This window comes from Cynocephalus volans, chromosome 7, assembly GCF_027409185.1.
Source record: "Cynocephalus volans isolate mCynVol1 chromosome 7, mCynVol1.pri, whole genome shotgun sequence".
Taxonomy (NCBI): Eukaryota; Metazoa; Chordata; class Mammalia; order Dermoptera; family Cynocephalidae; genus Cynocephalus; species Cynocephalus volans.
The window spans coordinates 145,913,346-146,192,282 of NC_084466.1; the positions used below are offsets into that span (position 1 = coordinate 145,913,346).

At 42.9% G+C, this 278,937-nt stretch overlaps 1 protein-coding gene across 1 annotated transcript; it reads right to left on the reverse strand.

Moving 5' to 3' along the window:
• Positions 1-45,374: 45,374 nt before the first annotated feature.
• GFRA1 (GDNF family receptor alpha 1) lies at positions 45,375-238,080 on the reverse strand. Its single transcript, XM_063102837.1, has 9 exons — positions 237,813-238,080; positions 236,739-237,032; positions 235,424-235,507; positions 103,020-103,356; positions 76,319-76,428; positions 73,480-73,614; positions 69,517-69,698; positions 46,719-46,772; positions 45,375-45,600 (listed from the first exon to the last, which is right to left on the reverse strand). The coding sequence occupies exons 1-9, from the start codon at positions 237,850-237,852 to the stop codon at positions 45,445-45,447; spliced, it is 1,392 nt and encodes a 463-aa protein (XP_062958907.1). The 5' UTR covers positions 237,853-238,080; the 3' UTR covers positions 45,375-45,444.
• Between the last annotated feature and the right edge of the window lie 40,857 nt (positions 238,081-278,937).

Below are 278,937 nucleotides of genomic sequence, written 5' to 3' on the forward strand. Positions count from 1 at the left end.
GTCCTGTTGGTTTTGTTTCTGTGGAGAACCCTAACGAATATAAAACCTAACAAATTCTCCAAAGTGAAGCACATGAGAAGCATCTATGGGGTTTAGATATTCTAATTTAATTGGTCAGGGTGTAGATAGGAAATCAGTATGTTTTAAAAGCTCCCTGGGTAGCCATCAGAGAAATGCAGATTAAAACCACAATGAGACACTTTACACCCACTAGGATGACTATAATAAAAAAGACAGATAATAACAAGTGCTGTAGGAAATGTGCAGAAATTAGAGCCCTCATGCATTGCTGATAGGAAGGTAAAAATGGGCAGCCAGCTCACAAAACAGCCTGGCCGTTCCTGAAAGTTTAAATAGAGAGTTAGCATTTGACCCAGCATTTCCTTCCTAGGTATATATCCAAGAGAAATGAAAACATACATTCACGTTCACTTGCACAACATTCACTTGTACAACAATGTTCACAGCAGCATTATATACAATAGCCAAAAAATGGAAACAACACAAGTGCCCATCAAGTGGAGAGTGGATAAATAAAATGTGGTGGACCCATGCAATGGACTATTATTTGGCAATAAAAATGAATGAAGTACTGACACATGCTACAACTTGAATGGACCTTTGAAAACATCATGCTAAGTGAAAGAAGCAAGATACAAAGGACATGTGTTATGAGACTCATTTATGTGAAATGTCCAGAAGAAATCTATAGAGACAGAAAGTAGATTAGTGGCCACCTAGGACTGAAGGGAAATTGGGAAAGGTTTGGCCAAATACAATGGTTTCTTTCTGGAGTGATGAACATATTCTAAAATTAACTGTGGTGATGGTTGCACAACTCTGTGAATATACTAAAAACACTGAATTGTACACTTTAAATGGGTAAATTGTATAGTACATGAACTATGCCTCAGTAACTGGCCGAGACTTGAGAAACACCTGCAGCACGAAGTGTGGTCCACAGAGCAGCTGTACTGGCCTCATCCAAGAGCTTGTTAGAAATGCAGATCCTTAGGTCCCATCCCAGACCTACTGGATCAGAGTCTGCATTTTAACCAGAGCTCCAGGGGCTTCCTGTGCACATACACATTTGAGAAGCAGCTACTATAATGGATCTTCCCAGGCCGCTGGAGTCACCCGGGGCTTCCATCTACCCTGAGAGCGTAATCCTCTGCAGCTGAGTTTCTGGAATGTTTTGGGAAGCTTCTCCAAGTGGGAGGAAATCACTGGACCAGCTTCCCTGGAGTATTATTTGCAGGTAACTTCTATCGTGTAATTGGGCAATGTTCATTTATAACGAGGGATGACCCTTCTGCCAGTTTTCAGCTCTTGAGGGGACGAGTGGTGAGTGGGGCACAGAGGAGAGACAAAGAAAGCCTCACACCACAGCAGGCCTTCATCTGCTCTCTCTGCTTCAGGAATTAGGGAGCTCGTGCTTGGTTTTAGAGGGACGACCCTTCCCCAGGTACCCTTCTGGGGCTCTTTGAGGTGAGTCCCTCTAGTCTCATCTGCTTTGTAAATCATTCATTCATTCTGCTGAGTCCTTCAGGAACCACGTCTGCTGCACCCGCAGTCCCCTGCCCCTGGCCCTCACCAGATGCCCGGTGAGTGTTTGAATGGTGAAAATGACAGTGGCACTTACGGAGGGTGGGTCTTCTCTGTGCTGGGCCCTGTGCTGAGCGTGTCACCTCACTTGTCCCACTTCCTCCTCACCACAGCCCCAGGAAGAGGAGGGACTGTGGTCTTCAAATACACTTAGCAGAAACTGAGAAGTGACGTGTCCAGAGCCACTCAGAGAGTATCTAGTGGGACCAAGATCCCAATCCAGTCTGTCCGACTCCAGTGGGTGGGTGAATATCAGGCTAATTTGGTTGATTTGGGTTTCTTGGTGTCTGGGAGTGGGAAGGGTTATGAAGGAGTGAAGTCCTGCAGGGGTGGCTGTCCACAGGGGGCTTCAGGGGAGCTGGGAAGGGGGGCTGGTGCCCAGGGAGGATTGGCTAGCCCCACCCTCCATCCCTGTCCCTGAAACCACTGGCTGTGGACAAATGATGAGCCTGCTGGCCCTTCCACTTGCTCATCAAGATTCCCGTAACTCCTGACAGACCCCACCACTGCCTGCATTAGATCATATGCATGTTGCATGTTCAATTCCATTCTGCTTCTTTCCAGTAATCCTTTTTGCTGGAATGCTGAGCCCCTGATGAGAGGACAGCAGCAACAGACAGAGCTTCCTCAGAGCACCTGCAACGTTCAGACCTCTCTCTGTGATCCTGCTGATGGTTAGTAGCACGTTTCTGTTCCACTAATTGCAGGCAAAGTGCCCCCCACTATGTGACTGGTGGTGTCCCCTGGCTCTCTGTAGCCTCCACTTAGCACATGTGGGAGGTCCTCTGCCTGCTCATGGTTTTGATCTGACACAAGTCTGAGGTCAGGGGGTCAAGTCTGAGTCAGCTGCCTCTGGCTCATCTGGAACACAGAGGTTGCTGAAGTCTTGGCCTGTCCACCCCCGCCCTCTGGTACCCATCCATAACCCACCTCTTTTCTCTGCCCTAAGTACTCTATTTCCTGAAGATTCCAGACCAGTGCAAGAGCTGGTTTCGTGCATCTTGGAGAGGCTCTCAGGTCCTATGGGCCACAATTCTAGGGGCTGATCCATGGGTACCAATTTAATATATTATTCCTCGGGAGCAGAATCTAAAAACACAGTTTCAAATAGTAAAATTTTCAGGCATAGTGAAGAACTTAAAAGCATGGCCCTAGAGTCAGTGTGTCTGGGCTCAGACTCCTGTGTTCACCACTTCTTAGCTGTAGGCAAGTTGTTTCACCTCTCTGTGCCTCAGTTTCCTCAGGTATAGATGGGGTAATAATAGTATGTAGCTGCTAGGATTGTTTTGAGGATTGCATGAATTAATAGTTGTCAATTGCGTAGGAGTGTGTAGAGCACACAGCATGTCTCAAATGGGAGCTATGGTTGAGGCATCAGAAAGGGGAGTTTTTAAGGAAGATCTGTGTAGGCGGAGGCAGTTTCCCCAGGAATCTTCAACTCAAACCCTGCCTTGCATTTATTTTCTCATTATTTTAACTGCCCACAATGAGGGGTACACTGAGGAAGATACAGACTTGCCCAATGGGACCTCTTCTTACAGGAGTGTCAGATGCCTCCTAAAATGTACCCCATGTGGCCAGTCCCTCAGTGCCATCTCTCAAAATGCTATGCTTACAGGCTCTCCAGCTGGTCGTCTGCTGGAGGCTCATCCTTGAGGACTGTGTGGTTCTGCTCTGTCCCAGCCACCACCCACCTCGTGTGCCCCTAGATGGTCATAAGCAGGTCCTTTCCTTCAGTCCCTGAAAGTGGTTCAGATTCCGCAGACCGGGGGGTGGCGGTTGGGGCTTTGTTTAGCCCAACGCTGAGCTTTGTCCCCGTCTGCTCCAGCTGCACTGGCCAGGTTTCTGTTTTGTGAGCACACCAAGTGCCATTTTTGGACCTTGGCACAAGTTGTTCTCTCTTCCTGGGATGTCCTCTGGATGTTCTCGTCACTCAGGTCTTGTCTTAAATATCGCCTCCTCAGGGAGACCTAAAGCAGCTTCCTAGTTTCTTTATCATTGTCCCTATTTTAATATTCTACATGGCACATGTCACAATCTTATTTCTCTTCTTTTGTTTATTCATGGATCTTTATGACCATCTTCCTATCCACTCCCTTCCATTGGAATGTCAGTTCCAAAATGGCAAGGACCTTGTCGTGTTCATCACTGTATTTCCAGTGCCTTGAAATTGATTAGGACAGCAGGTTCTTAATAAACATATTTTGGAGGAGTGGATGGACAGATGGATGGAAAAGCCAGAGTGTTTTTAGCAGGGTAGTGATAAGCTCTTGTTTTTAAAACCAGGCACACGATGAGGGGATGCACTTTTTCTTATTTAAAAGTTCACACTGACTGTATTACTATATCCATTTTACTCTCAAATATCATACCTGTCCCTAGGAATTTATTTGGCTTTAAAGTCTACATGGCCTAGTCCACAAGAATAATGTATATACTCTTATTTCTAATGTATGCAACAGCAACAACAAAACTGTAGCCTCATTCGCTAGAATCACCGTTACCACCATCCTGGCCAAGTTTTCATTATAATGGGACTCCACCTGGACAGAAAAAGCCTTTTCCAAAGCCATCACCTAAATTCCTTCCAGACAACAGGAAAAGATGGGAGGTTTAGCTCATTTTGTCCCAGAATATCTGAAATGCAAGTGGGAGGTGAATCACGGCAGTATTAATATTGCTGGGCTCCTGTAAAAGAAATTTCCATGGAAGACAGTAGGACAGTTGTTGAGGGAGAGCACTCTGCATTGCTGGTAACCAGTCCCCCTCTCACTGTCTACCCTTTTAGAATGAAAAGGAAGGACTGGAAATGCTGGTTGTCCTCTCATTTTAATCCTTGTTGTAGCTGGGCCAGAACCCATCAGGAGGTTAAGGGACCGAGAAGGGATTGACCAAGCACCTTCACACTCGATTCTTGCTCTGTTCCTGGACAAGAACTGTGTATAATTATCTCCAGCATTTGAAACATTTTTTCTGTCATTGATTACCAATGGCTTGTGGATGACCTAAAGCCAGTTCTCTCTGCAACATTTCCCAGAAAAACCACATCCTCTTATCTTGTACCTGATTTCACAGGGACTTCAAGTAGCCTAAATAATAACAACAATAACAAAATACACAAAACAACCACAAATGTGCCAAGTTTCTATTATAACAAGTGAAGTGAAAACCAGACGTGGACATTAGGATCTCGTTAACATGTAAAGCTTATCAAATATTTCTCATTTCCTCAAAGAATTCAGGTAAAATCAACCCCCATGAGAAGGTGGAGTTTGGCAGTCAGATCTGGTTATGAGAGAATTTTCTGGAGCATAGTTAACTGATGTGAACCTGTTGCAAGGGTTGTATTGACCCAGATCCTGAATAATATTTGGGAGGCTTTTCACAGTTTTATAAACCAAAGCCCAGTTATTGCTTTAGAATTGGTGACAGCCAGGTAATGTTGTCTTTTAGCGTGTAATTGGTGAAAAAGCAAAAGTTCTAGAAATGTCCAGGTAAGATCTCCAGTCCCTAGAGCTTGTCATGGACAGTAGCCTCTAGTCCTTTCTAATGAATTCTTACCAACCCCATAGGTATGATGTCACCTGCTTGTCTTATTCTTTTTTTTAACAAAAGGCAATTTTTCTTTTCTTCATTGTTGTGAAGTATCTCATATTTTCAGCAAAGGATGTAAAAATGTATGTACAGTTTAAAGAATAATAATGAAAACCACTTGAGTGCTACCACACAGGTTGAGAAACTTAGCATGTTTTTTCCCTATTCAAATATCTCTCCCTCCCCACCCCCAGAGTTATCCACTATGGTTATTTTTTTTTTCTTTTGTCTTTTTTGTGACCGTTAAGGGGATCACAACCCTTGGCTTGGTGTTGCCCGCACCGCGCTCAGCTAGTGAGCGCACTGGCCATCCCTACATAGGACCCAAACCCGCGGCGGGAGCGCCACTGCACTCCCAGTGCCACACTCTCCTGAGTGCGCCACAGGGTCGGCCCGTTATCCACTATCTTGATGCTTATATTGACCATTCTCTTCACTTCTACCACCTATGTTTATTTTGAACCTTTCTATCAAGCGTACCAGTGGAGTTATGGTGTATGTATTATTCTGGGACTTGGAACTTCCAGTTGGAATGATTTTTAAGATTCATCTGTGCTGATATGTGTGGTTGTAGCTCTTTCATTCTCATCACTGGATGGTCTTCCACCTTTTGAGTATACTACAGTTTACTTATTCATTCTGCTCTTGGATGGGCATTTGGGTTATTCTCAGCTTTTATGCTTTTGTTTGGTTTCGTTTTGCTACTGTGAACAATGCTTCTATGAATACTCTGTTATGTGTCTTTTTTTTAATTTTAAATTTTATTTTGTCGATATACATTGTGGCTGATTATTGCTCCCCATCACCAAAACCTCCCTCCCTTCTCCCTCTCCCCTCCCCCCCAACAGTGTCCTTTCTGTTTGCTTGTTGTATCAACTTCAAGTAATTGTGGTTGTTATATCTTCTTCCCCCCCCCCCGGTTTCTTTGTGTGTGTGTGTGTGTGTGTGAATTTATATATTAATTTTTAGCTCCCACCAATAAGTGAGAACATGTGGTATTTCTCTTTCTGTGCCTGACTTGTTTCACTTAATATAATTCTCTCAAGGTCCATCCATGTTGTTGCAAATGGCAGTATTTCATTCGTTTTTATAGCTGAGTAGTATTCCATTGTGTAGATGTACCACATTTTCCGTATCCACTCATCTGATGATGGGCATTTGGGCTGGTTCCAACTCTTGGCTATTGTAAAGAGTGCTGCGATAAACATTGGGAAACAGGTATACCTTCGACTTGATGATTTCCATTCCTCTGGGTATATTCCCAACAGTGGGATAGCTGGGTCGTATGGTAGATCTATCTGCAATTGTTTGAGGAACCTCCATACCATTTTCCATAGAGGCTGCACCATTTTGCAGTCCCACCAACAATGTATGAGAGTTCCTTTTTCTCCGCAACCTCACCAGCATTTATTGTTCATAGTCTTTTGGATTTTAGCCATCCTAACTGGGGTTAGATGGTATCTCAATGTGGTTTTGATTTGCATTTCCCGGATGCTGAGTGATGTTGAGCATTTTTTCATATGTCTGTTGGCCATTTGGATATCTTCCTTAGAGAAATGCCTATTTAGCTCTTTTGCCCATTTTTTAATTGGGTTGCTTGTTTTCTTCTTGTAAAGTTGTTTGAGTTCCTTATATATTCTGGATATTAATCCTTTGTCAGATATATATTTTGCAAATATTTTCTCCCACTCTGTTGGTTGTCTTTTAACTCTTTTAATTGTTTCTTTTGCTGTGCAGAAGCTTTTTAGTTTGACATTATCCAATTTGTTTATTTTTCCTTTGGTTGCCCGTGCTTTTGGGGTCGTATTCATGAAGTCTGTGCCCAGTCCTATTTCCTGAAGTGTTTCTCCTATGTTTTCTTTAAGAAGTTTTATTGTTTCAGGGTGTATATTTAAATCCTTAATCCATTTTGAGTTGATTTTAGTATACGGCGAGAGGTATGGATCTAGTTTCATTCTCCTGCATATCGATATCCAGTTATCCCAGCACCATTTGCTGAAGAGGCAGTCCCTTCGCCAGTGAATAGGCTTGGTGCCTTTGTCAAAGAGCAGCTGGCAGTAAGTGTGTGGGTTGATTTCTGGATTCTCTATTCTATTCCATTGGTCAGTGTGTCTGTTTTTATGCCAGTACCATACTGTTTTGGTTATTATAGCTTTGCAGTATAGCTTAAAGTCAGGTAGTGTTATGCCTCCAGCTTTATTTTTTTTGCTCAGCATTGCTTTGGCTATGCGTGGTCTTTTATTGTTCCATATAAATGTCTGGATAGTTTTTTCCATTTCTGAGAAAAATGTCTTTGGAATTTTGATGGGGATTGCATTGAATTTGTATATCACTTTGGGTAGTATGGACATTTTCACTATGTTGATTCTTCCAATCCAAGAGCATGGGATATCTTTCCATCTTCTTGTATCCTCTCTAATTTCTCTCAGCAGTGTTTTGTAGTTCTCATTATAGAGATTTTTCACCTCCTTGGTTAACTCAATTCCTAAGTATTTTATTTTTTTGGTGGCTATTGTAAATGGGCAGGCTTTCTTGATTTCTCTTTCTGCATGTTCACTATTGGAGAAAAGAAATGCTACTGATTTTTGTGTGTTGATTTTGTATCCTGCTACAGTGCTGAAATCATTTATCAATTCCAACAGTTTTTTTGTAGAGGTTTTAGGCTGTTCGATATATAGGATCATGTCATCTGCAAACAGGGACAGTTTGACTTCATCTTTTCCAATCTGGATGCCCTTTATTTCCTTCTCTTCTCTGATTGCTCTGGCTAGTACTTCCAACACTATGTTGAATAGGAGTGGTGAGAGTGGGCATCCTTGTCTAGTTCCTGTTCTTAAAGGAAAAGCTTTCAGCTTTTCCCCATTCAGGATGATATTGGCTGTAGGTTTGGCATATATGGCTTTAATTATGTTGAGATACTTTCCCTCTATACGTAACTTATAGAGGGTCTTTGTCAAGAATGAGTGCTGAACATTATCAAATGCTTTTTCAGCATCTATAGAGATGATCATATGGTCCTTGTGTTTGAGTTTATTAATATGGTGTATCACATTTATTGATTTGCATATGTTGAACCAACCTTGCATCCCTGGGATGAATCCCACTTGATCGTGATGAATAATTTTTCGTATGTGTTGCTGTATTCTGTTTGCTAGTATTTTAGTGAGGATTTTTGCATCTATATTCATCAAGGATATCGGCCTGTAGTTTTCTTTTTTGGTTATATCTTTACCTGGTTTTGGTATCAGGATGATGTTTGCTTCATAGAATGAGTTTGGGAGATTTGCGTCCGTTTCAATCTTTTGGAATAGTTTGTAAAGAATCGGTGTCAATTCCTCTTTGAATGTTTGGTAAAATTCTGCTGTGAATCCATCTGGTCCTGGGCTTTTCTTTGTTGGGAGCCTTCTGATAACAACTTCAATCTCCTTTATTGTTATTGGTCTGTTCAAACTTTCTACTTCTTCACGGTTCAGTTTTGGGAGCTTGTGTGTGTCTAGAAATTTATCCATTTCCTCCAGATTTTCAAATTTGTTGGCGTATAGTTGTTTATAGTAGTCTCGAATGATTCCTTGTATTTCAGATGAATCAGTTGTAATATCGCCTTTTTCATTTCTAATTTTTGTTATTTGAGTCTTCTCTCTTCTTTTTTTTGTTAGCCATGCTAATGGTTTGTCAATTTTATTTATCTTTTCAAAAAACCAACTTTTTGATTCGTTGATCTTTTGAATTGTTTTTTGGTTTTCAATTTCATTCAGTTCTGCTCTGATCTTAATGATTTCTTTCCGTCTGCTAACTTTAGGTTTGGGTTGTTCTTGTTTTTCTAGTTCTTTAAGGTGAAGTGTTAGGTTGTTCACTTGCCATCTTTCTATTCTTCTGAAGTGAGCGTTTAATGCAATAAATTTTCCCCTCAATACTGCTATTGCAGTATCCCACAGGTTTTGGTATGATGTATCATTGTTTTCATTAGTTTCAATAAATTTTTTGATTTCCTGCTTGATTTCTTCTTGGACCCATATGTCATTAAGTAGAATGCTGTTTAATTTCCATGTGTTTGTATAGTTTCCAGAGTTTTGTTTGTTATTAATTTCTAGTTTTAATCCATTGTGGTCTGAGAAGATACATGGGATAATTGCAATTTTTTTGAATTTATTGAGACTTGATTTGTGACCTAATATGTGATCTATCCTGGAGAATGATCCATATGCTGATGAGAAAAATGAATATTCTGAGGTTGTTGGGTGGAATGTTCTGTAGATATCTGCCAATTCCAATTGGTCTAGAGTCTTGTTTAGATCTTGTGTTTCTCTACTGATTCTTTGCCTAGATGATCTGTCTAATATTGACAGTGGGGTGTTCAGGTCCCCTGCTATTATGGTATTAGTGTCTATTTCCTTCTTTAGGTCTAATAGAGTTTGTTTTATAAATCTGGCTGCTCCAACATTGGGTGCATACATATTTATGATTGTTATGTCTTCTTGATGGATCAGACCTTTTATCATTAAGTAGTGTCCCTCATTGTCTCTTTTATGGTTTTTAGTTTAAAGTCTATTTTGTCAGATATAAGAATAGCTACTCCAGCTCGTTTTTCTTTTCTGTTTGCATGGTAAATCTTTTTCCATCCTTTCACTCTTAGTCTGTGTGAATCTTTATGGGTGAGGTGGGTCTCTTGTAGGCAGCATATAGTTGGGTCCTGCTTTTTGATCCAGTCAGCCAGTCTGTGTCTTTTAATTGGGGAATTTAAGCCTTTTACATTAAGAGTTGTTATTGAAAGGTGTTGATTTATTCCTAGCATTTTATTGGTTCTTTGGTTGTCTTAGGTGTCTTTTGTTCCTTGCTTTCTGATTTACTGTTTGTTTTCTGTGTTTGTTGGTTCCTTAGGTTGTAGATAGTGTTTTTGTTAGCTTGTTTTCTCTTCATGAATGCCATTTTTATTATACTAGCGGGTTTAGATTTTTCTTGGGTTTTTATTGCAGTGGTAGTTATTTTTCAGGAACCAAACCCAGTACTCCCTTGAGGATTTCTTGTAAGGGTGGTCTTGTGGTAGTGAACTCCCGCAGTTTTTGTTTGTCTGAGAAATATACTATTTGCCCCTCATTTCGGAAGGATAGCCTTGCAGGGTAGAGTATTCTTGGCTGGCAATCTTTGTCTTTTAGTATTTTGAAAATATCATCCTATTCCTTTCTAGCTTTTAGGGTTTGTGATGAAAAGTCTGATGTTAGCCTGATTGGGGCTCCCTTATAGGTGATTTGACGCTTCTCTCTTGCAGCTTTTAAGATTCTCTCTTTGTCTCTGAGCTTTCCCAATTTGACTATGACATGTCTTGGAGAAGGTCTTTTTGGGTTGAATACATTTGGAGATCGTTGTGCTTCCTGGATCTGAAGATCTGTGATTTTTCCTATACCTGGGAAGTTTTCTGCCACTATTTTGTTGAATATGTTTTCAATGGAATCTCCATTTTCCTCCCCTTCTGGAATACCCATGACTCGGATATTAGATTGCTTAAGGTTGTCTAATATCTCTCTCAGATTTTCTTCAATGTCCTTGATTCTTTTTTCTTTCTTTTTGTCTGCTTGTGTTATTTCAAACAGCCCATCTTCAAGTTCAGAGGTTCTCTCTTCAACTTCGACAAGCCTGCTGGTTAAACTCTCCGTTGTGTTTTTTATTTCGTTGAATAACTTCTTCAGTTCAGCAAGTTCTGCTAGGACATTGATTTCCTTGTACATTTCCTCTTTCAGATCCTGTATACTTTTCCTCATTTCATCATGATGTCTAGCTGAGTTTTCTTGTATCTCATTCAGTTTCCTTAGAATTATCACTCGAAATTCCTTGTCAGTTATTTCAAGGGCTTCTTGTTCTATAGGATCTAGAGTTTGAGATTTATTAACTTTTGGTGGTGTACTTTCTTGATTTTTTGTATTTCTGGTATCTTTTTTTTGGTGTTTATTCATTGTGGCAGGGGGTTTCACTGTCCACCGGTTTGAGACTAATGACTAACTAGGATGTTGCTGTGGTTGCCAATTTCGTATGGCTCCCTCCGTGACTGCTCAGTTGGCCTCTAGTGCCTGGTGTGTGTGGTTGCCTCGGGTCTTGGGCTTCTCCGGGGAGCCACCTTTCTGGTCAGCTTGGACTCTGCTGGGCTGGTGGATCACATATCACAGGGTGTGTGATCTCTGTTGAGCTTTCACTTCCAGTGCAGGACTTCTTCCTGTTCTGTGTGCTCTGGCCCAGGCTGTTAGATCGTGCAGTGGCGACCTCACCGGGTGTGTGGTTTCTGTCAAGTCTCCGCCTCCCTGGCCGCACGTCTCCCCACTCTGTGCGCACTGTGCTGGGCTGGGGCGTATCTTCTGCACCCCTCGTCTATCAGCTGGGTCTTCAAGACCCTGCTCGGCACCGCCTCGCCCAGGAAGTCTACCAGGTTTCTGCTAGGCACAGATGACCGGTCTCTCTGGGTGCCTTTGTATCCCTGTGTAGATCTTTCTCGGGTCTTGTTCACCTTTGTATCCCCCCAGTATAATCCGAGTCTAGCGCCCACCTGCAGCCTGGTCTCCGGCAGGTTCAAGCGGACCTGGGAACTCTCCTACCACAGTATTCCCAACCAGAAATTCATTAGGCTTTTTTCCGAACTGGTGGCCACAGAGATGGTATCTGCCTCCCAGTAACAGGGAGTTTACCTGGGGCCGGAGTCCAGGGTGTGGTGGAGTGACAGTCGGCCCGCCTGTACTTCCTTGCCCTCCCGACACCAGCCCCGCCAGAGAACCATGGAGGGAGTGGGAGGGGAGGCCGGTCCGCAGGCTCCGGAAAGCCCCGCGCCAGTCCAAGCAAGTGGGAGGGCTCAGTGATGGCCGAGCTGGGCGGGGATGCCCGCACCTGGGAAAATGGAGGCAGCACCGGGGCGGTGAGTGGCCTGGTGGTGCAGGCGGGAGCCGCGTGGGCATCCACCCCCCGAACAGAGCTGTGCCAGGGGTCACTCACAGTGCTGTGCCAGGTCGGGCACTCACTCTGTCTCTGGTTTGTTGCCTTCCCAGTTCTCGGCCGCTGCCGCCTCGGGCTGTTCAGTCGCGGCGCGGCTCGGGCACTCCCAGGAATCTTCTTTAATGCCGGCCTGAGACCTCGAATCCTGAATAGGGCAGCTGGCCGCCTTCAGCGCGGCCCCGGCCTCCAGGATCCTGTCTGCATCCACAGCAGCCCTGGTGCCGCGTTCCCTGTTTCGAGACTCGCTTTTGCAGCTAAGAAACAGTTCTTTTCCTGCTCCACACTTCAAAGCTGTTGCCTGTAAATGAGGCAGCCTCTCCTGCCGGGGGCAAAGTGGCGGTCACCCCCCACGACCAGCCAGCAGCCGCAGTCCTCCCTTAAGAGATGGCAAGAGGAAGGTCCACAAGTTTCCCCGCTGCCTGAGGCCCAGTGGCCACCTTTTCCACCTCAGCGACTCCATGCCAGCCACCGCAGCCACCGCCATCTTGAAACCATGTGTCTTTTGATATACCTGTGCAAGACTTTTTCTAGGGCAGCATTGTCCAAAAGAAATATAAATTGACTGTCTTTATGCCAGTACCATGCTGTTTTGGTTACTATAGCTTTGTAGTATAATTTGAAGACAAGGTAGTGTTATGCCTCCAGTTTTATTTATTTATTTTTTTGCTCAGGATTGCTTTGGCTATTTAGAATCTTTCACTGTCCTGTATGAATGTTAAGACTGTTTTTTCTGATGAAGAATGTCATCAGTGGTTTGATGGGGATTGCATTGAATCTGAAGATTATTTTGGGTAGTATGGACATTTTTAAAACATTTTTAAAACATTAATTCTTCCAATCCATGAGCAAGTACTATCTTCTCATCTTTTTGTGTCCTCTTTAATTTTTTCAGCAGTGATTTGCAGTTCTTATTGTAGGGATTTTTCACCTTCTTGTTTAGATCGATTCCTAGCTATGTTATTTTTTTGGTAGCTGTTGTAAATGGGCTTGCTTTCTTGATTTCTTTTTTGCTAGCTCATTTTTGGAGTATAAAAACACTACTGGCATAAGAAGACACATGGACCAATGGAACAGAATAGAGAACACAGAAATCATTCCATGTACTTACAGCCAACTGATCTTCAACAAAAACACCAAGAACATATATTGGGGAAAAGACAGCCTTGTCAATAAATGGTGCTGGGAAAACTGAATATCCATGTGTAGAAGAATGAAACTAGACCCATATCACTTGCCATATACCAAAATAAACTCAAAATGGATTAAGACTTAAATATAAGACCTGAAACTATAACATTCCTAAAGGAAAACATAGGGGAAATACTTCAGGATGTAGGACTGGGCAAAGTCTTTATGAATATGATCTCAAAAGCACAGGCAACAACAACAACAAATGAACAAATGGAATTACATGAAACTAAAAAGCTTCTGAACAGCAAAGAAAGAAATCAACAGAGTAAAAAGAAAACCTACAGAATGGGAGAAAATATTTGCAAACTATACCTATGACAAGGGATTAATATCCAGAATATACAAGGAACTCAAATGACCTAGCAAAAAAACAAGTAACCTGATTTAAAAAGGGACAAGTAGCTGTACAGACATTTCTCAAAGGAAGACATATGAATGGCCAACTGATACAAGAAAAAATGTTCAACACCATAAGCATCAGAGAATACAAATCAAAACCACATTGAGATATCATCTCACCCCAGTTAGATTGGCTATTATCAAAAAGAAAGAGAATAACAAATGCTGACGAGGATGTGCAGCAATCTCACTGCTGGGAATATACCCAAAGGAATGGAAGTCATCATGTCGAAGGGATACCTGCACTTCCATGTTTATCACAGCTCTATTTATAATAGTGAAGCTATGGAACCAACCTAAATGTCTATCCATAGACAACTTAATAAGGATAATGTGGTATATATACATAATGGAATACTACTCAGCCATAAAAAAGTGTTAAATTCTGCCATTCATAGCAACATGGATGAGCTTGGAGAAAATTATGTTAAGTGAAATAAGCCAGACACAGAAAGAGAAATACTGCATGACCTCACCCATAAGTGGGAGATTTTTAAAAAATAAATAAGAAAGAAAGAGAAAGAAAGGGAAGAAGGAAGGGAGAGAGAGAGAGAGAGAGAGAGAGAGAGAGAGAGAGAGAGAGAGAGAGAGAGAGAGAGAGAGAGAGAGAGAGAAAGAAAGAAAGAAAGAAAGAAAGAAAGAAAGAAAGAAAGAAAGAAAGAAAGAGAAAGAAAAAGAAACAATCCACAACAGTACATTGAACTTTCAAAAGGAGAGAACAGAACTGTGGTTACTAGAGGTGGGATGGGGTAGAGAGTGGGAGTTAGTGGGAAATTGGTTAAGGATCACAAAGAATGAATACACTAATTATCTTGATTTGATCATCACGATACACAGGTATTGATATTCAACTCTGTACCCCACCAATATGTATAATCAATTATGTTTCAATAAAGAAAAGAGATGTAAAGTGAGGCACAAATGGAAGGCACACATGCAATTTAAAATTTTCTGGTAGCCACATTTAAAAAGAATAAAGATGAAATTAATTTTAACAATAAATTTCATTTAACTCAATATATCTAAAATATTATCATTTCTACACATAACCAATAAAAAATTATCAATGAGATGTCTTACATTATCTTTTCCCTGTACTATGTCTTTTAATTCTGGTGAGTAATTTACAAGTACAGCATATCTCAGTTCAGACTAGCTACAGCTACATTTCAGTGACTTGATTGTCACACTAGAGGCTAGTGGTGACTGAGTTGAACAGCACTGCCTCAGAGTATACACATAAAAGTAGAATTGCTGGACCACAGGGTATACATATACATGTCTCATTTTGCTAGACAATGTCAAACTATTTTCCAAAATAGTTATATTCCTTGCACTGATGTGTGTGTTCCCAATGGACTAAGTCCTTGTCTAGGCTTGGCATTGTCATACTTTCACATATTTGCCAGCTAGTGGGTTTTCATGTGGGGTTTTCATGTGCATTTCCCTGATTATTAATGAAGTTAATCATCTTCTCATATGTTTATGGGCTACAACTGTGCAAGTTTTTCCCAATGTTTTTCTATTGGATTCATTATCTTTTTATTACCTGTCTGTAAATGCTCTTTTTATATTCTGTGTATTATTTCTCTGTCAGTTGTATTTGATGTAAATATCTTATTCCATTCTATGACTTGTCTTTTTAATCTCTTAATAGTCTTTTCTATTATTGCTTTTAAATTTACTTTTATTTTTTACAGTTTTTTGGAGATGTAACTCATATGCTGTACAATTCTCTTATTTAAGGTGTACAATTGTACACTTTCTAGCATGTTCAAAAAGTTGTGCAACCATTGCCATAATCACTTGTAGATCATTTTTATCACACCCAGAAGAAATGATGTACCCATGAGCAGTCACTCCTCATTTTCCCAGAGCTCATTCTGAACAACTACACTTAAAACATACCTTATCTGGAAACTTTCTCATCATTTACCCAGAATGGCTGGGCCCCATGATACAGACAGAGAATGATGAGAGATGATTTTGGTGACACCAGCAAAGGTCAGATTACAAAGAGACTTGAATGATCTGGAAGTTTGTATTTTATCCTAAAAACACTGAAGAACCATAGAACGATTTTAAGCACATTAGTAACTCCATAATATTTCATTAACTTTCAGTCTAATCTTCATTATTTCCTTCCTTCCCTTTGCTATAGGTTTCTTTGGTTTTTCTTTTTCCAGTGTCTTAGAGTGGAAGTTTAGGTTTTTGATTAAAGGTCTTTCTCCTATTAAAAATATAGGCATTTACAACTATAAATTTTTCTCTAAACACTGATTTTGGGTGCATTCTATGACTTTTGGTATGTTGTATTTTCATTTTCATTCATCTCAAAGTATTTTCTTTTTTTTTTTTTTTTTTTGTCTTTTTCGTGACCGGCACTCAGCCAGTGAGTGCACCGGCCAGTCCTATATAGGATCCAAACCCGCGGCGGGAGTGTCGCTGCGCTCCCAGCGCCGCACTTTCCCGAGTGCGCCACGGGCTCGGCCCTCGAAGTATTTTCTAATCTCTCTTATGATTTCTTCTTTGACCCATTGGTTGTCTAGGATTGTGGTGTTTGATTTCCACTTATTTATGAATTTCCCAAATTTTTTCATGTTATTGATCTAATTTCATTCCATATCTGTCAGCAAACATACATTGTATATTTTTAATTATTTTAAAATAATGGAGGTTTGTCTTATATCCAAGCATTTGGTTTATCCTGGAGAATGTTCCATGTACATTTGAGAAGAATGTACATTCTGTTGTTGTTGCGTAGAGTATTCTATAGATGTCTGTTATATCTAGTTGGTCTATAGTGTTGGTCAAGTCTTCTATTTCCTCACTGGTCCTCTAACTAGTTGTTCTATCCATTATTGAGAGTGAGGTATTGAAATCTCCAACTCTTACTGTTGAATTGTCTGTTTATCCCTAGCAGTTTTTGTTTCATGTATTTCTGGGCTCTGTTTTTTCGTATATATATAATTTTTGATGATTTTTCTTCTTGACGGATCAACTTTTCCACCTTATAAAATATCCCTCTTTATTGCAAGTAACTTTTTTTTTTGTTTTAAAATCTATCTTTTCTGCTACTAGCATAGAAACCCCAGCATTCTTATGGTTGCTATTTTCATGATATCTCTTTTCCCAACCTCTTACTTCAATCTCTTCATATCTTTGAATCTAAAATGTATCTTCTGTACATAGACAGAAAATAAATGGATCTAGTTTTTTCCCCCAATCTGACAACATCTGCCTTTTGATTCGATTTAGTCTATTTTTTGTTTAATATTACTATTGATGTAGTTTGGCATATGTCTGCTGTATAAATCTTTTGTTTTCTATATAAATCTTTTGTTTTATCTCACGTCTTTTATTCCTCTGTTCCTCCTTTTACTGCTTTCTTTTACATTAAGTGAATATTTTCTACTGTAACATTTTAATTCCTTTAGTAATTTCTTTTGCTATATTTTAAAAGTTATTTTATTAATGGTTGCCCTAGTTTTACATTATACATGTTATTATAATCTGTCATATTTACACCAACTTAATTCCAGTGAGACATAGAAATATTGTTCCTGCATAGCTCTATTACTTCTGCTTCTGTATACTATTATTTTCATAAATATTACATCTGTGTATGTTACAAGCCTAACAACACATTGTTACAGTTATTAATTTATGTAATTTTACATGTTGAAAAAGATGAGAGAAGAATGGAATACAAGTATACATTTATAGAGTTGGTTATAATAACTTTCTTATTTATCATTTCTGGTTTTCTTCATTTTTCCTGTGGTTTTGACTAAGTGGTGTCATTTTCTTACTCCAGTGCAGCTTTGTTCCCACCCACCTTTTTTGAGCTGTTATTGTCAAACATTTAACATTTCTATACGTTATAGAACCAACAATACAGTTATATTCCTATATATGTTGTTTTACACAACTGCATTTTAAATCAGTCAAAAGAAGGAGAAAATATATGCAATTAATACCGTCTTTTATATTTACATATATAATTACTTTTCTTGGAGCTCTTTATTTATTTATTTATTTTCATTGGGATTTGAGTTACCATCTACGGTCACATGTTTTCAGCCTGAATAACAAACTTTAGCATTTCTTGTATGGCAGTTCTACTCACAAAAAATTATCTGTTTTTGTTTATCTGGGAATCCTTTTTTAGTCTTCATTTTTGCAAGACAATCTTGCCAGATATAAGATCCTTGGTGACAGTTTTTAAAAATTTGAGCCCTCTGAATATGTCAAATCACAGATTTCTGACCTCCATTGTTTCTGATGAGAAGTCAGCTATTAATCTTACCAGGGTTCCTTTGCACATAATGAGTTGTTTTCCTTTTACTGTTTTCAAGATTTTTCTTTGTATTTCTATTTTAAAATTGTGTCTATGATGTATCTGTGGATATCTTTGTATTTACCATACTTGGAACAGTTAAGCATGGAGTAGTTAACGTTTTCCATCCAATTGGGAAAATTTTCAGCCACTAACTCTTCAAAAATTTTCCTTTTCTTTATCTTACTCCTTACTCTCAGTACATGTATGTTGGTGAGCTTAACAGTGTCCCACATTTCTCCAAGGCTGTGTTTATTTTTCTTCAATTTTTCTTCTCTTTGTTCTTTAGATTGCATAATTTTATTGATCTATCTTCATTTTGCTAAATCTTTTTTCTGCCAGTTCCCATCTACTATTGAGACCTTCTAATAAATTTTTAGTTTTGGTTATTGTACATTTCAACTCTAATATTTCCATTTGGTTCTTTTTCATAATGCTTTTTTAAAATCGATATTCTCTATTTGATGTGACATTGTCACCATACCTTCCTCACTTTCTTTAAGCATGGTTTTCTTTAGTTCTGTGAACATGTTTATAGTGGAGCCTTGAAGTCTTTTTCTATTATATATGACATTTGCTCATCCTCGTAAGCAGTTTCTGTTGTCTGTTCCCCAGTATATGGGTCATTTTTCCCATTTCTTTCCATATCTCATAATTTTTTGTTGGAAACAACATTTTAGATAATATGTTGTAGCTGTCCTGAGTACTAGTTCCTCCATGGGGCTGTTATTTGCTTCTTTACAGTGTTGTGACTGGCTGTATTATTTTAGTAACTATTTATCCCTTATCTCCCCTACCCCTACAATGTGAATCCTCTGATGTTGTTTGTCTGGGCACACAGTCTTGGATATGCCCACAATTGCCCTGGGTCAACAGTGGTTTTCTCAAGGTTCCTTTTGACTCTTTCCCTGATCATACCCAGCTGTTAAACTTCACTAATTGCCATCTGATTGCTGCACTGTTTTTAACAATGCTCTGAGAGCGTAAATTGATACATAGAGTAATCAAAATCCAGGTTCCTTTGAAAGGATAGATCCTGAGGTCCCTGTTTTAGATTTGTTCCGATCTTGGAAGGGCTTCTCCTAGCTGTCTCTTTCCCCGGTTTTCTCAGCAGTTTAGTCTATATTGTCCAATGAATCTACCAGTCTGCCTTTCACCACAACATTCACTGTTTTTGAGAGCTCCTCTAGACTTGAACTTCCTATCCCTTATAAGTTAAGTAAATCCCTTTGGAAAAAGACAAGCAGCTCTCAGTTTTATGGCCTGCTTCACCCTCCATGCAAAATTACTGAACTATCGCTGTGAAGCTGGGGGTGGGGACAATGGTATGATTTTCTCCGAGTGACAACCCCACTTTTAGGAGCTGAGCACTTGGTGGGGGGAGGGAGCAGTACACTTATATCTTCTTAGCTTGCCCTCCAGGCACAGAACCACCACCCTATGAGCCTAGGCAAGGATGATCGGGGTCCCAGTATTCTCAGTGGCATATCGACCAAGGTAGAGCCATTATCTCCTGAGTAGAGACTGGATGGAAGGAGGGAACCCCCACTGCTTAGCTGCACTAGGTATTGATTTCTAAGCTAATTATGTTATGAAGAGAATGTACTTTGTAGGGTAACAATTATTTGAAATTTGTTGAGACTTGTCATACACCTAGCATAATCATATAATTCAGTGTGCAAACAGGGACAATTTTGTCTGGAATAAATGCTAAACTGGATGGATGTTAAAGCAAGAGGTGTAAACTGGTACTGTCCTAGAAACCAGAGTGTGTCTTAGCCTATTTATGGCTGTGTGTATCAAAATTTTAAATGTTTCATGTGTATTTGAAAAGAATAAGTATTATACATTGTCTGGGCACTATTATTATTATCATTTTGGACAATCAGGGTTTAGATTTAAACACATTTTTTCCTCTGTTCTTGCATCTCTAGCTTTCCATGTAGAATCGTTCCTTCTGCCTTAAATACGTCCTTTAGAATTTCCTTTACTGAGGGTTATAGTTTTAAAAAACTCAATTTTCGTTTGTCTGAAAGTGCCTTCTCCTTGTTCTTGAAATCTATTTTCACTAGGTATACAATTCCAAGTTGACAGTAATGACTCTCTCAGCACATTGAAATGAGTATTTTATTGTTTTTTAGTTTCCATTTTGTTGCTGAAAAGTCAGCTATCCGTTGTTTGAAGGTGGTTAGGTGGTCTGTCTTTTTTCTCTGACTGATCTTTTCTTTTTTTTTTTAACTTCTTAATATGGAAAATTTCAAAGAATACAGACTAATATAATGAACCCTAATGTACTGTGGTTTTTAAAATATTTACTCTTTCTCTTTGGTGTATTAAAGTTTCATGTGTGTGCATTTCTTTTTATGTATCTTTTCTGGGGTGTCATTGGGATTGGTTTCTTTTACCTTTTCAAATACTACTTTTGCCCCATCCCCACTATATTCTAATTAAAAAAAACTCCTTGTAGGCCGTGATTTCTCAACTTCAACACTATTGACATAATTCTTGGTTATGCAGGGCGGTCCAAACACTGTAGAATGTTCAGTAGCATTTCTGACCTCTATCTACTAGATGCCAGTAGCACATATCCCTCATTTCCCACCACTTGTGACAACCAAAAATGTTTCTAGACATTGCCAAATGCTCTCTGGAGGGCAAAATTGTCCCTGGTTGAAACCACTTATTGAGGCATATGTTAAACCTTTTTATCCACCTTCCCTGTTTGTTAACATTCCATTCATATAATTCAAAGCTTTGTTATCTCTGGATAACAAAGATATCTGCAGTTTGGATAATTTCTTCACTACTTCTCTCTGCAGCTATATCTTCTTAGTCATTTTTAGTAGTTTCCTTGTTTCTGCTTATATTCAAGATTACCTTTTATTTTTTATAAACATAATCATTTTATGTTCTGTCTCTGATGATTTCAGGATCTGAAGTCATAGCTACTGATTTTTATTTTTGCCAGTTCTCACTTATAGACCCTTATTTTCTTGTATACTCAGCAATAGTCGCTCATTTTCCTTGGAACTTTGTATGTGAGAATTATTTATCTGTGGGGTGAAAGTAGTTTTCTTCAGAGAGGATTTAATTTAGCTTCTGCTGGATGCCTGAGATCACTACTAATCTAAGACCACTTAAATTGTTGGTTTGAGGATTTTCAGACTCCCAGGTCATAAAACTTCTGGCTGCAAACCTGAGTGAGGGCCAGCCTATGGGTATCAATTCTCAGGGACTCTTTTTATCTTCCCCTCTGTTCCAAGGTTCAAGAGCAGTAACATTTCAGGTAGTCCCATTAGTGGTAAGGTGGTAATGGACTTATTTCTAATTAACCCTATACTGAAAATCTAACTCATGGGATCCTGGTTTTATTACCTAAGGTCTCTTATTTGACTCCCTCCTCTCAGGTAGACCTTGTCCTATGCTTTGTCTCTGGTGCCTTGGGAGGCTGTGAAAATCTAAGCTCAACATACCTGGTTCTGCAAATGCACCAGGCTGAAAGCTGCTCAATTTTCTGCCTACTTCTTGGGTTCACATCTTCACTTCATTTTTTTTTTTTTTACCTTAGTGTTTCTTATTTTCTTGCCAACTCATCAATGCATTTCAGAAGGTGTTCACAATTTTTTTTTGCCAGCATTTTTAGCTATTTTCAGTGGTGAAATTCATCAAGGTACCTAGTTGGTTATTTTGTGGGCATTGGATATCGAGTTACATTTTTTTCTTTTCCCAGTTATGACCCAATTAGTTTATTGGGCATGCCATTTAAAACTTTACCTGTTTTATCCTCAATACACAGCTAGCCTGAGTTTCTTGGGTTGGTGTTTTACAGGAATTGCAGATGGAGAAATAAACCAGAGCACTATTAGACCTTTCTTTCACCTTCGACTCTCTGGCTGGAATCAATTACAGGCCAACATGTGTAAACCTAATGGAGTCCCCTGGTTATTAAGGTTTGCACTGGGATACCCCTGGGTAAATCACTGTCTCAGCACAAACAGTTGCTAGGTTGATCAGTTAATAATTTCCACCACTGAGAAAACAATTTTTGGCACCCACATCTTTTTAACTTGTTCCTCACTAATTGCATGCCACTTTTGAATAAGAGTAGAAAAATATGCAGGGAGGTAGTTTTCTGTACTGGTTGGGAATGGCCCGTAACAACAATACTAATGATCATAATGAGTACAATGATGATGATGCTGGTGGTGTTTACTCTGTACCATCCACCATTCTCAGGACTTACCTGGATTTATCAATTTGGATGATCTCATTTAATTAATCTCATGAATAACTGGTCCTGCTATTTAATTATTGCCAGTATCAAAACCCATTAATAACTTCTCTATACCTAATAAACCACTTCAGCAACTCATTCAGTCCTCCTGGCATTAATTTTGGCAATTAGTAGGCGGGATTATCAGCTCTGCACCCTATGGGACTCTCAATGGTGTGTTTTTATGGATGAGGTAGGTATTTAGTTTTCTTACTGCAAAAATATCCTAAGATAAATTATTCCAGTTTTTCTGGATGACACGAAACTTTTAGGCATCGATCCTTATTTGTCTGTAACAGCAGATGTTTGGGGGAGTGCTCTTAGGAAATCTTGACTCTGCAATGAGTTGGGGTCACCTCTGGGTGGAGATGGAGTGGCCTCTTCTTCTACACTCACGACCTCGATATGCAGCTCGCCCATCCTGCTACATCAGTGATTTTCAAACATTTCGTGAAACAATCTCAAACCTGCTGACAAGTTTGACAAACACACTTTTTTGGGTCCTGAAGACTTGAGAGTATGTTGCTGACATGAATACCCTACAACTCCCAGGTACTCTGCTTATGCATTTCCTACGGGTAAGGACATTCTTCCATGTCACTACAATACAACCAACAAAATCAGGAAGTTGGGGTTGCTATATTCCCACTATCTAACCCTCAGACTTTACTTCAAGTCTCATAAATTGCCCCAATGATGTCTTTTATGCAAAAAGATCAAGTTTGTGGTCACATGTTGCAATTTGTCTTTTTCCTTAGTCTTTCCTAAACTTTTATGACCATGATCCTTCTGAAAATTTCATATCAGATATTTTGTAGAATGTGTCTCAGTTTGGGTTTGTTTCATGTTCCCTCATGATTACCATCTATTCATGAGGGACCCGCCCCCTCCCCCCGAACACCTCCCACTAGGCCCTATCTCCTGACACTGCCTCACTGCGGCTCAGATTTCAGCAAGAGCTTTGATGGGGCAAAACCATATCCAAACCATAGGAGCACCTTCAGCAGGAATGTCACAGTGACTGAGTTCTTCTTAAGCCTCTGTCAGGTGGCTCACAGTGTTAACTTGCCCCATTTCTTACAATGTTAACTCTAATCATAGATTCAGGTATCTGTCAAGCATCTCTACTGTAACGTTATTCCTCCACTCACTGCCTTGGAATTAATAAGTATTAATTTACGGGAACATTCTTTGAGGCTATGTGAACACCCCATTCCTCATCAAACGTCTAATTTACTCATTTAGATATATCAATATTGGCCCATGGTTTCCTATTTTATTTCTATTTTGATATTTCCATATCCCGATTTTCCGAGATGCAGCCAGAGGTTGCTCTTTCATTTGACATGCCCCGTCATTCTTTGAGTATTTTCTTACTTTTGATGCAACAAAATATTCCAGGCTCATCTTGTCTCCCATCCTCAAATCAGCTCTTTCTCCAAGGATCCCTGATTTCTTCTAGTGGAAACTGGTATTTCAAAACCAAGATCTGGCTAGTGGGTATGTCCACGGCTATTGGGATGTCATTGGTTCCAGGCCTTCTCATGGACAGTGCAAGGGATTATATGTAAGTATCACACAGATGAACATTTAAATTTATGTTTATTTTAATATCTATATGTTGAAAACCATGAGTTTACACTGATAGTTCCAATTTCAAAGCAATATCACAAGTTCATCCTAATTTTATCCTTTTCCTTATCTGTAACTCTCTGACAGTAAGAAATTGAATCCTATTATCCTTAATATATCAACTTCTTTATCCAGAAATCTGTATGTATGCAGTGTCCTGTCACTGGGGCCTGCTGTAGCCCCCACGCCAAGCACAGCCTCCCTCCTCCCCCATTTGTGGGCACCCTCACCATGGCACCTGCCCCACAGGCGTCCTCCAGTGGGGTTGCTACTCACCCTGCGGAGGCTCTGACTCCCAAGGCAGGCTGCCCTCCACACGCAACCTCTCACAGCTCTGCTTGGGCTCTGCTTCCCCGTGCCGGGCTGCAACCCATCCCCTCTCCCTGCACGCACGTCTTGCTCACCTCTCTTGGGCACTGACTCCCCAGCTGGGCCATCTCTGCCCGTGAATGCTTTCCTTGGTCTTCTTGGGTGCTGACGACCTGTGCTGGTGGCCTTCTTCTCCCACTGGGATTCCAACCCCGTGCCCAAGGCTGCTCCCCACGTGGACATCCTCCTTACTCCGGTGGGCGTGTCACCCTGCGCATGTCCTGCACCACTGTGGCTCCCCCCCACTACTGTCATGGTCACCTACCTTACTCAGTCCTCTGTAATGTGTTTTGGACTAACTTATTGGAGAAGGGGAAGGGCAATTTTAAAACTTTTGTAGCCACAGAATCCTTTCCTCAACTGAAATCTTACATGAGCCATTAATATATAAAACAGCTCCACGTGGCATTTTTACATATTATATAATCATTTTGTTAACTTAAATGTATAACATGCTATCATAAAGCTAATAAATTAAAACAATGAGATTGTTAACAAAATGTTAAACCTTTTTTATTTATTTTATTTATTTTTTTGACTGATAAAGGGATTGCAACCCTCAGCACAGTGTTGTCTGCACCACGCTCAGCCAGTGAGTGCACTGGCCATCCCTATATAGGATCCGAACCCGCGGCCTTGGCGCTACCAGCGCTGCACTCTCCCGAGTGAGCCATGGGGCTGGCCCAAAACCCTTTTTATTTTAAAATAATTTTAGATTTGCAGAAGAGTTGCAAAAATAGTATAGAGAGAAGTGTACCCTTTACCCAGTTCCCCAAACGCTGACGGCTGATTTAACTGTGGTATATTTTTCAAAACTATGAAATTAATATGATTATAATACAATGAACTAAACATATTAATTACAATACAATTAACTAAAGTGCAGACTTTCTTTAGATTTTACCAATTTTTCTACTAATGTGCTTTTTCTGTTCCTAACAGGTTGCATTTAGTCGTCATGTCTTACTTGTCAAATAGGTGGTTTTTAATGATTCCAAAATTGAAATTGGGAGTTCTGGGGGACAGCTGCACTCTGACATTCACCTTCCCATCTAATCTGTGACTATATTAGGTTTTGTTCATGAAGGTTTAAGAGCGCCCCAATTCACAGATAAGAGGGTACAATTAGAAATATTTATTTCTTCAGCAGCTTATCTGGTCATCTCAGAAGACTTTTCAATGAAACCAGTGTGACAAGGGCTTCATTGTCAGGACTACAAAAGAGCACATCAACCCAGAAGCATAATTCGCCAACATAGTAGTTTCCGAAATTTTAGAATTTGTTATATAACACATTTGAGTGCAGGTGATTTGTTTATACAAGGGTACTTCAAAAAATTCTAGTACCTATAGTACTATCTTCTAATTCTATTTTTCCACGAACTTTTTGAAGTTCCCTCATACATTTATGATATTTAAAATATATTAAAAGTAAAATTAAAAATAAAACTGTACAGAACCCCTAAGGTACCCCTTCAGGAACATAAGGCCTGGCCACCACTGCTCAAGATATTCTAAAATCTGCATTAATTCAGACCATGAGTGAGGAAGCGTTCTGGACCTACCTGTACGGCCCATTAGAATTGTGTTTCCTGAACAGCATGCTGGGGTGATGGCTTCAGTCTGTGTTTGCAAGAAAAGCTCCATGAAAGTCATGGCTGACTTACTGTAGGGGGTTGTTGAGGACACTGGTCATTGTTACATCACTGAGGGTCACCTGGAGCACACACTTTCCCATTGTAGCGTCAGGAAAAGTCGTTCTCCTTCTAAGAAGCTGCTTTCTCTCGATCTCAGGAGTGCTACCAGTCGGTGTAGCTGTAATTAGTCTTCCTTTCTTCACCACTGTCAGCTGTAGCCAATTTGACAGCCCCACCGAGAGTGGTCAGAACTTGTAGGGCACATGTGCTGGGTCTCCACACGGTCTGGCCTCTTCTTTCTCACCTGTTTCAAGTTTTTATCTGACTAAATTGCATGGAAGCTGCCAATGTCCATTTTGGAGCCAAGCAAGCATGAAATGAATGAATGAATGAATAAATAAATAAATAAATAAATAATAAAACAAACAAACAAACAAATAAATAAGACAATAGATGGATAGATGGGATAGGAAAGTAGCTGGAAGAAAACTGAGCCACTCCTGAATGCATGTGTCAGGCTGTGCTGGTACACGTAGGTCCTTTTCCTTAATGGTTGTCCAGCGATTCACGTTGGTAGCAAAGCCTTACTCTCCTGGGTTATCCTTATTATAGCTGACAAGTTAATAGATTGGTACATTTCTTTTTAAGTAGAGCTTGATGTTCTTTTCATTATATAAACTAATTGTTCCACATTGAACATTTAAAATGCACACCATTTAGAGTGAAGCCAGTGGCCACTCTAGCAAAGTCCACGGGTGGTAAATTCTTACTCACTTGAACCGAGCTTTCCTGTGACCTCAGCCAGAGGTGGGTAATCCCCACATCACAGGCAGTTGCACCCCAGAATCTGGGCAATGGGCCATCTCAGCTTCTCTCTCTTTGGAAGCATGTTTCCCTGGAGCTCTCTGCAGAGGATCACCTCCTTCTTTTGTTTCCATGTTGGCACTACCTTGTCCTCAAATCACTTATCAGTTTTGCCTCTTGCATAGGTAAAGATGGTGATAAACTTCATGAAGTATAAGGGTACTTGCAAAAGTTTTGGGGAAAATAGAATTAAAAAATAATAGGAATCTTTCCGTGAACTTTTTGAAGACCCTTAATAAAGGCCGGATAAGGCTGGTCTTGCCAAGAATAAGGGAGATGATATAATTTGTATTTGTGAAGAAAACAGTAGCATTTGCCAGCTTGGCTCTCACACTGATCTTAGCAGATGGCCTCTGAGGGGCAGGGATACCATGGTCCTGGTTGTAAAGTCTGAGACACGTTAGTGAGGAGCTTGACAGAGAACTCTTGGAAGACCTCTGGCTTCACAATGACATATGCAATGGTTAAGGGAAAAGAAGTCTTTCCTAAGTAAGTTATCCAGTGTAATATGGTATAGGGTGGGTAATAGGAATGCCTTGCCCATTTTCTGCTAGATTTTGTATCCTTTCCCTCTGACTTTGGCCATCTTGGGTAAGACTTCTGCTTCTTGGTCCTTTTTCATCTATTCTTGTGTTTAGATATCCTGCCTGTCCTTGCAGGAGGGGTGACCTTAAGCTGGGGCAGGCTTTGGAAAGTGTTTGGATGACCCAGTGGTGTTGTTGTAAATTAGCATAATTGGCAGGTGCCATCTGTCCAGGTTACACTGTTTAACTGAAGCTGCTCTGCATTGTGTTGTTTAATTCTCAGGATGGATTCTGGTCTGATCTATGTCATTATGGATAGAGAGGAAAGAACACAAGCCTTGGTTCTCACCTCCCAACATGTACACTTAGGAGTAACATGCATTCATTAGCCTCATCTACATAATGGGGAAAGTAATTATGTCTTCCTTATGGGCTGTCCTGAGGAGTAAATGAGATGATACTTAAAGTGATTTGCCAGTGCCTGGCACATGGTAGGTGCTCAGTGAGGGTAGCTGAGATGTTAATGGTGGTACCTGAGCTCAGTGGGTCTTGGCCAAGTGGACACAGCATCCATCGGAACTCCTAGGGCTAGAGACAGGTGTTTACCATCCCTGGCACAGTACCCAGCACAGAGCAGGCACTCGGGTTCTTCTCAGCCTCACTCAGAAACTGGTTGGCTTCATTGCCTTCCAGAAGAATACTACCTGGCCACAGGTGATTCCAAAATGAATATGGAATTTCCTACCTCCTCACCCCCAGCTCCTAACTTGTCTCCTGACCTCCAGATATACTTTCCCACCAAATCCTTTACCAGCAGGTAAAACACCCTGTGCCCAACATCCGACTCAATCTCTCTGTCCTCACCTGCTTCCATTCTGGAAGCATCTCTGAGCCTGCACTTCCACTTTCTGCTGTTTTCCTTGCTTGGGGGATTTTCAGACATTTTGTCACATGACAGCATTCTCCAGTAGCTGAAATATAAATGAGAATGGGAGGAGAACTAAAGGGGCCCTACCTAACCCCCCACCTCAGCACTGACCCTGGACACACCTCAAAGCCTCCAGGGCTCTGGGGAATAGTTTGAAAGCCACCACCCTGGACAACTGAAACTGTCTCCCAAAGGGCTCACCTGGTTCCACCCCTACCCCTGCTGCACACCACTGTCATGGGAGAAATTCGCTAGCTCTCTGGTTGTGTTCTTCTCTACCTAAACATGTTCAGTCACTGCCTACTGCCTGCCTCGGGATGTATGTAAAACACTCAGCTCTGTGCCTGGCACATTATAAGTAAGTGTTCAGGAAATCTTAGATGATGAAGTATTTGCTATTTATATAGACATCATACCTTTCTTACTTAATTGTAAACTTAATCTAGGAAATTTACAATCTTCTGCTCAATATGGGCCCTGGTATTTAAGTGGTTGCTCAGTGAGAATTTTGAATCCTGTATAGTTTTGCAGAATTGTGGTGCAGGGCTTCTAGATGATTATTTGTCAAAGCCTGGGCCAGAGACTACCTGTATCATAATAATCATGAGTGTATGCAGATGCCTAGGCCCTATTCCAGATCTATTGAACTAACATTTCTGGGGGCTGGGCCTAGGAATCTGCATTTAACAGAATCCCCTAGCAATTCTTATGTGTCCTGCAGAGAAGCCCCAATGTGGGTGGTACATTCTTGGTTTTATCCCAGGCTCACACGACCTCTCTCAGCCTTGAGATGATAATTCTTTGGTGCCATTCCCATCAATCCATCTGCATCAACATTTAATTTTATTTCAAAAGCATCCTCCCTTCACGTGCTGTCATATAATCAGCCCGATGCCAGAAAAATTGACTTCAACCCCCAAAATTCTTGCAAAGTTATTTCTCCTCTGGGTTAAGTCAAGGTGTTATTTTTGAGGGATCAGGTCTCTGCAAATGCCCAGGTCTCACTGGTTAACTGTTCATTAATAACAGTAAAAGCCTCTTCAGTTTTCATTCATTTACTTTCATGGGGAAGGCTTATTTTGGTTCCATAGCAACAACTAATTAATTATTTGCCAGTCTTTTGTATTTTTACTAACACTAGGCCAAATTTACATCGTGAACAAGCCATCCATACAGTATGTGTCATAATTACTGTTTTGCAATTTCACACCCGCAAAAATTTATTAAAACTTCACGACTCATTAATAGTAAGTGATCATAATCGCTTAATAGAAAAGGAAACTGCGTTAATGATGGTGGCTTTGATTAACGTATTTGACCTTAAGTCATGAAGTCAAGTGAAATTAATATTGCTGAGTGTTGAACATAAGGTTATTTACAGTGCACATCATTTCAATCATCATAAAAAGCAACTAAACTAGTTTTGAGTTTGACTAGATTTGAAAGCCTTTTAACTCTTCACAACAAATTAAGGGAATGGGAATGTTAATGAACTCCTATACAATGACAATTAAGTGACAGGATGTGAGTAGACACAGAAATGGCTCTTTTCTATCAAGTGCTAGAGCAATGTCATTGAGTTAAGTGGCATTATTAGGACAGAAGCCTGTCTCAAAAGAGTTTAGTATACTGTAGCAGGCACTTGACAATCTTTTGAAGATTTCAGCCTCTCATAACAAAATAAATGGATACGGCGTTATGAGGCATTGCAACCCAGAAGAATCTTATTCCTATTTAAGAGAACCAGCTGTCCCTTTGGATGTCATAGGCTCTGTTGTGTGTCCCAGATGCAGAGCTGATGGCATGGCCTCCCTAGTTTGAATGAGGCCTTCTCCTTCCCCTGAGAAGTCTGAATTCTTCAAGACCTGGACAGACGGAAGACAGAAAAGCACATAAATTTCCATGAGGGCAGGGATCATATTTCTTTGTTTCCCAAAGGTGGTGTCAGTCACATGGTAGGCCTCCAGTGAACTTGTTAGTGGAGGAAGCGGGGATCCTGGGGAAACTCAGTTCCTCCATTCTTCCAAGAACAAGTCAGTGCACGTTCAGACTCCTACTACGTACCCAGCCTGAGGAGTCACTTTCAGTTTTTGCTGTCCTTGTTGCCATCAGTTTTTGTTGTCACCTTCTTTACAGCAGCTGTTACCAACATAGGAACTGTCACCTCTCCCAGGGTGACAGAGATGCAAAGGATTACTCAAAGCCCATTTCTTCTGAGCAGTGAGAGTCCCTGAAGGGGTTAATTCCCAGGAACCCTCAAGAAAGAAGCATTCCTTGGGAAGTAACACAGAACTAGGGTTCTCTCTCAGTATTTATTCTCCAGGCCAGAAAGTTACAGAAAAGGAACATAGGTGGTTACAAAAAGTACAGAAAGATAATTGTCATGGAAACAATCATTAGGTTTAGCTGCACCAAGGACATCTGCCCTTGGAGCCAGCAACTTTGCTGTGTTACAGTTCTTTATCTACAACAAAGACTTTAGCCTGGGGAAAGTTTCCTGTCTTTCGCAAGCTTAACATTTTTATTAATTCTAAAAAGTTAGGCCCTGTGAAATACGTTTGCTTTATAAATATTAGTATACTTCACAAGGAACCCCACAGCAACCCTCTGAGATAAGTTCTATTGTTTACACCAATTGACAGCTGGGGAAACTGAGGCTCAGAGAGGTCAAGCAACTTTATCTCCAGAATCTGTATGTTCAGGGTCTGTGTACTGGGAATACACTCAGGAGTCTGTCCTTTCTTTTGAGGGGTGCTTACAGCCTTGCTGGGGAGGAGATGCTCATGCTCACAGAAGAACTAAGTGACAACACCAGGTCACATAGGAGCACAAGAGCGAGTGAGATGGGCCTTTAGAGCTGCAGGCACCCCAAAGATGGAGAACTCATTGTAGGTTGGAATGACTTGGAAGGCTTCCCAGAACGGAGCTGAAGGATGGGTAAGGGGTGGCAGGAGGTGAGTAAGGTGGTGGGTGGGTAAGGCATGTGTAGAAGGTTTAGAACCTCGCTGGCCGGTAAAATACACGCAGGAAGGAGAGGAGCACGTCACTATGAATGGTAGAGTCCAAGGCTGATGACTGGGGGCCACAGGCATCCCAAACTTAACAGGGGAACTGGGGGGTCTCTCCTCTTCCTCCTCCTGGAATTTGCTGCTCCCTCAGTGTAGCACCCTGGCAAAGGGGCCACCAAGCCCCTGACTGCTTAAGGCCAACCTCTTTGCTTGCCCTTCGCCTGTGGACATCAGTGAGCCCTGCCGGCTCGAACTCCCACCTCCTGCCAGTCTCGCCTCCTCTGCGGGCATCCTGGGACACGGCCTGTCCCTCTGCATGGGACTTTGCCGCAGCTGTCCTCCCTGCCTCTTTACTTGCCATGTGGACTTGAGGGTGCTCTCCTGCCTATGGTGCTGTGAGATGTCCCGATGCCCAGCCCTGCACACCTCTCCTGTCTCTCCAGTCGCTCTGCACCAGCCACACTGGCTGCAGTTATTTTCTTCACATGCCACGTCCATTCCCACCTCAATGCCTTGATACAGCTGTTCCCTGGCCCAGCGTGCTCTTTTCCCACTTCTGGCACCTTCTGAACATTTAGGCTGTACATCAGAGGACACCGCCTCAGAGAGACTTCTGGTCACCCAGACTAAAGCCGCCTGCCAGTCCCTCTACTCATGGTATTCTATTTATTTCACCATAAACACCACCTTACATTTATTCAGCATTGACTGTGTGCCCGCACCGTGAGCACCTGCTTGTGTCATCTCATGACATCCTTGGAATCACCCAGTGACATGGGTGCCATGATCATCCTCATTGTACAGGTGAGGAAACTGGTGGCACTTGTCATTGTCACATTTTCTTATCTGTTTATGGTCATAAGTGCTCCTCCCATTACTGCATAAGCTCAGTGAGAAGACAGTCCTGTTCTCCTTTATCCTCTGCTGTGTCTCCTGTACCCAGAAGAATGCTTCATGCAGAGTAGGCATTAATATATGTAAAGAAAGCGGGGGAGTGGGGGGGAGGTTGAGGGACAATGACGCCTGCTGTGGGCAGGCTGGTTTGAGGCGACAAACGGTTCTTCCTGGGAAGGCTGGAAGTGCTGGAGGCTGGGTGAGCTCACATGGACGGCAGCACTGACTCTTCTGCTCTGGGCGGCAACAGAAGCTGGGGAGCCAGGTGATGAATGAGCTCTGCAAGGGGACAGGACAAGGAGAAAAGGGCAGAGAAACAGGGCCTGAACCTTCCTGGGCAGTGCAGCTGTGCAGGAAGACAGGCAGCCAAACTCTGGAGTCAGAACTCACTAAAATGTCACCAGTGAAATGCCCACCTAAAAGATAGTCCTGTTTCACACAGTAAATTGGAAATTTAGAAAAAAATCCATTGGTTATTCATAATACCAGAGAATTACTGTATTAGTCCACTTCTGTTGGTTATAATAGAATACCTGAAATGGATCATTTAAAAAGAAATTTATTTATGTCTTACGGTTTTGGAGGCTGGAGAGTCCACAGTCCAGGGGAGACATCTGGTGAGGACCTTCTGTGTGTGAACACTAAACAGAGTCCCATGCTGACCAGGGTGTCACATGGCAAGAGTAAAGCAACTTTTTCTCATGCTCTCCTTATAAAGCCGTCAGCTCCATGAATGGATCAATCCGTTCACTAGGGCACAGTCCTCACAATCTAATCACCTCTTCAAGGCCCCACCTTTCATATGTTACAATAGGATTGCCCACTCTCTTAACACCGTTACAACGGGGATCAAGTTTCTGATACATAAACTTTTGGAGGTCACATTTGACCCATAGAAATTACCTCGGGTTTCCTTAAAGATCTAATCCCTTTGTGGCTTTGAAAAATGATGTGACATGCAGGAAGCCTCTTCTAGATCCAGGCCGTGTCAGGATAGCACCAAGGTCACAATGCAGACCCTCGAATCAGGCTGCCTGGGCTGAAATCCTGGGGTCCCTTATGACTCATGGGATTTTGCCAAGTGACTCAACCTCCCGGTCTATCTCCTCATTGGCAAAATTGGGACAGCAGCACCTGCCTCCTACGGCTGCTGTGAAGATCCACGTGGTCATCAGTGTTACTTAGAAGAGGAAGCAATTGGGGGAAAAAGGAGCCCTCGGGAAACAAGCCTTTGACTCCAGCTGTGACGAGGTAGGGACCAAGCAGGGACCGAAACAGGAATACGCTCAGTGTGGGCGGGGAGGGCTGTGGGCAGATCTGGAGGTGAAGAGAGCAGGCTGTGGGGCTCCCTGCTCACCAGCACCTGGAGGCAGCATGGCACCTCTTTGTTGTCCGCCTCCACACCTTGGTTTGCAACTTGGGGCCATTTCGGGATCTGGCAAAGCCACCATCCCCTTCCTCTGCTCTATTTGTTAATCCACCAGGGCTGAATAGTAGAATAGAAAAATGGAGTGTATAGGAGCACTCGGCAAAAGTGGATAGTAAATTAAAATAGTTGGCAGTTTCCGTGTGAGGGGCAAGATACCAGGAGAGGACGGGGTCACCGTGGGGCACAGGTGAGAGGTGCCGGGCTGCAGGGTCTCCTCGGCCACTCACCAGACAAAGGCGTTCTGGGGGCTCTGTTTGTGCATCCATAGAATGGGGATGTTCACCTAGCTCCCCACCTGCCCGTGGCAGCATCCCGTGAGAACACAGGTGGGTGTGAAGCTGCTCTGCAAACTGTAAAGCGCTCCAAGTTGAGACATAATCTGAGCACCCAACAGATCCTCCAGTCACAGAAATGTTTCAGAAGACTGAGAACAAACCAGCTTTGTACCAGAGTGTTGCTTTCCTACTGGGACCTCGCGTGCTCGTGAAGGTCGGGTGGGGTGAGGGATTCACTCTCAATGGACGGGTAGGGGAAGCAATTTAGATGAGAACTATGTATCATAGGGGTGACCTTGTCTCATTGCCTGGTTTACACTTTCTGCTCACTTTGGGTAATATTTTTTGAAGATCCTTTCCTCAAGGATTTCATTCCAATCCTTGCCAATTAAGAAATGAAACTCACTTTTGGTCTCCGGTCTCGGTCTGCTCAGCTCAGAGGTAGATGCCCTGGCCCTGCCGTAATAAGCAGAAGAGAAACACCTTCACTGTCAGGTGGGAGTCCTCGCAGGCAGGGCTGCCTCGACTACCGCGCTCTCTTCCCCCCGATTCGTCTAGGTGTGGGCAGATGTGGAAGAGAGCCAGACGGGGACTAGGGACTAAAAGATTTTCCTGAGCCAGCCACCAGCTGGGGTCAGAAACACCAGCCCTGCCCTCCACCAACTCCCTCCTCTGCCCTCATCCTACTAAAGACAGAAGAGACACTGGGGGTGACGGCTGTAGGGCGACTGGGCACCCCCAAAAGTCAGAGCTGGGTCAAGCAATTCCAAAGTTGCATGCTAACAGGCCCACTACGTTTCTTTGGGTACAGTCTGTGGGTAAATTAGAGCTTTAAAACACTTAGGCAGGCTTTTGTCACTTGGCGTTAACTGTGTACGTTGCAACTCTTTAATTGGTTTCATGTCTGGAATGAGGGACTGAAATGGAAGTGTGACTCTCAGGGGAGCAGTCCTGGCACTCAGATGGCTTGTCATATTTCTTTTTTAATCTACTGTTCTTTTCCTTAAGGCGAGGGAGGTAATCTAATTATCTTTTGAAGACAAGCTCATGCCGCATTATGCCTCCTTGGGCTGCTCTCAGAACGTGGCCCCAAGTGTGGGTGGAGGGAGATGCGGTGAGGATAGGGGGGATGGGGTGTACCTGTGAACTTTCATGCCCAGGAATCGGGACAGAGCAGAGTGGAATAGTTTAAATGGGCACTGGCATCAGAAGATGGAATTCAAGTCCTGCCCTGGCTGTGTGACTGCATCAACAGTTGCCTCCCTGAGCCTCGGTCTCCTCAGCTGCAGAATGAAATTGGAGCTGCTGTGAGGACTGAATGAGAGCATGTGCATGAAGCCCGTCCACCCCTGGGCTTGGTGCCTGGTGAGCACCCAGTAACTGACAGCCGTTTCCATCCTGAGTCTACTGAGGCACCGTCTGCAGGGTGGTGTTAGTCCTTGGAAGAGCTGACCCAGCCTACCCTTGGGCTGGGAAGGCCCTGTGTGGAGATGACTCACCCTGTGTCACCAACCGCAGGGTGAGGAATTATTTAAAAACCTTCCTGTGCACACAGCGCACAGCAGATGCCCGTAAGGTGGCTCTTCCCAAAATTGCAGCAATTCATCTTGCAAGAGGTGCTGGTGGGGCAGCCACTGGCTGCTGCTCAGGCTGTGCAGGGCTCTGCTGGCTACAGTGGGGAGCCCTAGCGCTGGGACTGCTCTGAGCCAGAGCTGCATCAGCCACTTTCCTCCGAAGAGCAGGGCTCAGAATCAGAAGCTGGGTTTGTAGCTCGCCCTTCCTTTACTTTTTATTTTCTAAAAAACAATTGGTAAAAGTAATATACAGACATAGTAAAAATTATATCCAAGCAATGTTCACCTATTTATCATCTATCCATAAATCTACCTACCTACTACCTATGCATCAACTATTAACCTATTTATCACTTATCCATCTCTCTCTACTATCGGAGCAATCTCTATCATCCAGCTGCCATTTATTTATCTACCACCTGTCACTTATCTGTATCTACCTACCTACCGATGTATGCATCATCCATTCATTTATCACTGATCACTTATCTATATCAGTTGCCTACCCTGTCTCTACCATCTAGCTATCACCTATTTATCTATCATCTATCACTATCTATATCTACCTACCTACACCTATCATCTAGTTCTCATCTGCTTATCTATCATCTAGTTATCAATCTGTCTATTGATCTATCTACATATATATCCATCTAGCATCTATTTATCTATCTGTATCTATTGATTATCTAGATCTATCATCTATCTATCCATCTTTCTAAACTGTATACAAGTAGGACCATATTTTTCTTGCCTTTTCACTAAATACACTATAAACAACTTTGTTTCAGCAGATGGACATCTTCTTAAAAAAAAAATTGAATAATATCCCTTCATCTAAGCGCACCATAAGTTCTTTAACCAGTGTACTGTTGAGAAACATTCAAGTTGTTTCAAGTAGTTTGCAATCACAAATTATTCCATGATGAAAATACTTTTGCATGAAGCTTGGCACACTGTGAGTGAAGGCAGGGCAAATCCTTTGTGGTGGAATTGTTGGCTTAAAGGAGATGTGAATTTTAAATTATGATACAAACTGTCAAACACTTTTCTAAAAAGATTGTCCCTGTTTATATCCCCACCTAAAGTACTCTCAGGCCAAACGCTCACCTTATCTTTTAAACACAGTGAGTTCTTTGTCTACCAGCCTGGATGGGAGAAAACTTCACGAGGATAAAACCCATCGGTGCAGCCAGCACTGCCAGTTTGTGTGACTTTTATGGATACTTCTGCTCATATCTTTCACATCGCTGTGTTCTCGTTTATGCTTTATTTATATCACCAAACACAAGCAGTCTTGTATCTTGTTTCTGTCACAGTTTTTATACACTTTCTTGGCATTTCTCTCAGAGTTTTATTAGTCATTTCTTGTTCCAGCTCCTAAAATTTCTATCACCTGCATCTTGGGGATTTGGTTGTATTCAGAAGATGATTAGAATACGAACCGATGACAGCAGGCAGGAGGAACTCCAAGGTCCCCAGGATGTCACTGAGGCTGCTTCCTCCCCATGTCTGCTTGATGATTCTGGGAACCTACAAGTCCTGCCCATCCCCAAGGCCCAGACCCACCTGTGGAGACACAGCAGTGTTCATTTCTCTGTGAACAAACCTGGGGATTTCCGAAGGCTGCCCTGAGAAGCCCAGAGCCTGGTGAGCTGCCAGGACCTGGGCTTTTTGCTACATCTGGAAAGTACCATGCCCAGGTCCAAATGCTCACAAACATTTATTCCACACCAACTTGGGGATTCTATGGAGTCTGACTGAAGTCATTCTAAACTTGGTCATGTGAAAGCAGGCCAGGAAGCAAGGCAGTAGGATAGCCCAGTTGAATGAAAAATCACAAAGAGAACCAAAACGTGTCCTGCAGAATCCCAAGTGAAATATGGGCTCTGTCCTACACAGAGCACGCTGTTCCGTGGACTGTGAGTTGTGTACTGAAGCAAACAGTGGTGAAACTAATTACTATGTTTTGTGTCAATATTTTGCCTTTAAAAGTCCTGGAGGTGATAATGTTGCCAGAGATAATAACTTCTTTGGGGAAATGGGGAAGTCAGATTTTGAGCAGCCACCATCATGATCCTAATTCAGAAGGATAAAATCTGGCCTCATGAAACATTAAGTGATTTATCTTGGCCATGCACTGAACTAGATGCTGGAAATAAGGAAAACAACCTTATTCTAAGTCTTAATCTTTTATCAAAATACTTACTATTTGTAAGTCTACAAAAATCACTAAATATAAATTTAATGAAAACTAGAGAATACGTCAGCCCTATCCTCTGAGTACAAAATCATATTTGAGGACATAAAATAGATGTCAGATGTGGCCCCTGCACTATAACCTGGTTCCTTTTGGTATGCACAAGTGAGCTGTTAGCTTGGGTCTACAGCAGTAGCTCTTGACCAGGAGTGATTTTTCCTCACCAGGGAATTCGTGGTAATGTCTACAGATATTTTTGGTCTAAAAGCATTCGTATCGGCCACACTCAGACCTTATGATTGGCTGTTAAAAAAACTCAACATCTTGACATTGGTGAGCTCTACATTTGTAGATTTCAAGATCGTTTTCCAATGAATTGGGATTAAAAAAAAAACTCACAATCATTATTTTTTTAAAAAAAGAAAACAATGTTTATTAGGATATTCTGGGGAAAGGGGATGGTCAAAGGGACTACGTACATTCTGTAGTGCTTGAGCAATAGGCTAACAGAAAATTCAAACATCACAAAACCACTTCCAAAGTCCAAGCAGCAAAACGTGTACTTCCACATGTAGATGCCCTTCCATGGGTGCTGGTCATAATGCACGTGGCAAAACAGCTGTGTGGGAATGACCCCAGGAGAATATACAGGTGTCCTCAGGAAAGCAGATACGCAAGACGATGGGATAAATGTATGATCTTCTACAAGTGGGAAACTCAGTAAGCACACAACATAAATAACATGGAGTTACTCATCTGAAGCCTCTTCTAACTGGAGGCTACTCAGCGAAGCTCTGCCCCTCACCCCAGCCCCGAGGAGACTGGCTCTCTGAACCCCTTGCTTGGGACAGAATTCTAAAAATATCCTAAATATCAGAAGCCTTCTTCTATTCCACCTGTGCTGTTAACCTGCATGAAACAGAACAAACATAAGCTGAGACATGCCCTTGGGTTAAGAATAAAAATTGTAACACCGTCCAAAAGAGTATGAGAAAAAAAACCCCACACCCTAAATCTCATACAGCTTCTCAGCAGGAGTTGGATTAAACAGAGAAAATAATTTCAATATCAAGGGATAATGCACACGAGATGGGAAAACTGTTTAAAGCAAACTTTGTGGTGAGAAGTGTTTCCCTCACTCCCTTGAGTGAGTGCAGGGAGAAGAAGAGGAAAGATAGATAATTAGGAAAACTGTCAGGCCCAGGATTTCAGGTTTCTGAAACCACTTTCTCAACTCTCTGAGGACAACCAGCTATTTCTGAATCCAGAAAAGCGCATCAGAAATGTCTGATTACAGTAAGACCACAGCCAAATAAGGCAGGGCAATCTATGATTGTCTATGGTTTCCATTCTTTTTTTCAACATTTCAGAAATGACTTCAGCTAAATCTAAAAAAAATAAAAACCCAAATTCCAGATCAAGCACATTTTGCATGCCAAGAAGATAAGGCTGGATTGTATAGTCCTGCAGCAGTTGTGACAGAGGGGACAGGGGAGGGGTTATCGATGGGGCCTTATGTGCCAGTGTGATGGGCAGTCCTGACTATCTTTACCTGTACCTGTGACAATCACCCCAGCCTGGCCCCAGGCCACCAACCTTTCCTGACTTCTAACTGCCCTGGGTTTCCCATACCCAGGGCATCCACTGGATTTCCTCATTTTTCATCCTACTTCACCATAGTCCTATGATCTACGTCATGCCTGGTGGGCATCAGGAGTCACTGTGCACATTCAAAGTTTTGCTATTTTGAATGAGCACCACCAACTGTTTGCTTTGCTTAGCTAAAGTGGCTCTGATCTTATTCCCACCTGCAGGGTGGTTGGTACCTGACAGCTGTGACAGCTCCACTGGTGTGCCTACCTGGCCAAGCTCGCAGCCTGCTGAGGCCCAGAGGGGGGTACCGCATGGGTTCTCTGTGGTGGCCTTTCAGGCTGAGGCTGAGGGTGGGTGTGTTTGCCTTCTCTATAGTGAGTGAGCTGAGTTTGCTGTGTATGCATGTGGACTGGGACTTATTTCTTAGACACTGAGTCTGAAAACAGTTTTGTGGACTGTAAAGAGATCAATTTAGGGTCTCTGAAGGATGTCAAACGAAGATTCTGCCAATGTGGAAAAGATAGGTGTTTCCCTAAGCTGCTGTCAGAGGGCCCTAAATTCTCAAGTTACTCCACATGATGTCTCATTCGGCTGGAGTATCTGTTCGGTAAATGTGCTGATGGATACACTCTTGACTTTGCTTTTCAGGATACAGATGGAGACGTTGCCATCCCTGGGATTGGTCTGGGATAGGTGAAATTGCCATTATTTGTTGACAGCATCCTGGGCTTAAGGCAGATCAAAACCTCAGTGAACTCACTGACTGATTTCCCACAAAGTCAACTCCATTTTGGGTCCTGTCCTGTCTGGCAGATGTGGCGCGCCTACTGGGATGGGCTGGTCACGCTTAACGCCTCCTGGGACAAGAGCTAGTTGTTATCTCACCACAGGGGATGCAGTGGGCAGTGCTTTGATCCAAATGCTTTCTTAGACCCTTCCTCCCAAATTACCCTCATTAATCTCAGGAAGACAAATTCAGTGTTAAGACAGCTCAGTGACAGTCAGACTATGGAAATAGGCCAGTTCTTACTACCATATGACAGAACGAAGCCCTTTAATGTCCCCAAGTTTTTCATTCTACCAGCATTTTTAAAGAACCTACTATGGGTCATGCTTTCTGCTAGAGAAGGCTGGGCAAGCAGGAAGAGATGTCAAAACTAAGACAGAGGCTGATGATTTCTGGCCATTCTCCTGGCACTCTCTACGAAACAGAGCTGTGGATTGGTAAGAAAGCCCAGCCTGGGATGAAGAGAAGAAAATCAGAGAAACCCTTCTATTGATGCTGGTGCTGGGCTTAGCAGCTGCCCTTGAGCAAAAATAAACTCCCCATGGCAGTGGGACAAGATGCTGATACTGGCACCTGCCAGAGGCAGACAGCCGAAGTCGCAGCTGTGCTGGTCAAATGAGCTTGGAGACCTTAGGGGGCTGAGGCCTCGGTGACGATCAGCAGGCTGTGGTTCTCTGCAGGCAGTTTATTGAAACAGGGTTTGTGTGCCTTCCCCACCCCTCTGGGCTGGGTCTCAGAATAATCAGAAGTGCAGGTGGTGCATCCCGCTGAACAACTACCCCGCATTGTCTCCAGAAAGGAGGAGAAGCTCATCAGAGAACACTGGGGCCACAGAGGGGTGCACAGTGACGGTGTCATGGACAAGACAAGAAGAGGGAGCCCTGGGGAGGGCTAGGGAGATGAACGTCCTACTTGTGAATGAGCATCATGTTCAGGTCAGCTGGCTGCCAAGAGATGCCTCTTTATCTTCAAAAAAAAAATGGGCATCTGATGGAACAAGAATTAATTTGGGTAGGACTAAATTTAGAGTGATTAGGATGAAGAACTGATAGGAAGGGACCCTGTGAAACACTTAGGCAATAAAGAACAAGTATGGGGGTGGGGGCATCAATAATCAATAAAAAAGAGATTGAATCGGCCAATACCTTAAGACAACTCTTCTTGTGAAATGAAATGTCCCCCTGAACACGTGCCAGGCTGGAGGCAGCGGCAACACCCACAGCTTTAGGGCCTCTACAGTGAGATATTTTTCTGAGGCACAGTTGTCACAAAGAATTCTAGACAATAGACTTAAAACAAAGGGTCACTTGAGAAGCTGTGTCAAAGTCAAGAGGTGTCAGACATATACATGAGATGCCTATCGTAGGGATGAGAGAAGAAATGTAGCTTCCCAGGGTATCCAACCAAATCCCCAGCTGTTTTATTTTAGAATTTCTAAAAAGAAATTCCTTCCACCGTCATCCAGATATGAGCTCTGGCTTCCTTTCTGTACAGGAACTGCTGCTGAATTCAAGGAACTCTGGCTGTTTGGTTAGAAGAAGTTTCCTGCCCTGATCAGTAAGAACATCAGCTGACGGCACCATGCATTCGCCCACGGCACGTGGCCTCTTGTGACACCTTGCTTTTTCTTCCTTGCTCTAAACTGTCCAAGCTCGATGCAAATGGGCCTTTCTGCCGTCACTGTGCCCGGGTCAGTGGTAATTCACTCCCGTCTGCTGCCGCTGCTTTTTGGTCTATCTTGAAAGGATGGGTCTCACCTGGTCTCAGTTGCTTTAACAAAGAACAGAAGCGAGAGCAACAAAGATCTTAGGACTATGAAACCAGAAGATCAGGACCAGCGTCATAAGAGAATCAGAAGATGCAAACCCATTTACACGGCCCTTTTCTGGCCCATGGTTTATTGATTCGAATAAGTCACGCATGTCTAACTACACGAATGCAAACTTATTTTTCCAAAAGACAGCTCCTCCAAGGCCACTATTTTCTAAATAATAACAACAGGAATACATTTATGCTGGATTCTAAGAAAATAATTTGCTAATTATATAAACTCCCACTGCTCTTACATCTCTTTTCCCAAGCACTTTACACTGACTCCAAGATGATTCTGTGCCCCCACTTTCCTAGTACAGCAAATGGAGTGTTTGGGAGTGTCTGATTTAGAGACGGGAGGCAGCTGGAAGCCACCCATCCTTGGAGCGTATGCAAGATAGGAACAGTCTCAGCACAGACCACATCAGAGGCCACAGCAGCTCTGGAGGAGTCTTGTCCTGTATTCCATGAACTCAAAGACGCAATGTCTTAAGACATTTTTTTTTTTTTTTTTTACCACGGGATAATTGTTTAAAAAATAAATTAAATGGAAACCACACTCCTATCACACACTGGATTCAGTTTGTTATACTTAATGAAAAATAACCTATGTCATTCTCAACTTATACTTTTTCTATTAGAGGCTTGAAAAAAAAATCAGATGTGAAAAAATAAATATTCAGTTGGCATTCTGAATTCCCTCTCTATATTGTGCACTTCTTCCTCTGTGTGCTCTATTAAAAAGATACTCAGACATATATCAGTCAAAGATATTCAACATCAAAGTGAAATGAATGTGCTTCTAATCATTTTGGCCATACTGCCTTTTTTCTTTCTCTCTGAAATACGTAAGGGCATGACCAGACTTGACATAGGAGTTATGGTCTACATGTACATAAATTATTATTTTTGTTTTGTCGGAATCAACTACAACGAGATGCTTCCTGCAAGAGGCTCAAAAGGGACTGAAGGAAAGAAATTAGTGAATCCTTTCTGCTTTTAAGCACTCCACGAGGATTTAAATCATTTGCCTGCTCCAGTCCTGGGGTAAAGGATAGGGCTTTAGGATCACTTGTTAAACTGAGATCACTGAAAGGCAGAAACACTTACTTGGCTGGATTTTATAAGAATCTCTCTAACGTGCTATCCCCGAACAAAATCCTTCTTCCCCCTTGTTTATTTAATCAGCAAGTTATTTTCAAATTGAGGGTTTGGTAACTCTGATATGCTTTTATCTCTGAAGAAAAATGAGATCTTTGTTGGTGATAGATGAGGCTTTTCAAAATTTAATTTATGTGTTGCATATCCATGCATTCCTCAGTGAAGGCTGCCCTTGTTAGCACTGAGGACTCCCATTTCCTCTTTGGACATCTCAAGCTAATTAGAGCTGCTGTTTACTGCAGAAGTAATCAATAGCTTTCTACAGTGGATCACACAGAATCAGACCCCCATGCAATTAGTCCAGTGTAGATACACAGAGATACCTTAATTAAAACAAAATATGCTCTGTAAGAGATATGCTCTCATAGATGACTGGCATTCCAAATATTTTGACACATTTAATGTGTTTATTCAAAGGAAGAGTCTTTATGGAACTTTTCACTCATCAAATAAAGTTGGGTGTTTGGTGAGTTTCTCCTGAAAACATTTTGAAGTGAAAAAGCCAGTACTGAGTATTACACATTTGTGTTTATTAACATTTGGATTTAAATGTACTTCAAACACCAATAGAGCTAAAAGACTATGCCTTTATCTTGGATTTCATAGATTTCCTCCTCCCCTTCCCCCAGTAATTTGATTAATCTTACAAGGCAAACATTAGCGGGCGAAGGGGATTAGCATGAAATGTGCACCATGAGTTTCTTCCTCCAACCCCTCCTCCAATGTGGGAAGAAAGCGAACAGTCCCTGGCTCTCTGTTAAGGTACAATTTCCTCTTCTTTATCCATTTTGGAGAAACACGGCCACTTGACCATGGTAGATTCTGAATCTCATCATCTAAACCAGACCTCAAAAGTGCACTTTAGGGTCCCCTGGTCCAAGGAAGGGAACCATGGAAGGTGACGTGCAGTTAACAAAGCCAGATGCCTTATCATGGAGTCCTGTTCTGTTGTGTTCAGCTGTGCCAACCAACTCATCTCCCCACACCTAATGTTGACCCTCTCAATCCACCCACCTTTCTTTTTTTACATAGCTAGTCAGTCTGTCGTGGAGGACAAAGAACAAGACGCAAGCAGATTTTCGAGAACCTTCAGACCCACTGGGAGTAAAGACAATCCTTTGAAAAAGAACTGTGTACCCTAGCATGGATTTGCTTCAAAAGAGAGGGCAGCATGTCCCCGCCCCCTGTCCTGATCACCTTTGTCAGGCAACATGAAAACCAAGGTACTAGATTGTGTCAGCTGGCAAGGGTGCCATTAGATGTTGCGGAATGTTTACAAGGGGCCACCAGTTTCCTCACAGGTACGCACGCTTGCATTTCAAGAAATAATAAAAGACAACGCTTGGTTTTGCAAGCTCTCTTTGCTGCTCTTTTCTCCTGCCTGTCCACAGTAACGTGATGCAGAGCTTTCTGCTAAAGCATGAGGCTCCTCAGCGTCTGCTTTTGAAGAGCTGTATTCATGAAGTTAATATCAGAGCTAACACTACTTAGGAGAGGAAAACAAGCTCCATGTATTTTGTATTAAATCATCAGTAAAAAATGAAGACAATATCATTACTTTCAAAATATAGAAAGCCAATAGTTGAAATCATTTAGTAGGAAAATTTCTGTTCTACATATAACCTCCTAAGTGTAAAGAGTACTAGAGTGACACTTCAGCTACATCTGACTCCTGTTCGTTTAAGGGCTTCCACTCAGGTAAGGCTTAGGAGAATGTTGTTCAACGATCACGGTACTGTGAAGTCTCCCACCTGCTTTCCCTCTCTATTCTGACTAAAAAAACAGTGGATGTGACAGGTGGTTTTTGTTTTGTAGGCGAGTGCAGGACTGTTTCCAGTCCATAGACATTAGCCTGGAAAATGCTAGTTCATATATAAAGGTGAACATCTGCACAAGCTTGTTTCTGCAAAGTCCACCCTTGATGAGAACCTTTGCCTGGTGGCAAAAAAGCTTGGCATCCATGTTCGGCTGTCGTTTTATGACATTAGAAATCAAAGCCATTGCAGGAGATATGGAAGATTCTTTAGAAATACTAACTCCTCTCACTAGTAAAGGCCAGAGTTAAAACATAAACTCATCACCATCATCATCATCATGAAAAGCATGGCCCCAGTATGCTTTACGGCCAAATTGACAAACTGTCCCTTTAAAATACAGCATGTCCCAAAGCCTTTCATGTTTGGCATGTAGCACTGCATCAGGTTTTCCACAGAAGCCCCTAAGAATGGCAAGAAACTTTCTTAAAAAAAAAAAAAAAGTTCCATCTGGATGGAACTGTTTCTCAACCGAGCTCTTAAAACTGGAATTTCAGGTATACAAGAGGACAGGAAACAGATAACTTGGTTTTTGTCTTTTTACATGTCCATATTGTTTTTTAAATGCAGCTATGATGTTTCCGCCAAAGATAAAGAGACTAGGGTGGACAGAGCAGTTACCACGAGAACCAGCAGCGGGCTCAGACCGCAGCTTGCAGGAGCAGCCATCGATTTCGTGGTGATGTGGCTGGAAGGACCAGCGAGGCCGTTCTTTTCATAACCATGCTGTAAGAGAGAGCGTTTCCATTACCACCCACTGTAGGAATTCACTCTATCAGAGCACATTTTCACCACACTGTTTCTCTGCCCCACTCACACCGAGCTGACCTGCTCCCCAAAGCTGACCCAAGAGGTTCCCTCTGAGGCTTCAATTCACTGACTTGTAGTTTTATGGGAAGGAACCATGAACCTGGGTAAGCCCAGGATACTTCTGATAAACTGGCCAGTGCTAACGGCTTGATCCTCCGTGACGGATTATTAAAATTCATCTTTGGGGAAAATATTTGAGCTCAGGGATCCCCGCCATGCTGCACCTCCTCTCCCCAGGTCCCCCAGTAGCTGTGTTTCTCCTTCTGGAGACCACCGGCTGACGAGGAATGCTCGCTGTCTCCCCGCACCACAGAAAACTTGTCTAATCAAGTAGTGGTCCACGTAGAGATGGGTCACAAGTGGCATGAGAGATGGGCAGAGCAAGCCCTTCCTTCCATCGGCCAGTTCATCCCTAGATTCTATAGATGAGGAGTCAGAGGGAGCCAGGAGCTTGCCCTGCGTGTCAGTCACAGCCCAAACCACAACCCAGGCTTCGGGACTCCCAGCCAGCACCACTGTCCTTCCCAGGATGCTCTTCTCTGTCCCCATCCCTGGTACTCGCTCAATCCCAGATGTCACATCCTCACACAATGACCTGGGACTGGCACAACAGAATTAATGATCTCTGCACCCGTGACTGTGGAGAGTCACGTGGCCTGCCCTATCTACCTCTGGGTTGCTGGGGAGGTCAGAGGAACTACAGGTAGCTGAGCACTGAGAGCTGTGTAGCTTCTGTGGGGCCAAATGATCAGGAGACTGTGACCACAGAGTCTCACATGGCACTGCACGTGGTATTAGCGCTGAGGCTCAGTTCTGAAGTGAAGATCCCGGGCCCCACATTTAGTTCTCACATTGTGCTCTGGGATCCATCTCTGCACCTTGCTCAAAGGGCAGATGAACATGGAAGGTGGCTTAGACTTTCTTTGGGCTTGAAATCCTATCGTCTTTGTGCCCTTTACATCATATCCTGCCCCAGGGGCCCAAAGGCTATGTCTTTCTAAATGCAGGGAGACCCAAGAAGAAACATAACTTACATCAGAAAGACAGAGATGTGTACTGCCCGACACATTGGATTTCAGCTTCTGTGCCTGAGGAGAGACAAGAAACAAACCAAAAAAATCCTCAAAACATAATATGGAAGAGTAATTACTGACAATCCATTAATCAACTGTCTAGGGCAGTGCCTTCCAATACGTGAGCCACAACTGTGAGCCTCATACATAACTTAAAATTTTCTAGTAGCCACATAATAAAGAGATAACAGGTGAAGTTAATTTTAACGATACATTTTATTTAACCCAATATATTACCATTTCAATATGTAATCAATATAAAAATTATTAACGAGATAGTTTACTTTTTTTTTTTCATACTAAGTCTTCAAAATCTGATGTGTTTGACATGGCACATCTCAATTCAGACTTGTCCCATTTCAAAGGTTTAATAGCTACCTATGACTAGTGCCTATTGTAGGGGCAGCACAGGACTAGGTTACTAAAGAGAAAGTTTTGAAGTGATCACTCATTTATATTCCTGAATGTGAAATTTTGGAAAATGCCTCCTCCTATTTAAAAATGTTGCAATAAAAATCTCCACTTATTAGTAAGAGAGACAGGTCTTCCCAAAACTTGCTTGTTGATTTGTTTATTCGTTGCTCCAGTCAACAAACACTGAGCACCTACTATTTTCCAGTGCTGAGCATGTGGTGGTGAACAGAAAGGATGTGATCCCTGAGCTCACTGGGGCTCCCCTCTAGTGACTAAACACTCATTGTCTGAGGGCTAAGGCACAAGGCAGGAACCCTTTCAGATGGGTACCCTCGAGGAATCATGCAAGGCATTACAGGTCCTCAGCCCAGCAACTCTAAAAATGCTTCCAGGGCACTTATGAGAGGGCTGAGCTGCGATGGCTTTTAACTCCCTGTGTCCTCTCACCTGGAACAATTCTCTACTGGGCTTCCACCTGAGAACTTAGTTGAAGGAAAGGTTGCACTACTCAAACAATTATAATGAAAACACTTGTGAAGACTACTGACGCCAGTACAACCCTTTCATTTTACAAAGGAAAAGAGAGCCCAGAGAAGTTAAGTGACTTATCCAGGGTCACACAGCAATCTACTTGTAGAGTCAGGATATAGGCCAACCGTCTTCAACTCGTAAATTAAAATTTGGTCCCTCCTGCATCCCAGTGTTTCTCCCAGGCTCTACCCTCTCCCAGATCCCTACTAAGAACTTCTTCCACAGTGCCCTTCCTTGCCCCCAGCAAGAGGAGCCCTTTGGCACCAACAGACAGAGGAAGGCAACAGGATGAGCCCTGGTTAAGCATCACACCTGATCCAGGAGTATCTGGCAACCATCACTGTGTGGGGCAAAAGTTCCCTGTTGCAAGACTTTTGCAACTCGTTGAAGATATGCTAGGCTTAAATGATAGCATATTCACCTGAGGAGTAGTTTGTTGACCGTAATGCTACTTGGGAGGCATCATAATCTTTACCTATGTTTGCATATGCCAGCTGTGAATATGAAATAGAAACCTTTAAACACGAATCAAGAATAAGACACTGAGAAGCATCCCTGGGCTGCTGAAAGGTCACTAAATGTTATGTATAAGAAGATCAGAGGTGAAATTGGAAGAGGAATTGAACCTGACTCAAAAGGCTACTTTTAATCTATATCAATAGCAAATCTGCTCCACTGCATTGTTTCCTACAGAGAATAATGAGTCGCACTTTACGTGGTTTATTTCTGTTCAAGATTGGAATTGTGCCCAGATACCAAAATGGTCCTAAAACATCACATTCTGCCTTTTCTTTTCTAGGCCATAATCTACAAAGGACATAAACCCTTGCTAAGGGCCTTTGCATAACTAATAAGTTCACTAAATTGCACACAGAAGGCAGCGTGACTTCCAGACTAGGACACATTATACCCTCAAGTTGCTTCTGCGCTGTGATCACAGCTAAGTTGAACCTCGTGTCTGAGACCACAGCAGCCTCTAAGAGCTCTAAGGGCTGGGTAGGGCTTCTCCCTACTTTGTTCTGTATGATTAGCACCAGCAGGCAGAGTTTTGCTCATTGTATACACAATCTGCAGCACTCACTAGCTATACTTCAGGAACCTGTCGAAGTGCTAGTATAATCCCACCATTATTAAATGATTGTAGAAGGGCTTCTATCAGAGAGCCAGAAAAGGCCTCTATCTTAACAGATTTTCTTAAGTGGACCCTATCTGCACAGATACATAGATTTCTGACCCTCATTAGTCACTGAGGGTTTCACACTGCATACAGGATTTATAAGCCTTCCTCCAGGTCGATATTCATGAATCTAAATTCCCAGGCTCTTGCCATCTATCTGGGAATGGCTGGGACAACTGTTCAATCACACAGGAAAATGCACTTAGACCAGCTCCAAGTATGTGAAGTCCCTGGGCTCTTCTTTCCCCAAGGTGGACATCCTGTTGGCGTCTATATAAAGAAATCAGTCAGTTTCAGGACTTGTTTCTCTGTAGTCCCACTGGCTTGACCACAGCTGGAGGCAGCAGCCCCCAAGCTCGGCTTGCCTGGAGGACCATTCTGGTTGGCACAACTGAATGAACTGCTGCATCAATAAGAACAGGTAGCCAGGGCCCTACAGGTGTTCTGAGAAAACACCTTCTCTCCTGTTAAACACCTTCCCAACCCACAGACACACTCAGCACTCCAGAGGCTTAGCAGTCTGCACACGCAGGCCTCCAAATACTCTGCTTACATAGTGTATTAACACGCTTCCTACACAGAGGTCTGAGTGCTCAGGAAACCACCATGACTGGAGAGGCACAGCAGAGTAGCCCAGAGTTTTACCTACACCTAGCATGGGCCACCGGACAGTCTGTGTGTCTGATTAGAAAGGCAAATGTTACTGGTTATTATAATGGCAGGTGGCACATGGGTGACGGAATCAAAGGATTGCACACAGATGTGAAATCTTTTTAAATCTCTCACCGAACAAGATGTAGGCCAGGGTGGGTCTGCTGCCAAGACTGGATGGGTCAACTACAAACAGAGAATCGTCAGGTTGGATGTCCAGTGCCTCTAACAGTGTGCAAACTGCAGAGGGTGGGCAGGGCCTGGGGCGTAGACCTGGACATGTCTGGCTGGCTGCATGCTTATAAGTCCTATACTCAGCATGAACCCCCAGTGACCACTGAGGGTCTGAAACCCACCTACGCAGATGCAGAATTTACTTTAAAAAATCTGGGTCTTAAAATCCACTTTAGAAGCCTGAGAAACCTGTTATTTCCACATTTTAAAGGCTTTTATCCTGAGCATTTTTGAAAACATCATCAAGCTTTCACTGTCTGCCTCATCAGGTATGATAAATGCAAACAGATAAAATTACAGGGCGTCCTCTATTCCCAGCCATCACAAAGAGAACTTACATACTTTAAATGTCGTCTCAGCTGCTGAAAATTGGGATGGGCCCAGGAAAATTAAAATTAAAAATCTTCTGAGACTTTGTAAGTTATAAAGTAAGTTAGAAACTGGAAGATCACCTTTTATCCCTAAATTATAAACCGGTAAAGCTAAAGGTGTGATAATGGGAGTGTTGGCACAGTGCTCAAGGTTCTGTCTGTGAGCCCGGCAGCCCTGATCATTATGGGATATGCAGGGACCCAACACAGAACTTACCCAGCCTGCACCTGCCAGACACAAAACCTTACAGTTTAAAGTTTTAAAATATGGTATGTCTTTTAAAAAGAGATAAAGAAGAGAGTATATTTCATTTTTCTAAAAGTCAATTTGAACCATTGTTACAGTATGTTGAAAATGAACTATTTAATATCTTTTATGAAGAGTATTTCCCTAACATCTAATTCATAGTTATAATGGTTTGGGGGAAGCCACCTGACCCTGAGTTGGGAAAAACAACACCATCAAAACATATTACCTTGAGGTTTTCATCTTGAAAAAGGGAAGATAAAAAGCACAATGGAGAAGCCTGTCTACAAACCGGTAGCCTTCCTCATGTTCTGGAAAACCAGGGAAGCCTGTTCTTTAGTCCTCTAGGCACTTCATAAGCCTCGTCCCTACAGTAGCTGTCACTCTCCTGTTGTAAAATTGTCACTGGCGGTAATCCGCAAGTCCAGGCACGTTGCATAGTAGAATTTCCAGGGCACCATAATTGCAAGGCCAGACCTCACCAGTCCCTGGCACCAGAGGGTTAATAAATGCATTAAACGCCGTTAACCTCTGTTACCTGGAGTCAGAGTGTGACTCTCTTGCTTTTCACCCCAGTGATTAGCATTCAAAAAGCCTGCCTTGGTGCCAATGGTTTTCCTGTGCAGAACACACAGGCGCACACATAATTGTTGCTCTCAGTTGAGTTCCCACATGGGTGCTGCCCATAGTAGGCTCTCCCCGGGCTTTGGAGACAGGTCAGGCTTGTAAGCAGCGTGCTTGCTGTTTATGGAATTGGAGACTTAAAAGCGCACCCGCTCGGAGCCTGGCCTTTACAGAAATGGAGTCCTGGGGCTGCAGAGAAGCCAGTGTTTAATCTCGGGTTTTTGGGCAGCTGTCAGCCAGCAGGGCATGGAACATTTCTCTGCTCTCCTCCATGCATAAGAAAAGCCAGTTTCTGCCCTACCTCCAGAAAATAAGACCGGAGGAAGTTGCCCAATCCAATAGCAACAGACTGTCCAGGCTGCAGCCAAATAGTCATAATTAATGATGCTCTGGTTCTTTTCTCTCTTGCTTTACTGATTAGAGAGATTCGCAATGTTAGGAACCTGTTTGCTTAATGACAGAATACAAGCAATAAACAGAGAAATACACAGACTGTAAAATGCAATCAACTTTGCTCTCGAGCACTCACTAAGTACCTAGCTGCATCTATCACAGTTGTCAATAGCAGTTTATTAGCATACGAGTCTTTTCTGCAACATAAATCGGACCTTTGCTGGGGAAAATGATTGCATGAGTTCTTCCTGAAATAGTCCACAAGCAAAAGTTCATTTCTCAATTTAAATCTACATATCTTGTGTTTCTTTGTAAGACAAAATATATGAAGAAGGGTGTGCATCTAATTCCAAAGGGAAACTGAGCAGAGGAACCTGCTTCAGAGTTTGCATTTTTCAGTGTATTTTAATCAAATAAATTCACTTGATTATAGACTTCTATGAAAAGTACTTGCTATATAACAATTCTATTATGTTCTTGATACATATTTGCCCAGAGTAATTTTTGCATATTAGGAAAGAAAAAAAAAAAAAAAACTGGAAAAAAAGAAGCTGCTTGCTAGTGAATCAAGCTAAGTAATGGTGGTTTGCCCAGTGTTCTGGCTCCTTACAATCATTTTAGCTTTTTGGATTTTGCCTACTGACTTTTCGGAGAGCCAGGAGAGGTTTTCTTGCTGGTCTGGTTGCAAGCAGTTAGCCAACCTTTCTAAAATCCCTGCCATCGTCTACTTTGAAACTCACCTTCCTGGTGATTTGCTTTTCCTACTAACTTGGTCACAACCACTTGCAACCACTGGTCTGAATAATGCGCAGTGAAGTCAGCTGCTTAAAACAAGTGGATGCATGAATAAGGCCTGCTCTGAGGCCCTGGGCTTAGGTGTTTGTCTTGCAGAGCCTGTGCTCAGCAGAGAAGGGATCCATTTCCTCCAAGCTGAATTCTGCCAAATCCCAGGGACCCTGGCCCAGGCCAGGGAAGGAATATAAGGCTGTGAGGAGAGCTGGCGTGAGCTGGGGCAAGTGTCCTTCTGAGAAGGAGCTGGCTGGAGTCCTGGGGTGGCTTTTCGACTACTGAGCCTGGGACTATCTGGTCTCCTCTATGGACACTTAGTTTCCATATTACCTGAACATCAGCCAAAAGACTTTCATTACATTAAGCTCCAAGAAGGCCTTAAGCCATTTCAATCAGCACAGGTTTCAGGAAGACCCAGGGGAGTCAAGTTTAGTTAGTCTGGGCAAGTTGAGCCTGGTCATAAGATGGGGACCTGTGGTCACACTCCTTTACCTAGAGGAAGGTGGTTGGGCTATGTTTAGCTGAGGCCTCCAACACCACACGTGTGCAATGAACTGAGATGAAGCCAGATTGGGCATGTGTGTGCTTAGGTCGTAGCCCTGAAGGTGACCTGGAGACATACTCTGGAGTCCAGAAGGTGTTAGAATCCCGGCACCCATGGGGCAATCAGAGTTGTGCAATTTCGTTTGAGATTAGTGCTAAGTCTAGAGTAGAAACCTTATTCCCTGAACAGATTGTGGACTGGGCCCATGAATGGTCAACTGAGAAATTAAGTGAAATGGCAAAATCATTTAAAAATAACACATTTTTATGAAACCTTAAAGTTAAATGTCATTTTTCACTGATTTTTGAATACATGACCAAGGCCACCCTATCCCCCACCCCCTTTTTAAAGAGTCTACTGATTGGAATTCCCTGGCTTGTTTTGCATAAGCTACACTTACAATTCATGGTCTACAATTCCCAGTTACCATTTCTTTAAAACAGGAGTGACATTTGTTTGACACCCTCAATGGAATCTCAGTGCAGAATCTTTCCATATTTTTATAATTTATCTCAGTCTTTTACAGTTTTCTTGCCCACACCTAATCCAAAAGCTTTTTTTTAAAGGAATTTTACTTTTCCTGTATATTCAGCTCAGTACTCATTAAATCAATTGGGGTTTTTGTTTGTTTGTTTGTTTGGTGTAGTCCTATTTCAATTATTCATGTAATATCTAATTAAATGATGTTAACAAAATACCAAATACAACCAGCACAAAATGGCTTGCGAATATGAAGGCACTTCAAAAAGTTCATGGAAAAAGATTCATATTATCTTTTAATTCTATTTTTCCATGAACATTTTGAAGTCGAATGCTTGATGCTTATAAGCCTGCGTCTCAACTGGAGAGAGCAAAGGGCACAGGTGAGCAGAGAGAGAGAAGCCTGCTGGCTTGGGGCATTCAGTGGCCTTGTGCATTAGCCAGCATGTTTGCAGGGGATGGACAGGTTGGCTTCTGTGGTGAGCTGGTTAAATGAGGGTCAATTAAGAGAGCTTCTACTCTAATTTAGAACTTGCTCCTGGTCCCGGCTTAATTGATACGGTATGATAAAAACAACATAGGTTAGGAAGGTGCTAGTCCTGGCTTTTCAACCACCAGCTATGATTCTAATACCCTTCCCTAGTGTCTAAATCATAGGGTTGTTGTGAGAATTAAATGTGATAATCTAAATGGAAATCCTTTTAAAATTCAAGTTGCTGTTGACAATCTCTTAGCTCCTCTGTGGTCCCTGGTAATTCCTGGATTGGGGCAAGGGGTGGGAAAAAATGCAAAACCTGAGGCTAATCTGGCTTGTGAACATTATATTGAAGAGAACCCGCTTATGATCTTCTGTGATTCCTCGGATTTAAAAATGAATGCAATGAAAGAGACACAGTCCAGTAAGATATATCAACAGTCCTCCATTAGCTAAGCAGTCCCTGGGGCTTCCCTGTCAGTCTCCGGCACACCATAAAAGGATGCCTGAAGCCCTGCACTTGTAATTTAACACTAATGGCAGGATGGCAAGGCGCGCTGTGTGCAGGCTCTGTCTACAGCAGGGAGCTTAACGGGGCGCCCTAGCCGGGCTTTCTTCTTTTCATAACTTCACAGGATCATCTTACGTCTTTTCTGCTTTTCCCCACATTGGGACAAATGCAGGTTGCAAAATATATCAGAGAATGGTATGTTTTCATTCATGGTTAACTTGCTTGATTAATAAAGTACTGAGACAAGAAGCAATTATGAGCTGTATTTTAGAAAATTATGCCCAATTAACAATAAGATGATGCCAAACAACGTTTTGGTTTGGAGTAGGGGGTAGGAGATACTGTGAACATTCAGCATTAACGCTGTAAAGGAAACTAGTAGGGACAGTTCCAAAATGAAACATTTGTTTTCTCAAAATATGCAGTTGGAAATGCAAATGCGCAAGAGCAACAGAAGAGATTCATTGTTGTCCCTGATGAGAAGTGCACGAAGCCTATCTCATCAGACATGCACCCTCATCACCATCAGATAGTATTTATTAAGGCTCCCATTCTCCTGTGCGTTTATGTGCAGCTCAGAGCAGCACTGTAATGGCTCTGTGACTTATGGTGGTAACTAATATAAAACACCACAGGCTGGAGACATAACGGACCAGGGGTTTTTGTTCACCCTCTGGTTCAGAAGATAGAGTACTGTTGGTGCTACAAAAAAAAAAGGTAAAAGCAAAACAATTTTTTTAAATAAAAAAAAAATGTGCTTTTAGTAGACAGAGAAAAATATTCTAGAAAATGCAGGAAAATCAGGGAGGCTACCAGTGCTGGTGACTGTGACCATTACTAACAGCCTCCATTGACAATGACCCCATCTGCATTTTACCAATTACTCCCAAGGATGCAAACAATCTTCTGAGGGGAACACTCCCCTTTTGCACAGATCAGGAACAGGCGTTCAGAGAGGTTGTGATTTGCTCAAGTTTCCACAGCTTGGAGTGACTGTGCTGAGAGCTGAACCCAGTCCAAACCGCACCCATATTGATTCCATGCTAGACACTCTACCCACCATCTCACATGATCCTTACATCAACCCTTAAATCAACAAGTAATAGCTCTTGTTATCTTGCTGGCTGCTAAGGAAGATTCGGAGAGGTGCAGTAACAAGTCCAGGGTCACACAGCCAGCATGGACAGCCTAGACTCAACGGAGTGGCGGACACAGGGTACAAAGCACAAGGGGGTCCTCCGCGCCTCCCTGCAAAAACCAGGAGCAACTTCTGCAAACGTGGCTGCTGTCAGAAGTCAGAGGTCAAGCCAGGCTGGGTGACCTCTGCTCCCCAGAGAGCCCTGGAGGTGAGTGCCTCTAGTCATACCTGAGGTCCCTGCAGCTAAGGGGCAGAGAGGAGACAGCCACCCTGGGGGAAACTCCCAAAATATCTACCCAGTGCCTACCATCCCATTTTCCTCTCCAGACATTCTTATCCAGAGTGTGGCTCCTCTTGGGACCTGGAATACAAGGGGTGAAGGGGAGGAAAGCTTTTGGTTGAATTTCACCCCACAAGAGAACCAGAGCCATTTTCTTCCACATGAGTGAGTTCCATGGTTCAAGCACAAGGCAAAACCTATTATTCGGGGGAAGCACAGTTGGTTACAAGTCCTAAGGATAAAAGGTCAGTAGGGGATACAAGAAACTGGATGTATTTATAGTATGTGATCTAAGTGTGCTCAGAGGTATTCTCATAGGTTACCCAGAACAAGAGAGCATATTTATAGCCAACATGATGCAGACGTCCTATTCCTTTTTATTAAGCATGTTTATTACCCAGCAATTGGGTTAAGCAATTGTCCTAAGGCTGAATTATTGTCCTTCTCATGGGCTGGCCTCACTGCCCCCTGGACCACAGGTGCAGGTGGCCTAATGGCTCTTCCCAGAGTGCACTGAGGGGCCCAGTCTTCCCATCCCCACCCTTAAGTCGTTTCTTATTTTTTGAGAAACATGGTAAAAAAGATGCTTAGGAGAAGACATCATGAATGGGTGATCATAAACAACTGGTTCAACCTAAGGCTTAATTCTCAAGATAGCACAGGCTGTATGATGCCCAAGTTCATTTCTCAGTTGAATTTTGGGGTAAAGGTCACTGAATGCCCTCTCAGCATAAGCTCCTCCTATCTCATGGTCAGCAAAAGACCATGCAGGAGGAAAAAATAATGATAAAAATAGTTACTGTGCTGGAGGGTTTTAATTTGTTTGATTATTACAGCCCTCCTCGGCAGTAATGCTCAGCATTCTCATATTACGGATGATAAATCCCAGGATCACAGAGATTAAACTACTCTCCATCTTGGTCTGCAGGAGGGTTTGATTTTTATTGTAGCAAGAAGCCTGGCCCTTCAGAATCTTCTCCTCCTAAGACAAATCCTAAAGCATCCCACACACGACCCTCTCTTTTCTCAGGAAAGCAACTTCAAGAACTAACCATCCTATTGTCTGCAGGATCGCTGTCAAACACTGGCACAGTCAATGCAGTATTTTGCTTAAGCTACGTTATCTTCAAGTGGGTGTCATAAAGGAGTAAAGCAAATGATGGTGATACCTCCATACCACAGGATCGCTAAGCCCTGCCCCTCACCCCCATTCTAGCATACGGGGCGCCAGGTGCTGGGCTGGGGAATAAGAAGAGACAGCAGCTGGAGCCCGAGAAAATGCCTGTCCTGGGCAACAAGAATGCCTTCCAGCTGTGCCATCCTTGCTGCGACGACTATACCTTGCCAAACGTTACCAGCAGGGCAGGCACGGAGAGCCTGGGGAACAGGTGTCCCCAAACAACACCAAATTTTTTTTTTTTTTTTTTGTCTTTTTCGTGACCGGCACTCAGCCAGTGAGCGCACCGGACATTCCTATATAGGATCCGAACCCGTGGTGGGAGCGTTGCCGCGCTCCCAGAGCTGCACTCTCCCGAGTGCGCCACGGGCTCGGCCCCAAACAACACCAAATTTTAACCAGAAATACCCTGGAGCCCAGCTGACAAAGATGGGTGACATAACTAGCGAACTGAGTGAGAGACAGAAAAGAGGAGGCCCGTGTCATTTCAGGGTGATGGAAGAGAGGGCTTCTAGCCACTGCAGGTGACCTCTCCCTGGTGTCCTTACCAGGTGGGCAATTCAGAGTCAGCCTGCCCACCAGTCATGTCAAAGGCGCCACTGCCATGAGGCAGCAATAATGACAAGGGGCTGTGACCCCCATGTTCCTGGACTGCACCCCAGAGGAGGAAGAGCCCAGTCTCGTGGGACTTTCTCTGACTACTGCCACTCCCGTGTAATAGAAACAGGCGCTGAGCCAAGCTGGTCTGCCCAAGAATCACACTGCACTCAAGGATCCTGGGACCGAATTCCCCATGGTGTGCTCCATGAGCTACGTGGTGACCCTGCTTGAGTGCCGGGCCCGGGGCCACTGTTTTTGTTGGCTTTAGTTGTCTGACAATATACCTCGGACAAATTCCAGAAATATAATAACACGCACTACAATTCCAATGACAACATGAGGTCGTGCCTTCTCCCTGGTGCTACGTGCTAACATTTTCATGACTCATGATGATAGTATATAATTAAATTATAATGTAGGGCTCCCCTTTGTGTCAATCACTTCACAGAATGGTGAAGTATGAGTTATTTGAGGCGTTGATAAGAGATGTTATTAGAGTCAGGATCTGGGGTTGAGGCAGTGTGATCAAGAGGCTGTCTATAAAATGAAAAACCTTCTCAAGAGAAAACCAATTTATTGCTGCTTGAGCAGAAGTTCTTCTGGCTTAGCTGGTGCTCACCTAGTGCTTGGCAAATGGGCCTATTCTAGCTATTGGAGATTAGGGATAAAAGAGTAAAAAGAGAAAGAGATTATAATTCAGAGACACGGCACTGTGTGCTCAATTTGGAGGGCATCTGGCTACACTGTGGTTAAGAAAAATAGATCCCATGACCTGCCTTTGTTGAAAAGGTGACATCTGTGTTCATTAAAGGTGTGCAATAGATTCTGATAAAAGCTATTTTTCTAAGTCATTAAATTGGTTTTTAGGAACTTTACACTCTCCTTCATTGGAACAATTATTAAACTATAAAATAGAATTGCATAATCGCCAAAACCGTAATCTGAAATTTTACAGCCAGCTATAAAATGCTATATTATTAAACTAGACTGAAGATGCCCAAGCCCATTACAACTTTTTAAATGAATTATAAAAACCCTTTACTGCTGATAAAATAATCTTAAATTACAGTATTATGTATCCTAACAATATGTTGAACCAAAGTTTGCCACAACGCAAACATGCCAATCACGAAGAAATCATTAGTTGAATTAAGTTTGCAGAAGTCCACAATCTGATAACTGCTGCTTCAGCAAGGTGGCACAGCACCCGATGTCTGCAGGCTGGCAGCACAGCTTGTCCCCCATGGGAGGTGCCTTTCTCCATGTCCCTCTGAACACGAGACTAACCAAGAGTCAGAGCTTCCCGTGTTTAAAGGCTAGACAAGTGATACTTAGCAGGATCCTGGGGATTAAGGAAGGCTTATGGTAACAGCAATTTTTCCCCCTTAACATCTCCCCATAAGTGATATTTTTAAAATGCTAACTGTTTAGTTACTGAGTAGCTGCCACTTACATGTTCAATATCTATGATGTGGTGTGATACGCATATGTACCTACCAGGAAGCCAGGCCCCCAAGGTTAAAGTCCTGTTGTTTGGTACCAGTTATACCCTGATGATTCCATTTCTAATTAGGTTTGAATACACAATTGAAAATGTATTTCAGCACACTGGATTACATGGCAGCCTTAACAGAGCAATACACAATTTTGAACTCTGAATTCAAGCACTTTCCTGGCTGAAGGGCTATGAAAACGCTCTACAAGCACTTATTTCAAAAAGTGTTTTTACAACAGTCTCTTTTCTCCCAGGGCTAACATGGGTGGATTCTGGGATGCAGCTTCCCTCTGAGCTCATCTGTTGGCACTTGCAAGCAGGAAGATTAAATCCAAGGAGGCCACTGGCAGTGTCTCCATGGTAGGAAAAATTGAGCCCACCACACAGGGCCCCAGGGCCACTTGATAGCTTGGTCCAAAACTCTGCCATGAGGCTTCCAGGAGGGCCTAGAAGTAGCCTGGGTGGGGGGCCCTACAGCCTAGCACTGCTGCTAAGGGAGGACCCCCCCATCACAATTCCTTTCTCTCAGAGTGGGGAAATAATTTTACTCTGGGCAGAAGACCATTGTGCAAAGGAAATGCTAGGTGTAGCCAAGATCTGGATTTCTGTTTTTTATGAGACAAAAGTAACAGTGGGTGCTAGAAATGATGGAAACCTCACCAAAACCATAACCCAAATACCACAAATAACATGCAGTCCAAGACCATCCTCCTACACAAAAGGCCCAGGCAATGGGCCCCGTGTTGCCACAACCATTTGGACTGAGCGCATGTTTTGAGGGTGCAGCACTGACGTATCTATCCGGAGCTAGTCTTTCAATTCTGCTCGATCCCATTTCTCCTAAAGCTCCCCCATCCTCAAATTCATGTGTGAGAAAGTTGACTGTGGTTTGCTATAAACATTTCCATTCACTGTGGTTGTTTGGCAAGAGTGTCCTTTCAGATGTCACCTGCCGGGTACTTACCCAGAGTGCTGGATGGGTAAAAACATCAGTCAGAAGAAGGCGATGGTGTGAGACCTCAAAAGGCTGCAGACTCTTGCAGGTCCCTGAATAATGAGAGCCAGCTCAAGAGCCTAAGTTAACATCACCTACGATGCTATCCATGGATGCCACACCGAGGGGAGTGCTGCCTTGGGAAAACTGAAATTTCCCAAACTGGGTGTCTAGTAGTGTTATGGACTGAATGTCTGGGTCCCTTCCCAATTCATATGTCAAAGCCCTAACCCCTGACGTGACAGTATGAGGAGGTAGAGGACTTTAGGACATGGGGATTAGTGCCTTTCTAAGAGGAAGAGACACCAGAGCTCTTTCTCTCCTCCAAGTGAGGATACAGAGAGAAAGCGACCACCTGACCTGAAAGAGGGCCCTCGACAGGAACCCAGCCTGCCCGCACACTGATCTTTGACTTCCCAGCCTCCAGAACTAGGAGAAAGAAATTTCTGTTTCTTAAGCCACACAGCCTAAATAGACTAAGACAAGTGGTAACCACACACCCTTCTCTTGTTCTTGCTTGCACCACCTAGGAAAGATGTGGTCCAATGAACCAGTTTGCTCTCATGTCTCCTTGTGCTCCTTACATACAAGGAGGAAGAAAAGTGGGAGGATTCTCAAACACCTCCATTCCCTTGTTAGTATAAAGGAAGAGGGGGTCTTTGAGGCAGCCTTTGCTTTGGGCAGTAATTCTCAACCAGGAGCAATTTTGCCCCTCAGAGGACATTTGGCAATGTCTGGGGACATTTTTGGTTGTCACAATTGGAGAAAGGTGCTACTGGCATCAAGAGAGTAGAGGCCAGAGATACTGCTAAATATCCTACAATGCACAGCCCCCATAACAAACAATTATGCAGGCCAGAATGTCAATAGTGCCTGCACTATTGACATTCTGAATAATCACTGAATAAGTCTGACTTGGGGAACTGTTCTACTCAAAGCCAAAAGGTTCCTAAGAAATCCTTATTGAAATTGCCAGGGTTGGCATAAGGGTGTGCAGTCTACCTTCAGCAAAGAATACCGGGAGAAGTAAGTGACTTCTGATGGAAAATTATGTGATTCTAAACTACATATCAAAACTACCACTCTGACAAGGCCTCATCATTTTTTCTTATCCATAACAAGTCTACACAGGCAAAACTCCACAGCCACCTAGATCAGAAAGCCCACTGAAAAACAGCCCATAAAGGAATCCATAACTCAGCCTGGCCCCTCAGACCTCTTCTCTGTTACTGAAGGTGGGACAAAGGTGGCTCCCAGGGATATCCATGTGCTGAAAGCCCCTTGAAACTTACAACCAACAAAAACTTGTACAGTACTATCCGTGAAGTGGTCACTGCTCTGAGCATGCATTCATTACACGCAAAAACACAGTTAATCCTCATAACACCCCAGGAAGCTCTTCTGCTGTCATCTTCATTTTACAGAAGAGGAAGTCAAGGCAGAGAGGATAAGTAACTTGCCCAAAGTTTCGTGGCTAGAAGATGGTGAAGTGAGCCTATGCTCAAACTTTCAACTCCAGTTTCCTTATGAGAAGCTTCCCAATGTGTCTCTAGAATTAAAATTACATTTTGAAACAACCAACTCTGATGAGGCATTGTTGTATAATAAAGAATTTGACGGGCTTTTGTTCCTGGTCTGGAGAGAGAACCTCTAAATCCTTGGAATTTCTTGAGTGATAGGAGTGTCTTTGTTATTCATGAGACCTTTGGAGCATACCTGAGTATATGGTAATGGGATGACTCAGGAGCAGGGATAGTCATCAGAAAAACCAACCACGGGTCACAGCGTTGGGGCCTCGAGCCATGGTAGGTCAGCCTGACCTCCTGAACTCCAGGGACTGGAAAGGAGGGCTGAGGATTGCATTCACCACATGGTCAATGATTCAATTAATTTTGCCTATGTAATGAAACCCCAATAAAAACTTTGGATACTGAGCTTGGTGGAGCTTCCTGCATGGTAAATAGGTCAGTGTGGCAAGAGGGTGACATGCCCTAATTCCATAGGAAGAGGGTGCAGAAACTCTCTGATGGAGACCTCCCAGATCTTGCCCTATGCATCTCTGCATTTGGCTGGTCCTGATTTGTACCTTTTATAATAAAGCTGTAATCATAAGTATAGCACTTTTCTGAGTTCTATGAGTCATTCTTGAGGGGATCATGGGAACCCCTGAATTTCTAACCAATTGGTCAGAAGTGTGGGTGCCCTAGGAACTCCCACAGTGCAACTGGCATCTGAAGTGAGGGCAATCTTGTTGGGGACTGTGCCTTTAATCTGTGGAGTCTGACACTGACTCTGGGTGGTTAGCGTCAGAATTGAGCTGTACTGCAGTACAGCAGTTGGTGTCAGAATAGGCGTCATTAGTTTTCTTTATGCTAGTCTGACACTTCAATCTGCCAGATGTTCAGCAAGAATTTAGGGACTGATTTAATCTATAGTGATGAATAATGTTACCCAGAAACAAAATGTTTAAAGATTTAGGTAATGCAGTGTAGCCATGTAAAATGCAGAGAGAGGAAGGAAAATGCTACTTTGCTATGTCTCCTGTCCTAGTGAAGCCTCTCTGTGCCTTTGGTCTCTTGTCTGAAAAATGGGAATAATAACAGTGCTGACCTCATGAGGTCACTGTGAGGATTACTCATGGGAAGCACTGAATATGAATTTGCTTAATTAATGCCAAACCATAAAAAGCTAAGGCAAGGCAAGTTATCAAAGTAAATTGTCCTGGGATCTGTCATAGGATTAGATTGTTTGTAATGTTTCCCAGAGTGGGGTTTGGGGACCACTGGTGGTAAATGACATTATTTTAGGCAGCATACAAACATTTTTATTGCTTTGATTTTAATATTTATGTATTAATTTTAATATTTATGTATTGAGTTTAATAGAGAGAGAGCTAGTACATTGAACCCATGATTCTACATGCTATTAACACCTTCAGGTGAGTCTAAAAGGTGATAGCGTGTATATAAACAGGTATATCTTGTAATTGAGTTTAAAGATAATAAGAAATAACAGGACCGTGGAGTGCACATGCAGGGAAACCTGCAAAGTCCTAGTCTTTGAGGCTAAGAGGCAGAGCTAGTTCTCAAGCATCATCTTTTATGCAACTAAGCACATTTGCTGTTAACAAGTGTGTCACCTCTTCCCAATGTCAGCATTGGTTGAACAGAGGTGGCAACGGTCCCTGGCAGACAGTCTCACTCTGGTGATCAGGCTAGGCCATGATCTGACTAGTGTGGAAGCTCCATATCATGGCTCCAAGAAGCTGATTATTAGAATAATGCTCCCTGGAGACGCCTTCGGGGCACAGAAAGATGGAATCTGGAATAGTTCTAATCCTTCAAGATCTGGTTCTTTCTTTATGGCCTTTGATTTCCCTTTCTTTTTGGTCTGGTGTCCAAAGAACATTCCACCCCTTCCCCTCTTTCCATGGGACTGTACAGTCACCACATCTCAGAATTGGCAGGATATCATTTGGTTCAAACCCTTCTGACAAATTAAGAAAGCAAAATCTAAAGAGCTCTGTCTTCTTCCTCCATTACCCCAGAGCCCCTGGGAATAGCCTTCCTTTATGGCCCCAGTGTCCAGAGTTCAAGCTCTAAAACATCTCTCCAGTCACAATGATAGTGGTGGCCTCTTCCTGAGTGCTGAGGGTTGGCTGGTCATTGTGCTGGGCCCTTTGCATACTTGCACTGTTCTTTAATCCTCATGGCCATCCCAAGTGGTCAGTGGTGTCTTACAGCAGAGATTCAGAGAGGGTAAGAAAGATGCTCCAGGTCACAGAGCCATGTGTAGAGTCAGGATTCTCACTTGGGTCCAGCCAGCTCCAAAGTTCATGGTCTTCCCAGCAAACCAACTCAGCCCCAGGTTAAAAGGAAAGTGCCCTCAGGGTAGCCCCACCCTGCTGGGAGGGGCGGAGTAAGTAAAGGGGGGAAGGTCTTTCCCTTTGCCAGGGGCCTGGCGTGGAAATCAGCACCTCTCCCCTTCTGCTTCCTTCTTCCAGGGCTGCCTTCCTATACCATCAACCTGTGCAAATCCCACCACCCTGGACCAGCAATCAAGTGCTTCTTCTTGGGTGGAAGATTAACGGGACACCAAAGTACCCCATTGCTCTGCTAGCATAAATTGTAAGAAAAACATTTAGAATATTGATTAAGTGCTTCATGCTAGAAGATTTAAATTTACCTCCTGTATTTCCAGGATTAGCTGACATAATGGGGTCAGTCTGCTGGCACAAATGATTTACAGAACACCCATTGGCAGCTTTCCTTTTAAAACTCAACACTTAAAATTTTCACTTGGTCACAGCCAGTGGAGCCCTGGGTATGTAGCAGCTTTGGATAATTGCCTTCCTGCCACATCTAGGCTTTGGGGGGTTGGCACCTGGGAAGAGATGCAAAATCATTTTGGGTCTGGTCTGACCCTCTCTAGAACAAATGGAAATAGTTTGGGTCTGATGAGGTACTAGGGCAGTGGGGGGGAGGGGGAGGGGGGCAGTCTAAATACAGATTATTGTTTTCAATATAGTCTAATGCAGAATACATAGGAGTTAAATGGGATTGTGTTCCACCTCCTACCAAATCTGGCAACACTGGGCTGCACCCTACAGTGCTCAGCCTGTTTCTATGAGCTTGACCCTACTCTGGGAGGAGAAGAAAAGGTATGGAGGCTTTGCTGGGAGGCCGGGAAGGTGTGGACCTAGACTGAAATCCAGTGAATGTTGCAGGTTCTCTGCTCCAAGCAGATGCCCACCTCAAGGCCTCTGCCCCCTCCCCAGCCCACAGAGATGCCCCAAGCATCCCTGCTGTGAATTCCTTAGGGCTTCATGGTCTGACCCCAGAGAAAATGATACATCTGCTGGGGGTGCAGGGGGAAGGACAGCAGACCTCTGCACTGCTGATTTTAGCAGGAAGCGTTCTTCCAAAGGCTATGCATGCAGACTCGGCTCAGATCTCCTGTATCACTGAGCAAGCTGCTTTGCTGGTTCCTTTCTGGAATGCTGCCTTAAAGTCCCACTAGGATGAGGGGAAGAGACTTAAACCTGAGATCTGCCACCACTGGCCTTCCGTGTCTCACCCACAGGTGTGTTTTATTTGGCTCACAAAAAAACTAACTTTGAATGTGGCTTACACTATTCACTAGAGCTCCTGCCAAGTGTCGCTATCCTACACCCATCCTGCTCATCTGGTTCTGAGCGCATGTCCCCTGACCTATCACATCACGTTCAGGGGCAGAGAGGGGCAGAGAGAGGGAATCTTTCTCAGGGGTCCCAAGCCCAGGCCCAGGGCTACAGTTCCCAGTCTCTCCATTACTCTATGTGACCATGTAAATCATAAGTCTACAAATACCATATTAAGAGGTGTTGGCTGTAGACCAGCAGACATTTTTCCAACACTGACTTACATCTCCAAAGATATTCACTTTAAATAAGCAAAAGTATAGTCCATTTAGTTTAAATATCTTGAGTTTTTTCCAGCTATCAGACCACTCAAGTGCGCAGAAGATGGAGTAATTGGTAGGATTATTAATGTTTCTTTGTTTTCCATGTGACCACTTTGTACAAGTTAGAGGAATTTGCCAACAATGGCACAGCCTGCATCATGCTTGTTACTAATATGATGGCCAATTAATCCTGACATGGGAGCTTGGCGGGTTACCCAAAACCCAGTATTTTATCACCTCAGGGGGTTAGCACTTGGACACTTCCATTACATTTTATCCTAATCAATCAACGCTCCTTTTTCAAAGCACAGCCTTTCATAGGAACCACAGATGAATCCTACCTTCACTACACCGTGGCCAGACATTTCCCCAAGCAGAATTGTGTCTGGTTTGTTGATAATCACACTTCGAAGCAGACTTTTGAAAATGTTTATTCATATTTCTTTCCTTCCAAGGGGGAAATCTATCTCAAATGTTAAGACAGAAACTCTAGTCCCCAAGAGTTTTCTCATATTATCGTATATTTAAAAATATTACAAGGGGGCGCTTCTCAAGGGAGGTGATCTTTAGAGCTGCCAGAGATAGTTGACTTTCTCCAAGTCTGTTACCAATGGATCCCAAGCTGGTTTAAGTCAGTTCTATTCTGAGAAATGACATGTGTGACTGGGACAAACGCCATGCTAAGATATTTCTAGGTCCCCCTGGAAAATGGTAATTTATCTGGAGACAGCCAGGCAGGCAAAGGAAGGACAGATGGGAAGAATGAATCTCCTGGGAGCCCCACAGCAAGGCAAAGTCTTAAGTCAGCTCGAAGGACCACGTTCTTGGGGTGAAGACCCATCACTCAATGCTCTCATGCCCCCAATCCTAACCTCAAATGATCCCTTCCACCATTCTTCATATAGGTCACCATCAGAAGGCCATCAGGTTGCAAAAACTTTTACTGGCCAAAAAAAAATAGTTTGACTGACTTCAGTCCTTCCTCTGTTTCTGGTTTTTGCTCCCCCCCCTCACTATCCACTCCTAACCCCCCAAAAAAGCCCTGGGTGCCCCGGGTCGTAGAATAGACCGTGCTGATTTTGGTTTCACTAGCCTCTTCCTGCCTCAGTTGTCTCCTTTGTAAAAGGGAAGGATGTCTTCCACACTTGACTCGTGTGGCTGCTGAGAGGAGAAAAGGGGACAAAGACCGCAACATGTTCTGGAAAATATAACACACCACACCACAGCAGTATTCCCTACCATGCCCCAACTGCTGACCCCCAGGCAAGGCACAACACCACCGTCCGTCTCTGCAAAGGAATCATGTGGCCAGCTGACTTGGGATCAGGTGTCACACATGACATTTGTGAAGCACCATTCTGGAGCATTCGCTGTGGCCCACTGAATCCTCCCAACTGTAGCAGCTAGGCCACATTCGTGCTTTGTAGAAGAGGATACTGGGGCTCAGAGGGGTTAGCACTTGCCGAGGCCTCAAAGCTGGTGAGGACGGAGCAGGGTCTGACGCGGGCTTGTCTGCAAAGAAGCCCACAGCCTCATCCCCTGCCTCACGTGTGCAAACACGGCTCAAGTCGGCAGGTGTCTGGGGTTCCTGGGGAACCCTTCAGGGCCCTCTGGAAGCAAAATGCTGTTTAGCTCCAAAATATGTGGATACTGCTTGTATCTGGAGAAGAGAGGTGTGGCCATCCCTCATTTCTGGCCAGTCCCACACCTCCATGTCCCCCTCTGCTGAGAAGTTAAAGGACACCCTGAGATAAACGCACTCTTCAATTTCGCTTTTGCCCCATTTATGAAGCAGAGTTCCTACCACTAACACAGGGAAAGGAAAGGCAGGGATTCTCCGGAGGGCTCCTGTGTACCCTGACGTTGCCAGGGAAACCCTGCCATTTACATAGCCCTGCTGGCAGGGAGGGGCGGTGGGCAGGAAAGTGACCTGTGTCGGAGGCAAAGCTGTGGTTGTCTGTGTGGCCGAGCCCAGCACTGCACCATGGAAAGCCAGGAGCAGAGATGGAGGCAGGGTGGCTGGGGAGGCAGGGATCCCCTGTGCTGACGACTCCTCTCCTGCTCATGCAGGAAACCCTCATTTCATGGAGTTCTCAATGATGACTATTCTGAGATGTCATTCATTAACTTAGAATAACCTTCTAAAAATGTTGACAAGCTGCATCTTGCCTGTTATTCTAAGTTCACTGAGGAGTACTTTTTTGTTCTTGAATGCTCATCTCCACGAAGTTTCCAAAACACAGAACGGACTGAATAAACAGACTGAATGCTGGCTCTGCAGTTACCCTCTGTGCATCTGGACGTGTGCAGAGAAGAAGCTGGTTTTGCTGCATCCAGAGCACACCTTTTCTCCTGATTAGAAACCACCACTGGCCCACCTTATCCTATCATATCACCTTATGATGATAGGGTCCTATCCCTCATCTGGCCACTTCTCTTTATTGACACCTGAAACTGAGGGGGCCCAAAGAACACAGAAGGCTGACCCAGGAAGAAGCCAGGCATCGGGCACTGAGCACCGGGCACAGCCAGATGTGAAGAAGAGACCCTGTACCCTGCCTGACTCCAGATCTGCCTCCAGTTGGCCAGGGGACTTCGTACAAGTCACTTCCCTTCTCTGAAACTCAGGGCCTGCTGCAGAATAGAGCAGTTGGGTGTCACAGCATCCCCCGAGCCTCCTCCTCGTTCAGGCATTCTCTGCACAGTGCTTTGGAGATGGAAGTGCTCAGGAAATGCTTTGAAGTAGGAAGAACATCTGGCTGGCCTTGGGCTGTGTAGTTTCCCCATGTGCCCTCTCCTTAGTGTTGTGTATGAGTGAGCGCATCTGAGAGTGTATGTTGGGGGTGGAGACCCAGCAGGACAGAGGACAGACACCAAAGCTCAGATGAATGACATGGAGGATATCCAAGAAGAGGGGAGACATTGGAGTGAGGATATATCAAGTAAATCAGAAGTAGAAAAACTGCCTGACACGTTCTAGGGAACAAAGTGGGTTGTGGGACAAGGTGGTATTTGGCCAAAGAAGCCTTATGGTGAGAATTCCAATGAGGCCAACCTTTGGCAGGGGAATGGGGTGTACTCCAGTGACAAGTGTGCAGTGACAGCACGGTGCCTGGCACATAGGCTACACAAATGTCCTCTTGCCCAGCACGGCAGGAGGCAGAAGCCACCATGTAGTCACCACTACCCAAAAAATGCAGAAAAAAAACGTGAACAGAATGAGGCTATTGGATTCTGAGTGATGCTTCGGTGACCCACTAGCTCTGCAGATCTGAGCAAAAGTGTTAGCTCTCTGAGCTCCCACGTCCTCAAATGAAAGAACAAGGCTACAATAGTATAGTAGTAGCATCTCCTGCATCATCAGGAGGATAACATTCAAAGAGGCAAAGAATGTGGGAATATTTTGTGAATGTATGATTAGGTAATGTCTTACTGAGTAGCTGAATACTCATTACTATGAAAGATCAATAAAAAGGCATAATAACACTCTGCTTTTGATGAGAGGCAGGAGATCACCATTTGTATGTTGCTGCAGATCTGCCCTTGCAACCTGGATTAACTCCAAAGAAGTTTCTTGACCATTCTCACTAGTATCCAGGTACACGCCTGGTTTTGCAGGGCAGCTCACTGCTCCTCGTACTGCCAAAGAGCATCTGCTTTTGTCTGCGGAAGAACAAACCCATCCAGGACTCCACATACAAGTTAATGCTTCACTAGAAACACTGTCTCTGGTTTACCTTTGGAGAAAGTTAAATGAATACACCACATTATGTGCAAATGGCAGTGATGGTGACAAAACCAAGAACTCCTTTCTTTTCAAAATGCTGCTGCTTTGTAAAGGACACAGAATAAGCACAGTAAATAAATAGCCAACCCAACTCTACCTCCCCATGAACAAAAACTTTAAGGATGCATCCACCCAGACCCCTCATTTCATAGGTGAAGAACTTAGGGCCAGATGCAAGTGCCTTGACCAAAGCCACACTCCTAGGAAGTGGCAAAGTCAGTTCCACAGTCTGTCTTTCTCTCTGCTATATGACACATCACAATCTCCATTTATTATGTTTAAAATGTGGTTTTAAGATTCAAACCTAAGCAGCATTCACCATCTATTCCTAAATGTATCTCAGTAAATGAGTCTGTGCTGCTCCCAGAAGTGAGCTCCAAGAGAGAATCTGGACCCAGTTCTCACCTGTAAATTTGCACAAGGTGGTAAAACATGAGTGGGGATTTCATTCTCAGAACCTGCTGGCCCCTGGGGCTTGTTCCTGACCCGGAAGGCTGTGGTGGTGGTAGCAGTGGTGGTCTGTACTGGGAGGGCTGGCTGCCACACGGTCACATCAGAGCCATTGCCAAAGGCTTGAATTGCATTTTCTGCAGTAAAACAGGAGGAAATCCAATTTCAAAGTCAAGCAGCAAATGTAACAGACAGGATACACACAGCCAGAGAGGCACAGAAATTCTGAAGTCCAGAAGTCCAGAGGCACTGGACTTCTCTGAACAAAACCCATCCATCCATCGGCCCTGCGTGGGTTGGGAGCCAGTCTTTGGGGTCAGGTGCTCAAAAATCAATTCAGTCATTAAACACTGAGCTGGACACTCAGTTATGCTTCAAATGCAAAAAAATATTTATTGTATTCCTATTTATGTGCCAGGCGCTGAGCAAGATCCTTGTCCTGAAATTCTCATCAGTCAAGCCTTTTGAAATCCTGCTTCAGATCTGTTCCTTGGGATCATGACGGTCCCATTTTTCAATAAAACCCTTGTGCTCTGTCAAAACTATATACTAAAAGCAAACTAATTAGTGCTTTTAAAAAAAAATACATCCCTAAGCATGAGACTGAGGTCACTCGGTGGCATTCACAACTGATTTGGCAGGCAAAATGCAAGCGGTTCCTTTAAAAGAAAAGTCTACCCCAAATCTCATCAATATCTAGTGAAAATTTAAGAAAGATTATTTTTTTCGTTTTTGCTCCCAGTCTACCAAACAAAATCTGCATAATTAGGTAGGAGCAGCTCTGTTTAAATGAAAAGTTTAAAATGCAAAACTTTAAAAGCTTATTACAATTTCATGGGATTAGATTGTTTTTGTGGCAAGAGTAAATTGGCTGTGTGTTGTTCCCCTCCCCAAAATGAATAAAAAACAGTTTTTAATCAGGTCTTCAGGGATTTGGCCTGGATTTAGGAACTTTTTTATTTCATTTTCATTGTATAAGAAATCAAATTCCTCCATTTGGGACCTGAATGTGCAAACTGTTAATATATGACTTTTAGTTCGCATTTTTCGATATGCAAGACAGAATAATTTAAGCCTCATCTTCCTCCTCGAAGTAACATTTTGTTCGAAAATTGTTTTCCTTTAAGTTCAGCAAATTGGAAACTTGTTTTGTACAATTTGCGGGGGGCTGTAAGAAACAGCTTCAAATTAATATGAATGCTTTTTATGCTCCTAGCTGTGGCTTATCCGGTGGGTGGACGGTGCAGAAAGAAGTATGTACAAACCAGTTTCCTTAGATGGCCCCAGAGCAGCAACAATAAAAGCCCTTCCTTTTTCTTATTAGGACATGTGGATGCAAAAGACTCTTGCCATTTGTTATAACTACCTGTGCTTTCCCCAGTGGTTGCCTTGCCACTTGGGAATTTGTTTGTTCACGTGCTGGTTCATTCATTCATTCAAATGTTAATGGGACATCTACTAAGTGCCAGGCACTGCTCTGTATGCTAAGTGTACAAGAGAAAACAAGGGCAGCAATGAAAGATGAAAGCCCCTGTCCTCCTGGAGGTCACATTCTGCTTGGGGAGGTAAATAAGTAAAATATGTAATGCATTAGGTGGTGAGAAATGCTGGGAGAAAAATAAAGCAAGGGGTGACACCGGGAGCACTGAGGTGGGAAGAGGGAGTTGATATTTAGATAAAGCAGTCCAGGCAGGCTTCCTGGTGAAGGTGCCATCTGAATAAAGACTTAAGTGACAGTAACTGATATCTCACCTCCACCTCCATACCATTTTTCTCTCTTTCCCCTACATCTGCCATGCACTTGGCTTGAAAATAGCTGTTTCCTCCCCCACAAAAGAAGGAAACAATAGGTTGGAGCTGTCCATGATAGGGGAATTTGGGAGAGGTGTGGCTTAACCTGAAGGGAGTAGAACTGGATTTCTACATTTAGGTTGGAATCTACAAATTCCAATTTCTTCTACTTTAGAGGCTTTGCAAGAAACTGAATTTACAGCCCTGCGTCTTTGGTGCTGTACGTCCCATTTAGTCACAGTATAGATGAAATGACTGTGAAAAATTCTAGCTGGCTTTGGCCCCTGTTGCAGACCAAATGCATTTATCTTTATTGAAAAGTTATTAGCAATAAGATACCAGACTTTTCTCCCCTTCACCAAAATGTTATTAAACAGGGACAACTTTACTTTCTTTGTAAGGGAGAAGTTTTCTAGCCAGCCTCAGTAAAATCTTTTCTCATACTGACCTCTATTGTCATTGTTTTATCTTCATTAAAACTTGCATTCTGCCAGAAGAGTGCAGGATGTGAAAAAGAGGGGAGACACATATAAATATATGTGTGTGTGTGTGTGTGTGTATATATATATATATATATATATACAATGTGTGTGTGTGTATATATATATATATATATATATATATATATACATATATATTTTAAAGACCAAACAAGAGGTCCAAGATGCAATTCTTTGGTTTGTCCGGTGTCTTAACGAATGTCTTCCTACTTGCAACCAGTTTTGTGGGTTTGAATTTCATTTAAGAATCCAAAAGCTTGCTTTATTTTTAAGAGGACCAAAGCAACTGACTACAGTGGCATTATTTGAAGTCCCTAGTCAGTCAATGACATAGATTTCTCTTTCCAACAAAGGAAATGGAGAAGAGGTTTTAGAAGTAATACTCAAAAGCTTTTTGTGTGTGTACATGGTAAATTATAGCTAATGACTTGGAAATCAGTCATCATACATCTGAGGAGCATCATGGAGCAATTGTCACTTGAGGACAGGGCTTTCAGAGGGTTGGCTGAACCTTGATTTCTAGAAACAGTCCATCTCTCATACCATGAAGTCAGACTTGGTCCCTGATGTGCAGGCCCATGTCCCTGTCCAACAGGCTCTTCAATATCAGACATGAACAAAGTCCTTAGGAGACAGAGGGCTGCAAAAGGAACCCAGGCTTTGGATCCTAACTCTGACATGGATGGTCTATGTGAATACTCAGCTGTAAGATGGAGATAATAATAGCTATGTCCCCTAGGACTCTTGTGCAGATTGCAGTAAAGGAAGTAATGTATATTACACTCTACATAGAGTGAGTTTGAACACCTCGAAGGCACCCAATCACTGGTGGCTGCCATAAACATGGGTGAAATTTTCAAGCGCCTCAGCTGGATTGTCACCTAGCAGATGCACGTCAGGGAGATCTGGCACAGCGCTTTTGGAGTTTGTCTAATGAATGCCCGTTGTTTACACCCGTATATTTCTCTCAATCCTTGTCCCTTTGGGAAACGTGTTTCCAAATTGCCTAAAGAACTCTGAAATAATAACCGATTCTGTTTCCAAGCAGGAGCACCATCCCCCCTCCAAGTGTTTATCTTGTCTCCCGAGATAACCGACATCCCGAGTCCCCTGGCCGCGTCGCAGGTTTATCCCACTCAGAACTGCTGCTTCTCCTCTGAGCCAACCCCCAGCATCCACGGGGCTATTGATGTTAACATTCTAATTTTTCTCAGAGAGTCCTTGGAGGCCTGGCCCCATCTAATTTGTCTGAGCTTCTCACATTGTATATTCCACGCAGGTTTCAAGAACCTTTGGAACAGACTCTCTGCTGGTTGCCAAGATCAAAATTTGATCTGTGGGTAGAGGCGTTCTCTGAACACAGAATGTGCCCCCAATTATATGAACCTCTTGCTCTCTCAGGCCGTTAGGCTCCCGCTCTTGGCAGCACCCAGTTCATCCCTTGCTTGGTTCCCCACTGTGTGACACGGTGTAGCCAAAAGGAGCCAGATTCACTATCCCTGATCAGGAAAAAGGGGGACAGAGAAAGACAAACAGAGAAAGCAGACCAAAGAAACAAGGAGGCACATACAGCTGGAGTTCGGAGAGGAAAACATGCTTGTCTGTTTCTTATTTTTAAAAAACTCACTAAGACATGTATTATCCTTGAAGAAATTCAAAAATTTCAAGCACTCTTCCAAGTCATTCCCGCTGTTGGTACAGTCGCACCACGGGGCCACGCTGAGGCTACTGGAGTCTATGTAGTTGGGAGTCATGACAGTGCCTAAAAGAGTAAAAACAAGGTATTTTATTCTTGTGTGATGATACAGACTTTTCTATAGCCTAAAAAGAAGCAAACGGTCCTCTGACGGTGGACACTGCGCATAATTACAAACACTGTGTTTGCTGAGTGGGAAATTACGTTAAGCAGCGCATTGTCTTGGCAACTTATCTTGAGCACGTGAAATAATTTACACATTTACTTTAAAAATTATAACAGAACTGCTTGAGCTACACTTAGGGTATTTTATTTTATTCTATTTTATTCTTGCCCAAATGGTATGGATGTCATGGTGCAGAAGAGAATTAACTCGGAATGCATGAGTTGCCAAATCCCTTGCCTTTTCTTGAAAATGTCATTAATCTTCAGAAATAGATAGAACTGGGCTTACATATCTTAAAAATCCTTTTAGAACTTTGAATCCACTTCCCTCAGAAGCCAATGGCTTTTCCAGAGTAACACAGGGAAGCTAGAAGCTTCCTAGGACTCACCCCATGTCCTGAATGTATAGAAATGTACATATCGAGGCTCCTGCTTACCAGATTCTCAATTGATTTAAATAAAGTCTTCCAAGTTGTAAAAGAATTGGAAACGAACAGTAAAAATCCTCCAATCCAATGGCTTCTAGAATATTGTCTCTAGATCCTCAATAGTCCTCAGACAAATGCTGGGTGGTCCTTCCTGCCTACATCTGGTGGTATTCATGGTTTTTCTGATGATTTCTATACCGGCACAAACACATAATGCATTTATACTTAATACAACCCAAATGTATTCAGGGCGGCTCACACCAGGCAATGCCCACTGATGCCAAGAAGTCTTCTGTTTTTATATATTTTGTGGAAGTAAGAAGTAAAAGTTGGTCAGTCATCGACAGGATGTATTTGGTTCACAAACAGAAAAACAATTTTTTGGTAAGCTCCTCTGGATCAAGGGCATATTGCCATTGCCCTATATTCTTTACTGACTTAAACTAAATAATATCCCATCATACCTTGAGATGAGAATTTTAACCTAAGCACAGAAAGGAAACAGGCACCCCAAACACGGAGTGTGGAGGCTAAGACCATTGTATGCCCAACCTTATTGTGGATCCCTGATATATGGAAGAAGTAGAAACAAGCTTTGTGCAAAGTTAGAATCCAATGACCCAGGAGCCAGCAGAGAGGGAGAGAGCCAGACCAAAGAGAGAAACCACTTTCGGTCTGTAGAGTGCCTGCCTCTTCTAGGTGTTCCCCCTTTTCACCATCCTCAGGTGTGTAAGGGTTTGCCAAGCCTCAGAGTGAACTCATAGAAACACTGGCAGTAGCTCACCTTGGCCACTCACAGAGGACTCAATGAGCTTGTACGCCTGGAAGGACACAGACCGAAGTGTGAACAGTGATTACACTGGGGAGTGGGATTGTAGATACCTAACATTTTGTTCATGGGCTCTTCTGTATTTTTAAAAAATTTTTTACAATGAGTATATCTTAATTACTTTTGTTATTTCTGTAATTCCATAGTTGATAAGTTAATCCCCAGTAGAGACTAACTTATTAAAGAAGAGGAGTGAATGCAAATTTGGAGCACAGGCTTAAGGATCCTACACTCATTGGCCAGGTCAGTAAAAATGGTAAATAACTGGTGAAAGGCATCACTCAAGGAAGTACAGTCCTTTCAAAGAAGTTGGGAGTAACGAATGGACCAGGAACCTGTGAAATCCCTGCATTAAGTACTGTCGTCATTACCTTCATTGATTTTCCCAAAGCCTCCTGCTGAAGACACTCTGATGACAAAGACTTTAGTCTGTGCTGTCATTCTTGGTGGGAGGTTCTTCCTGCTGGTGACATGTGTGACCCTGACACAGACACCCGGCAGGAATACACACCCTTGCTGAGCCATCACACTTCTGACAATTGTGATTTCCCTCACCCTTCCACACCCTTCAATGTGTGTTCCTTCTCAGATGTCAACTGTGACGGAGCCCTGTCACCAAGGCTTCTACTGTCCCTCGTACCTGTGACACCTGCCTTTCCTCCTGCGGCCCTGTTTAGCCATGGGCACAAGCTCATCTCCCTTTCTGGCTCTCTTCCCGCTCACCAGTGTCTTGTTTCATCGCACTGTTTTCCCAAATGTTGAGAACACGGTTCTTCTAAAGCCTCCGGTCTTGAAAAACAGAACACACTGTTTCTGCTATGTCTGTTTTCAGCAAAAAATTTAGCCTAAATCACCCCCTGCACGCTGGGAGTTGAATTACCAAGAACATTAATGGCAAGAAGGACCCAAATATTTAGGGTTATTTCCAAAGAGCCATTTCTAAGAAACAGCCTTTTTGATTTCCCTAGATTGAATGACTCCCAAGCTCCCTTTCTCCAAAGTTCCCTAATTCAATTAACTTTGACTTGCTTTCTTCTTCCATAACCAGGCTTTTCCCCTACTTTGGTTCTGCGCGGTCAGTTCCCCAACTGAGAAGCCTTGCACACCTTCCACTTGCAGTATTCCTGCTCCTTAATAAACCTGCTCTGTGCCTCTGCCTTTCACACACCCATTATCTTTTTTTTTCCCTTCTTTTACAAGTGAGTCCTAAAGGGCCTAACATCAAAACCCCAGCACAGAGGGTTACCGGCAGATTTTCACTTTTGCAGGCATCAGCAGGCTACAGTGCAAAGAGTGCAGGTGTTTGTAAACCTGGCCCTTCTCCCTTCCTGATCCTCCCCGCTCGTACCAATAAGCCCCGAGTAGGCGAGGAGGCAGTCAGCGTAGTTCTCCTTCAGACAGCTGCTCACAGACCTTGACTCTGGCTGGCAGTTGGTAAAAAAATCCGCAAGGCGAGATCTACAATAGAAAGAAAGGCGGGGAGATGTGCTTTAAAACATCCTAAGCCTGTGGACAGACATAACTTTTCTTTATTCCTCTGTTGATATGCCTTGTTACACCTACACACAAAATATTGAAATGGGAGCTATTAAAATGTTGACCTGTTTCCTTATACAAGCCCCCAACTGTCCCCGCCCCGAGCCCTCGCCCACCTGTGTGTGTCTGCTTATTTGGAGAGAAGTCTTCAGGGCCTATAACTAGAGAAATGTAAAGGCTTTGAAGTTGCCATTCAATATTTATTTCTGACTAGACTTATTTGCATCTTTAGGAAATATGCTTCTCCACACACTCACCGGAGACCCACACTGGGAAAATATTTACTTTATACGGAAACATGTCCCTGGCATCAAAATAGGATCCTACAGCCCATCTGCTCCCGTAATTCCTACTGGCTTTAAGAATATTTGTATCTGTCTCGTAAGTCTTCTCTCATCCACCAGCCCCGGGGGCAGTGATTTATCCCAGCCGGTGACACTGAGGGGGAGCTTGCCTTTCAGGAAAGGAAGGGAAAGGCGAGAGGGTCAGGGAGGATCGCTCTGGGCGCGATCGTGGGCCTTTGGTTGGAGGCACTGCCCGGAGGGTGCACAGATCAAAGTGCAGCACCTGTGTGCACTTGGGGAACTTTCCAAGGATTGGCACTTTCCACCCAGAAGCCCTGGGTGGTAATGAAGTTGCAGAGACCGAGAAGCGGAGAGAAGCTACAGACACGCTGGTCTGGGAGGAAGAGGACTCTTTGTGGCCAACTGGCTGTTTTTCATTCTGAAGAGGATATTGTTGGAGAAATTCTGAATGACAGCTGAGCCACCTCTGAGGTCATCTCAGCAGACAACAGCTCTGTTCCTATGGAAGAACACAATGGAATTCACGAGAATTTAAATTACCCGACGATTATGAGAGACAATGGGAGGTTGTCTCAGTTTTCTTCTGTCTTTTGCTCACCAGAGTTGGCTGCTGACATTCCCAGGGCTATTTTTACTTTTTTCCACCCAAGAAACTGTATTCACTTAGCATACTTTATGATATAAACAAGCTTGAGATGGTGGGGCCAAGCAGTGTAGCATGTGTGGGGATCATGACAGTTTGTAGGAAGCACATTATGCATCCATTTCCTACAATTTTAACTAGAAGGGGCGTTAAAAGGCCTTATGACATTATCTGAGCCCACAGTACACTGCAAAGGCCACAGGGTCTTCATGTGGGGTTGGTTCTCCCATTCGACCTTTGTAAACGAGGTGTGCCTTGCCTCCCGATCTATGCTGATCTGGTGTGCTCTGTGTGTTGTGTGCCTGGCTCTAACACGATGAATCCCTGGGGCGGGTGCTGGATGTCTGCTTTATTTTCTTTCCACAGCACCTGACACTCCTCAGAGAGGCCCTTCACAATGCTTCCCGAGCAAGGCCATGTGCTAAAGCTAAGCAGCTTGGCCAAATCCTCCAAATGAGGCTGTGCGTGCATGTGTACGCGCCTGGATCTCAAACCACGGTCTATGCCTCGCTGGTGTTTTCTGACTTTAATTGAACACACTGAAAGATATAAAACCTGGCTATTTTCTGTAGCCTAGTTAAAGGATTTATTTTGTGGAAGAAATCCCTAAAGGTGGCTCAGGCTTACTCAACTGGCTCCAATGGTATCCAGCTTGGATTGAGTGTTAATTTCAGAAGAATTTTCCTGGTCATGAAAGTTAATGATCTAGTGGTACTGGGCTTCTAACTTTGCAAAGGCCAACTGCGGTTCCAGCAGCTGGGGCTCCAGTTCTGCACACAACCTGGCCCGCTGAACAGGTCTCTGACCTGGCAGCCCCAGGCTCCCAGCCTATCCCCAGAGAGAGACGAAAGGTCGCTCTATCTCCGCATGTCCTGTTTCTTGCAGTCTCTCCAGCAGACTATTAACTGAACAACACTGTGATGCAGATTACTATCCTTCAGCGCGAGGTTAATGCCACTAGACTCATTTTGCTTAACAACCTCAGAATTGACTCACAATTGGACGCTGGAATGAAAGACTAATTGAGCCAGTCTGCCGCAGAAAGCATAGACCCAATTGGGAGGATAAAACTAAATACACTGCTCAGAGCAGAACCCCAGGCAGGCTGCTTTTTGAGAGAAGATGGTCAGCACATATCCTGGCCCTACAACAAACACAGCCAGTGGATGCAAAGACCTTCAACATAAGAGCACATGCAGCATTGTTAAAACACTAACATGTCCACAACTCTATCTGATTTGACCCACCTCCTTCTGACATTTATATCTGCAGACATGATGGTCACATTATAGGATTCATATTTTACAGATAGAAAAACTGAAGTAAGTAGTTTATTCTGAGTTATGCTTGGGCCAGCCCAGTACTGGCTGACTGGTACATTTTCAGGAATTCTGTGAGTTGGTTAACATCACAGTGATAGCTTGAACATGGACATAGTGAGAGAATTTACACCACAGTAATCAGCAAACACTATAAATCAGGGCTTTGCGCTATTCTTGGAGAACTGGTTGTTAAATACAAGGGTACTTCAGAAAGTTCACGGAAGGATTTGTATTAACTTTCAGTTCTATTTTTCCCTGAACTTTTTGCAGTATCTTTGTAGTAGTGGAGTCAACATGTATGGTTTTAAATCCTGGTTCCACCACTATTTCCTCTAGTCTAACTTTACTGAACCTTCATTTCCTCATCTGTAAAATTAGGATAATAAAATAATAGCACCTATCTCATTATAGTTGGCAGCAAAAAACATACAGTATGTAAAACCATATACCTAACATATACTAAATATTTCATTTGTGTTAGGTATTATCTAGTATTGGCGTATAATTTTACCATATAATTTTAAACACTACAGAGCTACAGAAGCTGTGATATTGGGACCAAGCTTTGAAGGATGTGTAGGATCTGTCAGGTAAAGGTGGAGGACGGTATTCCAGGCAGAAGGAAACAGCATGTGATAAAGTAACAACCACACTCATAATAATCCCAGGGTAACAATTATGGAGTGTTGGTATGTGCCAGGCACTGATTTAAATGCTTCACATGTATTGACACATTCAATCCTCACGGCAATCTTATTAGGTGATACTATCAGCCCCACTTTACAGATGAGGAAACTGAGGCATGGAGAAGTTAAGTAACTCGCTATAGGTTGTAGAGCTTGTAGTGGAGCTGGAATGTGACCACATTCGATCTGCCTCCAGAGCTGGAGATCATTCTCAGCCACTACACTAACACATGCACTGTCCAAAACATTGCTAGTTGTCCTCTCAGGATGGCCAGGCACAGGATGCAAACAGAGAGTGTTGGGAGATGACGCTGGTAAGATCTTGAAAAGTCCTAAATGGCCTAAGAGTTGGGACTTTATCCTAAAAGCAGTGGGAGCCACTGAAGGATTTTAAACAGAGAAGTAACATAATCACATTCGCATATTAGGAAGACTCTCTGTTCTCTCGGCTGTTCAGCAAAGATTTGCTTAAGACCTACCATGTACCCTCTCTGTTCTAGCACCAATGGAGAGAGCAGGAAGCTGGCCAAAGTTGGGAGGGATGGTTCCCTAGGAGACTGCAGCCACAAACCAGAGCAAAGAACTAGGGGACTGAGGGGAAGAAGAAAGGAGCATGTGCTGAATGGTAGGTATGGCTAGAATGCAAGTTAAGCCTGCAGGAAGAGGGGCAGAATCAGGACACGGACAGCTCAGCAGACAGTGGAGCCGTGGTGGGAAAGACAGGAGGACAGGTTTGCAAGGCATAGAGTAAGGATGGTCATGGCTGCGTTGAGTTCATGGTACCGTGGGGAAGAGCTCCGAATCCTTCATCTGTCCAGGCACCAACAGCTGCCCGAGCACCTACTGTATGCACAGCTCTAGCACCCCAGGACGCCCCTTCTGCACACACACCCACTGCCCACTCTGGTTATGAATCACACTATAATTGGTTTCAATGGCTTCCCTGCCTCGGCTGCTGTGATCCAAACAAGGAAGCCTAAATGTCCGGTATGGGATTAACAAAGAAACTGCACAATTGGATTTCTTCTGGAGACATGAAATCTCCATGACTACAGCAGTGATGAGCCCTTATTGTTTTTCTCTGAGAAAATGAAAAGGAAATGAATAGGCACAAATGTGGAAATGTATCGCCCTCAGTGAGAGAAAATCTCCCACCCTTTGGAGAAAAAGGCAGGCAAATGCCAAAATGGCCTGAGGAAATCTGCAAAAAAAGGGGGTTTATACAGAAAACAACATCTTAAAGGAAGCATGCTGCTAACTGGAAATAGAAAAATGATTATAATGATAAAATCTAGGAGAGTCTTCTCAAACAGCAGATGGTCTTTTGACAGTGGGGAGGGGAAATCGTTTACTTATTCTGCAACAGTTTTAGGAAAATAGTGTTATGGAGAGCAGGTAAAAACATACCACTAATGCCCAATTTAACTCATCCTGGATTATCATAATCTTTTAAATGTTTTTCCAGGACAAATCCCATACTTGGACCCAAGCCGTTTGGCTGGTGGAATTGAGCCCTGGACAAAAGATTTGTGAGATCTTGAATGGGATCCAGGCTCTGATACTGATTAACCAGAGTTCCAGAGTATGTTCAACTTCCTAGTTCTTGGGAAATAGTCTATGGGACACTCCAGGCTCCCTAGAAAACAAACGAAAAAACAGCCCTTATTTTCAAAACATTATTATTCTTACCCATATTCCATTCTGCCATTACCCATGATTTTAGTGTCAAGGCATTTGGTTTCCTTTGAGTCTAAGGAACAAGATTTTTCTAGCAGATCCCCACATCTCACAGACAAGACAGCCAAGGGCCAGAGAAGTTGAGTGCCTGCTCAGAGTCACATGGCAGGTGGCTGCAACGGCACTCCCTGGAAGAGGAATTGCCAACTGCCTGTAACAGACTGGAGGGGAGAAATGTAGAGGCTGTTTGACTTTAATTTCCCTGGGATTTTATTAAAGTCATCAAGTGTATACTTGCTCTCCCCTGTCACCATGGACTAGATCATTCTTCAGAGAGCTCTTCCTGATGCTCCCCTGACTCCAGACATGCAGTGGGCACTCTGAATGTAATGCAGGAGCACGGGAGGGGCCGGGGGACGCAGATGGGACTCTGCACAGGCGGTGGTGAGTCTTTCAATGAATCAGGCAGTTCTCCTTAATGAAGGGGTCTTCTGGGCCCCACCAGTGACTATACAGGACTATAGGATTTGACCACCCAGTAGAAACCCAGACCTTTGGACAGGATCCCTTTCTTGAACTACTTGTGTTAAGAAGTCACTGAAGTTTCCCTCTGAACCCAATGTGAACATTAGGGCTTCAAAGTCTCGATTTTTAGTTCACCTCACTTGGTTTCTGAAAGGTTTCTCAACGGGTCAGTTAGAGGACACCAAACATGACAGAGCAGAAGGTCCGTAGACAGGCGTGGAAGGGGCCCACACCTGTTCCTAATCCCAGTTCTACCTTTTCCACTCTTGCACGTTAGCAAGTTATTTAATTTCTCCAAGACTCAGTTTCTTCACCTGGAAAATGGGGCCAGTGCTATGTATGGTCACTTTAAATGGCTTAATGACAATCATATAATGCTCCTCATCCAGAACCCAGAATACACCAGTTGCCCAGTGAAATTTTACTTGCATCCCTTCATCTTTTCTCCCCAATTCCTGGCCCATTCTAATGTTAAGCCTTTGCCGCAAAACACAGCAAGCTCAACATAGGGGAACATACATCTTAATCTATCTTCTGCTGGCCCTTAGGTTACATTCTAAGAACAGATTACATCTGTGTAACTGAAGGCATCAACTTTGACCAAAACAAATTTGAGAAGCCAGGAATCCTGTGGTGTTACTTAAAACCTCTTAGTCACATGATCTCATAGGATAAATTCATTTTAAGAAAAGCTACTTTTTCCCAGGGGCTTAGACAAAAAAGATATATTTTTTAAGTGACTGTCAGTAAGTTTTTTAATACTGCTAATATCTTATGCAGAATAAAAAAATTTTGAAAAACATGCTGCTAATATTAGACCAAGGATGACAAAGCGAGAGCACTGGGATGGTAATTGTCTGGTCTAGTGACACAAAACAGATTTTTCCTCTTTCTGTTTTTAGAAAATTACCTTAGCCCTTATTCTCCAGCAGCCGACTGGAGTGCACATCTGGGAAGCATCCTTCAGGAATTAGAGCCTGTATTAAATACATTTTGCTGGGGTGTTATTCTGCATCGCTATTCCTCACTTGTGTCATGTGCTCCAGCTTCCTGGAACAAAGGCCTAGCATTTGCTGGGGAGTGGGCTGTGGAGCTGGGGGCTGAGCCTGGGTCCTCCCCTGCCTGGGAGTGAGTGTGGAAGCAAGTCGGAAAGTCAGTATGGACGCTCTGGAGCAAAGGCCCTGGGGCAGACCCACAAGCTCTAGGTGCAGCTTTGCAAAACTCTGCACATCTTGTGTTCATCAGCCCCTCAACGTGGGTTCCCACTCATGGTGGGATTATTAAAGCCCAGCCAATGGATGTGCTTAGGGTGACTTAACCAGACCGTGACCACGTGTTGTTGGGAAAGAGCACTACAAGGTCCAAGAAGCCTCTGAGACTTCCCTAATGCGTTTTCTGAAACCGGAAGACCCCTGTGGCTAAGAAGAGATCAATGCCTGTTCCCTCCAAATCCCTGCTCAGCCTCACCTGATATCTGGGAGGCCCCATACCACTTAACAAAACCCTGGGATGGCTCTGATTCCTGTTGCTCCTCCAGCTCCTTTGCCAGGCTCCTCGGCGGGTCCTGGCTACAAGGGCTTTCCTTGCAGTTTGCCTAGTATATGGGTCACAGGGGGCTGCTGTCACTGCACTCTGAGCCTACCCCGCAGGGGCTCTGACAAAGCCTTGCCTGCTGAGGAAGGAGTTCCAGCAATGCAGGTGGAGTCCCGCATTGTTTCAGTCCACACATCCTGCTTTGGGTATCTCGCCAGCTAGAACATTCAGCAAAAGCAGGCTGCAGGGCAGTCAGGCCGTGCTTCCTTAGCCTTTCTGAACTTATCAAACTGCAGCAGCCCCTATGGAAAATCTGGGTCAGCATCTGATCAGTTTTGGCATCCCTCCTAAAGCCACCATGCAAGAACACTGACAGCCGTCAATCAACATCCACAGAGCAGCTGACAGGGCTGGACAGCTACTGTCTACCCAGCAAACATGAAAAGCAAGTCATGGTAGTTGGCAAGGGAATCTATTTCAACCTAGAAGGGGCTTTTGGCTGCCTCTGATTAGATGCCTCAGAGCTGCCCTTTGGCCAGGACACCCCCCTCCTCTGCCCTCAACCAATGTCTCCCAAGGCACAAACTGATGTTTGTGGTACAAGCAAACTATAAGTGGCAATGGGAACCTGGAAAAATCACAAACAACCCTATGCTGCATCGCCAAGTCAAGTTGTTTTGTGTTACGCATGCTACACTTTGTCCATTAGTGCAGAAAATCTAGCTCTGGTTGTACTTGTTTTTAAGGGAAGAAATTGAAGGATAAATGAAATTGGAAGTTTTCTGATGATGAAACAATCATAAAGCTCTCAGATATCCAATAGTTGTCTGCTGGGATAACTACCAGAGACAAGTATGTTAAAATTCTTTAAGAGTAAATCTTATCCGATAAGTATTTATATTTCTGCAGGGAAACTTTGAAAATCTGTTTTCTGACTTTAGGCCACAAGGAGAAATAGAAATCTAGATGTTCAACCAATCTTTCACCAGTAGAACCACATCTTAAAACCTAAGAGCAACATGGTGTGAATTTACTTTATGTAGAATTTGGCAGGCACTTTTATATTCAGGAGTGAATTACAGAAGCTGCCTGGTATTCAGCTTGGAACTCTAAGAAGCTCTATATCAACTGCTCAGGAACCCTGGAATGCAAAGGTCACCCACCATGGCTTCATTTAATTATTTATGCTCACCCCTGCTTCAGAAGGAATTTTGAGACACATTCAGATGTAGTTGTGATGCAAAAGAATAAAAGTAAAAATTAATGAGGAAATCAGGGATCATAGAAAAGATATAACTAGTGGTATAGTTAGTGCAAAATGCACACATACCCCTGGCTAGATGAAAGCTACACATTTGGCTCTGAGCTTTCTAGAAACCCCTGGGAAGAGGGGCAAAATAACCAGTTCCACAATTCATGATATCCTGAAAATTAAAAACAAGATAGATGCTCAGGAGAAAAACTACGTGTGGTAGGCAGAATACCTACTTATGGGGCATCTTTTAGCCCCAAATAAGTCTATACTCAAATCCCTGGAACCTGAAAATATACTGGCTTACATGGCAAAAGGGACTTTGCAGATATGGTTAAGTTTATGGATCTTGAGGTAGGGAGATTATCTCGGATTCTTCAGGTGGGCCCAGTATAATCACAAGGGTCCTTAAAAGTGGAAAAGGGAGGCAGGTGACAAAGTCAGGGTGATGGATGTGAGACAGCCTCAACTGGCCTTTGCTGGTTTTGAAGATGGAGGAAGGGGCCACGGGCCAAGAAATGAAAGCAGGGAAAAGGTGAGGAAATGGACTCTCCCCTGGGCCGTCCAGACTGAACGCAGCCCTGCCGACACCTTGATATCAGCCCAGAGAGACGCGTGTCGGTTTCTGACCTATAGATCTGTAAGAGAATGAATTCATGTTGTTTACAGCCACCAACTTATCATCATTTGTTACAGCAGCAATAGAAAATTAAAACACTACTAAAAAGCAGTAGAAAGTAGGGGTTTTAAATATAGAATTTAAAGATGAATTAGGACTCAAATTTCGATTCAACCACTTCCTAACCATGGCATTTGTGGCAAGTATCTTAACTTCTTTGAAGCTTAATCTACTCAGGTTGAATGACAGGAAGTCCCTCAAACTGTAACTGGGGGAGGTAGGTATACCTGACACCTAGCACCTGTTTACCACTGTTCCTGATTCCTTCCCCAGGAAAGGACCAGCCCCGGAGTCCACACTATGAGACTATGAAGTCCTAGGCCAGAGATGATCACGCTGGTGATGACCCCTAGAATTCATCTGCTAATAACTTGGCATATGAAATGTTTTATCCTGAGGTCACTGACCCAAGTGTTCTAGGCCTGCATGCGGTCAGTTAACTTATGATTAGTATAAGGCTTATTTATTCCTACTATTAAGACCAAGGAGAGATTTCTTCCATGAGTCCTCAAAATCTTCAAGTAGAGCAAAACCTTTCATAAACCAATAGACTTATATCCCAGAAATGGGTTGAGCTGATTTTGCTGGTTACTACATGTGATCTGTACACGCGCCCTCCACTGGTCAGGCAATTGAAGCCTCAGGTCTGTGTTCACTTAAGGAGATGCAGTCTGTACTCTCAGAAGGAAGTGTTGATATTTACAGTCAGAGAAACTGAACTCTAATTAACATAGGGAAACACAGGTAAATTCTAGAAATTATCACAAATGCTTCTTAGCCTCCTTCAGTCAAACCTTGCTTCTTTGGGGGTTCCCAAAAGATGAAAAATTAAAATTGCAAAGGCTCTCTTCACTTTTAATAATTTGCAAAACCCCTCCCCTTACCCCCACACCCAAAAGACAAGCACTAAATACCTCTGTGGCACCTGAGCCCCAAGCTCTGCTCTGCGGAATATTAATTTACCTTCTGCACATTAAAGGAGCCTAGTTTCTCAGTGCCCTGGGAGCAGTGGAGAAAGGGTAAGGCAAACGGATATCTAAACGGCTAACAACCCACACTTGCACAGACAAACTTTAAAGAGAAGCATATGAAAATAAGATCTCCTATTAATCTTTAGCAGGCTTGCAGACTTTCTAAGAAAAATTATATTCAATAGTAAATATACACTAGGTCATTTTTCTTCCAGGCAAGTTGTTTTAAGGTCAACAGAGACTTTGAGCTTCGCAAACAACTAGTCCCCTAATATCTTCCTTCCTAGATAGGACATTGAGAATATCACTACTGCTCAGGAGACAGGGAATTGTAGCGTCATACGTCAAAAGAATAAATCACTCCATTGCTATCAGATGTTACTTCCCCAGTTTTTGGAAAATCCATATCTCTTCTTAGCAACCCATTTTCATGTTTAATATCTTATCAATAGTACCCCACTTCCCAGCCCTATTTTCTACATTTTACCTAAAGCTCTCACAGCTGCATTTAAAACTGCATTTTTCTCTTTTTTTTCTTCAGGGCTAAGGAGTTGATTACCATGGTCCACATAAGCCATTTTTTAATGAACTGGTCCCTCAACCTCTCTTCCCCGCCAGGTGATCCCAAGGCTTATTTTGAGCCACTCACAGTCATCTCAGGGGTCTTCCCTGGCCCTCCCACCAACTCCCCTCACTGGTTCTGAGCCTCAAGCAGGCACCAACTTCAGCCTTGCTGTCCACACCTCCTCTCTAGCACTTTCTATTTTATGTCTTCTCTTTGTTAATAGTCGGGCCTACACCATGAGAAGGTGAGCATCTGGAATTATGCCTGGCACAAAGGAGATGTTCAGTAAATAACCATTGAATGAATGAGCTGATGAATGAGTGAATCCAAGTGCCATGCACTATGGCTGCAGTCAACACACATCTACACATCTTGGTGTCACACGTTCAGTGACATAACAGGCACAGAGGAGGAGAAATAGCAGCCCAAGTCTAATTGCTCCAGAGCCTGTACTTACAACTACAATGAATTAGACCTTTCATTGTGCCCAATGCTTTACAGGCCCATTTCATCTAACACAATAACTATACTAGCCAGGTCAGCTTTATTTTACAGTTGAAGACACTGGGGCCCAGAAAGGTCCTCGACCAGCCCAAAGTCATGGAGGAGGTAAGAGTTAGAGCCAGGTTTGGGAAAGAAGCCTGAAGATTTTCAAGCTCGTACTCAGCCTCATGGCACTGAAAGAATTAATGTTCCATCTCTTCATTTTAGTTCTTGGACTTTTGCAGCCATTTTGATGTGAATTGTGTGCTCCAGAAGCCCAAATCTGATTGAGGTAGATATAAGTGATCTTTACTAGGCCCAATAAAGTGTAATGACAGAATTAGTGGGCCTTCTTTTTGTTTAATAGTGCTTGCAGTTTAAAAACATTTAAAAAAAAATATCTGTTGTTACTCTTCAGCAGGACTCAGATGCAATGCTGTGACACAGCTGTGTCCAGAGTCATCTGGGTGGAAGCCTTGCCTCTCCGGGCACCCTCTCCCCAGGCTGTGTACACAGTCACCCCTAGAGGGTACCACAGAAGTAGAGGAGTGAGGGGCCCCACACACTGGGAAGCAAACCCCCCAGGTCCAAAGAGAAAAACCAGCAGCCCTCACTGTAGGGGCCACTCCTGAGTCTGGAGACTGGAGGGACCCGGCAGAGGCTGAACAGGCTGGGACCACCTCCTTGAGGACCTCCCCTGGAACAGCAGACACACATCGATTTCCATGATTCCTTCCCCAGACTGGTGGGCATGAGTCCTGACATCAGAGCATTTCCCACTGCCTGCTGATGGTGCATCTCTCTGCATCTCAGTCTCCCCACTTACAAAATGCAGATACTAACAGCACCTCTTCCATGGGGCAGAGGTGGGGATTAATGCCCATACCTGGCAGAGTTCAGTGCTCAACAAAGTGCTGGATATGAGTGTTGCCATTAGTGTCGTTGTTCCTTCCCATGAGGACAGGTGCAGAGGAGTCGGGTGGACTTTCCAAGATCCTCAGCCAGGGAGGGCAGACCTGGCCTGGGAAGGAGACTTCAGCTGGGTCCCTAAAGCACCTGAGGCCAGCACCCTCTGCCGCCCATGCAGACAAAGAGTACTTAGCCTGGCTCCCTCCAGAGGGCGCTCTCTTTTGCAGGTTGATGACAGAATCCGATGGACAGTTAACGTTTGGTGGCACTTCTTGTATACCCAGAACACACCCCTTCCTGCTTTTTCTGAGCCTGCGAATGCTGGGGAGTGGCCCAGAGAGAGCCCTCAGCCCAAGGCTTCTCAGATGGACTTGTAAAGGTGGGTGCCTTGGCATCCAAGCACCCAGGACAGAGATGGCTCATCTTCAGCTTTGTAGCCCAGCACTCAGCACAGTGCCTGACGCAAACTGCCCAGGGTGCAGGAAAGGCAACCAACCTTGCAATTACCATGGTTACTGAGCACTGACCATGCAACATGCTGTGTGTAAGGTGGTGGCCGTGTTGACATTTGAACAAAGATGAAACAGATACAGTCCCTTTGGGACACAGTATCCAACCTCCCACCAACTGCATCCACCACCTTCCCTCTACCATCAGTGAACTGAGGGGTGAAACATAGCATCATGTGCTTATACAGGCCAGGGTTCATGGTGACCTTGGCTCTTGGGATTATAGTGCTTTTGAATCTCGGTCATACATGCGTGTTTTTCTGCGTAATCTGCTTTATAGCTCCTCTGTAGGTACTAATTCTAGACCCTGCCCATCCCACGTTCCCTCCTCACAACCAAAGATGCTTCCACATGAAAAAAGTGACAAGAAGAAAAGAGTAAAATATGTCAGCTTTCCTTATTTGAATAATCCAGGTCAAAGATTGCTCTAAAGGTCATTTTGGAAGGAGGATTTCTTTTCATATAATTGCCTTAAAACACTGTTTTGCTTTGCATTTTCAGGCCTAACTCAGTTAATGGATTCCAATTGCAGGGCAAGGTCAGCCCATGGAAGATGGACAGCCCACTTCCTCACGCACAATGAGGTGCAATGTGCAACCCTGGCAGTCACCAAATAGAGGCACAGTTGTCACGTCTTAGTGTCTTTTGTGTCTGAGGAGCTGTCACCAGGCAATAGGGCCCTTCACAGTGGCCCCCACAGCCTTTCCAATAAAGCCCAACCCTAGTGCAGCACAAAAATTTTGCAAGTGTTGTCCCTGCTCATGGCTCTGACTTCCTGGGCTGCTGTGCCCTTCCTGTACCCCCATCCCCACCCTAGGCTGACAGCCGCAACATGTGCTAGCCTTTCCTGTGTCACTGCCCAGCAACATCAATCTGGTGCCTACTCCTTCTCATCCTCAGCTTCCCAGACCCTTTGAGAGCAGGGTAAGGCCATCAGCCTAGGTCCCCTGGTCAGCATTCCCTAAGGCAGTGGTTCTCCCAGGGTGGACTGCCGGCCAGCAGCAGCACTAGGAATGCTCTAGAAATGCAAATTCTCAGGCCCCACCCCAGACCTCAGGGTCAGAAATAGATCCCTACACAGGCTAAAACTGCAGAACCACCACCCTTGAGCCTTAGAGAGATCACACCTCTGGGAAGTCCCTGAGCCCACCCCTCCTCCCTAAGCTGTGCTTACCTGCACCAATAACTATCCCTGTATGATCACGCTCTGCTGACAGGCAGCTACTGACCCTCAGGGCCCTGCAAAGCACCCAGTGCTCCCCTCCTGCAGAACCCATAAATGAACCAACCACCGCCAGCAACAACAAAACACAACTCAGCACAACAGGAAAGAGCAAAAGTTCTCAAACCATACACCTTATTTATAGCTGAGCAAATTTCAGCTTGAATTTTTGAAAATGGAAGAGGCATTTCCCTGTTGGGTTTTTTTTGTCTTATTTCCACAGAAAGGTTTGCTAGAACAGTGTCAAGATCCTCTACTGGAGTAAATATTCTTGGAGAGATGGTATTCCCTCTCCCCAGACCCCCATTCTAAGAAGTCCCAAGCCATTTGATGGAGCCTGCCAACTCTCCAGCAGGAATTCCAACCGCTGGGTGCTCACAGGAATCTGCAACTTCCAGCTTCCTGGCATTTCCAATTCTAAGGGTTAGCCCAGGCCCAATGTCTGCAATCCTTTCGTGCTCACTATGACAAATGGTTGCCGAGCAGGAAGAGCCAAGAGGGGCTGCACCTGACAAGGCTTGCATCAGGGCGCCCCACCAGCCAGCACTGCAAGGGCCAGCACTTTCCCTGTGGCACTATCCCCAAAACCTTCCTAAGAAAAAAGCTCCACCGAGTCTTTCTGGTCTCAAAGGGCTTTTCCACAGCAGCCCAAAGTGCTGCCTGACCCAGCAGAATACGACATGCCAGAAAAGAGAAGAGCCATTCATGAAGGTGCTCTCTGTCAGGAGGACGTCACTCAGAGCAAAAACCAGGCTGGGCTGGGTGCTCCGGCCTGCCCCGCAGGCTGACGGTGGGAGCTCAGCGGGTCTCTAATTACCCAGCCCATTTCCACCTGGAAAGGCTCCAGCACGTGTCCCTGACGGACATCCCATAGCCTGGGCATCCTGACCGGCTGCAGCTGAAAGGCTGGGCACAGGCAGGCACACACCCAGACTGCCTTGCTCCACGTTGAGCTCGGGAATGCTGGTGCACACACAAGTCTTCCAGTTCCAGATTATTCTAGTCCAGCTTGTGCAGCGGTTCTCAAACTGAGATCCAGGGATCCTGGCAGTCCAAGAGAACTTTGTAGGGGGTCAGTGAGGCCAAAAAAATGTTCCTAGTCCTACTAAGACTTTCTTTACCTCACTCTCATTTTCTCATGAGAGCACCCTGGAGTTTCTCCAGAGGCCACATGACATGGAATACGGCAACAGATTGGACACAGGAGCAGACAAAAGAACCCAGCCATCTTCCAGCCAGATGCCAGATCTGTAAAAGTGTAGAACAATGCCACGCTTCTCCCCCAACTTTTTTGTTTTGGAAAACACCTGTGTAGTGATTTTTAATAAAAACCAAGTTCTGTTACTTACAGTAACGCATAGTGGGCTACTTAATGCTATTTTTCGATGCCGTAATAAATACATAAACATTTCTTCAGCTTTGACCCAATATGGTTAAGTACAGACAGATTTAACGCACATAAACCAAACCCCTTTGGGATCCTCAGTAATTTTTAAGAGTGTAAACGAGTTCAGAAAGCAAATTATTTGAAAACTGCTGTTTTAATGAGAAATGAAATGTGTTTGGTGAGGGGCAACTAAGCCCTATCTGGACAAGATCTAAAGGTCCCCTACTTTAAAATTTTTGTTTTAAAATAAATAAATAAAAAGTAAGAATTAAATCACCTCCAGCATCCAATTCCACTCACCCTGAGTGTCTCTGGAAATTATGTGGGTGGGTGACAAGATACGCACCATTGGTACAGAAGTGGGCAGCACCATGTTCGAGAGCACTCTCGGGGTTCACATTGCAGTTACACCCTTGGGTGACGTGGAAGTTGCTCAAGATCTCACCTCCTCCTCCATGCAACAGGGAGGATAATGACAGCCCCCACTTCCGGGTTGTTGTAAAGAGCTCCACACAGGGCCTGGCACACAGTAAATGTCAAATAAATGCTCTCCTTGTCATCATCCTCCCCACCATCACTGTAATCCACACATTCCTGCATCGCTGTCCCTGGCTCTGCAGATTCCGAGCTCCTGAGTCCTGTATGACAAGCCACTCTGCCCCCAGTTGTGGCTTGATTCCTGATGGGATGACTGCATGATTCACAACCTAGATCCAAAGGGAGGGAGGTTCGGATTCAGTCTTACTGAGTCAGAGACTGCCCTTTGCTGGATCCCTCACGTCACTGACTCACACACAAGCACCTCTAAGAGCCCCCTATGCCCAGTTACTCCAGGTCACTGAAGCAGCATGTGCCCAAGAGGCTGCCGAGGTGCCCCCACTGCCTATTCACGCTAAACAATAGTGAATCACACCACTCCACGCCCGCAGTCTCGTGGCCAGCTCCGTTCACATCTTACTGTGCATCTTTGTATGCCAATAATCGTACATTCTGGACAGAAATATTCTTGAGATGACACATGCTTCTAGCACCTCTGGATTTTGCCTACCCCCACCTTCACCCCCCCAGTTTTCCCTCTTGGTACAAAAAGACTGAAAACCGGGTGATGTACACAACTGAGCAACATGGCCTCACAGAACAGTGCTGGCATTTGCACGTGCTGCTCAATGCTGTGGGGGCATTTATGTGTAAAGAAATAAAAATCTGCCTCCCTGCTTCCCCCCAAATCCTACTTTAAAGATCTCTATCTGCTACTGGGGGGAAAACGTTACATTTAGAATCTGGAGATTTCTTTGTCCTCTTTGATAAAAATTTGGGGCAAAGTGAAGGGGAAGGGGGGACATATTTGTTGAGAGTTTTCTGTGTTAGGGGCAGGCATGCCAATGCATTGGCATGGAGATCTCCTTGGACCCTCACAGCAGCCCTGTGAAGAGGGAGTCATTTAGAGATGGGAAACTGAGGCCTTGAGCTGTCCACATCATAGAACTAGCAGATCCATGATGCATTTCCAGGTCCTCTTGACTCACAAACACTTACATTGACAGCAACTGGGGAAGAAAAAAACAATCCCAAGACTCCAGCATGGTGTGGTACTTTTCACGTTGATGGTTCTTTTAAATTCTTGTTTTTCTTGGATGCAAAATTTTCTGCGTAATTAATTGCCTTTGGAAATTAGAGAACAATTTCCCATTCACTGAGTTGGAAATACCCCATAGTAATGTAAATGCCAATGTGACTGCAGGATACCTAACTTTGGGGTAACGCTGAGTGTGGCAGTAGGGGAGTCTTGGGGTCTCCTTGGGAGGGAGCAGGACTGTTGGGGGGGATCGGCCTGGGAGATGGGGAGAGAGGGCAAGAGGTGATTCTCCACTCCCAGCTGCACTGAGCAGGGTCTAGGCAGGTTTCCAGGGCCAGGGCCCCAGAGTTAGAAGAGCCCAAGCACAGGAGGAGATGCCCTGGCACTCACCCTTCCCAGCCCAGCCCTGACCTCCCTGGGTTCCTCCTCAAGTCAACCGATGCTAATTAAACATAGGACACACTCCCCTCCTTGAATACAGGACAGCCACCTGGTTACTGAGAGGGCAGATGTCCCTGTACAAAAATGAGACTGCTATGGGTCACAGGCTATGGGCACTTATATCAACTGCAAACAATGCATGACCAAAACAGGAAGTCTCATCTGCTGTGGGGGCCAGGACAGGAAGGATCATTCTCAGAAGTGCTAAAGAGGGGGGTAAGTGGGGGACCAGAAGGGGGTCTCAGCATCCCTGGACTTCTGTCTACCTTGTCCCAGACTACAGGCAGCTCAGAGAGATCTTGATTGTTCCCTTCTGTTGCTCCATGCAGCTGTGTTCCCCTTCAAAGGGGACCTGCTCTGCCACCCAGCCTTTCACATAAGTATTAAGAACCATGAAGTTCACAGCATAGTAAACCAACTTCAGGGCAGACCTAAACCCAACCAGACAGATCGCATGCTTCCCCCCACCCCCCAATTCCAAGGGGAAAGGAGCTTCCATTTCACATGCTCTTTTTTTTTTTAAAGGTGTTTCATCCACTGGTCAAGGAATGGGGTGCAAAAGAATGGGAGAAAGGAGACCTCAGCAAACAAGCTCTCTCCCAGCTGCCTGCCATCTTAGACAAGATGGTGTGGAGTCCAGGAACCCAGTGACCTGCTTCCAGTCCTGCACTCACCCCCTTCTTCGGCACTTCCAGGAATGATCCTGAGGTCTTGCACCCAGCACACCTTTCACCAGCACCATGCTTAAGATGCAATCCACAAATTGGAAGGTTTCCTAATGATTAATGAAATGGCCTCAGGGCAGGGAGAAGGTAGGAAGGCAGAACACCTGGATGACCCCAATCTGGTGATATAACCATGGTTTATTTAGAGCTGGTTGTCACTCTGAGACAGCAAAGAATTCATCTATCCTGTGAGATACATGGCCCTGATATCTACTGCCCTTGGGTAGGTGAGGGGTGAAGACTCTGACTCAAATGACAGTTCAGGAAGGAGTTAAGGATTCCAAACCAAGTGGGTGTGAGCACCTGGGAGATGGGCACATGACTTGCACATCCAGGACCCTTGTTGCCAAGCAGACTGTGCTCAATACATGTGCCTGCAGTAAATAATTGAGTTAATCATAACAATAATAAAACTGGTGTGGTCTGGGAGGATTTTTTTCCTATTTGTAGAAATGACTCTTTCAAAATCAGTAAGCTGTCACAGAGAAAGCACTCTATAATAAGCAACGAGTGCTCAAAAGGAAATTAGATAAAGCAAGAACTTAATAAGCATGTATTACCTGAGGAACTTTAAAAAAAATTTTTTTTAATGATGCTAAGAGGCTCTGATGGACATTATGTTCTAACTCTCTGTGAAAACTGTCTTTAAAACTGATGCTGTCTTTGTTACCGAGCCATAAAGAGCGACTGGATTCAGAGGCTGGCCAGGATTATCATCCTGGCTGTCTGGGACTTAAGGTAGTAAGATTGAATAATGTAAGAACATTGCATTCTTGTCATGAAAGACAGTCATTTGGAAATAGTGACAGAAACCAAGTTTCACAGTTACCCGGTTCATGGGTTGATTCCCACTCTTCCACGTGGGCGCTGAGTGAGCCCTGGGCTAGTCACTCCCCTGGTTGTCCCCTGCAGGGTGGCTGGGCTGGTTAGAGGTCCTGTCTGTAAGGTGAGTAGCCCGGTGCTGCTCATCGTCAACACCCAGCAAATGGGCTGCTGTTCACCTCCCAACCAAGTCTTCCTCAAACCCACAGCTCTGGGCCTGTTCCATGACTATCATGGCTGTGCCCTTCCGTGCCACCCATCCCTCCAGCCTGGCTCACATGGCAGCTCCTCCAGAAAGCCTGGCTGACAGCCTGGCTGACAGCCAGGCTGAGTTGGATGTTCTCACCTCTGTTCTCCCATAGCACTTTGTGCCTTTCTGACCAGAGACTACCACATCTTGCTGCAGTGACCGTGTGTGTGCCTGCCTTCCTCTCTGCACTGTAGGTGAGATGCCAAGTCCTTTTTCCTGGCAGAGTGAGTGCAGGACAGATGGATGGATGGATGGATGGATGGATGGATGGATGGATGAATAGATGAATGGATGTAACAGACAAATGGACAGATGTGTGTACAGTTAGCTGGATGGACAGGTGAATTGATAAATGGAGGGAGAGACAAATGGATGGATAGATGGATGGAGGGGAGGATGAATGGATGGGCAGAAAAATGGATGGATGGATGGACTGATATATGGATGGGCAGAGGAATGGATGGATGAATGGGGAAGGGATAGATGAATGGATGGATGGATAGAAGGGTGGATTGATGGGTGGATGGATGGATGGATGAATGGATGGGCAGAGGAATAGAAGGATGAATGGGGGAGGGATAGATGAATGGATGGATGGATAGAAGGGTGGATGGATGGGTGGATGAATGGATGAATGGATGGATGGGCAGAGGAATGGATGGATGAATGGGGGAGGGATAGATGAATGGATGGATGATAGAAGGGTGGATGGATGGATGGGCAGAGGAATGGATGGATGAATGGGGGAGGGATAGATGAATGGATGGATGGATGGCAAAGGGATAGACAGATGGAGAGAGCAATAGAGGGATGAATGGAGGGATGGAGGCATGAATGAATGGATAGATGGATGAACGAGGGAGGAATAGATAGATGGAGGAGTGTATACATAAATGGACTGATAGACAGATGGACAAATGGATGGATGTGTGTACAGATGGACAGATAGACAGGTGAATTGGTACATGGAGAGAGGGACAAATGGACTAGGAATGGATGGAGGGATACACTTCCTATGCATTAAATCCAGTGTTCCTCTGAGTTCTCCTCCCCCACCCTCTGAATGACTCTCACTGACGGCCACCACCCTTTTCTTAAAACTCTCTGCTCCACCTCGGCTTTGCCAAGGTCTTTTCTGGTTCTCCAGTTCAAGTTCCTACCTGTCTAAGGCCCCTTCAGAGACCTTCACCATAAACCTGGTGTCCCCAAGGTTCCATCTTTAGCCTATTTCTCTTCTCACCCACTTTCCCTGGGGAGCAAATCCCACCACATATCTTCAACAACAACCTCTCTGTGGATGATTTAAACTCTACCCTATATCCCAGCCCCTTCTCTAAGAGCCATTCATATTTTAAATATTTTCATCATTTACTCATTCAGCAGATACTTAGTAAGCACCCTCCACAGCATCTATCAAATTTCCCAAATTCCCGTCCTGTTCTTGCTGGTCACTGCCCTCGTCACCTCTCATCTGGTCCCCTGCAAGAACCTACTGACTGGCCTCCTGACCACCAGCCTCTCCACACCAAAATTCTTCCCCCATGCTGCTCCCACCTGGGAGCTCTCTGCTGCCCTCCTAGACCTTCGAAGGATAAAATCCAACACTTCAGCATGGCACTGGGGGTCCCCAATGTCCCGTCTTTATGTCACACTGAGTTTTCTCCCTCTGCCTCCAGCACAGTCCCCTATTTGCCGCCCTCACCACTGCATTCCCCCAAAATCGAGCTTCCCTCCATCAACCTCACTTCCTCCTGCTTCTTGGCCACCAAGGCCTGATCTGAATATGGCTCCTGGGACCCTCCATTAGGACACTCCCACCCCCAGGATAACCCCTCCCCCAAAGAAATGCAGGCTCTCTGTTTGGGATTCCTGGGCAAATTCAATCCCATTCCTTCTCTATCCGCTCTCTTACTCAAAGACTGTAAAAGAGAGTTCTGGTGCCAAGACTCCATCTGTCCACATAGATCCCATAATCAACACAATATGCAAATATAAAGCAAAGGAGTCCCGGATTCTGTCTCTGGGATAAGAGTAGCAAAAATGACTTTGGGAGGACATGGCAGGTGAAGGACGGGGCTGGGAAAATGAGGCAGAGACCCTAAGCTTGAGCAGGAGCAGGGAGGGAGCCGGCTGGAGAGAGGGCGAATGGGAGTGAATGTAGACAGGCAGATTTCAGCGACAGGCTCCAGCAGGAACAAACAAATGGCTTCACACCCCCGCCTCTGCCAAAGGAGAGATAAGGAAAGAGATACAAGGCGACAAGATGGAACAGCTCTGATTCACGACTCAGGTTACCCTGCAAGCCAGAGCTGATAGAGCTCTGACACTACTGAGCTGGGCTGGGCAGCCACAGGTCACAGGCACAGGCTGGAGCCAAGGCCCCGAAGATCCAGCAGGAAGCATGCTCCTCCCTGCCAGATGGAGTCACAGAAGATGTCAGAGGACACCCTTGCTCTTCTCTCAGGGTCTTGAGGAATCCACTGCATGCACGTAGGAGTCCAGGGGCCTTCGGTGCAGAGACAGGGTGGCAGGCTGCTCGCACAGGTGTGCAGCGCATTAAAAACGAGCCATTCGGCACTCTGAATGCGGCGCTAAAGACACCCATGTAATCATTTGAAATGAAAACTGCTCAAATGAACTGGAAAATGTTTTACTTGTATTTTCTCATATTCCTGAACCTTTCTTTCCATGGTTCAAAAGTTTGCATTGTCTAATTGCTGATTTCCGTTTGTGAATGAATCAGCGTAAAATAAAATTAAGTACCAAATTAATCTACCCATCTAGTTTTAAGCATTAATTATCCTCTGAGCCATTTTCTCCTGTGCTTGCTGCATGTCGAGACAAGCCCGGATTCAGTGATATAGAATCCAGTTTCCACCTCAGGAATTTAAGTCCAAGCCACGGAGGTTGTCCTTGATGTCTAAGAGCCACAGTTTACTGTGTGAAAGGGTTCTGATCCAGGCAAATGAAACACATTTCTCACTTTTTAAAGGTGCACTAACACTGTCAGACCAAATAAGTTACTGGAACAGAAATTTGCTGCATGGTTGGTGACATATTTCCCCAATTTCCCCAGTTGACAAATTAACAACAATACATTTCTTCTAAGTATAACAGAGTCACCCCAGTGTGGAAAATGTGGTGCTGGCTAGGGCAGAATTTCAGAAATTGCATGTACTGTTCTTCTGGAACTTCTTTGTTCTGCTAAAAATCCCCTAGGCCTCTGGGATACAATTATAGGATCCTCAGTCCCTGGGAAAAGGTAGAACCATATATTTGGTGACTTGACCAAAGCCACCACTGTTGGAGACTATGGGGACACAGAGCTGGACACTGGGAGGAACAAGTATATCTCCAGCAGGGCCAAGACGGCCTTGGAGACAGAGGACACAGAGACCATGATCTATTCTCTTTTGAGGTTCATCAGCAGTAACAGAATCTTTCTAAAAGGAGGGAGGTATCCTTGACCCAGCACTGTCGGCAAGCAAGAATGCAAATGCAACACTCAATTCCATCCAGGAGCACATGCACTGCCTGGAAGGGAGAGCCTGGGCTCCTGGTGTTCAAGGCTCAGGGGCTGGCTCTGGCTCTGGCAGGGATCCTTTAGGATGCAGCCCCCCAGGTCAAATTATCAAGCTTTGGGAAACAGCTGCATATATGAGTGTAAACTAAGAGTTGTTACTCTGGAGCCCCAAAATGCAACATCTCTGTTGCATGTACAGAATGGCCAAGAAGGGGAAGGCCACCAAACCACCAGGCATGCCCTGGGCTGTTCTCAACAGCGACACCCTGAGGCAGCAGCTAAAGACACAAGGCAGGTGCACTGCCCAGTTGCCTCACGCTCCCTCTGCTTGGCATCGGAAGCAGAATGGGTTTTGGAGGATATCTCTGTGATTCTCAGATGAAAACAAGAGGCACTCTCGAGGGGAAGATGCTAGAGCTCCCAGTAATAAAGAATAGCTGAAGGCACCTGAGTGATTAATTAGAAAAATAAGAGACCTATAAAATAAAAATAAAAGGAATGTATCTCTGGCACCCTGCACAAGGGCTCAAGGGCTGAGCTTATTCTGGTTGTCAGAGTTTGGGAGAAAGGAGGTAAGGTATATGAGCACTTTGAAAAGTTCATGGAAAGATTTGCATTATCTTTCAATTCTACTTTTACTCATAAGTTTAAATTATGTCTACACAATAATGTGCATCAGGAATAAAGGGATATGCTTCCATTTGGCCAAACCCAGTCTGACATCCTTGCAGGCACTAAGGGAAGCAACCAGAACAAAAGTGACAAGGAAGGAGCTGTGCTTCAGGGAAGAATGTGAGGCTTTTAAATTTCATCACATCCTTCTAATAATACCTCCGAGTTTGCTTTTCTGTAGACAAGCTTGGAGGCCCAAACAGTCAAGTTCTCGCTTCTCCCCAACCACCCCGAGAGGAAAGGAACCTGTCAGCTTCCCTGAAAGGGAAAGGGGAAAAGGAAAACAAAGTCAGAAGGAAAAAGCTCAAGTTGCTTCTCATCTGTTTGAAGGCACAAGGCAGAACAGAGACAGGTTTTGTGCAGACGCACCTTCAGACCCCGGGGAAGGAAACCTGCAGGCACCGAGTTGGAAAACATGAAGTGCAGGGAAGTTTTAATGAGCTTGAGCAGCTCTTTGATAGTTGCTGATGTTCAGATGGAGCATTTGAAAGTAGGCACTTTCAAAGAATATGGTTTTTAGGAAGCAATTTTTCCTCTCACCATCTCTTCCCTTTGGGGCTATTCAAATGAGGCCTAAGTCATCACATGAGTGACAGGGTAGGGGTCAGAGCAGCTGTAACCTGTAACACGAAACCCGCAGGACCCGCAGCTCTAGCCAGAACCAGCTGCTGCTCTAGGTAGTGACAGTAGGGCCTTGTCAAGATGGATTGAGAAGGGATGAAATAAAAGGCATAAAATTAAAGACAAGATTAATAAAATCTGATGAAAGAAAACACCACTAGCCAATGCGGCAGCTCAAATTACATTTGCCACATCTACCAAGGAGGGGCCAATCATGAGTAATAAGCCCAGGCTCTGAAAAGAAATTATGGGCTAAATAACTTAACAACGGGTAACACCAGAGAAGTCACTGATTCACCGTCTCGGGGAAGACTCAAGGCAAGGTATAAAACCTGTCAATCACACAGAGACAAATTTCACTTGGGAGGGCCCCCGGAGAGTGTCTGGTGTCATCCTGAACTTAGTATGATCAGGCACATTCAGTTATTAGGCAAGAGCTGTCTTGCCGCCGGGTGCACATTTCTGCCCCATCAGCTGAGTCCACTCCCTGCTATCGGGGTGTCTCAGTACAAGCGGTTCCCGGAACCTGTCCTTCCTACCAGGTCAGTCTGAGCCTCCAGACAGCACCCAAACCATCCTGCCATCTGCAGGTTCCTCCTGCCACCTCCCCCCAGATCCCTCTAAATTCCCAAACCCCCAGCTATTCTCACTACAGCTTAGCAAGAAAACAATCTGATTTAATGAATTCTCACCAACCCTTCAAGGATTCTCTTTTCCTTTGAAGGGCAGGCCGGGAATGCAAATGAACCACTTAGGGTAAGCTCTCAGTCTGTAGGAGAGGTCACAGACCTTCTCTGAACCTCATGTGTACTACATACCTGTGAGAAGAGAAGGAAAAAACTCCATCACCACTATCTCTCCCACTTCCCAGCCACTGCTCAACGAACGGAGGGCTCGTCCCCTGCTCTATTTCATCCCTGAAGAGCTTTCCCGTCTCGAGGCAAGACCAAAGGCCCACGTCTCCTGGCATGGACCCACCAGTCGACATGATAAGATAACATCTTATTGTAGAGATGGTGAGGAGCTATCTGGCTTTAAGTCAAGAAAGACACTAGAAACCCTGGAAGAGGACTCCCTTCTCCTCAAAGGCTAAAGGGGCCCAGAAATTTGGGGCTCAGATACAGAGATCTTCAGAATCTCTGCTCCGTCCTATCTCTGCACCCTAAGTGAAAGTCCTACAGCTTCTCCCTGTCCTGCTCCTCAGCCACATTTGTCCACAGCCAGCGAGAGGGGATCTTTGACTCGCTGGCTAACTGGTTTCCGCGGGTTACTGGCTTGCTGAGGCCCTGCCTCTTCCTCAGGAACCTTCCAGTGCAGCCATCCCTGCTCCTGGTTCACAGATAAGAGAGTCTCAATAGACCACGGTCCTGGAAGTGAGAAAGAGTCCTTAGAAGAGTTACGTTTCCAGAACACCTGACTCCTCCCAAGATGCAAACTCTGTTCCTATGATGCTTGGTCATCTTAGTCCTTCCTCATATAGCAGATCACCTGCTTCCAACTTAAAAAAAGAAAAAAAAAAGGTTGGAGAACATTACTCCCTGATATAAATTGCTTGATCCCCACTGTGATGGTTACGAGGATGGGAAATCCTATCAGCAATAATTGAAAGGTGGGGCCTTGAAGAGGTGATGAGGTTCTGAGGACCATGCCCCAATGAATGGATTAATAATGGTGGTTGTGGGCATGGTTCTGAGGGCTTTAAAAGGAGAGCGTGTGAGAGTCTCTCTCTCTGCTCCTACCTTTCTCACGATGTGATACCCTGTGTCCCTAGCGAAGAAGACCCTCACCAGATGTGTTCCCTGGACTTTGGACTTCCCAGCCTCTGAAACTGTAAGCAATAAATATGGTTTTCTTACAAATCATCCAGTTCCAGGTATTTTGTTATAAGCAACAGAAACGGACTAATATGCTCCCAGAAAATCTTCAACAGGAGGGGGTTATACAGATAATGAGGACTTTTTATTTTCTTTGGCCACTATTAGAGCTGGTTTAAGGAAAGAATGGGATCCCATCCTACCTGAATAAAACGAAAATTGACCAGAAACTCAGCTAACCAGACAGAACTCTCAACACTTCATTTTTTCTTGCTCACTACTCTTTAGAAATGGGCGATCTTTAAGAAAACAGTCCCACAGCCTCCCTATCATCTACTTGTCCTCTGGTCTAACACATCCTGAGTGCATAGGATTTCGTCCGAGATGGCACTGAAGGCTCCTGGCTTCTACACTGGGGACAAAGTCCAGGTGTTGTCCAATCTGATGCCATGTCTGAATGTCCAGCCTGGGATCCAGCCTGCTCTTTTGAATGAGGGATCGGCATAGCCTCAGTCTGCAAAGACTCGGTCTCTGCTTATCAAAATCTACTCGCTTCAATCAGCAACTGAATTCAACCCTAACTTCTGGAAGGACACATACCACGTTGTTAACAGGGTTGCCTGAGGCTTGCGGGCAAGGGGAGCAGAGTGAACGGGTACTTTCTCTTTTCACTCTACCTAATTCTACACTGCTTTTTCTTTTTTTACACAGAAAATGTATTCATGGACTCCTTCAAACATTGAAATAAACTCATAAACAGTCAAAAAGATAAAAGAAAGTGAATGTTTACAACGATACAGTCCAGGCTCATCAGGGTTTCTGATGGAGGCTGAGATCTGGAAGAATAGCTGGGCAGGAAGTTGTCCCCTCTTCGCAGCCACACAGATGACTGCATGGTCTCGAACAGACCAGGCATTCTCCAAGTTCTACTCCCCAGGGCTGGACACTGCTGGGACCCTCTGGCTGGGCTCTTCCAGTTTTCTGCCTCATAAGGTCAAGAGCCTTCCTATCTCCAGTAACTCCTCTCCTGAATGACTTAACCTGGGAGCCCCCCAGGACTTGAAGAGCGGGCTTGTGCCTTCAACTCACCTTGCCCCAGGTGACCCTCTTACCTGAGAGGTGCTCAGGAAATGCGGTCATGTTTTACCCCATTCCAGCACCTTTCAAATCATTCTCCAGTTAAAGATGGGGGCCTTCTCCAGCATGAAAGCATGAACAGCTTCTGAAGAGCAGCGTGTCTGACACAGAGCTCAGATTTTTGCCAATCGATTCAAATGAACTGCCCTCCCATCCCTCCTCTACCCAGGTGGGAACACAGAACACAGGAGCTTGGCAGCTGCAGCAGCCAACAAGGCTCTCTCTGCCACCTCATTAATCACCTGGCAGCCAGGGAGTGCTTACCTGCAGATGTAATTCGTCTTGCAGGAGTCCTGCAAATTCAAACAGTTGGGCTTCTCCCTCTCTTCGTAGGAGCACACAGGCACGATGGTTTGTCGCCTCCGCTCTGTGCAGGCGATGTCTCGGCAGGAGCAGAAGAGCATTCCGTAGCTGTGCTTGGCCGGGACCTTGTCGAAGAACTGCCGGAGGGCCTTGTGGCACTTGCGGCGGTTGCAGACTTCATTGGACATGCTGGTGGTGCACGGGGTGATGTATGCAGACCTGTACTTCTTGCAGGTGTCGTCGAGGTTGCAGGCCTTGGCCGCATCCAGGCAGTTGTTCCCTTTGGGAATGTGCTCCACTGCAAAAGCAAAAAAGACAGGCATGGTTACAGAGCTCCACTCCGGGGTTGCTCACACCTACACTGTTTTAATTGAGATCTTGCCATTTACCTGGCAATGCTGGCAGCTCTAGCACTTAATGAGTTTTGAAGCTAATAACTTAATGAGTTCATGACAAGGAGAAAGTGTTAGGAATGCAAACGCTGGGAGTCCACAGCAGCACACAAGCCTCTAGCAATCCCTTAGATGTATAATCAGGAGGAACCAAGTGAGGCCAAAGGAACTCAGGCACCTGCCCCAGTATGTGCAAACAGAGGCAACAGGAAAATTCCTAGCTCCTGGCTAGTAAACTGAAATTAGGAAAAAGGAAAAAAGCAACAAATTATATACTTGTTCATGAAACAGTATATAAAATGATATGCTGAATGCAAGTATAATTGCCATGCAATCCTCCAGGAATATAATTATGTAATAAATGCATATAGTACATGCTAATTACTATATGATTACAGAGTAATTACATGGTTATTTGAGCCCAGAAGACAAAATATTATGCCAGGCTCTCTAAACAGGAAGAAGTAACTACAACGAAGCTGTATTTAAGTTTTAGCTCACAGGCCATTGGAAGAAAACCAGAATAAATTACACAAAAATGTGCAAACCTCAATTACTAGTTAGCTCACCACATACAAAAGGTGGGCTCCGTAAGTAGTGAGGTTTCAGATTAGGAAAATTGAGCTAGCATTTTGGATAGAATTTCAAAGGGCTTAGAAACCACGGGCTTTAGGACTCACACAAAGCAAGTGCTGCCCTCTGCCTAAGACCTCTGAGCCCATCCTGCCAGAGAAACCAGTGCTGCCCACTGCTGGGCTTCCCCTATGCTACCTGGAGTGACAGCACAGTGGAGGCAGGGTCCACTGGTGGCTAGGTGGGCAGACAGGGACCAAGCCCAGTAGACAGTTAAAAGATAAGTGGACAGGGGGAATTAAGCCCAGTTCCCCTTATAGATGTGTTTCTGCAGGGAGAAGGAAGTGATAGAAAAACCTTCCAGAACCAATTTATAAGGAGGTCCGAGAAATATTAGAAATTAGGTATAACAGTGACCCTCCAGAGAGGGCAGGAAGGTGGCAGACAAGCCCCACACAACTGCAGGATTAGACACCCCAGCAAGTTCCTGCTCAGACCTCAGCCCCTCTGGGGATTCTGTGACTCTTTCTCATTCTGTTTATGCACCCCCAGCCAATGGGGGCCAGGAAAGCATTTGGGAAATTATAAGAGGCTAGAGAATTGACCAGAGAGGAGAAGGTCCAGGTGGGTTGGGTGGGTCTGAAAGAGGGGGCAGTGCATTTACTGCATGTCTAAAGGGCACATGGAATATTATCTAGCCTTTAAAAAGAAGGAAATTCTGAAATCTACAACAACATGGATAGGCCTTGAAGGCATTATGCTAAGTGAAATAAGCAAGTCACAGAAGGACAAATACTGCATGATTCCATTTCTATTAGGAATCTAGAATAGTCCAACTCATAGAAACAGAGTGGAATGATGGTTGCCAGGGGCTGGGGGTGGGGAAAAATGGAGAGTTGCCATTCAAAGGGAATCAAGTTTCAGCTATGCAGGATGAATACGTTCCAGAGATCTGCTGTGCAACACCGTGCCTACAGTTATCAACACTGTATTGTACACTTAAAAATTTGTTGAGAGTAAATCTCACGTTACATGTTCTTACTACAAATAATTTTTTTAAAAAATAAATAAAGAGAACACAAAGCAAGTTCAACATTTCAGGGAAAAAAAACCTCTCCCTTTTCTAGTGATGATATGCCTTGCTTTAAGAAAACCCAATATGCAAAAATCTGAAATCACAGTATTATACCCTGGCACTAAGAGTCGTGTTTTATTGTACCCCAGGTTCATGTTCCTGCCTGTGACATCTGAGTCCAACAAAGTAAATGTGGAAGGCGATAAACAAGATATTCAGCCCTTCTGGGGTGAGCGGTGCAGGAAGCTAGCAGCTGTGTGTTCATCCCTGCTGGTTTAGCAAGCACACCTGGTGCTGTTTCTCCATCATGCTATTCCCAAGGCTGCTTCTCTCAGGCTCCTCAGGGCTTAAGAACTGAAATATTTACCACGTGCCCTCACATGGCCACCAGGGCCATCAGGCCTTGGTGACACTTCTAGCCTTCTCCTCTTGTGAGACTTCTAATGTGCTTTTGGGCCCAAGGGCAATGATTTATATTCTTTAAGGTCTACAGTTCTCTAGATTTCTAAATTATGCATTTTTGATGATAATCTACTATAAATTAATATGACCATATTCTGGATCATCTGGATTAGGCTGCTTAAGGCTGGCTATTTGTACACAATTTCACTACCTGATTTATATTTGCTTTGGTGTCTAATGGTACTTTATGATCTCTACCTCAAAGGAAAAGAAGAGAGGCACAGAGGTGGATTAATACTTAAATGATGTAGCCAATAATATACAAACAATGGATGAAGAAAAAGGCAGAAGAATTAAGTCATCACATGGTATCCAGGAATGCAGGCCTGCCAGACTCAAAAGAACCCAGGCTGAAATGGAGTACTGCATTCAGATTATAAGCACCAATTTCATTTCAGTAAAGCAATATCATTAAATCGATGTTATTAGTAACTGCATTTCTTTGTTTTCAAAGTTTTGCTCACACTTAATTTGTCCGTGTGTGTGTGTTGCTTTTATAGTTGCATAAAAGCAAAGAATAAGAGTTTATAGTTTTATGTTTATAAATTTCAAATAACATCATAATAAAAATAAGGAAAGTCAACACATAATGCCCAGGAAATTTCTTTTTCTCTGAAAGTAGTCAATATAATGATACACATGCTTAAAAAACTTGGCCTAGTGTATGCCTTCTTTGTTAGCAGCTTTTTAAAAGTTGTTAAAACTATATAAGCTATTAATTTTCTGCTTAATGTTATTAAAAAAGAAAAGCAATTATTTTAAAGGAAAAGCTTTGTACAAAGCAGGAATGGGGTGAATCATTTTCTATCCAAATGTCAAAGTTTATTTCATTTAGCAATGGGTGTGACTTAGCCTCACTTTCTGCTGATTCTGTTTTCACTAATATTTAACCCTTGCCAAAGCACCATCCTGTTATCATTACTTCAGAGCCTGTGACAAATTCCAGAATGTACAACCTGGCACATTCAGAAAACCAAAAACCATGCATTTATAGCTCATAGGTCAATGTAGAACTACCTTTTTGTTTCTAACTCACACTCACACAGAACATTCTCATGACCCATCCCAACTTGATATATGAGGCCAGAACTACCCAAATACCAGAACCTGACAAAGACAAAAGAAGAAATAATAGACTAATATCCTTATAAATAAAGATGCAAAAATCTTCCCAAAATTTTAGTAAATTATATTTAGCAATATGTTAAAAGGATAATGCATCATTATCAACTAGAATTTATCCCAAGAATGCAAGGCTGGTTTAATATTTAAAAATGAATGTAATTCACTACATTAACACAATATAGGAAGTAAACCATATGATTATTTCAAAAGACAAAGAAAAAGCATTCAACAAATTTCAACACTCACTTATGATAAAAAATGCTCAGCAAACTAAGAATAGAAAAGAATCTCCTAAATCTGATAAAGGGCATCTATTAAAAATCTACAGCTAAAATCATATTTCATGGTAAAATATTTACTTTCCTCCTAAGATCAGGAACAAAGGATGCTGTTTTTTACCACTTATAGTCAACATGAGGGTACTTCAAAAAGTTCATGGAAAGATTCATACTATCTTTTAATACTATTTGTCCATAAACTTTTCAAAGTATCCTCTTATGTACTAGAGGTCCTAGTCATTACGCTAAAGTAATGGAAAGAAATAAAAGGTATAGAGATTGGAAAGGAAGACATCTCTATTTGCAGATGACTTGCAAAATCCTAAAGAACCTAAAAACAACTTCTAGAACTATTAAGTGAATTTAACAAAGTCAAAGAATACAATATTAATCTACAAAAATCAATCATATTTTTATATGTTAGAAGCAAAAAAATTAGAAAACAAAATTTTAAAACATACTCCCATTTACAATGGCACCAAAAAAACCCCTCAAAACCCAAAAAGCACTTAGGAATGAATTTAACAAAAGACATGCAAGACCTCTATACTGGAAATTAAAAAGCATTAATGATAAAAATGAAAGAAGACCTAATAAATGGAAATCTATACTATGTTCATGGATCACAAGAGTCAGTATTGTTAAGATGTTGATTATCTCCAAATCATAATACATTTTGAAATTGGCAGGCAGATTCTAAAATTTATATGGTAACGCAAAGGACATAGAATAGCCAAAGCAATTTGAAAGAGAACAACAAAGTTAAGGGACTTACACCAAGTTCAGGATTTACTACACAGCTACAGTTATCATAACAATGTTGTGTAGCATGGCACAGACAAATCAAACAATGAGGTAAAGACAGAACTCAGAAATAAACCCATACATCTACATTTGATTTTTTGTTGTCATTTGATTTTTGACAATAGCACTAAAGAAATCCAATGGGGAAAGTCTTTTCAACAAATGGTACTAGAATAACTGTATATCAATGTTAAAAAAACAAAAAAGAAAAATCTTAAGCCCTGTTTTCACACTGTGCATAAAAATACAAGATGGATCACAAATTTAAAACATAAAAGCTAAAATCGTAAAGCTTTTAGAAGAAATGTAAGATAATCCTGTAGGTAGGATAAAGCTTTTTAGACAGGACCACAGACAGCAATACCATAAAAGAGAAAAAAATTGGTCAGGTAGAGTTCATAAACATTAAAAAACTTCTGCTCCTGAAAAGACACTGTTAAGAAAACAAATAGGTGAACCATGGACTAGGAGAAAATATTCACAAAACATGTATCTGGCAAAGAACTCAACATGCCTATAACTCAACGATTAAAAAAAAATTAAAAATGGGTCAAATATTTGAACAGACACTTCACAAAAGAAGATATATGAATGGTCACTAAGCATATGAAAAGTATTCAACATCATTAGCTATTGGGAAAATGCAAATTAAAACCACAATGAGATACACCCACCACCACGGTTAAAATTAAAGACTGACAACACCAAATGTGGTCAAAAATGTGGAGCTCATAGAATTCTCATACATTGTCTGTAGGAGTATAAATGGTCCAACCACTTTGGAAAAATGTCAGGCAGCTTTTTATAAAACTAAACACACACCTACCCTATGATCCAGCAATTCCACTTCCAGGTATTTATTCAAGACAAATGAGAACATATATCCACAAAAAGACTTGTGCAAGAATATTATAACAGTTTATTGGTAATATCCCAAAACCAAAAATAGCCATGTACCTATTCATAGGAAAATGAATTAAACTGTGGTCTATCCACATGATGGAATGTTCCACAGAAATAAGAACAAATGAACTACTGATACACACAATAAGCATGGATGAATCTCAAAAGCATTATGCTGAGTGAAAAAATAAAAAGCCTTACCATAAAAGGAAGACACTGTATGATTCTATATATACGAAGTTTTTGAATAGGCAAAACTGAAAATTTATGATGAAAAAAATCAAAAGAGTGGTTGCTTCTAGGGGATGGGTGTGGGGACTAGCTGGAGGAGGCAAGAGGGAACTTTCTGGGGTGACAGTGACGTTCTCTACCTTGATAGAGGGTTGGGTTACACAGTTTGGGTCAAAACTCAGAGAATGTTATGCTTAAGGTTTATGCAGATGTACACTTTACCTCAAAAGAAAAAACACCAAACAACAATTGAACACAGGCTAATGGTGTGGATGCTGAAACATTTAGGGAAGGTACTTGAATATTGATATATCTACATTCAGGTGTTAATGATAGACGCTAGGTAGGCGCTAGGTATGAGTTGACTGTAACATCTTTGCCACTTTTCTGCATGTTTGAAAATGTTTATAATAAAATATTGGTAAAAAATAGATTCATGTATACCTTATTATTACTCTTTTTAAAAAGTTGCACATAGGCAATTACACAGGGCATATGGAAAACAACTCTCAGCCCCTGCCCCTCCCTTCGCCTCTCTTCTTAGCCCCTCACAAATCCACTTCCAATTCTCTCTTAGGCCCTAATGCTGCCATATCAAAATAAACACTCCTGAAATCACAGGACATACAAATTAGAGTTGAGTTTTCACCTGGTAAGAAGATTGATCCCCCACATCTATTAAATGGATCCCCCAGTGCACAAAAATGCTACCTCAATGACTTGAGGGCAGACGGAGGAGAGGGGAGAATGATTCAGTTTACACCACTGGAGTCCAATCCAGCTCTCCATCAACTCATACCCACACGGAGGAACCAGAGCACGCCTGTGTTTTACAGTCTGGGCACAAGCACCTTCTCGCCTGCATGGGAAGCTGTGAACAGCTTTACCATAACTCTGAGTGCCATCCTCTCCACAGCTCATTTTAGAGCTCAGCATTAAAATGTTGCTTCCCCGCTCCCCTCCACCTCTAATCTCTCCCTCCATCTGCTGTTATTCATTCTTTAACTTGGTAGAACGTCTGGGATGCTGTCTGAATGGGAAGTGTTCTCAGAATGAAGGCTGTTTACTAGAAATCCTACTGGGTTTCTCTCTCTCTCTCTCTCTCTCTCTCTCTCTCTCACTCTCCTTTTCTTAAGGGAGAGTGTATGGGAGCGTGTTGTGCTCAGCTAATGTGTTTTTCTCCATCACTGGTCCAGCACTGTATTACAGAGAATACATTTAACCAGCCTTTGGTTTCAAAGTCGAATACATTCACGTTGTTACTTTGCAGGTTACATGTTGCTTTCTCTGTTATCATTGTAAGATTCTGAGTGTGATCACATCTGACCGTGGCTCGTTTCTTGTTTTCTTGAACATGCGAGGTACAACATTAGTCTCAACCAGAGGGCCAAATCCCAAAACGTGGAATAAAAAGGGTCAGGTGCTGCTGCAGGAGCAATGGACTGGGAATCAGGGAGATTTGGGTTTTAAATGTGTCCCAATTATCTTTGTACAAGTCAGTGTTCCCTCCATGAGCCTCAGTTTCTCCATTTGTGACATGATATATCTAGGGTCCCTTCAAGCCTTAAGGTTTTCGATTTGATGGTTATAATATAATTGTTTTTTCTGACTGTAATTTCAATGATCAGGGACAGAACATAAAATGCTAGCCAGAGGTTCTATGTACTGGAAGGCACTAGCCTCTCAGCTGTTTCCTGCTCCAAAGAGTATATGGACCAACAATTTCAGCCTTGACCTGCAGGCACAGCAAATATAAAAAAAGGTCCTTCCAACACAGAGAAATGTGGTGGTATCAAGAATGAATTATGCACTGGAAGAAGCTTTCATATTCTAAATTCCTCTGGAGCAAGGAACTGCCTTTATCCCAAATACAATCCTCACACTGTCCAAAATCAAAGAGGCTATCACTGTGGCCGGCAGCCCCTCATTATTTACACTTAGAAAATGCCACTGTTATTGGCAAATGACAGGGCCAGCTAACCAGTCGAAATGATTCAGGATGAAACACAGATGCAAGCAACTAGAAATCCATTGCTATAGATTATGAGGTGTAATAAAACATCAAATATATTAAAATCTGCATGGACTACATGGGATGTGATTTATTAAGCAGAAAGTTCACAAGGCACAGAGAGGGAAACGTTGTTTACAAATGCTTGCCCATTTCCGGGAATCTTTCTGCCTTTCTCTTTAGGGCTACAGAATTGAATTCACAACTTGTTTCCATTTTCTTTCTGACTTGATGAATTACCATGTTAACATAACTACTTTTCTTCTATTAGTCTCTCTCTACTATGTTATCCCAGCAAATAAAACATGGACAGAAGGTGCCAAAATCTTCACGGGGGTAAGCAAGCTTTTCGGGAAGCTCATATCGACAATCTGGTCTTCTGATGTCCACGTGGATCGGATGGCAAATCTGATCATACAGGTTGTGACCCTTGTAATGGATCCTTCATGAGCTTGGCCTTTTCCAGCTGGGGTGCTGGAAATTACATTTAAAGCACACATGTTGGCTGTTTGGAGCCCATTTTGTCATTCATATACTGTTTCAGACATATTGTATTATACAATGATGAATTTCCTCCTAGTCTTGGTTTTTCATACCTTACACAACTACATTAAGCCTCAAGCCATACCCAAGTTTCCTCCAGGGCTCACAGTGACTGAATTATTTTGAACATCTTTGAATCTGGAAATAATTCTTTTGTCTGGTTAAGACAGTTCCCAATGTTAGCCACAAGTCATGGGCTAGCCTCATCCATTAGAGCTTTTATTTCCTTAATGCACACACTGTTGTCTGCCTGCACCCCCAACCCCCACCTTCCATACCTTAAAAAATTAGATGTCTCTTATAAGTGGTGTGCAAGTCACATGCTTGCGGCTGCACAAAGATTAATAGTGCTGTCTCAGCAAATGGGATCATTACATTTTTAATTAACCTCTCCAACCTCCTCCACCTTTTCCTTTTGTTATACATTGGATCGCTAAAGTTTTCTACTTGTTTATGTTCAACTAGGTTTGAAACAAAGGCATGAAAAATGATGGCAGGTGATGCAAAAGTCAGTGCTCTAGGTGAGAACCCTGGTAAGGTGCAGTGTGCCTCATTGTACATCAGATGTAGGGACAGGCGCTTAGAACTTGGTGGCTGGGTTCCCACCTAATTTTTGTTTTGGCAGCTTAGCATTATATAATGGCCTTGGCTACCAGGAAACTGGCTTTTTAAAATCTCTTTCAATCTAATTATAATTACGGTTTATAAATCATACAATGATCAATTATAAAAATCTCAGGTTCATAAATATTTAACTTAGCATTTAAATCCACACTGCAGGAGTGCATGAAATTTCTGAGCCCATCTCTTTGCAAACAACTGCTTTATTACAGTTCCAATGCCAATTACTGAAAACTGAACCGAGTTTGTCTTGCAGCACACTCAGGCACATATTTGAGCATAATGCCTTCCCGTGTATTAAGATGGCACAATTTAGTTATTCCTAAAATATGCATGCCTCCCATTGAAAAGATATTTTGGAAAAACTTCTATCACCACCTTTTAATTCCTCAAGTATAGAAAAGCACATTACAATATTAGACATAAAAACACTCGTTAAAATATATTTTGTCTAATGTAAGATTGATTCCAAGATAATTGAGGTCAGATTTGTTTGGAAAATGTATTGTGACATGTGCAAATGCTGATGCAAAGAGGAAATGATCTTCTAGGAGGATTCAAGCAAAACAGCTAAATATTTTTCAGCAAAATCATAAAACCATAATTGGATTTCAATTTAGTAATAGTCTGCCTAAGACAGGCCATTTTTAATAATCTAATTATGTGTTGGGGGCCTACCCCAGAACTCGAAGACGGCTACAGAACTATTAATTGTACTCAATCCTGTTGCATCTTCAACCATGAAATTTGCTATTACATGTAAGACTGGCTCTCAGTTATGGGTATTTTTTTTCCCAATCTCAGATAATCTTTACAACATCCAAAAATGCCTACTCCTCTAATTTTCTAAAAGCAAAATCATTTAATGACTTTCTCTGGACCAGAAAAGTAGTTCAGATTTACAATCCTTCTACAGACAAAATTCACAATGATATCTACAAACATTTTCCCTATTTTTAGGAAGACACAAAGAGCAGCCCTTGCTTTTGTCTACTTTTCATTAATTAAAGGTATTTAATTGCTAACATCTCATTAGCAGTAAAATGATGTAAAAATGAGTATTTCATCTACAGGAAAAGATCTGCATGGTGATATAAACCTATTTCATTTTACGGGGTACAAACTGTAGTTCCACTAATATTTAGCCTGTGCCAGCTCCACTGATATTTAGCTAGTTCAACAGTAAAAACAAGTTTTCAAAAACCACTGCTGCCTCTCCCCAGAGAAAAATCACAAATGTGGGCCAGCCCAACAACAAAGAATCTAAGTCCCCCATCACTTTCCACCAACATATTGCCACAGAGAGAACTAATTGGAAGAGAAATATGGAGCGGCTTGTTTTTAATGATTTTATAAGTTACTATTAAACAAAAAAGTACCCTTAACATTGCTGCATTTTTAAATTAGCATACCCCAATTTAGGCATATCTAAGTGTGTACCGTGCCATGCTAGGAAGCTGGACACTTACCCCAAAGACGATGCCAGTACTCGGGACATTTCATGGAACTCTTTCCTGGGAGCCTGAGGTACATCTTTGAAATACCCTGAGCAACACTATATCTCTGCATTGGGATGAATTTTAAAAGCCAATGTCATTTAGCACCAAGTGCTGTGTGAATAAAGCATGATGTTGGGCAATGTTTAGGGGTAGAAAATAAGAGATAAATGTACATAAGGATTTTTTCACATCAGTGACTTTTAAATCAGGTCTGAAAATAATAACTGAAGTAGCTTTCCTGAAAAGGCATAAAGCCAAAGATAATCCTGCCATAAGTGCTTTGCTTCTCAGAGCGACTGCTTGGAAGGAGAATCCTCACTGCTGCACACGCTCTCGGTAGTCTCATTCTCCATGGCCACTCTGTACACTCGCTGTGTTCCTCCTACTGGCTAGAGCAAAAAGATGCCACCAGAAGGCAGGCTAGAGACCCGAATAGCACTTCTACTACACAATCTACAAAAATGATTCTGGCCTGGGTAGAGAGAAGAAAAAGTATGCATTCTAAAGCCAGAGAATCAGCTGCAACGATGAAAAATGAAGAGGTTGAAGATCCTATTAAGTAGCCTGGAGAGTGCTGAGATAATAATGAATCACTGATGATGTCGGCAGTTGTCAGGGCCCTCACAGTGCGGATTTCAGCAAAGATAAGCTAAATATCAGGTCTTTATTTTTAGTTAAAGAGCATAAAATTCAATGCCTTTCCTCCCACGAGCCTATTTACATACCTGCTGTGCTACCTACTTGCATTCACCTGCTTCCCAATTAATACCCCATTAAGCCGCCCCACCTGCAGTGGCTTTTACCTTCACCACTACCCTGCAACCATCACTCATCTGCTACAGCTCGATAGTTTCTTTTGGAAAGATAAACAAAAGCTGCATGAATAATAATGGCAGTACGTCTATTTACAGGGTTCTTAAAAGACAGTAGCTAGAAGTGTGGCCAGTACTAGCTGGGCAGTATGTCTAGAGCAAGTGTAGCTGCATTCCAGAAGATTGGGGCAGAAGCAATGTCCATCTTAATTAAGCAAATATGTTCATTCTGGATTACATGTATATATTTTTCAATGATGGTTTGCTTCATTCAAGAAGGTGTTTCCTGTCCAGTTGGGTTAATAAAATGTTGACTGGCTAAGGGTTTTTAGCTCACCTGTTTTAATGAAGATTAGTACTTTACATTATTTCTCTTCTATGTAAACTGGTTTTGTGTTCAAGTAGTGACCAAACCTGGCCACCATCTGAGAATCTGTATTTTTTTCACAGCTCCCAGGAACTGCTGACGATCAGACTTGGAATTGACTGATCTTCAGTAAAATAAATCTTTCCTTTTTACTACCTACCTGTGTTCCTACTTATTTTCCTAGTAAATCCTGGCTTTCAAGTTGATTCTAGTCACATTATGAGGAACTTGGCCCTTAAGAGGTGTTCATTCCGTCTTCATTTCCATGAAGATCTTGTTAACAAGAGAGTTTTCTTTGCCCATGTTTCAAGTGTAACTTCATAATGAAGGCTGAATATACCAGGTGGTCCTAGCACACACACTTCCAAGGTGGGCTAAGACAAAGAGAGATAGTTGGACATCCCCATCCAGCCCCACCAAGCCCCCACAGCCTCCCATGAACCGTAGAGGAAGCAGACAGCGGAATGGGCGGCCTGTCTGCATGCCTCAGTGAGCCTTTGTGCTTTATTTTAATGGAGGGTTGGCAAGTCTTCCTGCTCATTTAGTTTCAAGCTTTAAATTGGTTCCAAATGCATTCACACATTTACCCTTCTGAGCTTTGGTATAACTCTTGTTAAATCCCCATTTGAAGGACTATACCAGTTAGCTCAAGGATTAAGTTTAAACCATGGAATTTTTGCATTAAAATTCCCCAGTCAGGACCTCCATTATGTCTCTGCAACTTAATCTGCAGCGGCTCTGTCTCCCGCAGGAATTGCAGAGTAAATACAGCTATATCCTCATGGCGTTGGGCACCAAGCCACCTACCTCTCCACGGGAGGTGCTCTCCTACCTGGCTGCTGTCCACAGGATACTATGAGATTGTTGAGGCAGGTGAGAAGCCCAGCACTCAGACTGTTTCTGGAACGTGGCTTTCCTCGGTTTCTCACACAAGTGTATCAGTTATGGGATTGTTGTGTCCCTGATTACATGGGCATCACATAAATTAAGGACCCAGAGCTAAATGAGAACAATCCCAGCACCCAGAATCTCATATTTCCACCTAGCTATTGGCTCAGTACGAAGCAAGTATAGTTTAGGCAAAATGTGTGTGTTCTACTGAAAACTCCTTTAAGCTTCAAAGTGTGCCTTTTCTAACAGAGATCTGGACTTGCACACTAGCTACTGTTTGTGAGAAATGCCCACTTGAATAGTTACATTTAACCCTGGGCGAGGATGAAGCTGAATGTAAGTGTTGGGGTCAAGATGATTCCATCAGCTTTATGCCTGGAGAGATCCGAATGACATTCAGCACCAGTGCCCAGGCTCAGGCCAGCTGCTAATGCTGCACGCAGCACCCCGGGACATGCCAGAAGTACAGGGTTGCCCTTTGGCTAGGGCATCCAGGGACGAGAGAAGTGAGAAAGGCCAGCCTCAGAATGGCCAGCACTGCTGCCCTTCAGTGTGGAAAGGATGGAGGGATGAAAAACAGCCATAGATTTCTGCCCTGTGGGAGGATGGCCTGGGTCCCTGCCCCTGTGGTAATAGGTGAGGCTCTGTATTGCAGAAAATCCTGTTTTAAGACACAGGAAGAAACCCACAAAGCCAGAACTCTGTAATTTAGCATTCTTACTATCATATTGCCAAACATAGGTATTAACTAACCTTTTACCTCTGGCCTTAAAAAATGAATAATGAACAGCTCCTGAGAATTTCCCCTGATGTTTCTAGAGCTGCCTCCATTACCAGGGAAGATTGGACAGGCTCCACCCTGTGCCATTAGCTAATGAACTGACCCAAGAGAACTGAGAAAAGTTCCTAAGGTGGAAAATAAGTTCCTAAGGCTCCTACGGTAGGAATGTGAAGATGGAAAAGAGGACTGGTTTGACTAGGGAAGGAAGCTGGCATTTCCAGGGACCACAGTGTGCCTTCCAAGAAGTTCTTGAATAAAAACAACATGGAAGTCCAGTTGGCTTTTTGGTGAAAACAAGGCTTTCTCAAAGTTTCTATTTGATTTATTGCATGAGACAGATGATCTTCAATGCCAGACTTAAGAGCTATTAGTTTTAACTGAAAGGAAATCCATCCCTTAGACTTCTATGAGCCCTTCAAGGTTTCATATGAGAAGTTCAGTTCAATATTATAAGTGGGACTACATTAAGTGATGTTTGGGGGTTGAAGTGGTGGCGGTTGAGGTTTATGCAGTTCAGAGATTTGGCTTAGGAATACATTTGTAAAAAACTGAAAAATTAAATGTGGCTTTAGGAAAGATAGGTCACATAGCACAATAGCAGAGAACTAAAGTTTTGGAAATCTAACATATAACCTGAAACTGGTAATCCATTTCTAGTATGATGTCTGTGTGTTAGGGGGAAAAAAAGCACAAATATCTAAATCTATTTCTTGACACCAATGAGAGGTCCTCTTTGTGTGGTGAAGACTTTTTTAAAGTGCCACTAACTCAGGAGTGCTTCTGCATTTGAGAGAGAATAGAAAAGAAACTATAAATGTGATTACAAGCCCCACACAGTCTTCTAAGGAAAGAAATCACAATCACATGCTAAAGCACAGTACCGCAAAGGGGGAAAAGGTATCTACCAGAGATTAGTGTGTCAGTAAATACATAAAGCACAGAAGTCCCACATATTTGACATTTGAAGAACAAAGCTATCCGTCAGTGTCCTGGCACAGATCGATCAAACAGAATGCTACTGCTGAAAACCTAATAGTATGATGGTAATAATGTAGCCATAAAACCTCTAGTCTGTAATTGACTGCTTCCACTTGAAGCTAACATGTCTAAAACAGTGACTAATGTTCACCTAAAGATTTCACTTGCATTGAATGACAATCAGTTATACCTCACACGATTCTCAGTGGATGGCTTGTACTGGATAATGGCTCAGGAACAGACCCAAGGGGGTGGGGGAACGAATATCCCAAAATAAGCAAGGCAGGAATGTGATGCTTAAATGTGGAGCTCAGGTAGGTTTCTTCTTGACCGCCTCCTTTAGATGTGATGAGGCCTCCACTCTCTGACAAAGTAACCCAATTAGAAACATGGGATGCTATGGAGTCCAGGAGCTTTACAGTGAGTTCCGTGGGGCAGCCAGGTCTTAGTTATCAAGTCTTGTTTAATGAGCACAGTGCTACAAATCACATTCCCGTACCTTGAGAGCTTATGCTCTGTCTCCTGGCCATGAGTAACTAGATGCACAGAACACAAGGGGGTGGGAAGGGAGAACGGCATTCACATGCATTGGCCTCTGTCTTCTTTTTTTTTTTTTAAAGCTCCCAGGGCATCTGTGAGTGCCGAGTGCCAGCCCTTTGAATAATTTGGTTAGGTGGATCTTCTTGGACAGGAGATGTGTGGCTAGGCTGCTAGCGGTGAGAACTGAAGTTTGAAAGAAGAGCTTACTGCTGCTGCTTGACAATAAAACAGAAGATTACTTACCTCTTGGCACAAATTCAGAGCCTTTCATCATTATAAATGGTTGCTGAATGGGACAGGGACCAAGTAATGCAGGATTATTCATTGTGGGCATTAGCCACAACCATATGGATCAAGTTCAGTGACACCTGCCCACACAGTGATGGGCGGAGAATAGGCTGTGTTGCAAGCATCCTGGTGTGCTGGTATGCCATGTTTTAATCTCAAGCAAGGTTTTACCTGTACTACCGGAAAACCACTACCACTTTGGTAATGCTTAACTTCAAAATATGAAAATTCCTCCCTTCCCTTCAGTACACAGGAGAGAAGCCCTTCGCATCCCTCAGTTCATAATCCTGAGTTAAAGCCTTTTTATATGTTGCATTCAAGTAAGATGAAGTCGTCCTGGGTTTCCTTATCACAAAAATCCCCAAGACCTTTCTGTGCCCCAAAATGTATTAGCAAGTTTCCGCTTTTCAGTTGGCCAGTAGCTGTTTGTTACCAAAAGCAGAAATTTTTATCCACAGTGTAAGGTTCATTGTAACTAAAAATTTTAATTAATATGTCTGGTGGCTCCTAATGGACTTTCAGTGTACATCAGATTGTTTTGTGCCCTTTGATATATACTTAAAGGTAATTGGGTAGTCTCACTGATGTATTTTTAAAGAGCGAACTATTGATTAATAATGTTTCGGTATTAATATAACCACTTTGTGTGGATCAAGAAACATCAACAGAAGAAAACCCATATTTAACTACAAATTAACAACTCTATATAGATCTGTTACTTTAAGCTAAATGGGGTGCATCCACTCATTACATTCCAACAGAGACTAGACTCCTCATAATAAAGATTAAAGCCAAAGTCAACCTTATTTTTCCACCGCATGAAATGAATGCTATTCACCACTGCATGCCCTAGTGGAGCTGAAGAATAGTTGCAGTAAAGCCCAAGTCCACATCCCGCTCTGACAGGCTGGTATTTTTCATGCCTTACTTGATGAAAACATTTCATACTTTGGGAGCTTTAATTGCTGCCAGGGCTAAGCAGAATAAAATAAAAAATGATTGTGCCATACAGGATGGAGGTGGGGATGGTCCCAGCTTTATCCTTGCTTAAAACCAGTTGTACGGTTCAGATACTCCAAATGTATGTTCATTCAAATTGAATTGTTACACAGAGGAAAAGCTGGAGTATTTCGGAGACTTGTGATGAACCAGTTCCTGAGGCTGGGTTTTAGGACACTGGGCAAAGCACTTCTCAAACAAACTGCAACTGTCAGTTCTATTTTTTTTTTTTTTTCTTTTTTTTAAAACCTTGAAGGCCTAGTGACTCTATACTCAAGAGGTTGGCTTGAATAAAATTTCTTGGTTGTTTTTAGCCTAAGATGAAGGACCACTAACCCTCAGGCAGTCTGTGTAAACAACTGGTTGCGTGACTAAGACAACTTGCAAACAGCAGCATTGCAAACAGCAGCGAAGGCAGTTTCCATGCTAGAACCCCAAGCCAAATTTCTGAAAGGGTCACTTTGCTCTGAGCTGATGACAAAATATTCATACATTGCAACTGCTACCTGAACGCTACTTAGATTTATGGAGAAAGAAAAAGATACCAGCTGGAAGGGCTCCTTGTCCTGGTGTAATTCTCTCTCTCTCTACCCTGCAACGAACATGGAAAATTTAACTCTAACTCTCTAACAAGCTGGAGGAGCCAGAAATGAGGAAATCAACATACAGAAAACTAAAGAACGTGAACGAGGTCACAGCATCCTCAAAAGAGGACTGGAATAAAAGACTCAAATATCCTGATCCTAGGCCAGTGTTCTTTTCACTCATGTGTTATGACCCGCAAGTGTTGATGGCTTTGCTAAAAGAGGCGTGTTGGCCTAAATTTCCCTGTTTGGTAAAACAGAATAGGGATTCTGAACGACATCCCACTAAACCAGTGATACTTAAATTTTTTTGAGCATAAGAACCTCCCGAGGAGCTTAAATCTCACTCCTATAGTCTGATATGCAGTGAGTGATCTCGGGTGAGACACAGGAATCTGCGTTTTAACACTCTTCCCATGTGACTCTGTTAGAGCACATTTTGAGAAATACAGTACTACTAAAAGAAAATAGCGTCCCAGAAATCTAAGTTCATTACTGTCATAAATTTTCTGCATACAAAAACATGTAACAAGCCAATATCATTTAAGCTATAAAAAGTATGCTTTAATAATTCCATCACATCATTCATTCATTCTTAGTGTCTACACTAATATTTGTAGTGCTTATGATCAGGCTAAGCCATTTAAATTTTGTCCCTGTAATTTCAAGACCAACACCTTCAAATGAATTTGTTGTATTGTTCAAGTTAGTGAACATTAACTAATCAAATGATATGGTGTAAATAAATGCTCTGCTGGTTACCTATGAGGAATACAAGATAATGTCAGCTAAGCAAAAAAATAGCCTCTTCTTGTTAAAAACTCAAGGAGCAAATATACCCAAGAAATTTTACATACAGCAAATCCTTGAACAGCATGTGTTTGAATTATGCAGGTCCACTTATACATGGATTTTTTCTATAAATATATTGGAAAATTTTGGATTTACTAACCAAACAGTTAAGTAGCCTACCTAACAGTAGACTATTAGTAACATATTAGTAGTTAAGTAGTCAGGTACTTAAGTAACAAGAAGCAACACTCTTCTCCCCAGTGCTCAACCACAGGACATATTTAAGTAGTAGTTAGTTAAGTAGTTAGATTTTGCAGGAGTCAAAAGTTAGCTAGAGATTTTCGGCTGTGGAGGGGTTTGCACTCCTAACCTTTGTGTTGTCTAAGAGTCATACGTATGAGTATATATATTCATAATATATGCAAATTTGGCAGAAACTATCAACTGGAAAAGAGTGAACTACTTTAAAATGGTCTTGAAACAATTGGATATCCCCTCAGAAAAAGATAAAATTCAATTTCTAAGCATGAAATAATTAAAATGTGAAAAACAAAATTTTTAAATTTTTAGACAAAAACATCAATTACCTTTATGACTTTGAGATAGGAAAGAAAATTTTAAACATGACATACATACCTCCACACCATAAAGAAAAGACTGATAAATTAACCACATCAAGATTAAAAACTTAAAACAAAAAAAAATCTCAAGAACAAAGTAAAAATGTAAGCCACAGACTAGGAAACGACAGACGAACTCACAAAATGGAAAGAATGATTTCCAGAAATCACATAGAATGCCTATGAGTCAATATAAAAGAGAAAGACATAATGAAGTGGTCAACAAAAAAGACTGTCAAGCATAAAAATATATTGCATTAAGATAAAATTCTGAGGGTGAAAGAGAATGGAATTTCAAGTTCAAGAGCAAAGGCAGTGATACAAACTTTTTAACTATTACGGAAAAGCTTATTGGTATATTATTTAAACGGATGCTAGAGAAGAGTCAAATCATTACACTGTTTTCATTTCACTGGTTTTACTGAAAAGAGTGATCTTTAGTTTTATCTTTAAATATCTGTATTACAACATTATGCAAATTACATCCTTTCTCACTACATAAACTTATGCTGAAATATTTTAGACGTCAAATTAAAAATGTATGAGGAGACACAGTTTTCCAAAATCCTTTTAGGGAACACCCGAGCAAAACGGTTTGAAGATGACAGCTGTAGAGAACCCCTCACGATATGAATAAGTACAAGATTCTTATGGCACATTGTTTACTTCCAATTAGTCACTATTATAACTCAAATGCCCATCAACAGAAGACAAGACAAATAAATTATGGTATATTTACACAGTGAAATACCACAAATGGCAGTGACAAATGAATGAACAAGAGCTATAGTGTATCAAGATGGATAAATCTCAAAATAGTACTTGAAAAAGTCAAGTTGTAGAAGTATATGTACTGAATGTTAACATTTATATGAAGAATAAAAACCTAGAAAATAAGTGAGCACACCCACCACACTCACATATATGCAAATATATATATATATATAGTGTAGGTAAAAAACATGCAAGAGAATAATAATCGGGAGGGGAACAGAATCCAATATCTGAGTGGATCCCAGAAGCATTTAGAATTTAGGAGGCTCTCTATAAGAAAAAGATCACAGAGTGTCAAACAGAAAAATATGATGTGTTTATAATTGTATATACCACATCATCAAGTACATTCCTGACAAGGGAACACTCTCGATTTGAGTAGGATGAGAAAAGAATCATTTGTTTATAATCTGGCATGTTTAATGATTTGCATTGTTTTTCATAGACTAGTTTCTGGCTTTACACATTTCAAACTCTGTTTCTCCTCTAATATCCACAAACATCATAAGACACATTCATATCACTATATGACCTCTGATCCTGTACCTTCGTGTCATGTTGCTGGTGAGTGTGAACAGGGGGCACTGGGAGTATTCCCAGAAACCGTTTCACCACTCCACCACAGGGACATCTAGCAATAACTTAACAATACATAAAGTAACTGGGAACTCTATAAATATATCTTGCTAAACCCAAATTAAATGTATCCCCAACCTCAATTTCCCCTTAGCCAGATGCTCAAGTATCTGAGACCTGTCCAATCTTGCTGGACAGGAGGGAATGAATGAGGAGGAGGAAAGGTCCAAGTGAAAAGAGGCAGTGTTCTTCACTGATTGCAGCTAAAATCTTTCACTTTTGCAAATTTTACAAATTTTTACAAAAATTTGTAAACACATTGCTAGGGTCTCTCCTAGGCCTTGTGGAAGGGAGGAGCCAGAAACTCAAGCTTCATTAGTTTCACAGTAAATCCACCCCTGAGGATCAGGAGATGACAAAGGGATCTGTAATGATTTGGGGGGGGGGAGAAAGTGGGGGGAGAGCGAGAGAGCGAGAGAGCGAGAGAGAGAGAGAGAGAGAGAGATCAGATGCAAATATGGCAAAATGTTGAGATTTGATAAAGCTGAGTTTGTGGACATTTGTATGTACATTTATATTATTGTTTATACTTGTTTGCATATCTGAAATGCTCCATTGAGAGACAGAGACAGAGAACAGGCTGAGTGGGCTTGCATCCTGAAGCTTCCAGGGGAACAACCTGTGGAGGGTTCTGCAGAAATGGCTTTGAGAGAGCTGTTTGGCCCTGGGGAGGTGGGCAGTCTGACAGATCCTGTGGCAGCTGTCAGTCAGCAGAGGTCAAGCTCATCTGCATCACTGGTTGGAGCTGACAGTTCATGCCGCACCGTCGCATCTCAAAACGCGGGTGGTGATGCAGCATCTTTGCTGATGGCCAGAAGAGACCAGCTGATGGCCCCGCTCCTGACTCCCCACAGAAGGGGATACCTGTTTTATCAGGACAAAAGAAATCGCTAGGGCCGAGCGTGACTCTCTCACCACATGTCACTTCACATTGGCTGGCACATGTCAAAGAATGACACAAAAAGCTGCCACCTGCCACCCTCTCACAGAGCACATCAAACTTCTTTTTGTAAAACACTTCAACAGCAACCAAGAGAAAATTTCCTTTCTGAGGCAGGATGGCATCTCTGTGAACAGAGCAAGGGGAAAGGAGCAGCCCTGCAGGTCCTGAGTTAAAAATAGACCCTCAACTATTCCCACCTGCAGACCTTCCTCCCCCGATAGCTGCTTCTTGGGAACACCGGCCGGGGGTGTCAGGAAACCACACGTAGCCTTTTTTGGCTTATGAGTTGTAACAATTTCTGCCTAAAATAAAGGATGGGACAGCTGAGATTTTTTTTGCTGTGCCTTCCTCCAGTGTGATAACAGAGAAGGTGGTCTGCGTGTGGCGGGGTGGGGGAGGCCTGTTTCAATAATTTTGCCTTTTGTCTGGTTTCACCTTAGAACACTTTAAAATAACTACTAAGAATTACAAAACTTTATAAAGGGCCAAATGCAACCTCAGAGATAATCTAGTCCAATAGTCTGATTTAAAGGGGAGGGAAAGCAGCAACGTGCCTGAAGCCACAGAGCCAGCTAATGGCAGAGCCAGAAGAACCCAAATCTTCCCACAGCTGGTCAACATGAGTGGCGCACTGTGGTTAGGGGTACAGACTCTCAACCAGACCCCTGGGGCTGCACCCCAACTCTGACCCCTAAAATCTTGGGCAAGTTACTTAACCTCTGTGCCTCCATTTCCTCATCTATTAAATGGGTATATGGTAATAACGGTACAAACCCCAGAGGTTTGTTGTCAGGATTAAATGAGATAATATACACCCAGCACATAGCAAGTGCTGATAGTGTTGGTGGTTATTAGTCTCATATCGTATCTCTTGCTTCTCCCACCCTGTCAGGATTCCCATATCACAAGACTGTTCCAGAAAGAGCTTTACTGGGGGATACATATTGAAAGCCTTGTAAATATAAAATGACCGTTTCCATATGGCTTTCATAAAATAATTGACTTTGATCTTAAGAAAAAGAATCATTAGGAGGAAAAAACTTATTCCCGGGCATAGAGGAGAGAGAAGGTTGAGAGAATGAGGAGGTGGGAGAACTAGAAATGGAACAAGTGAGAAGAATGCATCTGTATTCTGATGGGATCAATTTTTAACATGATTCAAATTAAATTTTGAACACCTTATTTATTAAGGGAAAGAAATTATTCTAATAACAAGACCATACTGGGTCTAAGGATTGCTGCATACATCCAGGCAAGGGACTGGCTGGGCAATGTCACCCTGCATGTGCCTGGGGGTTCACCAGCAAATTCTATGGATCAGCTACCTCCAATGTTAGGCACATCTTTAAAATATGCTTCCAGGATGCTCCTGCAAGACAGAGCTACTGCCACGTTGGAGAAGTTATAGCAAATTAATAAGGATCTCAACATGCTTGAGAATGCTTGGGGTATAACAATGAAGTCATTACTCTTTATCTTCTTGAATTCCAAGAAAGCAAGAAATAGAAGCACAATAAAAAAAATCCTTCATAACAGTTGATGAAAAAATATGGCCTGCAGAAAATCAAGCTCTCGTTGCACTTTGCACATTAAAAACCCAAATATGTTAGAGAAACAGGGAGTTTTTAGCCCCCCACAGCTTTAACACAAAGGATCACATTAATAAGATACAATTTAGATTTGCATTTTTTAATAAGCTAGGGATCAAAGAGAACGCACAGCCGAAGGGGTGTTAAGCTGTGTGCATGCAAACAGCTCACCACACGCTGGAGGAAGAAGACATGTGCCCCCCTGCTGGAAGGCACCTATAATTTTAGAAATGTGAAATGTATTCTTCCCTTGATACATCGTTTCTGCTTAACAATTTCCAAGTGTTTCAAATAGGTCCAGATAGATTTCACCCACCAATCTACTTAATGGACTCAGTATATCCTAACAATACAGATTCCAATGTGTTAGTTGAGAATGTCAATGAAGGAATTCGTTTAAGACTTTTCCTCTTATGTACATTTCTAGGTATGTAAAGGCAAGTATCGGTCCCTTAATTCCTCAGGCTGGGTACAAAATAAATGTGGTTTACTATTTACCAAACCACTCATTAAAAACAACACTATCATCACTTTAAAGCTTGAAATCAGGGTCCCAGGGGCCTGGCAGGACAGACTCATGCAGAAACCCTCCTTAACATGTTCCAAGCACTCCAAGACTGACTGCACAGATGCACTAATATCCTTGTAGAGATCCATTATTATATTAATTAGTAGTTACTGGTTTACTATGTGTCCAACGCAGTACCAGCTAAGCTCTCTGTGCATTATCTTACTCTGTTCTCCCCATTTTAAAAACAGGGAAATAGGGGCCCAGAAAGGCTAGGTGGTAGGGCTGGGATTTTAATGCAGGCAGATGAACACCAGAGCCCAGCCTCTGGGTCTGTAGCATTCCTGAAGGCCTAGTTACTCCTCCTCTCTCACCTACGAGCTTCTCCAGCCCCCACCTGCACCCCAGCCTACCATGTTCCCAGCCATCTCAGTATCGGTATTCTAGATGGCTCCTCCTCCTTCCACCCTGATAAGCAAGCTTCCTCTAACCTCCTTAGCTGTCCCACTGCTCTTCATTAAACAACACTGGCCATACTGCATATCCTCCAGGAACCTTCCCAGATCAGGGCTGGCCATCCTTTCCTGCTGCTGTTCCTGCCCAATATGTGATCTCTTAGCTAAGGGACATGGAAATGCCCCTGAGGGGCTCCACGGTCCATGCCCCTCTGGTGTCTGCACAGCCCACATCTCCCTAGGAACTGTTTCACATTCAAAGAGCACCTCCTGGTAGTCCTCCCCCCAGCCACATCTGATTAAACTGGGGACCATCACCTGGATCCACTGAATGCCGTCTCCCACAAATCTGGTGTTGGTGCTCTCTGCTGACTGCTTAAACCCCGAATAGATACCAAAGCAAGGCCCCTTACAAGTCCCAGATGTGCTTTCTGCTGTCTTAGGGTTCCAAAGACACACATAAGTTCTTACTCCCCTCTGTGAATTAAGTGAGTTGAGTTGGTGTCTGTCATCCACAATCACAGACCACTGGCCAGGAAACATTCCAAAGAGAAGCCCTGGTAGTTGATGTTACTAAACTGACGACATGAGAAAGCCCCTGGTAGTGATGCTAGGAACACCCACACCTGCTATAAGGCCAAATGGGGAGGGGCACCCACTATATAACAACCACTGACTCTTCTCTTGGAAGGGGTAGACAATGATCAGCGTGGGGGCTGGAAAAGTAACTTTTGTACTTGATAAAATGGGATTTAAGGAGAAACTGGAATAGAAACAATGGATCTGCCATGGAGGTGAGAGGCCACAAGCTCCTTCGGCAACAGAGGCAAGAGGGCCCATCTGGAATCTGGGAATGACATTGAAGGGGACAGAGATCAGGAACCGGTAGCTAGTGACGGAATGAGGCAGGAGAATACACCCAGTGTGAAGACCTGGCAGGCTGGCAGCATGAAAATCCAGGGTGGGCTGAGGCTGAGGCTGATACCAAATGGTCATTTATTTGCTTCTTGAGCATCTACCGTGTTCCAGAATGGAAGCATATAGTTCAGCTCCCAGTGCGGGAGAGAAGCCAGGCAAACAAGCACATAAATAAACAAGATTTGTTTTAGGGAGGGAATAACATCACGATTAGATGAGGAGTCGCCTCTACCACTGAACTTCAGGGAGCGTGGTCCGGGCAGGGCTCTCTGCGAGGTGAGCCGAGCCAAGCCCTGGGGCAGGGAAAAGCTTGGTGAATTGGAGAAATGAGGAGGGAGACCACTGTGTCTGGAGCACAGTGAGTGAGGGAAGAAGGAATGGGGTTGGGAAGGCTGTCAAGGGCTACAGCAATGCTAAGACTTAGCAGCATGGAACTGAGTTTGGAGATTATTCTAAGTGCAGCAGGAAATCATTTAAGGGTTCTAAGAAGGGATGTGACCTGATGTGATTCATGTTTTCAAGAGATCATTTTGTCTGACCAGGAGAGAATGGGCAGACATAGTAGCGTAAGCTGGACCAGAGTGGAAGCAGGAATACCAGTTTGGAGGCGACTGCAACAATTCAGTGTCCCGCGCTGTGGAATCACACGGCACCATCCTCTCAACCACCGTTTAAAATCATCCACCAAAAGGCACCTCTCCAACAGCACACTCACCCCTCAGCAGCAGTGTGGCGTGCTACACTTCAAATATTTTCAGGCAGTGTCTTTCTGGGTTTTTTGGTGGTGTTTCAAAATCACACACATTTGCTACCATGATCATCAGGCAAAGCTGCACTGTGGACTTATTAACATAATTTAGATTTATTTTAATATCTGCTGTACTACATTCGCCAAGCTGATGACATTTTAGTATTCAGCAAGAAATATTGTTTGTTAGGAACAGAACAGATGACACATACTTTTATTGAGCCCTGAATTATGTGTATCAGCACTGGACTAAGTGCATTATAAACCTGGTCTTATTTAATGGTCAGCATCACCAACCAACCAACCAACCATCCATCCATCCAACAATAAATACTCTGAGTGATCCTACTTATTGTCCCAATTTTATAGATCAAGAAACAGGCTCAGGGCAGATAAGTCATTTTTTTAACACTACAAAGTCAGTCATCTATGGAGTTCCAGAGCCAGGAGAGAACGTTTAGAAGTTAGATACAAAGGTTCTCAAAAGACGCAGAGACAGGGTGAGCCAGGAGACCGCTGCACAGAGGAGAGAGCCTTTCTCACAGCTCCCAGGGCTACCATTTTGCCATCCTGCCTCCCTTGCTGGAATTCCTAGAGCAGGAACAGGTTTGTACGGTTGTGAAAAGGGTCAGGCCTTTGCAGAGCAACAGGTTTTGTCAACTACATTCCATTTAAACAACTCTAGAGTTCTGGACAGTTTGGGTGCTATATGCTACTTTGGAAATGAAACCTACATCACCTTAAGACATCACTTTGGATAGCTTCCGTTTATTTGAGAGTTCTTTAAAAAAGCAGTGACTCTACTAACTATGACAATAAATAATAAAGCTTCTAGAAAATGGGAAACTATATTAATGACCTGGAGTAGGCAAAGATTTCTTAAACAAAACACAAAGAGTACTTAGCATAAGGGAAAACTGATTAATCTGACTACGTTAAATGAACATACTTGTGTTCATCAAATGATATCATCCAAAAAGTGGAAGCACAGCATAGCAGGAAATATTGTAATACATTTATCTGACAAAGGACTTGTATCCAGATTTTACAAGCACTCTACAAATCAATCAGGAAAAGCTAAGCAACCCAGTAAAAAAATAGGCAAAGCACTCAAACATGTATTTCACAAAAGAGAACACTCAAATGGACAAAGAAACACACAGAAAGATGCTTAATATGATTAGTTGTCAGGAAAATGCAAAATAATACCATAATGAGATACCACTACACACCCACCGAGATGGCTAAAATGAAGAGATAAAATGAAAACAAACATGAGTGCATCCAGCACTCTTACAGTCTGCTGGTGGAGTGTCAATTGGTAAAACCACTTTGGAAAACTAAACTCTGGTAGTACAAAAGCTGAATATAAGCTTTCTCTTATGACCCAGCAAATTTACTCAACAGAAATGTGTGTAAATGTTCACAAAAGACACACCCAAGAATGTTCATTGCTGCATTATTTGTAGCCCCAAACTGGATATGGCCAAATGTCCAATAACTATAGAATGGGTAAATTGGGATGTAGTCACATAATGGAAAAATATACCACAAGGAAAATTAACAAACTACTGCAATTTGTGATCGCATAGATGAGTCCCGCGAACTTAATAATGTTGAGCAAAAGAAGCCAGTCTCAAAAAGTACATATTTTATGATGACATTTATATAATGTTCAAATAGGCAAACATAACCCGTGCTGATAGAAGGCAGAATGGTGGCTGCCTTTTGGAGGACAGTGACTAGAAAAAGTTAGGAGGGGCCCCTGAATCCTGGTAATGTCTTGTTTCTTGATTGGGTGATGCTTTCATGGCTGTGTTTACTCGCAAAAATTGCATCTACCTGTATAGTTATGATTTGCTCACCATTCTGTGAACATCAATATAAGTTAGCTTTAAAAATAGTGACTCCTAACATCTTCATCACAAGCACTTATTGAGCACCTACAGTATACCAGGTCCTGGGCCGAGGCAGACAGGTATGGAGATCTCCTATGCATAAGGCCAGATCTGTGCCTGAGTGGACCTCCCAGCTTTGAAGTCCCTAGGCCTCTGTTTTTCGGGCCTCTGTGTTCCTGGCCCCTGTTGACTAATCAATGGAGTCTATTACATGCACAGAGGAGACCCTACTCAAAGTAACCCTGTTGGGAGTTTCTCAGAAACACAATTAACTGCTCAAGACCTTACTCATTTTCTAGAATGGGTATTTATATACCAGTAAAGCTAAATAAAATACTTGCCATTTTTAGCCCCATTTAAAATACTACTACATTAACAGCTTTTTGGAACTCTTTGTTTCAAGAACTGTATCTCATTTAATTTTCACAGCAATCCTATGAGATATGAATTATTTTTCTCATATTAAAGAAAGATTTAAAACAGGTAAAATGATTTGCCCAATGTTGCAAAGTTGATGATTGGCAGAGCAAAATGGGTTAAGTCCAGTCTCTTGGGCTCCCGTGCCCTTTAACAATTGGCACTACTGCTCCAATCACAGTGACACACTATCCCTCTAAATCTTTCACCTCTAGTGGAGGCATAGAAGAGGCAAGCAACAGACACCACCTGTCACCTGCTTTTTACTCATGAGGTCCTGACAGGAAGTTCCAAGATGAGACTGATTTGCTTCAAGTCACCTGCAAACATCTAGAGAAGGCCTGTCTCCCAGAGCCCAGAAATTAATCAACATTAATAAAATTTTTAAAATTTATCAGATATGATTTTATATATCACCGTAAAATTTGCTGATTTGCTGAGCAGCTTTTATCCTTCCAGCACAGTTGGGTTCATGAAGGCAAAGCTCAGAAAGCAGCATGCTGAGGAAAACATGGGAGAGTTAACTATTCTCCTAGCACTCATGAAAAATGGAAGGCTTGGCTGTCGGGGTGCAGAGCTCAGCTTCTGTGCCACCGAGCATCGTGCTGGACGCATGCTGGAGCTCCAGGCAGTGCCAGAGTCATAGAGGTTTATGGACTTTGTAAAAAATAGATGGTCGTAAAGACCAACTCTAGCCAGTTGGAAAAGGAGAAGCCCTCTGTCAGAACAGGCTCTCAGCACACCCACTGAAAGAAAACGCTAGAAAACAAAGAAGGCCACCATCCCATGCAGGCCTGAGTGGTCCAGATCAATCAGCCTCATCTGGAGCAGGCACTGAATGAGAAACCATTTCCGTTCACAACTGGGCCTCTTTAGCCATAGAAGGAAGCAACACAGAGACCCACATCAAACCAAGCGGGACAAAGTGTACCACTAAAAACAGGGAATGGAGCCATAGCTTTCTGAACGATTCCTGGTTAGAGAGTCTAGATGGCAGATTGGTAAGGACAACAAAAGAGTATTCCTTTTAACGAGAATAATCTATCACCACTACATCAATCTGATTAATGTAATGGGACCATTTCAAAAGGAGGAAATTACAGGTCATTAGGAGTAATTCCAAATGAAGTTATGGTTTTAAATGATTTTCTTCAGTTTTCTGAAGAATTTGCCCAGAATTTTACTTTGCATGTTTCATTCACCAGAGGACAAATAATATTTACATGCTTTTACAAACCTTCCATGCACAAAGAACTGTTCAGAGGCCTGAATGCTGAAATACAACTAGAACTGGTTCAAAAATCTGTCACACCACCCATCTCCCGGGCAGTGTTTCTGGTTTAATCAAACTGTATTCCATCCTCACGTATTCTTTATTTATTTATTCAGTGATAAAACAAATACCTCAATTCCAGGTTGTTTACAAAACAGTTTGATAATCTGATTCCAATTAAATGGCAAGAACTACAATAAGAACAAAAATACAAATCATGTTAACCGTCTGTTTTTGGCTGACAAAGGCAGCAAATGGAAAGGTTAAGTTGATACTCTGCATTTAATCTGTACTATTGTGAAAGGAAAACCCAATTAGAGATGATATTTCATTGCAGGCTTTACACTGTTTCCCTTTTGTTCTTTAATTTCAGTTGTACCCATTGTTTCCAAACCAGGGGGAGGGTTCATTATCTCCTCCCCCAGCCTGCTGTGAAGGGGTGCCCTCATTTATAGGTTTAACATTGTGGATACCGGCTAATTATAACCTGCTACTCTCAACTGCCGAATAGCCAACTCCTTTGCAGAGTTTAGCAGCAGAGCTGTCTTCAACTGATCAAATGAATGGACTCACTTGCAACCCACACTGCTCTCCCAGGTAGAAGGAATAAAATGGAAACGCAGTGAAAAGGTGCTTTCAAACATTAAAAAAAAATTTGAAAGGCTAATCCAAACATTTTTCTCTGGTATTAGCTCTCAAGGTCCCATTTGTGAGGGGACAGTGAAGTCTGGAGGTAGAACATTTGGAAGTAGTTTAATCAGGAAATGTTGCTGTGCTGGCTGCCTTGAGATCAAATTGCCCTCAATGTGGATTCCAAAGTCGGATTTTAGTGACTTCTTCTAAGGGTCCAATGCTCAAAAGCTGCTAGATCTAGATAGCAAGTGTCCAGGAGGGGCAGACATACCGTTAATTGCACCTTTCTGAACCAACCACCTGGCAGTGCTGGAGAACACACAGCAGTCTGGTGATGGGCAGTGGGAATGCCACCCTACTCACCTCTCTGCCTATGTCTTCCAGCCCCTCAAAGGTTTGGAGTTTTGCACATTTAAACGTCATGCTCTGAACTTGCTGGCCCTATGCCTTGAGCATCTCTCTGTCCTCCTGGCAATTTCCTATTCATCCCTGAGGAAATACCCTTGCTATCCTCACTATCCTGCCCTCTCCTCCAGAGAGGCCCCTCCTCCTCCTCCCTGCCAGTGTCTGCCACAGCACCATCACAGCCCATGGCACTTATCGCAGTATCTGTTTGTCTCTCCCACTGAATTGGGTGCTCCTTGCTACAGAACTACCTTAGTAAATTTTTATTCCTAGCACTGTAGACAATGGATGAGAGCCTGATGAAGGAATGAGTGGACTGTCACAGTCCAGGTTCTTGCCTTGAGAATCTCAGCACTGGTGATGGGGGCAGGGGCATCTCTGATATGCTATGATGATCCGATGGCTTTGCACAAACACTGCAATCTAAGCACACGAGAGTCTCCCATTTCTTACTCTATAAGCTTGGCAGATCAGAAAATCTTTCTTTACAAGAACAGGAATGTCCCTGATCTGTGGATTTTTCCCACTATCTGGTCTTAGCTGTAAATGGCTTGTTGTTTTTGCTTCATCAGGGACGGTCCCTGAGTTGTGTTAATGCAGAACTCCTATCAGAGCCATTCCCCCCACCAGCAGAGGCAGGAATACGTACTTTAAAAAGAGTAAATCGCCATGCAACTGGAAGGTGGAATCATTATTCTTGGTCAGCATCCTGCCCAGAGAGCAATTTAGTAAGAATTACTCCATGACTAAAGTTTCCTCATTGCCAAGGATCACCAGTGCATTTGGAAAAGACGTAACCAGATTGCTGAACTATAAGCTCCATGAGGGCTTGGCCCAGGGACCGGCACAGTGCCTGGCTCAAAGGTACTTATTGAATGAATAAATGATTTTTGAAAAAACCTTGGAAGGTGGGCAGAAAAGGTGGCTTTCTCTTCATTTGTTCATGGGAAAACTCTGCAGGCCCTAACAGGTTGCTCTGTGCCAGCTGGAGCTACACCTCAGGCCTCCAGTAGCAAGGCAGGAGGGGGCTCACAGCCCTGAAGTCAGGCCAGTCCACTGGAAGGGAGAGAAGCCAGCAGTGCTGGGAGGATGGGGTCACCCTGCAGACAGTGGTGTTCAGCCACCGCTCAGCAGGATGATACAGACCACCAAGACCAAGAAAGTAAGTGAGATCCCCCAACCCCCATAATAGGCACTCACAGTGAGCAAAACAACAAGGTCTTCTGCAGAAAGCTGGAGCCCAGAGCCACAGGGGCTACCCTTGGTACAAAGACAGTGGGTCCCAAAAGACAATCTCCCAGGGGCACAGGGAGCACGAATCTCTGCCAGCAGCACCGAAGCCCCAACACTGATACACAATCTCAGCCCCGGTCTTTCCAACCAGAGTGCATACACTGGACCCCTCGGTCCCACCAAACACAGCAGCTGACCACGTCCGCAGCAGAGACTTTGCACTGAAGGAAATGGTACACAGTCATACTCTAAGGTATCAAGGTGTGATAGAGCTACCTAAAAAAATAAACAAAAATGCCAGCATGTATCCTAGCTATCCACCATATATTCAGCTACGGACAATCCAACTATGGACCAAAATCAATGAGTATGGACCAAAACGGTGGAGGAAAAACAAAGCAGTTTCTAACACGACTTCAGAGGCACTAACGTCAGGGTCCCTAATAGACAACCTTAGTTGCCTTCTGACCTTGCCAGTCTGGAGAGGGCAGAGTAACCTGGACTCCTATTCTGGCCTAGCTCATTCTAGTCCCATCTATCCTCTACCCCAGCAGTTCCCAAATGTGTTCCTCAGGACGGATGGAAGTGCTCACGTGAAGGTTTCCTGAGTCAAATAACTTGGGCCACCTCTGTTTAAAGGCAATCGAGCACTTTTCCTCATTGCAGAACTTGTCAGAGCCCTTATAGGCTACCATGTGGTGGATTGCCAAGCAGCCAACACTGTGTGCATGCTGGGACCCCACCCTTACATCACAGAAAGTGTCACAGAACAGGGGAAGTGCTGTTTTGACCCCATGTACAGAGCTTTGTGTCGGGAAACCCTCCCCACAGTAAGGTGCTCATTTCAAAGCATAAAGCCTCCCTGTTTCCTGGGCCCCGGGGTCTGGCTGTGGCCACCGAGGGCTGGCTAAAAGAGAGAGGACTCTGAACTTGCATTACATACTATGCTGCTTTTGCTTGGTTCACACGGCTCCATGGACAAGTAGAGCAAGAGACCATGGCTACAAGAGAGGCTGGGGCAGAGAGCTCTCTGCTGACCACCAGGTGCCTCCCTGCAGCATGTGGGCCACAGGTAACCACACACCTGTGTGGCAGAGAGAGAGCAATCCTCCCTCTCCCCACACAGCAGACTTTCTCTTAGGTCAATTCATAAAACAAAAAGTGAAGACCACCTATAATTCCACAGCTTATTAATCATATAAAACAGTAATTAATACCACCTCCTGCTGATAACTGAACCATAAACACTCCAATATACAGAATTTCTTTTCATTACAAAAATGGAATCATGTGAAATTTTCTTTTTTCAGTAGCCAGTATATCACGGACATTTTTCCTGGCCAACCTATGAAACTACCTTGTCCATGAGATCAACTTCACTCTAATCTACTGTAAGAAGAAGCATCATCTATTCCCCAGTCCCCTACTGCTGAACATAAAAGGCTTTTTGGTTTTTGTCTTTTGGTTTTTACTATCAGTTGTTACAAATGATGTTGCAGTAAACAACCTGGAATGTATGTCTTTATACACCACGTTTCTGTACACTAAATTCTTGGAAAAAGGATTACAAAGTCAAAGGAAAGGATATTTTTAATTTTAAAAGATACTGTCAAATTCCTTTTCGAAACTCTTTTTACTATTTTACATTCCTGCCAACACTACAGAAGAAGGGTGCTTAGCACCTTCCCATAATAGTTGTTTGGGTATATGTCTTCTTTCTACAACCAGTCAGAAAATCCCTTGGAGGCAGCAAACGTGGCTTATCCATCTCGGGGTACTCATGTCCTTTGCATTTCCTCCCACTCACAGAAGGTGCTCAAGGAATATTTGCTGGATGAATGTCAGTAAGAAATCATTAGACATCATTCAAGTGCCTGGGATGAAACCATAATCCACAAGCAATAAACTAAGATCCAATGTTATACAACATGACAAAGGCATACAATTATCTGTAAGAATAACTGTCCTAAATGGGTTGGAGATCAAAGACCAATTAATGGGCAATATAAGTTTCATGAAAGGATGTATTGCCTTTAACAAATCATGCATTTAGACAACCCCCAAGTGGCAGGGACCACCAGGCACAGAGCCACAAACAGGTCTGGATATCCACTCACCTGCCACATTCAATTCTATACAAGCCAGTGTGGGTTCCTGAACCACTTGGAAAGGAGGACACCTGTCAGTAATGCCTATGAATTATTCATTCTTGGGTATAGGATCTTAATTTACTGCTCAACTCCTCATAGGAAATCCATGCAAGAGTAGAAACCAGGACATACCAGGACTTGTGTCTCCTTCTCAGGAGAATTCTGGGCAAGATGGCCCAGGTAGCCAGGGAGACCAGATGGTTTCCAGCCAGGAACACATTGCTGGGAGTAGAACTCGAGGTTAGAAATAAGAGCCAACTGGGAGATGACAGGCGAGCCCCAATGTCCCGTATGTCGTCCGTGAGGATGACTGGATGGGGGGGAGGGGGCGGGTAGGATATGCATCTTGAAGCACAGTCTGGGAAAGTTTCAACTGGGAAATAAACTATCCACGATCTTCTGAAACTCTAGGTTTTCTCAGTGTGGTCAATGGAAGGTCAATTCTCCAGCCCGGTGCTTCTGCTCCGACTCACAGTATTTGACGTGCTATGTTTTTCCAAGACCCTCACTTTCCAACACCCAAACACACAATTCTCATTTATGATGAGTCCCACCATGGTTCTCGAAGAACCAACTTGGAAACAGTAGCATTTCTGTAACAAAGAGAGCATGGGAAACTTCTTACTCAGAAGGAAGTTGATGACAACAATGCCATGAAATGTTCATCCATTATGCAATTTTACTACTATCTGCGCAAAAACAATTGTAGGCTGATCTGCAAGTGGGTCAGTTAGCTCAGTTCAAATAAGAAGCAACATTTAGGGGCATCTAAAACATTCAGGATTATTTTACAACACAACCTCAGATAATGAACCCCTGGCTGAGAAGGAGTTAGTCTTCCGGATTATTTCCTGTTTTAGCTTTTTCTCAGGTTCAAGGTTACCGAACAGGATTATTTTCCTGACTTTCTTTTCTGGGATTATCCCAAGTGACCACATCATGTTTTATCAGCTCTCCGAGAATCTAAAAAGCACCAAGACTGGGTTAACCAGCAGTAGTTGGACCTGGAGTGAATCCAGCCAGACCTAGTTTTGCCCAAATTATGGATCTAAGTAAGAGGCAGTTGAGACAGAGAAGAGCCAGGACCCAAGGACTAGGTAGAAAGAGACCAGAGATCAGAGAACCTATGAGAGTAGCATTAACTCTAGCCTCAGAGCCCCGGGGGTGTATTTCATCACCAGCTCCAGCCCCACATTAATCGTGGTCAGGAAGTGGCTAGAGGGCCGGGGCAGCCCTAATGGTCTCCCAGCAGTACTAGCATCCTGGACAGGACTTCCCCACCTCATCTGGCTCCAGGCTCCCTTCTTGCCAAGATCCTGTGGTCAGGCCTCACAGTTCATTTCAAAGAAGTTCATGTGAAGACGTTCTGGAGAACATGAACACACACACACATGCATACACACTCTCTGGCACTTCACTTAATGGACAACTTCACAGCAAAAATACGGTGTTGAAAGGTTTCGACCAACAAAACAGATTTCTAAAAAGACAATGATTCATTTCTCCAAAGGACTCTGTTGAGAGGGTGGCACTCCTTATGAATATATTAAAAATTACTTTAAAGGGTGAATTCTGTGATACGTAAATTATATCTCAATTTTTTTTTAAAAGAACTTTGACTTAGAAGAAATTTCCTTGCAAGGGTTGTGCATGCCTTTGGTGGATTAACAATATGACTAGATGCACAGAGACAAATTGGGCTTCAATGGCCAGTCTTAACACGTACCTGCATGTGGACGGGATGGGAAGATGGCCACCTCACTCACTGTGGTGGTCACGAGGCTGCTGAATATTTTAACATCACATGCTCTTGCTGGCGAGCAACCCTCGGTCCATAGCGTGGGAAAGGCCACACGCCCTGCTCTTAATCTCCCCAGGCCTAGATGAGGAAAATCAATGTAATGACCCATAAAAGGAACTTGCTCATAAAGAAGGTGACTAAACACCTCTAGTTATTCTCTGGCTCTTCAGGAAAGACAATACCATAAAAATCTATGAGTAGGGCATAACCCCATGCTCCATTAACACATGTGATGTAGGGAGGAAAAAGGCCCCTGGGTGCTCATACCAACCTTTTCCTCCTCATTTCTGCCATACCAAGTGCCCACATGCCAGGCGCTTGCTCTGGCAATACCAGAGGCCAAAGCACAGCCCAACATCACAGACAAGCCTATCTGTTCTCAACTCACTAAAGACGTTGTTGGAAAACCATTTATCCACAGATCCAGATTCCCAGAGTCACTATGGTGCCTCCAAAGCCATTTCATCTTGGGTTGTCAATTGCTAAGTGCAAACTCTAAGCAGCATCCTGAAGTTCATGAAAATTCACGAATAAATACAATTTGTTGGAAACATGCCTTTGCCTTTCCCACAAGGCCTCCTTCCCCCTGGGGCACGCTGCGGGGCCACAGAGCCCAAAGCACATGGCCCCCACTTGGATACCCTGGTTCTTCAGCTTCCCTTTTCAGAGTGGGATGCACAAGGGAAGTTCGTGAGCCGTGGAGGGAGGGGGACACAGATTGTCTTCCTCCACGTGGCCCTACTCATTCAGAGGTTCTAACTCAAATGAACCCGAAGGGCCTGTATCTCTGAGTTTGATCTGTCTCTCCCAGCACCAGGGAGATGTGAGACAAGGAACGCGATGAGCCCTCAAGCGATGTCAGCAAGTCCTTGCTGCAGACTCTGGGTAAATGCTCCCGCTGAACCCCTTGGTTCTTTTCGGGAGCTGACACCATTCCCACTCCTGATGAGGTCTGTGGCGGTACTAGGTCAGGAGATCCCTGAGGGGATCAACAAAGGATGGCCACTCTTCTTAGTCCTTCTCTATGTCACACCAAGCCTGTTTGCCACATGATGAAATGCTGTCTAATTCAGGCTGACAAGCCCAAAGATTCAACTCAGTGCACAGCCTGCATACCCCCAGCCCTCACTACTGGACATCTGAACGCACTGCATCAGTTTACAGCAAGACACAACCCAGGGCTTTGTATCATTCACTGGGCTTAAAAATTAGCAATACCCCTTGAGTTCTGCATTTTTCTTAAAACAAAACTAAACAAAACAAAACAATGTTGACCCAAAAAATCTCAGACTGTTTTGTTTTTCAGTAGTTTTTGTGTAGCCAATTAGTCTCTTTTGTGCTCTCGGTTCTGCTTTGGTTTGGGGAAGAGTGAACAGCATTTAAAATGAAGGCATTGTTTATTCACAAATCAAATAAGCTCCTGACAGCTGCCCCAGTGGCTTCCTCATTCAGTTAAATTAATGCCCAAGGCCTCAGGGTGAATGGTCTTCTGGGGAGAATGTGGGCATTTATGTTCGGATTCCCATTCGGTGTTGGGTCTTTTAATGCCAGATCCTATTTAATGTACTCATGTTATGTTAAACTGTGTGCAAATGTATTCCATGGACTACGTGACAGAATTCATACTATTAAAGTCACATACAATTTGCACTTGAAAAATAAGGTCTTAACTTCACTTTCAACCAGTAGCAACTCACTGTTCTTGTTAGTGGAGTTTGAGCCCAAACAGACCCTGTCATTCCTCCCAAACCAGCCTTCATTCTCTTCCCGAGGACTGCTGTTGGAAAGGTCATCTACAAGCACCGCAGGCATTCTGTTCCTCACTCGTGAAACCACTCATACGAGGTTTTATGTGTCTTATAAAAACTTTTGCTCTTTTCAAGTATGTAACCAGCACTCCTGTCCAATATTGCACTTTCTCGTTCCACCTTGCAAGGGACAGACAATTCTTAATAACATGTTATTGATTTTATAACTAACTATCCTTCAGACGTTGTATTCTCTGGAAACACTGAGCTTCTAAGAGCTTTTGGTCCTGAAATCTGAGTGTGAGGTGAGTCTTGAATAAATCAGAGTCTCACTTTCTTTGGTGGTTGTAAGTATCTTGTCTGCCTCCAACATGTCTTAGATCTCAGGGATGCTCAAAACAGCAGGCATATGGAGACTCACAACAATTTGTCTCTACCTCTCAATTATCCTTCTCCTTTTGTGGATAATAAGAAGTCACTTTAATATGTTTGAAGTATTTGGCCCATTTCTCCTTATAACACTGAGGATGTCCCAAGAGAAAAACTTACTTGATCACAGGGCCAGGCTACAACTCACACAAAATTGTACTTTCCGCTCTCTCACGTGGCAATTGAGATCAACTATCTAACCATGGCCACAAACAGCATTTTCCTTGGGCCCTGAAATCGTTTCTAACCAGGATAAGTCTTGTGGATTGTTGTTACTCTCCCTGCCCACAAAACTCTGGAACTCACACTGCACTTGTGAGGTTTCTAACTGTACTGCCTTGGAGTCTCTCTCTCCTTCAATCTGTCTCCGTCTGTCTCTCTCACACACACATGACACAGACAGACAGATGGACAGGAGAGGGAAAACAGGATCTCACAGCTACTTAAACCCACTACGATATTGCCCCTGAATCTACAACTGGTCATTTCTCTCTTACATCATCAATAAATCTCTCTCTTCACAAAGTCCTCTCTTCTGGGCATAAACACATTCAGATCTCCTTCTCCTAAAAACACTTCCCCTCAGCCCCTCCAGCCGCCATCCTTCTGCCACCTCCCCACTGTCACACCCTGGAGAGAAGAGAGGAGCCTGCCCTTCAGTCTCCTTTCCTCCTTTCCTGCTCTCCCATGCCCTAAACTCGGATTTCAGCCAAACCCTGCCATGGAATTTCCTCCCTTGAGGGATCCCAACAATCTCCTCCACCCCGGCTCCAACTGGGTCTTCCCAAACTATATTTTCTCTAACCTTTAAATGGCAGAAGCCTGTCAAATGTCTGTGTCTTCAGGGATGTTTCCTTCCCGACAACAGACTCTCAAGGTTTTTCTAATTTGCCAACTGCTCCTCAAGCCTTTCCCATATCAATACTTTGGCTCAGGAATTCCCAGGACTTGAACTTGTCCCCTCCACCATCGCTGACTGGTGAAATCCTGTCCATCACTGCAGGTCCAGCTCCAGCTCCATTAGGCCTTCTCTTTGCCTCCTCCGTATTTTTCTTCTCTGAACAATCATAAGGCATGTTCCGGCATGACCTTCTTACTTTTTCCTTGATAGTCATCTTTATTTCCGTCTTCTCTCTCTGGCCAGATCCTAAACTTGTGTTGGGCAGAGACTGTCTTAATCCTCTTAAAATCCCTGTGGATTCTGCCCAATGCCCAGTATGTAATGTCTGCAGAATGACGAATGAGTTCATTTTCAAAATTAGTTGTATTCAAAGTCATTTTTTTTCCTTCCCAGTTTCCTGGTTAGACTCTCATTTGGCACAACTATGACACCAAAGCTTTCAGTCTTAACTACGCACAACAATCCAGACAGCCTGAGTTTGACAGGGAGATTCCCACACACTACCCTCAGATACTCTGAAGCAGCAGGTCTAATGTGTACATAAGCATCAGCATTTTTATCAAGCCTTCCAAGTAACCAGGCTGTGATCTGAGAAATTCTGCTTTATGTCCATGACACTCATATAACCAATATTACAAAATACCCAGGAGAGTTAACCTTCATGTCAACTGCAAGGCTCAGTCTTGATTCATGAAATTCTTAAATCATTCAGAGTCAACAGTCCAAAATCTCATGGATTTTTTTTTTTTTTTTTTTTTTTTTGAGGTCAGGCAGGCAAGTGTGATTGTAATTCAACAATTATTTATTGAGGGCCTACTAAGTACAAGGCACTGTTCTAGGCACTTGGAATATGGCAGTGAGTCAAACAGACAAAGCAGAACTGCTTGCCCTCCTGGGGCTTGTCTTCTGAATTAGACTCCTCTACCACGTAAGCACATACATAGATTTCAAGGGAGGACTGAGGGCAGGGCAGGGAAAAACCAGCTCTTGAAGTTTTCAATGTGGTCAAAACACATGTGTTTCCATAGCATATGTATCCAACTCCCACACTGGGGGGCCCTGGCCCAATGTCCTTCTGGGTCAGCTATTTCCTTCTGCAAATGTCTACCTGCTGTTGTGCCACCGTGTGGTCCTTGCCTTGCTCCACCTGTTCACCAGGACTTGGAAGGAAGAGCACCATGCTGGCCTGTGGAAGTAAATGCTCAAGTCCCCTTCAGATCAACTATTGCCAGTGGGATGGAAGGGCCGACCTGAGAAGGTCGAGCAAGGAATTCTTTTAAGGTCCCCAAAGAGCTTCCTCTTCCCCCGTCTGTCAGGCAGAGGCTGTGGGGCTAGTGCTGAATCTTTTGTGTGTATTGGCTGCTGCTAGGGTTGTTTTATTCATCATTACTTTTATTTGATCCAACTGTTTCTTGAAGCCATCCACATCCAGCATGCAGATTACATGTGTACCAGATTTTTATTCAAATACAAAACCTACAATGACTCTGCTATGTAAACAATCTCTCAGTACTTCAGATCACTTCAATAGCTTCCCTTTGAAAACAAAACCCTCAGTGCTATTTAGACACAGTTCCAGATGGGATAGTTAAGTGTATCTTGCCCCTGGGAAGTCATCAGCAAGCAGTTTCACTGCAGCAAGCATGTGGCCTGGGACCCAGTCCTTGGCTGTGCCTTCATCTCTTGGTCACCTCCCATTTGTTGCCCTGGCCACTGCTGAGTGCTGCCTCCAACTCCACAACACAAGACTAACTCCGAGACCACTTCCCAAAGTGGGTCACTGTCCCAACAGGACAAGAACCTAACAGACTCATCCAGCACCCTCCCGAGACCATCAAGATTCCCTGACTTGATGGTATCATTCACTCTCTGCCTTCCAAAGGCTGTCTTGGATCTTAAACTTTACAACACGAACTAAAAAGTGCCTTCCCCAAAGCTGATCCTAATCACCCACTAATCACAGGCCTCCAATGAGCTCAATGTAAGGTTAGCACCTACAAGAAAGTCACCAGGGTTATCCACTAGGTGATACGGACATCAGTCTTGAAACGGATTCCATTAAGTAGAGGACAAATCCAAGAGGAAGCCTTAAATATTTCTCAGCATCTACTATGTGTGTGGCTTTGAAAAGGAAGGGGTTACACTGCTCACAAACATTCCACTCTTTGCTTTCAAGTTCTCCATTGAGATAATTCTTGCAAAATGCCTGGAATAGGACCTGGGCATCATATCTAATCAGCAGATGGTAGCTCCATTTGCTCTTCTAAACTCCTGTCTGTTGGACCAAATAATGAAAACCGATAGCCTATTGGTTACTGAGTGCAGTAGCAGAAGTCTCTTTGCACCCTCCTCCCCTCTTTGAACATTTAAACCACAGGCTACCCAGGACTTGTGGGCACTCAATAAATGTTTGGTGGAAATTCATTGACGTTCATCAAGGCTTGGGGATTTTGAGTTAAAAGACTCAAGGAGGGTCAGAATTCTATTCTCCTATGGGCCCCTGCTTTTTCCAACCTGATCTTAATAAATCAAATGAAACAAAGCATATCATTTATGTAAGTTAAAAAATACTGGTTCATAAAAGTGGGCTCAGATAAGCAAGAAACCCCCAAGAGTTTAGATGAGAAGGCACCATACAAAGAGCTTCCCCCTGAAAGCTTATCTGTTCTCTGGGGACCTTGATTTCAACAGCTGCTGAAACCTTATGTCTAAAAATCCTGGAAAAATTCACTTGAAATTTTCAATATACACAGGATACTTCCTTTTGTTAACACACCCTGGCCAGGGTTCCAAAGTCGTCTTCACAGTATTTGCACGCTAATTTTCCTCTGTTTACTTGTAAAAGCTGTCAATTAGGAAAACGACTCTCTTTCTGACAGTTAGGAATGACATCCTATTTTCATGTACATAGACACACAATGAATCACAGCTTTCCTAATCCTTTAAGAGTGTTAGAGGTCCCACGAGACTGCTAGAATGAAGGCAAACCCTGCCCCGTATTATGCTATTTCCTACTAATCCTAGGAAAATGAATGTTAATTTATCATGAAAAGGGGTTAATTATGCATTTATTTCTGAGGTGGGTACATGAGATCAGGCTCAGAAATAATACTCAGTATAATGCTCTTTTAAATGAGGATTCCATTTTAAGCATTTTTATCAGACAGATGCTAAACTCGGAGCAACTGTGCAAAAGAAAAGGAGTAGCCGGGTAATGACAAGACCCAACTATAATTTTAATTAACCTTCTGATCCTGCTTAAATATATTTTGCCTTGTAAAAATCTGTAATAACATCTATTTCAATCTCCTCTGCTATTAGTTATTAAATTGAAAATGGATGCCTAGACTGATTTGGCAAAGATATTCAAGAAATTTTTCTTTCTTCTCTCTGGTTTATTAAAGTAATAATTTGTAGCATAAAAATTTCTCTGATTAAGTAATTTAGTGTAATTAAATCACCAGATTTATTAGGCTTCCTGGAACAGCACACACACAGCTGGAATGATGGTGACAATTAGCAGATGCTGAGCCACAAGCAATTCTTAGTGGTGGCTTTCCACGAATTTTCCTACTGCTCCAACCAAGGTTTCACAGGCCCTCTCCCACAGTCTCTGAGGTTCTGAAGCCGTCTACCTACCGACTCACTCCTGCTCACAATTAAAGAGGAGTCCTCAAGAAGGGTCACTCTGCAAGTATCAGTGTGATAATGGCAGAGGGAGATTTAACAAGGAAATAAAGCTTTGGTTAGCCCAGATGCGATCACCGAATGCCCCAGCTTGGTAGTTCCTCCTCTACCCTGCTCCTGATCTCCTGGTCTGAGGATCAGATCCCCAGCAGGTCCATTCTGAATATTTCCCTTTGTCCTGACGATACACTTTAAGCACTTTAGCCTTGTCTACCCTCAGTCCTGAGAATTCCTTGGAAGACAGGACCAGGTTAAACATTCCTGAACCAGATTCTGTCATTTTAACAAAGCCTTTGGAGCATTGCTGTAAGACGAGCAGGTGCCTCGATTACTCCCCAATTTTAATAGACCATGCAATCCCTAATCTGCTGTGCTGTTCACTCCTGACAACTGACAAACTGGCAGTTTAAAGGTAAGACATGGGAACTTATGTATATCCACCCATCTATCCGCCCACCTACCCAACAGGTATTTACTGAGAGCCTATGATCTGTTCCCCACTGAAGTGGTATGGGGGAGAAGTGGAGGCCCACTACCCTTACTCTCAGTATGTTCAGAGCCTGTTAAGAAAGGCAGACATGGAGACCAAAAGTTACCATACAGAATGGTAAGGTGGTCCATGGCAGATGAGGAGGAACTACAAATTCAGATGCAAGAGGGGATGCACAGGCTTCCAAGAGGAAAATGGCACTTGAGTCCCTTCTGGAAGGAAGAACGGGTTGGGGAATGAAGGGTTCAGAGAGGGCATGCCAGTCAGAAGAGAAAGCAGGAGGCCACAGAGGGGCTGGCACATGTGGGAAATTCAAGTAGCTCCAGCTGACCCAGAGGGAAGTGGAGTGTGAAGAGAAGGCTGGAGTGTTGGCAAGAGTCAGAAAACACAGGGCCTTGTGTCCTGGCCAAGGAGAGGGGATCTTACCCTGACTGAGTTGGGCAGTCACTACCTAAGGGTTTCACAGCCCACCCTCTCGCTGGCTGAAGCAGGCCCATGTGCTCAGATTTGCACTTAGCAACGTCTCTCTGGCAGTCCTGAGGAGATGCATCTAAGGAGAGGCACATCCAGAGGCCAAGGGCCCCTGGGAAGCTTCTACAGATACCCAGAGGTGTGAGGATATAGAACTAATATGAAAACATCCTTAATGGGCTGTGGGCAGAACTTCTCAGGGGTCTCCTTTAAAGGAGACAATATTAGCTTGAGCATATAAATTCTCCACTCACATGAACATTTGTGGAATATATGAGAGGTCTTCAAAAAGTCTATGGAAGGATTCGTATAATCTTTTAATTCCATTTTCCACAAACTTTTTAAAGTGTCCTTGTATCCTATGTGTCCGGAATTGTTATTTGTGAAGTTTTTTACGTCTATACATGTTTAAAAGCACTTCCACATGTGTAGGTGATTCCATCTCGTCTTCACCCAAGCAGCCCTGGGTACTGAACACTCCTCTGTTCAGAGGACTGGTGCTGTGGGATTGGTGCATTTCCTGTGCTTTTCCTGGTTGCTGAGCTCATTCTGTCTGCCATCCCTGTATCGAAAAGGCTGGAATACAGTCCTGAGGGTGTGTCTGACAGAGGCATGGTGGGTATTATGGCTCCCATTTTACAGATAAAGAAATGTCCAGATTCATACTTGCTGTGTGACGGAGCACAGACAGGATGTCCCCAAGATGTATTACTGTGCTGTACTATACTGTCTCTGACATAAGCCACATTTTTTAACTCATCCATATGTTGAAGACTATACCTACTGCTTTCACAGAAATGCCTTTCCAACAACTCTACACATTGCTTCTGAAGGGCATAAGGTAGACTATCACTCGCACCTGACTCAGAAAGCTCCTCCTACTCTAAACTGAGGCACAGAACCTGATTTGAAACAAAAGGAAGCATTGCATTAAATACCAAGCCAAACTAGAGAACGCTTTCTGTAATATGTCTGCTTAGTTTGGCCTGAACAGGTTTTTTCCCAGGTGAAAAAAGTCAGTCAATGGCCAGATCTGCCAACCCTGATCTTTTAAATAAATAAGGCTTCTCAAAAAAATTACTTTGCCCTTTCTTTGCAAACCTTCAAAAAGTGATTGTGTCCTTGTGGACTAAAATATGATTCCAGTGTATTTTTGACCTATATAAATTTACCATGTAACCAAGAAGCACTTTTCAGGTTCAGATATATCTATATTTCAGAGAAAAGCTCTAAGTGTATTCTAACGAACAAAATGAGCTAATTTTGTGAATCTTCCAACTAGTCTTTTCCCTGCATTCTTCTCTTTAATAACCTATAAATTTTAGTCATGAGAATCATTCTTCAGTGTCTGGGGTAGTAAAACTCTTGCTAAAAATCAATAGTCTGCCTACTTTTAAGACTTCAACGTGTTGTTAGGCAGCAGAGCCCTTTTTTTAAATATAACTCCATAATGACCTAAAACAGATTTGATTCTAGAAATCAGAATTCTCACACTAATAGGCTTTCATTTAAGACTCTCATAGCTGAGAACATACTATCAAATGGGTTAGATTTTTCAATTTTATACCTTAGTCCATAAGTGCTAATTTCTCAGTGGAACAGTCAGATAATATACTACTTGAGATTACTGAAACCTCTAGTCACAGTTCTGAATTATTAATTTAAAAGGTTATGCACCAGTGCTAATATAAATTATCTTTAAAAACTATCTATATGGGTAACATTTTAATAAGCTTTAAAACGTGATTTTTCTTTCTTAACATTGAAAGCAAAATAGAACATATAACGGCTCTGAGTGAGTTATGGATTTATTGTATTTTTTCCAAAAGATTTGTGCGACCCATAACTGATGAGAAAGGCCCAGGCATGGATCCCGCCTGCAAATGCACTGTCCTAATCAATTTAAGGCAGCAGGTGCAGAGCCCTCGTACTCTCTGTCCTAGGACTTGAAATGAAATCTCACTCAGGCACATCCCGTGGAGGGGCCTCTTTTTTCTGCAACCCGTTAGAAAACCTGTACATGGCATTCAAGCTTTACCTGAGCACATCATGGGAAACAGGAACGATACAGTTGGGCCCCAAGGGAAGCAAATAAAATACCAACACTGCGGCAGCCTGCAGAAATGTCAGCTTTCCTCCAGGTTCATAGCGTCTGTTCTTGCCTGGTGTGGAATGTATACTGGGCTTTCTCCTCAACATGAAGCCATATCCCTGGGAAAGAGGATGACTTGGAGGAAACATGTGACTTCTTAGCTATCTAACTATGTGCCAGCTCCAAAAGATGGCTTGACATTTAGCAGGAAGCCTGAGCAAGCGGGAGCTCAGCAGGCTGCCTTCCACCAAGGACAGAAGAAAAAACAATGCAATGTTAGATTACCACACATAGATCATTAAAGGGTGAGATTAATGCTGGTTGATGTCATGCTCATTACAATCCTCACGTGGGAACGTCATCCAGCATTTCCTCGCTAGCTTTGCTTTGTGAGCTCAATTCAAAGCTTCAGAAAAATCAGTAAAGCTGGCCCCGACTTCTACTATCTTCAGGGTCCCTTTCTTTGATATTGTCCTACCATGGGGAACCATTCACCCCTCATCCGTCACCAGGGACCTGCTCCATTGCCATAGTTACAAAATGTAAATATCAATAAGGTAATAAAAGGGAATAAAGAATTCAGTTGCACTGCTTTTCAAATTCAGGAGGAAATGAAAGTCTTGTTTTTTCCTCTTTTTATGTGTGTTGTCTTATTTTCCAAAGGATCTGCCCATTTCTACTTTGCAGGGTCTAAGCATTAAGTCAAAAAGCAGGCCCACATGTGAGATGGAGTTCCCAGCTGGTTACCAAATGATCTTCCTTCAGCTTTTCCTAAGTGGATTTTTTTTCAATAGGAGCTACTAATGTCTGATGCAGGCAGACTGTTTCCATCACAAATAACCCAGCAAGTGCACTATTTTTTTTAAGATGACAAACAAAATCTTTAATTTATAAGCAGACAGAATATCAACCAGTTGCCTGTGTTTGTATAGCCCAAGAATTTTAAAGCACATTTTCCACAAACATAGGTCAATCTGAAAATATTTACTAAAAGCCAACTGTGTGTCGGTGCTCCTGGTTAGATTTGGAGCAGGAAGCAAAAAAGTATGTGGCAACCTTAGACACTGGGAAGATGGGAAAGAAGCGTCTGCATGGAGACAGTACCTTAGAACTCTAAAAGGAATTCATTCATTCCTTTATTCCATCTTTCACCACCTTCCCTTCCCTTCCTTCCATCCTTCCTTCCACCGATCTATCCTTACAACCAATAATGTTGGGCCTACCATGGACTAGGCACTGGAGTTACAAAGATAAGATTCAGTGACAGTTCTCAGGAAGTTAACTTCCCCAAACAGACAAACAGACAAGCAGGAGATTGCCCACAGTGGGGCAATGGCAGTGCTGTCGTGGAACCGTGGTCTAGGTTCATGGCTTCACAGTGAATGGATTTTTGAGCTGGTCTTCAAGGGTGAACTGGCCTTCACTGGGGAATCAAGGGGGACAGAGATCAATGGATCCCATGAACAAAAGCACAGAGGCTGTAATACATATGGCTTGTTTGGGGACAGTTAACAGTCAGGTGTGTCTAGAATACAGAGGATGGACAGAAGATGAGGTTGGAAATAAAGGTGGAGGCCTGATGATGAAGAACATCACAGGTTCTGATAAGAAATGCAGGAGTCATCAAGGATCCTCAAACTAGACAATTGCAGGAACACATCTATGTTAGGAAGGTGACCCTAGTGACGGTGTGGAGGACAGGATGCAACAGACACAGAGAGAGTGGCCCACTAGAAGGCTTGTGCAACAGTTCAGGCAAAATAATGAGGGCCCAGGGTAAGAAAGAAGACACAGGAATGGCAGAATGGGCTCATGGCCAAGGAGGCATTGCCATCTGTAACAGGAAAAACAGCAAGGGGCAGACGTGGGGCTGAGGGTGATGATGAGCCTGGGAGGCACAGGGAGAAGCATCAGAAATAAAGATCTGGAGGCTGGGAGGAGCGTCTGGGCCAAAGCTGGCAGCTGGCAGAGCACAGGTGGGTGACTGAAACCACAGGAGCAGATGAAAGTCTGCAGACGGAGGAAAAGGAGGCACCAACCAGCCACTCCCTTTCTCCAGAGAACAAGCAGGCACCATCAAGGACATGGCAATGAGCTGAGAAAATGAAACACGTGCAGAAGAAACAATAAAATTACTTCCTAAATATCTCAGCGGTATCCTATAACTTAGTAAAGAACACCTCTGCCCACGCTCTGCGACCTCTTCTGCTGACAAATAAATGTCCACACTTGCACATCTGGGGGAACTGAAGGCAAAGCCAAGTGTTCCAACTCCTGAGCTGGAAAAAAAAATGTGCCACAAACAGTGTCCACAAAAGGTTCATGGCAGAAGCTCAAGGCCAGGAGCTGGGGCCCTCGAGACCCCAGGGCCCCAACCCATTCTGCCATATCCTCTAACAACGGGGTCCAGCAGTTACTGCCACAATTGCATTTTCAAACTCTGTACTTTGGTATCTATTTAGAAGTATGCACATTAGACATATAAAATTAGATGCACAAAACATAAAATGCACACATTCAAAAGCAGGGAACAGCTCTGCCTTCAGTATACCTGAGGTTGAATCGCATGCGGATCTAGTTTGGCCTTGGCTTCTTCCAAGCTGATAAACTGTGAAGTTTTCAAATAAAGCTGAATTATGAACTATTTGTTTTGCGTCCTCTAAATTTGGGAACCTAGCCGTGCCAGCAGCTCTTCCCCGGATCACTCCAGCCCACAGGGGTTGGGGGAGGGATTTTTACTCCTTCTGAACTCCTGCAGTATGTACTGTCTGTACTGTACATACTGTATTGTTAATTAGCTATGTCTTGAATTTATTATTATTTAATTGTCACTTGGCCAGATGTCAAGCTTCTGGGGAACGGGTTGAGTTACACTTTGCTGTGTGTTACAAAGTAGGTTCTCAGTGAGTATACCATTTCAAGAATCTAAGTCAGCAGTTGAAGGAAGCAATCCAAGGTCTCAAAATTGGGTGCAGGAGACAGATTCATATCCAATGATTCACTGCACTCGGAGTTCTAAACAGACGTGGCAGACACGGTGCTCAGTGGACTCCTGGAAGAGGGCAGAGATGAATTCCCACTTCTGATCTGATTGGGGTCACCCATGGTGTCTGTTTTTGCCAGTGTCAGAGACTACACTCAAACCAAGGGAGCCCACAGTGGGACTGGAGAAACACTCTCCAAAAGGAAGAGAGAAGTATAAACAGAAAAATACCATCTTGTCTCTTCTGTAGACTGGGCTTTCTCTCCCATTCTCTTCTAGGGTCCTCCCACGATGGGATCATCCTCTCTGGGTCACTGAGATTAGAGTCAATCCCCTGTGTGCACTGGAACACTCTGTCCTGCGGTGGACAGCACCTTTTTGCAGGCGCCTGAGCTCTCCCCGAGCCAGGTCTCCACTCTGGAGTCAGCTTCCTCCCTTCCTGACGGCTGGTGCACAGGGTACAGTGTCCCATGCAGACGGAGTTACACAGAAGCCAAGGCTTACAGTCCAGATCAGAAAACCAAATGCAACCCAAAAGCTAACCATACCTCAGTACCAAATGGCTACATGCTCCAGATTTGATTTAACACATCAAGCCCACTGTCTGGAGGGCACCAATCTAAGCACTTTACAAACAGTAACTAACACACTCCTTATAAAAACCCTATGAGGTAAGAACTTTCATCACCATTTTACCAACAAGCAAACTGAGGCATGGAGATGATGAAGCAACTGGCCCACGGTCATATAGCTGGTAAGTGCTAGAGCCAGGATTTGAACCTGGGCAGTCGGGTTCCAGGACCCAAGTTCTTCATCATCACAATACACTGCCTTTTGCTCATACAGACATCTGAGCTGGACAGGAAAGACAGCAGCCACTGCGCACCTTTTGGGTCGAGTGTCTGAGGCAGAGAGATGTGCATTGGGCCTGGCATGATGAATGGGATTTAGATAGGAAGAGGGTCTAGGAGAGGTCGCTCCATGCAGAAAAGATGTCAGAAAGAGAACCAGGAGAGCTCTAAATGGTGGCTGCGGATGACGTGACCCACTCCTGAAGTCTCTGAAGAGCCACTGAGGGTTTGGATGTGAGCAGACACTGTATATAGATGCACGTCTTGTGCCTACAGAAAGGCAGGGTCAGATTCTAGAGTTCCCAGGGTCATCAGCCCAGAGCGGCTGGCCCTGTCCCCTACAGATGAAACACAAATGCCAGGTGTTGCCCACCAAGCAGGCATTGCAAAGGAGATATCTTGTTTTCTACACTGAAAATCTTGTCACTGTGGCAATCCACGATTTGTCAAATGAATTAGATTCCTTAATAATCATTACTCCAATCCATGCTAGTCAGCAAATATTTCTTTCAGAACAAATACATAATTAATTCAGACAACACCTTTTTGACTCAAAGGTTTTAAAGTGCCTGGCTGAGGTGAACATTTGGGAAAAATAATGGTATTTCCAAAGGAAAATTTATACATAGTTCAATTTACAATATTGTAATAAGACTCTGAAGCATAAATTCTAGCACACCGGACAGAAAACCTATTTGTGTAGTGTGTGAGGGCATAAATAAAAGCCAAATACTTATACTGTCCTCACAAATATAAAATTTCCTTTTGTGAATCTATGCTCCTTGACACATATTCCAAGAAAGTTGGGTCCTGTGATAAATATTGTGACTTGAGGGTCTTCATCAATATCAACTCTCTTTCTCATTATTCGGTGACTAAATAAAAAGGGTGGGAAAAATAGAGTAATAAATAACAGAACGAGATAATTAAAGATATGTATCAACCTTCACTCAATATTGTCACTACAGATTTTATCACCAACTTCTTAACTTTTCTCCCAATAAAACTAATTACCTCACCCTTCCGTTCTAGCTTCTACATCCATCCATGACCAATCACTGACCTCTCTTTACCTTTTCCTAGGCTCCCCTATCCCCTTCTTTCATGGTTCCTTTCTAAGTGCTCTGTTTGGGTTTTGAATTTGGGGGTTGGAGCTTCTTTTTTTGTTTCCGTTCAAAGTTCCGTCCCTTCCGGGTTTCCAAGCCCCACCATCACCCCCTCCAATCAATGTTCTATAAATTGCATCTGCAGTATCTCTTCCTAGAAAGCATCCCTTTCCCGAGATCTTTGTTCCCTCTCTGAATAGTTTTTAAAAGCCTTTTGTGGATCCCCAATTTTAGCAAGAAAGACCGTTGGGTTCAGCAACCCAATCTTTCCCCTCCTTCTAAATCATCACACGAAGTTTCTCTGTTCCCTACATAATGTGTTTCCTGGTACAGAGTTGATTTTGATGAAGCTCTTGAGGTGGATGACAGCAATGAACTGGAATAAGCCTATTGGACTCCAATGGTGAGAACCTAGGAAGAAAGATGTTATTATTCTTATACATACAATAATAGCGTGCTTGTGACATTATTTTCTGCTCTAGTGTGTGGGAGGTACTGCTCTATCTTGTTGAGTAGCAAAGAGCAGGAAACGTAGGTAGAGATGTTTTGTGAGCACAGCCATGTGCCTGGTCCTGTGTGCAGAATGGGAATGGGGTGAAGGGAGGTCCAAGGCCCAGGTGCTCAGCCTCTGCCCCAAGGAGTTGACAAAAATACCATCATCAAGACAACCATGGTCAGACTCCTTTTCAGGAACAAGTCACCAAAGGTCTTAGGAAAACCGAGGTCACTGGCCCGGTAGTGAAAAGGGCTCTGGGCCGGAATCCAGCAGTAGGAGCTAGCTCTGCCATCCACCTTAGCATGTGTCCTTGTGCTGGAGGTCCTAGTTTAGTTACCTGTAAAATGGCCACAGTAATATCTCTCTGAGCTATTCGCTCATTTTTTCTTTTTCTTTTTCAAGAATTTATCAAAAACTCCTGCAGCAGAAGCTATGAACTAGCTATATGCACCAAAACATGGGTTGATCTTTAAAAGTTTTGAGTAAAAATTGTAAGAAACTAAGCAAGCTCTGGTGCAATATCATTTGTATTTTCAAAAATGGGCACAAAGAATATCTTGCCCAAGGATACACTCACATATTCAAGAAAACAGATTAAACATGTGAGTGGGTGCTGGGAGTGGTGGGGAGGGCAGAGATGGGAAATGGGGGTGGCTAGACAAACCAAAGAGAGAGGCTGTATCTTACGCAATGCAGTGATGATCATATTCGTAAACCAAGGAGGATGACTAACTGACCTAATGATGACTACAATAACAACAATCAGCACAACAACAACTTTCTTGCCTGTACTATATTTTATTTAGGAATCTTAAAAAAAAAACAACATGTCTTAAATGTTTAGTTAAAGAGCAAACATGTTTTAAGTCACAGAGCTCGGTTTGAACATTGCTGTCTGAAATCACTCCCTCCCCTCTCTCCAGCCCCCAGAAGTCAAAAGCCTAATTAACCAAACCCTTCAGAAAGTGGCCAAGTGAGCAGATTTGGAGAGCTCCTGATTCTGTGGCCAGCAGCATTCACTGAACTACATTCAGGAACCCCCTAGATGCTAAGGCCAGTTCCAAAACACATCAAGCTGTTCCCATCTTCCAAATCAGAGATGACCCAGAAGCAGTTCAGTGACACAGGAGCCAACAAGCTGCCATTTGCCTCATGGCAGATTTCTAGGAGCACTAGAAATGCTCATGCCATTCCCAAGTATAACAATAGGAAAGAAATGCAAAGGACTTGTCACTGTCTCTTTGACCAGGCCCGTGCTTAGATGGGCAGCAGGAAGTGAGCAAAGCCCAGGTCTGAAGGTTGCAGCCACCCCTAGATATCAGGCAATGACACCCACCTTCAGTCTCAGCCAGAGCCGAGCACTCCAGGGAAGCATTCCACTCCAGGAAAAATCCCGTGATCCTTGTTTCCCCATGCATCGAGCTGAACGCAGCCCAGGAGTCTGTGATGACCCAACACTGTGCAACTTACCTTTTGGAATCAAGGCCACTCAAAGGCCTTCCCAAATGTCTGGCTGGACACATTTTGCCCTCTTCACTTTTCTTTACCTTCCTAACTCTTTCCAAGTCTTGCGTATTGAAGAGAATGCATTCTCTTCCTCAGAAGGAAGGAACATGGCATTTATTGATCAATTTCCTTTTCTTTCACTGTCTCATCAGATCATTACAGAAAAATGAGGAAGGAAGCTTTGCCCAGTGGGCCTGCAGTTCAAGGCTGATCCTCTCAGGTAAGATAAGGCTTGGGAGGGTAAGGACAGCACCCTACATTAGAAATGACCTACCATTCAGGGAGCCACTACAATGGGTCCAATCCAATTCTAACAGCCCTTGCACACTGAGCATAGTGAGTGCACGTGCCCATGTCCACTAAGGACTTTAAACATGTTTGTCCCTATGCTACCCATTCCAGAGAATCTCAGCCTCAGATAGGCTAACTTGCCCAAAATCAAGAGGGTGAACGTGAACACTGATCAGTCTGAAATCATGCTCTTCTAGCCAGACTCACACCCTCACTCATTTTCTGCACTGAGCAGGTGGAGGCTGATGGGTGGAGGGAAGGGAGCTCATCTGCCATCAACCGATAAGAGCCTGAGAGGGGGGTTAGAGAATAGCACCCCCGGACTCTCCTTTCCCAGCCCCTTTCTCTTTGGAAAGGTCAAGGGACTCTGGCAGAGTGGGATGAGACTTCCATCATCTGGTCCTCTCTCTTCTTTCGCTCCCTCCCCTCTCTCTGCCTCTTGCTTACTCACCTACTCTTTCTCTGGCTCCACTGGGTCTCTTAGAGAAGGCAGCAGAGGCTGACTGCTTGACCCAGCATTTTGCTCAGGGCTCCTCTGTACCGGTTTCATGCCAGGGCCCTCGATCTGAGCATCCCTGCCCCTTACGGGTCCCGGTTTCTGCTCAAGCTCCCTGAAGGCTGGGAGAGTTTTTGCTCCCTCTCAGCATCCCCAGGGACATGATCCAATCTCACTATCAGGACCTGGGACAGGTCTCCAGCTCCCCAGATGAATGCTCTCAGAATCACCTCACTGCCTCCTCTGTGAATTTACTAGAGTGAGGGTCACAGCCTAGGCCACTTGATCCACTCACGAGTGCTTGGGAGCACTCAGGGTGCTGGCTGCTGCAAGTGCCTCCTGAGGCTGCATGAAGCATTTTCACAAAATGTAGTGCCCACCCTGCCTCAAAGTCTTCTAAGAAAGCCACTTTTTGCATCAGCCCAGTTGCTCATGAAATGCACCACTAACAGACCCTTTAATTCTCCCTACACTGGAAAGACTGGCTCAGATGGACAGCCCTCCTAACCCTCTATCATGGGATGTCCAGGCATAGGGAGGAGCTGCCCACCATAGCCCCCAGATGGCTTGGAGGAGCCCCTGGAAATCACAGGCTGCCAGGGCCAGCCACTTCCTGGCCGGCTGTCAGTGGAGAGGTCCACCCAGCATGGAGGACGATGGATGGCAGCCTTCTCTCTGGACTCCTTTCCAGCATCCATCAGCTTCTGCAGTTCTCAGAAATGCCCACACTCACCAGGCTAATGATGAATGACTGTGCTTCCCCAGAGGAGCAACGTGTCTTCCGTCACTAGGCCTGGCAGGAACCTACAGCCCGTGGGCACAGTCCCCGGCTAACCTCCAACAGACCGGAGGTGGCATCTGGCTACCAGAGAAAGCTGCCTGGCTCTATAGGTCCTGAACTCACTCGAGAGGAGGTGGCACTGTAGCTGGGCTACCTGGTCTGGCTGCTCCAGCTGTAAATTGAGATGTCTCACTGGAGGATCACAGCAGAGACCTGAGGCCCCTCAGTGCATCTGCCCTGCCCGGACATCACGCTGCTTCCATTTCTCAAAGGAGGAGGATCAGAGAAAACCGGCCACATCATTCACCCAGGTTCCTGGCTACTTAACTAGAGCTCTAACCCAATGGGACCACAGAGCATCTTGTCCTTTGGGCCAGAAACAGTGCAGAGTCTCCTCGGTGGGATTCCTCTTTCATCAAGAGGCTGCATGTCTGCACCAGACACTGTCCATCTGCAGGGCAGTGTCTTGGCCACGCCACCTTCCCAGGTCCTCATGCAGCTTCAGAGGTGGGCTCATCAATCCAATACCTTTCAGCATCAAATACAAGGTTTTCATGTATTTTCCCATTGAAGTTTTTTTCCCCCCTTGAGGCTTTTAAAATACTTGGAGCTTAGCTGCTGTAACTGTAAGGAAAGAACCTTGTTCTGGTGAAGGGCTATAATTACTGCAAAGTAACATACGGTGTGGTGGTATGAGAAGGAGTAAGCAAGAGAGTTAAAGAGAGAAAGGAGAGAGAAAGAGAGCACAATCTGGGCTCAACTCCCAGCTCTGCTTCCAGCTTTGTGTCCTTGGGCACCTTACCCGAACTCTCCCAGCCTCAGCCCCCACCTGTAAGAGAGGCTCATAGCAGTGCCCATATTAATTGTGATATACATAAGCTGGCACCCAGATCCTCGCAGACCTCCTTTACCAGCCCTTTGCTTCCACGTACCTTACAGCTCATAGCCTCTGCCTTAGGTAGACCACTCCTCGCACCAGAGAGCTGCCCAGCCTGTAGTGGAGCTGGAGGTGCCTGAGTCTGCACCCCGCTCCCCACTGTGCCCAGTGTAGGGTTCAAAAGCACAGTTCTTCACCTCGAGGCAGTACAGGCTCCAGGTACGACTGGAGCTCTGGAGCCCCGCTCGGGAGCAGACTGCACCTCATCTGATGGCGGCCTCGCTTGGCCTCTCCCCTTTTCCAGTCCTGCTTCCCCTGCTCCCTTGCTTGTTTCTTCGGGGAGCAATTCCTTCCTAACCTTTTGCATGGGAATTCTCATCTCAGCCCACGGAGCACCAGCAGGGCAAGCAAGGCTAGGTGCCACTATCATTGTCATGATTTTAATTATTATTATGCCCCTCACAATGTCCCACAGGACTGGGTTCCTGGAGTTGATGTGTACACATGGACTCTGCTCTACCTCCAAGAAACCTGACATGTTAATCTTTTCTATTTTACTTTTTTTTTTTTTTTTTTTTGAGGGGGTAGGTAGAGGAGGAAATACCAAGGAGTATTTCTTGCCAGGGCGTTTCACCGCAGGATCAGCCAGCGAGAGCTATTCTGTGGGTTGGACTGGCCAGGCCCTCAGCGCAGGACCCAGCACTGGCAGCACAGGTAGGAGATGCCCCTGCTCTAACCAGAGATGTACCAGTGACAGTCTCTGGGAAAGAGAGGTATTTCTGATGGTTAAGATGTCGCTAATACTGTCTCAGACAACCTTGCCATTTCCAAACAGGTTTGTATCTCACCAGTGATGAAATGTGACTCCCCTGCAACCCTCCAAGGAACTAAGGGACAAGAGAAAAAAAGCCACGTTGCTTCATGCTGAGGTGGTGGCAGTTCCTAATTACTGACGCACCACTAAGCAAGGTTTTGCCAACAGCTAAATGAGCGGGTGCACAAATGAGGGCGTGTGGCACAACTGATCGGTTTACACTTGTGTGTGTGACATTACACAGTTTTGAAAGGCCAATCTCTCTTTATCTATGTAAGTCAAAAGGGAAAGGCTCTTTTTTAAAAAACATCCACATGTAGATTCCATATTGTTTCCCACCCAATTATCTCTGTATTCTGTATCCAGGTGGAGGCGGGGGAGATGCTGAATGTTCGTTTTAAGTGCCGTCCATCATCTGCTTAATTCATCACAAGCAAACTCCTATTTGCATTTCAGGTGAACATAACATCAAAGAAGAGAGATTTTTCTGACAAGTGAGAGTACTGTATTTACAAAGAATATGGCTTCCCTCCCAAAAAACAGAACAATTTTTCACTGAAATTCATATCTCAGCCCCTGTGAGCCTTAAGCAAACTTCAAATGCCGCTTCTTTCCCTCGGCTCAAACTAAGGTCCCTCCAAGCTGTGACACTGAAAGCAAGAAGATGACCTGTTCACACAAGGTCGTGTCTCGGTCCCTTTCTCAAGAACCACTAATGTTCCTGGAAATTTTAATGTTAAAGCTCAATGAAGGAGTAACTGGAGGTTTTTCACTGGTGTGTTCAGATAACGGTGCTATTTAAATGATCAAAGCATTGCATTTGAACGGAAGATGGGGTTTTAAAGGCAACGAGGTATAAAAAATGATGACTGCAATACGTGCATTACTTAATAAAAGTGCCAAAGATTCTATGAAAAGACTTAACTCTTCCTGAATGCAAATATTCTGTGAAAACTTAGTATATCCATATTATTTTTTCATTCAAAATTGCCCATTTGAGGTCATGGGGCTGAAACCCTGGGTTCCAGTGTCTGCTCTGCCAGCCTCTCTGTAGGATGTGGGTGGCCCCTGATGTCACCTGCCTGCCGTTTTCTCCTTCGTACAATAAGTTGGACTACGTGCACAGTGAGGCCCATCTAGAAGTAACAGTCTAAGACTTCAGCCTTATTCAAGGAGTCATGTTTTAATTCCCCAGGCCTGAAAACTGCTATCTTAATTTTAATATTAATAAAGTCTAAACAGCATAATCATCTAGGAGTTAGTGGCAGGGATAATCCAGGAAAGGAGCTCATCTGGCACAAAAATGCAGGGGTTGACTTTTGTGTAACAGGTTTTAGCTTTTAATTGTGTTTTATTTAGGCTGATATTAAAATTTGTTGATCTGCTCTGAACACACATCCATGGAGAGACAGAAGCAAAGCAGTCTGCAACCACGCTAGCCTGCGAGAGGGCCGCGGTTGAGATCTAAGCATTTGCCATGGAAAATCCATACGAAGGCAGCGAAGCTTCTAGTGAAAGAACGGCAGCATCACGGTAGCATTTATCCCAGAGGCACCCAAAGCACACCCACGTGCACCATCTCATGACGGTCCTCGGCCAGGGCTAGAGACAGAAATGTCTCCCTCCATCCACCCCTCCCAACCCTACCAGTGTTTACTGAACACTGACAGCATGACAAGCACTGGGTTACAACCCCAGATATGCATCTAGACAGTAGACATTCCAGCCCTCTCAGGTCTTATAATCTGGCGGGCCAGTCAGCCAAAGAGGAGAAAACAATAATCTTACATATAATACACACTGGGACAGAAGAAATCAATGAAAACAAGCAGGAATGCAGGGACTGAGAAGGGGGAAGGGGACCTCCACAGACAGGATGCTTGGAGTGGGGGCCTCTTCGTGGTAGCACCTTTCAAGATCAGACCTGCAGGATGCAGCATTCGGCCACATGCAGAGGTGCCCATGGGAGCAGACGTTCAGAGGAATGAAAACCTGCCTCCCTGATGCATGGGATCCAGCTATGGTAACCCTGTCTTCAAAAAGGTAGGCAATGGAGAAATAAGCCAGACACAAAAGGACAAATATTGTATGACACCACTTACACGAGGTACCTAGAGTAGTCCAGTTCATGGCGACAGAAAGTAGAATAGTGGTTGCCAGAGGCTAGGGGGAGGGGAAAACGGGGAGGAGCTATTAAATGGGTCTAGAGCTTCAGTTTGGAATGATGAAAAAGTTCTGGAGATGGATGATGGTGACGGTTGCACACTCACAAACGGTTAAAATGGCAAATTTTATGTTATGTACATATTATAACAACTAAAAAAAAAAGTCTGACAAAAGATCGGGCAGCGTTAATGCACCTAAGCGTGCTCTCTGGGCCAGTTAATGACTTGAACTGCAGGCAGAGAAGTGGTTCCATGTCTTCACCAACTTAAAGGTGGAATAAACGTCCTTCCCCCACAAAAGGCAACTGTTTGGGGGGCAGATCTTGTCAGGAGGCGCCTGACACCACAGTGCCTCTTTCTGTCCAGATCACAGCTCAAGAAGCACTGCCTCCAAGGAATTTCCTTGATTAACACATCTTGCTTCCCAAAGAAATAATGTCCCCTTAGCCCCAGCACGCTCTTTGGTGTGTTCATTTGTGTTTTTCTTCCCATCTGTCTTAGACAGCAAATTCCGTCTCTCCTTTTTTGACTCCCCTCACTTCACTCTAGCTACACTCCAAACATGTTTTACCCTTTGGTGCAACATTTACATTTGTGACTAGATAAATGAACTACTTTACATTTAATCCTCTTTAAGAGTCTAACATAGTAGAATTATTATGTAAACAGGTTCTGAAATTCATTCCTTTATTCATTCATTCATTCATACTTATTGAATGAAACATCTCTTAGGCAATGGAAATAAAAAAAGTAGGTTGAAACCATTGACTTCCACAATATTATTCAACTCTTTGAGTTTGATTTTCTGTTACAGTTTACATTACCAATTTTATCCAGTATGATGCTTTATTCCCAGCCAAAGACAGAATTTTCTATGAACCATCGATATATAATAGTTATCTATTTCTCCATTTATAGCACTCATCATTCTAGAAGGTCAAGGAAAACGCATTAGGCCAGAGGTTTTTTTAAGGTTTCTTTTCCTGATGAAGGTGAAGATGCACATACTCTCTATGAGAAGACAAATGTCCCCCAGGGAAGCATTTCCAGCCTGATGAGAGCCCGATGCAAGGCAGAGCTCAGGGAGAAAAACGAAGGAACAGCAACTGGGATTCAGCTGGGGGATGCTGTCATGAGCCAAGCTCAGCTGACATGGCACAAGAACGCAACAGCATTCTCCCTCCAAGTGACAGAAGAATCATTCATTCAGTGTGCTGACTGAGCCTCACTTTGCTGAGTGCCATGCCAAGTGCCAACGATGCCCCTGCGCACATAAAGCCAAATCTTTCAAGTGCTTGGTGCCCAACATGATGCACAGGTGGGTACTCACAACTTGATGAGTGTTTGAAATCAAACTTCTAGAACGCAGTAGTCACCAGACCACTCCTCTCTATCTAGACATGAGAGCGGATTCATGCACCCCTCTGGCTGAAATTTCAAAAGAGCAATGGGCTCCCAAGGAGTCAAAGTCCATCCCAAGCCAGTGCTCCACAGACAGGAGATGGGAGGAAGGTAGGTTTCATCATTTCCAGAGCTCCTTCTGGTCCAGGAACTGAAGTTCTCGCAGAGCCCTGCAGAATGCTGACAGGACCCCACCCTGCCCCCAACATCCTCTGCCAAGCACCTGCAGGACATTTGCTTCATTCAATCCTTCTCCAGAAGTCTCAACAAATCCCTCCAAAAACCACAGAATCATGATCTACCAGTCCCCAAAAGCCATTTATGAGATGTGAAAGGAAGGAAAGGAGGGGGGAGAATGGGAAAGTGATGAAGAAAGCTCAATCTGTCTTTGCCTAAGAGGAGAAGAAAAAAACAAAGCCTTTCCTTTCCCCTTTGTGCCATGGATGTGCGTCATTTATTTGGTGACAAAGCTCCGAATGTTAATTGAATGCATGAAAGGCATAATAACACAACCCAGAGAATTGTTTTGCTGTATTTTTAAACTTCTAGTGTGCTTGGCTACTTACAGCAGAACAAGAGCAGGTAAAAGATCTCCCTGAAATAAAAACAAGAGAGTGCGAGGGGAGGGATGTAGGCACCTACTTGAAAGTACACCGGGTTCCCACGGAGAAAAGGGCAACTGCCTGGTGCAAGGCAGTTTGGTATCAATGCAATAATTTCTGGATAGCTGCCAATGCTAAGGTTAAAAAGCAATATTACAAGGCTTCTATGATGACAGCCCACTGGGAGACATTTGTTGAAAATTGCTTTGCCTATCATTTAGTCAGCAAAAAAACCCCACAGTACTAGTTATGCTAGAACTCTGTTGAGTGTGCATCTATAAATGATTCAAATTGTAAGCACATAAAGCCCCCATACAGGTAGATGTAATCACCATAAAAGCCTGGAGCCTCAGCTCTGTTCTTTTACACTGATAGGCCGTATATATTTTCACCATATGTCGCCAAATAAGACGCATAATTATAAAGAAAGTATATTCTGACTTTCCAATTCAACTTCTGAAAATGAAATCAGAATGACTTTTTTGACACCAGGCAGTAAACTTTTCAGCAGCCACAGTGTAAAAAAAACTGATGCTTTAAACCATCACAGCATTGTACTGTACAGCATCAAACAGATGGACCTAAAGTTAACTATCCCTTTTCAGCCTACGAGTAGGGGCAACTTCTGATTGACAGGGGGGAAATTGCAAGTTTTTAATGAGACTGTCTCCTCAAGTCTCCAAGTACCTGAAAACATTTTAAAGCAAGCTAAAGAATGTAAGAGATAAATAAAGGCCTGGTATTTCAGTGATCAGGACAGTGTGAACAAATCCTAGTTAGTTTCCAGTTAACAGGAGGTGAGGTGTTGTCTGGTTAACACTACAGAGTCCAAATGAAGCCTTCCTTTTGTTCTTCACCGTGATATAAGCAATTATTTAATTTCTTGGTGGGTTGGGGCTTTCTATCTGTCACTGATATAAATACTCTTGCTTTGAATGGGCAACTCCATTCCTTGTCCCCATGGGCCAGACGTATCTATCTTAATGCAAACAAATAAATCTTCATTCCCACCAGACACCAGGGTCTGGGTTTGCAAGTTGGGTGTCCACAGTTATGCGGGTAGGGCCTCTAGCCTGCAGAAAGGGCATGGGGTAGGCGTCTGCCCGTACTCTTGCCCTGGGTCCCCAGATGTTAGGGGAAGTCCATGGACCTGTCCTCAGCATCACCACCAGCACCTGAAAATGTATCTGTGTGGTTCCTCCCAAAAGTCCCCACTTTCAGGGTCATCCCAAATCATACCAATACGATTCATGGTCTGGTGAAGAGCAAAAGAATCATCCAAGGCAAACACAGGGCTGGCTTTGCTGGGAGGCTGAATCTACATAGTCAAACTGCAGAATCTGAGAACTGCAAGAGGCCACCTAGAGCACCTTCACTCCAGCGGGAATCCCCTCTCTCAGAGCTGACCAGCCCTCCAGCTCTTGTCTGTCTGACATTACCCTGAGCACATCCTCTTAGAAGCATGGCTCAGAAGAGAGCAAAAAATTCCACGTGAGTATGGGTCTGGGCCCTTCCATCCGGCCAGCCCAGCAAGCAGTTATGGGTACCAAGAACAGACAAGCAATAAGAGATGACTCTTATTATCAATCAAGCCTGGGGAGACAGAGGCTGTCCCTGGGGAGTGTTGGAAAGTGAGTTTTCTATATTTATGCTTCCTTTCAAGTAGTCAAGAGAAGGCAGAAACAGCTGCCAACTAGGAATCAAATCCTCACGGCCTTTGAACAACTTGCACCGCCCCCCCCCATGTCTCCCCAGACCCCCTCCACACATTCAGCCAGCCTCCCTGACAAAGAACTGCTGGTTGGTCAAGCTGGGAACCCATATTTGTCAGGCTAATTTTCAGAAGTTACTAAAGCAGTCTGGAAAACTGGAAGCTGAGCAGCTTCAAGATTATAAAATAAAAATAGATTTTTTTTTTTATTATTGAAGCATTTTAAGAGCAATTATGTTGTGGCAGTCATAACAGCCACTTGTGCAAACAGCAGGTTTGGGGAGTACAATAGACTCCTGCCACCTCCACACCCACTCCAGGGGCTATTAAAGTTTGGGGAGAAGAAGGAAACAGAAAGGATTTTTAAGACTTTGGGTTTTTTAGTTATTTCATAAAAACCTATTAATATATTCTTTACTATTCGAAGGAAAATAAAACTAAACACACATTGGAAAGATGAGGTGAAAAAAACTACACGTTAGGGATGAAAGATAAAGGGTTTCATTACGACCCAAGTTCATGGAAATGTCACTAATCCTGCACCATTAATCACATACATCTGTGTTGTATTTTCTGTTGTAGCCAGCACAGAAGGACTGGTCTCCTAAGAGACACAAATCCTGCTTTTGATGGGAAGATTCTGTGCCCTGTTACCTGAGAAAACACGCAGAGGGATGGAGGCCATCTCTAAGCCAATCCTGGGGGTACTCTTTGTACTCAGACCTGCTTCCAGATCACCCTGCCTCCCCCCTTTACCTGTGTCAGCCTGCATGGAAGCCAAAGAGAATCAACATCCTGTAAAAAGGAGGCTCATGATAAAGCCTTAAATAAGGAGCCTTAGGATGGCCGGTGAATTACTACTAATAATTTGCTGTCTTTTGACCTGCTATACAGGCAGAAAGTAGTTTCTAAATATTCCTATGAATTTGTTTTACTTTTTACAAACTGGGTCTGTTAGGCAAATTGATGTTGCCAAAGTTGACTGATAAATGAGGATAGAATATCTAAAAATAACCCCATGAATTCTTTCCCATTGGACAGTCAAGCAAACGAAGTCATTTCCAGTGAATCCTTGCTGACCCGGCTCACCCTGCTGGGCCAACTTTAAACTACCCCTCACTGCAGATGAACCCAGTAGGCACTCTATGTTTTCTAAGTTATTCCAAAGAAGTCGAAAGGGAGTTTGAAAGGTTAATTAAAATTTCTGGTATAGTTCTTGTCAATACGTAACTAAGTACACAATATTTAGCTGGATCAAGTTTCTGAATAATTAAGTATTCCAGTTGATACAGAATTATCCCACATCTATGGAGTGCCAAAGCTCAATAATTAGAATAGAAACAAAACCACTGAGAGACTTTAATTTTTTTTTTTTATTCAACTCTTAGCCTACTGATTCTCACACAGCATGGCACCAGTAATTGTTTGCTACACACCTAAACTAGGAAGATACTTCAGCACTGAGGAGCACCTCTGAGCCACTGGTTGGCTCATTTCTTCACTCTATCAACAGCTTCATCTTAACTCCCTGCACAAACTAAGAACAATTTCTGAAATTTCTCATTCATTATGATTTCTGAGAAAAAACCTGCTGCAGAGACACAAGAAAGGAGGAGTCAGACAAGGAATAAGATATGTTTTCCCTGCTTTTCCTATAAGGGCCAGATAACAAATGTTTTCAGTTTGCAGGCCATATAGACTTTATGGAACCCAACGAACTCTACCACTGCAGTGCAAACTGGCCCTAAATGATATGTAAGCAAATGGGCATAGTGGTGTTCCAATAACATTTTATTTACAAAAATAGGCAGCCAGCCCGCAGGCCTTAGTTTGCCAACCCCTGCTCTGAAGCAGTAATGTTTCTTTTCCTTCGCAGCCAAGTTTAGAAAACACCTCTCCCATTGAGCCTTCTTTAGTCTCTTCATGAAGAACTCTTTCTCTACTTTAAAGTGCCCTATTAATTTTGTTCTATCTTTTTTGTTTTACTTTCACAGCCAGACTGAGACACACAGCAGGCCAGGCACACTGCTAATTTTGTGCCTTTCAAACTGATAGCAATTCAGCTCAGGCCCAAACTTGTAAACCCTATTCAGTGAAACCTAAGCCTCACCGAGGAAAACAGTTCCTTGGGGTTTTACTTCTTATCCCAAATTTCTTATCAAACCATCTTTTCCATTTATATCCCATACTCTTTACAAAAAGAATTTGTATAGTCTTTTCTAAGCCATATTTGATGATGTTTTAGCTCCCCTGATAGGTGGGTTCCCTAAGCAGCTGCTTGGCTGGCTCATCCATCATTAATGTCCTAACCATTTTCAGCCTTATACTATTATTCTTATCCTTGTGTTATCTTCCTTGTAGAACTGTAAGCTCCTTGAAGGCCAGGTCTATGTCCGATTTTTTTTTTTTTTAATTCAGCACACCACTTTGTATCTCACTCAATGCCTGGCATATAACAAATGCTCCATAAATGTTAATTGGAGGAATAAATGTGTAATATCTTGTCCAAGAAGCCTTCTTTCCCTTAGTATTTTTAATCTAATAGCAAAGATATCACTATCTGTATTAGTTTGCTACTATTAAAAATTACCAAAAATTTAGTAGTTTAAAACAACACAAATTTATTATCTTGCCGTTTTGGAGCTCAAAAGTTCTAAAATCAAGGTGTCAGCAGGGCTGTAGTCTTTCTAGATGCTCTTGGAAGAATCCTTTTCCTTTCCTTTTCCAGCTCCTAGAGGCATCCTGCATTCCTTGGCTTGTGGGCTCTTCCTCCATCTTCAAGGCCAACAGTATAACATCTTTAAATCTCTTTATTTCTGTCTTTCCTCTACTTCCATCATCACAACTCCTTCTCTGACTCTGATCCTTCTGCCTCTCTCTTATAAAGGCCTTTGTGATTGCACCAGGCCTAGCCAGATAATCCAGGAAAATCATCCTGTCTCAAAATCCTTAATTTATATCCACAATATCCCTTTTCCTATGCAACATAACACAGTCATGAATTTCAGGGATTAGGATGCAAACACATCTGGGAGGCTATTATTCTGTCTCCCAGCATGGGGGGGAGGAGGAAAGGCAAACAGACAGGCATTAAAGTTTCTGAAGGAGACGTGTGCCTTTGCTGAGCATCTCTGCACTGGGAACCTCTGCCAGACACAAAGAAGGTCATGGATAAGGACATATGGCTTAGAAGTCTTTCCAATAAGGCTTCAAAATTTCCTGCCAAAATTCCGATTGACTTTTTGGAAACCTGCATATCACTATTCCAAACAAGAAGCAAGTCTACAGAAACTACACAGTTGTCAGTCATTCCAAAACCATGGCACAGTCTCAGGACTACTAACACTTCGTCCAGAGTGAGGCTAAGTACACAAGCCTTCCTCTGCTAACTGGGCCATCGTTATTAATTGTATCTATGGAGCAGGTAGCACAGGGGATACAGGGGTTGAGGAGGGGCTTAAATTCTAGTTAAGGAAAGATGTAAGTGGGGGAAAGACACAAGGTAAAACAATTTAGTGTGTCAATACAGAGGTGGGTGGAAGTCATCATCTCATGGAATAATAGACTGCACAGGATGAGTCTTCAAGAGAACATCCAATCCCTCATTTTGCAGATGAGAACATTCAAGCATCAAAAATGACTTTCCTGATATCACACTATGGTTAGGTACAGCAACAAAAATGACCCCATGCCCTCTGAATGCCAGTCTACTATGGCGTGAGTTTTTTACTTTGTATCTATACTTTTTCTAGATTTTAGCACAGCCACACTTGAGTGCCAATGGGAAATATAAGAAAAGTCAAGGCTCCAGGGCCGAGCCCGTGGCGCACTTGGGAGAGTGCGGCGCTGGGGGCGCGGCAACTCTCAATGGCCGGCGCACTCACTGGCTGAGTGCCGGTCACGAAAAAGACACACACACAAAAAAAAGAAAAGTCAAGGCTCTGGCATCCAAGATTTAATATACTGCCGATCCACACAAACACATAAGCTGTGACAATAGAGTGAGGGGCATCCTTTAATAGAATAGAATGTTAATATGTACCATCAAAATGGTAATCATTTTTCTAAATTCTATAGCAAGTTCTTTTTCAGAACTGCCCTCACTGTCATTCTGTAAGTCATTCATCCACCCACCCATTAATTCATTCAATCATCCATTAAATACCTACTGTGTCCCAGGCCTTAGAGACAGAAAGATAGCTAAGATGGGTCTGCCCACAAGAAGCTTGTAGTCTAGTGGGATTAACAGAGAAAACTCCAGTCTGCTAACCCTAAAGCCATGTACTTTTTCTGGTCTAGATTGGCAGTACCACGTCTGATGATTTGCTCACTTTATTTAGCAAAATAAACCTTGAATGAACTTTAGCTTATTTCTAAAAGCCATGTTCATCCTTGAAGAGCCACGGTATGCACTAGGATAGGATATTACTGTACTACAGTAAACCTGTACTAAAGAAATTAAGAATAAGTTTTTCTAAAAAAGTTGCTATGAGGCAATGGAATAAATCTGAATTTGAAGACCAGAAGGCCTGAGTTTGAATCCTGATTCTGTGAAATGTGTGACTTTGGGCAAGTTAATAAACCTCTCTGAGTATTTGTTTCATCAGCCAGAGATAGAGACAGCAATTCCTATCTCACAGGCTCATTAATTTGACAAATACTTATTGTGCACTTACTAAGTGCCTGGCCCGGTTCTAGATGCTGGGATGTGGGGGGTGAATAACAGAGCCAGACCCTTGCGCTCATGGACCTTATAATTTAGCTGGAGACACAGGCAAGGAACAAGTAAAGAAAAAAATGAGAAGTGATTTCAGACAGTGTTGAGTACTATATTAGCTCCCTAGGGCTGCTGCAACAGATTACTATACATTGGTGGCTCAGAACAACAAAAAATTATTTTTTTCACAGTTCTGGGAGCCAGAAGATCAAAATTAAGGTGTCAGCAGGACCATGCTCCCTCTGAAGTGCCTAGGGAAGAATCCTTCTTTACTTCTCCCAGCTTCGAGTGGCAGCAGAACTCCAATCTCTGCCTCTGTCTTCCTGTGGCCTTTGGTCTGTGTCCTCTCCTCTTCTTAGAAAGACAATCAGTCACTGGGTTTAGGGCCAGGATGATTTCACTTCAAGATCCTTAACTGCCATAGTCTGAATTTTTGTATCCCTCTGACATTCATATGTTGAAACCTAATCACCTGAGTGAGGATATTAGGGGGGGGGTCTTTGGGAGGTGATTAAGTCATGGGGGCATAGCCCTCATAAGTGGGATTAGTGCCCTTATAAAAGAGACCCCAAAGAACCACCTGACCCTTCCACCATGTGAGGACACAGCTAGAAGACACCATCTATGAACCAGAAATCAAGCCCTCACCAGACACCTAATCTGCCAGCGCCTTGATCTTGGACTCCCAGCCTCCAGAACTGTCAGAAATAAGTTTCTGTTCTTCATAAGCCATATCCAATTTATGGTATTTAGTCATTGCAGCTCAAATGGACTAAGACATTAACTAACTCCAAATGAGTCACATTCTGAGGTTCCAGGCGGACAAAAATTTGGCGAGGGAGGACACTATTCAAACCACTACAAGTGCTACCAAGAAATTAAACAAGGAAGTGAGATAGAGTGAGGTGAGGGAGTGTAAAACTTTAGCCAGAATGGCCAGGAAAGGCCTCTCTGTGGAGGTGACTGCCTAACAAAGAACAGCCAACTATAGGAGGAATGTTCCAGGGCGCTGAGGCCCAAATGAGCTTGGACAACAGGTCCAAGGGGCCAAACAGAGGCCTGAGGAAGTGACTGAGCAAGGTGAGGGGAAGGCGAGAGCACAGGGGGCTGGAGCCAGATCCTGCAAGCTAACATGAGAACTGAACATGGTCAAAGATCCCAAGAACCAGTAAGTGTGAACTCCTCCAAAGGAACTAACTTATCATCCGTCCCCCAAAGACAGTGGGTGGTCCAATCCCAGGAAGCCCCAAATCACAGCAGACCCCTGACCGGAGAGTACATTAATTTATAGGCCTCTCTCCCCCGACGGGATACAAGGTTTCCTGATACAGGATATTAACTTTCAGCCGCTGGAGGTCCCCAGCCTCCACGCTGGCCTAAAAGGTTTCATCAGGTTTGGATAAGCCTCAGATAAGGAGCTGATCTTTGGCGGGCTTATGAGAACCGCACCTGCAATCCTTCAGAGACTCACTCATCACGGACCTTAATCCATTGCAAATAAAACCGGTGCATATGACGTGGTCTCCCACCCACAGCTGTTTAATAAGGAAAAAGAACAGCTTTGTCTGTTCTGCAAAAGCCTCCTCTGTTTACACTGTACCCATGGATTTAATTTCTGAGATTTACATTTTAATTCTTTGAGACATTCAGGAGATAAATGGTAGAGAGGCCTGTGGTTGAGACATGGCCTTTTCCTGCAAACCCACTTGCCTTGGTTTCCTCTCTCCCAAGCCCTTGTTTCCTCCCCTTGCCAAATTTAATCTGGTTTCCTCTTCCACCCTCCTCAGGATTTCCTCCCCATCTTCCAGCCCCCTACTCTCTTTTCTATCTCAGTCCTCCCTTAAGGCTCTCCCCTCATGTTGGGCCCCCCAGGTTGGTTGGTCATCAATCTGTAGTGGTTAAACAGTTCCCCCCAAATTTATGTCCCCTGAACCTCAGAATGTGGCCTTATTTGGAAATAGGGTTTTTGCAGATGTAATTAAGATGCAGTGATAATGGATTAGAGTGGGCCCTAAAGCCAAAATGACTGGTGTCCTCATAAGACGAAGAGAAGACACACAGATATACAGAGAAAAAGGCCATGTGATGACGAAGGCAGAGATGGGAACAATGCAGCTACAAGCCAAGGGACATCAAGGATTGCTGAGAACCAGCAGAAGCTAGAAGAGGCAAGAAAGGATCCTCCCCTGGAGCCTCTAAGAGACCAGGGCCCTGCCCACATCTTGACTTTAGACTTCTGGCCTCCAGAACTGTGAGAGAATAAATTCCTTTTGTATTAAGCCACTGAGTTTGTGGTATTTGTTACAGCGTCCTAAGTAACTGCAGTACCCAAGACCAGAGCCTGGCCTGCAGCCATCACACATTTTGGTCCCTAAGCCTCCTCCTCATTTGAAGCTCTGCAGCCAGATCCCAAACCCTGTCTCCTCTGCTGGGGTGGTCCAACTCTGGCTGACCTCTGCATTTATGACTTCTACAGAAGCCACTTGGCTTGTATGTACATAAAGGACTCTAACTGGGATCTCTCTTTTTGTCCTCAGTATTTGATTATGAAGTTTTCAAACATATAGCAAAGTTGAAAAAATTTTACAATGAACACCTACATACCTGCCACCTACAGTCTACAGTAAATATTTTGCTATACTTGCTTTATCACCTATTTATTCATCAATCCACCCCTCCATCCAGCAATAATTGTATCTTCATTTTTTTGGATGCATTTCAAAATAAATTGCAGACGTCAGTACACTTCCCCCTAAATTCTTTAGTGGGCATATCATTCAATAGGGTTCAGTATTTGTTTACAGTACTTTCCTTTTAAGGTAAAATTTGCATACAGCAGAAGGCACAAATCTTAAGTGCACATTCTCTGAGTTTTGACACATGTATATGTGCACAGCTCAAACGCTGTCGAGATAGAGAGCATTACCATCATCCCAGAAGATCCCTTCTTGCCCCTTCCAAGACAGTTTCCACTTCCATTTCCCCACAAGTAACCAATGTTCTGTGTTTTCTCAATCACAGATTAGTTTTAAGAGTTTCACATAAATGGAACCTTACAGAGCTACCTCTTTTGTGAATGGCTTTTTTCACTCGGCACAATTTTTTTTTTTTGAAACTGATCATGTTATTGTGCACATCAATACTTTGCTCCTTTTCATTGTTGAATTGTATTCTCTTCTATGAGTATATTACATGTATTAGTCCATTTCCTGTTGCTTATAATAGAACACCTGGAAATAGGTAATTTATAAGAAATGAAACTTCTTAGTTTGGGAGGCTGAGAAGTCCAAAGTCTAGGGAACACATCTGGTGAGGGCCACTTATCTGTGGTGACTCTCCACAGCAATACAGGGTACCACATGGCAAGAATTGGTTGAGCAAGAAAAAACTAAACTTTTCACTCACTCTCCTTATACAGCCATCAGAACCATACCCATTACTCCATGAATGGATCAATCCAACCCATTCACAAGGGCACAGTCCTCACAATCTAGTCACTTTGTAAAGGCCTCATCTTCCAAATATCATAACTGGATAACCCACCCTCTCAACACTGTTAACACTATAGGGGTCAAGTTTCCAATACATGAACTTTTGTGGGACACATTTAGCCCATAGTTTAATTTGTCCTTTCTCTTACTGATGGACACCTGGGCTATTTTCAGTTTGGGACTACTATAAATAAAGCTGCTATGGAGACTGGGTGCAAGTCTTCTAATCTGAACACGTGCTTTCATTCTCTGGGTTCTGGCTGAGACCTCCTTCCTGCCCATGGCACTGTCTAAACCACTAGCAAGCCCAGCTCAGCTTCCTGGTCCCTCTAAGATGACTGGGTAACATAGTCATTAAGAATTCAGACTAATTGCTTGGTTCTGAACTCAGACTTAGTCCTTCACTAGCTGTAAGATCTTGTGTGAAGTAAAACTACTTCAGTTTCCTGAATCTACTTCAGTATCTGAAAAATGGAGATAAAAATGGAGATAAATAAGCATGTGACCCTCATGGGGTCTCTCTTGGTTCGGGCTACTATAACAAAATAACATAAACCACAGACATTTATTGAACGACAAATATTTATTTCTCACAGTTCTGGAGGTTGGAAGTTCAAGATCAGGGTGCCAACAGGATTGAGATCTTGGTGAGGACCCTCTTTCTGGTTTACAGATGGCCACTCTCTTGCTGTGTCCTCACAGACAGCATCAAGGGAAAGCTCTCATCTTAAGTCTGCTCTTATAAAGGCACTAATCCCATTCATGAGGGTTCCACCCTCATGATCTAATCACCTCCCAAAGGCTCCCCTCCTAATATACATAATGGGGTTAGGATTTCAACTTACACATTTTGGAAGAGCACATTCAGACCATATCAGGGTTATTCTGGGGAGAAAGCAAATTAATATATGTGGAGCACTTGCTGATGTGCCTGGCACATGCTAAGGAAGGAAGAAAGTAGAGGTGATCATTATCTTCTGCCACCCAACAAACAGCAGGAACAGTTTTATGTTGTGCACAGTGCATGGTACAGGTTGTGCATCCCAAATCTGAAAACTTGAAATCTCAAATGTTCCAAAATCTGTAACTTTTTGAGCACTGATGTGACATTCAAAGGAAATGCTCATTGGAGCATTTTGAATTTTGGATTTTCATATTTGGGATGCTCAACCAATATACTGCCAATATTCTAAAATCCAAAAAATATGAAATTTGAAGCACTTCTGGTCCCAAGCATTTCTGCTCAAAAAGCTACAATGGCTTTCTTAGGCTTCCTAGAATAAAACTAAACTCTGCTTGCCTAGACTTTAGAATTTTTTGCTCTGTCAGCTGAGAAGGCCTAAAAGAAACAACAACCCAGCAGCACCAAGCAAATCTGGGCTCAGATCTTGGTTTCTAGTATCATTCTCCAATAAAAAGAACCAGGACTCCGTGGAGAAATGACTGATTGTAGGGCTGCGTGGGAAACATACAAGATGAGCTTGGAGCATCTTGTAGTGCTATAAAGTACTCCAGAAGGCTCAAAATATAATGATAATAATAATTTTTGAGTGGAAATATGTCAAAAGGGCATAAGAGCCAACTGAAAGAGCTCCTAAGAGCCAAAGCTGAAACAATCTGAGCAACAAGATAAATAAAATAGTACTGCATTATAACCCAAAGCGTAAAACAAATATCCATGAGCCCATATTGATGTAAATGATGGAATAAATTAATGAATGATGGATAAGAGGCAAATCTCCAGTGCAGAAGAATAATTTATATAGCTACTCCACCCTCAATGAGTTAGGGCATAACTCCCCACACCTTAAGGATGGGCGTGTATAGATTTTCTTCCAAAGAGAATCCTACAAAAAAGAACTTCACAAACACTACTTCAGTCAAGTGATCAAGATCAATATAGTCATAAATCATGTTGATAGTACGTGCCCTCTATATAATGTGATGAAAAAGGCACTTTATCTTTGTGATCTTCCTCCCCAAAATCCATAACCTCAGTTTAATTATAAGGAAAACATCAGACAAATTCCAAGAGAGGAGCATCCTACAATACACCTGACCAGTACTGCCCAAAACTTTTAAGGTCATTCAAAGACAAGAAAAGCCTGAGAAACAGTGCTCTGGCCTGAATGTCCCCCCAAAATCCATACATCAAAACTTAATCTCCAATGCATTAAGAGTCTTTAGGAGATGATTAGGTTACCAGGGCTCCACTCTCATGAATGGGATTAGTGCCCTTATGAAACAATCTTGAGAGAACCATTTTGCCCTTCTGCCATGTGAAAACATAGCTTAGAAGGCACCATCAGTAAGCACAGAACAAGCCCCCACCAGACACCAAATCTGCTGGCACCTTAAGCTTAGACTTCCCAGTCTCCAGAACTCTGAGCAATAAATTTCTGTTATTTATAAATTATCCGGTCTAAGGCATTTTGTTATAGCAGCAGGAACAGATTATGACACTGCCACAGCCAATAGGAGCCTAAGAAGACATGACAACTAAATGTAATATTGTATCCCGGATGAGACCCAGAATAGATAAAGGACATGAGATAAAAACTAAGAAAAGCTGAATAAACTATGGACTTTAGTTAATAAAGTGTCAGTATTGGGTCATTAATTATAACAAATGTACCATACTAATGTAAGATGTTAATAATAGGGAAAACTGGGTATGAGTTATATGGGAATTCTCTGTACTATCTTCATAATTTTTCGTAAATCTAAAACTGTTCTACAAAATAAGGTCTATTGATTAAAAACTAATCCTGGCTCTACCACTCACCAATTATATAACCATCACTAGTTCTCAATTCCACTCTGAGCCTTAGTTTTCTCCTCTGTAAAATGGAATTATTGTTTAAACTACCTCATAAAGTTTGGGGGTGGATTCAATGAGAAAATATGTGCAAGGTACCTAGCTTAACACTTGGAATACAGAGGTGCACAAGTACTGGCATTATTATTATCCGAGTAAATATTTAAAAAGGACAAACTGCTCTTCTTAATAGAACTGTCTCAACAGAAGAAAGTTTCCCCCTTTACAGATCTGGCAAATTTGAATCACAAGTTCATGGGGAGAGGGACTCTAACACCTCACTCTAAACTCATGCCTTCACATTGGAGTGGGCACACAGTGAATCTGCTGCAAGGAAAGATCCACCCCAAGGTTACCTGGCAGGAATCAGGCAGTCCTGCACAGCCCACGCAGAATGTGACAGAGCACCTCAGAGAATGTGAGTACTTAATCTGGTTATCGTTTTCCTCGCACATCATACACATACACAAAGAGAATCTATGCAAAATTAAACAGTAATGCTGGTCAGTTTGTGCTGAAAAGATGGATGCATCTCCTACATGACTCGATATTCTACTGATTCTGGACAGAACAGGGAGATGATATACAAACACAGTAAACATTAGCATATAGGAAGAGTGACCAGGTAACCAACCACTTCCCATCATTAACATAAAATATTAATGTATTTTTCTCATCACCTAACAACTTAGAGTGTTTACCTGGAAATGGTAAAAACAGATTTAATTTATCCACCCAAATGCCATATTCATAAACAAAACAATATTTTGTAATGTAAAATATTATCAGGAGGACCATAATTCATGGCTCAGGGGTCATAGCTTTGTAACAGATGGGTTTTCTGAAGTGCCTGGGAAAAGCTAAGATCCAGCCTCATTAGTTTGACCAATAAGTTTGAAATATACAAAAGAGCTCAAATCAAGCTCATTATAAATGGCAGTGGTCCTCTGTCACCACAAGCCCACCCCAATAATTAACAGGCTTGTCATGGCTGCCAAAAGCCAAGCTATGATTTACTGTTCACTTCAAATGAATACTGCAATGCCACCCATTGTGAATTCCAGTACTCATCTGTGAGGGAAAGAGTGGATGATTCAAAATGGCCACATGTGGGGTACACTTCTAAACTGCATTCTTTTAAACTTAATTCTCAACCACTAGGAGAACCTCTGCTTTCACCCAATTTCTCTAGACAATAGCCAAAATCTGTACAAGGGATATTTCCCCACTCTATTAAAACAAATCCACTTAAAACTTATCAAGTTAGAGCATTGGCAGAAAGCCAAGCAGGGTCAGGGATCTCTCCAACTCTCTCATTTTACAGATGAGAAAACTGAGGCCTGAGGACAAAGCAACTGGCACATGCTCCCTCACAAAGGCAGCAACCCTGCTGGGAGCAAAACTGAGGCCTCCTAAGTACTGGTCACCAATCTAAGATCAGAGTCCATTCTAGCCACAAATAGGTTTAGTTTCTTTAAACTTTAATTAAAAGCTTAAAAATTATAAGACTGGCCTACAATCCCAGATTACTGACTTCTCTTGAAAATCCTGGATATCTGGCAATTGTGGGTCCAAATTTCTGCCTAGCCTCACTCTGTGGATATGGGGAGTAGCTGCCCATAGCAAATGGGCATGTGGTCTCCAGGACACCACAGCCCTATGAACAGATCCCCCCCCTTCCCCGTTGCCAGGGGCCCTGCAGACTTTAGAATTTGCTATCCTGCCTCTATATCATATGTAGCTGAGGTTAAAATATATATGTATAGATATGATATACTTGTATGTACTATATATGTAACGCATATGATATACACATGTATGTATGAATGCATATATGTAGTGGAGAAAAGTGTTTTTAAAATCTGAAGACACATATAGGAACATTTTAATGATGTCTTTGATGAATATAATTTGCTGGCCTTCAGGAGAGGAGGTGTTAGCCACAGGCACAAGACTCTGCAGGCACAGCAAGCTGGAAGCAGGCACCTCGTAGAGGGAGCTGGCTGGGAGTGGGCCTGCTGTTCCCACTGCCCGGGACAGCAGAGACTCACTAAGAGCAGTGGTCAGCTCCTGAGCCCGGTGAGCACTCAGCCCTGGTTCTGGTTTTCACTTTTCATGCACTGTTGTGCATTTTCACAGCAGCCAGAGTGGACATTAAACTCCCTCTGATTCCACCTACACATCTGCCCTGTTCTCCTTGTGCATTTCACACAAGTCTCTCCTCCACTCGCCAGCTCCAGCCACACCGGCTGCCTTCTGAGGCTGGAATATTGGGGTGTCCCTGCCTAACAGGCTTTTTCCTTCAGAGACCCCTCACCATTCTCCCAGATCCTCCAATAACTGGTCCTTCTTGTCATTCTCTGGTGATTCCACCTGAGACATTTTCTTCACTAATCATTCTCTGAGTCTGCCTCATTGACTCATTTTCAGGTTGGCTACTGAACACCCCCCATGTTAGACTGTAAGTTCCTTGAGATCAGGGGCCTTTGCTCTCTTGCTCACTCCTTTTTCCTCAAGGCCTAGAAAGTGCCTGGCTACAAAATAAACGTGGTCTGCACTGTTTGAGAGGTATCACAAATTACTCGAGCTGGGAGAATAATCTCTCCATTAACAAGATCCCAGCTCTAGGTGAGAACTGGGGAAGAGGAAGGACTATGCCTCTGTGGGCTCAGTCTTTAAGGGACTTCAGTTGACAGCACAGAGAGAATTAACTCAATGGCAAAATCTTCATCCTGAGCCCACTTATGCTTTAAAATGCCCTGCTGAGTGGTACTGCTCTGGTTTCAAGCTGTTCGCTCACTTTCTGTTCGATTTTAGAATCAAGGTTGAGCCTCCGGATGAGCATCCAAAAGGTGCTTCAGTAACTTCAAATGAGGCGTGTGTATGTGTGTGTGTGTGTGTGTGTGTGCACGCTCCTGACTTCATCATTATTTAAACGATTGGTATAAAAGTGCTCTAAAACTCAAGATTCCAGACACGTGCGCACATCCAGCATTTTCAATTGCATTTGATGTTGTGAAGAGCAATTCTATGGCACTTCGGAATTCCTGAGAGCCACCCAATGGCTCATGAGCTCTGCAGACAACAGGGAATGTGGGTCAATTAAGTCTCCTTGAAAACGAGGCCTTATGGCCCTGGAACTCTTATTTAGAAGTCCCAGCTGCGGGCCCACTGGTCCATGACTGTCCTCAGACCCGGTAGACTAAGCACCACAGCAAGTGGCATTTACAGATGAAAGAACAGAAGCAAGCTATAAAATGGCACAGAAGCAGGGTAGAAACACACTCCCATGTGCATGTACCACAGATACAGCAGAGAAAAGCCCAGCAGTAGCTTCTGTGCTGTCACCTACTGTAACAAGATTGATCTGTAGTGAAATAAAAGATAATGCAATCCAGAGGAAATAACTTCTGTTTCCTCTGAGAATGTCTGATGTTGTCAACTGCAAGCCTGCTTCCCTCTTCTGCCTGCCACGGTGCACGGCAGCCCAAACACACAGGGATTCCTCCGGGAAGACGCCTCCCTCCCTCACTGCCCAAAGCACACATCTGCAATGCAGTGTCTCCCCACAACTGCCCAGGACTCCTCAGCCAAGCCAAAGCAAGCAGAGCCTGGATGCCCACAGTGTGTTCAGGAGCGCAGAGCCGCTCAGAGTTGCCACTGTGTGGATGGGCTTCAGAAGACGAGCCAGGGGCATCTGTTCATTTGCAGCCACATAGTTTTCTGCGTGTTTATTTCTGGCACAATTCATGGCCCCCATGTTTCAAGTTAATGGCACAATTCTGGTTCAAAGTTTCAACCACAGGAGATGCTGTAGAGATCACATTTTTAGACTCTGTCTGTAAGACACAGAACATCTTGTCTTGTCTGATGTGGCTGTCACCAGCTGAACGTTTTGCTGAGCATTATTTTCATGAACAGAACGGCCAGAAACAAAGGTAAGAGGAAGTACCAGCTGGCAAGCTCTTTGCCATTATTTCAGAGAATGTGTTTCCAAACAAAATGGGCCTCCAAGGCCAGAGCCATGTAAATAATTCACAGAAGCGAGTTCAATTCCCTCCATGTGAAATCCTAGTGATATCTTACAAGAGAGCTGCAGCCCACCTGCACAAGGGCCACGGGTAGCTAGCAGCTTCCATCTCTGGCAGATGCTGTTAAGTCTCGATAGCCAGTGATTTGTAGATGATTATAACTTTTTCTCTGCATATCATTGTTACTGACAGGCAAATCCCATCAATCGAATGGCATGACTGATTAAGAAATGAGACAAACTTGACATAGGAAGTCTGATAAGCCATTTTTTATACCCATTACAATAAGCACGAACGCTCACCATGGTGTGTAGAAAAGCCAGATCTGATACCAGCCTCTTCTCTCCCCCATTCTCCAGGAACCTCTGCACACACGTTCCAGAAAGACTTCCCAAACTCAAGCATTTTGTGTTTCAAGATGAGAAATGCAATTCGGCATTAGGTGGTACTTGCATTCTAGTTCATAGAAAAATATATTCTCCTCCCGGAGCATCCCAGTGAACCCCCAATTTGTCCAGGAAGAAGACTCACTGCAGCAATGGATCCTGACAGCAGCACTTTCATTACACAAACAGTCGCGGCACCTTTCAATTCTGCTCCTCTCTTAGTCTCTAGCCAAATGGAACTTATTACTTATAACTTGTTGGGATTTATGAATTATTTATATAAGTGGTCTGTGACTCCAGACTCTTAAAAGACAACACAACAGGACCCTCCTTGTTACCCACAAGTGTGCTTCTATCAGATATTCTCCATAACACATGCTGCATGTTCAGGGTGAAATAACAGTTGTGAAAATACTGAGCCTCTAAGTTTATTCAGAAGCTATTTAGAGAATGCTTGAATTTATTTTTAAACCAGTCTCTTTTATTTTAAGCCAGCCTTAGATTCTAGAAAGAGGCAATAGACATATGCTACAAATATGTTTCCCAGCTTGAATACAAATAGTGGTGCCCTGCCACTTTTACCCAGTAGCTTCAAGCTATGATAAAAAGGCAGTTCCCCCTTAACATGTATCTAGAAGGTTCAACAAGGCTATGAACCATGAGTCTCCTTCTGAGTTCCAGAGCACAGTGGCTCTGCATCCTAAGTGCGGACTATGACACAGGCCAGAAGATGCACTGTGGGGTTAGGCTTTCGTCTCCAGCTCCCAGGAACACATGACCTTGCCTGGTAAAACAGATGACCCTGCACAATCTCATATGGCCTTGTCTCAGTCACAGACCCAGTTGGAGAGGTTATAAAGCATAGATTCCAGCCAGCCATGGTCTTGCCCACATCTCCACAACAGTGACAAGTTTGCTTGGCAAAGAAACCTCCACTGGCTCTAGCATAGACAACCCTGACCAAGCAGCAGCTGGCCCTGGTATAGGAGCCCCAAGGGAAGGGGGCCTTCCACCTGACCCCCTCCAGAAGCACCTGCTCTTCACCCATCTCACCAGTCTCATAGCATACCTGCCGCCTGCTGTCATCCCTGCCCCAACTGTCCAGTTTCCACCCCACCCCCAAGCATGGTTCAGAGGAAGAAGCAGAGGCTGGACAGCAGAGGCCCAGGGAGGCTGATGGCACTTCAGGTCGTTATCCTCCTGGTGTCTCCTCAGGTCAACGTGACACATACACAGAGAATGCAAAGCTCCATAACCCTCTGCACACAGACCATACCCTTATTCCGAAAAGAGCACAGCCAATGGAAAAGCAGACAGGAGGCAGTGAAACTTACCTTGCTGAAAAACATCTGCAGGAGAGAGGAAAAATAAGGGAGGGGAGAGAGAGGGAGAAAAAATATTAATGATGATGCTGAATAGGACAATGTGATAATCACAGCTAACGTATGCTGACTTTGCTAATAAGCACTCTGTACAATGTTTCCTTTAACTCCGAGGCAGTGGTTAAGAGCTCAGGCTCTGGAATGTGACCCTATCTCAACACTTACTAAGTCTGTACTTACTAACTCTGTGATTTACCACTTCCTGAACCACGAAGTAGATAGGAGTATTGGAAAGATTAAACATTTTAAAGCGTGCATTTTAAGAGCTTAGAATAGTGCCCAGCAAATAGCAAGCACAGAAAAATTGGTGATCATTGTTAATATTAATATTATTATTTTTGCAACAACCTTATAAAGTAGATTCTATTATCATTCTCATTTTATAGATGGGGAAACTGGGGTACCAGAAGGTTACTCGTCAAAGGCCACAGAGGAGCAGATGTGAGCTCAGGATTGAATCCAAGTCTGTCTGATTCCAAAACCCATCTTCTCATTCACTATTCCCACTATTAAGCTGCCTAATTAATTTATAAATAACAACAAAAACAACAATGGCACATTAGAGAATAAACAGAGAAATGGCCTGTGAATATATTCCATATTTAAATCATATAAACAAAACATTTGTATGAATTCTTTACATTATAACCCACAACTAATAATAACAGTATGTCTTCGTACTAAATCCTAAGTCAAAATCTCTTAGGTGAAAAAATCTTAATGTATTTTTTCAACAAATATTTCAGAGGTTACTATATGCCAAGTACTCTGTTCAGCAGTGGGAAATACATGTCTAGTGAAAAATATAAACCATCAGTCACTGAAGCCCTCCTAAGGGTAATCACTAGCATGACTTCTAACACCATTTGTCCTGTTTTGGAATTTTGTATAAATGGACTGATACAGCATGACTTTTTTCTATGTCTGGCTTTTTTGCTCAACAGTGACAGTAAGAGTCACCCATACTGTAGCATGTAGCAAATCATTCGTTCTCACTACTGTATAGTATTCCACTCTGTGATTATATAATAACTTATTTCTCCATTCTAATGTTGGTGGACATTTGGGTTGTTTTCAACGTTTGGCCATTAGGAACTCTGATGAACATTTTCACACATATCTTTTGGTGAACATATGTACATATGCCATGTACTTCTTGACATCTCCCACATACATTCAGGCTTTCCTTGCTTCTGATTGCCTCTCAGTCACCCCCCAAATAGTCTCATCTGCTCATACTTTCTCATTCCATAACTTAAAGACAGCATTTGCAGAAATAAAGACAGCACCACCCAGATGTGAGCCGGTTCCTGCCCTGCTGGTAGAGCTGTTAAAAGGTACAAAACCTCTAGAAGCTAGTTTGATAGTATATATAAGAATATTAAATATGCATTCCTTGACCCAACAGTACCACTTCTAGGACTTTAATCTAAATAAATAAAGAAATAAAAGAAGTCTACAAGGATGTTCATCATGGTATTATTTATAATGGCAAAACACTGGATATTGTCTAATTGCTTATCAATAGGGAATCAAATAAAAAATAACATCCCATAGAACAGATTATTGTGCCACCATTTAAGATGGTTATTTAAAGACTTTGATAACTTTTGAATGAAAACATCAGCTAGCAAAATGGGAGATGGAATCCTGAGCCCATTTATGTACCTGTACGCACGTGTATGGCTACATGAAGAGAGATCCGTGATGATTATCACAGAAATGTCTGGCTTCAGGTGATGGAATTTGGGGTCTTTTTCAAATCTTACATAAGCATTTCTGTTATTTAAATTTTTAACAATAGACACAACTTACATTCACAATCCAAGTTTTAAAACGAAAGTTTTTTTCATCTTAAAAACTAAGTAAGAACTATATCATCAGCATCTAAGTTTTGCTCTCAGTCATCACTTGAAACATCAGCTCCTAAAGGTCACAAAGGGCCAAGGATCCATGAATGATGTAGATGAAACATGCACCTGGTGAGTTAACAGACTGCAAGAAGAGAAGACCTATGGGGGCGGATTTCACTCCACTGGGGCGCACATGGCCGCCATCACAGGTGTCATTCACATCAAACCCACGCTCCCTAGGGCACACCCAGGCCCGTGGTAGTGGCACAGGTGAAACAGATTACAGGCTCACAGTTCCCAGGGAGTTGGCTAAAACAGCCCTTTCAGAATCAAGAAAACCAACTGGGATGTATATGGGCCATATTGGTGCCGTTACAGGCAACCTTGACTTGACTCTGCTCTAATTTCTACATGATATCCGGTAGTCTCTACCCTCAGTAACTCACCATTAGTACAAATTCTGATCTAGCAGTGTGTGGGATGCCACGGTCCAGAGACTGTGAGAAGAGCCATGTGCAGCTCCCTAAATATATCTCTTTCACATGTGCTTGCCTCCTGGAATCCACAGTCGGAACCACCCACCCTCTGACCAGCTCGCACACCTGGAGAAGCCCTCCTACTAAGCCTTCAAATGTCACAGCCACTGTGAAGTCTACCCCCACAGAGAGGGAAGCCACTGCTTCTGCCTCTGTGCTCCTAGAGTAATTTGTGCATGTTGCAATTATAGCTCATATTATAATTAGTTATTTATGTAGACCATGAGCTCCTGAGGACAAGAGCAATGTGTCTTAATCACCTTTGTGGGTCCTAACTGCCTAGTGCAGTGCACTTCCCCCCAAGAAGGAGGAAAAGAGGGCAGGTCTGTCTCAGCACTCATCTGGACCAACCCCCTCATTTTACAGATGAGGAAACTGAGGCCCAGACAATTAAGAGGTTTTTCTCAAGGTCATTCATGGAGGTAAAGGCTAAGCCAGGACTACACGAGATTCACTTAGCCTTAATGAAACACAAAAGCGCATCACTATTATTAGCAAAGTACAAATTAGAGATTTATCATTCCCCTCTAATGAATACAGACAAAAATTTCCAACCTTGAAAACATCAGTAAAATAAGATTAGTCTTTCAAATACGGATCCAGTCTCGACATCCGTCCAGAATCTTCAGCATCCTCTCCATGGCTTTTGACAAGGAGCACTTCCCTCAAAATTCAGTACTGATTTGAATCACTGGAAAGAATCAGTGGGCAGGGAGGAAGGAAATTCGGGCAGGGATTTAGTAACCTTATTCCTTCCACTTCCATTGTATGTGTCATGCTTTAGCAGACAAATCTGCATAGAGTACTATTCATATCTCCTGTTCCAAAAACTCCCTTGATTTTCATGTAAGCTATTTTGGATTTTTTTTCAAAAACTCTTTTTCAGCCTCATTTACACTTTGCACCTTTTTATTCAAATGTAAATTTTAATAAACACTAGCATAAATATTGCAACAATTTTGCACAAGAGTTATCTTGTAATTTACAGTCTACATTTATGGGTTTTTGTTGTCCATAGTATAAATCATTCTGTTCTTAGCATCATTTAGCTTTTTACTCTGTATAATCATGGCTTGGATACTTTCTTTAAAATTTCACTTTTCCACACTGAAACAGGCTCAATGAATTCGTGGACAGCAGAAGGGGGAAAAAGCAAGGGAGGGGAAGGTAGTTTCTGGACTGTTTGGCTACATTTTACCCAACCCCCCCAAACTGTGGACATCGGAGGATATTACCACAGAAACAATCTTAACCATCCTCTACTCTGGTGTTACCGTCCACCACCCTCATTTCCCAAACCATAGGGAGTAGTTGCTTCTGAAAATCAAAGGGCCTCAAATTTGAGTGTGATATTTTCCTCTCAGTCTAATCAGCCACAAAGAATTATTTGGATTTGGAAGTCAATCCTACCCCCTCTGAGCTCAGGTCTCCTTGTTGACGCCTTAGGCATATTCTAATACCCACACCATCGTGCTGGGAAGGTTAAGTCAGATAAATCACACTAACATTTTCCCACCAGCTGCTGTGCAGAACCATCCTGAGAATAAGACTGAGCACCACCTTCTCTGCTCTCGCAGGAACTGGAAATCACACAAGTGCAGAGCTGGGAGTTGCCAGTGACCACTCTAGCCACAATCGGGTTGAGCCCAAAGGACGCCAGGGACACTTATGCAGAGGAAATGAACTCCTTCAGACAAAGCTCTGCTCATACTCACTTCCCAAGGGAGAAAACCTCAACCCCAATCACTCACTCATGTGAACAAAGAAAGCCTGTTCTTCTGCCCCCACCCCCAGCCCCCAGAGCCATTCTGGTCCTATAGATAGATGAAAGGGCATGTGTAAGTTGCTGATTCAGATGTGGGGAGAAGAAAATAAGAAAGAAGGAGCTCAGAGTTGCCTTCCTCAGCCCTGAAGTCCAATTTCTTCAGTTAGGAGTGAGCATCAAGGCTCCTCGCCCCCTCCCCCACAGCTGCTGAGAGATTCACACCCTAGAGATCTTTAATGCACTGAGTCGTCCAGAGACAGGGGCCATAAAAAGACTAGATTATTTATTATTATTATTAATAAGTTATGGCAATTAGGCTGGGTGATTCCTAAACGTTGCTGATTAAAAACTTTCTTGAGTGCTACTCATCCACATAGCTAGTGTTTACCTTCATTAAAAATGATTTAACTACACTCTGGGTGAACCCCTCTCCTGCAACTGGGTTAATAATTAGCAGTGTGCAGAGCTGTGCAGGTTAAGTAAGTTGGCTCTCCTTTATTTATCTATTGCTTTGTTTTATGGGGAGAACTGGATGGCAGTCTTATTGCCCACTCAGTCTGCTAGGAATAATTTACTATTTCAATCCACAATCCGTAACTATGGTTAGAGAAACCCTCACTATTATAACAATATCACACTTAGCCCACACTCCACAGCATTAAAGATATGCCAAACAGTGAAAGTATGCATGACTTCCAGAAGACTGGGGGAGGTAAAGTTACTAGTTCTCAAACAATGGAATCATACCACTCTCTCAATTTTGCTTTCTTTCCTAGGTTAAATTATATATGAAGGGAGTTTAAGTTTCTTGAAAATGCATGCACTTAACTCCCATTTAAGAAGTCTCACCTGGGGAGACAGCTGTCTTGCGAGTCCTCCTGTGGTTTGAGCTACAGAAAGAAAATTCTCTTTCAAGTACAAGTGCTTTTACAGTAAAGCACTGTAGATTTTACTGGGATCCAACTAACCAGGGCCAAGAAAGGGATCTAGGGATCAGCTGGAATGAACGATGCTTCCTTCAAAGGAGTCAGGTTCACCATGAACCAAACTCAATTTCAAAACCATCTGAGCTGCCCCCCTCACCAAATTTCAAAAACCAGCTGCCTCTGCACATGTGTACAAAGAGTAACTGGAATTCAATCTGTATACTTCTGCAAATCTCTATGAATGAAGTGAATTCTTTCTTTTCTATGGGGCCCCCCAATGCCTCTCCTCTTGTTGAGTACCAGCACTCCAGAACATTTCTACTTTAAATTGACAAAGCCCAGATCCAAACATGCAGGTGGGCTTCTCAAAGAGGGCAGGGTTAATTCCTTCTTTCTCAAATACGATCCAATGCCAATGTCACCACATAATTATGGCCACTGGATCCCAGTGACCTGCGATGGGGTCCCCAATCCCTTATCAAGTGGAAACCCAGGGTAGTCACTCAAGCTCTCTTGTAGCCTATGTTTTCATTTATAAAATGGGGATGTTGGGGATAAACTTTTTCCCTATCTTAGGGTTATCACGAGGATCAGGCTAGATAATTTAATCAGCACAGAGCACATGAACTTTGTAGTCAAATAATAGTCCTGGCTAGGCCACCTTCCTAGGTGTCTTGGACTAGCTATTTAAACTCTCTGAGTCTCAGCTTTCTCATTCGCAAAATGGGGATAATAAAACTTATCTTTCAGAATTCCCATGAGGACAACCAAGATCATATATGTAAAGCACTTAATACACAGTAGGTGGTTCATAGTATACGTTCAACAAGACAAAGTCAATGTTATAATGATAAGCAATAGAACAAGGTAACAAAAAGCTCAGGTTCTGAAGTCAGAGCTGGTCTCATGTCTGGCTTTGATCTTGGGCAAACTACTTAATCTCCCCACACATTTGTTTTCTCATCAGCAACATGTCAATAGCTAACAATACCTAATTTGGGGGCTACCTCATAAACCGCTATGGAGACTAAATGAGGTGATGCATATAAAAGCGCACAATAACTGGTACGTGGAAAGTCTTCTATAAATGGTAGTAGTATTATTCAATAAACATTTATTGATTGTCTACTATTTGAAAACCTCTGTGACTTATATAGGACTGTAAAAGGATCATAAGACGAAGATTCATTAAAGTAAAATGATCATTTTAATTCCTTCTTGTCATCATGTAGCTACATGCCATTAAGAAACCCCCAAAGCAATTCTCAAATATTATCTTATGAATGAATTATTTTTAAGCTTTGAGATCAAACATTCAACAATATCAAACACCAGTGATCTAAGAGGTTGTGATTAGAACCCAGAAATTCCAGAAACCCAGGGCCTGGCTTCTGTGTTCGGTTCCACTCACCACTCTGACATCGTCTATTTCCTCTGGACCTGTCATTGTTTCTCAAGGTCACCATTTATGGGGCTCACTCAGCCCTGCCCTGGGCATTGATCACTGTCTGAAGCTACACTCCCTGGTGGCTAAGGGTCAAAAGAGGTGGGGACAGCATGGACACAGCAGAATAGGCAGTGCTACAGAGAGAACTGCCCTGTTCCCTATAGTGGGGTTCTATGAAGAATTTGCCTGAAAAGGGTTCCACTGTTTTATTAGATAAATTCAAGTTTGAACACAACAAACCACTTAAGCAGAGCCCCTTCCTGTCCGGGTGCAGGTCTGTCTCTCCTGGAGCATGGCCAGAGTCCAGAGCTCCTCTGGAGCCCCAGCTTGGCCTCAGTGGCACCACACAGGGGCTGTGATTAGTTTTCTGTGTCTCCAAAGCCAGACAGCTCAGGCTGCCATGAGGCCACACAGCCAATATCCCTGACCTCCCGCTTCCTCCAGGCACAAGCAGGCCACTCAAACTGAACAGAGCCCCGGTGAGTCTTGGTAATAGCTTTAAGGAGCCACCGGAAGGCCTCGCTCCTCATCTCCAGCCCTCAATGCAAAAACGAACTGACCTTTAATGCCAGAAGGCCCTTCATCTCACTCTCCGTTTTCTTCTCTGTTTCATTTTGGATGTAGGCAGGGGGAAGATCTTTCTACTGTTCTCCTAGCTCCTGGCCTCCCCTCACCCTTTATCATGTTAGAAATGAAGAGCAATACTTTGCCTGTCACTGTTGGACCTCTGAAAGCACACACTGTTCAGTAAACGTCTTTTATTTGTGGATATGGGGGAAAAAGAGGGGGCCTGAAGTATCTTCCTGCTACATTTTCCGGGGAATGTGTTAGCAACATCAATCTTGGGCCACAGGCTTGCAAAACATCAGCCTATACTGACTTGGGAAGGCAGTGCAAGGGACAAGAGCTGGTAAGTCCCTACCATTTTTATGACATTCTATCCCTAGTATATCTCATTCCTAGCATGGAGGAATAGAGCTCTTAACTACTGAAAGAACATAAAAAAATAGATTTAGGAATAATACTTTTTATGATTGCATTCTATATACTATGAAAGTTATGTTCAAGTCTGCTAGTACTTTATGGAGCTGATAAAGTAGAACGGTATGGCTTCCCAGCGAACAGTGTATTTTATATCCATTTAGAATGTTTTCTCTTAAATTGAATTACTTTTTGAGTAATTATAATAAGACTAATCTGGGCTTAATGAATTCATGTACAAATACTTTAGACTGCATTATTAAAATCTCTATGATATGAAACTATATTAAACTCAATCCCTCTAGCAACCAGTGTTTTTCTTTGAAAAGAACAGCATACATGACTTTCTCTGAATTCTTTTGAATTAGCTAGCTAAGAAATCATAAGAAACCACATTAACTGCCCAAACAAAAGAAGAGGTTAACAAATAACATTGTTCTAATTTCCCTAAATTTACATAATTAAGTACTAATTAGGAGTCACAGAAGGTATTTTTATTAAGCATCCACATATGCAAAGGGCTGAAGAGTTGGCCCATCTTTCAGAAGAAATCAAATTATAGCTGTGATTAGCAATGAAATAAAACCACCTTGGAAAATACTAAAAGCGAGCCCAAGGATATCGAGACTTGTATTCTAAGAAGTCTCCAAACACTGTAGTCTAAATATCTAGATTCTAGTTCCCACAGTAGGCAAAGCCACTCACCTTCTCTGGGATTCAGTTCCTCCATCTGCAAAATGATTTGCACTAGATGATCTCTACGGTCCCTTCCAGTTCTAAAACATGATGGTTGTAAGTTTAAAATTACACACATTATATCAAATGGGCTCTTACTGCATATAGCTTATTTGCCATCTTATCCATGCTAAATTACATTCACAGAAACAATTTCATTCCCTGCAATTCACATGTATCTACAAACACATCCATAATATGGCTTGTGACTTCAAATTTATCCCAAGATATTATCTTAATGGTAAAGTATTTCTCCCATTACAGATAAATTATAAGCCATCCAAAACTTTTAAGGTTATAGTGCCTTCTCGAATCAATTTCTAATCTACCTTCCCCACCCCCCCCAACAAACATATACTTTCTAAAAATTTTCCTTCATCTCCATTTCCAAGTCAACTGATAAATGTTATCACACATGTATTCCTCAGCCTGGTCTGTGAGAGAGACGTTTTCAGATTTACCCTGTCTCCTAAATTCAAACTGGATATTTACAAATATCCAGGAGGATAAATCTGTTTCTTTGCCAGATGTTCATTATTAGGATGGACAACTGTAAAGTAAGCATAAGACAATGGCCATCATCATTATGCTGATGAGTTGGCACAAATTACTACCAGGAGAGCTCCCAGGAGCCAGAGACAATTCAACTCCAAGTTCTAAGAAGCTGCCCCAACATCCAGGAGGCGGTTTGGTGACATGATACAGTCTAGCTCGACCTCAGCTTTAGGAAGTACAGGTTCTGGCCTGGCTCTACTATAAGTCACGTGAATCAACTTGGACAAATCATTTAAGCACTCTAGGTTTCAAAGGGGGTTCAACAAGAAAATATCTGCAATTCCTTCCAGTTTAAAGGTTCTACAATGAACACTACCAGGACCCTTCATTAGGACCCTCTGCTACAAGCTCTGAAATTATCTGCACATCTCCTCAGTGCACTAAAATACACTTGTCATTTTCTTTCTCTCTTTCTCTCCAAATAAGCTGAAAGCACTAAGATGCCAGGAGTGTCTTGTCTGCTGTCATCCCAAAGTCCAGAGTAGAATATTAGAGCATAGTAGGCATACATGTTTTCAGAACCTTCCATATATGAGGTGCTATTTTAAGTGCTTTAATCCTCTCAATCACCTTAAGATGTAACTATCATTATTATCCACATTTTATGGATAAGGACACACAGGCCCAGAGGTTAACTAAAATTGCCAGACATCACAGGAAAGCAAGTCATTCAAGCCCAGTAATGTGGCTTCAGAGCCCAGACTTTTAACCACTACCCTACACTGTCTCACACTGAATGCCCAGCTGAGGACGTGTAGAAGGAAGGATGAACAAGTAAATACACCTCATCCCTTCTAAAAGATCCCAGAGGGAGGAGCCATACCATAATCCCCATGTTTCTAGAACCCTAACCATATTTTTTTCTGTAACTTTGCTATCGTGGATTTTGGATCCAATGGCAGAAACCACCTAGATGGACATTACTTTTTCAAAACATTATAAATTCTCTTTTTTAAAAATTGCAACTATTTCAGTAGGTTAGTGGGAACAAGTAAGGTAAAGAAAGGACATCAAGCTAGAAAAGTCAAGAATTCTAAGAAGAGAATAAGGCAAGAGAACGATACAAGGAAATAAGACCAATCTACCAGGATCTGTGCCGCTGCCCCAGTGCAGCTGCCATCATGAAAAGGAGGGTGTGAGAGGTGGTGGAGGAAAAGAGCCAGGTCAGGGTGAAGCAGCGCAGGCAATATGCACAAGGGCCTCGAGTCAGAGCGCCTGCCTTGGACCCTGGCTCAGCCACTGGGAAAGTCACACGTCTTCTCTAAGCCTCAGCATCTCGACCTGACACACTAGGGCAACAGAGTTATGAGGCTGTCGTGAAGGTTCCAGGAGATCAGGTTCAGAAAGCCTTCACACAGTGCCAGGCACACAGAAAGCACTTAATAGAAGCAGGTCATTTGGACAGAGATTTAGAAGCAATCATGTTTTAAGATAGCATTAGAATCAACACGGTTCTTTGGCACCCTAGCGAAAGTCCTTGCCTGGATTCTAAAACTCAAAAATCAGAGGTATCTAGCAAAAACTCTCAGTGTCTGCTTCCCAAGCCCACCCGCTTCCAGCGTGGAATGATGCAGCCCAGGCAAGAGATGAGGAAACATCCCTAGCCATGGAGCGTTCATTTGCTCCTAGTCACATTTGTCACTTTGGAAGCAGAATCTATGTTTACCATGAGAACAAACATTAAAACCTGGAAGTATTACTCCATGCTCTATATCACACAAGTGCTCGTATTTTTCAGAGGTATTTGGAAGCAAGTAATTAACTGTGAACTATAGGTATTTCATGAATGTTTCAGAGCACAGGTCTTTCTTCCGGAAGGCAGTACATTTTCTAAAGTCACCCACTCACAGGCTGGGGTAGCTAACATGGCTCCTCTGTCTCCATTGCCCCACATCATGGCTGTGCATGGCAGGACCATGCACTGGGCTGGGCTCTTCTAGGACGAAGCGGGGCATTTCACAGGGGAAGAGTAACCAGAGAGCTGGGGACACCTTAAAAACAACCTCTGCATCTGTGAGTGGTGAAGACCATGACCTGCAACATTTTCACCCTTGTGAAGAATCAGCAGGCAGTAAGTGTAGTTACCACAGCTCATCCCACACTGAGTAACTTTTTGAAAAGAAGGGGAAGTTTATTTGGCAGTTTACAATTCTTTTAAACCTGCACAATATTATTCACTGGCTCAACACTATCATGAAATGCAAATGTCATTTTCATGAAGGATTTGTGTGGCTGGCTTGCCAGGAGCTCCCAGAAAAAAGGATTCCAGCATCTTACAGAGTTTTATATATAAGCATGTGCATTAGTGCATGTGGGTGTGCGTGCATGTTCAAGCATCAAGGCTAACCCAGTGTTCCTCCCCTCTGGAGGATGCAGCAGCAAGGCACCATCTTGAAAACTGAGAGTGGCCGTCAATGGACAATCAAACATACAGGCACCTTAATCTTGGACTTCTCAGCCTCCAGAACTGTGAGAAAATAAATTTCTGCTCTTTATAAATGACCCATTCTTGAGTATTTTGTTATAGTAGCACAAATGGACTAAGACATGGCTATAATAAAAAAGACAGACATAGTAGTCCTCACTTATCCATGGGGGATACATTCCAAGACCTCCAATGGGTGCCTGAAACCGTGTGGATAGTACCAAACCCTGTATACACTGTTTTTTCCTATACATACATATCTATGATAAAGTTTAATTTATAAATTAGGCACAGTAAGAGATTAAAAATCATAACTAATAATAAAATAGAACAATTACAATATACTGTAATAAAGAGTTATGTGAACGTGGTCTCCCTCTCTCTTTCAGAATCTCTTACTGTACTGTACTCACGTATTTCAGACCATGGCTGACCATGGGTAACTGGAACCATGAAAAGTGAAACCATAGGTAAGGAGGACTACTGTAATAGCAAACATTCACCATTATGCGGAGAAACTGGAACCCTCTTACACTGCTGATGGAAATGTAAAATGGTGTAGTCACTTTGCAAAACAGTCTGGCAGGTCCTCAAATGGCTAAATATAGAATTTACCTTATGATCCAGCAATTCCACTTCTAGCTATATACTCCAAAGAAACAAAAACATGTTCACACAAAAACTTGTACACAAATGCTAATAGCAGCATTATTCATAACAGACAAAAAGTGGAAATAATCCAAATATCCATCACCTGATGAATGGATAAATAAAATGTACCATATCCATACAATATTATTTGGTGATAAAAAGGAAGTACTAATACGTGCTATAATATGGATGAACTTTGATAACATTATGCTAAGTGAAAGAAGCCAGCAACAGAGGACCGCATATTGTTTGGTTCTATTTACAGGAAATGTCCAGTACAGGCAAATCTAGATAGAAAATGGGCAAATTGTTGCCTAGGGCTGGGGGAGCTGAGCACATGGGGGAGGGGTGACAGCTAAGGGTTTCTTTTGTGGGTAAAGAAAACATCCTAAAATTGACTGTATGATGGATGCACAACTCTGTGAATATACTAAAAGCCACAGAACTGTACACTTTAGATAGGTGAATTGTATTGTATGTGAATTATATCTCAATAAAGCTGTTTGAAAAAAAAAGAAAGAGTCTGAGGTTGTGAATACATTTCTAATGACTAGTCGTGATAAACTCTGCTTCTCAGAGCGACACAAGCCAGTCTCTCAAAACTGCATCTCAGCTCTTCGTCCTATGAATACATCTAAAGAACCACACTCATGCTAGGTCCCATGCTGGGTGCAGAGGAAGCTCTGCCCAGATGAAAGACAGCATCCCTCTCCTCAAGGGGTCACAGTCTGGTGCCTCCGTCTACACCTGTGATGTCCAAGATGGTAGCCCCTAGCCGTTTGTGGCTACTGAGCACTTGAAAAGTGGTAGGTCTGAATTGCAATGTACTCTAAATAGACACTGGGTTTCAAAGACTTGATCAGCAAAAAAAGTAAAATAGCTCATTAATAATTCTTTATATTGAATTACATGCTGAAATGGCATTTTGGATGAGCTGGGTGAAATTAAATGTTATTAAAATTAATTTCACTGGTGCTTTTTAAATTTTTTGGACATAATGCTAGAAAATCTTAAATTACATATGTGGCTCACATTATATTCCTATTGGATAGAACTGGCCTACGACTAATCTTTTAAGTATTTCAAGATCTAGTACTGATCTTTAAAAATAAATAAATCATTGAAACTTTCCTCATCCCCGAGGTTTCGGAAGATTATTTTATCCAGACTTCTAAATGGTAATTACCTTTGAAGTCCACTCGGCAGTCATGAAATGCCTGCTGCTCTGTAATTATGGAGGCACAAATGGCTCCTTGTTTGCTGCCCTCTGCCAATTGGTTCTTTACACTGGGGTAGAAGATATTCAGCATGGCCTTTTACATATTGGCGTGCCTAAGTCTTTACAAAGCACAAATGTTTCCCAAATAAGACAGGCCCAGGAAACTTCATCTGAACTCTAAGACCCATGATCAAAAGGGTTGCCTTTTGAAATGATTAAAGATCAGACTAGGATGATAAACTGCTATTTACAGAAAGGAAACTTCTTAAAGGGATTTCATCTAGAAGGGGCTTTGCATGCCATCTGGGAGGGCTACCCCCTCTCCTCACATCTGTGAACCTCACATTGTTTAGGGTGCTTTTTGCTTCTCTTTCCCTAGGTTCCTCTTTGAGCCACATGTCCAGAGCAATGAGACCAGCCTGCGAGTCCAAGGCAAGCTCTAAACTTCTGGCTCTGCTAAAACTTTATATGAAATCCAGAGGTACGTCTGTATCTCTTGGGAGAGAGGAAACAGAGACGGACCTCGGATGTAGCCAGCTCTAGTGATCCAGATGTGATCACTGAGTCGCAGAACTGTGACCCCTTCCAACCTGTCCGTTTACTTCTTTACCCGGCCAATGGCCAAAGAATTGTGTCAACTGACCCTTTCACTCTCAACTCTTCAGAGTTCAGAAAGAAGATGCGGAGGTGAAACAACGTGGCTAGAGTAACAGCGTGGATAAGTGTCAGAGCCATCATTCAAACTCAGATCTACCTGAGCCCAGAGCTGTGCCCTCAAGCACTGAGCTCTACCGTCATCCTTTCATTTCACAACACTACTCCCCGCTGTGTGCTATGGGAATAGAAGCTCAGAGGAATTGTTTTAAAACGGGGTGTAAGAACTAGAATCCTGCCTCCTCAAATGAGACACTCTTAAATTTCTGTATCTACTTTTGTTCAGAATCTTCAGTAAACTGAAATAGAAGACAGTTTCATTGCCTTCATTATTTCTGTTCTGTGCATTATGGAAGTAGAGACAAAATATCCCAGGGTCCTTAATCTCTTCTGAGCATGCAGTGGGTCTAGGTGGGAAATAGGGTGCTTAATTCCACATTCTATCACATTAGCCCTGTTTCCTCTGTGTGCTCATAAACGAGAGAGTGTCCCAAGTACACTTGTTCCAGCACCTAGGACAGGCCATGCACCGTGCTCAGTGCTGCGTGGGTGCGTACACAGATGAATGTTCCACAGTCTCTGCCCTCTGGGATGTTCCTCCCTAACAGCCTATCAAGTTATTTTAAAGGGTCTTGTGTTTGGGGCAAAGTGTGCCATAAAGAACAAAGCTCATTTCTGGAACCAGTTTGTGGCTTGAAACGTCTTCGAATTATAGCAATTGTTACAAAATGTTACCTGACTTAGAGTTTCAAAAGAACTGGTTGTAATGTAGCTATTTCTAGATGGGCTTTTTCAGCCCCTGGGTAATCAAAGCCCTCATTTTCCACTCTCTTCCCACCACTGCCATTATCTCCCAGGCCTGGTAGTCAGTAAGCAATTGGCTGGCTTAGAAAGCCCCGGGTGGTGTGATTTGGAAAGTTAAGGGAATTATGATGAAAATGTCATTGCAGGCCACCAAAAATCTGGAGGCCTCTGATAAAGAGATTTAAAGGTGTCTCATCATCTCCCAGCTAGGGACTCCTAAAAAGCCATCCAGGATGGCTCCAGAGGGTGGCCAGGGGCTCCAACCTCTTCTCTACCTCTGACTGGGGTGGGGAGAATAATGGCCCCCCAGAGATGCCCATGTTTTAATCCCTGGAAACTTCCATGGTAAATGAGACTTTGCAGATATGATTAAATTGAGGATGGTGTCATGGGGAGATTATCCTGGATTATCCAGGTGGGTCCAGCGTAATCACATGAGTCCCTAAAGGCAGAGAATCTCTCCCTAGAGAGTTGTGGTGACAGAAGAAGGGTTAGAGAGACGCTAGGCTGCTGACTTTGAAGATGGGGGAAGGAAGCCAGCAGCCAAGAAATGCAGGTGGCCTCTAGAAGCTGGAAAAAGCAAGGAAATAGATTCTCCCCAGGGTCTGCAGAAGGAATGCAGCCCAGCTGACCCCTTGATTTTAGCCCAGCAAGACCCATTTGGGATTTCTGACCTACATACCTATAAGCTAATAAATTTGTATTGGTTAAGCCAATAAATTTGGGGTAATTTGTTACAGCAGCAATAGAAAATTAACACTGGTTACAATCAAATTAATACAACCAAACAGTGGGATGGTTAGGCAATGAGGTCAAGTGACCAAGGCAGTGATTACACAGTAAAAACAGCTGGCTTGGCCAACTAGTCAATTCCATCCAAAAGAAAGTTCAAGTGTTTCTACAGAATGACCCATCTAAGATGGAACTGCAAGAACAAATTGCATCTGTTAAATTAACCTATGTTTGGCCTGACGATGCCTCTGCACTTGAGTCCTTATGTAAGAATTACAGCCTGGCTTAGTAGGAGAACTAACTGAAAACCTAACTCAGGAATATGCTTTTGTAACAAACAGCCAAGTGTCAGCCATTACAGCAGCGGAGCTTCAGTAAATCGCAGGCAGCCAACTACTTCAAATAAGGCAAACCAATTACACTCTATCCCTCATTTCCTTTCTTCTGTCCATAAATACTGCCTGACCGTGTGGCTGGCTGAAACTCCTTGAACCTGTTCTGGTTCTGAGGCTGCCCAATTCTAGAATCATGAATAAAAGCCAGCTGAGATCCTTAAACTAAACTTGTCGGAATTTTGTCTTTTGACATGTCAAAGCACTGGCTGCAGAGAGCCCAACACTCTTAGTTGCTTCTGTGTTCTCTGACTGGCTCCACAGAATCCTCGGTCCTCATTCATCTGGGGCTTGGCCAGCACCAACAGTGGCCTCAGAGAGATCTCTTTTCACGTGGAAGGAGATTAGGGAAAGGAAGCATAGTGTTCCCACAGACTTATTCCTAAGACTCCAACTCCCCATCCCGCACCCTGCCAACCATCCTTAAGAGCTACATGATGTGTTCAATGAAGATACCTGGACTGACTCAGGAAGATGAGAGGTGGCTCCCCTCCTGGGTTAAAACTCAGACCTATCATTTGCAACAACATGGATGGACCTTGAGAGAATTATATTAAGTGAAACAAGTCAGACACAGAAAGAGAAATACCACATGTTCTCACTTATTGGTGGGAGCTAAAAATTAATATATAAATGCACACACACACACATACACACACACAGACACACACACAAACCGGGGGGGGGGAGAAGATATAACAACCACAATTATTTGAAGTTGATACGACAAGCAAACAGAAAGGACATTGTTGGGGGGGAGGGGGGAGGGAGAAGGGAGGGAGGTTTTGGTGATGGGGAGCAATAATCAGCCACAATGTATATCGACAAAATAAAATTTAAAAAAAAAATAAATAAAATAAAAAAAATAAAAAAATAAGACATTTCCTCAGGAAAAAAAAAAAAAAAAAAAAAAAAACTCAGACCTATGATGCTTCCATATGAACGATCAGCTGCTCCCCCCAATACATACACACTTTAAGCAAATACGTTACACTGTTCGGGCTCAGTTAATGACGGAGGGCTCGGTGGTTGGAGGGATGGGCAGGCGTCCCTCTTCTTTGCTCCTTACAGACGAGATAATAGTCCATTTGAACCAGTTTTCTCCTATTACAAATAACTGTAAGGGGAGGCTATTCCACAGCGTCATGTATCCTCACACACCCCCCTCTAGGAGGCTGCTTTTTCCCTAGGTTTCCCTCAGTTGTTCCCTGAGCAAATCTCTAGTTTATATTTGACTCAAGATTCCCAAGGAAACCAGACCCCCCCCTCCCACAACCAGGCACACCATGCCAGCACCTTGGGGCCCACCCGGGGACCCAGGCATGGAGACAGGGACTGGACCCCCCTCCCACAACCAGGCACACCAGGCCAGCACCTTGGGACCCATCCACAGTCCCAGGGTATGGAGCTGGGAACCAGACACCCCCCCACACACCAGGCTCACAGCACCAGTACCTTGGGGCCCACCGGGGGACCCGGGACATGGAGAAGGGGACCAGACCCCCCTCCCGCAACCAGGCACACTGTGCCAGTGCCTTGGGGCCTGCCAGGGACCCAAGCATGGAGAAGGGGACTGGACCCCCCTCCTGCATGCAGGCACACCACACCAGCACCTTGGTGCCTGCCCAGGGATCTGGGCAAGGAGAAGGGGACTGGACCCCCCTCCTGCAACCAGGCTCACCACACCAGTGACTCAGGGTCCACCCAGGGACTCAGGGTATGGATCAAGGGATTGGATACTCTCCACAACCAGGCACACTGCCAGCACCAAGGAGCAGGCCAAAATCATCTCCTCCATGTGGGTGGCCCACCACAGCCACCACGATATCCATGGCTACAGCAAAGGAAGCTAGACGCCACAACCACCATGCAGATGGTCCACCAGCCACTGGAGTGCATTGACACAAGGAGAGTCACCAGCAGAGATAAAGAAAGGAGGAGGATTTCTCTCCCCATAGAGCCCATTTCAGAGTGACAGAAGAGGCATCTGCTCTATGATTGTATTGGGGGACCTGATCATGCCTCTCAGCATTGGACAGATCATTTGGGCAGCAAGTCAACAGAGTAACTTTTATTCTTTCAGGAGAGAAGAAATCTAGGGTAATTACAGGGGGGAGGGAAAGGGGGATGGGGAGGGATCGGACAAGGGGCATAAAGAATAATTACGATTTGTAACAATATATATGCTAGTAATATTGGTTTGATCAACATATCTCAATGTTGAACCCCCAAAATATGTATAATCAATTTTGATTCAATAAAATTTAAATAAATAAATTAATAAATAAAAAGGATTTCCAAGGAGCTTCTTTTGGCCATTCTGTACTTTCCCAAACCATCGATCCAAGGGAGTAATCACCCACCCATCTGCCAACTTTCTGGAGGTCTCAGCCAGTGTTTAATCTCGTCAACTCAAAGGTCATCATCAACCAGCAAACAGGGTAATCAGGGACTTAAAACCTGTCTAAGGTACAGTTCCTAACCAAAGGAATCCCTGACACATAGTGATTCTTGCAACTACCACTTACTGAGTGCCTACACTATTCCAGGCACCTTGCATGTATATTCTGATTTAATTCTCATGGCAACCCTGAAAAATGAGTAAATGTGTATTTTTATCTCATTTTAGAGTTGAGTAAACTGAGCCTGATAATTTGCTCCAGGTCACAATGAAGGAGCTGTTTTCAAAATCAGGTCTCTCTCATGCCGAAGTCCAAGTTCTTCTCACTATATTGAGTGCCCTTCCAAGATGGAAACTATCTGCTCCTCAGAAGTTCCTGGGAAAGTGCTACAATGAAGATACGTATATGTAAAGGTGGCTATATGTCAATTCTCAGTTGAAATCTAGCTTCTCTAGCTAGCACAGGGAAGAGTTCCTGATAATACAGTCAGCCCCTCTTATCAGCAGGTTCTGCATCTGTGGATTCAACCAATCGTGGATAGAAAATATTTTTTAAAACAATATAAAACAACAATACAAGAATAAAAATACAAATAAAAAATACAGTATAACAATTATTTACATAGAATTTACATCACATTAGGTATCATAAGTAATCTAGAGATGATTTAAAGTATATATGAGGATTTGCATAGGAATTATGCAAATATTATGCCATTTTGTATAAGGCTCTCGAGCATCTGCAGATTTTGGTATCTGAGTCAGGAGGAGTGTCCTGGAGCCAATCCCCTGCAGATACCAAGGGACAACTGCACAAACAAGAATGGTTTCAACTCTAGAAATATTTACTGAGCAACTGTTAGAGGCCATATATATAAACAGACCAGAGTCCCCACCCTTTACTAAAGAAACTAGGCACATACAGATATATACATAAAATTTAACATGATAAATAGAATAAGTGTTTTATCAAATCTATCAGCAAGTAGACTATTATAGAAATATGTAGCAGCCACAGCAATTAATTCAATAAACTTCGGAGAGGATGTACACTCAAAGTAGAAGCAGAAGGAAAATGTGGGGATGTGGAAGAATATCTCTGGATGGCTGGAGCATCTTAGTGTCCTTAAGAAAGAGGAGAATGCAGAGGAAGCTAGAAAGGTAGGACAGGGCTAGATTACAGATTGGGAAAGACTTTGAATATGATGTTAAGGAAAGTCTGGACTTTATTTTCTATTTTTAAAATATTCCATTTATTTTTTTAAAATTTATTCATGGGGAACCATGAGGATTTCTGAGCAAGGAAATAAAATATTCACAGTACACTTTAAGCAGATTCCTAAGTAATATGTAGAGACTGGCTACAGCAGGTGGGTCCGTGAGAAGGTGACCAATCAGGCACAAGATCTGTTCTCCTGACTCTGTTCCAAGAGTCAGGGAGGTCTGATGACAGCTGAGATTTCTAGTCCCAGCTTCTTTACTAGCTGGCTCTGTGATGGGAATCAAGTTGTGCAAAATTCCCGAGCCTCAGCTTCCTCATGTCTTAAATAATGGGGTCAAACTAAATAGTGGCTAAAATCACATCTACCTCTAAAATATTATGATTCAAAGTTATAAATTTATACACATGACAGAAAATGTGCCTTTGTATCATCTAAGATTACTTGGATCTCACTGTAGATTCAAATTATGGAATTGATATAAAATATTTTTAATGTATATATGTTAGGTAAACCTAAGCTAAAGTTTCTTGTTCTGAATGCTACATCGATTAAATAATTCTTTCCTTTCCCAGTCTTAAAAAGTAAAAAAGTATTCCCCTTTTCCTTTTCCCAAATTCTAGACCGTTCTCTTTTGTCTTAACTAAAAATAGCTGCCAACCTTTTCCCAACTCACCTGCTTAGCAAAGAAAAATAATCTGCTGTAATATACTCATAAATTTAAATTCCAACTACAATATAAAAGCTAAGGCTCTGTGACAGGAATTACTTCACATCTCCACAACACCTAAATCAAGGCCTGGGCACACAAGCTTATTTAAAACTAATTCAACTAGGTTGTGAATCAACTGTACTTTTTTCTGTACGTAGAACTATTTCAGAAGAATTTCTTTAAAATATGGCAGTGTCTGCAGTGGACAAGTAGATGTTATTACTGGGACTGAATTGGGAACCTGGAACGAACAGGACAGATAAAGAGGATAGAGAGAGAAGGCAAACTTTTCTATTTCTTTCTCAATGGTTCATTTTCTCTTCTCTCCAGCAAATAACCTTATAATTCAAACCAGCAAGAGTCTCAGGTAAGTCTCCCTCCTCTGTGTCAAGCTATCCAAACATGGATAGCTGGACTCGTGGATAGCTGCTAAAACAAACAAGTTAAAAATTAAATATATTCCATACTATTCCGAAATAATGTGAGCAAAAAATGCCAGTGATTTCATCCTCCCAGGGAATATACATCACAGAGTGTAATTTGGCAGCCCTCCAGGATCTTGTCTTAAGTAGCTGTTAGGTGATTTAAAGAGATGAGTATTTTAGTGCCTTGACTTCTCTTTAAATATACACCATTTGAATGAATCCATTTATTGTAAATATCAAGGCATTGTGTTTAAAATTTCATACCTAAAAAGAAAGTTCTCTGCCATTTTTTCCTAAACCTTTTAAGATATTTAAATGATTCCTAATTTTCTAAAAAAAATACTAATCCTGGTGTTTAATGATGATAAAGGGCTTGTCTATTTTTGTAACAAATCACCAGAACAAAAAGCTATTATGGAGTAATTAAACACCATATTCAGCATAGATATAGAGAAAAGGAGAATTGCAAATTACTTTTTACAGCTTGTTCTGAAGTTTTCTGAAGTGGAACACATTTTAATCGTTAAACTCCTCAAAGGTGTTCAAGTAATCAGTAGGGTTATATGATAACCTCCAGTTCCAAGGCTTGAAAGCCTCAGATCTTCCCAGGGTCTCCAACTAAGCCTTGTCACCAGGCTGAGGTCTCATCTTAGATAAGCCCGTTCAGAGATAACTGCTGGGAAGCCACTTTTTCATGTGTTGTTCTTCTTTGGAAACCCTTAATGGGGGCCACAAAGATCCCTTGATCCACTTGGCCACTTGATCCAAAAAACAAGTTATTTTAAGTTCAGGCCTAAATGAGAATTCTAACAAGCCACCTTTAGTTCTTTCTTGTTATTTAAAAGATATGATTATTTTTAATTGAGTTAATAAGCTTTCTCAGTACACTTGGTACTGTGTAAGCTTATTAAAATATAAGGATTCCCCACCTTGGAGAGTTCCCAGGATTAATTCCCAGCATCTCAGAGCAATCCAGTTAATGATTTCCCCTGCACAGACATCCATGGAAGATACTGCTGCAGCCTGGCCTGGTCCAGTCCAGGTGCCAAGTCCCCCTGCTAAGCACCCAAGGCTCATCGCCTTCTCTCATGACACTCTCCCTGTGCCATTAGACCAGGAGCTCCCTGGAGGCAGAGCCTGCCTATGCTCCTTAGTCACCTGTCCCTTCTCACCACCTCACCTAGTGCTGTGACCCATCAGGTGCTCCCAGTCTATCAGCATCTTCCTCGTCAAGGGCTTCTGTTCAGCCCAACCCGCTTATTCTTTCAAAACCAAATGATTTAAATACTTTGCCTGATTTCTTTTAACAAACACACTTGATTTTCCATTTCCCCCACAAATTACGTATAAAGGCCCATCTTACATAAAAGAAAAAGAGGAAAAAAAAGAGTTTTTCCTTAGATTCTACTGAACATGGCTTTGGGGAAGAGTCTGTCATTTACTATAATCGATGTTTCTAACCATGGATGTTGGAAACAGGAAACTGCATATCAATTCCTTTCTGGATATGGTTCCTTTGTCTCTTTCCTCAGCCCTTGAGTTGAATGAGCATTTTAAATCTCCCTACTCTTTGGAAGAAGGTAGAACTGTACCCTGTAGAATTTACAACCCTAAAGAATACAGGCTTTTTGTGCTAAACCGGAACAGAGCTCAGACTATTCAACTGTCATTTTTTTTTTACCTTTCTAGGAAAATGCCTACAACCAGGTGGCCTTTTTCCCCCTCCAGTAAAACTTTTATCTTTTTTTCGTGACCGGCACTCAGCCAGTGAGTGCACCGGCCATTCCTATACAGGATCCGAACCCGCGGCGGGAGCGTCGCCGCGCTCCCAGCGCCACACTCTCCCGAGTGCGCCATGGGCTCGGCCCTCCAGTAAACCTTTTAAAGTCTCTGGAAGAACTTCTAGCTATGTGAACCCACTCAATGCTCACCTAGCTCAGATAAAACCCACTCTTGACTGGGCAGCGTCTTGGGGACCCAGTGAAATGGAGAGGCAAGCATAAAGAGAAATCAGCTCCAGCTGGTGTGAGGAAATAGGGCCTGGAATCCTAAAATGTAGCCAGTCTCATTCTGAATCCTCACAATAGCAGCTTAAACTTAGGATACACAGCAAAAGAGACCTGACTCAAGAAAGGTCCATTCATTGGAGTCCAATTTAGCTAACTTTTCATAGACATGGGCCTGTAAACCTAGTCATGGCCTTCCGTTAGATCACTCAGTGGCCTTGGGCAACACATTTAGCCTCTTAATGTCCCTCCAGTATATACAAATATACGTATTGTAAATTACGTTATATACACACAAAAAATGTATGCACAGAGCCCTGGGGTAGAACAAGGGCCTACACCACTAATCTGGAGTAGAACTAGAAAAATCTTAATATAATAGGGAAACAATCTCGTCAGATACACCGAGTCAGGGTCACCTGTACCTCTCCCAGCGAGCAGACAACCAAACCAAACAATATCCCTGGAACTGGTTTGCAAAGGCCGGTCAAAGCAAAGACTCAGGAAGCAGAAATGGCCACTGCGGCTTGTTTGAAACTTTATGGTTAGCAGAGTATCCCCAGACTGTTAAATTAAAGTTTCTTTTTCTGATCCATGAGTTTCTGTTCATAAGAAATGAGTCTCGGAGTATATATTCCCTCTTTCCCTAACAATGAGTAAAATAGTGTTGACAATATCTGATTGGCTATCCAAACACCTTCACCTAGCTAAAGTCATGTACCCGAATCCACTACACCTCTGACCACTGAGAAGCACCATCACCATTCTTGCCCCTGAAGATCCTGCCTATGGCTGTCCCACATTGGGGGAAAGAGGGGTAGGGGGAGAATCATAATTCAGTTCCAGTAGTTGCCCTCCTTAAAGCTGACAAATGTCAATCCTGCCTGTTATGGATTAAAGGTTCATGTCCCCCCAAAGGTGCTAAGTTGAAGCCCTAACCCCCAGTGTGATGGTATTTGGAGATGGGGCCTTGGGGAGGTAATTAGGGTTGGATGTGGTCATGAGGGTGGGGTGCTCATGATAGGATTAGTGCCCTTATAAGAAGAGATACGAGACAGCTTGCCTTCTCTTATTCCTGAGCCCACACAAAGAAGAGGTCATGTGAGCACACAAAAGATGGTAGCCACCTGCAAGAAAAGGGAAGAAGCCTCCGAATGAAACCTAACTCGCCGGCCTGTTGATCTTATACTTTCAGCCTCCACAATTGTGAGAGATAATTTCTGTTGTGTAAGCCACTCAGCCTCTGGTACTTTATTACTGAAGGCCACGCAGGCTAAGACTCGGCCTATCTCTGTGAGTTTTGTCACTGCCCTTCAGAATAGTGATGGGGAGGAGTCCAAGGACGGGAGCAACAAAGGTCACCTCTATTTTGACCGGAATCTACCTTGGCTTTGGCATTTGTGACAAGCACATAATCAGCTGACCACAAACGTGGGCGCCCCCTAGTGCCCTCTGAGGATGACAACTCCAGCCTGTGGTGCCCAAGGGGGCCCTGCCCGACAACAGTGAGACCTGCACTCCTCCACGCCTTGCCAACTCTGCTCTGCCCAAATCACTTCCGATAAGCCCTGAAGTCAATGCCTTTGCCAGGAACCACAGAACTGAGAACAACAACTCTCTTTCAGCAGACAAAGGTGCCCGGGGTGGAAAATTTCCCCTCCATGCTCAAAAAGAAGGTTGCCAGCACCTTCTCAGACACAAAAGGAGAAAAGTGTATGCTGTTTCATATTTATAAAAATTACCAAGTAAGAACAAATCACTGTGAAGAAAAGTTGAATTAATATAGTCCCTGCCTTCCAGGAGGCAGGCGATCTGAGAAAAAACAGACTCAGGAAAAAAAAAAAAAAATGATTAAAAGCAGGCAACTTATGAAAAATATTGAATAAATCTCCAAAATATATACAAATTAAACATAACCTACGTGCCTCCCATACAAGGGAAGGGTCAGCCATTAGAATTAAAGGACCAACTGTTAGGATTAAAGAGCACATTTATTTAATCAATAAAAAAGTTAAAGAATGAAAAGAGAAGTCATGAGGTACAGTCTGGTTACTCCCAGCAAAGCTCCCTGTCTTCCCCCAGAAAACTGTGCTCCCATAGCATTTTATAACCTTCCTCCACCACCACATTGCTTATATCTTGTGGTTATCTGTCTTCTTCATTAAACGAGAAAAATTTACTCCTTATATGCAACTTTGTTTCAACACTACCAACACAACAATAATAATAAAAATATAACTTGAGTGCCTGTTTTGAACAAGTCCTTGGGATAAGAACTTTAAGTGCATTATCTCAACAAATCCTCACAACAAACTCACAAAGCTGTACTATTATTATTTTATAATTGGAAATATATTTGTATGGTTCAAAAACATAAAACATATGAAAGGTATATGGTGAAAAGTCTCCCTCCACTTCCGTCCCCCACAGGCCAAGTTCCCACACTCCCTTCACCTATAACTATCATTATCATTAGTGTATTATGTATCCATCCAGAGTTTATGTATACGTAAGTCTCTGTTTTATATACAAAAGGTGGCATATTATACAAATTGCTCGGCACTTTGACATGTTTACTTATCTTGGAGATCTTTACAAAGAGAGCTATTGCATACTTTTATAGCTGTATAGTACTCCTGTGATTGAGCCATAAAATATTTAATCATACCTCTATTGATGGACATATGGATGCTTCTTTTATTTTATTTTGCAGATAAGAAAACTGAGTCTCAGAGAGGTTAAGTCACTTTTCCAAAGTCACACAGCCGGTATGTGGCAGAGGAAGGACTCAAGCTGAAGTTGGTTAGATTCCAGCCTAAGCTCTTAAGCAATTTGCTTTATTTACTGCCTGGTACAAGGCCTATTATGCAGCAGATACTCAATAAATACTTGAACAGATTAATGAACCAACAAACCAAAGGCAAAGAAAAGAAAAGAAAAGAAAGAAAGAGGAGCAACTCTGCTCTCTCTTTCCTCCAGCTTTCACCTTTACAACAGTTCTTCTCTTCCCCTCTCTGGATATCTGCATTCACACGCCTCTACCCTGTGTATTATCAAAGTAGTAGAACAAAGAAGTCTGCAGCCATTCAGCATCCTGCAAAGACCTGGGTCCTGCTTGATCCTTGCTTTTATTTAATCCTACCCAAGCCCTGGATAAAGGGCACCCTAGAATGGATGCAAGCTTTGCCAAAGCCCCAAAGCTCTGCACAAGGTCACAGGGGAGTGGGAAAAGGGTTTCCTGGGTGAAAACAACACCTGTACCTCCATCCCCAGGCCACACATCTGAGCATCAGTGTGGATTAGACGGCCAAGTTTCACGCCTCACTATGGGGCTTTGCAGCACTGGTTTTCCTGGACGAGGGAGACATCCTGAAAACCTTCAACTCCTTCCAAATGTGCCATAAAGCTGACACATGGAGTCTTGTTTTTACACTGTGTTTTACATTAGGCTCAGCCTTCCAATAAATTTAACACCGGAATTATATACAACATTAAGTGCATGCGAGCCCAGCTGATTTCTTCACAGGCTCTTTTGTGAGCAGCTGCTGGGAAGTGCAGCATTTGACAACAGGAAAGCTGTGTCTTTCAACATGGCAGGCCTTGGGGAACAGCAGCCTGCAAGGTAACCTCCCGGTGACCTCGCAAGGTATCAGAAAGGTTTACTTCATCTGATGTGTAAGTGTTAGGAGAACATTGCAAACTTAGCCATCTGCATTCAGCCTTTAAGTCCCTCAAAGGACACGGAATGCCTGCCTGTGGAAGGACCAGACTTAAAATGCCTCAGAGTGTGCATGTCATGTATATTTACACATGTGACATATACCATTCCCTGTCCACATTCCCTGTGTATGTTCTGTATACATATGGAATTTCTGGAGAGCGAGAGGCTGATCGGAAAACACACACCCATCTTCCTTCTGACACTTTGCTCTCATGATTGATAATAAGGTATATTTATTTAACAGGGGCTCTGAATTACGACTTAATTGGTTGTAATCCGCTCAATGAAGGAATAATGTCCTCTGCAATTATTCTAATCTAATCCATTTCATCTAAAATCTATAGGACATTACAGATTTTTCTGAGATGAAATACTTAAATCTCTTCCTCCACATTTAAGTTTCAACTATTGACATGCAAAACAAATTGTCATCCCTTTTAAAGGCTACCATACCATAAAAAAGAAAAAAATCTATATTTTTTGCCCATGTTAAAGGGTAGCTTGCTAGCTAGAGGATCAGCATTTGCAATGCCCCTAAAGTGAGAAACTTTTAAAGCTTATGTGTTTGTTTTACAGTTCCCTCCACTGAGCTCACACTGAAATATATGTAATAGAAATCTCAAAGCAGAAATACCCTGAGCCATGTCCAGCTGTATCGAAAGCAAATAGAAAAATGCATTTTACCAAGGTGACCAGAGAGAGAGAGACATCCACTATTCAATCAATAAACAAACACATTCATTTTCATTTGTGGGTTTCCACTAAAAATGTTTTCATTTATGGTTCTTCCTAACACATCATGATGATATATTTTGTTCAAACAAAGCCTGTGTCCAAACACTGGTAGGCATTGCATGGCTTGTATTTCTCAGGTTTCATATATAGTCAAAATGCAGATCACGACAGAACAATTTCTTGACATTTTTGTTTTATAATTATTATTATCACAGTGCAATTCTAGTGGGGCTTTGCCAGATATATTTCAGAGGTGAAAATCTTTTTAAAGTAAATCATTACAAAACCCCTTTCCTTTATACCATGCTGGAAGTGCAGTGTCTAAAGGTCTTTTGGGAAAATAAATAATGGAAATTTCGTTATTGATCTCACGCAGAGGCAGTGAATCTAATGAGTTATTGTTATTTTACCCACAGCAAATATTATGAGGTCCAAAATAATAACATTCAATTAAAGAAAGCAAGCCAGATAGAATGGAAGATAAAAACGTAACTTAACAATGAATTCTTTTCAGTACTTCCTAAATACTAATGTAGTCTCTCATACATTTAGAATGAAATTCTTTTTAAAAAGTTAGTTTCCCATTCCACACTAATAATTAAAACAAGTATTTGTCTTGTGATAGATAAGTATCAGCTTGACCAAAAGAAGATTGCTGATCTTCATTAAAACATAATTTATACTTGGGTTTATTTATTTAACAAGGTATATACTTTTTTAAAAAAATCTTACAACAAAAAGCCTTAAGCTGATAGCCAAGTCTCCAGGACTGACCAAAAATTTTGGAGTTAAATTTGAGCAAAACCATCAAAGCAATTTTGAACATGTGACACAATAGAGCCCTGTTAACATGGCTGCTCAGTACAGGAGTCGAGGGTCAGCAGACTGAAAGGTCACAACATGTCCCTCGGACCTTAACTAGATCCAGGAAATCACAGCAATTCATAGAGGAAAAAGGACATCCAGAAGCAGGTGTTCATCCGATATCTCTATGATAGATTATAAAAAATGGGAAGCCATTGCATCTTCAAATTCTGTATCTGGTTCATCAAGCCACCAAGAAAATCCAAGTGACTGTTGAGTTTTAGAAAGCAGCTGGTATAATCCTAAACCTTGAGGACAAAGCCCCCACTGTTTTTCCACAGGCTGACTTAATGCACCCACCTGCCCCTTACTCCCATCATGGTGACCCAACTGCTCCACTACTGGATGGAAAGACAAGCTCGGTGGTGCCACCTTGTCCTTCCACCACCTTCCTGCAGCTCAGAGTGCCCTACCCATCTCCCCACACAGAGAAAAGTGACACTGAATCCTTGGCACCGATGACTATCTTCTTTCTCATAAACCGTAACAAAGCCACATTTACAAAGAGGCATTTTCTAGAAATGGAGTTCCCTTCAAGGGTTGGAGTCCTATCATTTCTCAAAATCCAAAGACTTTAAAGAGTAAATGAATCATTCTGAACTTTTGCCCTTCAGAGCCGCATAATAGGGGCAGAGTGAAAAGACCCTCAAATACATGGGAAAAGACTAAAAAGGGTTATATTTAAAGAACCCCTGTGCTCTCTACCCTCTTCTCACCAGATGGCATCACAGTTAACTTTTACATGCTAACCCATCAGCCCCTCAACTGCTTCCTCAAGGAGAGAGACTAAACCTTATACATCTCCACAACGTGGCATTCCACGCAGTACTTGGCCTACAGTGGGCTCTCAACAAATGTCCTTAAAATGAAAGGAATAAACAAATGAAAACTAACTATATAGGGTGCTCACTCTGTCAGGGATGATGCTGAGCATTTTAACCTACAAGACAATCCTATAAGGTAGGCACAATTAAAATCATCCTATTTTACAGATAATGAAACTGAGGTTTAGAGAGGTTAAGATTACCCAGCTAAGACCTGTAAAGTTGGGATCTGAAACCAAACCATCTGCTCCAGACCTTATGGTCTCAAGGGCTGTGCTAAAGTACTTAAAATAGATCAATGAAATGGTACTCAACCCTGGAAAACAAGCCCTTCCTTAAGATGCACCTATTTTTACATGGTGGATAATTTAGAATTTTGTCATACATTAGATTTCTGAAATGTGTGGTTTTGTAAAACAATACTCTCAGATGTTGAAGTGACAGTGGCTTTTGCCAGGAGAACTTAAAGAACTTTTAAAAACAAAAACAGGGGGACAAAACCAATTCACACATTTCCAAGAACCTGTCACCAAGAGGTTCATGGTCCCCATGCTTTTGTCCAACTATTTTGCGAGCATTTCAAATTGCCTGGAAGAGACTGAGAAAACAGAGATGCCTTGGAGAACCAAATCTGTCAAAACAAATGTCAACCACACAGTTTCACAGTTCCTCTTTTGCTGCCTTCATTCTGATGCAAAATTATGGGGTCTCGGAAGCCTCCCAGCTGTGTCCCTGCATTGTTTCCCTTCACAACGTTAGCAACCTCAGCTGATCCGAGCAGCAGCTCAATGGGTATTAATACTTATTGCCACATGATGCAGATGAGTTTGGGAATGGAATTAAAATGCCTTGGCCAAGGTTCCACTTTGGCAGTAAATAAAGGTTCATCAGAAACAGGTACCATCTGGAACTGATGGGATCGTAAAATTGGATATTTTTCAAAACATGGTGGTATTTGCCACGCTACTTGTGATTTTTAGACTCAAGTAGAGATTGAAGCTTTTGTTATGTACAGGATTGGTTACCACTGGCTGGACTACAGGTCTGTTTGTTCTACAGCCCAGCTATAAAAATCACCTGATACAGATAGAAGTTTCTTCTACATTAGGAACAGGAGAACCAACCTGCAACCCAGCCATTCTCCCTGGAAGGCAGAGAGTAATGGCCAAGGATCCAAAAAGTGGGCTGAAGTACACAATCCCTGAGCAAGAGTTATGATCTTGAAAAACAGTTATTTCCACAAGGGAGATTTTTTTGAAGTTATCAATCATGCAACAGCTGTGTTTACACTTACAAAGTGATGTGGAAAACTTCAGGCAATTACTCAGATGATTTTAATCAAAACATCTCCTCAACTGAAATGCCCATAAAATTGAAGATATAATATGAGAGATTCTTATTTTTTGGCTTGAATTATCCAGATAGTTGTTTCATCTATCCACTGTTCTTGTTTAGACATAGCCTAAATCTCATCTTGTGTGTTGGCAATTGAAAGTACAATTATTTGCAGATGCAGATACTTAGGGACACAAGTGTCTGTAGTTACAATTAAGTGCAGATGTAACTCAGCACAGACCAGAGTCAAGTCTAAAGTTTTGGAAGCCTATTTTGAAAATGCTACTGTAAACAGAGATAATTCCTTTTAAATTCAATCCCTTATCTGAAGACACTTAAGCAGGTAATGACAATTTGTCCCCCCAAAACCAGACCATGCAGTAAAACATTTCCTTAAAACTGCTTACTTTGATGTTGAGGAGAGAAGGTACCCATAAAAACAGAAAGTCCTGTCAAAAACTGCCCCCTTCAGAAACCACATTTACATCAAATGTTTTCTTTTTTTATTGTGTACATTTAAGGTATAAGACATGATGTTTTGATATACATAAACATAGTAAAATGATTATTGAAGTCAAGCAAATGAACATTTCCATCTAACAAATTTTACTAAATCAACTAGAAAAACTACCTCCCTTCTAAATATCACTTCTTTTCACCTTGATTTTTGAATGATCTTCTTTATCCTCCTCCCCCCAAAAATATTTCCTTCATTCCTTACGTGACATTTAAAATCTTACTAGATTTATGCCCCCAAATTTAACTTATTTGGAATACATTCTTCAATTACAGATTATATTCAAATATTTGTATCACAAAGGAGCAGAGAATGCCACTAACTCAAATTCAGTCCCAAACTATAAATTCATTTTAATTAAAGATATTTGATAAGCATCCATGCTGAAAGAAATGAAGGGGCGGAGGGTGCTAGAAAGAAGAGTTATCTTTTTGCAGAGAAATTAAAAATCGCAGGAAGAATTCAATAACCCAAGGAGGCCTCTAGAAACCTGTTTGAATCCTTTTGTCTAAGAATGCTGGTTAAAATTTGGTGCTTTTCATTTCTGGTCAGTATGGCAACCTGAAGAAATAGGGGTATATCCTATCTCCCCCCACAACAAAGAAAAAAAATACTAAATATAATATAACAAAAAAAATTTTTGAAAGCAAGAAAAACTGGGGAACTGGTAGACGCCTATAAGGCAATAATTGTCAACCTGGGGTGCACATTTAGAATATCTGGGAGCTTTAAACAAATGTCTGGGTGGGAGGAGGTCCAGGTGCCAGGATACTAGAGCTTCCAGGTGATTCCCACATACAGGCTGTCCTGAATACCAGTGTGACAGGGCCATGAGAGAGCAGCCATCATGGTCACAGATCCCTTTCCATAAAACTCTCACAGAGCTCCCTGTATGAAACCAGCAGCCCAGAGGATACTATCTCTGCTCACTGGCCTGGGGACAAGACACAGAAAGAAGTGTAAATCTTATCAGAGCGGAGTCCCAAAGACATTCCTCCATAGTGTGAGAAATTGATTTAAACATTGCCCATTACCCATGAAACCTGTAAAGCCCAACCAAGAAAATATGGATTACTTCCTGAGGTTGTCTTCAAGACCATACATAGGACTCCTAGGGAAAGCGGCTGTCACTAAACATGAACTCGTAGTTGAAATATTAAAACACAGAACAAAACAGACAGTCATGATGAAGTCTGCAGGGACAACAAAGGGGAGAATTAGATAACAGGTCAATCTGAAAGTAAGCTTTAAATAAATATGTTCAGTGAGATAGAGAAGAAATACAAACCAAAAGGACACATCTCATGAAAAAAAAAAAGATTTTTAAAAACATATAGGAATTCTAAAACTAAAATATATAACTGTTAAAAAAAACTCAATGTATAGTTTCAATGAAACATGAAAGAGAAAATTAATGACTAGGAAGATAGACTGGAACACCTGACCCAGAATGTAGGTCAGAGAAATAAAGAAATGGAAAATATGAACCCAAAGTTATAAGAAATGAAGGAAGGAATAGGAATCTCTGTCTGGTAGAAGTTCAAGAGGAAGAGAATTGAGAGAATAGAGAAGTGTTGAAAGAGATAATCACAAGATCTTCCAGAACTAAACCAAGACATGAATATTCACATAGGGGGAAAAAAACACCTAATACCAAACAGGAGAAATTAAAAACAAAACCATGCCTAAGTATCAGCGAAACCAGTGAATGAAAAATAACAGGGAAACTTTGAAATATTAGAAAGAAAAAAAAAAAAAATTAAAAGATAGCCCCAGAGAAACAATAGTAGAACTGACAACAGATTTTGCTATTTGGCAACAACAGATACCAGCTAGCAGTGGAACAATTTTGTAAAAATGCTGAAAGAAAATAATTGTCAAACTAGAATATTATACCCAAGTAAATTACTATTCAAAAACGAAGAGTAAATAAAGACATTTTCAAACATAAAAAGACATGGTGAAACACCTATCTGCAAAAGGATTTGTATCCAAAATATACGAAGAACTCTTAAAACTTAACAGTAAGAAAACAAACTCAGTTTTAAAGATGGGTAAAAGATACATCTCACCAAAGAAGATACAGAGATGGCAAATAAGCATATGAAAACATGTTCAGCATTATATGCCATTAGGGAATTGTAAAGTGAAGTAAAACCGTGAGGTACCACTACACACCTACTAGAATGGCCAGAATCCAAGCACCTGATACAAGGACACAGAACACCAGCAAGGCTCCTCCCGAGCTGGTGGGAATGAAAAATGGTGCAGCCACTTTGGAAGAAAGTTTGGACATTTTTACAAAGCTAAACACAGATTTGAAATGTGATCCAGAAATCACACTGCTAGTTACTTCCCCACTGAGTTGAAAACTTAGATCCACACCAAAAACCCTGAACGCAAATGTTTATAGCTTTATTTCTAATCTCCCAAAACTGAAGGCAGCCAAGACTGGAGGGAAGACGTCCTTCAGTACGTGAATGGATAAAGAAATGGTGTCACATCCATACCAGGTCCCACAATTATTCAGCGACTTGAAAGAAGTGAGCCTTCAGGTCGTAAAAAGACAGAGAGGAACTTTACATGCCTATTGGTAAATGAAAGAAACTAGTCTGCAAGGCTATATGATTCTAACCATATCACATTCTGGAAAAAGGCAAAACTATGGAGACAGCAAAAAGATGAGTGGTTGCCAGAGGCTCAGGGAAGAGAATAGATAAACCAGGGATGCACAGGGGATTTTTACGGCAGTGAAACCATTCTGTATGGTATTGGGATGGTGGACTCATGCCATTACACCTCTGTCAAAACCCATAGAACTGTGTAAGGAAAAGGGGGAACTTTAATGCGAACTATAGCCTTTAGCTAAAAGAATGTATCAATACTGACTCATTAACTGTAACTAATGTACCACACTAAAACAAGATGTTAATAATAGGAGAAACTGTTGGGGTGGGAGATATATGGCAACTCTGCTCAATTTTTTTGTAGATCTAAAACTGTTTTAAAAAACATAGCCTACTAATTAGAAAAAGGAAAAGAGAAATAAAAATGACAGCCATTACTGTGCATAGACACTTGACAAGATAACTGTTAAAAGATATTGTTGAGCTCTTTTATCTGCCCGTAATCCTGCCAACTGGGCCAATTGTCGAGATAGGGCTGGGTCTGGTGCTCACAGACCCCTCAAGCCCATTGTCCAGACTGGGTCACAAACCCTTCACATGCCGGGCTGGGTCACCAGACCCCTCATACGTAGGTCTATGAGCTAGGTAACCGGCAAAAAGGGCCTTGGAAGCCATAGGTTGGAGAGCATGGCCATGCAGAGCGGATGCCCAAGGCAGATGCCAGCCAAGTCATGTCACTTCACATGTGCACTAACTCCACCCACACACACAATTTGCTTACAAAGAATGCACTGCGCTACCCCCAACCAAACGGGCAGGTGAGGGGGCCTGATTAAATTATTCTATTTTCCCAACAGATATGCATCGGCAAAAAGAACACTCAATCCCAAAGGGGAAGCAAAGAAACTGGTTAACATGCTAGTTAACTAAAAGATGTAGTGACAGCTTTAAAGCAAAAACTAAGTTTGAAGGATTTAAAAACAAAGTGAACACGTGCATCTCCTTGTATGGTGTGTGAATTGTATCTCAATAAAACTGTGATCAAAAAAAATGTGCATGCCCATAACCCAGTACTTCTATTTCTAAGTATACATCCCCCAGATGTACAGAGACACCACAGCATTATTTGTAATTTCAAAAACAAGGAAACAACCTAAATGCCCATCAAGAGTATAATATAGTTCATGGAAATATATTCATGGTAAAGCATAAAACAGGGACAGAATTAACAACAGCTTCGTGAACACTGATTTCAGGAGAGGCAAAGACGTTCACATGAGCAAAAGGTATTTCAAAGTTAACATGTCCAAAATGGAACTTTAAGTCTACACCTCCCAAAGCAAAAATAGCACTCACCACATCTCCCCCTCCAACACCCAGGTAGGTGGATTCTCCACCTCAAAAATGGCACCATCGTTCACCCAGGTAAATGACAATACCCAAAATGCCTGGAAGTCATTCCTGACTTTCTCCTTCTCTTACCCTCTAGACCCAGTCCATCAGTACATCCTGGATCCCTTGAATCTGGCTGCTTCTCATCACTAACCCAAGTGGTAGCCCCCATTGGCTCTGGAGTTGATGCTACGACAGCCTTCTCCTGTGCTTCTCCTCTCGCCCATCTATAGTCAAGAGATTCTTCTAAAATATAAATAAGAACATGACATTATCTTCTTCAATACCCTTGAATCCCTCCAAGAGCAGAATTCTCACCACACTTAGAACAAAACCCCAAGTCCTTATGGTCTCAAACGCCCTGCAGCCACTTGATGGGGCCTTTGGGTGGCTGTCCCACCCCTCACTCACTGGGTTTCATTCCACTTGTCATGTTGTTTCTTGGACCCAACAGGCCCTTTCCACCTCTGAGCCTGGGCACTGACTGGTTCCTCAATCTCAAAGGCTCTTTACCAGATTTCACAAGGCTGTGATCCTCATTTCACTGTCAAGTGTCTCACCAGAGAGGGCATCCTCTATGTGAAAAGTAGCAGCCCCTGTCACTCTCTACCCGCTATGCTGCTCTATTTATCTTCACTGTATATTGACTTTTCATCTTTCTCCACCCAGACAGAATGCAGGCTCCTTGAGGACAAGGACTTTTTCTGGTGTGTTCCTCACTGCATCCCCAACATACCTGGCCCAAAAAAGGCACTCAGAAAATACTTGTAGAATTAATCAATTATTCAGTGATACTTTAAGTAGACTTCAACTTGACCTATAATAGCTTCTTTCTAAAAAGATATGAGGCAAATGGTTACGCTGGTTTGCTCCGGGTGGTGAGCACACACGTGTTTTTGCAGTCTTCTCAAATTTTAGTACATTTAACACAAGACCATATTCCTCAGGCAACTAGGGAGCTGACTGTGTTTTCTACAGGCTGAATCCAACCAGATCTGTGGTCCTATACTTCTTCCAGAGTGTGGCCTGGGTGGGACTAGGGGAAGGTGGGTGGGAGGGGAGCAGCCCCAGCTGGAGACCAGGAGGCTCCTTGGACTTGTCTTTCCACTTGCTATGAGGCTGAGACAAGTTACCTACAACTCCAGACCTGAGCTTCACCTCCAACATGCCATGCTTGCCCTGATCGGGCACAAAGAGGAGCAGCTATTCCTTTCCCTGGAGACTTAAGGGGCGTGTAGGCGATGCTCTGGGGACAAGTAGCTGACCTCAAGATGACCTCTAATCTTCGACAGGTAGCAGTCACAGCAATTCACATTTCGCCTTCCACAGTTTAACAACGGTCCCTCAGGCTCCTTCAGTTCCAAAAGTGCTATGCTAGGACTCATTGTTTAAGTTGTCTTGAATTCATTCTCTTCCCACAATTGAAAAAAAAAAATCAAAAACAATTGAAAGCACTTGCTTTTGAAGTTCACAAAGTATTTTGCCATGTGTCATCTCCTGCAAGCCTGCCAAGTCTATAAAGTACCTAGAGCAGATATGAATACAGCCCTAGGTCACAGCTGAGGAAACTGAGGCTGGGAGAATTAAGGGGTCAGCCTAAGAGAATGGGATTCTCTTTGAAAATCAAATAAATTAAATCCCTAGTATACCAGTACTCTGGGGACCTCTTTTCCCACATGGGGGTAGTTGGTCCTTCTTGAAGGTGACAATGACAACAGTGGTCTGAGGAAACCATGTAGGCCCTACAGTTCCTGCCACGGTGCATTCTGAGATTTAGGGACCCAGGCTGAGTCTGCAGCCCTGCTCCTCTGCTGCCATATGTCCTCGCTACCTCCCACCAGTTCCTAACCAGCCTGGATGACTTCTCTAGTCTCCCCTCACAGTGGCGGCTCTCACCTGCTCACACCACTCAACCTATGCCTTTTCCTTCCTGGAACATTCTTCCTGCCCTGACCAAGTCCAATGCCCATTACACACTCTTAGAGCAACACCTGCCTCTCCTTGAGAGTGCTTTTTACACTTGGAATTTTCTATGCATTTGCATCTGTCTACCCTGCCAGACTATAAGCTCCATGAGGGCAGGATCCAATCTGACTTGGTCCCCATTCTAATGCCAAGCACCTAGTTCAGGGTGGTGCATATGAGGCTGGCAGGTGAAAGTGCTTAGGCCCATTTGTGACCACGAGGCAAGAGCATGGAGCTACGGGAAGATGCCACTCTGTTGGAGATGACACCTCCAACACTAAGGGCAGGTCTGAGAGCTGGAGGTCAGGAAGGCATGTTCTTGGTGACAGCATTTGCCAGAAACCTGCCCTACCCCTCAACGTTTTAAGAGTTAACAAATTCTCTTTAACATCCAAGCCTGTCTGAAGTGAGTTTACTGTCATTTATAAAAGAAAGGATCCTAAGAGACACACCTCTTGGACAAGACCGTAAACTCCTTTGCAACATGATCCATACACTTCTGTCTGAGTTCACCTAAGTGCTGGGCACCAAAGAGCCACTTCACGATCTGTTTCCACCTACCTAGCTTCCAGTCACTGCATACTCATTCATTCATTTATTCATTCAACAAATACCTACCTAGTGGCTACTATGCGGCTTTCTCAGATTAGGGACACACAAGTGATGAAGCCAAGACGAGGTCCTTGTTTTTATGCAACTTAACATTCTACTGAAAGAAACAAACAAGTAAATCAACAAATAATTTTGGATAATGATAAGTTCTACGGAGATAATGAAATCAGGCAATGTGACAGAGTGAAGAAGCAGGGCAAATAGTCAGCTAGGTGGTTATGGAAGACCTCTGGGTTGAAAGTGACGAGGAGCAGACAGCCCAAGAAGATCATGGAGAAGAACATTCCAGACAATGGGGAAAAGCAAAGCAAAGGCTTCGAGACAGAACAAGGTTGATGTGTTTGAGGGGCAGGAAAAAAAGGCAGAGTTGCTTAAGAGTCTACGATCCTTCACAGGAGAATGGGACAAGATGGGGCCAGAAAAGTGGGCAGGGATTCGGTTATTTAAGAATTCTGCTTCTGAGGACAGTACAGACTGCAGGGACAGAATCTTCATCTCTCTGAGTGTCATGATCCTCAGGCCTATCTTATTGGACATAATCCCATACATCAGCGTGCTCACATCCAGCTCCAGGACCAGTCTGTCCCCTGGAAAGTCCCTTAACTATTCCGGTCTTTAATTCTGTCATCCATCCATCAAGTAAGGGCCTGGGCTTGGTGATCACAAAAGACTCTTTCAACACCAATATTCTATAATTGTCTTCCTTTGCATTATCTTTTTTTAAAAATGAGACAATTCAATAGAAAACATGAACCCAGCACTAAAAGAGAACTATCATTTAAGAATCCCATTTTCAAAGCATATAACTGAAGTGCAACAGGGCAAAGTTGGTCACTCTGAGTCATGCTCAAACACAAAGTCTCCCATTCAGAAAGCTCTTTTGCTCATATCTCCGAATTCTAGAGTGGTGAAACACAGCATGGGTGCTTTTTTGGCTCCCTCCACCCCCAAATGCAGGTGCCCTGGCCCTGAAACTTCCTAGTGCCCCCATGACCCCTGGCCAGAACTCCCCCCTGAGCCCTGGTGTGGCCTGGCCCCCTGCTCAGGATGGCAGAAAAAAAAACATTGCTGGTAAAAAGGTACCAGTCTCTGACCACACTGGCCCCCTGTTTCTGGGGGGTGAACAGGCTTTTGGCCACCTTGGAGCCTTTGAGCTCTGTCAACAATGCTCTTTTCCCAGTGCTCAGAATGGCCAGTTCCTCCTTATCATTTAGGTCTCTCTTCCTTAGAGAAGCCCTTTCTGACTTCCCCATGTAATGGGGTTCCCCTCTATCCTCTATTTGTTGTCATATGGCTCTGTTTTCTTTTCCAGAGAACTGATTGCCATCAAAAACCACTTGTTTTAACTCATTCTCTCTTACTGGACTGTCTTGTCCGTGCCAGTGTCCCCAGGGCCCAGCACAGCATCCAGCCCACAAAAAGTTGGCCTGGTAAATGTTTGTTGATAAACTGAAGCAAGAAGTCATCCAAAAATCCTGGACAAAGCAGCAAAGGGTCCAAGGCAGGTCAGAACTGGAAAGTTCCCAGGGAAATCTAGCTGCAGCACAACAGTTTTCAACCAAGACAGCACACCTGGGGTGGTGGGGTGGGGTGGTGGGGCCATCAGAATATCCTTCACCTCCCCCATGGGACGATGACTGCACAAAATGTGTGATGTTGCTAGGTTAGAACCACTGGTATGGCCCAAACACTCTGCTTTGCCAGAGGAACAGCAGGATCTAGCAAAGAAAAGGAACCTATTTAGTGGGACATTCAGAGACTTTAACTCAGGTGTCTGACACATTCAAAGCATTTCTCAAGTCCAATGCCAGCCCTGTAGGAGTTTAAACACTTTAGTCAATAGAGTTCCTTTACTTCTAGATGCTGGTGGGAAGGCCAGATCTGCCAACACCAGCATCCCACGCTCAGCACGAGGTGTTTCAGGAGCAGAGCAGGTGAGACGGTGCCAGGCCACGGTCATGGTCACGGTTTACGGAGCAAAACCGCCAAAGTCACTGGGATGGTTGGGGGAGGTGCATGTCTGAGAAGGGATCAGAGATGAGGAAACGAGGCAAGGCTGACTGAGCAGGAAAGAGCAGGCGGGCAGGCAGGGGAGGCCCCTGCTTGGCTGTCATTCCCGTGTTGTAAAAGGCAGCTCAGCTCAGTGGATATGCACAACATGCCTTTTTCTTTCCTTTCCTTTTTAAAATTTTTTTACAATTACCAAACAAAAAATCCTGAGTGTAAATTTTTCTATTTTAGTGTTTTTAAATAATATTTAATTTGTGAGTGTTTTACACCTAGGGTAAATATTTGCCAGGCCTTTCTGGCCCACGTCACAGTGCTTATCTAAAAAGCTGTTTTGTTCTGCTCTTAATAGGAAAAGTCTACATTCAACGCAGGCAACACCCCCTGCCTGTGAACCCACAAGCTCTTGCCTTTCCTCAGTCTCCCAGGCTCACATGCAATATGAGCAACCGGCCGGATCCACATAACAGCCATTGCTAAAAGGCTACTCCTATCTGCGAAGACTGCACTTTCTCTTAATGAAGGGTGAGGCCGTGGAGGAATGGGTCAATGGCTGCCCCTATGCTCAGGGAGAGGCTGCATGAGCTCCGCCAGGCTGCAGGAATGTTTAGTAAAATTCAGTAACCATAAAGCTGCAGATTATAAGGAAGGTACACAGCTGGGGCCACTTTGTATTACAGGCAAACCAGGCAATCAGTTGTTGTGTATTCAGAATGGCAGCTATCGATGCACTGAGAGGCCTCCAGGCCTGAGATACACCCCCACTTTGTCTACCCTGGAAAGCTGGAGAGACAAGCTCACAGACCACCTGCCTTCCCTGGGTACACTGAAATGTCTTGAGGCGGATGAGCAAGTCCCTGCTTTTTAGTAAGAATTTCTATCACTGTGAGGCCACACTGTCTGATACACCTTAATACATTGTCTCACAACACAGATCCAACCTGCACAGCAGATATCATCCACATTCCACAAATCAGGAAACCAAGGCACAAAGCAGTTAAGTAACTTGCCTAAGTCATGAAAAGATGAAGTCAGGATGCAAACCCAGGGCTGACTCTAAATCCACGTTCTCTCCCACTACAGCACTGCTCCCACCAAAGTACGATAATACCTCTCTAAGATTCTAATGTGCCTCTTTCTTACTTCCCATGCCCAAGAGAGAAGGCAGAGGTGGCAAGTTCAATGAGGAGCATGTTTGCCTATGGCCAGGGTATCAGGGATAGTGGAGCTATTCAGCAGGCAGCTGGATGGATATATTCTAAAGAAGGGCTCCTCAAATTTGAGTTCAGAGAGTTCAAGGAACACATCCATCAGTCCCAGGGGGCCTTTGAACCCCCCCATAGGATGCATGTTTGGAGCAAGAGACTCAGCAGAAACTACAGGGGTGCAGGTCACCAGCACATAGGTAGAAGCAGAAACCATGAAAGCGCTGAGGTCTCTGGAGGGCTGTGCAGTCAGCCAGCCAGTGAGGGCAGGCAGTGGACAGACTGAACAAGGGCCAAGGGCTGGGAAGCATCCAGAAAAACTTTTGGCCAAGTCCAAGACCTTCGTCCTAAGCCTCTCTAAAAAAAAGAGAGAGAAATTTTTTTTTTTTTTTTTCTGTTCAAATACAAAATGGTGCTTAGGCAGCTGAGAATCCATCTCACAGCAAACAATCAAAAAGGCAACAAGCAGGACAGCATGCAAGGATCGAGGCCCTTGGAGCTGGACAAATTTGGCTTGAATTCAGGATCTGCCACCAACTAGCTGTGTGACCTTAGGCAGGCAGGCCACTCGACTTGTCCGAGTTTTGGTTTCCCCTCGTGTAAAAGGTGAATCCCCCTCTGCAGGCTAATACTCAAGGCTTTCGTGAGGATTAAATGAAATAACCTATGAAAGCATCTCAGGTCCTGCTGGGCATCCAGCAAACATTTCACAATTAATGTTCTTTTACAGCTGTTCTTTGGCAAACCACAGCCAGCTTTGACTCTGACCCCAGGGATGGGACTTGAGTCGAAGGCATCCCAAAAACGTTCTTAGGGAAACACCACAATTCAACCTGCAAGCCTGAAGAGGATTTCCATGGAAATCTTGATCCTTGCTGGCAATGCTTGTTTTCCTAAGAAGCCTTGACACAGGAAGGTTATTCCAGAAGCAGATCCTTAGAAAATGTCCACATGACCAACCAGAAGCAGCTGCCACCAAACCTAAAATAAAGTCATTTCTAGGCCCTTCTATAAGAGTATTTTAGAGGAATCTCAAACCCAGACAAAGGGGACTGAGATAAATGGGTGGTGCTCAAGAAATGTGACCCTCACCTGACCCCATGCACAATACAGTCGCAGTCAGTTCACTTTCTCTGCAGAGTGACATAGCTACCAGCAGCTGTGGAATGTCAAAAACAAGGCTGCTTGGATATAAAGTTACCCATCCTCCACCATAAGGGGAAAGAAAACACATTTCTGGGTCTCTGCTTCTTTATGTTTCGCTTGTAAAGAACAAATGTCGACAAGATATAGGACGCACTGCTCTGTTTGCCACCAAAATGCACGGAACGTAATTTTATATGAAGCTACACCCGCTTAATTGTGATGCATTAACTATTACGTTCATTGTTTCTGAAACTGGGTAGAAATGAATAATTTATTTCAGACAAAGGAAACTCTTGAATATGAAATGCCTCATCTTTTTAAAATTACAATTTGGAAGACAAGAATGAAAAAATACCCACAGCCAGTGAACCTTATATTGCTAACAGAAAACAATGCTTCGACTGTTTCTACTTTGTTTGCAAACATTACATTTTTTAAACATTCTTGAGAATAATCAGGGAAAGAAAACTAGGTTTTCTCCACGCTTACATCTGCTCAGCACAGGGCTAGCATGTCCACTATTAATTTTCCTTGCTGGGTGAACCCTCTTTCCTTTCCCACTGATGTGCCTTGGTTCACCTGGAATCCACTCCCCATATCCCTGCACCCCAATCTGTGCTACTTCCTTCCAGAACTTTCTTTCCTGCTTCCTAGTTCTCTCACTGTCTCCTTCTCCCCTCTGTCTCCATGGCACTGCCCTCTGCCCTGCACTTTCTGGTTCCCCACCAACTCCCCAGCACAGTGCCTGGCACACAGTGAGCTCTTAAAGAATATGAGCTACTGCTATTTTTACACTAGATAATCAACATTTCGACCGAATTGAACTGGTGATCGTCATTTCAGGTAGGGCTATTGGTGGGGGGTTTTTTTGTTTTGTTTTTGTTTTGTTTTGTTTTGTTTTTTCGAGAGCAGAAGAGATGTACATCCATTCAAATAGTCTACTATTCCTGTTCCATGTTAATAAGTTGAGGAAAGAGGCAGAGGGTTATTAGCATTTAAACATACATAAAAGGAAGGCACTGGCAGTCTCCCACCCACCATTTCCTGAGCAGTTCAGGAGTGCCAAAACACGCTAAATATTCTCTAAGTGTTACCTCCAGCAACCCGCATTCACAGATAGAGGACCCAGAAGGTTGTATGTAACTATTTATTCGTGCTCCCACAGCTAGTAAGTGCTGGAATGTGGAATTCAATGTGCTCAACTCCAAGGCTTCTGCTCCTTGCTACTGTGCTGTCTGTGTTGCATAATTTCCTAGCATCTTGAGGACCTCCTCCCTGGCGCCTCCCTGGCCCCACCCCAGTCTCTGGAATGAATGCAGATGGTCCGCCTGGTAGATCTTCACTAAGGGATGTGCAGCCAGGCTCTGGGTGCCTCCCTACCAGGATCCACTAGCCCAGAGAAGGGCAGAACCACGTCTCCCCACCCCACGCCCACGATGTCATTAACACAATGTCATAAACACACCCTGGGCTCCAGGAAGGACACACCAAGAGGCCTGCATAGCTTCCTAGGAGCCAGCCCCAGTGAGCTGCGGTAATTACTGGCTGCAGTCCCTCCCGCAGCCCTTCCTGCCCTCCCAGGCGGGCCTGCCCCCGGGGTGAGCGGGCAATGCTTCCAATTAAGACAACTCCCTGCCTGGACAACCTCTGAATTGTTACTCAGATACTCTCTTGCGAAATTCCTCTGAATCAAGTTGAGAATTCAGTGCAGAAAACAGCCAAGTGATATAGAGGACTGGGAAGCCAGGAGAATATAGTGCACAGAAAATAAATGAAAGATCAAGCCCATATGTGGAGCCCTCCACTGCCTGTCAAAGATCCAGAGGTCCCTAGACAGGCTAGGTAGTGCCATCCTTCCAAGGCAGGAGGAGCCAAACCCCAAGCCACTGTCCACAGGTGAGAAAGCAGAAGCACACCTCCCACCACCCACCCTTCCCCAAGCCCACGTCAGAGAAGAGTGCTGGGGTTGGGGTTGGGGTTGGGGTGAGGGCCCCACAGAAAGGCACAGGCCGGGAGCCATTCCTCTCGGGGCTCCAGGCTGTCCATATTCCCACTGCCCAGCAGGGGAGGCCTCTTTTCACCAGCCACATGACTCCAGTGTCTATGGGGCCCTACTGAACAACTGTCAGAGACCCCCTTTCTCCCTCCACAAGCCAAAATGCCTCCCAGCATCCAAGGCCCTTCCTGACTTGGCTCCAGACTATTCCACCTCCTGCATTCATTCCTGATGGCACATGTCTGCTCTGCAGTCCTTCTGCTCTTCATGTGCCCTCTGCCTTCCCAGGACCACCCATGGGGGCCCAGGAAGCCTCATGACTCCTGCCCCTCTGCCCACTCTCAGCACCTAAAAGGTGGGCTGTGTGCACTTGGCCTTGGCATCCTGGGGCCTTGTGCCTCTTTCCTTCCCAAGAGAAATTAAGTCTGGGAAGAAGGAGCTTGAACTTGACCCACAAGTGGTCTGTCTCCAGCAGGAGTAGAAGCTAATAGCACCCGGCTCCCTGCCTCATTTTTCACTCCCCGGAAGGTATCTTCTGTGATAAGGTGTTCCTCATCCACACAAGTCTTATGTCGTTCTCTAATCTAGAAGCATTCAGAGCCCCCGTGTGTGCTTTTATGACACAAAACTATATTAAGTTGAATTGTCTGGAATTTTTGCTAATCTACCAAACTGACTTAGAAAAATGGCAATTTCATATGATTCCATCTAAAAATCCCAGCAATGCTGAGGTAAATTAGTTAACAACCTTTCCCAATTCCACTAAGACAAAGGCCAAGCCCCTGAGTGTGGCAAACCTGCCCCTCTTCCCAGGTTTTCTCCCACCACTACTCCTACCTGGTGCTCTACCATCAGTGAACAGCCTGTTATTAGCACCCTAGACACTCAGTGCCTTTGCCCATACTGTTACCTCTGCCTGCAATGCACTGCCCAACCATCTCTACTTACCAAACTCCTATCCTGTCCTCAAATCCCAGCTCAAAAATCCCCTTCAGCAAGACTTCTGTGACCCACAATTCCATCTAGTCAGTTCTTCCCTCCATAGGGCTACATATGAGCTTTGTAAAAAATTTTATTCATTCACCTGCTACTTTGCATCATAATTTATCTCTCCCTAAAACAAAAAAGAGAATTCTTAGAAGACAATGGCAAGGTCCTATTTATCTATGAGTTACATAGGCTCACAGTAAGTTCTCAAAAAATCTCTGATAAATGAATTTGGAAGGAATGCCATCCTATCACACTGAAATCCTAAAAACCGATAGATGTCACAGAAACTGGCCTTCCCCTAATTCTAAAATAGATAAATACATGTATTACGTATATGTATATATATCATACACACACATACCATTAAATAAAAAGTATCTAATAATCTTTCATGCAGTTTGTGCATTTAACTTTTGCAGAATATTTCTCCTGTTATATATATATATGTAAATGGGTGCTATAAGCATGGGTTCTGGAGCCAGACTTCCTAGATGAGATGCAGGCTCTACCACTTTGTAGGTATGTAGCCTCAGACAAATTTCTTCCTTGAGCCTCAGTTTCCATGTCCAACACATGGGTCTAAGAGCACCTACCACTAAACAAGGATTACAAAAATTATTACACGTAAAACACCTAGTTCACTGCCTCTCACAGCTGTTGTAATTATAATAATTACTACTTTCTCTTAAGGTATCATGGGGAAAGCAATCATTTCCTATTGGGAGTCTGTTTAGAATTATAGCTGATCACTCCTTTTGCCATTTAAATACCACTTGCCATTCCTGAGGTTACAAGAATATAGTAGTTCCATGAAGGATTCTGGAATTCAGCAATCTCCTGTTATCTTCTTCATCAAGAGTTTATTTGAAACTCGTAGTAACAGGGATCAATGAAACATTTCATAAACACGGGCTTTAAGAAACCTGCTGGCCTATTCCTACAAAGAATGTAATCGATACTTATTTTCATACATTATCAACTGTACACAAAACAATAATGTGCAAAGGGCAACAGAAATAACAGTGGGCATAGTGTTTCTTAGACAATTCACAGGGACGTAAAGGGAAGTACCAGCATGGTGGAAGACAAGTGAATAGCATATTAGGTCACCTTAAAGTGGGTCTAAACCATGTATTCCTTTCTTTACCACTGTGTAATGCTATTTATGTGACAACATGACAAAAAATGGCCGTAGGCATCCTGCTCTACTTTAGAAGCCTTCCATCTCACACTGAAATGAAAAAAGATACAATTCAGCAATTGCTTCTTTGGTTAATATTTCTGCAGTTCCACAGGAACGGTTTTAATAGTGTGCGTGTTCTGGATTTCAGTTATCAATTAAGAACCCATCAGAATGCAGGACTAAATATTAAAATAATGGGAATTGGTTTATATTTCAACTTTAAAGGCCCTGTGTCAAACAGTGTTTGAAAGTGGAAGACAGAGGAGGAGAAGTTTGGAATTAAGAATAGATATGTCCTTTTGAAAAAAGGATCCTGGTCTGTGCTTAAAATTTCTTCACATAACAATGGAAAAAACACAGGCTTTGGAGACACTGGAACAAGATGTGAATCTGCGGTCTTCCAATGTATGGGCTGCGTGGCCCTGAGAAGTTACTCAACCTTTCTGAGCCCAGATTTCCTCCTCAGCAATCAGAGCGCACAATACCTACCTTTTAGCATGGCAGGAGACCCAAAGGACAAAGGACGCAATGCTTGTGAATGGGCAGCTTACTGGGAGACATGGGGTAGAACATTCCAGGGGGAGGGACACACAGCAGGGATTCCCCCAGGGCCATTCCTCTCCCCACGCTCACCTCCTCCTTAAAGAAACTGCAGGTTTGGAGATTGCACAGCTCTGGGATGGGCTGAGTCCCAGAGGGAACTGTGGTTTGACCAAAAATAGGCCATTCGACCAAATGATTAAAAGTCTGTCATATGCTAATGCTTGGACAGGGTGGACCTTGGGCCAATTTAGTAGGAGTAAATTGCAATTGATTTTCGAAGAAATTGCTTGTTCTCTTGCTTCTCCTCAGTTGTGTCACTCACACACAGCTGCCTTTGTCCCAGCCAGGACCAACTGAAACATGTGTCAAGGAAGATCTTTCTGAAGCAAAATGTTTGACAATATAGATATCCACACTGTGACACACTATAAATACATACACGCATGAGCAAGCTGATGTACAAATACATCTATATCTATGTGTATATATACATGTTTATATAGATGTTTTAAAGAGCTCATGTTTAGAAACAATTCCACCACCAGGGCTGTATCCTTCTGTATGTTTTGCAAACCCCTCTGCTGTTGGAGAGCTATCATGAGTCATTTTTGTTTTTACAACAACCTACTATATGAAGAAAGATCATAAAAGAGCACACCCCTAAAATCTTCTCTTCATATACTATGCAGCCCCGTCTGTGTAAATCCTGGATATGAAAAGTAAATGGTTAAAAGATCACAGAAGATAAAAAATCATAATAATAAAGGTTAACAACGGCTGCTTTCACCCCTAATTTCTGATATGGTGATAGACCCTCTTAGAACATTAATTAGAATGGAAAGAGAGATGAAAGAAATGCCCACGAGACATAATAAATTAGCCCCTTATGCAAATTACCCATTCGTTTTCATCACTGACCCAGCTAGTTGAGTCTCTAAATTACGGGAAGTGGTTGGCTTCTTTAACAAAAAATTCCAGATGAAAGATTAATTTTTTTTTTTTTAATCTGAGGGCTGGGAAGGCTTAAAGTTACAAATAATTTCTCATTTTGCCTCATAGACAGCTCTAAAGGGGGCCAGATGATATGAAAATTAACATTCCAGCCACTGATTCCTGTTGCCAGAGACTGATTAATTAACCCTTGTTCTGAAACAATGGACAACTACCCCCTTAACTAAAGTCGATGGTTGTGACTCTCACCCTGACTGCAAGAGAAACTACATGTGGTAGCCTAAAAGGGTGCACAGATCTGAACAGGTGAAGGACAGATTGAAAGGAGGTGGGGAAATGCCAGGATAAGGGAGAGTTTTAAATATCGATTTAAAAACAAACACACACCTAATTTTACTTGTCATCACTGTCCTAGACAATTTATGCTCTATTGTCCTGTAAATTTATGGAACTCTCTCAGTTTTCTTATCAGTAAAATAAGGGATTGGACTAGAATGACCTCCAAAAGTCCTGCATCTACAATTCAGCAATTTTATTTATCCCTTTGTAAAACAAACAGGGCACTTCTGATAATTTAATTTATTTAAATATAATCTTATGGCATGCATTTTGTCTACTGAATTCACTCCTTGCTTCATTTTCTCTGTCCTACTCTCATTTTCCCCTTTTTCCTATTGTCTCCATTTACGTGTTTTTTACTTTATCTTCTTCCATGTATTCAAATAAGATGCCTTAAACATACTGTAATTAGAAGCAGGATATGCATTTAATAAATCATGCTTTATAAATGTTATTAATACGAATGATATATAAGACAAGATCACAAATTTCCTTGGTATGAAGAAAATGCTAGAAAAACACTAAGTCCCTGAATAATACAAGATTCAATATGCAGACCCTTCAAGAAGAAAGGAAACTATGTTAAAGATCATCCTAGTCCTCTGCTGTCATAGCATAAAAGGACTAGATGACTCTCAGGAAGGGCAGACACTAAGCCAAGGTCACCCAGCCAGCTAAGGGTAAAACTAGAAGTAGAGCACGGGTCTCCCAACCCCTGGACCAGTATATACTTTTTTGACCAAAGAAACCCAATTTGATAGATTCTCTCGAGAATTTGGTACTGTATTCCGGAGAACAACAACAACAAAAAAGGACATCCTTTGGAAAGAATAAGCTTCGACAGCAGAAAAATTAAGAGATGGCAGAAAGAAATACTTCAGAGGACTAAGGAGAAGGAATGAGGACAGACATATTGGCTATAAATAATTTTGCACCTTGTAACAATCTTCAGTTCATGCAATTACCTGTCACTCACTGATGTTTTATCTCTCTTCTTCTGGTAACAGGACCTACTGTATAACCCTATGCAAAATATTTGACTGTCTCTATCTTCACAGCCTTCACTGGAACATTCACGTCTTTGCCGTAAGTATTTAAATGCTAGAATGTCCTACTGATTTATTCATGAAACTTCTTGAGGCTGAATTTAACCTAAGTAATAAAATCTTGCCTTTAAGAAGTGGTCAGTGACACAGAAAGACACAGGTTCTCCAGGTTATCAGGCAGGTAATAAGAGAGTATGTGTAGACTATGATAACATTTTTGTAAAAAAAACCAAAAATAAACAAAAAAATACATATATTTATGCCTTCGTATGTGTGAACACACACATATATACATATTTACACATACAGGAAAACCATGCAAAGGTCATATCAACATGTTTACAGTGGTTATCTTTGGGTGGTGGGACCACAGCTGATTGAAATTTCTTTTCTTTTTTTTTTTTTTTTTTTTACCTTTGTGTGATTTCATATTGTTCTACAATAAAAATGGACTGCTGAGGGGTAGGAAAGGGAGAGAATAAAAACCAAAAGTAGTGGTCTGTGAAAGTGAAATGTAAGTGTACTTAACAGAGCCTTTGGAGATGGAAGCATCTCCCAGGTTTAAGGCATGCCCTTCTCAGGGAGCCGTAATTCTTCCTGCTATGAGGGGCGTCGGAAAGAAGATTTATGGGGAGAGGTTAAAGGAATGGGAATCAATCAAGCTGAGAAGGGAAGGCTGATCACAAGAATCCTTAAGCACAGGAAGAGCTCCCACCCTAGGTGATCACCTGCTGCAGCAAACTCACCTCTGACCAAAGAGCATTAGGATAAAGGCCCAAAGGAACAGGAGAGACTCTGAGCAGGAATAAGGAAGTCTTTCCCCAAAGGGTAGTTAAGACTCAAGCTGGGTTATTAAGAGACAGGACTTTTCTCCAGGGCCTTTTAGATAGAGGATAGATTTTTCATTGCTTGTCTAAGGTAGTTTATGAGCAGCCTTCCTAAAGGTTTAGCATTGCTACCCTTTTCAAGGCATAGAATCATCATTCTATGATCAGGGAACATAGTGTGCTGACAAAAGTCCTAGTCTTGGTGTCAGGAGCAAGCCAACAGCTAACATGGCCTTAGCGCAGCATTAAAAAATTACAGATTTATTGAGAGGCAAGTATGTTCCAGGCACTATGCTAGGCATTTTACACACAGCATCCTTAATCCACAAGAACCTATAAAGTAAGCATTATCATCGTTCCATTTTACATCCAAGGAACCTGAGTCACAGTGAGTTCTAATGATCTGCCCAAGACAAAGTGAGTGGCAGAGATGGGATTCACTCAAGTTGGTGGATTGTCAGAGCATGTGGCCCTTCTCCAGCACCAGCAAATGCAAAGGTATGGAGGTAGGAAGTTGCCCAGAGCACTGGTAGGACAGCATCTGGTCAATCTGGCTTGTCTGTGACAAAGGGTGGCTGGGGTGAAACGGAAGCTTGCCTGTGAAGAATCTCTGAAGGGAGACTGAAGCCAGATCGTTCCTATAAGTCAACAAGGTGCTAAGGTAAGACTTGGCAATGAGGAGGCCAGGTTGGACTGGGAGAAACTAGACATGGGGAGATCAATAGCAAGGCCAATGTGAAGTTAAAATGAGAAAAAAGATGGGTACATGCAGGGAATGGAGAGAGGGGAGCAATTCAAAAGACAGCAGGTAATTTTCAGTGATGGGTGCAGCTGCAGGAGGATGGGTGCAGTATAACAGTTTACAGTGTAGATTGCCAAGCAGATGATAATGCCATTATATAGGACAGAAGACTCAGGAAGAGAGAATGTAAGGAGAAAAGAGGGAGAGATGATGAGATCTGTTTTGGATGTGCTGAGTTTGAGGTAACTGAGATATATCCAGATGGAGTCATCCAGGACTCAGCTGAAAATGCTGCATTGGAGCTCAGGAGAGATTGGAGTAGGAAGGAAGGCTCTGAGCCATCGGTAAAAGTGGTAGCTGAGGTCCCAAGAATGGATGAAGTTTGTCCACAGAGTATGCAGATAGGAAGAGGCTAACACTGGCCTCCCCTAGAGCAGTACCAGCTCCTGGCCAAGGTCCCAAGGCTATCCTCAAGCAGTGTGACCCTGGCCAAAGCACTTCCCATCTCTGAGTTTTGAGTACATAAAAGCAGACGGTTGGACTAGATATCTAAGGGCCCTTCATCTCTGAAATCCAACCACCCATGGATGATAGGACACCTGCTTGGGACCACGAAGGATCCTTTGTGCTTAGCAGACACCCAGCATTACAAGCAAGTCCCCGACTTCCCAGTGGGAAAGACAGACACATAGATAAGTCCTCTGCATACACTGTGATTAATGGCACCATAAAGGCATGAGCACAAGGCAACATGAGGTCCTGAGTGGAAGTGCCTGTCTGGGGGAATTCCAGCAAGGCCTGCAGAGATGAAATTTGATCTTGGTCTTGAAGAATTAATAGAAGCTTCCTAAGCAAAGGTAAGGCCATGTGCGAAGGCAGAGGAACGTGAGTGCACATGAAATCCTTGGGGAATGATTTGGCTCAGTGAGCTGGAGTGGAGAGGGGCTGTGGGGCTTCAAGGAGGAAGGCAGTGCCAGCCGTGTAGGGCCTCCACTGGCCTATTAAGGAGTTTATCACATGCCAGAGTAGATAATAGGGAACTAATAGGAGTTCTTAAACATGGGAACAATGTGATTAGAGAACTGTTTTAGAGTCCTAAGTGGAAAGGAAAGGACCACACCCCTAACAGCTGGTATTTACAAGCCTTTCTCTCTCTTGGGGATGTGACAAAACAACAGATGATATCATAAGGCTCTTCTCCGACATGCAAAATTTTTAATAGTTTTTTTTAAAATAGTGACATAAATATGATGGTATATTAAAACAAAAATGCTAAACATGACTAATTATTCACAACATCATTCAGAAAAAAGGGGCCAGATTCAAGAGAGTTTAGGCACATCTTATCTTGGAGCAAACCATTCCCAGTTACTTGGGAACAATGTCAAGATCCTATGGCTTCCTGGGAAGGTCTGAACCACAGCTGGGACTTGGTAGGGAAATGATGACAAAGCCTGAAGGCTGGGGCTTTGCCTTTCACCAAATCAGATTTAGGATGTTCAAATCCTAACTTTACTCTTTCCCTATAATGTATCCACAATCTTATATGCAATACCATCAATTCTGATTCTGTTCTAGGAAGGCCTGGCATCTCTTGGCTCTTCTTTACAAAATCCAATCTCCCAGTCAATAGTTTTAAACCTTGGAGGCCTCCTTTTCTCTTGCTGCTGAAGAGGTGCTTCTGTGCTCCCTCTGATCCTCCATCCTCAGGCTTTTCTTGACACCCACTGTACTTTCAAAATGTCTCTCTGCTTTGTTCTCCCCCTCCAGAGAGTCCAAAAAAAAAAAAAAATCTGCCAACAGGTTCACCATCCTTTCCAATCGCTATTTACTTCTTGCTGGAACTTTTGTGCAGAGGAAAAGGGGAGGCAGAAGGGAGGTTAAAGAGCAGAGAGCTGTGGCCGGGAGAGATGCAGAGGTTAAACAGTACAGCAGGGCTTCCAGCCTCTGAGCCTCCACGTGCACACACAGCTCTGCCATACTGGCTCCCAGCACACTCCTCTGCTCCGACATCCTCTTGCACGGGCTCCCTTTTTCCTTTGTGTACTCCCATTCACTGTCTGGCTCTTCACAGTCCAGACTCCTAAAAACGACACTGGCATCAACTCGTAGTAAATGCACCTCCTCAAGCCCTTCACAGTGCCCTCGAGGCTGAAGGCTTCCGCTCTCAAGTTCCGCAAGAGCGGGTCCTCCAACTGCCCTCCGCAATCCTCGCCTGACTGGGCTGCTTGATTTCCCTTCTGCAGTTCAGGCTTCAGGACAGAGATGGCTGTTTACAGATTCTACCTTATTTTTCTTCCCTTCCTTGTTCTTGCGAGGCCAGTGACAACCTCCACACGGCCTTTTATCTGGTTAGCAAGTAAACAATGGTAAAGATGGCTGTGGGTTTGAAGAATCCAAAGACAATGGAAATGCAAGAAAGTCCAATATGTTGTTCTGTGGGAGGATGCAGCTCACACTCACTCTATGTGGATAAACAGACTCTTCACCTTGGACAGAGAAATCCAAATATGGAAACTCTGATTGTTACCATATCTGTAAAAGGCCGAGGCTCAATTGTCCTGGTTTCCTCAGAGCAATTTTCAAGACAGAAGAGATGCTCTAGAAACTCAGATTCAAACCATTTATCATATGCTTCTCTGTCCTTCTGCATCCTTCAAAGGCCAAACTGGATAAGATGCATTATTCAATGACTTAATACCTCTCAAGGCTCCATGGCTTTACTATACCCACTTAAAAGGAACACAGTGACTGTCAGAGGTCAAAGCTCATTGGTGCTGGAGCCTAAATTCAATGCCCTTGAGATATAAAATGAAGCTCTAGACAAGGTCTTTCTGGCTCTGGTTAATTCATTATGACTTTTGGTTCTCGGCAGGACAAGTCTCACAAACCCAGGATCATATATGCTATGAAAAGAAACCTAGCTGAGAGAGGAATCCAGTAAATGAATGAGCGAAAGTTGGTCTGTGCAGAAGAACTCCCGATATTCATAAAAGAAATTCAGACACACCAATGGTATCCAAGAATGATCACACCACTTTACATGTAGAAGTGAATGCAAGGATGGAAAAAGACAAAGCAAGAGCTCAGTGGAGAGATTCTGGAGGTGACATCAATCTTCCCTCAGATCCACGGACTGTCAGGATGGGAGATTATTAACTCCAACTGGCAACAAGAAAAGAGCCACGCAGAAAGGGAAAATGAGCCCATTACAGATCCCTGACTTAGCTCATAGCAATTCTAAAATTAAAACCCAAATGGCCTTTCCTCCTTCCCTACTTCCTCACTCCTCACTGTCCCTGGGGAAGTTCATGCCCTTCCAGGCATCAATATAAAAACTGAAGAGTAATGCTTCCGTGGGACAGGGAGCAGGCAAGAGGCAATGCCCCTCAAAATCGCAAGGAAGGTCAGGTTTGCCTCTGGTACCCATGGGCCACACCCCTCCTACTTCCTAAAGATCTGCTCCCAGGAGAGCCCAAATGTTCACACACACTCATCTGTGCATCTCTCGTCCTCTACTTGAGCCACTGTCCTGGCTGGGTGAAGGGGACACAGAGCGTTAGTAGGAATTTGGAGTGGAAATTGCCAGCATTATTCAGGATAACACATGAATACCTCTGATACTAAACTTGAACCCTTATATCTTATCCCAAAACATACACACGTTTCCTCTGAATGAAAAGACAGAATAGTGTAGAGAAGTGCTTCTCAAGCTTTATGTGCCTCGGAAGCACCCAGCCTGGGGATCTTGTTAAAATGAAGATTCTGATTCAGTAGGTCTGGGATGGAGCCTGAGATTCCGCACTTCTAACAAATTCCCAGACGATGCCAATGATGCTGGTCTGAGGATGACGCTCCAAGCAGCAAGAGGTAGATGTTACAAAAACTTGGAACCAAACTACTCTGGCTTTAGGAGTTTTGTGATCTTGAGCTGGTTTTCTAACTTCACTATGCCTCAATCTCTTCATCTCTAAAATGGGGCTTAATAAGTGTCAGTTGCAAGCTGCCTCTAAGATTCATGAAGGCAGGAATGAGAACTGGCTCACTGCCAAACCATAACAGCTAGAACATAGTAAGTGCTCAGGGGATGTTTGGTGAATGAATGAATGTATGTATTATCCAACCACATATGATATCAGTATTTACATATGCCCTTGATTCTGTGGCTTTACTCTAAAGCATTTAGAACACCTGAACACTCTCACCAGTAACAAACCATCATCTCATAGAATCAAATTTAACACTAACCACCACATTTAACCACTGAGAAACATATAATTTGTGGTGGCTATATACACTTGAGAAAATTTCTAAACTGTAAATAAATAAAGACAACATCAGTTTAAAATCTGTATGCCATTAAGAGAAATTACTGCCTTGCTCATTATTTATGGGCTGTCTGAACGTAGATGTTATGAAAAACTCAATTCTAAAAATAAGTTCACTTCCAAAAAATAGAGAACTGCAAAGACAGACAAAACAAACCATGGGAAGTGAAATTACATTTTAAAGGGCCATTGGGGCAGGAGCACATTCTCTTCTAAATGCATATAGTTGCTCCGGAAAAATTAGAAACAGAAAAACTGTTAAATGGTAGAGCTTAATCTTTTAAATCAAAGGCAGACAAGTGAGTCCACCCAAAGTTCTGCAACAACGTAAGATTATCTTCAGGCATCTCCTAAAGTAAGTGGCATCATTTGAACAGATCCCATTTCCAGGGAGGCACTGTGTAAGGTATGCAGCAAGAAGAGAATACGATTGCCACCTACAGACAGAACTGGCACTCCCTTTGCAAGAGTTGGCCAATCAAATTTTAATGTGGGAAAAAAAACATTCAACCAAGTCTCCTCCCTCCAACCTCTTCCAAAAACCACCACGCCATATTACTTCATTTAGAATTACTTTCAAGTCATACAATCATCTCTAGGCATTCTGCCTCTTCATTATCATCATCCTATTTCTAATTTCCCAGAAACATTGTGCTGTTCAACTATCTACTTACACACCATTTGAGAGCCAAAGAGAATGCAAGCCAAGGAATTTCAAGCAGGCGAAGGCATCAGAGTGGAAGTATAAGTCTGCTTACCTGATATGAACGGGACCACTCGGAATATATCTGACAGTCTGCTATTAACTGGTTCATATGGGGAATCTTCAAGCAGATCATTTCCTAAAACAGAAAGATTGGGCTTAGATCTTAAAATCAGATATACTTAAAGCAGTTTTTCACTGTTGAATTTGAATTCTAATTATTTGGTGATTTTGTAACAAAAAGATGCTGAAACTTTAAAAAATTTCAAATGCATCTATTTGGCTACGGTTATTTCTTTTCATTCCCTCTGCCTTTGTTGTCCTTGTTCTCCCCAGAGTGCCATGAAAACACTGGTGAACAACCCAGCCTGATCTTGCCAGAAAACTCTCCCACTCTTTGCAAAGCAATGAAATCAGAGAGGAAAGAGCCAGTGACGTCACAAGCCCTGCTTGCCTCCTACAGCCAATGGAAGAAAGGTGACCCAGAAGAGGCCCCCATTTGTTTGCTCCCCAAACATGGCATGTGCTCAGAAAGCTGATACCCCCGCAATCAAACTGTCCATTTCTGAAATAAGTTTCCATCAATAGATTCTGGAGGAAGTGGCAGCTGACATGACAGGTCAAATCTGTGTATTACAAATTCTCAGTGTGAGTCTCAGTGGAGAATGAATGCACAGGATGCTCGTGTTAGATTTGCAAACGTGACCAAAAATTATCATTGGAATGGATGGCTGTGACCATCCATTCCAAGTGGATCTTTCTCTCCCTGAGCCACTTCTGTGTTAACCAAGGTTGAACCACATCAGCTGGTTCAAGACTCAGCTAATCTAAGATGACAAATGGTTTCTCACACATCTGCCTTTGATCATGTTTGAAGGAGGCAAAGATAGAATAGATTCTACCGGACCTTTTACACTTCTTTATCTTAGAATAGGTGGAAGGGAGGAAGAAAGGCAGAAAACTCTAGGCAAGAGGCAGAGCGAGCCTTTGTATTATTATTCTGTGAAGCCACCTAAGACCTCAGGCCTGCTCTCTTGGAGAGAAGTCCTAGGTTCCTTGGGTGGCCTATAATGGGTTCCTTCTCCGATGCTCTGACCGGTTTCGGGGAGGTCAGCAGGGTCCTGGGGACGCCCCCCTCTCCCGACGCCCTCATGGGTTTTCCAACACCCAGGCCCCACAGTCCTGCTGGGCTGCAGCAAACACCAGCTGCCGATGTCCCTGGGGGCCAATGAAAGGTCCTCACTCCGCAGCTGGGGAGTGGTGAGTGGAGCGTGAGATCAGCTGGCCCGGGGACCTAGGGGCCAGCCTGCCTTCTGGAAGGGAAAGGGGTGGGACAGGGATGGGGCGGGGGCAGGGCGGCGGGTGCGTACCCTGCAGGCTCTGGTACATGCTCCAGTAGATGCGCAGGCAGTTCTTCTCCTTCTTCATGCCCCGCTTGCAGCGGCAGTTGTAGAGCGACTTCTGCTTCAGGGCCTCCATGGCGCTGCGGCACTCACCCTTGGCCTCGAGGCCCGATGCCAGGCTGAAGTTGGTCTCCTTGCCTGCCACGCACTGCCTCAGCGTGCGGTACTTGGTGCTGCAGCTCTGCTCCTTCAGGCACTGATCACTGGCTTTCACGCAGTCCAGGCGGTCCCCGCCGCTCACCTCGGCCGACAGGAGCAAGTCTGAGGGGTGGAAGGGAGGGAACCTGAGCGCGGCCGGGTGGGGACCCCAACGTCCGTGCCCTGGGGGAGGGCGCGCGTCCCGGACGAGGATGCTGGGCCAGCCTTCAGGGGCGTCCTGCGCAAGGAGCGGGTCCACCCCCACTACTCGAGTCCATTTTCCCGCCCCGGAACTTCTCGCCATCCCGGTCCTCCCGGGCCCACAGGAGAGGTGGCGCAGACTCAACCCGCCGGTCTTGCGCGCTGTGCCCCGGAGTCTGCGCTGCCCACCGCGCGCGCTGGCCCCGCCGCGCAGGAGCAGCCCGGCCCGGCTGAAGCCCCGGGGCTTTCCGAGGAGGAGCGCGGTGGAGGACCACACGGGAGCTGGGCGAGCCGTGCTCCGCTGCCGGCCCGGCGGGGAGCGCCGAGACGCTATTCGGGGAAAAGTTTTCCCTTGGAAGTTTGCTATCCCTGCCCAAGGCTTGCCCACATTCCACCTGCCCGCCGCGCTTCCGCCAGCTCCCCGGGGCTTGCAAGGGGCGCCGAGCCCGGGGCTACAGGGTTCGGACCCTTGAGTTCCCCGCCAGGCGGGGTCATTAAAAACCACAGAAAATAAAAACCAAGCACAAAAAGCTGCAGGCAGTGCCGCGCCGCCACCGCTTCCCAAGCCCGGGGATTCACGATCCCCTTCCCCAAAACGAAACTTCTTCCTCGCACACCTCCCGCGATTGGGGGGTGGGGAGATGCCGCAAGTAACCCTCCGAAAGATTCAGAATAAGAAAGCCAGCGGCGGCCTCGACTTACCCAGGAGCGGCAACACGAAGTACAGGGTCGCCAGGAACATGGTGCCGGCGCGCAGCTGGTCCCCGCCCCCCAAAAGATCCCGAGCCGCCGCAGGGTCTCGCCGCGGGAGCTCAGCATGCAGCGGTCCCCGGACGGCTGCGCTCTTCTGGCCGCCCAAAGTTCAGCTCCATCCAGTGCGAGAAGAAACTCCCGGTCCGTCAGCCACCACCGCTGCCGGCGACTCAGCTCCGGGCAGGCAGCGGGCGCGAGGGCAGGAGCTGGTTCCGCTTTCAGGGGTTCAGGTCCGACCCAACCTGGAAGGGAGAGCGCGCTTTGAAAAGAGAGCCGATAGGGCTGGAACCTCCCCCCACCGCCCATCTCCCCTCCCCCGCTCCCGCCTTGGGGGACTTTCTAAGGCCGGGGTGAGGACCCACCCCCACCCGGGTCGGGGGGCGGGGGGTGCATGTGAGTGTATTCCTGGGAGGCCGCCAGCACGGGTGGGGCGGGGGCTGGAGAGGTCCGACACGGGCTCCCAAAGTCCAAGGGGGTGTCTATCGGGTGCAATCCAAGAGGCTGAAGGAAAGCAAATAAATTAGCGTTACTTTCCGAGCGCCGCTGGCGGAGCCGGCCCCTGCCTGGAGTCGGAGCCTTGGAGGCTGCGGCGGCTATGACGGCGGCGGCAGCTCCCCAACCAGCCCTGGCGTGGAAAGAGCCCCTTCTCCGGGGAAGTTGGCCGCCCCCTCCTCGCGCCCGCTCGCTCGCTCAGCCGCCGGCCCTCCTTGCTCAAGCCACCAATCGCTACCCCCAGTCGCCTTGTCCTCCTCCCCCCGAGGGGCGCCTCCCCGGACTCGCCTCCTTTCAGAGCAGCTGGGGAACCCACGTCCCGGCTGGGGCCGAAACCCGGATCGTGCGCCCCTACCCGCCGCGAGTCCTCCGCTCCCCCCCGGGCATCCGCGCCTCTCGCACACTGGCCCAGCGCCCGGGAGTCGGGCGCATCCACACCACCGCCCCGGGAGAGCGCGCCGGTCCGCAGCCCCCGCGCGCCGAGCAGGTGCAGCCCCGCGCCACGAGCGCCCCCCTGGGACCCAAAGTTGGGGGGCGCCGGCAAGACTGGAAGAGGGAGCTGGAGGGAGGACGAGGGGCGGCGATGGGCTCCCAATCAGAAGGAGAAAACTCTGTCCAACTGCCACCAACCTGGACTCAACCGACCGCATCCAGCTGCGGCTAGGAGCCAGTTCGTTTATTTATTTATTTATTCTTTGAGGGGTGTCCCCGCCCCCTCCTTCCCTTTCCGGGCTCACTTTCTCTGCGCTGGGAAAAAAGAGCGATAATCTTCTAGAGCTCAAAGGGCCAAGTTGGGCCGGACGATTTCCGAGCAGAGCCTCCAGCGTGTATGCCCATTAGGGATGTTAGTGGTTATTGGAAGCGGCGCGGAGGATGGCGTGTTCCGAGGCCAGATTTCTCCTGGCCGGAGCACCCTCTCCTCCTCGCGTCGCCCCACAGCGCACCCGCCAGTCCCTTCCGAAGCTCGCTCACACGGTCGCCGCGGATGCACACGCTCTCCCGCGGTGGGACCCGCGCGCGCGCACCGGACGCGCAGCGCTATGCAGCCCGCCAGGCGCTGCCAGACACCTCACCTCTCCCTGTCTTTCTCCCCCAACGGCGCTCGCTCTCTCTCTCTCTCTCTCTCTCTCTCGCTCGCTCGCTCGCTCGCTCTCTCTCTCTCTCTCTCTCTCTCCCCCCCCACACACACACACACACGCACACACGGGCACAATACACAAGGGTTCTTTCTTCTTGGAGCAATCGAGCCAGACCCTTCTTCCTAACACAAAGTTTCCCCCCACCCCCGTCACTCGCGGCTGTGACTCAAGACTTGGCGCGTTGAAGACACACGAAACAGGCCCAGAGCGGCGATCGCGGGATGCTCCCACCCGTTCGTCCACGCCGTCGCGCGCAGTCACACTCACAGACACTCACACGTGTACACGCAGTCTCTAGCTCTCTCCTTGAGCGTGGACAACGAGACAAAAGCGCAGCCCCAAGCCCACTGCATTTGAACCCGGTGAGACCTGGCTTTGGGAAATGTATAAGCTGACCTCCATCTTGGCTGTTTCAATAGTCGATTAAAAAAAAAAAAAAAAATCCAGACGCATGCACAGCCCTTCACCCCAACACCTGGGACCCGCCGGTTCCCAATCATGCGGCTGGACCTCCTACCCCGCCCCGGACACACGCTCCGCTTCCCTCACGCCGGGGGGCGCCCGGGGCACCCCAGTCTACACTGGGTCAAGAGACCGGTGTGGGGGGACAGCCTGCGGTAGTGGTGGCCGTCCGGCCCCTCAGAGCTTGTATTCGGGATCTTTGCTGATGTCCAAGTTCATCTCTCAGGGAAAAAAAAAAAGAGTTTGAATCAAGTCTGTGTGGGCTCAGCTGCCAAATCTGCAAACCCATCACACCAGACAATGGGCCGCCGCAGAGGACAGAAAAGAAACGCTCGTTTTGATCGAGGGGGGTTAATTGAAAAGGGCACGGGCTTTGGCTGAAGTTTGAGACCCGGGTGCGAGGGCGGGGAGAAGAGGAGGAGGGGTGGGTAGCTCCCTGCAACTACACATCAGCCCCGCGCGCCTCTCGGCTGCGGCGGCCGCCTGCGTGCGCGCTGCGCATTGTCTGGAGTCGTCAACTGGGGTCTGCGCCTCAGTGCGCGCCGCCTGCCCCAGGGACATCCCGTCGATCCGCGCTCTTGGTTTGCTGTGCACGTGCTCGTTCCTCAGGGGCAGGTACGAGGAGACTGACGCCCTCATCAGACACCCCTCCCCCAGCACACACGCACACGATCACACCATACACAGATTTCTAGTTCAGTGTATCAGTTTACACTTGGTTGTTGAGTAAACAAAGCGAACATATGTCACATGTTCGCGACAGATGGTTCAAAACAAGGGCCGCTTAAGTTCTCTTTCTCTGGCGGTGCTAACAGTCCAAGTTACAGAGTGGACTAAGTCTTCCGATCAGTGTCTTCGCCTTAAAGAAGTTTATTCCCATATTTTCACACACAGACTAGAGAAAGCCTGGGGAGATAGTGAGAGGACAGCTGAATATGAATTAAAAGTTTATCTGAAGACTGTGTTTCTCCATGGACACCCAAAACATAAAACCCTCTTTCGTTCTTCCATCTTATAAGTGGAAGTGAACATCTTCCTTTAAAAGTTCAGTCATTGGAATTTCAATTTGCAATAGATGGACTAGTGCCTATCATTGCTGGCCACTGGGATGGTTGGACAACAGTGAAACTCCATTTAAATCATCATTCTCATCTGTTGCAAGTGTTCCTTGTTCAGAAATGACTCCACGTTACCCTATATATTCCAAGGAAATCTTTTAAATCGAATTTTAACAGGGTGGGGGAAGGGTGGAGTAAAAGTTTCCCACATGTAAAAGATGAAAAGTCTTTTAAAATACTTATAGCTTCAAGAATCTTTCAGAACCGTTTGCTCACACTAGTCATTAAGTTCTTACTGATGATGAAAACAGACCTTTGTTTTTTTAAAAAAATAAAAATAAACCACCAGCTGCTCTCACTGTGTTGTCCAATACAATAGTCACTAGCCATATGGCTGTTTCAATGAAATTAATTAAGATTAAATAAAAGAAGAATGAGATTCCTTGGTAGTGCGAACCGCATTTCAAGTGTTCCGTGTGGTTAGTGGTACCATATTGGATAGCACAGGTATAGAATATTTCCATCATCACAGAAAGTTCTAGTGGAAAGCACTACCCTACAATGTTGGTGTGAAATTAGTTAATATTGTGTATATATCAAGTTATCAGAACAGTAAAATAGTGCAGGCATAGAAAGTGCTTTATAAGCAGCGCAGTAGTGGGGGTTGTCGTGAGGATGATGATGACGTTGAGGATGATGATGACGTTGAGGATGATGATGCTTTGTTACTTTCTTAAAGAACGTGAAGAATCTATGAAGACACAGCCCATTGCTGGCATGTCCTCCACTCAGGAGGAGAGCACCAGGCAAAGAAGCCAGGGAGAAGGAGAATGGATGTGTCAAGGGCTGACCTCGCCAGGAGAGCTGTGAATGGAAAGACGCGGCCAGTACTCTAGCGTCACACTTCTTGTACAGGACCCGACAACAAAAACTCCCTGCTTTACAACTGTATCTACTAACTTACAAAGGGAAGAGAAACACACAGCAAAAAAAAAAAAAAACCCTTGGAAAATGGAAGATTTAGAAAAGCACTGGGACTTACTGTATTAATATTATCTCTGTTTCCCTCGAGCTTATCTGTTCCCATGTGCATGGGACTGATCTCAGGATGAAAGGTGACATGAAAATATCAAATATTATTGATAATTATAAAAGTTCATGCAATCCTCCGTGACATGTTTTCTCTGTGGAAAATTGGTTTTAATGCTACAAATTAGATTCAATCCATCCATAAGCAGGTGAAGTGAGTAATTTTCTTGCATTTCTTGTTATAAATGTATTTTCATAAGTTCACAGATAAGTCATGATGAGAATGACAATTTTTTATTCCATGGAGCATTTTGTCTCTTACTCTCATTGTTTTGGCCCTATGGAGTATATTGTAAAATACATTCATTTTATGAAATTATACTACTCAAAAATCATTCAAGTTTCTTTAACTCAAAGTAGTCCATCAAAGTTCATCATCTGACAATAGACACAGTCTGACAGGCTTACCTCCGTACCTACACAAAACCACTCACCAGTCCCTAAATGTCTGTGCTGTGCTTTTTTATTTTTATTTATTTACTTATTTATTGATTGCTGCTACATCTTTGCCCATTCTGATCCATCTGCCTAGTATGTGCTTCATCCTGATATTTTAAGGTTCAGCTCAGCTTCAACAGGCCACTAAGGACAGCAAGGACCCCTTTGGTCAGAATTAATAGTTTCCTGTAGGGTACTCCATGGCCCCATTGGGATCTCCATCGTATCTGTTGCAACATTTTATGGTAGTCAGCCACGATATCTGCCTCCTCAACTTGAATGTGAGCTCCCTGAAGGCAAGAAGATGATCTAGTCATTTTTTGCATCCCCAGCATTTAGACTAATCAATATATATTGACTGAATAATGAGCGATGCTATTCCTCATTTTCCTCCAACACAATAATTTTACTGAAAGGTTTACATAAAATCCCTTTACTATATGAACAATACTAAATATAAGTACCTCATACAATCACTGGTATTGATGTTCCAATAGTAGTATTGAATATGTATTATTCCTTTTGGGATTTGACATTTAAATTTTTTTAAACAGAACCCATTATTGTAATAGAATGCTCTTTTTCTGGTTCACTTTAATAGCGACATATGACATATTTCATTTCTGGGAAATGGTAGCTCGCCTTAGGTCATATTTTAAGGCACAAAGCCAGAAGCAGAGTAACGTTCCCACCTGAGGTTCTCTAATCATCTAGAAATGTGCCTCTCTCAGGGAAGGAAGGATTTAGAAGGGCCAGATAACAACTACCATGGAGTCTTCATCCTCAAAAGTAAATTTTTTTTAAAGTTAAATTTGCCCAAAAGTGTTAAAATTATTTTATAAACACACAAATCCTTTTACAGTCTTTTAGGGAAAAGGAAATAGTAATCATCCAAACCCAAGCTGGTGTAAGGGGCTTTATGCTGACACAGATCTCACCTTCCAATGCTATACACTTTGACACTTGCCCTTTGGCAATACAGGAAGAGCCAGTTGCTCTCAGATTTCAGAGCCCTTTTCCAGGTTGACTATATTAAGATGTGTCTTTTGAGCATTATTTGCAAATGGAAGTTTCTTATTGGCTCTCAGGGTGCCTGACCCCTAGGAACCTATCTTAGGAAATCTCTCTTCTTCCTTAGGTTTCAAGTAATTTTCATTTCTTAGTACTAATAAGCCAGTGCAAGGATTTTAATGCACTTGTGGAAGAATATTGCATTTCATGAGAGTTGAAGTCATTTGTACTTTGGCCTTATGCCACAAATGCATTCAAGGTGTGCAGCCCTGATGAAATAAAGTGCCTGTCATGCCTTATTGCTTGAATATATGACACAAGATAGTCCATCTTCAGGGGACTTGCAAGGGTTTTCTAGTGATTACCAAAGGTGTTGGATTAAAAGCCCTGGACGTTTCAGTCCTCTTTATCCGGGAAGGATGGAGAACGCCTGCATGGAAGAAACATCTTTTCTCTCCACCATCCTCCTAATAAGCCCTAAACCCTGTTCCAATGGGACTATTCCTTCATAAGGGCAAGAGGGAAGCTTAATCCCCAGCTTTGTCCAGTAATTAGCCTCTCTCTCTCTGGAGGCAGCAAACGCAGATGCCTATCCGGATGAGCTTTGGGACGTGGAATGAAAACAAGACTGAAAACACTGACTCATTTCTTCAGGAGCCTTTTAGCAGCCTTTGAGACAGTAAAAACTTCTCATTCCTATTGATGCTCATTAGGTCTGAAGAGATGGAATGGGGCCTCCCCACTGGGGTGATGGAGCAGGAGAAGCCACAAAGCTGACCAAAGACCTGGGGTAGGCAGCTTGGAGGCCCCGCTGCAACAATGAAGGCTCTGTAGCACAGTGCTGCTCATGTCCTGCCACTCACCCAGGCATCTTTCAAGAAATGCCATGGAAATGCACTGTTTACCAAAACCCAAACCTCTGGAAGAGCTATAGTATGAGCCCACTAACACAATTAGCTTGCAGTTAATGACATTGCTCCCGCCAGAACTAATTAAGCCAACGGTGCTTGTAGCACAAAGGATTTGGGGCCTGTTTTAAAGCATCTATTGTGACATCATTTAAAAGTCATTTCAAACTCCTCCAAAACCGTGGCTCTGAAAACAAATGCAATATAATGTTCTTAGAGTTGTTGGTTTTATTTTCCCCTGTCAAAAATCTGACAAAAGTCAGTTAAAACTGTCAAGGAAAAAACATCACACTATATGAGGTTTTCCTCAAATTTGAAGTCCATAGAAGGAATGACAAATCTGTTAGATAGATTACTCTAGCACAGAAGTGAATTAGAAAGGTCTAGGAGATACACTATCACAGCGGATATATGGGGTTGCCCTTGATACAGTTCATAAATTTGAGGACATGACAAAGAATTAAAATAAGATCAATTTGATTTTTATCTGAATTATCTTATCTGTTAAGCTTAAAATAAAGAAGGATCAATGGGATAGATATTTTTGCATGTGTTTTTTCTACAAACAACCCATATTAAGAGATAAAAAGTCTATCTTCTCTTCCCATCCCTAGAGGATCTCTTGGTAAAGATCCCTCTAGCCTTCAAGTTTTTATCTCGAGTATCAGCAGAGATTCTACTTATACTCTATAATATTTCATTGGTTGCTTGATTGATTCATGAACTGATTGCTTTGGATGACTAACTTATTTTCTTGTATCTATCCAATGGCTAAAACTGTGATGTGTACTACAAGGAATGCAGGTAAGTTATCTTGCCTAGGGTCAGACCTGAGTGCTTCCTTCAGGGTGTGGTAGAGACACACACACTCACACACACTCTCATCCTTCTATAGTCGTGCCTTTCAAATTGCAGGCGATGCCCCATTCATTATTCACGAACAACATTTATTTTATGAAATACAAAAATATAAAAATGCATCATGCAAAGTAGGGGTAAGTATTGTTTCATAAAAGTTTTGTTTGATTTCTATGAGTGTATGGTACCTGTACTGGGTTGTCATGGAAAACATATTTCTTATTGTGAGCCATGGTTTAAAAAATTTGAAAGTCACTGCACTATATTAATAGTACTTTGGTTTTTATTTGGACGTTTGCCACCAGAGTATAGACTGCATTTCCCATCCTCCATGGCATCAGTTATGGTCATGTGGCCAGGATCTGGTGAATAAGATATGGCAGAGATGACAAGAACCTTGGAAGGGTGCCCTCATTCGACACTTTTCCATCATCTTTCATCCTGCTGCTTGGTGTGCTATGTTCGATCAGGCATGTGAGAACAACACACTAGAGATGGCAGAGAGACAAGATAGAAGAGGCCTGAGTCCCAGGATGACTTCCTGGTGCACAGCTGTCTGCCTGCCCTGGACCTTCCACCCCATACTATTATGCGAGAGGCAATAAACTTGCCTTAATTAAGCTACCAGTACATTGGATCTCCAATACATGCAGCCAATCTTGTAGAACTAGTATATCCAACTTCTAAAAAAATTCAATTAACAATTATTTACTGACCATTTATCACGGACCAGCCCCCTGCTAGGCTGCTTTGGGAAATACAGAAAAATATTTGCTCCGAAGGAAAAATGCAACCTCATTGAGGAGATGAGTTGCATATCTGAAATAATCAAGCAATATTGTAAAAAAGTATAGAATGAATTGTCAACATAAGGGAAATAAAAATAAGGCTCTACATAGTCAGAGGAGACAGGAGAAAGGTAGGAAATGAAATGGACCCATGGAATTGAGAGGAGAGGGTAACAGAGCAGGAGGAACCCCCTAAAACTTTTTCAACTACTCTGAAGGACTGAAATGAAATTAAAGACTTCCAACATAGAAGTGGTATGTCCTTTGTCCCAGGTCTTCCTTTCCAGACCTAAATAGCACTCAGCCAAGGCTATCAGCAGGAATTCGTGCTATGGCAAAGCTTTGATGATTCTGTGACTTGGCTTTGTACCAAGTCTATAGACTTGCTCATCATCTAGACACAGACTCATTCTCATTTGTCAAAAACCCTTGTTACCACCATGTCAGACCAGAGGCCCAGTGTTCCTTTGTTGGACACACATGCAGAAAGGATGTTTTGCTAGTGGGAAGTCACTCTGGATTTGGTGAGAATGGCTTTCTTCTGGGGTCAGATCCATCCTACCCAGACACACCTCCACTTTAGGATGTTTTTGGTCTTTGACCTATTCTACAAGATTTTGGTGAGACTTCTAATATTCCTCTAGGAAATGTGAGCTGTTAATGATGCAGATATTCTGGAATACTGTTTTCTGTATACCAACTAAAAGTCATTTAACACTCAGCCTCCCTACTTGGAAGATGCATGACTCAGAGATGCCTTGCTGGAAAGGCAGGGGTATGTGAAAAGGAAAACTGTTATTTCAGCAGACTCGCCACAGAGGTATGAGTTAATTAAGTTAATTGTGCCATCAGTGATGCAGATGATGACAGTAAGTTCTCCCCATCATGGGGCTGGGTTATTGCCATCATTTATTAAACATTCTGGTTTTCTTAAATGCAGACACTTTCCCTTATTCTTTAAGTACACACACATGCACACGCATGATTTATAATTTACCAACCACTTTCAAATGAATTCAACTACATTATTTGATTTTATACTTACTCTGTGATAGAGGAGAGAAGTTATTTTCTTCAGTGAGCAGATGAGGAAACTAGAGCTCAGAGTTGTCTACTGACTTGCCCAAGGCCACCCAGCTTCTTGTTTGAGGAGCCAGTGTCCCTTCTCGTGTGCCACACTGTCTATCCAAGATTCATGATATCCTGAAGGGCAAAACCCAAATTTGTATATTCTATATTCCCTACCACATTGGATTTACAAGTGTAAATTTATCTTTAAAAATTATTGGTGAATTGTCTAATTGCTCCATTCATGAAATATTAAGGTAGTAACATCATATGTATGGGTTTATTAAAACCAAACACAATCTGGATAAATAGAAATCTGGATAATTTAGAGAGTTATCCCAAACCCCTTCTTTACTTGCCTCTCCAAAATATTAGGGGACGTTTGGCTCAACCCAAGTCATTCTCACTGTAATTACTGTAAAGTCTAAGAAACTATTAAGAATGTCAAGTCAGCACAGGCTTTTAATGGATGTACAGACTTCTGTTGAATATTTCCAATTTCACAATCAGTGTCTATTCAGGGGCTTACCAAATGATTCCCTACCTTGCTGGCTGAGGATGAATCTTTAAAGCTTTGATATTGTTAGTGTCCCCCGTCAAACATAAACATCCTTGGGAGAGTTAATTCAGAAATATTTTTGGTTCATTGCACTGTAGTGTGACTGAGTTTTTTGCCCCTTGGTTGAAAGGGAAAAGTGCTGTATCTCCCTGACACGTGGTTTCCTGGAGTGGATGAGCACCGAGCAATTCTGGAAACTGGTGGTCAGGCTTAGGTTGGCGTGCAGGGGAAGACCTCAGCCATATCTAATAGCCCCCAAATGCTTGAATGTAATGCTTCTAGAAAGAGTACAATGAGCTCTCACTTTCACCTCATGACCAAGTAAGTTGTAGAAGCAGAAATAGAATAAAGGTTTCTTCATCAGATAACTGAAACTTACTTGTGTGTCATCTTTTACAGGCTTCCTAGAGGAATCATCTTAAATTGTTGAACAGAAGAAATCTGAATCCATTGACATATGTGTCCATTCAGCCCAAGTAGGAGAAAGTGTCAGAGAAGCTGATTTGTGCCTGAACTCGCTACTTCCTACTAGTGTAAACACTTAAGAGCACAACTAGAATTTTGTCACATGCTAGGCAGAGGGTAACTATATGACCAGCTCCTAGTAGAGACCTTGGGCGCTGAGTCTGTAATGAGCTTCCTTGGTAGACAACATTGCACATGTTGTCATGACTCCTGGCTGGGGAATTATGTACATCCTGTATGACTCCCCTGGGAGAGGACATTTGGAAGCTTGTGCCTGGTTTCCACTGCATTTTGTCCATATGCCTTTTCCTTTGCTGAGCCTGCTTTGTCTGTTTTCACTATAATAAATCATAGCTGTGAATGCAACTGTATACTGTATCCTGTGAGTCCTCCTAGAAAATCATCAAAACTGGGGGTAGTCTTAGAGACCCCTGATATTCTAAATGTAGTTCATGAAATAAGTAGACAGTAGTGTAAGATTATAAAGTGTTATGTTGGGCCAGTCAAGACAAGGCTGGCTTTATGAACATGAGACCTGTGAATTCACACAGGGTCCCATACTCAGAAGGCCCTGAGCTTGGTTTTATGTTCTGCTGTCACCATTTTGAAATTCTTAGTCATTCATGAACAGAAGGTCCTGAGTTTTCACTTTGCACTGGGTCCTGCCAATTATAAGCCTGATCCTGGGTCAAGATGATACTTAGAGATAAAGAGTGGAATATCTTGTTGCCCCCATGCTAACTCTCTCACCTCTGGGAATTTTTCACTCAGCTTTCCACAGGGCCCAAAAGTCTACCTATTATCAATTCTCTTTATAGAGAAGAATGTCCCAGGAATGCTAAACAGCTGTTAGTTTTTCGCAGCTTAGGGCCAACTTGTTTACTCTCTGTGTATTCTCCTCCTTAACCCTTAGCTGTGTTCAGGGTCTTAGGTCAGCGTTTCCTGAAGTCTGTTGTTCAGAATACCGAGAGGCACTGGGGGGAAAAGTTTTGTTGTCAAATAAGTTTGGGAGGCTGTATCCCCTGTCTTGGAGATTTAGAGTGCACGTTAGCATATTAAAGACTCTGAAAAGTCTTGCACTGAAATAAGCTGTTTAACTTTGTCTTCATTTCCTAGGGCTGCCATAACAAAATGCCACAAACTGGGTGGCTCAAACAACAGAAATTTACCTTCTCAGTTCCAGAGGCCAGAGTCTGAGATCAAGGTGTTAGGGTTGGTTCTTTCTGAGGGCTTTGAGAGAGAATCTGTTGCAGGCCTCTCTCCTGCTGGTTTGTTGGCAATCTTTTGTGTTCGTTGGTTTGTAGGTACATTGCTCTGATCCCTGTCTTCGTGTTCACACGACATTTTCCCTGAGTGTGTGTCTGTCCCTGTCTCCAAATTTCTCTTTTATAAGAACACCTCATTGGATTGATAACCTCATTTTAACTTGATTACCTCTGTAAAGACCCTAATTCCAAATAAGGTCACATTCTGAGGTACTGGATGTTAGGATTTCAGCATAGGGATTTGGGAGGACACGATTTAACCCATAATTTCCTAAAACTCATTTGACTATTTGGGGGGCCAACTGCTATATACATTCCATGGAACCAGTGTTTCACAGCATAGAGGGACAGATGCTTCATCAGATGAAGAGGGAAAAGTCTGTGTGGCTGGATGGCCACAGCACAGTATGCTGGGGGGTGGGGGAGGGGAAGAAGAGGAGGGAGGAATGGCTGGAGGCAGGCTGCCAAGGTAGGTTGGGGCCAGGGATTGCTCCGGATTCTGCACTCTAAGCAAAGCAGATTAATCAGAAGTTTATCTAGGACTTCTTAGGGATCTCTAACCAGGGAAGCAACATTATTAAACCAGGCAGCAGTTTGGAGATTTGAAAGGTGAGAGGCTGGAGACAGGAAGACTGAAGAGGCTATTTCGAAGTCTAGGGGAATGAAGAAAAAGAAGCCTAAACCAGAGGAACTGCAGTGGCAAGGGAGAAGGGCTCAGTTTAAAAGACAGCAAAATGTAGGACGTACACATCCACATTCATATCCATATGCATGTGTGTATATACATAGATGCATATAAAAATCTATACCTCTGTATCTATAGCTATAATTTAAAGGATTACAGAGGAGGTCCCTTTGCTTTGCTTTGCTTTGCTTTGTTTGTGGCGCTCAGGTGAAAAGCTCCCAGAGGGCTGGTCTGGAAAATACGTAAAAGCTCCCAGAGGGCTGGTCTGGAAAATACGTTGGCCTCAGAGGATCCTGTTTTGTCCCAAAAGGGTCTATGACTGCTGTGACTTCTAAGTGGCAAATGGGGAAACGGAGTCTTGCATGCTCTGCCCCAGTCTCATCTTGCAGTCCTCTCTCTCACTTTCCTAAGCTCCAGCCAAACTGGCCTTTTTCTGTTCCTGTCAGAGCTCAGCACGGCTCTTGAGTTGGATCCTGTTTTGTTTGGCTGAAGGTCTCAGTTTGCAGGACACTTCCTCCGGGAAGTTTTCTCTACTACCCCCTGGCATTCTCTCATTAATCTTGCAATCCCTTGTTCAATCTCTCTCTTTTCTGCTGGACTGCAAGTTCCATGAAGGCAGGAAGCGTGTCTACCACGTTCTTGCACTAACCCCAGCACCTAGCGCAAGCCTGATACAAGTAGGCACTCTAAAAACAAGTTGAATGAATGAATGACTTACTATATAAAAAGGATTTGAAATCATCTAATAAAGGATAGGATAAAAACAGATGAGGGACTAGATAATGTGATACCTTTAGAAGTGAGTTTAGAATCCACCTTAGTGAAATGACTTTTAAATTTAAAGCCAAAGTCAAATTTTAAAAGGTTTATATTAATTTAATCTTGTCCAAAGAAACTTCCTCTTTCTTAGGGGAAAAAAAGCGGGAGGGAAGCAAGATTTATTTTAAAAGCTTCGTAGACATCAAATCACTTTCATAAGAGAAAAAAAAAAAAAAGACCCTTTAGATGAATGTATTTGCGTAGAAATAGCCAGAAACATGTGGATTGCATTTCCCTTAAACTCTCTTGGGCTTGCAAATTGGAAAGAATAAAACTCATTTTCTTTTTTCCTGAAGTCAGTATATTTGGGAAACAGCAATGTTTGAGATATTCAGGAAACTGAAAATATATATGGGTCCTTGTTTAAGTACTGTTATTTCCAGTACTACACTAAAGTGGCTGATAAGAAAGAGGAAGTGAGCATTTAGCATCTGGAAAGAACCAATTCAAAAAAAAAAAATTTTTTTTTCTGTGTAGCTTTCACACAAGAGAAATCTCCCTCTGCCTTCCCCCTTGACCACAATCAATATTTTTAGGGGATGAACGCAGGTGGAGGAGAGAGTTTATTCAGTCTTTTGTATGCGACTGAGCTGTGGAAACAGGATGAAGATTTTGCTAAATCTGTCCATTAAGTGCCTCTAAGTGCTTTTACAACGTGTCCTAGTGCAGAATGGAGGGCAAAAGAAAGAGAAACTGAGAATTAGGATAAATTATTACATTTAAGTGTCTTGATAGTGGAAATGTCAGAAAAAAACAGCAGGAGCGACAAGTAGATAAAACTTCAGATGGTCTATTAAAATCTTCTTTGTTGAGCATCCCTAAAAGCTGAAAAGTTGTTTTTTTTTTTAAGTGGTCAAATTATATCATTTTTGTGCAGTGAGAAATTATTTTTCTTCTCTGTCAGTATCAATATATATATAATATATATATTTTTCTAGATGGATGTGCTAGATAAGGATTCCGCTAAAATATACCAACCTAAATGCTGAGTATGATTACCAGGCATGTCAATAATTTCTCACATGACTAGAAATTTACTTTCTAATTTAGATATTTAGAAGAATACTTTTGACATAAAATCAAGAAGCTTAGTTACAAATAAAAATAATTTTTAAATGGAAAGGAGAAAAAAATGACACAAAGAAAAGAATTTTTGACAAAGAATATCAGTAATTTTGCATATGGAGTAAAATGTTCTGATTATATTAATCTATTAATATTAAGAGATAACAATTAAAAGCCGTACATTTTTAGATTTGCAAATTACAGTAAGTCCATTATGTCTGAAAGGTGGACTGCTGGAGCCCCCTAGCTGTTGAAAATGATTCTGTCCTCTTAGATGTAAATAAATAACCTAACTGCAAAGGCAGTAAGTAGTTCAAGAAATCTACTGGAAAACAATTAAATAAGCTCATACAACATGATCCTCTGTTGTTTTGTCCAATCATTTGGGTTGGTAGTAACGTCAACACTGCTATGAGCATCCATGGACATCTATCCTGGCCATCCAAACCCCCAAACTTCTTGACAGATTAATTGTAAGGACACTGTCATCACCCTTTGAACTAGGTGGTCTCCCAGTGCCAGAAGTACAATGAGTCTAATAAAGGCAGACAATTCTAGTTCCATTTTCAGTAGAAGGAGACTATGTCCCAGGGTTGTGGGATACCCTGAACATCGGAATAAATCAGGGGACACAAAATCATGGCCCATGTACAAATGTGTTTTGTTTGGTTTGCACAGTTCCTTCAAAATCTTTAAACAGCTAGTCGACATGTAAATTGGAAAATTTCAGATGAAAATCCACATTTTCAGCTTCTCTTAAAAAATCAAAAGATCTGGTAACTGTGGATCTGAGTGCTTATATAGCACCAATAGGCCAGAGCTAACTAGTAGTAACCTCCTTTATACAACATGTACAAGTTTAGCCCATCACGGTTTCCACCGCTTCATGTTGAATAATATAAAACCAGCATGCTGAATGCAATTACACTACCTGCCTGGAGCCCGTAGGCATATGAGTTTGTAACTCCTGGTCTAAACCCTGAATAATTATACTCTTACTACTACTACTAACAATAAAGCTTCAAGTGATTGAACGCCTACTATGGGTCAGGCATGGTGTGAGGTCTTTTATGTACATTATCTCAAATCTTCATATCAACCATTCAAGAAAATTATTATACTTACTTTACAAATAAGGAATATGAAACTCACATTGAAATTAAGTAATTCTGTAAATATATAATGAATGCCACTCTGAGCCAGGAAACTAAACACTGGAGATGCAGCACTGAACAAGATAGCCATGGCCCCTGCCTGCCTTCATGGACTTGTCCTCATGGAATTACAGGCATGATTACAAAGTGAAAGTGTTGTTATGGATGTATAAAGCAGGGGAAATTTAGTGTGGTATGTACCAGTGTCCTCAAATTTTTATGTCAGAGTCACTTGGCGAGCTTGCTGGTTCCTGCTCTATCCCTACCCACTCCATTCCCTCCCCCTCTCTCAGTTTTCTGATTTAACAGTCTGGGTGGAGGTCTAGAATCTGCACTTTTTTTACTGTGGTGAAATATAGATAACAATAATTTACCATTTTAGCCATTATAAGTGTACTTTTCAACAGCATTAAGTACATTCACATAGTTGGGTAACCATCAGCATCATCGATCGCCGGAGCTTTTTTTCAACTTCCCAATTGGAAACGCCACGTAACTCCCCCTCCCTACTCCCTCCAGCAGCATAATGTCTTCAGGGTTTATCCATGTTGTAGCATGTGTCAGAATTTCCTTCCTTTCTGAAGGCTGAATAATATTCCATTGTATGTATATGCCACATGTTTGTCCATTCATCTGTTGATGGACACTTGGGTTGCTTCTACCTTTTGGCTATTGTGAGCAATGCTGCTATGAACATGGGTGTACCAGTATCAGTTCAAGTAGGAAACTGTACTTTTACCAATAACCCAGGAGAATCTGATACATGTGGGTCATGAGCCAGACTTTGATAAATGATCATCTAGGGGTCAGGGAAAAGCTCTTTGAGAAACTGACATCCAAACTGAGTCTCAAAGCATGAGTAAGAGTTGTCCAGGTGAAGGGAGGTGACAGCAATGACTCCAGAAACCTTGAAGTGTGGACTCTAGCCTTCACCTGAAATACTGAGATACTGGAATTGCCACAAGCATATTTATCAGCACTGAGGATTACAAATGGATGTCATAACTTAGTTGAGCACCTAAAACAAGAGCTATTAGTTAATCATTTATTCAACAAGTATTTATTAACTGTTAAGTGCTAGGTACAAGAAACACCATGTGTCCATTCATCTATTCACTTACAGTGAGCCAGGCACTGCACTAGGTGCTGGGAAATTACAGGAAATTGTTACACTATATAGTTTTGTTAATTGTTTCACAAAATCCACATTTATCACTTACCAATATTAATAATTCTCCTCTATGCTGATCCCTGAGAATGCCAAAGAGTTATTGAATACTTACCTATCTATCTGCATGCACCTGAGCATTAGAATTTTTTTTTTCTTAGCTGTAAGTGATGAAATTATCATTGGAGATGATTTCTGAGTTTTCGAGACATTCCTTATTTCAACCACTAATCCATCCTTTTGTTACCAATGAAATATTGGCATTGATTTCTTGGTTTCCGCATTTAAGAATGACTTGCAGATATGCCAGAATTCACCAATGCTGTATCTTGACACACTGACTAGGAAGCTGTGGTTCTTTGAGAAGCAAAATAGAGGAAGTCTTTTATGACTAAATTACTTTTAAAAGATCTAATACTATGAAAAAAAAGTGCCTTGTGGCACATAATTTTAAAATGTTCAAGTCGGAGATAAAAGTTTTAGATAGCAGGAATCTCCAAGAAATTCAGGAGGATGCTTTTCGGAATACTTACATCATTTAACTTGGATGATATTTATCATAGTCTACGTGTTTTGTAGGTTATTAGTTTACCTTACCAGATTGTAAGTTTTTTGAAGGTAGGAACCTTAATCATCCTTGAATAGCTCTCAGCATTGGCACTGACTAACTCACAGCACTGAATAACTTCCAGTATATTACGTGGACATTTTTGTAATACAATAGAGATCCAATAAAAATGCAATGATTGAACAAATAAATGAACATGATTCACAAATGAGCAATTTGGAAAGAAGCAAAAATATGTTACCATTTGCTTAAAATGAACACACTTCTATGTTAGACAAGGCAGGCAGCACAATAATAATTTTACTATGACAACAAAAGCTTGCAAATAAAACCTTCACTTTTTTTCTTTTTTCATAAAAAAGGAGAAGTACTTCAAGAAGCTTGTGGCTCATCCTTCAGAAAGAGCCCTTCTTAGAAGTGGGAATACTCATGTTTGGAAGGGCAAACCAGACAAAGCAAGCATCAGGTGGAAAGAAATCGAGTACCCTGTACTGCCTGGAGCGAAGTGACTGTTTGGGATGAGCTACAAAACCAAGAAAGCAAGTACATGTATCGTGTAGTGTGTGCATTGAAGAGTCCAGGGGCTCAGAATGACACATGGTCAGTGCTTTAGCGAGGGAATGGGTAAGGAGAGAGAGAGGAGATAGAAAACAGGGATGCAGAGCAAAGGGGAAGAGAGGAAGTTTTTAACTTAAGTTCGAAAGGCTCTTTTCTCACATTCCAGAGAGAGAACGTGAGTTAAACATCAGTAAAAGAAAGATCCAGCCTCAAAATATTATTTTAAACGACTTTGAAACATCTTCTGGAATAAACTTTTCAAAAAAATATTTTCATATTTGGTCGTTTTGGGGAGAAAATTCTTGCAATCAAAGTTGTCCAGTGTTGTAGCTCACATATGCCTGCTTATCTCCTGTTCACTATTTCTGAGAGCTAAACCATGTCCCAGTTACTGCTTCTGTAGTTTTAATGGGAATCCAAGAAAAATTTTGAATCTGTTTATGTCTATAGATTCTTGGTAGCTGACTTCCTGGGCCTTTTTCTCTACTGTCTGATGATTCCCAGTTTTTGACCCACATTTAACCAGAACACTTACTTTAAGAGAAACTTCAGTTGTGGACAAATTCTTTGTAAATGAAGGGAGGTTGAATTAGCAAAATAAGGGTGGCATTGGGGGGAGAATGGAAGAAGTCAAGAGAGAAGACTTGGAAAGACAGAGGGAAGAGTTTGCAAAATCTTCTGGTTTTCTTTATATGAAAAAACGAAAAGGTTACATTGGCTGACATACTGTAATTTAAACCATATTGTTTCCAAAGAGTGTAATGCTTATAAATTTTTCAATCCTGTCTTCTCATGGAGATGACTTGGGAAGTCTGGACAGAAGGGTTCACAGTGCATGTCAGCAAATCAAAATCAAGTGTGTACGCTTCATGTCAGCTTGTTCTGGGCTGTATCTCACGGAAACAGGAATAAAGCCGGAAATGCAACAACTTCCCTCTGCTCTCTGACACCATCTCATATATCACCTCTGCTGCGTCACTGGCTCTGCTGAAAAAAAAGAATTTTTTTTTTTTTGTCCTGAAAAACTGGGAATTATCAACATAAGAAAATGGCCATGTGCAGTAACCTATTAGTCTCTAAAAGGACACAACCTGCTGGATAATCTCAGTCACCAGAACACTGTGCTCTGGAGGAAATCCACGCTATGGTAGGCATCTGGTCCTTTATTCATCTCTCAGTACCTGGCACATTAGGAAGCTTCATAAATGTTTGTTGAATGGAGTGGAATAAAATGCATGCAAGGATAATATGCATGCTATTGTATGGCATATAGTCAGGAAGAGCCTTCTAAGTTGTAAAGCAAGCAGTAGTCCATGTGAAGTGATTACCCAATATAACAATTGTTAATTACTCAACCTTTTGTATTAATTCAATGTTGCCAACAACATACTGTTTTTATTAGGTTGAACCGTATGAGATTGTCAACACTTGACCATTTTTGATCTCCTGAATGGCAGTTTCACATGGTTCAACCTAATATTCTAATTATCATATTAGTAGTAGTAGGTTGAACCGTATACAATTGCTATTTTTGTAGCTCTAACACTGTTGACTCCCGAATTTCCTACAGTTCAACTATAGTAATAATAACTACATACTTAGGTATTATGTGATTATTTGTCATTATATAGTAAAAACTGCTACCACTATCTACTGCATAAGTACCATCTCTGTACACTTTGCTGAGTAGTCTATATATATTATTTCATTTTATCTTATGAGATAGGTTTTAATATTATCACTTGAATTATGCAAATATTCTAGGAAATAGTAAGATATTAAGGTGTCAGTCATTTACATCTCATAAGATCAGATTATCATTGGGCCTAGTGGCATGTTTTCAGGGACATAAGGATTAAAGGTTGAGGCCACATTCTTACAGTGAAACCACTTGAGTGAGGCAGGGGATTGGGGCCTCAACTATTTTTGAGTACACTGTGGATTTTGTATTTGGTTTCCAGTTGGTCCCAAGGTCACAGCTATGCTTTAGGAAAGGTAGCGTGTACACTGGTGGGAGATGTACACTGGTGGTAGTATGTACACTGGTGGGATATGTACACACACACACACACACACACACACACACACAAACACACACACACATACTTGCAAATAGAGAGGAGCTTTACACACAGATGGCAGACTGAAAGCTAGGTGGATTGTATGTCCCATTGTGCTCAGGAAAGTACTGATTCATGCTTGTTTTCCCAACATAAGCATTAAAAGTTTCCCATATCACCCTCAACAACAGGGCCAGAACTGGGAGCATGAGGTGAATGAGGTACTTACCCTGGGGGCAAAATTTAAGGAGAACTAAAAAACTTAGTAATCAAAATAAATTATATTTTAAGGCAATATTTTTAAAAATCAAAATTAATGCAAAGGATACATGATTTTTAAAATACCAAAATTTTAAATAAAGAAGGATTAGTTCTCCTGATTTTTCCTTTTGCCTCAGACTCCCATATGGCTCCACATGGCACTGCTCAAAAAGCATCCCAGTTGGAACAACAAATTATATGGTCACCGTGATTTATAGTACTTCACAAAATAATGGCAAAAGCTTATATATCGATTACTATGCCGAGTACTATTCTAAGTGTTTTACGTATATTGACTATGAGTTAAATACTGTCATTATCCCCATTGGCAGCTGAGGAAACTGAGGCTTGAAAAGACTAAGTAGCTTGTGCAAAATCACTCGACTAGGAAGTAGAGGGGCCAAGATTTGAACCCAGGCCGTCTGGCTCCAAAGTCCTTAACCATTACACTATGCTGTGTCTCTGAGAAAGACCTCCATAAACGTAGTTGCTATTAATGTTGCTATAAATACAAAGAAAGAGAGGACAGGTCTGCGGGAGGTAAGTAGGTGGACAGGGAACGGCTTTACCTTCTCAAGTTGGACTAGATGCAGCCCAGAATGCAGCTGTTCACCAGCTGCTGCAATTTAACTTTTTTTGAGCCTCTGCTTCCTGTCAAATGAAAAGATTGGACCTGCTGATCTCTAAGGTCTCTTGCATCTCCAAACAATTATCTTTTATTCTCCGTATCCACATGATTCTCTAGCATTTCTCTGGCACTAGCTAGTCTTCCAAAGCACTTCTTTCTTCTTTTTGCCTTTCACGCTTAGCCTCCTTTGTGCTCTCCCTTCATCCTCCCTCCATATGGCTTTTGCTTGCTGATCTCATCCATTCTCACGGCTTCAATTCTCACCTCTCTGTGGCTGATTCCCAAATTTTTATCTTCATTCCATCCTTTCTTCCAAAGTCCAGACCCGCATTTCCAGCTGTCTGCTGGACTCTTCTCCTAAATCTCACACCGGAAACCTTCAGTCAGCATGTCCAGAATTGGATCCATCACCTCCCCTCATCCTCTTGTGACCCAGGCTCAGCCCCTCCCCTTGTCTCTTACATGCCCCACCCAGGCAGCTGCCAAGAGCTGACGATTCTATCTCTATCTTCTCCTTCCTTGCTCCCCTTCTTTCCATTCCACTACCCTCATCCCAATCCGCCCCTCACTGCCGTCCCCCGGACCTCTCCCTCTGGTCTGCCCCAGTCCCCATTGCTGGGATGACTTTCTGGGACTACAACTAGGATCCTAGCTCTCCCACCCAAGACATTCAGTAGCTTCCCACTGTCTGCAGAGGAGAGCCCAAATTCTGTTGGACTCCAACCTGCTTTTCCAGTCTTTTCTTCCACTTCTGTCCTCCACATAGCTTATATGCCATATGCACTGGACTATTCCAAGGCTTCCTGAACACGTGTATATTTTCCTACCTTTTGCTTATTATTCTTCCCTCCATCTGTCTTTACCTGTCCTTCAAGATCAAACTCAGATACCCCCTTCTGTATGAAGTCTTCTCAAATTCTCCAAGCTGAGATCATCTTTCCACCTTGCAAATGTCCATAGCCCTTCATATATACACCTCTGCGGGTAGCTGTGTCCTCTTACATTTCCTTATGTCACACACATTTACTTTTTATGCCACCAAATTAGGGCCTCGTAGCTGCAAGGGTCATGTCTTTCAACTCCCCCAACCATCCTTTCCTTCAGTGTGTATCACATCCTCAATCAGTACGTGCACAATAAAAAGTGCAAGCACTAAATTGCTCCATGTAATTTGTTTAAATGATCATGTCTGCAAACTAAAGTAACTGACCTATACTTTTGAGTGAGTGAAAGGACAGAATCCAGATTATTATTTTCTCTCCTGGAGGGCAGTTATCCTCTGAAGAGAATTCCTCTATTGTGGGCAGCAATTCTTCAGGGCCAGCCTAAAGCCTATATCCCTTTTAACAGCCTGAGAGCATCTTATCCCTTGTGAAGAGTCTAAAGTCTTCCTTCCTCTTTCAGAAGAAGTTCCCAGGATTCTTGGATGGCAATTCTTTCTCCCTTGGGTGCGCTAAACTCAGGTGTTCCTTGTAAGGGCTCATTACTCAGATTACTCAGCTATTCCAAATATGTAGGGGAGAAGGCGGTTTTATTTTGAAGATACTATTTCTCAATGTTTATATGTGGGGTAGTATATTTGGTGAGGGCATAGAAAGGTTTTGAAAGTAATCATAGGCTGCTCTTATGATTACTAACTGAATATACTGGCTAAAAGAAATGGCTAAAGATAACTTTCCACAGTATATTTATATTTGGGCTAAGGCCAAAGATGAGAAATGAGCTACAAAGACAAGTAAACAGGTGATCATGAAAGGTCATTCATTCTTAATCTAACAGCTAAGAGTCAACATTTTTTAAAAAACTGGATCTCCTGCTCGAGTTTGTCCTTGAACAACTGATTACGGAATTTTAATTTAATATTACAGCATATGTTGCCTTTCTGAATTTAAAAACCTGTGACTCGATTCCAAAATCTTTCCAAGTTCTGCAGGAGAATAGTTTCACCAAAGTAAGGTCAACAGTGGTAGTATTTATAATAAATTTACAATTTCTGAAAAAAAGTGAAATCAATATATACAATTAATATTGCAAATAAACGTCAAAATGATATACTTCCCACCATATAAATGAACCTTGTTTCACACATAAATGTGCTTTGTGGCAATGGTTCAAAATCCTTTTTCTTCAACAGTAAGCAGATTGAATGAAATAAAAAATGATGTGCCAGGACTTAAAGGTACAAATGGTACAAGTTTCAAATTATTGATTGCTGACTGTGCTTACAGACATCAAATAATACTTTTTTAGGCAGCTATAATAGTGCACTTCAACGGAGACATGATATATTACAGGAAAATTGAAAATGTGGGGACTATTTGACTAGTCAATGATCATTTTAAATTATTAAATTTTTTTTTTAGGTTATAGTAAAAAACAATGCAAACCAAATGGAATCTCGTTAACTTTAAGCCTTTCTTACCAAGCACCTTTACTGTAGTTTGAAAAGTACTAAGATGCTCAGCCGGAATATAAACTCACTTTATGTTAGAAGAAGTGCACATTTGGGCAGAATCCATACACAGTGACATCCCTTAATGGAAATCCTAGCAGGCCAAAGAAATCACTCTTGAGGGACCCAGAATGTATTTATGTAGGCAAGAAATATTCACAGGGGCTAACATCTGATATATAGATGAGATATGTACTCTAATAGATTGTGAATCTGAACTCTCTCAACCTGTCCACTCCTTTAAAATTGTTGTTAGGTAACATCTTCCCAAAAGTAACAGTCAAGCGTAGCATCGAAATTAAGTCAATGGCCTTGCATCCTTCCACCTGAAGTGCTCCTTCCATAACTTGGAAATGGGAAGCAGATTTGTGTATTAGAAAATCTATTGGTCAGAACTCTTTCAGTTGCGAGTGACAGAAACCAAACTCAAACTAGCTTAGGCCAAAAAGATGATTTATTATTGCAGGTTATTGGAAAGTTCAAGTAAGGCTGGATCCAGGGTTTGAGATGATGTCATCAGGAGTGTGTCTGTTTCTCTCCATCTCTAAGCTGTGCTTCCTCTGCAATGGATTCATTCCCAAACTGGCTGCAACCATGTGGAGGAACTCTGATGGTCAAGGCTGTTGAGAGCTGGTGCAAACCTGGAGCAAATTCTTTTTTAGGCACTCCAGCAAGGTTAACTGATTAAAAATCTTGAGACTGGCTTTGTATTGACCTGTACACTGGAGCCCAGAGAACTCTTTTGGACCTCTCGCCCTGTAACAGGAAACATCTCCCTGATCCTCCCCCACCAATACACATGCTCCCAACTCTGTCTCTTCATTGGCCCAGCTCATAGGCTTCCACAGTTCTGCACTTATGATTTCACAAGTCAGCCGTCTCTGTTTCTGTTTCCTGCTTTGTCTGTCTGTCTGTCTGTCTGTCTCTTTCTCTCCCCCCTGCCCCTCCCAATCCATATCAAATTTCAAAGCAGGACATCCATTGGCCCCACTTGGGTAACCCCCAACTCTGGCCACTTGCTGTGCCCAGTGAGATTAAATATTCTGATAGGTCTAAGACATGCCCATCCCTATGGGGAGTGGTGACTATCTAGATGGACAGCCCCACCACCTGCAGGCACGATTGGGGTGATGGGGGCAGTCCCCCAAAGGAATTGTTCTTCCACACACAAACAAGAAAAAGGCTCCACTTCCACTACTGAAACCACTGTGAAGAGTCAGGATTTGTTGTCTTATGTGATTTTCCTGAGTCCAGTTTTCTGATTCAGCTGAGAGCCATAAAACCAGTTGAACTAAGTTCAATCTGGAAACCCTCATTAGGAACTAACTAAAGAGAGGAATTTTGTTTCTTCCTCAGGCTATGGCATTAGATCCACCTTCACCAAAAATGTGTTGCTCAATACGTGGACACAGTACTGGGCCATGGAGCAGTGTGGCTGGTAGTTAATGCTGGAAAAGGCAACGAATCAACATTAGGAAGGTTTCTTCTCTTGGAATTTGGCTAAGGTGGTGAATATGCCAACTCTGGCATGAACCTGGTCAAATAAAGGTGTACTGCGCACCTCTTATGTACCAGGCATTGTGGGGACATACTGGTGAATTTTTTTCTAATTTTTTGTCTTTAGAAAATTGACAGACTTTAGGGAATCATGGAAAAAGCAAATAGCTTACTATAGCACAATGATTAATTCTATGAGAACGGTATAACAATGTGTTAAAGGAGCAAATAGGAAGGCATGATTAATTTTGCTGGGGATGGAGGCAATGAGCCACCATCATGGAAGTGGGGATGGAGGGGTGTCAGTCCCCCCAGGAGAGGGGATATCAGGCCTTAAAAATAAGAGGGAATGTGATAACTTAGAAGGGGGAGCAGAGCATTTCACACAGAAGAAACAGTAACAGGAAGGAGGAGGAAATCAATCCAACATCTCTTTAACAGTCTCTGGCCAAGTTTCCAAGGCCAGCACAAGGGGAAGGATTGAAGCAACTATTGAGAAAACCATCTCAATCTTTCCTTTTGACTGTGGAAACTTGGCCATTGCTACATTCTTGTAAGAGAAAGAACCTTGATTCCAGAGACCACACAATGTTAAGTGATGGAAAAATTATTTTGGGGGCAGAGCAGAGAAAAACCACAGTACCAAAACTCAACTGGGAAGAACTAGATTTTACTAGAAAAGAAAACACAAATCTTTCTTATTCTTCTCTGTCTCTCTCTCAATCCACTCTCCTCATTTCTTTTTTTTTGGGGGGGAGGGGGTGAGTTTCACTTTAGATAGTAAATCTATTGAACAAGAACCATATGTACATATGCATTTGATGCCTTGTGAAAGCTTAATAAATACTTAGTATGTTAGTAATTATTCGAATAATTTTTCACTAATTTACTACCATAAAAATCAAAATAAGGTGCAGCTCCAGGAGTCGATTCCCATGCCCTCTCCTTCATTATTCCATCTCCCCAAATGTCTGGGCAGCTTGTTAGCATTCAACACTTCCTTTGAAGATTAAATAGCAATAAATTTTTGCCTTGCAAGGAAAGAGGTTACGAACTTATGTGAAAACAAGACTTTGGTTGAAATGCATGCAGAAATCTGAAGGGATAAGAAACTCTGGCTTAACATCCATAAAGTGCACTGAAAATGAACAGAAACTGAATGGACCTCACTTTGGGTTCCAGCACCATCATTTATGGACTGTTTAACTTTGGACAAGTTTCTTCACCTCTTTAAACCTCAGTTTTAAAATGGGGATGATAGCACCTACAGCATAGAATTGCTGTTGAGTATTAAATGGGATAATCCATGCAAAAATGGTTAACACAGTGCCTGGTACACGATGTTATTTTGAAATCAATAGAGCAATGGAATCATAAAAACTTGCCCCAACATTTGTACTAACCACAGAGCAGACATTATATCAAGATGAAGTCTGGTCCCATCCATCTCATTTGTTTGTCCCTTCATCAAACTGTTGACATCAACACTATTTGGGGACTGATATCATGACACTGATCCATGCTGAATACCACCAGAGGGCCAAGGGATGACTTTCAGTGCTCTTGACCCTTCTGTTATTTACAAGAGTAAAAAGAAGGGCATTGGACATCCTTCCCTGAAAACTTTGTCCATTGGGCACCACAAGAATTTGATCGTAAAGATAAAAAGAGCGAGTCCCAATAAGATGTAAACACTGGGCCCAAAGGCCATGACACAAGTCTTACCCTTATCTAGTGGGTTATCTAGTGGGTTACCCTTAACTACTTCTGCTATCTGAAAATGCACTTCAAATACAACGTGGCACTTTATGGGCATTAAGTCTTAGAATCTGTTAATGTTTAACATTTGCCTCGAGCATATCCTCTTTATAAGACAGAAGGAAGTACAAGCTCCTTACTGAAGGATAGAGTCAGTAACAGTGAAGTTGTGTATAGTTCAAAAATGAGTATGAATGTTCCCTTTGTGTTACACACAGGAAGTAGGTACATGATTCAGTGCTGCATGTCTTCAAAATATATTTGCCTATTGGGCTCTTGACTTGAAATTGATCTATTACTAAGGAGCTAAAATATGAATTTATGTGGAAACAGATGTCATAACAGAATTTTGGGTCAGCTGCATAGTAAATAGACCTTTTTGTACCTTATTTTAATAGTTTACTTCAAAATGTTACCAATTTATCTCATTTAATATACAAGGAATAAAGTATGACTGATTACAGACATAAAATTGAAAATAAATACTTGGAAGGGAGTGCTTAGGGCCGTACACTTTGTGGGCAGAATTTCTCATGATTTGTTCACATACGTGCCATTTAAATTCACTTTTAGCTAGATATGTGCACCAAAGGGATGTGTTGACTGTGATTTATTGAAACAGCTGAACAGTTGCAAGATATGAGTCCTTGTGGTCATCTATCATTCTGAATGATGATTAAGTACAAAAAGGAGATACAATTTAGAAAAAGAGCAATAGGAAGTTGGAATAACAGGAACGGACCATATCATGATTTGTATTCACAATGAAATTTGAGAAAAAAAAATTTAACCGGAAAATCCTAATAGATATGTTAAGTTTTGCATCATCAAATAAACATGACTAAGCACAATGGGCAAAAACCATGATTCCCATTCATAATTAAATACTGATCCCCTGAGTCAGTTTTTCATGTGACATTGTAATGGTCTTTGGCTTCTGCACTGAGTTCTCACCTTCCCTAAAATGTGTGAAGTTGAGGAAATTTTTTTTAAATGGACAAATAAGCTGTATGCTTTAAGACTTCTCAGTTCAGAAGTCAATCAAAAGTGGGGGCTTTTGAGTCTAGAACCAGCTCTGTCACTGGTGCATCTGAGCAAATCAGAACTTCAGTTTTCTGATCTGTAAAATAGTGATATACCCCACTGGTGACCAACAGTTTACCAGAATGCTAACCTAGACCAGGACCCCAACTTTTGGAGCTTCTGGCCAGATGGAAGCTGAATGGCCTGTGACCAAATCCTCAGTAGTTGCCTAAACACAAATCCACACAAGGGTTTGAACCACAAATTGTTTTTGCAAAGCATCATTAACATAGTTAAGTTCATCACAAAAAAAGGGCTTCATGGCCAAATAAATAATTTTTAATAATGTTTGGGGGAACATTGTATTAAACTAAATGAATCAGATTTCTTTATTGTAAGATGCCCCAGAAACTTTAATAAGCTAATGTGCATTGTGAGTTTCCAGGGGGGGCTAGAGAATGTAGCTTTCTAACTTATTTTCATATGGAATCATTGTTTTTGTTTTTTAAAGAAAGAATGTGAAAATTCACAGTAATGCTAGGGGTTCTTTAAGGCATAGCTTGGAAGACACTTCTTTACGTAACTTTTCTCAAGATCATGTATTTTAGGCTGGTACATTTTTAATAGTAGGATGGTAAAGAACCAAAAGTACTCAATAAAATGCTCTTTTTTGGGGGAGAGAGATTCTTGGAATTCTGCATCCTTCATGGGAAGAATATGGGGTTGTCTTTGTAGGTAATTCGTTAATTATGGCTTGTCAGTGATTTTAAAAAGAACATTTCCCAAGCCCAAGAGATGCTGTAGAACATAGAACAACATGCAACATGAAAACCAAATGTAACCCATTTGTACAATTTAGAGATGGTGAGAATTTATTTTTTATGGATTAAAACAAAATTGTTAATTGCAGAGCAGAAGTTGAGTAAGACAGATATACTGTTCCCCATAATGTGGTTGATTACAATTTGTATTTTATGGTAGCTGAAGAGTTTGAGCTGCTTGCTAATGAGATCAAGCATCATTACATATATTACTGGCATCTGCAGAAGCTGCAGATCTATTTTGAAACATCTTTATGCTACATTTGTTCAAAGCGTTGTCTTTCTGTTAAAAGAGTTCACCTGCACATTAAATTTTCTCTATAATATACTACTAATAGTCTAAAGAAATATTTCTATGTATCTCCTTGTCTGAGTTTGGAAGCTATGCATTTTCTTTGAGTTCCATTTCTTCTGAAAACCAGTTGTTGACAAATAAAACTGTCATAATGATTGTAGGATGAATTAGCCTGTTGATTTCCTAATTCATCGCTTGATATAATGCCTCAAAATAAAAGCAGTCTCTCTAAAATATTTTGTCATCTTACACTGTTTGAAAGATAAATGGTCTTAAACATAATATTTGCTAAAATTCTTTGCTAGAAACGAAGTTTTAACATCAAGGTCTATATCTGAGAGAATGCAGGTGGCAGGGATTTCTCTTTTTAAGGGAGGTTTTTCTAGTCCAAATAATGGAATTCTAGAGTCAAGTCCAAAGTAAAAGAGAAGATAAAGGAGGCTGATTTACAAGTCAAAAAGAGACCTGGAATGTATATTTAAAAGAGTACAAGAGGGGCAGATATCTCTTCGAAATACTGATTTCATTTTCTTTGGATATATATTCAGAAGTGGGATTGCTAGATCATGTGGTAATTCTATTTTTAATTTTTTTTTTGAGGAATTTCCAAACTGTTTTCCATAATGGCTGTACCAATATGTAATATATTCATTGCAGCAATTTTCACAATAGCCAAGATATGGAAAGCAATCTAAGGTGTCTATCAACAGATGAATAGGTAAGAAAATGTGGTATATATACACAAAGGAATATTATTCAGCCTTCAAAAGGAGGAATTTTACCATTTACATCAATATGGATGAATTGGAGGACATTATGCTAAGTGAAATAAGCAGACACAGAAAGACAAATACTGCAGAATCTCACCTACATTTGGAATTTGAAAATCTCAAACTCGTAAAAACAGAGAATAGAATGGTAGTTACCAGATTCTGGGGGTGGGGAAGTGGGACATGTTAGTCAAAGGGTACAGAGTTTCAGTTTTTCAGGATGAATAAGTTTTGAAGATCTAATGGACAACATAGTGACTATAGTTAACAATGATGTATTGTATATTTACTAAGATATTACTTGATATTTGCTAAGAGGGTAGTCATAAGTGTCTTATCACATGCAAAAAAAGGTATCTATGTGAAGCAATGTGAAGTGAATTAGCTTGATTGTGGTAATCATTTCACAATGTATATGTATATCAAAACATCATGTTTTTCGCCTTAAATATATACGATTCTTATTTGTCAAATATTCCTCAGTAAGGCTGGGGGCTAAAGAGTACAGGGTTCAGGTTCATGAAGCCTTGGGTAACTGAGGCAGCTGTCCAGGTGTCAATTTCCACATTTACGAAATGAAGAAAATACACATTAGTAACCTGTAAGATGCAACATTCCTCATTAAAAATTTGATATGAAAGGAAAGAAAAAAGTAAAAATATGTAGTCTAGCAACTAACTATAGAATTCTTTCCACATGATGAACAGGGGAAAAAATTCATACTACTAGGACTCATACTTTCTATATTTTTGGGTTACCATTTCACATGTAGATTGGCAGTCGCTATTACTTTGAAGGAGACAACATCTGCAAATTTGACTCAATTTTCTGCCTAGAATATTGTATGTTGTTGTTGTATGTCTTGAATTTTTTTTTCCACTTCTCATTTGAAAGGCTTTCACTTACTATGCCTATAAGCTATGATATTAAGGCTCAATGCCAGTAAAGTTTCAGGGAAAAGAGTGAGAAAATTATTTTAAAGGACTACTTTTTGATAATGGCAGTGTTTTGACAGTCTTTGACAGGCAATTTGGAATAATGTAACCTCCTGGATTACAGCCAACCTCTGAAATGGGCTGTAATTTAGAATGATGGCCGTTCCTATGACCTCTATATTGGAGAGTCACTGGAATTAAAAAAGAAAACATTCTCCAATCCGTTTATGTCTATATTTGAAAACCTAATTTAAATGTTCTGATATTTCATTTAATGAAAAGATTTTCTCATCCTATGCATAACTCCAAATACTCATCCTAAAGCTGGAGAAGATTTTTTGCCTCTTTGTAGGTGAAAAAATCTTCTCAGATTCCTCTCCCAACCAGATTATGGATATTGTAATGAGCTGGCTGTGGGTGTGTCTGACCCTTCTCACCACTGGATGAAAGCAGACATACTGGGGTACAGGAAACTGTACCATGCTGTCATCCTGCAGAGCATGGAAGTCCTAGGCTGCTACAGCTTCCAACTTTCTCCTTCCGCACAAATATGCTATCTCCGGTTCTGAGCTTGGTCCTTAAGCATTCTTTGAAAGATAAATTCAATTACTCCCTTAATTCTGAGTTAAATGCTTTTTAAAGAATTGCGTGACTTAAATATGAGCTCGGTGTGCAGTGTAGGATTTTTAACTGAACTGCAATTCTCCAAACATACCAATATATTCCAAAATTGCCAGTTGCAGGCCATAAAATATTTACATCACAGAGTAAATAATGCATGTTTAGTAAGGAACGATAAAATATTTACAGTTTTTCTAAAGATACTATATGGATTTTATCCTCCGCCACAGCCATTTTTCTTGAAGTAGGCAAAATAGGCAACTTCAAGGTCTCCAAGAGCAACATGGAATCATCAATGTAGGAAAAGAATGTTCTGAGGCAGTAAGTGGAAAAGGCTCCATAAGGAAAAGAAATGCCAGCTGATCTCAGATATTAAGATACATATTTCATATGGTTAAAGGTCCAGGGAAGCATTAGCAAACAATTTACCAAAATTTACCAAAAACAATTTACCAAAATCCTTACAATTAAATTGAAGGGTTGTGAGGCTCAGTTCACGTAACACAGACATTTGGCAAAGCTATTCTGTGGAAGTGTTGGGAACCTCAGGGGACAGTATAACCTTTCAGGCTTCCAAACAAATACATTTTAAACACCTCTCCCATGCACCATTGACCCTGAACATAATACAGAGAACACAATCATAATGTTACTAAATCTTCACTGAAATGTTTGGGAAAGAGCCTGAAGAAGCTTTTAACAGAGATTTTCAACCAAATCTCCTGGAAGACTCTTACATACAGACATTCCCAAGTCCACACCCTAAGAAATTCTGATAGGATAAATCTACTGCAGGTCCTGGCAATCTTCATTTTCAAAAAGATTCCCAGGTGATGATCATCCAGGTTTGGGAACTACGGTAGGCTGAGTAATGGCCCCCAAAGACATCCATGCCCTAATTCCTGGAACCTGTGAATGGCAAGATACCTTCTATGCAAAAGAGAGGTTGCAGATGTGATTCAATTAAGAATCTTGGTGTATTAGTCCATTTTGTGCTGCTGTAACAGAATACCCGAGACTGGGTAATTTAAAAAGAACAGGGGTTTATCTGGCTCACGATTCTGGGACAGTTGCATCTGGCATGGACCTCAGGCTGCTTCTACTCATGGTGGAAAGTGGCAGGCAGCTGGTAGGTACAAGCAGATCACATGACCAGAGAGAGAGAGGAGGTGCCAGGGTCCTTTAAACAACCAGCTCTCATGGGAACTAACAGAGTGACATCTCACTATCCACCCCCCAGCGAGAGCATTAATCCATTCATGAGGCATCCACCCCATGACTCAAACAGCTCCCAACACTGCCACATCAGGGATCAGATTTCCACATGAGTTTTGGGGGGAACAACACATCAAAACTCTATCACTTGGAATGGGGGGATTTTCCTGGATTATCTGGACAGGCCCTAAATGTAATCAAAGTGTCCTTAGAAGAGAGAGGCAGAGGGGGATTTGACTGCAGAAGGCAAAGGCAGCTGGCTTTGAAGCTGGAGGAAGGGGCCATGAGCCAATAAGTGTAGGTGGGTTGTAGAAGTGGGAAAAGGCAAGAAATTCTCTCTTAGAACCTTCAGAAAGAACCAGCCCTGATGACATGTGGACTTTAGCATAGTGAAACTGACTTTGGACTTCTGAACTCTAGAGCGGTAAGAAAATAAATGTGTGTTGTTTTAAGCCACTAAGCATGTGGTTGGTGACAGCAGCCGTAGGAAACTAATTCATGAACTGTTGGCCCAGACCACAGGTGTAATAGTTCTTTATTGCTAAACACCACTCTTCAAGCCAGAGCTTTAAGGCCCTAAGATTTAACCTGTTTCCAACTGTGGAGGGTTACAAAAGCAGCATTGCATCTGGAAAATATGGCTGCCTCTTGTTCCCATCTGTGTTGAGCACTTCTCCCAGAGTCAAATCTCTTGAGGATGCACAACCTCTAGGAGAGGCAAGGCAGCAGCGAGGGACTGTGGCCAATAACTGCATCCTTCAAGTTTGGACTTTGAGCCACAAGAATTCGTCATACCCCTTCTGTGTGCTCAGCACTCTGCTATCGACTGTGAGGAATTCAGGGAATCAGGAGAGGTCACTCCCCGCTCTCCTGCTGAGTACAGACATTGCACAGTGATTACAAACACTTAGGTTGCATTTCCAGGAAAGTCAACACTGAGGCTCCCCTAGCTACAAAGGATATTGTCTCATTTTGGGACAGCACAAATGTATCATTGCAATTTAAGGGAAGAAAATGATGTCAAAGCATGGGTTTACCAGGTATACTCTGTTTAGAAGATATGGAAATCAAGTCATTTTTCCATAGTTTTAGGCTCTCGGTAAGCTGATGGATGTATTAACAGTGGGTGTATTCTAAGGTGGGTGAGTGTGTGTTGGGAAGAATCTCTCTATTTTATCAGTACTTGTTCCTATCAGAACTCCTCGCAGTGAAAGAAGAAAAAAAAGATGGCTACTGCACAGAGCTGGGATAGCATCTCGTTTCTATGACAACAGTGTCTGCTCTGCTCACAAGCTCCATCTGGTATTTTCAGGCCTAACAGCCAGGTAGCATGTAAATGCCTAATGGAAAAAAAGGCATCCGGAGAGATTCTTCGGATCAGGCCCAAATGAACACAGCAACACCATGCCCTTTCTAAGAAACACAGTGAATTACTTCACCAGCAGCAGGGCATTATGAAGACAGACCACAAAGTGCATGCAACAAGCTCAACTCCATTTTATGGAATCAGCAAGCACAACGTGCACATAAAATTAAAGTAGCTGCTAGGGCTGACATGGGGTGGGGGCTTTTTCCTAAAGGCAATCTAATATCAAGCGCTCGTGAATGATTTTTTCCTTCCTCCCTGCCTCCCTTTCCTGGTTCTGCTTTGTAGAGTTGTGTGTTTTAGGTAATATGGATGCAGCAGCTCTTACCTGCCTTACTGACCTTCCCTTCAGATATTATCCTTGCTGATTACTGTTCCCTGGTAGCTCTGCAGAATTTATGAGAAGCTGAATTTCAGTCCTCCTCTGTGGGCCCTGGCTCACGGAAAAGCATGTGTTTGAAACAGCACAGTGCAATGCAGCTGATCTCTACCAGTCCCTGCCCCCATTTTGAACACAATCTAGTAAAAGCACCTCCTTTTTCTTCCTTAACAATTACCACCATTAAAAACATAATATCTTAACTTATAACAAAGTTACATTCTTTCTAAAATACAATACAATATGACTTTATGATAGGTTGCCATGCAATATTTGGGACATATTTATACTAAAAAAGTATTCATTGTTTATCTGACATTCATATTATCTGGACATTCTGTATTTTTATTTGCTAAATCTGGCAATCCTATTTATAACAGGCATATAGAACTTTAAACTTATTTGATCACTTAGGATTTGGTACAGTGTATCAAAATGCCAATACACTGAATTGGGTATTGGCTTCCAACATCTTCTGTTATTAAAACCAATATTTAAATGCTCATTGTTACACCAGAAACTGTTATGTACACCAAACCTTTGCATACTTTTATTTCCCTTTATTCGTTCAACACAGAGCTATTGTGCACTTGCTGTTTCCCTGACACCATTCCAGGAGTAGGGAATCAGTGGTGTGCACAGCCCCACCAGGACTTCCCTCGTAGAACTGACATTTGACTGTGGTTCCTGGATTTCATTTCAGGACACCTACTCCCACTGCATACAAGGCACTGTTTGATATACAAAGACCCAGCAGATATGGCTCCTGCCTACCAAGGGCAGACAAACTATGCTAGATTAGCTGTTCCTTACATATCTTAAAATTTTACCCAAACCTCATCAAAGCAATCCCATTGTCTTTAAATCCACAGGCATTAAATCGCAGAGGACATTTAGTTGTAGTTATCTTTCTTTGCCCATTTTTCATTTTTTTTTTCTCTCAGTATCACAGATTAGGGGAAAATCGACAGTGGGGATTACCTGGTGCAACCTCACACTCAGTTTCTTGGAGTGTCCTCTTGTCCTTGCTGTGATCTATCCATTTGAGGGTCCCTCTGTCCTCTTCCCCTCCTGAGTCCTAATAGGAGATTTGGACACACAAGTGATATTTGCATTCTTTCTCCCTTCTTTTTGTATTGTCCCTTTTTTTTTTCCTTTTAAGCTATTTTATCTATTTGATACTGCTAAATACTAAAGCAGAGAAGAGGATTAAAGGTCTACAGTGTTCCAGAAAGTTCTTGAGACATATGGGCCTATTTTAAGTTTTTTCTATATGACTCGTATTCTTTCCTCTCATAGCTCACCTTTTGACTGCGAAACACCTTCATGAGAACTCTATGTATCTTGTATATACTTAGGTATGATATTTAAAATATATAATCACCATGGCAGACAGAGTAATAGCCCCCAAAGATATATGCATCTTAATCCCTGAAATCTTTGAATATGTCACCTCACATGGCAAAACGGACTTTGAAGATGTGATTAAATTAAAAATTTTGAGATGGGGAGATTACCCTGGATTATCCAGGTGGGCCAATAGAGTCACAAGGGTCTTTATAAGAGAGAGGCAGAGTGTCAGAGCAGGAGACAGATTTGAGGATGCCACGTGGCTGGTATAAAGGTGGAGGAAGAGGCCAGGAGCCACAGGATACAGGCAGCTTCCATAAACTGGAAAAGGCAAGGAAAGAAATGATCTCTTGGAGCCTCCAGAAGGACTATGAATACCTTAATGTTAGCCCATTAAGACCTATTAAAATAGGTCTTAGTTTAAAAACTTCCGACCTCTAGAACTATAAGATCACAAAGTTGTATTATTTTAAGCCATTAAGTTTGTGGTGATTAGTTATAGCAGCCACAAGATATTAATATACCTCTAGGCCCAGGCACTGAACAATCAGAACTGACACTGAGCAGGGTCCTTGAGGCCTTTTGCTAAGCCAGGTGTTAACCAGTTAGGTGCTGGATTGTGAGTAGCTGTGCATGGTTGTGGATGCAGGACAGCCTGGCTGTGGAGGTTGGCACTGAAGGGCTGAGGCAGCAATTATTTACCAACCAGTGTGGGAGAATTTCAACATATTTATAAGCAGAATGGGTGTACCAGTGAATTTCTACTGTGTACACACTTAAGTACAACTAAATATAAAGGATGTACAGTAAATTCTGTCATGACTCTTGAATTTTTCTTCCCTCAGTACCTAATAATACCCCTTAACCAAAATGGCCAAGGCAATGATTCTAATAAATATCTAGATTTTTTTCCATGTGTCCTCCGTGGGGCTTTTCCAGAGAGTGGGCTGGATTGACTTACTTCTTCTTGCTTAAGGGGTTTACTACTTAATTCTTAGTTGTTGTTGTTGTTGTTTTCCAGTTTACATCTGAAATTTCCCTCTGTAAATATTGAATCTTTTTTTTTTCCTTTCCTCCCTTCTATTTCCTCCCTTTCTTTTACTCTGCCTCTTCTTCCCCCATTCGGAAACAAGTGAAATAAGGGGGAAAGAGCCCATGACTTGTTCAAGGTCACATAGTTGGTTAGCTAAATTGAGCTCTGAATCTGGATCAATGCACTCCCTCCTGTCTACGGTGACAGGTAGTCACTCCACCAAAGCAGCAGTGCTCGGGTGTCATCTTCTCATTCTTCAAATGAGATCATCCCCCCACGTAACCCTTTTATGGCCTCCCATTGCATTTTGAATAAAATCCAAACTCCTTTCATTGCCTTCCAGGTCCTGCATGATTGAGCTCTGACCCCTTCGACAACCTCATCTGAGCACTGATCCCACCCGCCTCCTCTTCATTCTGCACATGCCAAGTTCTGTACAGCCTGAGGAACTACTGAAGTGTAATGTGTTGTCCGCACTGTCTACAGTGGGTCCCTACCCCCACACTGTTATATTTTATACCTGCTCTTACTCCACTAATATTGAGTTAATAAGTGTGTCTACTTTGTTTCTCGTTGCTTCTACAGGCTCCATGAGTGCAGAGAACTGGTTTATCTTGTTCACCACTGTGGCACAGAACCAGACACACAGTAGGTCTTCAGGAAACACTTACTGAATGATGTTTGTGGTCATTCTTCATGGACTTCCCTATCACCACTCTCAAAGCATGGAATTCCTAGTCCATTTTGTAAACCACAGAAATAATCAGATGCTGGAACTGAAGAAAAAAAGAAAGAAAAGGCGTCTGGTCAGTTATGTAAAATATCATAGCTGGCACATAAAGGAAGTGCAAAGTAACTTGCTGACCTCTGTGGTAATCAGCTTACACTGTGAAGCAGGAGATTTGAATCCCCTTATCTACTCCTAGATGAGAATATTATGTCTCATTTACAGTTACAGGCTTCTGGACTGAAATATCATATTTTATGAGTAATAGCATCTGTAAGTAAGATAAAAGACATTACAAAAGAAAATGAAAGCATTTAAAATACAACAATTACCGAAATAAAATTATCTTTAGGACATTTTTTCTGACAAGTTCTCTTAGGTTTTATTAATTTCTTCTGAGAATATCACCATGAATCTTTTTTTATGAGTGTTTGGATCCTGTGTGCACAATCCTTGCGTTTATTCTCTTGAGGCTAAGGCACAATACAGCATGGGATCTCAGCTATTTCCTGCTTTTCTCTATGTTAATGCCTTGAAAAAGGAAATAGTAAAGGGTAGATTATCAAATAGTTTAAGAAACCTGTGCATGTACACATTTTATAAATAGAATAATGAGATACAGTAGTGCCAAATTTCAAATAATAACATGTATACAACTTCAGTAATTTTAATATTTTGTAGTATTTTCTTATATGCTTCAGATATTTAAATTCCTTTCATTCTTTATTCATTCCATTCAATTCTATTCTAGAACTGCTTACTATCACTTATGAAATAATTAGTGTATTCTCTGTTTAAAATGTTTCTTCGTGAGCTCTTTTATCTAAATGCTAATTAATTATTTCCTTTAACCATTTTAAGGGGTTTTCTATATTCTATTACCAACACACCTGCAATGTCAAATAAAAGATAAGGTTTATGAGCCATGTAAACTACAATAAAACATTTTGAACTGTCTATGGCATCGTGGAGAGAAAATAATGGCAGTGTCTGGTTTTTATAATGTAATGCTATTGTACTAAGGCCACTAAAGTCATTTTAAACACTGAAAGCATAAAGTAATTTTATACTGATAAATGAACAATCTAGCAAAATGTTTTAAGAAGGAATAGGATTTATGGTTCACTCTACCTACACACATATATGTATATATGTACTAAATTTTTTAAACTTTCCAAAGAATTACTGTGAATTATTCATAGAAAGTAACAGAAATATTAAAATTGTTCCCAAATTTCCAAATAGTCAGTATGACTAATTCACTGAAACTAATAGAAATCTTTACTCACAGAAAGTGTAATAAGAGACCAGATAAAGTAGAATACATTAACTGTTGGTTTCAGTTTAGACCTACTCAACAACTAAAAGTCAATTATTTAGTGGTTAAGTACAGTGAAATGGTTAAGCGTTTACCTTAAGGGACTATCTACGTTCAAATTCTGAGTCTGCTACTTCCTAGCTACTGTATGTGACCTTGAACAAGTTGCTTAGCTCGCTCTGCCTCGGTCCCCCAAATAATGAAAGCATTGATCTCATAGGGTTGTTTGGCTGATTAAAATAATTAAAACGTGTCAAGGTCTCAGATGGTGATTGGCTCATAGCAAGTGCTATCATCTGAGTGTTTTCATCCCCCCAAATTCATATGTTGAAATTCTAACAGCCAAAGTGATGGTATTAAGAAGTGGGGCTTTTGAGAGGTGATTCAGTCATGAGGGCAGGACCCTCATGATTGAGATTAGTGTCCCTATGGTAGAGATCACAGAATGCTAGCTAGCCCATTCCACCACGAAAGAAACACAACAAAAAGATGCCTTCTGTAAATCAAATCTGTTGGCATCTTAATCTTGGACTTCCCAGCCTCCAAAACTGTGAGAAATAAACTTTATGGTTTTTAAGCTACGCAGTTTATGGTATTTTGTTATTGCAGCCCAAACGGACTAAGACTGCAAGCTATTCAACACATGCTAAATGACAGTCTCTTCCTTTTCAGTGCTGTAACCCAATTGCCATGAATTGACTGCATAAAGCAACTCTAAAATGCCACTCACTTGTTCAAAACATTACATGGTCCTCCAACTATGGAACCTGGACATGTTAAAGACCATCCCAAGGTTGGTCCTGTCTTAACTTCCTGTTTTTTCCTTCCCTTATTCTCTATCTATTGAAGTTCCTCCCTCCTTTAAAACCCCGCTCATGTTTTATCCTCTCCTGATGTCTTCTCAGATCACTTACATCAGATGTATTCTCTCTCCGTCAACCACATTCCCATAGCACAAGGGTGAAGCTCATACACAGCATGCCTAGGAGTTATTTGTGCACGTTATGTCCCGTTTGATAGATTATGACCTCCAGGAGGGCAAGGCCTGTATCTTTTCAACTTTGTATCCCCCACAGTACCCATCAGAGAATTTTACACTTAGTAGATACTCAATAAATGGTTGTTAAACTTGGTTGAACCCACATAATTTTTTTTCTTTGTGGCAGATGCCCTAAGAAAAACATAAAATAAATGAATTACTTTTCTTCTTTCCATCACAATATATATGCCTTGGGCTAGTGGGTTTTTGCAAACCTGGTTTAAAATTTAGGGAAGTCATCAATCTAGGCAAGGAGAGGAAATGCATTTTAAATCACAAGAGCAATATACATTTATATATAGACATATATATAGAGAGAGACATATATGTATAATATATATATATATATATATATATGGCCTTCTAGCAAAGCAATTACTGATGGCTCAATAACCCAGGTGCTAGTGTTATTTCGAACAAAAGTGTGAGATTGAGAGACAATGAGTGATCTTAACTTTTATATTCCATAGGTATGCAATTCAATGAACCATGTACAGATGGAAAGTTTAGATCTGAAAATCATATGTGGGTATCATAATGCAAATAATTGGCTTTCTTTCTAAAGAACATCTGTTGGAACATCTGAAAAGAGTTGTTTATATTGCTGCCAAAACGCTGAAAAATATAATAATTCTCCAATGAGGTTAGAAATATCCAGGGGAAGAAAAATACTTTTTATGTAGTTCTGCTTTTATTAAATCTTGTTTTTGTTTTTCTGATGTGGCACATAGGAGATCTTCAATAATATTTGTTGAATGAATGTTGAATGAATAGCAGAAACTTATTAAACAGTTGTTGAATGAATCATTTCTTTTTTTTTTTTTTTTAGGCTTACACATTTTCAGAAAATAGTATGCCCAAGTTTTACCATGCCATTTACCATTTTTATTTGGCATAAATTTAAGTAATGTTATACTCTTGCTCTGAACATTATAGGATGTAATCAACATGCATATCTACAGGAAAAAAATATCTTAACACTATAGAAAATAGATACATGATAACAATATTTTAATATCTTACTATGTTACTTTTATTCATTGTTATGAAATGTTTAAAACCTGAGCCCTGGGCTTGCATAATTATGTTTGCTTCAACGAACAAAATAAAATTTAAAAACCTCGCTATATCTGTACTTGTGGTACCTCTAAGAAGATTCTAACTTGGAATTTAAAAAGCACCAATATATTCTGGGATCTGAAGAAGACGACTCCAGAAGATGAAGAAGCCATTTTTTCCCTATAACCCCTTTCTTGAATTTCCAGGAGCTCTCTCTTCCATACTCTCATGTGAGTGAGGCAACTGGGCTCCCCAAAGGCTGCCCAAATTTCACTCTGCCAAGTTTCAGTACAGAAAGAGCATGTTAAATAATTAATGTGAGTTTGAATGTAACTAATAAAATTTGGAATGTTAAATAGCAGAATGCTTTTGAAAACTAGCCTCCTTGCGTGGATGCTCCCTGTGAAAGTCCACAGGAAATAATTCTGAAGGGAGTGATATTAGTTAGTAATATAATTTATCTTCTGGAAGCCCTTTCCTTTGATGGCCACCATGGTACATTTCATAAGCCTCCAAACAAGAGCTCAAAGAAAATGGTTCAAACCACAACTTGAGGTTCGTTTTCCATCCTTGAACAGATAAAAGAGTCCTATTTATTTCTTTATATCTAAATTTTACACACGCATACCTATGATGGAGGATTACAAAATTATAAAAATGTATTTATGAAGAGTTTTCAACAAAATGATAGAATGCTTGTGATGTAATAAGAGAAAAAAAGAGCAGACTCCAAAATTAAAATCATGGCTTCTGATCCCAGCTTTCTTAGTTTCAGCTCTCACTCTGCCATATACTAGGCATGTTACTTTGACAAGATACTTAAGTGCTCTGTGTCTCAGTTTCCTCAACC

Coding starts and splice junctions, on each gene's coding strand:
- GFRA1 (XM_063102837.1), bottom strand. CDS start 237,852: ATGTTCCTGGCGACCCTGTACTTCGTGTTGCCGCTCCTGG. Junction 103,357..235,423: donor AGTGGTCCCGTTCATATCAG/GTAAGCAGACTT, acceptor TTGCTTTTGCAG/TGGAGCACATTCCCAAAGGG. Junction 76,429..103,019: donor AAGACGAATTACATCTGCAG/GTAAGCACTCCC, acceptor TTTCTATTGTAG/ATCTCGCCTTGCGGATTTTT.